The sequence below is a fragment of the Eumetopias jubatus genome, unplaced genomic scaffold (genome assembly GCF_037043125.1).
Source record: "Eumetopias jubatus isolate StellerSeaLion01/CBP00866 unplaced genomic scaffold, mEumJub1_p1.0 scaffold_16, whole genome shotgun sequence".
NCBI classification, from domain to species: domain Eukaryota; kingdom Metazoa; phylum Chordata; class Mammalia; order Carnivora; family Otariidae; genus Eumetopias; species Eumetopias jubatus.
The window spans coordinates 55,382,016-55,670,373 of NW_028274822.1; the positions used below are offsets into that span (position 1 = coordinate 55,382,016).

Here is a 288,358-nt window from a genome sequence, read left to right on the forward strand (position 1 = left end):
TATTCAAAGGACTGAAAGAAACCTTGCCAACCAAGAATACTTCGTCCAGCAAATTTGTCTTTCACAAATGAAGGAGAGAAAAAGATATTCCTAGAGAAACAAAAGCTGAGGGAGTTCATTACCACTAGACTTGCCCTACAAGAAATGCTGAAAGGATTCTTCAAGCAGAAGTGAAAGGATGTTTGGGGCACCTGGGGGGCTCAGTTGGTTAGGCATCTGCCTTCGGCTCAGGTCATGATCCCGGGGTCCTGAGATTGAGCCCTGCATTGGGTCCCTGCTCAGTGGGGAGCCTCCCTCTCCCTCTGCCTGCCGCTCCTCCTGCTTGTGCTCTCTCTCTGTCAAATAAATAAAATCTTCAAAAAAAAGGAAGTGAAAGGATGCTAATTAGTAAAATGAAAACATACAAAAATATACCACACACTGGTAAAGGTAAGTATAAAGTCAAATTCAGAATAATTTAATACTGTAACATGATGGTGTGTTAACCACTTAACTCTAGTAGAAAAGTTAAAAGACAAAAGTATTAAAAATAACTATAGCTACAGTAATTTGTTAATGAATACACAATATAAAAGGGGTAAATTATCATGTCAAAAACATAAAATATGGGGGGGTGGAGTAAAAGAATACAGTTTTTGTGTGTGATTAAAGTTGAGTTATCAGCATAAAATAGACTATGATAAAATGTTTTATATAAGCCTCATGGTAATGACAAAGCAAACACCTACAGTAGATACATAAATGATAAGAGAGTGGAATCAAAGTATATCACTATGGAAAATCATCAATTCACAGAATCATCAATTCCTTTATAAAGGAAGATAGTGAGTCAACAAATGGAAGAACTACACAACATCCAGAAAATAATTAAGAAGAAAGCATTAGTAAGTCCTTATCTATCAATAATTACTCTAAATATATTATACTCTCCCATTAAAAAAGCATAAGTGAATGAATAGATTAAAAAAAACAAAGACTCAACTATATGATGCCTACAAAAGACTCATGTCAGCTTTAAGGATACACATAGGCTAAAAGTAAGGGTTTAGAAAAAGATATTCTAAGCAAGTGGAAACAAAAGAGGTCAGGGATAGCTATAGTTTTTCCAGGCAAATAGATTTTAACTCAAAAGCTGTAATAAGAGACAAAGAAGGGGTGCCTGGCTGACTCAGTAGAGCATGTGCCTCTTGATCTTGGGGTCATGAGTTCAAGCCCCATGTTGGGCATAGAGATTACTTAATATATATATTAATTATATTATTATTATATGTATATATAATATACATAATGACTATATGGTCATTATATAATGATAAAGGGGCAATTCATCAAGAAGATATAACAACTGCAAATATATATGTATTTAACATTGGAGCATCTAAATATATTAAGCAAATATATATAAAAGAAGAAATAGACAACATTACACTAGTAGGGGACTTCAAGACCCTACTTACACAATGGATAGATCATCCAGACAGAAAACTATTAAAGAAATGGCGGGTTTGAACTAGACTTTAGACCAATGGATATAACAGACATATACAGAACATTCCACCACCAACAGCAAAACACACATTCTTCTTGACTGCACACAGAACATCTTGAGGATAGATCATATGTTATGTCTAAACAAGTCTTAGCAGATTTAAGAAGACTGAAATTATACTATGTATCTGTTATTACCACAATGGTATGAAACTAGAAATCAGTAATGGGAGGAAAACTGGAAAATTCACAAATATATGAAAATTAAACAACACACTCCTGATCAACCAATGGGTCAAAGAAGTAATCAAAAGAGAAATTGAAAATATCTTGAAATAAATGAAAATGGAAATACAACACACCAAAACTTATGGGATGCAACAAAAGCAACTACAAGAGGGAAATTTATAGTGATAAATGCCTACATTAAGGAAAAAAGAAAAATCTCAAATGAACAACTTAAATTTACCCCTCAGGAAAGTAGACAAAGAACAAACAAAGTCCAAAGTTAGCAGAAGGAAGCAAATAAAGATCAGAGCAGAAATAAATGAAACAGAGACCAGAACAGCAATTGAAAAGGTCAATGAAAGTAAGAACTGGTTGTTTAAAAATAGAAACAAAATTGGCAAATCTTTAAAGACCAAGAATGAGGACGCAAATAAATAACATGAGAAATGAAAGAGGCGATGTTAAAAATGATACCTCAGAAATACAAAGGATCATAGCAGATTACTATGAAAACTTCCACACCAACAAATTGGATAGCCTTGCAGAAATGAATAAATTCCCAGAAATATACAACCTACCAAGACTGAATCACAAAGAAACACTAAATCTGAACAGACCAATAACAAGGAGATTGAATTCATAATCAAAAACCACCCCCAAAAAAGAAAACCCAGGACCAGATGGTTTCATTGGTGAATTCACCAAACATTTAAAAAATTAACACTAATCCTTCTCAAACTCTTCCCAAAAATAGAAGAGAAGGAAGCATTCCCAAACTCACTTTGCAAGGCAAGCTTTGTACTGACACCAAAGCCAGACAAGGACACTACAAGAAAAGAAAACTACATTCATCTCTGATGGATACCAATGCAAAAATTCTCAGCAAAATATTAACAAAGAGAATTCAATAGCACATTAAAAGGATCATACACTATGGTCAAGTGGGACTTATCCCTGGGATGCAAGGATGATTCAACATTTATCTACAAATCAGTCAATGTGATATTCCATATTAATAGACTGAAAGATAAAAGTCACAATCATCTCAACAGATGTAGAAAAAAAGCATTTGATAAATGTCAACATCCTTTCACAATAAAAATTCTCAACAAATTGGTATAGAAGGAAAATATCTCAACATAATAAAGGCCGCATAGGACAAGCCCACAGTAAACATCATACTTAGTGGTAGAAGGTTAAAAAGTTTTCCTCTAAGATCAGGAAATCAAGACAACGATGCTCACTCTTACCACTCTTATTCAAAATATTACCGGGAGTCCTAGCCTGAAAAGTTAGGCAAAAAAGGGGGGGGCGGTGGTGGGAAAGAAAAGAATAAAAGGTATCCAAACCAGAAAGGAAGAAATAAAATTGTCTCTGTTTTTGGGTGGTATAATCTCACATATAGAAAATCCTAAGGACTCCACCAAAACAAAAATGAAAACAAAAACAAAAAATTAGTAGAACTAATAAACTAATTCAGTAAAGATGAAAGATATAAAGTCAATGTACAAAAATGAGTTGCATGGCTTTTTTTAAAAGATATTATTTATTTATTTGAGAGAGAGAGAGCGAGAGAGCACAAGTGGAATTAGAGGCAGAGAGAGAGGAAGAGCGAGAAGCAGGCTCCCCGCTGATCAAGGAGCCCAATGTGGGGCTTGATCCCCGGACCCCAAGATTATGACCTGAGCTGAAGGCAGATGCTTAACGGACTGAGCCACCCAGGTGCCCCAGAGTTGTGTTTTTATATACTAAAGACAAACTATCTGAAAAAGAAATAAAACATAAAATACTTAGGAATAATTCTAACCAAAGAGTGAAAACTCTGTATGCTGAAACTGTACGACTTTGATGAAAGAAATCAAAGAAATACAAAATAAAGGGAAAGATAGCTCATGTTCATGGATCAGAAAAATTGATATTGTTTGAATATCCAGAAAGTTGTCCCCCCTTATCTGTGGGGGATATGTTCCAACACCCCCAGTGGAGGCCTGAAACCGTGGATGGTACCAAACCTATATATACTATATTTTCCCATATATACAAACCTATGATAAAGTTTAATTTATAGATCAGATACTGTAAGAGATTAACAACAATAAGAAGTAATAGCATAGAACAATTTTAATAATATACTAATAAAACTATATGAATGTAGTCTCTGTCTCTTGCAAAATATCTGGTTGTACTGTACTCACCCTTCTTCTTGTGAAGATGTGAGATGAGAAAAGCCTGTGCGAGGAGATGAAGGGAGGTGAGTGAGGTACGCACTGTGATGTAGTGTAGGCTACACTATTGACCATCTAACGATACATCGGGAGGACCATGTACTTCTGGACCATGGTTGACTGTGGGCAACTGAAACTGCAGAAAGGGAAATCATGGAAAGAGGGGACTACTGTACCACATAAAACTGCATATGGATTCAAGGTGATTTCTATTAATATTCCAAAGGAATAGAAGAAACAATCCTAAAATTTGTATGGAACCACAAAAGACCCTGAAGAGCCAAAGCAATCTTGAGCAAGAATAAAAGTGGAAGCATCACACTACCCGATTTCAAAATATGTTACAAAGCTTTAATAATCAAAACAGTATGGTATTGGCATTAAGAACAGACACAGACTAAGGAAACAAAATCAAGAATCCAGAAATAAACGCTTGTACATGTGGTCAAATAATATTTACGAGGGACCCAAGGATGTTCAATGGGGAAAGGACAGTCTCTTCAATGGATGGTATTGGAAAAATTGGATAATTATGTGCAAAAGAATGAAACTGGACCCCGATTTTACAACACTCACATAAATTGACTCAAAATGAACTCAAGACTGAAACATTAGATCTGAAACTATAAAACTCCTAGAAGAAAATATAGCGAAAAAGCTCCTTTCCAAGGGTGTTGGCAATGATTTTTTTGGATACGATACCAAAAGCAAAGGCAATAAAAGCAAAAATTAGTAAGTGGGACTACATCAAATTAAAGCTTATGCACAGGTTCTACAAAATGTAAAGCCAACCCACAGAATGGAGGAAATATTTGCAAGCCATTTATCTCATGAGGAGTTAAATATCCAACATATAAGAGAACTTATACAATAGCAAAAAAAAGCAAACAATCTGATTAAAACATGGGCAGAGGAACTGAACAGACATTTTTCCAAAGAAGACATCAAAATAACCAGAAGGTACATGAATAGATGCTTGATATCACTCATCATCAGAGAAATGCAAGTCAAAGCCAAAATGAGATATTTCCTTATACCTGTTAGAATGGATATTATAAAAAAAGATAAGAGACAGCAAGAGGTGGTGAGGTTATGGGAAAAAGGAACCCTCATGCATTCCCTTGTGGGAATGTAAATTGGCGCAGCCATTATGGAAAACTGTATGAAGTTTCCTCAAAAATTTCAGAACGGAACTATCGGAAGATCCAGCAATCCCACTTTTGGGTAATGAAGGAAATGAAAGGAAATGAAATGCAAAGGTATCAAAGAGGTACCTCCTCTCCCATGTTTATTGCCGCATTATTTACAATAGCCAACACATGGAAACAACCTAAGCGTCCACTGACAGATGAATGGATAAAGCAAATGTGCTATGTGTATATACAACGGGATACTACTATTCAGACACAAAAACGAGGAAATTCTGCTATTTGTAACAACATGGATGGTCCTTAAAGTGTTATGCTAAGTGAAATAAGCCGAACAGAAAAAGACAACATATTGTATGATTTCACCTATCTGGGGGATCTAAAAAAGCAGAATTCATAGAAACAGAGGATAGACTGGTGGTTGCCAGTGGTTGGGGACTGGGGGAAATGGGGAGGTATTGGTCAAAGTATACAAAAGTCCAGTTACAAGATGAGTCAGTTCTGGGGATGTAAGTTACAGCACGGTGACTACAGCTAATATTGTGTTACATACTAGAAAGTTGCTGCGTAGACCTTAGATGTTCTCAGCACACACTCAAAATGGTAATTATGTGGGATGATGGAGGTGTTAACTAACCTTGTGGTAATCATTTCATAATACATCCGTGTGTCAGATCATCACGTTGTATACATGTTATAGGTCAATTTTATCTCAATACATCTGGAAAAAATTAATTAAAAAAATAAGAAAAGAGGCCTAGGATAAACCTTAAGGATCTAGGCAGAGAAGAGGGAGTGTACAAAGAATTCGGAAAAGCACCTGAAGAAATGGGGAAGAAACAAGAAGAGTGGGTGTTGTGGCAGCTAAGAGAACACAGTATTTTAAGGAGGGAGATTTCAGGGGTGTCAAGTGCTGCAGAGAGGCACTAGAGAGTGAGCAGGATTGCTTTAGCAAGACGAGGTGCGATGACCTTGGCAGAAGCAGTCTGGACGAATGGTGAGGGTGGAGACCGGTAGGGCAACAGTAGGCTGAAAGGCGCGAGAGAGGAAGCAGCGGAGCAGCTGGGCTCCGAGTGGGAAGTGTGAAAGCCAAGGCAAATTTCCTGAGTTAATTTTGTCGTTCTTTGCCCACTGCCTTCCAACGCCCTGCCCCCTCCCCCCATTCATACCCTCCACTGAAACTATTACTGGTGGCAATAGCCTCCTATGTCCTGAGATGTGGTGATATACTGCCTAGACATCTTTCCTCCTTTATTCCCGCACTTGCACCTCTGTAACCACAAGCCTCCCCGTGGCTTAAATGGGTCAGTGCCTATTCTCCCAGCTGACCTCCTTAATGCCAGTCTTGTCTGTTTCCAATTCGCCATTCACACACCACACCACCATCAATTTTTAAGATGCAAATGAGATCATTTCCCCCTGCCTAAAACCCTTTAATGACACTCCAGTGCGTGCCAGGTCAGGGCAAATTGGTCAGCACAATCTAGAAGACTTTCCGAGTTCTGGTTCCTGCCCCTCCCTCTCCTCTTGGCCAATCAAGCTTCTGCTCCAGCAACATAGAACTCCTCAGGCCTTTTCAAACTAGCCAGGCTCTTCGTGGCTTTTCTTTTTCCAGGTGTTTGGGGAGGTTTCTACTTACCTTTCCAGAGCTACCTCAAGCACGACTTCCATTATAATGCTTTCCCTCAACTTCTTCCTGTCCACCCCATGATCACTCCTGTCCTTCCTTCTTTTTTATTCCTGTTGTTGTTCTTTTTACCGTTTATCCAATCCATCCTCTATTGTATTTTATGTTTAGCTCTCCAGGAGACAACGACTTCCTGGAGTGCAAAAATTATGGTATTCATCTTTGTATTTCTAGTATTTATGACCGTGCCTGGCATGGTGAGTGCATCGTAAATTGCTACAGCCACTTGCGGAGCGTTACTGCTATTTCTGATACCAGCATTACTGCTTTACCAGCATCAAAGGGGGGAAGGACACGTGCCTCTGTAGTCACATTAAGTCCACAGGTGGCCCAGGCTCCAGTGAGCAAGGACCCTGTTAGAAGATGGAGGGACAGTACGTATCCTCCAGATCAAGAAGGCACTTTAAGACCAAAATACAAAGGAAGACCCTCCACATCTGTCCCAAACACCTTCCAAAACTGTCTACACAGTTTCATTCAGGGTAACTTACCGACGAGAGGGATCAGGCAGGCTGGGCTGGCGGGTGGGCCCCCGGGGGATGATGCAAGTGCTATGCAGCTATTCTCCACCTCGTCTGGACCTTAATTCCCAGCTGGCATAGAGCAAGGGGCATGGTGATGAGGTCAAAGGGTAGCTTCTAAAGTGGCACCATCTGTGCGCCTGCCATCTTTACTAGTTATCTTACGTGGTACCTTCTGTGCACCACTTTAGGGGAGAACAAGCCTTCCCGCATTCCAGTCAGGGCACCCGTGAGCCTCCCAGGGGCCTGGAACATGGAGCCCCGTGGGAGGTCACTGTGTGGGCATGGACAAGACGGAAAGCCAAAGATGGCGTCCATGTTGTCAGCACGCCTACAGACTCCTTCCACAGCGGGCCTTCTGTTCCAGTGCCCCTGGCGTATCAAATACCTTTCTTCCTCGGACGGACTCTGTCGCTCTACTCTCCACCAGAATTTCCCTGAGGAATATGGTCTGCTTAATTGCAGAGCAGACTGGCCCTACCCTGGGCTTTTCTATCCAGAGAGCTTCCTGGGGATTCTGCAGCAGAGACCCAGAAGGAGGCCCATGGGGCAGGCGTGAAGGGGATGCCAGACTGTTACTGCCTGACTCCTCTCCCTGCTGTGGACTCAGTGGCTAAATGAGATCACTGCATCTGGGAAATATGAAAAGAGCTGGAAATAACAAAAGCTCTTGTGGTGCCAATAAGGCCGGTCTAGGAAAAACTCAAACACAAGCATTATTCCAAATTTACTTGTATTTTACTCTTTGTTCCATCTGATTATACCTCTGCTTTTATCCCGTACATATCTGCTTTAGACAATTGGCACAATTTTTTTCTTGGCCACAACCTCAAGTAAATCACAGTTTTACCTGGTCGACAAGTATCCCCATTTCTTGCTATTGTGGTTTCATTCTTGAATTCTGATAGCAAAGGAGAAACTAACCCCAGGCAAGTATCCTCCTTTTGATAAGTTAGGCATGGCTGAATTCCCACTGACTACCGGAAGTCATTGAAGACCATTCTGAACAGGCCAGCTTGTAGTAACTGTTCTTGCTATAAAGGGATTTCCACTTCATTAATACAGTATTTAATTTTTAAATGTGTTTTAAGGAATAATCTGGCAGGGTCTAATTTGATCATTTCTATAGATCAATTATTTCAAAGACAATAGCTTGCCTTATAAAATGACTGAAATTCTCTTCACCTTGGTTTGGATTTCTCAAAATTGCACTTTTTAAATGAACCAGAACCATGTACTGGGTACATGGGTCACATACTTCATATCCCTTGTGCTTCTCCTCCTTGACAACAGATGAGACTCTAGAAGAAGATGGTAGGAAAATCCCAAGCAACCACCAATGAGGGGCAGGGGACGATCATCCAAGGCCAGACCCTTTTTCCTCTAATAGCCAGAAAACAGTATGCTTCACCACCCCATTGCACCTAGCAACCTTCTCCCTCTTGCCATGTTTGAAGATTAGAGACCGTGGAGGTAGGGTCACACTCTGATGATGTGAAGAAGGTGTCAATCTGCTGGTTTATCTGGCCATTTTCACCCCCTGTGTGGTTCAGGGCTCAGAGTGAATTGCTATTTACCTGTGTAGAAGTCTGCCTTGTCTTTCTTTCCTACATCCCGATCTGATTCCGGCAAAGTCATACTTCAAAGTCAGAGCTGTGATTTACTGAATTATTCAATAGCTCCCAAATGACTTTTTTAGTCATACTCCTTCCTGAGAGGTAGCAGTGAACCTTGACATAAATGATGCGACTTCCTAAATCCATGTACTGCTCAGGAGCTCCTAAGAGCCTCTTTACTATGGCTATAGGATACAGGAGGTCTTAAGAACTGTGACACCCATGGGGCGCCTGGGTGGCTCAGTCATTAAGCGTCTGCCTTCGGCTCAGGTCATGATCCCAGGGTCCTGGGATTGAGCCCCACATCGTGCTCCTGCTCAGTGGGAAGGCTGCTTCTTCCTCTCCTACTCGCCCTGCTTGTGTTCCCTCTCTCACTGTCTCTCTCTCTATCAAATAAATAAAAAATCTTAAAAAAAGAACTGTGACACCCAGCAAAGACCGGTCATCTGCAGATGTGGCCAAATATCTCTCAGAAAAAATATTGCTTTAGGACCCTAGAGCTTCTGAGTTTACTCTGGACAATTCTCATTCAAGCTCTTAGACCTAATAACTTGTGAGATTTGAGGAAAATGAAGAAAATGTAGTGGAGGTTTGCAAAGCTACCTAAGGCAAGTTAGGCAAGTGTTTTACTATTTCAGAAAAAAAAGGAATGGCCATGTTCTCAGGAAATCTAATTTGTTCAATAACAAATCGTCCCAGAAAAATGACAACTCATGCTCAAAAATGTCACAGGATGAGTTATGCAATATTCCTGTATGGAATCATTTATTCAGTAATATTGACTGTCACCTAGAGGTTATAGTCCAAAGGAAAATATCAAGTTATACAAGATTTTATCTGTAGTACATATGTCAAGCTCAAAAGAAAATCGTATTAGAGCAAAAACAAAAGTGTTTGAGTGCCTTTCTGGACCCTTGAAAATGGCAAGCTGCTTCTGATGATATCTTTTAGCTTGATGCCACAGGTGATGCCACAACTGCTCCATTTAAGTGTTGGGTTTATAGTTTCCAATGACAGGTGTAAATGAAAAATGTCACGTCACGTTAAAGTTTCTAGTTAAGTGAAAAATGAAATTCACCTTGACCTCTGCCCTTCATCAAAGGAACAAGAATGCTACTGATAAAGAATGTGGCACAGGGGGTGAAAATGATTTAGTGGGGGCCAAACTCATATTAAGAAATACTGTTACATAGACATTTGTATGTAGTCCAATGGTGAAGTCACAAAGGCCCAAAGGTGCATTTTTATGTCTTTGTCTTCATGTCTTCCAATAACATAAAGTAAAACATGACATGAAGTGGGGTTGATAAAAGAAAACAGTCTGTAAAATATGACATGATTATATTCGAAGCGACTTCCGTAGTAAAGGTGTTTCCCACTGCTATGGTCTCTCTGTGGCACAGCCGACCAGTAGGCCTGAAAGAGAAGGGATGAGAGGGTGAACTAGTGTATTGGGTAGAATTTCGTAAAAAACTTCAGGCAAATGGGTTGTACCTCTATATACTGACAATGAATAATCCAAAAAGAAAAGTAAGAAAATAATCGCGTTTATAATCCTTTAAAAAAAACCTTTCCGAATAAACTTTACCAAGGAGGCAGAAATCTTATACCCTGAAAAATATGAAACATTGCTGATATGTTAAAGAAAACAAAAAGAAACGGAAGAACATCCTGAGTTCATGAGTTGGAAAATTTAATATTGTTAAGATGTTAATACTACCCAAAGTGATCTACAAATTCAGTGCAACCCCTACTAAATTCCTAGTAACATTTTTTGAAGAAACAGAAAAATCCATCCTAAAATTTATATGAAATCTCAAAGGACTCTGAAGAGACCAAACAATCTTTATTTATTTTAAAGATTTTATTTATTTGACAGAGAGAGACACAGCGAGAGAGGGAACACAAGCAGGGGGAGTGGGAGAGGGAGAAGCAGGCTTCCCGCAGAGCAGGGAGCCCGATGTGGGGCTCGATCCCAGGACCCTGGGATCATGACCCGAACCAAAGGCAGAGGTCGACTTAATGACTTAGTTGGCTTAACGCCTGAGCCACCCAGGCGCCCCAGAGACCAAACAATCTTGAAAAAGAACAAAGTTGGATGTCCCATCCTTCCTAATTTCACAACTTATTACAAAGCTACAGTAATCAAAATACTGTAGTACTGGCATAAAGACGATGTGACGACCAGTGGAATAGACTGGAGAGCTCAGAAATAAATCCTCACATATATGGTCAAATGATTTTCAACATGGATGTCAAGACTATTTAATGCGGAAAAGACTATCTTCTTAACAAATGTTGGGAAAATGATATCCATATGTAATTGAACGAAGTTGGTCTCTCACTTTATAACATGTGCAAAAATTAACTCAAAATGGATTAAAGACCTAAATGTAGGATCTATAACTATAAAACCCTTAGAAAAAAAGACATAAGGGAAAGCCGCATGTCATTGGATTTAGGAGTGAATTCTTGGATAAACATCAAAAGCATGGGCAACAAAAGGGAAAGTAGATAAATGGGACTTCATCAAAAATAAAAAACTTTTGTGCATCAGAGAATACTAAAACAAGGAGAAAAGACAACCCACAGAATGGGAGAAAATATTTACAAATCACATCTCTAATAAGGGGCTAATACCCAGAATATATAAAGAATGGATATAACTCAACATCAACAAAAAATCAAACAACCAGACCGAAAAATAGGGAAAGGACTCGAATGTTTCCAAATACATCCAAATGGCCAATAAGCACATGGAAAGATGTTCAACATCACTAATCTTTAGGGAAATGCAAATCAACACTACAATCAGGTACCACTTTACCCATCAGGATGACCATTATCTAAGACAACAACAAACAAACAGAAAATATCAAGTGTGGTTGAGGACATGGAAAAACTGGAACCCTTGTGCACTATTGGTGGGAATGTAAAATGGTGTATCCACTATGGCAAACAGTATGGTGTGTCCTCAAAAAATTAAAAACAAAATTATCAGATGATCCAACAAAACTTCTGCTTTTGGTTATATACTCAAAAGATTTGAAAGCAGGCTCTCAAAGAGATATTTGTATAACCACGTTCATAACAGCATTATTCACAATAGCCAAAATTTCAAAGTAACCCAAGTCCACATCAATAGATGGGCAGATAAACAAAAATATGGTACAGTGGAATATTATTCGGTCATTAAAGGGAAGGAAATTCTAACACAAGCTACAACATGGATGAAACTTAAGGACATTATGCTAAGTGTAAGAAGCCAGTCACAAAAGGGCAAGTACTGTCTGATTCCACTTATATGAGCTACCTAAAGTAGTCAAATTTATAGAGAAGAAAGGATAATGGTGGTTCCCAGAAGGTGGAAGGCAAGGGAGGGAATGCAGAATTATTTCTCAATGGGGAGGGTTTCTGTTTAGAATGATGGAAAAGTTCTGGAGATAGATAATGGTGATGGTTGCACTTAAAGACGGTTAAACTGGTGTATCTTGTTATGTTTATTTTACCACAATACAAAAAAATTGGAGGTAACCTTATAAGTACAGTTTAGGACACGGTCACTTAAAGACCAGAAGTTGTTGTACACCATCTCTGATGAAGTAACCCCAAAAGTTCTCTGTAAGTAGGACACGTATCACATTTACATTTGATGCAGAGGTAATATATAATCTAAATATGTTCTGATTTCTAAATTGTAACCTAGAGCAATAAAAACAGAAAGTTAAAAATTATTGACTTATTGTTTGATTCTCATACTTATGTTATGAAAGCATTAGAAGCATGAATGCAGAATATCCAGAATTAAACATATTTTCGGAATAAGAAAATGTAGCAACAGGAAGAAGTAGATTTGTTTCCAGAGAGAATTCTCAGAAACATTTCTAAGCTTCAGATTGTATTGAACTATTTCTGGGAATGTTGCCTTCAAAGATTTATCCAGAAATGCCGCTGGGCCACTGAGGAAATGTGTTCAGGGCCAGGAAAGACAGAAAGATAATTGATCCATAAAACTTTTTTTTTTGAAAAGTAATATAGAATTCCTTCATAGCAATATTTATAATTTGTCATTACTATTTTTATATGTGCTGTTTACCTCTTTACTCTCTCTCATACCAGATTATAAGCTCCATGAAGATAGAGATCTTACCTACCTAAATCACCATGCACCACTATGTATATAACAAAATCTACCATATAGTAAATATTTATATATACTTGCTGAATAAATGAACGAATGACTTTTATCTCCAAGAGTACCTAACCTGTAGCAGTATCTTATGCATGGTAGATAATAACAAATAGTTGTTGATCTGATTATGTATGCAAAAAAAAAACTGATGTTAGTTGAGTTAGAAGTTTATGACGGTACAATAAAACTCACTGGGACCTCAAAGAGTAGGTATTGTATTTTACTTAGCACACCATTGATTGTGAGATGAATAATTACTTTAGGAAAGTTTAAGAAAGAAAACATTTTGCTGAATAAGCTGTGACCCACCGTTAATTGTAATACACATGTTGATTACAGAGATTTTAAGAATGTGAAAAATGTGCTTCTCAGAATTTAAAAAATATAGTATACAACACAGACTTTTCCCTAAGACCTATTTTAATCTGTCTTTTCGTTTTCATGGTAATCTTGAACTGAAAAGAACTCTAACAGGCATTACTCTAAATTTTCATATAGTACTAAGGCAAATATTTGTTTATAGAATGATTTTATGTTTAAGCAGCATTTGAGATGATAAAGTAGAGCAGATTCTGAGCACACATTCTTTTTTTTTTAAAGATTTTATTTATTTATTTGAAAGAGAGAGAGAATGAGAGAGAGCACATGAGAGGGGAGAGGGTCAGAGGGAGAAGCAGACTCCCTGCCGAGCAGGGAGCCCGATGCGGGACTCGATCCCGGGACTCCAGGATCATGACCTGAGCCGGAGGCAGTCGCTTAACCAACTGAGCCACCCAGGCGCCCCTGAGCACACATTCTTATGAGAAGGAAGAAGGAAGAAGCAGCAGAAGTGGGGTATGAAGGCAATATGGCGGGAATCTTGATTAGATTTGACCTTCTAAAGATCACCTTGAAAGCAATGACATGTGAGTCCCAAAGAAGACACAGAGACACCACCTAGGGGGCTACTGCAGACTTCCCAGTGAGCAATCCCGATAACTTGTACTAGGACGGTGGAGGTGGGATGGAAGAAGTACACAGATTCAGGAGCTATTGTAGAGGCAACATGGACTTTAAATTATTTTCCAACCATCTTTTAAAATTTTTGGCAAAGACTTGTAGTGATATATGTCTCTGATTCTAAGTTTAAACAATAGTACATATTAGGAAACATTCCATTGTTTTTTAAAACATATTTGACTCAAAGTTTATTTTAGTTAGCAGAAATAATAAGGTTCCCATATTTCTGAGGGTATTTTACACTTAGCTAATTCATTTTTAATTTTTCTTTTTTTTTAAAGATTTTATTTATTTATCTGACAGAGAAAGACACAGCGAGAGAGGGAACACGAGCAGGGGGAGTGGGAGAGGGAGAAGCAGACTCCCAGCAGAACAGGGAGCCCAGTGCGGGCCTCAATCCCAGGACCCTGGGACCATGACCATGACCCACGCTTAACGACTGAGCCACCCAGGTGCGCCCCCCTTTTTTTCATTTTAATTAATAGACTACTTAGTGCCAGATTTTCCAGTGTCAGATTGGCATAAATGATAAAGGTATGGTGCTTCTAGCCGGGTCTGGTTTCAGGGGGCATTGAGAAGTTAGGGGGGCACACTTGCACTCCTAAATCTGTCATTCATGTCTGACCTGTGTGGAGATCAGGGCCACGTTGGAGAACCTTCTGGACACATGGGACAAATTCTCATTGTGCTATTAATTATTAGTCCACCTTTCTGATAGTCTCCAAAGCGCCGATGTAGAAAAAATAACATAAAACTTCACACCAGAGATTTTAATTCAAACTAGAGGTTCTTTGAACGATTATTATAAAAGGTAGAGGTTAGGCAGGTGCCTTGAGGGTTTTCCCTCCACCACCAGCTGTCTATGCCTTTGTTCCTTTCTCTTGCCTCACACACTCTCCTATTGTATGTTGGCCTAGATTATGAATGGCTATAAAGATCAAGATAAGAATAAAGTGCATAAAATTACGTGTGTGTGTGTGTGTGTGTGTGTAATTTAAGAACAAGACATTCAAGAAGAAAATAACTACTAGCATGTTTCCTATTGAGTATAAAATGATGCAGCAAGTTAAAAACAAGGGCAACTTTATATTTTATAATATTCGTGTATATGCATAGTACTTACATAGGAAGTAGGAAATGTTAGAGGCCATGCAGTCCACTCCATTCCCATTGCCAATAACTTCAGTGACATCGGATGGAGCGCAGTGAACTTTCAAAGATACAATAGAACCAAGATCTGTAACTAGAGGGTTGTCTAGAGAGAAAGCTTATATTGGATCCTCCAACTCTTGCTGGAAGCTCATTTCACAGGGGACTTTTCCTAGAGATCCCTCTCACTGGGATAGTTTACAATTGGATTTTGGACTTTCTTTTTCCCTAATTATACTCTACCTTTAAGATTTAGGAATGTGGCTTCTACCTCATTCCACTTTCTTTCCTCTCACTTAATTTTTATTCTTTACTTAAAAAGAAAGACTTTAAAGATATTTGAACCGTAGATTCTACTTAGGCTGCAGAAAGGTATTTTTTAAAGGGGATTCGCCTCTCTGCTATATAAACATCCGTTATGGGTTAAATTGTATCCTCAAAAAAAGATATGTTGAAATCCTAAGTGCCAGGATGTGTGAAGGGAACTCATTTGGAAATCGGGCTGATACAGATGTAATTAGTTAAGATGGGGTAATGCCAGACTAGGGCGGGCTGGTGCCCTTATCAGAACAGAGGCACTGACACAGACATGCAGGGGAGGGACGCCCTATGAGGCAGAGACTAGCCAAGGAATGCCGGGGCCTGCCAGCCAACCATCAGAAGCTAGAAGAGACAGTGAAAGATTCTCTGCTCCAAGTTTCAGAAGGAGCACGGTCCTGCCAACACCTTAAGGTCAGACTTTTGGACTCCAGACTGTGAGACAATACGTTTCCATTGTTTTAAGCAGCCCAGTTCGTGATACTTGTTAAGGCAGCCCTAGGAAACAAACCAACCATCCATCTAGCCATCTAGCCCTGCGCCTACCCATCCATCCCTCAACCTATTCATTCAAATGACATTTATTTAGCACTTGCTGTGTACGAGGCAGTGTATACCGCAGTTCCAAGGAGGCAAAGAGGAGAAAGAAACCCTCTCTGCTTCTAAGACCATCACAAAGCCAGGAGCCGAACCAGGACCAGTAGTGAAGAGACCCTGCTGTGGGCCACGCACGGAGCAAGTGCTTTGCCCACACGAACTCCCTCAATCTTCACCTCAGCGCTCCTTTTACAAATAAGGACTCTTAAGGAGCAGAGGTGAAGTGATCTGCCCAAGGAAAGGGAATTGTCTATTAATGGCAGACCTCAGGTCAGAGCTGGCTTCAAAGCCTCGGGCCCCGGCACTGTGCAACCCTGCCCAGGGCTCAGACATTCTGGATCTCGTTTTCTTTCCGCCTTCCCACAGTGCCTTACAACAATTTATACAATGTCCGATTAAAACCAGACAGTTCCCTGTAATGTAAATTAAAACTCCCAGAAATATATTAGAATTAAAAATGTAATTGTGCCTTTAGGCCTCACATTCTTTTAGCATCCACAGAATGTACTATTCATAAATCATGCCAATGATACCAGGAATATTCATGCATTTGTGTAAATATTGAAATTAAATTACCATTTCTATTGTGATTGTAATCATCGCAGATATGGATAGATTTACTTCTCTTTCACGTTTTAGAGGAAGAAAAATCTAATGAAAATTATCGTTATACATTGATGTGCTGTGGTTGTGATACCAAAATGATTGATTCCCATGAATATTTCCAAACAAATTTGGTTCAAAGGCATATTGATGGTCTTAGAGTACATAAAAAAACAATTTATGTGGATTGAGAAGACTTTGAATTATTCAACAAATATCGTCATCCTAGGATAAGGGGGTATATCCTTTGAAGCTTGAAGAAACAAATTGAGGACGAATAAAAGTAATTCCACCTTACATAGGAATAGTAAACTTAAGGTTGCATTGTCCCGGGAGGCAAAGGTAGTAAAATCTGCAATTACAATGATGTCATCATATCCCCGGGGAGATGCTTTTTCATGCTGTGGTCCACCAGTAGCTTTGCACAGCAGGGACAGGGCTGAGATGCTTACCAAATGCTTGGGAAAACATATGGGAAGGAGCTGCAGAGAACCTTCGTGCTTAAATATCTTGGCAAATCTTAGTAAGTCTACCTCGTGCATCTTCCGTGGGTGGCTTAGTACTCGAGAGCCTCTCAGGTCTGATAACTGAGTCCCTCTTTACATCTACCAGGCATGGGGCACTTCAAACATATCTACCACTGGACTCTATAGCCAGGGGTAGAAAACATTAAAAAAAAAAAAAAAAAGAAAAGAAAAAGGATTTTTTTCCTGACTTCCTTGAGACCTACCTTTCTAGGCTTCATTTCCTGAAGACTAAATTCTTTCATGTGTCCCAGATCTAGGAAATGACCTTACCTTCTAGGGTGGATTAGGACTTCCCCACAGGGCTAGGGGGGATTCCTAGGCAGGGGTATTTGTTATATTCTCTAGGGACATGATGCAAAAATCCCACATTTACATAAAAGGGTCACACATCCAGGTATGCCTATGGTGGGGAGTGCCTTTCCCCACAAGTAGGGTCTGATTTTCTCACAACTTCCCCTGGTTCAGCAGGATCGGGAACTGGAAGAGGTCAACATGCTCTCCTTAGGCATCATGTAAGAGTTTTGGGTCAAAGAATTTGTCCCGACGTATGTATTTCTTCACTGAGCTCTCATGGAAAATGTAAATAGCTGGTATATTATTTGGCTACAAAATGTATAACTGATTCTCATTCCTGGCTTATAGAAATCAGCCTCTTCACTTATGGTTGTCCCATATGATAAGCCAGTTCTCTTATCTGAGTTAAAAGTGATTTTCCTGTTGCATTATTGCTCTGGTGACTGTTTATGGGATCTTTTCTCAACAAAGGTTTTATATATTTCACAGCCTTTTTTTTTTTCTTTGAACAGCTTCTAGGTTTCCAGTCTTGAATAATAAGTTCTTCCTCATTGCTGGCTTGTATAGGTAGAGTTTCATAGATTTTCTTGTAATATTTTAATTATTTTATTAATTACAGTTATGTCTTTCATGCGTCTGGCACGAATTTCAGTCTGTGCCTTAGCTGGAGGCCACTTTTATGTTATGTTATTTTCCAGCCACGTATGCCAGCACTGTTTATTAAATAACCCATTTCTCCTACCGTTAGACTTCTTTCACATAGTAATTCTCATTTACTGAAGCAATTTTTCCTCCTCCTTCTATGCCACTGACCTCCTTTTCCGTGCTTGCATGACCATCATCTGGTGCCGGTGGCCTCCCTCTCTGTGGTGGGGACAGTGCTTGCGCAGGTCCTCCCAGGAACAGCTTGCCATTCAGCGGGGAGGGGCTGCGTGAGCGGACAGGAGGCGCTGCTGCCGTCTGCAGTCCGGCAGCTAAGGACTGATAGAGCCACCGATGGTAACGTTTTTGCTCTAGACCTCTCCGCTGGGCTGGTCGGGCCTCTGTCGCATCTGCAGGACAATGGTGGCTCCTCCTGGCTCTTTCCTTCCCAGGTGTCACATCTGATCTGAGGCCTCAGGCGTCCCCCCCCCCGCCCCCCGCCAGCCCTGCTTTCTCCCCTTTATAGGCGGTCCGTCCCCTCCCCAGATGAACCTCTTGCACTCCTAACTGGCTCAGCGTCTGCCTCCAAAGAGTCACACCGGCACCTGAGGCTGATTCTCCTTATCCCCAGCTGCACCCCATCTCCTTCTCTTGGCTGGCTTCAACTTTCATTCTTCCATGTCAACATTATTAGTATATTACGGGATTATCTCCTTCATAAAAAGAATAGGTTGGCATGATAGATTTAATTGCATTTCTTTAATGTATTGATTTGGGGGAAAGGGACACAATTTGTGTTTAGGACCCTTCAACAACGCAGGTTTGCACCGGTGGATCCATTTACATGTAGACTATTTTTTTGGATAAATACATTACAGTGCTGTAAATGTATTTTCTCCTTATGATTTTCTTAATAACATTTTCTCTTCTCTATTTTACTATATTGTAAGAATACAATATAGTAAAATACAAAATATATGTCAATTGACTGTTTAGGTCATTGGTAGGCTTCTGGTCAACGGTAGGCTATTAGTAGTTAAGTTTTAAGGGAGTCAAAAGTTATACATGGATTTTGGACTGTGCAGGGGTCAGCGCCCCTAATCCCCTCTCATTGCAAAGCTATTGGTGGACCACAGCATGAAAAAGCATCTCCCCGGGGATATGATGACATCATTGTAATTGCAGATTTTACTACCTTTGCCTCCCGGGACAATGCAACCTTAAGTTTACTATTCCTATGTAAGGTGGAATTACTTTTATTCGTCCTCAGTCTGTTTCTTCAAGCTTCAAAGGATAAACCCCCTTATCCTAGGATGACGATATTTGTTGAATAATTCAAAGTCTTCTCAATCCATATAAATTGTTTTCTTATGTACTCTAAGACCATCGATATGCCTTTGAACCAAATTTGTTTGGAAATATTCATGGGAATCAATTATCTTGGTATCACAACCACGACACATCAATGTATAACAATAATTTTCATTAGATTTTTCTTACAAATAGAACTTAGATTCCTTGCCTATCCATAGTGTATGCAACTCTTAAAACTGTATTTTGGATTAAAGAGGTTTCTGTGGAATTAAAGGCTACTTGTAAAAGTATTAGAATAAGGATAAAAGCATTAACGAATTCAATTTGGAAGCCAGGTCAAATCACTCTGCTCTCTCCCGCCATCTCCACCACTTAAAACCAGAGGAAAGGAGACAGAGCGTAGGGAAAGAGCAAGTTCAGATCACATTTCCCTCACTTAGTAGCCGAATGACCTTGCGAAATTTACCTTTGTGTCTCTAAGCTTCACTTCCATAGTATCTGTAGTAACAGCGATGTTGGCTTACAGACTTGCTCTTCATCAGGCAAACATGCATCCAGCTCACCTGGAGAGGTCTTCTCTTTTGAACCAAAAATACAGGTGCTCAGGTCCCAACTTGGGAGGAGTGCCCAGGTGATTCTGATGTGGACTTTTTTTAGTCAGGAAGGTCTAAGTTATGCTGGAGGAAGAAGAGGATTCCAAATTTCTTACGGCTTAACACATCAAAGTTTATTTCTTACACATGTTACATGTCCCATGTGGGTTGTAATGGAGAGAGAGGCTCTTGCTTCACAGTTGTTCAGGGCTCAGAATCACATGGACTCCACTCTCTAGAACATTCTCATTACCACAGCAGAGTCTATTATTTTGCTGTGTAATATGGTAACCACTGCACATATACGGCTATTTAAGTGCAAATTAAATAAAGCTAAATAAAATTTCAGTCACCCTAGTCACATTTCAAGTATCTGAAGTCACATGTGGCTTGTGGCTACTCTATGGGACAGCTCGGAGGTGAAAGATTTCCATCACTGCAGAAAGTTTTATTGGACAAGCCCGGTCCAGTATGTAGTTGATCTCCTTTGCCTTGTGTGTCATAATTCTAGTCTTATACTCATCCACACAGTCTCTACGTGCATAGCAATGCTTTGACGATGGTGCTGGCCATTGTTCAAAAGCTTTCCATGTTGAAGGCTGTTTGCAAGCTAGATACTCCTAAGGCAGAGCCTGTAGGTATGGCGCTGGAGGAAGATGTGGGTTGTATTTTAGGTTAGCAAAGTTAATGAGAAAGGGATAGAGTATAAAAGAATAGATATACATGAAAAAGGGTCATGTGAAAGACTGGTGGGTCAAAAAGGGGATACAAATGGTTGTAAAAGCAAACCTATAAGGATTATATGATTAAATAAGTTGAGAAGGCAGAGAGGACTGACTTTACATACTTTTACAAATAGGAATCTTATGCGGAGTAAGTGGGCTAACTAACCTCCATCTCTACTGAAAACAGAATAAAAGCTGATGAGATTTTTTTTTAAATAATTTTTATTGTTATGTTAATCACCATACATTACATCATTAGTTTTTGATGTAGTGTTCCATGATTCACTGTTTGTGCATAACACCCAGTGCTCCATGCAGAATGTGCCCTCTTTAATACCCATCACCAGGCTAACCCATCCCCCACCCCCCTCCCCTCTAGAACCCTCAGTTTGTTTTTCAGAGTCCATCGTCTCTCATGGTTCGTCTCCCCCTCCGATTTATTCCCCTTCATTCTTCCCCTCCTGCTATCTTCTTCTTTTTTTTTTTCTTAACATATATTGCATTATTTGTTTCAGAAGTACAGATCTGTGATTCATCAGTCTTGTACAATTCACAGTGCTCACCATAGCACATACTCTCCCCAATGTCTATCACCCAGCCACCCCATCCCTCCCACCCCCCCACCACTCCAGCAACCCTCAGTTTGTTTCCTGAGATTAAGAATTCCTCATATCAGTGAGATCATATGATACATGTCTTTCTCTGATTGACTTATTTCGCTCAGCATAAGACCCTCCAGTTCCATCCACGTCGTTGCAAATGGCAAGATCTCATTCCTTTTGATGGCTGCATAATATTCCATTGTGTATATATACCACTTCTTCTTTATCCATTCATCTGTCGATGGACATCTTGGCTCTTTCCACAGTTTGCCTACTGTGGACATTGCTGCTATAAACAACGGGGTGCACGTACCCCTTCGGATCCCTACATTTGTATCTTTGGGGTAAATACCCAGTAGTGCAATTGCTGGGTCACAGGGTAGCTCTATTTTCAACTGTTTGAGGAACCTCCATACTGTTTTCCAGAGTGGTTGCACCAGCTTGCATTCCCACCAACAGTGTAGGAGGGTTCCCCTTTCTCCGCATCCCCGCCAACACCTGTCGTTTCCTGACTTGTTAATTTTAGCCATTCTGATGGGTGTGAGGTGGTATCTCATTGAGGTTTTGATTTGGATTTCCCTGATACCAAGCGATGTTGAGCATTTTTTCATGTGTCTGTTGGCCATTTGGATGTCTTCTTTAAAAGCTGATGAGATTAAATTCACAGATGAGGTGGGTGCTTGAGTAGCTCAGTCAGTTAAGCATCCAACTCTTGATTTCGGCCCACGTCATGATCTCAGGGTTGTGAGATCGAGCCCCACATCGGGCTGTGCATTGAGTGTGGAGCTTGCTTGGAATTCTCTCTCTCCCTCTCCCCCCCACCACCCCTCTAAAAAAAATGTATGGATAAGGAACTTTATGTATATTTGTGTATATTTATTTATGTACTTTATGTATATTAATATTTATGTATAACTTAATTTATGCATTAAGAATGAAAAATAGCTAACTGAAAATACTCATCTATAGTGTTGTAAAATGGAAGCTTGTATTATATTCATATAGTATGGAGAATACTATACTCCGTATCAGTACTCCATACTCCGTACCACTTGAAAACGTGGGACAAATGTAAAATTTTACTGCATGATCTCTCCATGCCTCTTCGAAAGTTATGATTCTATTTGGGGATCGCTTGCATATCCAGTGACCTATGAGTCTGTGATTTCTTCAGAAGTGATTCTCAAAGTGTGGCCCACAGACTCCAGGAGGTCTCTAAGAACTTTCAGCCAAACTATTTTCCTAATAATACTGAGATGTTATTTACCCTTTTAACAGTGTGGACCTTTGCGCTGAGGGTGCAAAAACAATAGTGGCTCAAACTGCTGGCCTTTTAGAACAAGTCCAGGTAGTGTGACAAAACTGTCCTAGCAGCTGTGTTCTTCAATGCAATGCAATGCACTTGTAGTGAAAAGAAAGAAAGAAAGGAAGGGAGGGAGGGAGGGAAGGAGGGAGGGAGGGAGGGAGGGAGGGAGGAAGGAAGGGAGGAAGGAAGGAAGGAAGGAAGGAAGGAGAAAGAAAGAAGCCCTTGATAGAGCAGTAAAAATTACTAATATTATTTGATCTCAACCCTTAGTGTCTTTTAGTATTTTGATGGTGAAATTGAAAGTATGTAAAAAGCACTTTCGCTGCCTACCAGTGTATGACAGTTTCCCTGAGGAAAGGCACCTGTGTGGCCGTTTGAATTACAAACTAACTAGTTCATGCTTTGGGATATGACAGATCAAGAGACAAACCACACGTATTCAGACTTGGGTTTTGGCAGACATTTTCTCAAAAATAAATGAAAAGACCTGGCCATTTCAAAGAAAACTACTTTAACTGAAATTATTTTTGCCAGTGATGGAAATTCAAGCTTTCAAGTTAAAATTAGAGTAATAGAAAACTTGTCTTTGCCACTATGAGCTTTTCAGCTCTGTAACTCTTAAAGATTTTGAGTATTATAGTGTTAGTGGTTATAATAATGAATGAGAGTTTTTGGTATTGTATAATGAAATATGTCAACTGCATAACCCAGTGAACCAATATTTTCCAAATGACCAATACATCATACTATAATCATAATCATGGCAAGCTACAAGCCAATGCACTATGATGGAACTATTTTTAATAAAAAAGATGCTATTTATGCTAACATATCATAGATTTATTATTTTTAAATGAATTAAAGGTTTTTTAAACATTTCTCCATTTCAATTTCCAATAACATAAATATGGTAGATATCACTGACACAAAACATCTCTCATTGGATTCTCAATTATTTTTAAGAGAGTGAGAGGTCATAAAAGCAAAACATTTGAGAACCACTGGCTTGGGACCTACTCTGAACTTGATAAAACGGACACCATGGAGAGCTCCAACAGCCGCTCTAACAGCTCTGGAAATGCTTAAGGTCTAGCACAGTATATAGAATTATAGAATTCCATGTATTCACTCCATAGATCTTAAACCATTGCAGGCCATGAATTTTTTTTCAGAGAGTTTTAGAGAATATTTCAGTCCTGAACCTAGGGAATATTTATTGTTCTTGATCTGTTCCTTAAAAGTACATTAAATTTAAACATTTTAAAATATCTAATTAAAATGATCTAAAATAAACTGTCAGAATGACACATATTATGTGATAATATGTTTCAGTCCTCCTAAATATGAATAAAACAAAAGAACATCTTGTTTAAAGGGCTAAGTCATTTAGAAGAACAGTTTTACACACAAAAAATAGAATTATATGAGCAGATTCACTAACTGCTCTTTAGCTGCTACAAAAAGTGTTTCCAGGGTAAGTTTTCTTGTTGTATAAACTCCTCCATCCTACCACTTATAGTAGGTGCTTATTTTTAAAAATGTAAAGTCCCTGTCACTTTGTAAGTGTGTGACATGAAACAACATGCACAGCCATTTGACAGGACAGTTGTTAAATATAAAGTCAGGCACAATAATCAAAGCATCTAAAAATAACTACATAAGTGAGCTTTCTTCCAAACTCTGCAGGCTGCTAAGGGTTTGAGTTATTTCCAGATTAGAACTGGTTTGTGATCATTCTGTTTTTTTTAAAAAGCAATAATATTTTACTTCATTAAATTTACTATGTAGGGGCGCCTGGGTGGCTCAGTTGGTTAAGCGACTGCCTTCGGCTCAGGTCATGATCCTGGAGTCCTGGGATCGAGTCCCGCATCGGGCTCCCTGCTCGGCAGGGAGTCTGCTTCTCCCTCTGTCCCTCTTCCCTCTTGTGCTCTCTGTCTCTCATTCTCTCTCTCTCAAATAAATAAATAAAATCTTAAAAAAAATAAATTTACTATGTAATATTTTAAGGCTTTCCCAATACTATTAAATAAGATGTCAATAAGAAATTTCCAAATGTCATTAGATAGTTACATCCCAAATTTACACCTATTTCTCTTCTTTGAATTACTAATTAAACTGATGTTTCGTATCCCAAACCACAGAAAGATAAAAAAATGAAATATGGATATTATTAATCAATTTTATCATAAATGATGTTTTCATATGTTGATATCTTTGTTAAATTTGGCGATTGTAATAGCCATCAAATTATATTTACATGTGAGCAAGCAGAATGATGTTAACATGGAACAGGTAAATATCTAAATATTGGCTTTTATGAAAATCTAACATTGAAGCTTCACAGAGACACAGCCTTTGGAGAAGAATGGCCAAATATACTGATGTCAATTCTTTTGGGATTTACTCTATGGTATTTTTGTGGGTTTCTCTTTAGTCATTGGACAGATGGGAATGTAATATGGAATAAAGGCTTCATAATTAGATATTGTATTCACACAATTTTATATTTAATTGAAGTATAGTTAACATGGAATATTATATTGGTTTCAGGTGTACAGCATAGTGATAGAGAACGACGTACATTACAAAATGCTCACCAAGAGTATAGTTACCCCCTGTGGCTGTACAGAATTATTATATTATTTTTTCTTTAAATTTTTTATTGTTATGTTAATCACCATACATTACTTCATTAGTTTTTGATGTAGCGTTCCATGATTCATTGTTTGGGCATAACACCCAGTGCTCCACGCAGAACATGCCCTCTTTAATACCCATCACCAGGCTAACCCATCCCCCCACACCCCTCCCCTCTAGAATCCTCAGATTGTTTTTCAGAGTCCATTTTCTCTCATGGTTCGTCTCCCCCTCCGATTTATTCCCCTTCATTCTTCCCCTCATGCTATCTTCTTCTTTCTTTTTTTTTTCTTAACATATATTGCATTATTTGTTTCAGAGGTACAGATCTGTGATTCAACAGTCTTGCACAATTCACAGCACTCACCATAGCACATACCCTCCCCGCTGTCTTTCACCCAGCCACCCCATCCCTCCCACCCCCCACCACTCCAGCAACCCTCAGTTTGTTTCCTGAGATTAAGAATTCCTCATATCAGTGAGGTCATAGGATACATGTCTTTCTCTGATTGACTTATTTCACTCAGCATAAGACCCTCCAGGTCCATCCACGTCGTTGCAAATGGCAAGATCTCATTCCTTTTGATGGCTGCATAATATTCCATTGTGTATATATACCACTTCTACTTTATCCATTCATCTGTCGATGGACATTTTGGCTCTTTCCACAGTTTGGCTATTGTGGACATTGCTGCTATAAACATCGGGGTGCACGTACCCCTTCGGATCCCTACATTTGTATCTTTGGGGTAAATACCCAGTAATGCAATTGCTGGATCGTATGGTAGCTCTATTTTCAACTGTTTGAGGAACCTCCATACTGTTTTCCAGAGTGGCTGCACCAGCTTGCATTCCCACCAACAGGGTAGGAGGGTTCCCCTTTCTCCTCATCCCCGCCAACATCTGTCATTTCCTGACTTGTTAATTTTAGCCATTCTGACTAGTGTGAGGTGATTTCTCATTGAGGTTTTGATTTGGATTTCCCTGATGCCGAGCGATGTTTAGCACTTTTTCATGTGTCTGTTGGCCATTTGGATGTCTTCTTTGGAAAAATGTCTGTTCATGTCTTCTGCCCATTTCTTGATTGGATTATTTGTTCTTTGGGTTTTGAGTTTCATATGTTCTTTATAGATTTTGGATACTAGCCCTTTATCTGATATGTCATTTGCAAATATTTTCTCCCATTCTGTCGGCTGTCTTTTGGTTTTGTGGACTGTTTCTTTTGCTGTGCAAAAGCTTTTGATCTTGATGAAATCCCAATAGTTCATTTTTGCCCTGGCTTCCCTTGCCTTTGGCGATGTTTCTAGGAAGAAGTTACTGTGTCTGAGGTCGAAGAGGTTGCTGCCTGTGTTCTCCTTTAGGATTTTGATGGACTCCTGTCTCACATTAGGTCTTTCAACCATTTGGAGTCTATTTTTGTGTGTGGTGTAAGGAAATGGTCCAGTTTCATTCCTCTGCATGTGGCTGTCCAATATTCCCAACACCATTTGTTGAAGAGACTGTCTTTTTGCCATTGGACATTCTTTCCTGCTTTCTCAAAGATAAGTTGACCATAGAGTTGAGGGTCCATTTCTGGGCTCTCGATTCTGTTCCATTGATCTATGTGTCTGTTTTTGTGCCAGTACCATACTGTCTTGATGATGACAGCTTTGTAATAGAGCTGGAAGTCCGGAATTGTGATGCCGCCAGCTTTGCTTTTCAACATTCCTCTGGCTATTCGGGGTCTTTTCTGGTTCCATACAAATTTTAGGATTATTTGTTCCATTTCTTGGAAAAAAGTGGATGGTATTTTGATAGGGATTGCATTGAATATGTAGATTGCTCTAGGTAGCATTGACATCTTCACAATGTTTGTTCTTCCAATCCATGAGCCTGGAACGTTTTTCCATTTCTTTGTGTCTTCCTCAATTTCTTTCATGAATATTTTATAGTTTTCTGAGTACAGATCCTTTGCCTCTGGTTAGATTTATTCCTAGGTATCTTATGGTTTTGGGTGCAAATGTAAATGGGATTGACTCCTTAATTTCTCTCTCTTCTGTCTTGTTGGTGTATAGGAATGCTACTGAGTTCTGTGCATTGATTTTATATCCTGCTACTTTACTGAATTCCTGTATGAGTTCTAGCAGTTTTGGGGTCGAGTCTTTTGGGTTTTCCACATAAAGTGTCATATCATCTGCAAAGAGTGAGAGTTTGACTTCCTCTTTGCCGATTTGGATGCCTTTGATTTCTTTTTGTTGTCTGATTGCTGTGGCTAGGACTTCTAATACTATGTTGAATAGCAGTGGTGATAATGGACATCCCTGCCACATTCCTGACCTTAGGGGGAAAACTCTCAGCTTTTCCCCATTGAGAATGATATTCGCTGTAGGTTTTTCATAGATGGCTTTTATGATATTGAGGTAGGTACCCTCTATCCCTATACTCTGAAGAGTTTTGATCAAGAAAGGATGCTGTACTTTGTCAAATGCTTTTTCTGCGTCTATTGAGCGGATCATATGATTCTTGTTCTTTCTTTTGTTAATATATTGTATCACGTTGCTTGATTTGCTGATGTTGAACCAATCTTGCAGCCCAGGGATAAATCCCACTTGGTCATGGTGAATAATCCTTTCAATGAACTGTTGGATCCTGTTCGCTAGTATTTTGGTGAGAATTTTTGCATCCATGTTGATCAAGGATATTGGTCTATAATTCTCCTTTTGATGGGGACTTTGTCTGGTTTGGGGATCAAGGTAATGGTAGCCTCATAAAATGAGTTTAGAAGTTTTCCTTCCATTTCTATTTTTTGGAACAGTTTCAGGAGAATAGGTATCAATTCTTCTTGAAATGTTTGGTAGAATTCCCCTGGGAAGCCATCCGGCCCTGGGCTTTTGTTTTTTGGGAGATTTTTGATGACTGCTTCAATTTCCTTAGTGGTTATAGGTCTGTTCAGGTTTTCTATTTCTTCCTGGTTCAATTTTGGTAGTTGATACATCTCTAGGAATGCATCCATTTCTTCCAGGTTATCTAATTTGCTGGCATACAGTTGCTCATAATATGTTCTTTTAATTGTTTGTATTTCTTTGGTGTTGATTGTGATCTCTCCTCTTTCATTCATGATTTTGTTGATTTCGGTCATTTCTCTTTTCTTTTTGATTAAGTCTGGCCAGGGGTTTATCAATCTTTTTTTTTTTTAAGATTTTATTTATTATTTATTTGAGAGAGAGAGAATGAGAGAGAGAGAGAGAGAGAGCACAAGAGGGGGTAGGGTCAGAGGGAGAAGCAGACTCTCTGCTGAGCAGGGAGCCCGATGTGGGACTCGATCCCAGGACTCCAGGATCATGACCTGAGCCGAAAGCAGTCGCTTAACCAACTGAGCCACCCAGGCGCCCAGGGGTTTATCAATCTTGTTAATTCTTTCAAAGAACCAGCTCCTAGTTTCGTTGATCTGTTCTACTGTTCTTTTGGTTTCTATTTCATTGATTTCTGCTCTGATCTTTATTATTTCTCCTCTCCTGCTGGGTTTAGGCTTTATTTGCTGTTCTTTCTCCTGCTTCTTTAGGTTTAGGCTTAGGTTGTGTATTTGAGAACTTTCTTGTTTCTTGAGAAAGGCTTGTATTGCTATATACTTTCCTCTTAGGACTGCCTTTGCTGCATCCCAAGGATTTTGAACAGTTGTGTTTTCATTTTCATTGGTTTCCATGAATTTTTTAAATTCTTCTTTAATTTCCTGGTTGACCCATTCATTCTTTAGTAGGATGCTCTTTAGCCTCCATGTATTTGAGTTCTTTGCGACTTTCCTCCTGTGATTGAGTTCTAGTTTCAAAGCATTGTGGTCTGAAAATATGCAGGGAATAATCCCAATCTTTTGGTACCAGTTGAGACCTGATTTGTGACCTAGCATGTGATCTACAGAATTATTATAATATTATTGGCTGTATTTCCTACACTGTACTTCTCATCCCCTGACATATTTATTTTACAATATAAGTTTGTACTTCTTCATCTCCATCAACTATTTGTACCTATTTAGCCACATTTCATTCAAAGAATCAAATCTCATCTTGAATGTTTACTAAACAACGTTCATAATCACTCCCTAAGGCAAAGAAGTCAGTCAACTCCTTCATTTAATAGAGTAAAAACTAGAGTTCCTGGGAACAGTCTGTGAGTATTTTGCATTTGTGGTCTGTATTGATCACTGTGCTAGGTATTGCTGAGCATCCGAGTACGTATTGAATGCTTGATCCTAATCTGCATGAAACCGAGATCTAGTTGAGTAGTAGATGAAGAACACAGAATTACAAGATACAGACAACTTCCAAAGTCACTTGGTTCTGAGAATTCAGATAAGGAAGAAATCAGTTTGGACTACTGGAAATTGTTGAAGAAGCTTTATAGACAGGAGAAGTCTGAGTTTCACAAGCATTTATTTTATTTTATTTTTTTTAAGATTTTATTTATTTATTTGACAGAGACACAGCAAGAGAAGGAACACAAGCAGGGGGAGTGGGAGATGGAGAAGCAGACTTCCCGTGGAGCAGGGAGCCCAATGCGGGGCTCAATCCCAGGACCCTGGGATCATGACCTGAGCCGAAGGCAGATGCTTAACGACTGAGCCACCCAGGCGCCCCACAAACATTTGTTCAATGTGGCAGTTCATGGTAATGTAGAAGTAGAGAGGATCCAGCTCTGACCACTAAAAACTTAGAAAGTCACAAAGCAATGCCTTCAATATAATCTTGCACCTCTAACAGCAGGGGAATGCAAAGCAGCACTTTGTTTGAAGATTTTATTTATTTATTTGAGAGAGAGAGAATGAGAGATAGAGAGCACGAGAGGGAAGAGGGTCAGAGGGAGAAGCAGACTCCCTGCTGAGCAGGGAGCCCGATGCAGGACTCGATCCCGGGACTCCAGGATCATGACCTGAGCCGAAGGCAGTCGCTTAACCAACTGAGCCACCCAGGCGCCCAAAGCAGCACTTTGTTTGGAGTGTTAGCCATGGACAGTTGGCCATGATGCCTGGATTGAGCTCTGAAGAATGAGTAAAAGTTAACCTGCTAAAGAAAATGGGCAGAGGCTCCAGGCAGAGGGAGCAGCAAGAATAAAGTCACAGAGGTGTGAGGTGACAATCAGTCTGTAGAGAACATAAATTATTTACTATGGAATAAATCTAGGCAAAGGGTGGCACCACGTCTAAATCTTTCGTGCTGCTAGGTAGTCATGGGCAGCGGGTCAGTGAGGAACTGGGGTTGAGCTGGACCTGTATCTGGGTCAGGGCTGGGGGACCAAGCCTTTGGAGGATGACAGGGGTCTCTTGGTGTGTTAACCTCTCCTTCACCCAGTCACACACCACACTCACATCCATCTAAGATTCTATGTATCTGAGGCTCTCGGTTGAGAGAAAACTAGACTAAAAGTCTTGCTGGGATATATAGGGAGGACCACACAGAGGACTACCCAGGAGCAATTTCTCCAGGTGGGTATAAATGCAAATGCGGAGAGAGCAAAGAGCACTGCCTGAGTTTGGGCCTCCCCAGGGATGAGGACATGGCTGAACCCATGTCAGAGCCTGATGCTGTCCCTGTATTTGAGAATGAGCAGCTTGAGCTAAGGCTGTGACACAAGAAAATCATCTAATTTCCATAATGTCTAGGCTCAGGAATTCTGGTTTGATTGTTTAAACCTGGGTTTAGGGTTGTATAAACTTTGTTTCCATGTTCTTGGGATATGTGTAAATTAAAATCTGGTACTGAAACACTTAAGGTCCCAATGTACCTTCCTTTGGCTCCATCTATGGATACTGTGGAGCAGAGCTTCCTAACTGGTGCACTGTGGTACTCGTGTACTGTGGTATGGCCCAAAGGTGTGTTGTGAAATGTGGATGCTCCTAGTCGACCATCTGTGGCCTGTTATTGCAAAGACCTCCTAACCGTCCTCACTGTTGTGATCCTTGCCCCTCTGTGACAGTTAACGTTGTGTCAACTTGACTGGCCCAAAGGATGCCCAGATAGCATCCTGGGAAGAAACTGGCATCTGATTCAGTGGCCTGAGTGAGGAGATCTGCACTCACCAATGTGGCAGGCATCACCTAATCCACTGGGGGCCCAAATGGAACAAAAGGTGAAGGAAGTGTGAATTCCCTCTCTTTTCAGGAGCTGAAACATCCATCTTCTCCTGCCCTTGGACATCAGAGCTCCTGCTTCTTAGGCTTTGACCTTAGACCTCAGTTACAGCATCAACTCCCCTGGTTCTTAGGCGTTGGGACTTAGAGAATGACACCGCTGGCTCTCCTGGTTCTCCAGCTTGCAGACGGCAGATTGCAGGACTTCTAAGGCCTCCAAAATTGTGTGAGCCAACTCCCATAATAAATTTCCTCTTATATCTCTCTCTCTGTCTTCTTGGTTCTGTTTCTCTGGAAAACCCTAATACATAGTCTATCTTCAACACAGAAGAGAAAGTCATCCTTTAAAACATATGTTTTCTCTCTCCTCTATGGTCAAACCTGCCTTAGCTTCTCAATCCCGCTTAGAGAAAGTCCTCACCTTGGCCAGTAGAGCTCTCCAGCATCGGACCTCTGTTATTTCTCTGGTTTCATATCACACTATTGCCTGCCATGGTTATTTTGTCCAATCTACACTGGCCACCGTCTTGTTTCTTAAACAAACTGGATTCATTCTTGTGTCCACTTTGTATATGCTTCTGACTTCTGCTTTGAATGCCCTTCTCCCACAAAGCCACCCGACTCATTCCTTCATCTTTTCCAGGTTTTTGTTCAAATACCGTCTTCTTGGTGAGGTCTTCCCTGACCACCCTATTCAAAATTGGCCAGTACTACCATTGGCCAGCACTACCATTACTACACAACCCTCATTTTTACTTTATTTTGTTTGTTTGTCTCCCCTGACCAGGATGTAAACTCCATGAGGGCAGGAATTTTTTTACTGTTATTCACTGCTGAATCACTCCTACCTAGAGAACTTGACAAAGAATAAAAGATCTATAACATTTTTTGTATGAATGAATAAGTAAATAAATTTTGACATAATTGAAAGAAAGCTCAATTGGATTTAAAATCCATTATCACGGGGCACCTGGGTGGCTCAGTCGTTAAGCGTCTGCCTTCAGCTCAGGTCATGATCCCAAGGTCCTGGGACTGAGCCCCGCATCAGGCTCCCTGCTCAGTGGGGAGCCTGCTTCTCCCTCTCCCACTCCCCCTGCTTGTTTTCCCTCTCTTGCTGTGTCTCTCCCTGTCAAATAAATAAAGAAATAAAATCCATTATCACAAGAATTTAAAAATTACATTTGTCAATGTGAGAGCTGTTGTGGTATTTATAATATCAACGCCTTATAAATTTAGAATGATTATTAAATCAATGGCTTATACATTTTTATTACCTAGTTGTTTAAAAAAATTCTTATCAATGGATGGAGACTATCAGAATTTGATAAATCATCATAAAAATTTCTTGTTCAGGAATGATATGGAAACATTTCAAGCATTAAAAACAGATACTAAAAATATATACTCATAGAAAGACCATGTAAAATTTATCATCAACACTGAAAATACTTTTAAATATTATTTAAAAATCAAAATTATTATCCTAATATGTTGTCTTTACATTTTATCATGATTATATAAAGAAAAATTAATACTTTTTTTCCCCAAAGTCCAACATACATCTCCAAATCCTTCCATTTTACCCCATTTTGCCATGCAAAATTATGATCTACTATGTATGCTATTAAGTAAATAGGATTGGAAAGCACTGATCTAGAGGGCTCACCATCAACCAATATTCTAAAGTGTGAATGTAGGCTTGAGGGATGGGGACCCGGTGTTTCCACACTCTAGGCTACGGGCGAGTTGGGAAGTCTCTAGTGTTGATGCTGAAAAGGTGGGTGGGTTCTCAGCATGAGTTGCTTTGACGGCCACAATGAAGAGTTTGGCCTTTATTTTATGGGCATAGAGCAAGTTGTGGCAAATGCTGTTCATAAAATATTAGACCACATCTATGGCATTTCAAAGGCCAAATGATGTATCAACATATTCACAGTGGTCATGATTTTCAGAGTATGATTTTTTACTCCTTGGTCTTACCCTTTCAGATGTAAGCCCTAATCCATTCTCTGCCCCTATTCTATACTGACTGCATCACCTCCCACATGAAAATCAACTTGGCAGAGACAGTTGTCTCCACAATGTGTCAAGTAGGCCTTGATCAGAGCCTGTTTTCGTTTGGAGGGCCGGGCATACAGAAAGGCAAAGTCACTTGTTCTTCTTGATTAGAGGGTGGGAGGATTCTGTTTGGGGAAGAAGATGCTCACATAAGAATTCTGCTGTGATTATCAAAGTTCCCAATATTTTGTTTCAGAAAAGAAGAGGCCTTTCAAGTGGAGTTCATGCCTTCATGCTCAGGACATGGTGAAGGAAAGGAGGCAAGAAGAAGAGTGGTCTAAATCTCAGCAGCACTGTAGACATTCCGTAATTCCCAACACTTGTCGGGGGGACTTACCAGCCGTGGGTGCAGGGAGTCTGCAAGCATCACCCTACTGGGGAAAACATTAGATTTCAGGCACTATAGAGAATGATCAGAAGTGTTGTCCCATCCAAAAGACTTGAAAAGTTTCCAGGAAAGAGTAGGAGCTGGTGATGTGTAGGCTGAGCACTCCTGGTGAGGGACAACATGCCTCATAGGAGAGCTGGGTGGTCACATGATCAAGCTGACGGATTAAAAGCTGGCCAACAGGGCCCCTGAAACATGTAGGGTGGTCTGGGGGCATATATGAAATCCAAGTCAAAACATCAATTTAGAGTAGATAGAGCATGCACTGATCTTGAAAATGGACCTGAAGATTTAGGTCCTAGCTCATAGGGAAAGATCTGGAAGGAGGGTGATGACTCCCTGGGTCCCACCAGGTGTAGAGATAGTTGGATTCTTCCCCCAGCGCCCCAGTGCCCTTGCTTCAGCTCATGCAGGCCTTTATTTCTGTCCAGGAATCAGGATCAGATCTCATCCAACTTCTGCATTCATTTCAGTGGTTTACTAAACATATATATGTCGGGCATTGTATTAGCTGCTGGGAATACAACACATGATGTAGCTTGTGTCCTCTGAGAAACTGACCATCTGTTGGGATTCTAGGCTGCTGACAGGAGGTGGACCCTGCTTGGCCACCTTAATTTGGGTGAGCTTGCCAAGATGTGGATTTGAGGCTTCCCATAAGCACAGCCATGGCTGCTGTTGATAGTCCAGGCCGAGGGCTGTGGTCTTAAATTGAACCCTGTGATTAGAACCATGAGGTTTGCTGATAAGTAGATTCTTTCCATTCATGCTCTTCAAGATGTCATCAAAGTTGAGCCACACTTCTTGAATAGTATTCCAGAGCTAAGTGTTTAAATATAGCCCAACCGCTGAGGCAACGGATAATATTCACCTTAAAGTCACCATGAGGTACTCGGAAAGTCTGAGCTCTGTGAAAGGCCAGGCTCAGATCAGAAGAAGCTGGGTAGCACGCTCACATCTAGTCAGGAGGCCGCTAGCTCAGTGTTCCAAGATGCCCTGTGCCGTTCGGCTGCTCACTATGCAAGGACAACTCCTCTGAAACTAAACTAGGTAGCATTCCCCAAAAGAAATGCAAGCCTCCTGACAAAACTGTTGAAAGCAGAGAAAATGATCCCCAAAATATAGCAATGTCTTGCAACATTGCTGCAAATACGCTGGAAAGTGAAATACAAATCTGGAGACATTTAAATTTAGAATGCATGTGATATTTGCATGGGCTCAACCTGCAACAGAGAGAAGACGTGCTAAGGAGGCTCTAAAATCTAGTACTAGTATTTTCTCTTCTCTGACTTAGGAAAAGGAATTACACCATTATTTGGATTACTTTACATAGGCAAAGTTATATATTCTTAAAATATAATAGTATGCCAAGTGTGTGCATTTAGGATATAGTTTGGAAATGCACACAGACCTCTGCATAAAAAGGACTCAAAGTTATACAACTATCTAGCTGTGTGCAAAATGAAGACGTTGATAGGACAACTAAATTAATTTTAGTAGATATAAGAAAAAAAATGTAAATGTGTGAGAGGTCTTATCAGCCCTGATCTCATTTCTAGAACCAGCTGGAAATCCTGTTCTTTAGGCCGCATTATGTCTGCTGTTCCCCTCTTCCTCCCACCCCACCCAGGAGTGTAGGTAGGGTGGGGGGGGTTTACATCTCTTAGGGATGGTGCAGAAAAACTGTTTCCACTTTAAATTATTTAATATGCTACATCAATCCAGTGCTCATATATTTTGCTCGTATATTCCTACCTGGGGCAAATTACCCCCAGACACACCCAGAGACAACCTAAGCTCTACTTTAGTCTTGTTTGGGACATATGCAGCCCATCAGGTAGCCTTACCACCACCTCCCTTCCTGCCCCACCCAAGACCTACAAGTTACCTTTATTTGTAAAACATCTGAAATCCAGAACACGTATGTTCCAGAAAAACAAAACTGCACAAAAGTTCTTGAGGACCTAGGTAAAGCCCACGGAAACTTTCAGATAATTGTTGTGGAATCAAGTGTTAACAGTGACATTAAGACCTAACCATCCTGCAGGACAACATTTCTGTGAAAAAATTCTGTTGAGAGATGCCAGGAGCAGGAGCATACTGTGCCTCAGTAATGGGAACGGAGAGTGCCGCCCCCCCCCCCCACCACCGCCGCCCCACCACCGCCCCAGGTGCCAGACCAGCTGGCCGCTGGGAGTGGAAATCCCTTGTAGGGGGAGACCAGAAGGCCAGGGCCATGAAGTTGGGAAACAGTGCCTCTTACCTTCAAAGGGTTTCAGTTTGCCTCTGGGCTCAGTGAAAAGGAGTCCTACAATAAATGAGCAGGGTCTACTAGGGATTGGGGAAAAGGAGGCAGCACAGATCTGCTATCCTTGGGGAAACACATAATCCAAAAGTCTGAGTATCATAGCCAGAAAGGAATAATTGTGTACAATCAGTCAGATGCTATCGGAATTGCTTTACATTTTACTAGTTCTCATGGCCCCTATGAAATTGCCATTTCTGTCAGTCAGAGCTGGTCAAATATAGTCATTTTGACATGGCTCAAACTGCCACTTTACAGATTCTCCCATTTTCCAGATTTGAAAGACATGTTAAAAACTTGCCCGAAGTCACAAAGCTGGTAAGTAGCTACACAGGTCAAGTGTTCTTGCAGGGACAAATGGTACACTCAAAAGGGGATGACTGAAGAAATTTAACGAAAGATGTTTACATTCAGGGTTAAGGGAAATCAAGAAGGATGGGGAACCTCCTGGAAAAGCCACCCTAGAGAGTGGTGCTGGGCCCTGGGACAGGGCTAGAGCTGTAAGCAAAGGGTTGAGCTGAGCAAAATTATCAAAGGTGTGTGTGTGTGTGTGTGTGTGTGTGTGTGTGTGTGTGTGTGTGTGTGCGCACGCGCATGTGTGGGGGGAGGGCTGTAAGTCACCACTACTCATGCATGGCCTTATAAATGGTGTATTTTTCTTTTTTCATATCTAAAAGGGCTGGAGTCAGGTGTTTATTCTTTTAAATATATAGTCCCTGTCAAAAAATTCTGTAGGAGTCATTCTGGGCACAGCAGGGGCATTTCACGGACCACTGCAATGGAATGACAGCTAGGTATTAGTCATTAGTTCTTAAATAACATCCATTTATCGTCAAGCCTTAATTAATAGGTATGCAAATGGGCAGCACACTCTAGACTTCTGTGTCCCCTTCATCTTCCGCTCCCTGCCAGCTCACATTTTGGAGGAAGGGTGGGGGCTGACAACCAAACACACTAACATTAGAGTTTTAAAAAAAGCCATCTGTACCAGAGGAGCGAGTCCTTGGTAAGTGCCTGGACGCAGCCAGTCAAGCCCGACTCCTCTCTCAAGCCCCTGTCTTCACTGCTGTTCCCACCTGCAGTTCTCACGCGCTCTGACCTGCCCCTGTCACCTAACTCTGGCCTCGTCACAGCCTCCATGGTTCCTGCCAGGGAAGTCCAGGCCCAGGTTAACTCCTGGCTGTGCCGGTGGCTCCCTCCTCTGCCCAGTGGCCCTTGGATCCCCAGGCGCCCCCTTCCTCCACCGACTCCCATCTGTTGACACTGAAATGTGGGAAACTTGTCCTTTCTCAGAAATTACTAGAAGGAACATGAGAAATGATTCCTACAGAAGGAAGCCAGGCTGCGTGAGGATGTCTTCAATCTTAAAGAGAATTCCTTCCATTTTAAAATCTCAGAACAACCCTGGGCAACCTTTTAGGGTCCCCTCCCTCCTCGGGAGCTTTGTACTATCACTTTACTATGGCTCAATAAACCTTGCTTTGCTGCCCACCACTCTGTCTGGTCTGCCTCTTCATTCTTCGAAGTGGCATGACCAAGAACCGTGGGCATCAATGGAGAAAAAAATCCTGTAACATTTATGGAGGCTCATCTGGGATCTCCACCACCATTAAGGACAACTAACTACGAACAGTGGGCAGCAAGTCTCTCTCTCTCTCTCTCTCTCTCTCTCTCCTTTTGTTTGTTGAGACAACGCGCACCCGTCAGTCATGTAAGAGCCAGTAGAGTGGCTGCCATTCTCAAGTCAAGTCTCGGGTGATAGGTTCTCTGGGCTCCTTTCCGACTGATCCCTCAACAAAAGTTGGGAATGTCAGTTTGGTAAGAACTCAGAACTTCTTTCGGGGCAGATCACTGGATGTGAGGGACCTAGGGAAAATCGAGCAGCAATTGAAGGGCCTGACCAAGGCTACCCTTTGGACACCTGAAGGCTCTTGGTGGGACCTGGTTCCTTACTTGCCCATCTGGGCATCCAGAGAGAAACCTCTCTACTACTCTTTTCTTGGCTGATTCCTCCCCCTGGGAGAACGAGTGGGAAAGCCGGGGACGGTCCCCCAGACATTCTCTTGGGAGCGGTTCTGGTGGCCTCCAAGGGATCTCACTCATAGTTCCCAGTTAGGGTGAGGAACAGTCCCCTGTTTCCGACTCCTTCTATACTGGGCATTGTTAGGACATCCCTCAGACTGGCTACACCCCCTACGAGAAGAAATGGCCAAGCAGGGCAAAAGAACTAAGATCTAAGGGATTTCCCAACTTTTCGGTTCCATCAGGGCTTATCCCAAGTGGATTTCCCTTCCCTGGGTGCCCCATCTTGTCCCTCCATGTGGCTATTCCAGACAGAACAACTCTACTAAAAGAAGTCTAGTGTATCCATTAACTTCTAAGGGTGTCTTAAGAGTGGGGAAACCAGGGTCACTCTCTGGAGGAAGGGCCAAGCTTGGGTAAGCTCCACTACTCCCAGCACCTCGCAGAGAGGACAGGGGCTCTGGCTGTCAGTCACATGGGTAGCAAGGGCCACACATCAGGAAAAGATGAGGAGGAACTGAGGTGGGGGATGACTTTTCCTCTCTTCCCAAGTCTCCCCGATCAACTATAAGAAATTGAGGTAAGGGACGCCTTTTCCTCTCTTCTTGTAGATGGGTAATTCCCTGACCAAGACCCTACTCCTTTAGAGTCCCTTCCTGGCATCGTAGGCTATAGGAAGAGCATCAGACCCATAAATCGCTCAGTATCATTTACTCGGATGCCTTCCTGGTTTTAACTGGATGAAGGCAACTCATTTTCTTTTGTTCTGGGGCCCGGCCACAATACAAGTTGGAGGATGAGACATGGCCACCAAAGGGAAATATGAGGGAAAATGGTGGTTAGATGTAGGTTTGTGCTTTTGGCTGAATAAAACAAACATGGCGTCTACTCCTCTGTGTGAGCTCACGAGGTTTAGAACAGGGAGCCCTCCTTCTCTGCCTTCTGGCAGCACCTTCCTGTGCCCCCTCCTGTTTCTGCACCACCTTGGGTGTGGCCTAAGTAACTGAAGGGATGCCTTCTTCTCTCTTCTTGTAGATGGACAGTTCCCTGGCCCAAACCTGCACTCCTTTAGGACCCGCAAACTTTGAAGAAAAGGCGGTTCCGTTTTCTTTTGTTCTGAGGCACGGCCACAATGCAAATTGGAGGGTGAGACATGGCCACCTGAGGGAAGTATCAGCTATAATCCTATTTTACAACTGGACTCATTTTGTAAGCATGAGGAGAAATGGGGAGAAGTACCCTATGAACAATGCTTCTGGGCCTTAAGGGAAAACAAAGATTTATGTCAGCAATGTAGGATAGACCCCAGCCTCCTGGGCTGCTCTCACCCATGGCCCTCTGGGGGAGGGGGTGAGGAACAAAGGAACACCACAGCCACATCAAAAGTTAACAGGCAAATGGAGTCCGCGGGGGAATGCCCACCCCTGGCTCCATCTTTCCTTGGGTCAGATCAGGTCCCCTTACCTGTCCCGCCCTATCTCAGAATCCCTGTCAGTGCTTGAGGGCTTTACCTTCTGCAAGAAGGGGGACCAAGGGAGGGTGCACAAGACCTGAGACGAAGGGGGACCTCAAAGCTTTCCAAACTTGGACATAATGCTTCTGTTAAATCAGACCTTCTCTGAAGCAGAAGAACAGGTTCTGGCCACTGCCGAAAGATCTGGAGATCAAGGGAGCTTTTACAGCTGGGGCCAAGAGGAGGGTAAGGAACAGAAACTAAAGAGGAAGTCTGAGGCCTTGCATGTTGTTAACTTGGCCTCCCAAGGCTCTGGCCTCCGCGGCTGCCCTGGACGCTGCAAGTGAGAATGCCCCCAATGGCGAAAACCCAGGCCCAGTAACCCCTGTCCTGCTTGTGCCGGGGGACACTGGAAATCTGAATGCCCTCGGGGACCTCAGTCTGCGAGGGCTCAGGTGGCTGGCGCCCCTGATCGGGATGATGGGGCCCGGGGTCTACATGGTGGTTCCTCCAAAACAGCTCACCATAGGGAACCCGGAGCCTCAGTAATTATGGAAATAGAAAACCAGTCGATTTCCTTCTGGATACTGGAGCCACCCTTTCTGTGCTACTCTCCGCCCAGGGCCAACTGTCCAACTGCAGTGTTGTCATTAAGGGTGTCACTGGGAGACGCAGAAGCCAGATTTTTTCTCACCTTCTGGGATGCACCTGAGGAGATTTAATTTTCTCTCACTCTTTCTTAATGCCTGAGAGCTCCACTCCTCTTTTAGAGATATTACTAGAAATTCCCTCCCCAAAATGGATGCTGATATTAATCCCCACATCTGGGCAACTCAGGGAGAAAAGGGGCAGGCCTTAACGGCAGTTCCCGTTCACATATGCCTCAAGGACCCCACAACTTTGTCGGATACTATTGCTTGCAGATGCCAGGGTATGGAAGAACAGCACCCCCCCTCTATTGGTTGATCTAGGACACCCAGATAGCCAGTACCCATTTATTAATGTGGGATCCAGAGTCAGAAAAAGCTTTTAGAAACCTCAAGAGTTTAACTTTGGGACAGGGAGAAACTGACTCTGGGATGGGAAAAGACTAACCTGTTCTCCCATCCACAGACCCCCAGAGGCATACGGCGAGTAAGAAGTTACCCTGGGGACGACTGGCAAATGGACTTCACACATGCCTTAAATGCATGGGTACAGGGACCTCCTGGTTTGGGTAGATAAATTATTTCATCCCTCTTGCAAGGAGCTTCCCAACTCCCAGCCCCCAAATAACCAACCTCTCCCATTTTGCCCCCCAGGGACCAAGGGCTTGTTGGAGCCAGTCCGGGAAGGCCTGCATACAGTGATTTTAGCCACTCCCACGGCAGTCACAGTGCCTGAATTTGAAGCCTGGATCCACCATTCCAGAGTCAAACCCTGGTCCCAGCAAGAGGGAACCAAAATCCCTCTGTGAACCCAGAAAAGACCTCAAACTAGTCTTGAAGGGACAAGACACAGATAAGTCTTCTTAAATAATACCTTCCCTATATCCCATCAAATTCATAACCCTTACTACATTCTTTTCACCCGCCCTCTCCTCAGTATGTGGGGAATTCACTAAAACATCCTCTATCTCTCACCAGACCCCTGGCTGTACTCGGTCTCGCATTGTGCTTTGAGCCTTGCCTCCTAAATGCCCTAACTCACCTTATATCTCCCAGAATAAAGGTCATCAAACTCCAAATGGTGGTGGTTCAGATGGAGCTTCACATGGAGGTCAGACCAGACATCTACAGGGGACCCCTTGCTAGACTGGGAAGAGAGGAACCCCGACTGCCGCCCCATCCAATGCCCCACTGACCAGCAGGAAGTAGCTACGTTCAGTCGTCACCAAGCCTCCCCCCTACCCTAAGAGGAAACCACCCTTAAAAGGACTTTACACCACCCTGGAAGGAGCCCTCCCCCCTTTCCCATGTGATAGGCAGGTGACAAAAACCTGACTGGGGCACAGGGAGGGTTAATCAGATTAAAACAGCCCTCCAACAAGCCCATAAAAACCCTTAGGTGAGAAACCCCTCCCTCTTCGGGAGCTTTGTACTATCACTTTGCTATTGTTCAATAAACGTCGCTTTGCTGCCCACCAAAACAACAAGAGCAACAACAACTAAACAAACTCAGAACATCCCTATCAATCCCAATCAATCCTGAAAATATCCAAAGCTGGCCAGATGTGCGCCGATGACCTTGATAATCCAGTGCTCTCCAAACGTTAAATGTGAGAGGTGCTGTCATGCTTCAAGCTTCCAGTGGATCATCCCTGTTTCTGTTCACAGGAAACTCCTCTTTATCTTAAAAATTTTAGGTAAAAAGGATTTTACCTTAAAGTTTTTAAAAAATTCAAAGCACCTCATGTTTGCACATGTTTTGAGTTTTATGTTACATTTTTATGAGAAAGTCACATAACAAACAGGCTGTTAACAAGGAATTTATTCTAAAAAGCAACTTTCAGACTCTGTCCTGAGCTCAGTACACATTCGTGTCCATTTCCTTCACTTCCTGTACCCACAACACTGCACAGTGAGAAGAAACTATACGAAGACTCTGATACATGGAAAAATCCTGAAAGGGTGTTTGAATCATCAAAGTAGAAATAATTCATAGTGGGAGCCTGGGTGGCTCAGTTGGTTAAGCGACTGCCTTCAGCTCAGGTCATGATCCTGGAGTCCCGGGATCGAGTCCCGCATCGGGCTCCCTGCTCAGCAGGGAGTCTGCTTCTCCCTCTGACTCCCCCCTCTTGTACTCTCTCTCTCTATCTCATTCTCTTTCTCAAATAAATAAATAAAATCTTTAAAAAAAAAAGAAAGAATTCATAGTATCATCAGCATTAAGTATACTACCTGGTATTGTCAGTCTTTACACATTTTTAGGTCATGTATGAATTATATGGTATAAACTAATCAGACTACTTTTTGCCAACTATTTCTGATAATTGAGAGGTTTTATGCAAAAAAAAAAAATTCCACTGAATTCCTGGTTCTATCTTTTCCAACAGTTCGGAGTATTACTCTTACACTTGAAGAATCTGCTCTTCCCTTTTAAACTTTCCTTACATGTCACTTACAGGATATAAATCTGGAATTACAAAACCGGAAGAGCTACTTGATAAGAAATCCAACCCATGGGACGCCCGGGTGGCTCAGTCAGTTAAGCGCCTGCCTTTGGCTCAGGCCATGATCCCAGGGTCCTGGCATCCAGCCGCACATTGCAGGGAGCCCGCTTCTCCCTCTCTCTGTCCCTCTCCCTATTCATTCTCTTTCCCTCTCTCAAATAAAAAAAATCTTAAAAAAAAAATCTAAAAAAAAAAAAAAAGAAATCCAACCCATTTCCAAACCATCAGTCTGTTGCCATCCAAGCTGACGTTTGCGCTCCATCTTGATTTTCCTTTACCATCGCCAGAGAGGAGATGCCCCAGCACCTGCAACACCTGCTCCAAGTCCTCCCAGTCCTTCCCTCGCCCTGCCCTCCTCTCTACCGCCCTTACTTCGGACTTCAGACCCCGCTCCTCTGGTAGCAGGATTTGCGATCAGAAGGTGCAGGTGGCGCCCTTGCGTGACCCTCAGTCATTCATTCGCGCTGGCGTGTTTCTCTCCCGACCTTTCCCTTCTTCCTCTGCTCGTCTGTGTTAAATTGTCAGTTAGGTAGTTAGGTCAATGCTCCGCAGTTACCAGAGCAGGGAGAGAACTAGCAGATGGGGGGCTGTTTGGAGTCGTGAGATGCCAGACCTATGAAGCATTCCTGCGGGAGAGGCTTCTCTTTTCTGAGAGTCCCGCTCCTCTCCCCCCACCACCTCCTTTGTCTGGTGTCTGGTGGATACCACACATCCTTTAGGGAGCGATTCCAGTGTCCCTTCCCGATTCCCACCGAGGGGACACGCTTTCCTCTGGGCTCCCCATTTCCCGGCCCCACCATGACATCTCCACTCCCGTCCTATTGCACGTTGGTTTTTTGTCTGCCTGCATGCCTCTTTATGAAGGTCTTTGTGTGCTGTGACCGGTTCTTTTCCAGCGCTGCTGAGTTCAAGGCTTTCAGGAGAGTCGGCGTGTAGGCTCTGGCTCGGGTGACGGCAACAAACACATGCGGAAGCACTTTGGGGGGGCCTCACTGCAGTATTTTTTATTATCACTGGTGCGTCCTTAGAGACTTCGGACGTTCTGTCACTTGGGTCATTCTTACCGGTGTTTACAGGGCCATTCCTGCTGTGCCTTTAAGACCGAGCTCCTTTTCCCAGCGCCACTGTTTCCATTCCGACCAGTGGCACTGCCAGTTGCTTTTGTCCTATTATCTTCCTTGGTCTCTCAAGTTAACCGGAAATCACCCCACTTTCGTCCAGCCTCCTAAAATGCGGGAGAGAACAGTATTGCCCTGGGGTTCCTCAGCACTAGAAACATTCCCTGTGTGACATTCCACGTGGTCTCAATAAATCCCCACAGTAATCTGCATGGAGATAAGTTAATTTCCTTTTCCTCGCTACCCAGCAATCCTTGGTCCTAAGCCATTGCTCTTTCCCCCAGGCCAGTGGTTCTCAAAGTGTGGTCTCCGGGCCAGTGGCATCAGCAGCGCCTGAGAACCTGCTAGAAACGCTACTCCTCAGAGCTTGCCCCAGACCTACCGAATCAGAAACACTGGCGGTGGGGCCCAGGGTTTCAACGCGTCCTCCGTGTATTCTGATGCATGCTTAGGTTTGAGAGCCACTTTACGAGGCCAGTGATTCTCCACACGTTAGATTTATTTGTGAAGCATTAAAAACAAAAAAACAAAAAACAAAACAAAACAAAAACAAAAACTGTAATGCGGGTCTCTACCTCCAGACTGATTAGCTCAGAATCTTCAGAGGCTCAGACTTCGGTATCATTAAAAAAAAAAAAAAAATCCCCGAGGGAGTGTAATATGCTGCTAGACTTAAGACCCACGGCTCTGGATGATGCAGTCTCTGTTGCCTGTGAATTCCTTTTTAGTCCTCAAGAAGCATCCCCTAGGACATGAACCTAGTCAAGGACACAAATGTTCTTTGGAACTGTGGAATGCTGACATCCAGCAAATAAAAAGGAGATTAATATAGCTAATCCACAGATATGTGCATGCCTCTATAGATACACACCTTACCCAACAAGCAATGCAATATTCATAGGAACCTGCACATTTAGGTTTTGGATTCAAGGCACACTTACCATACGCTTACTGTTGCCAAGCATTGTGTTAGCTGCTTCATAGTCACTGTTTGACTACCAATATTAGCTAAATCCTCCCCATAGAAAAGCATGAACCACCTGCACGAGGGTAATCGCACGTAAGCGTTGTTTTTTGCCTCTCTGAACAAAGTGAAAATCGGCCCTGATACAGGGAAGCATCCTAGCTGTGGTCACTCACATCGCTTGAATCCTAACAAGAAAAGGATTTTACAGGTTCCGAATTCTTTCCCCAAGCCAGGGACATTTTTTTTTTTTTTTTTCCTCACAGAGGCAATTAGCTATTTGAGATAAACCAGTTTGGGTTCTCCTGTACAGAATAAGCAATGCACAGCGCTGAGGGAAGAAAAGGGGAAAAATGAAGTCATCACCTCAGACTCCACTTTCTATTTTACAAAGAACTTGCTCATACGTTCCTCCTTGGTCATATACTTTCTTGTGGGACTAGGTTTTCACCTAGAATCTTCATGGTTGGCTATGGTTCCCTTTATAACCAAGAGTAAACTGAGGCTCACAGTGTCTAAGTCACTGGCTTATGGTGACAAAATTAGTAAGTGCACAGGGCGCGGGATTGCTGAGCCCAGGGTCTTTTTTTCTAATTGATTTTTTTAGGCCATGCTTAAAGATGGGGCTAGTGACAGCCCGCTTTACGCAGAGGGAAGCAAAAGTGAAGCAAACCCAGGGAAGCATCATCTTTCAATTATACCGTGGAACCACTGAAAATTACTTTTATGGTTTACTAACTACTGCCCTTAAAAAGCAAATATGCTGCCTACACTGCTAATGTGCATCCAAGGCAAAGCTTATTCATTTGGAAAGATCCAGCATCAAGTGTTACTATAAATAACCTCATTATCTGTGATAGAAACTCATCCGTCACCATTTTAATTAGAATGTGACTTAAAGAAGTCAGTATTTAACAAAGGCATTTGTAACATTTAGTGATTGTAATAATGGCTTTGAAGTTCCAGGGAAAAGTCACTTTTCCAAATTTCTTCTCATTTACACATCTCTCACTCCCCATTATTCTCCGCTCTAAATAAAATTATTGGTATTGTTTCATAAACGGTTTTTAAAAATACATAATAATGGTGACACTCGATGAAACTGGAAAAATAAAACAGCACAAGGAAGAAAGAAAAATCAGTATACGCTTTGCCTTCAGAGACAGAAAGGCACTGCTACCATTTTGGTGTATGTCTGTGTGTTTTCTGGGCATAAACATTTTTACCTACTTAACACCATAATGTATAAATTGTTTTATCCACTTTTATACTTAACATATTAGGACTATTTCCTTTATGAGGTTCATATTTTATTATTTTGGCTGGTCGCACAGTATTCCATCTTATGTCGTTTCCATTCATTACTTACAAATTTCCTACTGCTGAGTATTTGCTGTCTAAACTTCTTCATTTTTATGAGAACACTGAGCTAAACGTTCTTGTACATTAGTTCCTGTACAACTCTGTCTTATTTAGGAAAAATCCCCATAAGCAGATTTGCTGGTTCAAACACTTTGTAAAAAATTTAGGATATATTTTTATTGATCCTACTCCAGACAAGCTACCAACTTACACCTCCCACCAGAAGTGGCTTTTGCTTTGCATCTTCAAACCTGAAATTAAAATGATGCTTTGGCCAACTGCTTGTTGGTAAATTACAGTGTTAAAATGTGCATTTATTTGTCATTGCTTGTCTTCAGAGATCATTTTGAGTTATTATTCACGGGGAATAAGCCTGAAATTCAGGCAAAAAATACTCTAGCTCCTCCTTGTTTGGGGTGCTCTAAAAATCCATATACTATCTTGGCTGATAAGCTCTTCCTTAAGCTTACAATACAAGAACCTGGCCAATCTCTTAAAAGATTACATTTCTCTCAAAGAAACATGCCAGACTATTGTGTGTTCACGTGCGTGTTAGTAACCACACTTGTCAGGGAGCGCTAGCTCCTTTGCTTACCCTTCTTCAAAGTTAATCAGCTCTGATAAACTATTTGTCAAAATGAAATGTCATTTTTGAGAATACAATTGTACATGCACCAATGGCCTGCCACAAAGTGTAGTTTTTTTCAAAAATGGAAAAATCCAATTTCACTTAATGAATAAATGCTCATTAAAACATTAGACCACCTCTATGGCAATCCAAGGCAGACACTTCTGACCACAGGTTAACTTACTGTAGTGAGGAAGATAAAAAAGCATTTAATGGAAGGTACATATAACCCTCATGTATAATTCAGAAGCAATTTTGGATCCATGTGCCAGAGTCTATGTTAATTTTTAAAAAATTGCTGGGGTCGATATTAATAGCATAATAGCTGTGCTAGAAAGAAGTCAGCAGAATTGAAATGGAGTATAGTAAATAACTGTAAAAAAAAAAGGGGGGGCTGAATTATCCTACAAGGTGTGTGATCTAATTCACTGTGCCCAAGCAGAAGGGACATGGTGGCTCTGTGAAATTTGAAAGGAATATAAAGAACGGGATGGAAGAATCTTCTGGGAGAGTGAAACTGCACAAAATCTCCACCTTGTTAGCATTGCCCTCAGCTCTCTTGCTGGGGCAGTGCACGTGTCACCATCAGCAGAAGTCCGTCCATCAGTCTCAATGCTAAAGGAGGAAGGTGCCCACACAAGCTGAGGACTCACCACCTAGGCTGAGCTCCATTGGAAAGCAGGAAGCGTTCTACCTAAAGGAAGGCTATTATCTGGACCTAAGAATTCACTCTATGACTCCAGAGAAACTATCCTATGGATGGTTCTAAGCTTGGCAACTCTGTAACTGATGTCTCTTCAGATCCCGGGTGATCAGCAAGAAAACGCTGGTTACCAATGGCTGCACCATATTGCTTTTAGGCTTGCAAGTTGTTTTTCTGCTCATTTGAGAGAAGCATAGATTCTTGTTTTCTTACAACCTGAATCTTAGAGCAAATTGAGAAGGAAGTGTTTCTTTTCTGGGGGGCAAATAGCTAACTAAGTGGAATTCTTCAGTTTCTGAAAGTGTAATCTCCAGGGTCTTTTTCCCACCTAATGCAATGCTGCATTTTTCTGTATTAGTAGTAATGGCTAAAAAATATTCTGAGATTACCTGAGAGCTTAGCAATGAGCATAACCCAATTTCATACATCAGTGGAATCTCTCTTTAAAACTATTGAGTTAGGGAATGTTAGTGATTAATAACCTCCAAATCTAAATTTTAAATATGTTGGTGCTGTCAAAAGAACCCCGTGACTTGCTTCTAATCAACAGAATATGGCAAAAGTAATGGGAAGCCACTCCTTTGAGTATGTTATAGAAGATTGTCTGGCTAGCAGATACACTCTAGAGTCTCCCCCTTCACTGCTGGTTTTGAAAAAGCAAGCTCAAGGCTCCCACAACCACAAGAAAATGACTTCTGCAAACAACTATAGAGAGTTTGGAAGTGGATCCTTCCCCAGTCGAGCTAGCAGATGAGACCCCAGTCCTGGCTGACACCTTGACTGTAGCTTTTCAGAGGAGCCAGGAGAACCATGCCCAGACTCCTGACCTACACAGAGATAATAAATGCATGTTGATTTAAGCTGCTAATTGTGTGGAATTTGTTATGCAGCAATAAAAGCAGATACTGATTTTGGTACTAGATGTGGGGCATTGCTGTCATAAGTAACCAAGTATGTGGGAGTGGTTTTGGGACCCCCATATAACAGCGGGTGCGGGCTGGAAAAATTAGGAGCATAATAGAAGGAAAGAAAGCTGAAAATGTGTAACTTCTCTGATAATGTAATTTTATAAAAATGAATAAGCACTTATTGCCAGGGACAGAGAAACATCAAAACATTAGCTCATGTTTCACTAAACATGAAAACTTTAGCTTTGGTTTAAAACCGTGAACACGGACAGCATGGTAACTATAGTTAACACTGTATTGAGTATTTGAAAGTTGCTAAAACAGTAAACCTTAAAAGTTCTCATCACAAGGAAAAAAATCTGTCACTATGTATGGTGATGGATGTTAACGAGACTTATTGTGGTGACCATTTCATAATATATGCAAATATTGAATCATTATGTTGTACATCTGAAACTAACATGTTATATGTCAATTATACTTACATATTTAAAAAATTAAAACAACAAACATGGGGACAACTTGATGGATATAAACTAAGCAGATTGGGTACAGTCATCTTTGGGAGGCTACTGGCCATTTTCATATCAAAAAAGTGTTAATTTTTCTCAAAATTTAAGAAAAAATTTAAAGTATAATTAACAGTGTTATATTAGTTTCAGGTGTACAATATAGTGATTCCACAATTCTATACACTACTCAGTGCTCATCATGGTAAGTGTAGTCTTCATCCCCTTCACCTATTTCACCCACTGCCCCCCCCCCGCCCCCGCCACCTCTCTGGCAACTCTCTGCATTCTATTTTTTGGTTTGTCTCTTTTTTTCTTTGTTAATTTCTTTTGTTTCTTAAATTCCAAACATTTGTGAGATCATATGGTATTTTTCTGACTTACTTCATTTAGCATTCTACCCTCTAGCTCCATCCATTTTGTTGCAAATGGCAAGATTTCATTCCTTTTTATGGCTGAGTAATATTTCCTCTCTCTCCCTCTCTCTCTAATATTCCATTATATACAATTCCAAATCATTCCATTATATATAAATATATATATATATACCATGTCATTATCCATTCATCTATTGATGGATACTTGGGCTCCTTCCATAATTTGGCTATTATAAATAATCCTGCAATAATCATAGGGGTGCATATACACTTTTAAATTAGTGTTTCATATTCTTTGGGTAAATATCCAGTAGTGTGATTACTGAGTCATAGGGTAGTTCTATTTTTAATTTTTTTTTGAGGGACCTCCATACTGTTTTCCACAGTGGCTGCACCAGTTTGCATGCCCACCAAGTGCATGAGGGCTCCTTTTTCTCCACATTCTCGCCAACACCTGTTGTTTCTTGTGTCGTATTAGCCATTATAACAGGTGTGAGGTAATATCTCATTATAGTTTTGATTTGCATTTCCCTAATGATGAGTGATGCTGAGCATCTTTTCATGTGTCTGTTGGCCATTTGTAGGTCTTTGCAGAAATGCCTCTTCATGTCTTCTGCCCCTTTTAAAATTGGATTATTTGGGGTTTTCTTGGTGTTGATTTGTATAATTTCTTTATATATTTCAAATACTAGTCCTTTATCAGATATGTCATTTGTAAGTATCTTCTCCCATTCAGTAGGTTGTCTTTTAGTTTTGCTGGTTGTTTCCTTCGCTGTGCAGAAGCTTTTTATTTTGATGTAGTCCTAATAGTTTATTTTTGCTTTTGTTTCCCTTGCCTCAGGAGAACAGATCTAGAAAAATGTTGCTACAGCCGATGTCAGAGAGATTCCTGCCCATGCTCTCTTTTGGATTTTTATAGTTCAGGTCTCACATTTAGGTCTTTAGTCCATTTTGAGTTCATTTTTGCGTATGGTCTCAACACATTTTCTGATCAGCTTCAAACACAAAATGATGCTTCAGTACCTAAAATGAATACCCAGTACTGACAGTAAGAGCAACAGATAACTTCTTCACAGAAGAATGTATGTGGGTCAAATCTAATAATTCTTTGGAAAAAAATTAAAATTAGTTTAAAAAAAATCAGCAAGCTCAGTGTGACACAGTAGTATAGGCCAGCAAGTGCAGTTAGGTGTTAGATTGCCTGGCCTGAAGGAGTTTGATGTGAATGAGCTGTGGGAACACACTGCACGGGCCCTTCTAGAATGCTGCGGCTAATCTGTTCCACTATGGAGCTGACATGTGTGAGAGAGGTGTCTCTCCAGTAGATTAAAAGCAGCCAGAAACACTGGGTTTATTGGCAAACCTCCTTTCTTATAAAAAAACTAACTTAGAAGATGAGACTCTGTGGTAACTAGTTTTACTTTTTAAGGCCTTCCTAGGCAACCAAACATTTATGTGTATGTATTCTGTTTCCTGTCTCCCATACCTTGAAGGGTCCATACACTGTGTCACCATAGGCACATTTTGTCCTGTAAAAAGACAAGCTCTATACAATGCAGAGGAATGAGAGCTCTGATGTCATGCGCATGCTACTAAACACAGACAATACTGAAATTATTACACATGGAGAATCAGAGCTTTAAATGCATTTACCATTTTTATTTTGCTATGCAGAAACATACATTCACCATGGGCTGTGTGATGCAGTTGACAGTGTAATGGAGAATATATCTTTTTGAAGGCTATTTATAACTAAACACTAAATAGTTTAATTACAGTGGAAATTCTGTACAATTTAAGGCTTGGCTCTGAACTAGATTGTAAATATGGACCAGATTTGGAAATAAAACACTTTTTTCTTTTTCCAGTAAAAGAAGTAAAGTCCAACTTAAAAACACAAGGAAGAAGAAACGAAGAGAGAAAACAAAGCAACAGAAGCCCAACAGCTTTTTCTGGAGTGAAATTCCATAATATCGTAAACTAACAAAAACAGGTTTTCTTCCCCCAAATAATGACAATTTACATATTTAGGACTTGTTAGGGAAATCTTGGAAGCTTTCCAGGTTGGACGCAGACCAAAGTAAACAAGGAAGAAATCACATTAATATGCTAAAATCAGTACTACCTTATAACGAATCAAATTAGATACACAAAGCAGGATTGTAAGCATTAAATATTTCCAGAGGATTGAGAGTCGTTGCTGTGTATGGGTGAGAATAATAAAACCAGGTGAAACAAGTACGAGATTCAAGTTGTTTACTGAATAAACTCGGTTATTGGCACATCTAATCTGGGATAAACCTGACACATCGGACCTAGACAGCTTCTAGCATTTTAGGGTAATCTTCATTTGTCTGTAAACAAAAGATCTGTCACCTAAGAAATTGCGATTTTGTTTAGACTTTAATAATAAACTATGAAAGGCATGAATTGTTTATGTGTTACATGAGATCACGGTTTATATTGTTGGTTATGAACGTGCAGGTATAGCTGAAAACTTAGACACTTGGTGGAAATTAAAAAATGCTACTCTTTTGTAATTTTATCGTTGCTTCATGCAATATCAGTTTTGTGATGCTGATTCGGATTGCTTTATTATGGGAAGATCTCTCTGCCAGTGTCTTTATTAATGGTCAAGGTCAGTTCTTCTGGGTTGAATTTTCCATGGGCAGATACAAGTCAGTTGGGTTAGAAGAGGGAACTCCATATAGGCTCTGGTTTTCCTAATGGTTTGCATGACTGGATTCATGTGCAGGCTAAGTTATTCCTGTAGGAAAGAGATTTGATCAGTTACTCCTTGGAAAACACCCGAGAGTCTTCCACAGATTAAGGCCACACACACACACAAAAAATCATCTTGCAGGTTATTACATGCACTTTTTGACAACATACTGTAAAATTCCTGCGTAAGTCACTGATATGCGTTCTCTTACGTAACTACAACATGACCCAAGCGGCTGAAGCTCACTGGAGAACCCTTTTTCTGCTTTCTGTCTTCCGAATAACATGATTAATTTGAACATAATGAGTGACCTTTTTCTTTTTCTTTAAGGGAGGCCGCTATTCAACGTATAGTCTCTAAACCAACATTCGAGAACTTCCTTATTTCATTTATACATGTAAAGCGTTTAAGAGACTTTTGTCACATAACCAAGTGTGCAAGTAGCTTGACAGTTGCATTCAGCATTCAAAGCCCTCTGGGGATGCTCTGGGCCCATGAGTTCTTGCAAGGCAGGTGAGTGTGCATAGCAAGTCTGTGCACACACAGAAGATGCTATCTGCTCCCAATGCCAGCCAAACAGCCGTTGAAAAGACATGCACACACTTCCTAGAGAAAAGCAGGAATCCAAGGCTGCATTTTTGCCTCCTCCTGAGACATGATGCTATACTAAGAGAAAAAAAAAGTCCCAAAGAATACAGAAAATATAAGACATCCAAAATCAAAGTGAATGCCCAGGTTTCAAATTCAGAAACAAAGCAAAACGAGAGCATAAATAGAAGCATAACCAAACATAGTCGCAGAGAAAGCTGCAACGAATGGGGTAATGTTGCCGTCCAAAGGAAAAAGGGGTACCTTTTATTTCCCTGGTATGTGGAACACACAGATTGTACCTTCCAGAACAAAGTGGCCTTCATTCTGATTAGGCCACATGGCAAGTGAAATCAAATCGGACACTTCGAATTTGGATAACGAAGAGCACAGGGCACGAATGAAAAAGAAACACCAGCGAGACCATGCAAGCAAAGAATGCTTCTTTCTTGATCCTCTACCTGGCAGAACATGTAAAAAAAGTCCACAGTATGGAACCCCCAAATCTGAAACAAACCAGCACCCACAAACCAATTCTGCACCCCCTTGGTGAGCAGCCCTGCCAATGCCAGTGAGAGAAGAAAGGAGGAAGAGACAGGGGAAGGACAGAGGGAAGTGGCCCCATGCTACATGCCAGCCAAGGCCAAGCCTAGAGAATCAGCGTCACCTCTTACCTGGGGTCAATCCTCTCCATCTTCTGGTGTGATCTCTGTCTCTTTATGGACCACTACTTTGGTCACTGACATGTCAGGGTGCTGCTCTTTGGCCTCTTTAATTGCCTGAGCCAGCGCCTATCCCCAGGAAATCACAGAAGGGCAAAGACAAAAAGGAGGTAGAACATGCCATGATCAGTAGCAAGGTGGAGACTTACGAGCTAGATCTATACACGCAATTTACAAATGAGGTACAATGATTGCAAAAGGAATCAGACATTGCATATTGAAAAGTTACTTCAGAAAACTGTTTAGACTGCATGACGGACTAGAAGAACAACACTGGGAAGAGTGGGGCGGACCAGTGTCCCTGTTTCTCCGCCAAGGTACTGACCATTCTCACGCACACTACCTGGTCATGGTCAATGTCGGCATCTCCCGTGATGACTATCCGCTTTTCAATTCTTGTCTCTGAAATGCCTCCTTTCACAGTCTGCAAGGGACAGACAAACATTACAAAGTTACCCACCTGGAAGAACGATCATGGTTCAGTGGGGGAAATAGCCGGAAATGCTAACAGAGTTTTAACTAACAGCATTCGTGAAGAGTTGAAACAATTCTTTGGCAATTACTTAAAATCGTCAATTTCAGAAGTGAAACTAAAATGGAGTCCTTTGGGTGTGGCTGGCCAGTGTTTCTGGAACACCGACCATATGCTAAGGACTAGAGTTCGTGTTAAGCAAGGGATTTCAGAATGCACATTCCTAAACAGAAATGAGCACATAAGGGCAAATGCCCCATAGACAGAGTGGGCGTGAGATGCAGCTGTCTGGGCATCCTGGCAGTCACGTAACTCTGCCTGTGCAGCCCAACTGGGAAGAAGTTCCGTGTAAGTGCCTTCCTTTTATCTGTCCTCACTCCACTTACTTTGGTGATGTGGGTGGTGGTCGTGGTACTGGTGGTTTCAGATGTGATCGTCTGTGCACTCATTAGCACGCCTGGCTCCAAATCCGCACCAGCATCAACCTACAGAAGCAAAGGGACAGACACCACACTCAAATACTTATGTTAGGTCAGGGCATCACAATGACTCAGTCATCTCCCACAATCACTGTGTTGTCCAGTCGGCATACGGGAGCAGCGGCCCTCCGGACAAACTCACCCGAACATGGCCAGACATAACCACCATTAAAAAACTGGGACTTGAGAAATGTCAGTAGGGTCTGCTTGAGCTAATATTTTTCCTTATCTACGGCTAGAGAAATAGGTTCCTGAGCCTTGTTCTACATTTTGAGATATATGAAGACCTGTTTAAGTCACCTGATGTTTCTGGATCAGTAATAAAGTTTTAATTAATACCATTATCACTCTTGATATACACAGTTTAGCTGCTGTGTCCTCTGAGTCTCATGAATTAAATGTCATCTAGTTATACTAGAATGCAGTAAGCCACTAAAGGGGCAAAACAAAGTGCCAGGGCTCTGGCCTTCACAGACTTCTTACCTGTGATGATTCATATGTGATGGTTTTTGTTTCCGTGTGAACGACCGGTACTTCCTTGGTAGAAATTTCTAGCTTTACTCCTCCTGGTGAAACACTACCAAAACTGCTGGTTTCTGTCTTCACAGTTGATGACTGTACCAACAGGAAGTAGGCAGAGCCTGCTATTATAGTTTGCACAAAGACATGATTTTGTACCCGTCCCCCCCCCCGGTGGGTATGGATAAGCACAGGTTAGTATGAAATAAATGTTTATGTATAACATGGGGAGGGTAAATTGAGGAATGAGGCAGACACCAGGTCAGTCTTTCAGAATTCCATAGACTTTTTTTTTTTTTTTAACATGGGATATTCCAGGTAAAGGAAAGCATTTGGAAAGAAATGTTTACTGAACTCTTTTTACACTCCCCTCCTCTACCACCTAAACTAATAAGTCAAAAATCAATTAGCCTTTTATTTAATAACTTCTTAGAAAGAAGGAACAAATACAAAGACATCAACTGTTCCCTACTCCATATACTTCAGGAATCTCAGTAAAAGAGATAAAGAAGAAAGTTCTGGCATTTGGTACCAAGGGAAGCATGGTTTTTGGTCCTTCTGGGGAAGTACACTTATCAAAAATAAATTTATCAAATTTTCTATATCTTGGCTGGCCATGCATTCCCCGGGCCAATAATTACAATGAAGGCAGGAACTGTTTCCTGGAACCACACGTTATTAATTATTAAATATGTTTGCATGTGACCCCAAAGATGGAGACCAGCATGGAGACCCTATTGCCATGCAAGAGGGAAATGAGAGGAGAAACAAACTGCACTTGGAGAAGGCAGAAAATTAAGCTTAGCTCCCCCCTTTAAGCTTAACTAAATTTCAGGGACTCACAGATCAGTTTTACATCAGTGCTGAAAGCAATGTCAACTACTAGTTACCTCAAAATGAGGTTTCTGTTCCCAAGTTTCAGAAACGTGGATTGTTGCACTCTGCTCCTCCACTGGCTCTTGGGGAGCAGTGGCCGTCTCTTCCTGTTTGAGGACAGCTTTCTCGGCCACCTCCCCCTTCTCCTCCTTAGCTCCCTCCATCAGAGCAGAGCCCTCCTTCCCTTTCAAGCTAGAAGCATCAGCAGATGCTGCCTGGGCTCCAGCAGCCAAGTCATCTCCAGCCACATAAGAGGCATCCCCACTCGCATGCACATTCATCACATGTCGTTCCTCCACCAACACGGTTTCCTGCACAACCTTCTCGGTGCTAAGTGGCTGGGGGTGCTGGCTTGTTTCTGCCTCTACCTTGCTGGACACAGTCTTGGTTTCCATTTTCTGCATGGGAAAAGATTGTGGTGTCAGTGTGACTTTCCACAAACCAAAGGTGAAAACACAAAAGTCAAAACAAAAACAGCCACTCACCAGGGCACCTTAAAGCCAGTGTCAAGTGCTCATGACCAGAAATGCTTATAGAAAATATAAATTAGCTTGCATTCCTCCCACCAGGGTCTTGGATGAGTGCCCCCTGCCCTGACACACTTCCCCCCCGCCCCCCCCCCCCCGCCAAGCCTGTGTTGCTATGTTGGGATAGCCACAGATGAAACAGGATGTGGATAAAACGCAATGAAAACAAAACAAAATGAAAGCACTGTAGCGTGTTCCCATTGGTTCTGGCAGCTTTCTGAGACCTAACAGGTGACATAAAATGCTTAAAAAAATTAAATGCTATGAAACTTTTTCAACACGACTGCTGAAATCTGAATTTTGAATATCTGAAGTATGTTCTAGTGATGCAACTAAAGGCACATGACAGCTATGCCAAGCAGGCACAAAGGAAAACCACCGAAGATACCTCTGAGGTGTTTAAGGCAAAGCCACTTGAGCAAAACACACACACACTCACTCACACATACGTGCACACACCAAAAAGGCTAAGAAAGGCAAATAGGCAGCGTCAAGAACACCAAAGAGGAAGCAATTGGCCACCTGAACCCAGCTTTGAGAAGTAGAAGTAACCCCTCCTATGAATTCTGTTGGTTTTCTTGCAGACTCTAATAAACTGAAGATTTCAGAGCCATCCATGAGCTTTTCAGCAGAAGACTGTTTAGTCTGAGTGAACAAAGAAACGGACAGTCAAGCACAGAGACAGGAACATAGGTGGGCACATTCACATTCACAGCTGGTTAGACAAAACTGTAGGGGAGGAAGGAGGGAGGAGGGAGGAGGGAGGAGGGACTCTACCATACAGATTTTGAAAACGGAAAAGGATGGGAAACAAAATAGCAAATTGAGGCGACCATGAGCTCTGGTTTGGGAAAGCAGAGAGTTATTAGGATACGGGCGGTGCTGGTTTAAGCAGACCATTCTCCCTTCATTGCAAGCCCCAGGAGCACTACCAACCACATCTCGGGATCAGGGAGCTGGAAATAAAATGGAAAGTGTTTTAACGCTTACACGGTATTGATCTAACCATGAAAAAAAGTAAAAAGCTTGGGTCGGCTGCTCTCAACATAAAGCCAAACAGCAAGAGGAACAGAAAAGTTGAGGGTGGAAGGGCACTGCCTCAAAAAAATGTCATGCTAGAATCTGAAACGGTGGCCCAAATGAAAGGCACTGGTTACCACAACTTGGGACGTGGCCGACTCGGTAACGTAACGAGCAGTGGCCACGGTGACGGCCGGTTCCTGGGAGTATCTCCACTCGGACAGGCTCTTTCGCCTGGGACCAAAGAGTCCCACTCTCAGGACCTCGACTTCGGGTGGCGGCTCCGTCCTGCTGAGGTGTGTGCTGTCCAGCCCCGCGTGGGGCCCCGTGTCCCGGCCCGGCTGTGGGGCTTTCTGCAGCTCTTCTTCCTCGGGGCTCGGACGCCGGGACTCGGCTTCCTTGATGGGAGCCAGGGATTCGGACAATTTCCGTTTGGGGGTGTGGACCTCGGGTCCTCTTTTCGATTTCTCGTCAGGGCCGGCATCCAGGACCTCGTAATCGGCCATGCCTGGAATGATCTTCACAGACTCTGACAACCCTCTGTCTGTTTTTGGAAAGGCTTCCGGACTGCAGGGCTGCACCCCCTTCTCCCCCTCCTTGGCTTTTCCAGTCATGGTAACGATCTTCCCCGATACAGTGTCATAGGATTTTCCTAGAGTGTATAGTTTCTGTTTGCTCTCTCCTCTCAACTGCATTTCCTGGGCCAAGTCATCGAAGCTCTGCATTTCAAGGGCACCGGATCTTAACAGATCGGCAGGGATGTCACCACTTCTACTGCTCACGGTCACCACCTTGTAAGTCACAATCTTTTTCGAATCACCATCAACTACCTCAGTGGGTACTTTATCTACAATAACCCAATCCTCTGTGCCCTATATTTGAAATATAAAAGCTAAATTAGAAATTCTGATGTTCTCATTTCTAAAATAAGAATCCTTTAAGAAAACCAGGGCAAAAGCTACACTGCGATGTGACTGCACAGGGCTGGTGTTAATGTCTAAGGATTATGGTCACAAAGCTCTTCTTATCTGAAATTTACAAACTCTAGCCTTCAACTTGGAATACAGTCTGCACGTAGAATTGCAATTGCAGATTTCTTTAAGCAGGAACATACCTTGGTGGTAAGTGTTTGCAAGACTCTATTTGACCTTATGCTAACCGTCTGATCATTTTGTATTTCAAGAGTAAATGACATTACTGAAGTTGTTGTACGAGTCATTTAGCTTGTATGGGCACAAAAAGACCATTTTCCAGGACAACTATAACACTGCACTTCACATCTGCTGTTTTCACAAAGAACTCGCCAGCATCCCATGAATTTCTGTGAATACCATTTCTCATGTTTGTAAATTCTACTTCCTCATATAGAAGGACTGAATCCACTACAGCACTTATTATTCAATAAACACTGAGCGTGCCCTACTCAAGACACTGCCAGGAAGTATCTCCTACCGCTGGGGCATTGTTGGAGCCTCTTATCAACAGCTCATGGTGATCTGTACCGTGTTCCAATCTGACTTACAAGCGAAGTTCATCATCTGAGTAGTTTCTTTGCCACTTTTCTTAGTACTTAGTTCCAATACAGCAGAAGAAATGAAAGTTAAGAGACTTGTATTTGAGAAGGCTACTAGGGATGAGACCAGGCAGTGGACTAGTCTAACAGATCAGGAAGGGAAGAAAAACCAAACCGGGGCAATTGAGCACCTTGATTTACATTTTAAACGACAGCGTTTTCTATTTGCATAGGAATCTAGAAATGTGTGTGCCTTATGAAGAAAAATTACAGATCGGTCTACATGCTGGTGCTGGATTAAAGCAAATGAACTGAAAAATAACCTCTAGGGTCGATGGGACAGTTTTCTGGAAAATGATTTGATGAGAGGTAACCACAGAGCCCGCAGAATCTCCTTCCTGCATTTTCTTTATCAGACTCGGCTAGTGGGAAGACCAATAAAAGTTCAGAACTTTCAAAATCAGTCAAGGTCATCTAAGTTAGTTATCACTCTATGGGTAGAGCGGACAGTGAAAAGTACAATAATATTATTGGAAAGCATCATCATAATGCTTCCATGACCACACACAGCTATAGTCACTGAGAAGCAAGGGTGTAAGGTACTGATGGCTAACTGATAACCAAAATAGTAAGAAAATTCCCTTTCCCCTCCCCAGAATCTAAGCAAAAATGACATACCTACCTTAGTTTTAAGCGAGGTAGATTTAAAAAGGAAAATAAAAACTAAAGACATTTCAATGACACTGAAAGCTGAAGAGCAATTCCCTTCTGGGAAATTCCTTTATGTTTGTTTTTTACCTGAGACTCAAGGAATGGAGAGCTTCCTTGCTGCAAAAATATAACTTTTTCAGAAATTTCTCTTTCTTCTTTGGTCTGTTTGAATAAAGGGGGTTGGGTTGGAGAAGAGGAAGTAGACAGTTTCCAAAAAAAGGCAAGTTAGGAAGAGAGTTCTTTTACTGTGTTGTACATATAATAGTCATTCATCTCTTTCTGAAGAAGTGAATTATTGCTTATGAATTTGAAAAGTGGTCTGAAACCATCTCAAAGTTTCATGATCATGTCCCCAAAGTAACAGATTATTTTCTGAAGCTCCAGTGTTTGACTCACACGTTTTCCACTTCTGTAAACACAAAACATGCAAGAGCCAAAGAAAGATCTCCTTGGCATTCACAGTGTCTAGGCCAGTCATGTGCAAAACTGTAGAAGTGAGGAGTAAAAGAAAATGTGAAGATTAAAAAAAAAATTAAGTGAGGAAAAAAATCCTCACTCCTACATCTGACAAACTCTTGACTGCATTCCCCACTGACGTGCTGGCTTCATCCCGGGCAAGGAAATACACACGGGCCACCACCATCAGCTACTAGCTCAAGTAAACCCAGTCAGACCTAGATTGATTCCTTTATTATCCCACAGAAAACAAAGTATACTCAAAATTTATAGCTTTATTTGAACTTTCATAAGATGGTGAATAACTTTAAAAAGTCAATTTCAAAATATCTTTGTGAAAAATTAAGTACTTTAAGTCACACTTTAACATGTAACATTAAGAAAGGCTGAGGTAAATATGCCATGTTAGCAACTAGCTTCTTCCTTTTACCTACTTTCTAGTCCTTCCTTTAGTATTGAGTAGGAATAATTCAAGTGGCAATATACTAGCCACCGAGCCGATCTCTGTGCATAGCGTATAGATAGCTCCATGGAGTACTGACAGAAAGGGTGTTCAAGAAGAGTAATCTAAAAAATCATAACAGAAAGCCCAAAGTTTCTAAAAGGACAGAATTTTTAAAATAAATCCTATTGTAAACAACATAATTTAATGAGATTTACTATTCCTATATGTGTACAAACCTATCAGTACTACTTTTAATAGTTTGCCTGTAAGAGTTTGTAAGGGTACATCTGGAATATTCTCCTGAAGGACCTGCTGGCAAATTTTGATAGCATCGTTTTCCTATGCCCCTTTTTCAATGAAGAACAAGTAAGATATTTCTGAAGGGGAAAAAAAAAAAATCAGCCCTCTCCCTCCCCATTTTGGAGAAAGATATTGGAAAAGACAAAATGTAACATGTATAATCATTAAATATGGATTTTTGTTTTGTTTGTTTTACTTTCAATTGTAGCCTCTTTTTCAGAGAGAAATAAGAAACAGGAAGGAAAAGTCAAAATTATAGGTACTTTTCAGAATACCACTGCCAGGCCTCTAATTATAACCAATGAGCTAAATATTATTCCTAAGATGAAAGCTTAAAAAAAATAATAGGAGAAAAACAGTGGTTTTTAGCATATCCTGTTATCTGACATCAACTAATTTCAAAATTGCCTTTGTCTATAATGAAAGTATCAACACAGTCTGCATTCTGAACTGTGTGTGTCTGCTGAGAGAAAAGGGTAACATAAGGGATAGGTCTCAAAATAAAATCCTATAGATGGTCAACCTCAATTGTTATTTCAGCTAAAGACACGTGAAAGGATGCTGATAAAGAAAGAAAAGCTGATAATCGAAATGTTCACTTTTATCACGGGTTAGAAGAGAGTTAGCTGTATACTCCAAACATTTTTAGTTACTTAGACATTCATCACTATATCATAATTGGGAGACGAGGCCCTTATACTGGCATGCAAAATGTACAGAGGTACTACTCACTCTCAGGGGGCCAGGGATTTGTGCAGAGCCATGGCCCCTGTTCTCCCTGGGCCAGGGTGTTCTCAAACTGGGCTGTGCGTTAGAATTGTGTGGAGATCTTTTAAAATAATAGTACTACGTGGGGGTGCAGCTCAGACGAATGAAATCAGTCTCTGATTTAATAGATCCTAGGCCCAGTATTTTTAAGACTTCCCATAGGTAATTTTAATATGTACCTAGAGTTGCATGCATCCCAAGGCCTGGATGGAAAGTCAGAGAAGTCAGATTTGGAGAATGAAGACAACTCTCCCTATCCACAAAGAGATGATCATAGTGAATGGTTTTTCTCCCCCCACCCAATTTGAGACCTATACAAAACCTGACTAGCAAGAGTAGAACTGGAGTAGAAAGCAGACGTATGCACAAAGAGAGTCGATCCCACTTATTCAAAGTAATTATGTTCAATAAAATCCCCATGAACAGTGAGTTAGTGAATACTGAACCATTGATTTTATGGGAAACACATGGTTAAGGCTCCTGTGAGTCTCTGGTCATGATACCTGTCATCAACTGTTCAATACATAACCTTGTTTTGTATGTGTTTTTGTTTAAAGACTCCTTATTTAATACGTATTATTGATCCGTTAACATTGAACTCACGTCCAACAGCACTCTAACTTATTCCTGAATGAGACTTCTTTAACACATATATTTTCCCAAAAGGCAAGTGACAGCCTTCTTGTGCTTAGGAACACTAGCTCGCACTTCAGGGCTATGTCTGGGGGTCATCTGAAGTGGCAAAATCACCCAGGGAAACACAAAAACATGGCACTAAATAGGCCTGAAGAGCACATTTATTAACAGTATGGGAACTGAAACAGGAAGGCAGGGCCCTGCCTTGTGCAACCAAAGTTGGGAACATGTGTGGTTGAGACGCAAAGTTGTCACCACTCTGTGTCTGTCTGCAGATGACTGGGAAAGTGCCATTAAGGCTGATTTTAGGGTTACAATGAATTCCAGTGAGTAGGCTAATGTGCAACTATGGAATCTGTGAATCGGGAGGATCACCCGTGCTAAGCTTACGTGCCATAAGACTACCACCTGCGTTGACAAACAGGCTGATATTGGCACTGCAGAAGCACTAATGGGTACTGCCTTTTGGTTGGGGTTTGGAAACTTTTAGTATTCAAGTGACCACAAGGGCATATAACTCTAGCATGGACTCAGTGTAGGAGCATCACCAAAGGCTGTCATGGGAAATATCTGTGGACAGAGACATACCCGGAGGCCTTCACGGACCATACATCTATGCCTCCTGTTTGGTGGGCCCTGTATATGGGCTTGTCTATGTTCCAAAGTGTGCAGTGCTTTGGGGCCTCCTTACTACTTATCTGCTATTAACTCAGTATTTGAAAGTTGAAACCACTGGCAATAAAATTCCCATCTTATAGTAAACATACACAATAGTCTTAGAATATAATCACCACTACTCACTATATATATACTCACTATATATTACTCAAGTCATCTGAATGAAACAGCTATGTAATGGTACAGGAATGCTTTGGCAACAGTACTTTTCATCTATTCTGCATAAAAGGGCCCTTTCCAAAGTAATTCAAATGGATTCATACCTTGTCACGTTTCAGCTGGGATTGGAATTATCATGAATATAGTGATTTGTGGTCACTTTTGATAAACAGCTTTCAAGGGAAGTTTAGAAAATGACCAAAATGAGTGTCATTATATTCTTCTTTTCACTGCAAGGACCTAAACATTGCATATAGACTACCACTTAAAGGGTTTTTCTCCCATAGAGGCCTAAGTTTTGATTTCTTTCTGTTCTATCTCAGCTTTCTGGACAAATATGTTACAACAAGAGTCTTGATAAGAAAGAAGTTAATCAGTATAATGCTAGAAAGATGCAGTTATTAAAAAACTACTTCTTTTCAAAGACAGATAAAGCAAGATGGTGTCTAATAGCTGACAGTCAGATGAGCACCACTGATATTTGTGGGTCCCACAGTGGGAGCCCCGAAGTAGGGTCCGCTGAATCCTCACAGTCTGGCTCTACATTTAAAGAGAGCTTTCCAATATGGAACACTCTTACTTAAAAAGACATTCTGGCCTCTATGTTCTCTATTAAGAACCAAATAAAAGCTGATTATAAATCAGTTAAAATAATCAGTTATGTATATTTTTAAAAATCGGTTAAAATCAAATCAAAGACAAATTATACCAGCAAAAGCCTGGTGTAGTATTCCCAGAGTAAAACACGTCTTGAGATTCTGTCAACTTCAGATCAGTGTTGAGTCAAACATTAGACAATCTCCCTACGCCTCATCTTGCAACCGATGAGAAACACTCATGAGCTTTCAGGGCACTTCTTAATGCAGCAGAAAAAGCATTTTTCAGAAAAAGTGTCAGTTCATTAAGACAGTATCTCAATTTCTCCCAGCTGTGAAATCTAGGTTCGCAGTTAGAACAAACCAATTTGCATGCACTAGAGTTTCCCTGGGCCTCCTTGTTCATTCCTAAGCACCCTGGGATGTGACTACTCACTCCTCAGCCGCCACATCATTTTACTTTGCAGCTTTTCTTTGGAGCCCAGAGTAGGTCAGTTCCGTTTTTACACAGACAAGTGGCGAGACTGCCTACTCAGAAGCTTGCAAATAAGCACCACCAGTGAGCAGAAGACAATGACAACCCAAAGCCCAAATACCGACCTCTTCGGGGACGAGCGGCTCGATCATAGGCGCATCCTCCTGCCTGGTGGCTAGTCGCACTGGGGAGGTAGAAAGCCTCTTTTCCCATTCATTCGTGATGGCAGTGTCTGTGGAGGTTTCTAAAAAGGTTCTTTTCAGCTCACTAATATTGGTTTGATGTTTCATCAGGTCATCTTGAGTTTTATCTAGCTCCTATATTCAGAACATAAAGAATCCAGCAGTCAACATTTTACATTTGCCTTCCTATTTGTGTTTTTTTTTTTTTTTTTTTTTTAAAGTAACATCAATCTCATTAGTAGTCAAAATAAAAGAATTCTGATCAGGGCTCATAACACAACCACAAGCATTTTGGTGAAAATGTGACATTTCTAAGGAAAAGAGAAGAAAAAAAATCTAGTTCACGCAAGCATAAAAATCAAAAGAGTTCTTAAAGGCAAACTATAAAGAGTTAATTCACATGTAACCAGAAAAAAATGAAAATAAATACACACAGGAAAAAGGATCTATATCTAGGAGAGAGGGAGGAACCAGAGTAGGCTGAGAAGGTATCCCCACTTATTCACAGGTGAGAGCACACAGTTCATGCAACATTGTATGAGCCCACAGATATGCCACTAAAAGAGATGCCGACACACACAAACATGCACTGGTATATACCAATACCAACCTCTAACATAAGATTACTATGTTTGACATACACATTTTCACCCTTTATTCGCTTAATCAGACTATTCTGAAAAAAGTGGAGAAGAAAGGGAAAGGTAAGGGACACGGTAGTCACAGGAACAAACGCCATCCTCCACACTGCACCGACAACATGGGTAACCGCCTACAGAGCATGCTGGAAGACCGGAACACCGGGGACGCACAATGCTTATCACACACTGGGTTTTGCTTTTGCTTTATTTTTAATTTTCTACCTGTGCCTTGAGCTCTGCATCTTCCTCCTGGTCCGACTGCCAGCATCAAGAAAGAGTGGGAAATAAAGTCTTACCATGTAATTGACTCTATGACTGAAAAACTATGGTCTATAGAAACTTGCTAAAAGGGGGTACTGGTTTGCTCTTATATATGGATGCTATTTCTTTCCTATATGCAAGCCCAACACTCTCACACGCAAATTACGATGTTTATTAAGACAGGAGTAAAAGATTCCTTGCTCGGTGGGTCTTTGACACTTTAACCCGGGGACTTCTGAGTGTGATGAGCACACACACATAAGTGGGAGGTGACAGCTAGGGGCTTGGTAGGCTGTCCTTAATGCACAGTAGAAATGGTTCAGGGAAGTGTGGGGACCCACACTAAAACTAAAATTCACAAGAATGGTTAGGATTATCCAATAACGAGAGCTCCCTTGGAATGTATGAATCTTCATAATCCTATGAGGTTACAGCTATTATTATCCCCAACTTGTAGGCCAGAGAACCAAGGCTCAAAGAATTTAACAAAGAGGGTCCCACATTTAAGAATTTCTTGGAACCATGAATTTCTTGAACCCATATACGTAAAAATAAATGAACTTGGGAAGGGAAGAAGCGGATATGTTAAGAAAGTTAAAAAGAAAAAAAAAAAGGAATCAACTACCATCAACATTACCAGCATTTCTTTGAAATGTCAACAGGATCATTGTTGAGTTTTTAAAAAATACAACAGATTTATCTAAAAGCCACTTCATTATCCCGATTTTTCTTTTTTTTTTTTTTAAGATTTTATTTATTTATTTGACAGAGAGAGACATAGCGAGAGAGGGAACACAAGCAGGGGGAGTGGGAGAGGGAGAAGCAGGCTTCCCACTGAGCAGGGAGCCCGATGCGGGGCTCGATCCCAGGACCCTGGGATCATGACCTGAGCCAAAGGCAGATGCTTAATGACTGAGCCCCCCAGGCGCCCCTGTCCTGATTTTTCTAATTGCAAGGATCTGTTTGGTCCTTGGACTGTTGTCCAGGTACCAGAAACGAGGTAACTAGGCCAAGCCACATGTGCAGGCAGTAGTAAAGCTGTGTGTCTCGCTGGTGGTACTCGGACCCAGGTCCACAGGAGGCCCACAGTGTAATTACAGGTAAGAAGAGGAAGACACCCGAGCAGGTGGCCTGCAACACATCAGTCTATCTTGCTCTCAGCCTCCTTATATGCCCATGGGGCAAGACTGCCTACCTAGCACGCCTCACCCAGCACTACTATTGTCCTGGCTCCCGAGAGGAGATAAGGGAAAGTGTTTAAAAAGTGTGAGAAGGCACAGGTAACTCTAACACAGTGCTGGCAACACACTAATGCTTAAGTGTGTGGGGCATTCACAGCTCTTTGTTTTATTTTTAAGCTTTACAGTAACTTATGTTGCATGTATATGTTTGCAGGCTTCAAATGTTATGTAACAACATTTAGAACTACTATAGAAATTTAGAGTATTATTAAAATATTTTTCATTTATGACACACATTAAGATTCCGAGGAAGTTTACTGAATTAACATGTAGCTACATGTAACTAAGAATTCTTATAAAATCAAGATGTAATTTTGTTATAATTTGACACAGAAAATTATTAATTTGTAATAAATTTATATGTGATTGCTTAAAAGAATCTGGATAGTTGTTGTTTTACAATATTATTTTTTAAAATTTCTTTTTAAGTAGGCTCTACGTGCCCAATGTGGGGCTTGAACTCATGACCCCAAGATCAGAATCAGAGTGGCATGCTCTACTGACTGAGCCAGCCAGGTGCCCCTATAATAATAATAATAATAATAATAATAACAACATTATTATTATTATACTTTTCAATGCCAGTGCTGTTATTTTTAACTTTAAAAAATTATGATTCCCAAACTTTGAGATGAACTCTGGCATTTCCCGAGGATGAAAACTCCATTTAAAAAGGTTTTTCTGAAGATATTTTCAATTAAGTATTATACAGATACTATTTACATTTTTAGTTCTTCCTGAAGGTCCTACTAGAAAAGACTGTTCTAACTGGATGACGTAAAAAACAATTCCACAAAGTAAAAAATAAATTCTGTGAGCACTTCAGGAAAGGAACATCTTGGCTTCCATTACTACAGTTTTTACAGAAATTTTAGTTATTTGTAGAGAAGCTTCGAAAAACAACATAAGCACACACGTTTATTTATCCTAAAGAATTCAAAAAGGATAAATGATAGCATAGTATGTTTCCTATCACTGTTCAATGTGATCACTTTTTTTTTTTTTTGGAATAGAGTACTAACAGTAATTTGCTAATTTTTCCTTCCTTAGAGAATCCACTTCTTTTGAGTGACCTAGGTTATATCCATCTTGTTTACAAAAATAAGAGAATTATTATTTTAATAATTATTATTTGACCATTTGGGATTTAAAAATATATCTGTATCTAGTAAATAAGCTAATTAAATTAATTGTGACCCTCCTTCTCACTCATGGCTATCACACACAAACAGCCTCTCATTTGGGAAAGGGGAATATATATATATATATATATATTTTTTTTTTAAGTATTATTGGTTTAGCCAAAGGTTCTCAAAATGTGATTCTAAAATGGCAGAGTCAACATCCCTGGGAACTTGTTAGAAAGGCAAATTCTGGAGTCCCACCCTAGACCTTCTTCTTTTGCACAAGAAACATGAGAAGGGGACCCTGCCAGAGGATTCTGATGCAGGCCAGAGTTTGAGAACCACTGGCTTAGGCAATAGAATATATTTACTTCCTCCTTTCAAAGTAAGAATTTCTCTCCACTCTATAAAAGCTAGTATGCAAAGGTCCTAAAGGCAGAGCCCCGTTCATGAGGCACTTGTGCTGGGCAGCCAGCAGCCGCCCTCCCACAGTGATGGTACCAACCTCAGTGGCTGTGGTCTCCCCGTCTGCCGCCGTGTCCGTGCGTTCACTGTCGGTCTATTGATCACAGAAGTGACCAGGGTCCGGGAGGAAGGCAGGAATAGAAAACAAACCCGTTTGGTCAAATAGGGCATGGCACAGGTCCAACAGCTCGCTCTCTTTCTCTGTGATCTGATTCATACTACCTTCCCACAAGAATGCAGGTTCAAGCAAAAGCCAAAGAAAGGCCAGAGCCAGGCTTCATCAGCAGAGCCACTCGGAGGAAGACCAGAGGCGCACAGCCCGCGGGAACCGCAGGGGCTGCATTAGCCAAGCTGACCTGTCTGGTTTCATGTCTCAGGAAAACCAAATTGTCCTTCTCTCCCCCGCTTTTTAACTAAAACCCCGAGAAAGATCTCTTAGGAATGTTCAATGCAAATAAAATTGATGTTTATAAATGTTTGTTATTCTGATACGTCACATTTGAAAGGTAAATTAAAATGTAAACTTAAATAAAAAGCTACTCTAACAGTCACTGGACTTTCAGCCTCTCATTTATATCACGTTGATAATTTACACCCATTTATGACCATTAGGCTGTCTGCATTACCTATTACTTATAAAAAGCACATGCCAGTGACTCACAGGCATATGTTTTATATGTGAAAAATGTAACTCAGTTTTCAAGTAGCAGTGTTACCTAGATTTTTTATAGACTAACTGTTATTTTGCCCCACCCTCCAAGATAAAGAAGTATATCCAAGTAGGTATTTAAACATCTCTTTCCAAAACAACCATTCAAATGAAGCAAATTATAATAATAATAAAAAAATGAAGAGAGAAAGAGAGACATCTACTTGTAAACAAATAAAACAAAGCACAGCATTTGACAGAGCCTAAGTTTTTAAGGGAGAATTATAATAGTAATTTCAGGACTGGGTTTTAAGCGGTTTCATAGAGGTTTATGGTTTAAAACAGAAACTATTTTCTTTGGAGTACAACAGAACCACAGCCATTGAAGATGGGACATTTAAATGCCGTAATATATTATTAACTCAATTTCCCTCCACAAATGTCAACTAATCACTAATAAAATTCCCTTGAGCAAAGATACGCGATGAGTATTTTGAAAACAAAAATAAAAACTGGGAGCCGTAAGTCTGCGAACCTGCCTCTTCAAATTATCTCTCAATCCTAACAACAAGGAATTTCAAGAAGGGCGACTGGGGCAGGGATGTGCATATCAACCTTACTCCCGCTAGGCGGATTTCTTGGCACCATCCCAAATTTCCATTTTATATATGCCTAAAAGAAAATACATTAAAATTCATGTTTGGCATGTGTGCCTGAGGTGGCCAGTTACCATGCCTAAGTAGAACATAATTTTCAGTAGTTTGGTAAAGAATGTGTGCTGACACATTTTCATGACCTGACCACCTTGGCAACACTCAGCGGGGGGAGGGGTGGCTATTAATTTTCTTATGAGGGTGATCATTGCTATGGTGTTAGCATGGCTTCCCCAACTGACAGCCTAGGGAATGGCCAATTTGACATAAGGCGAGAGAGACAGGTTATTGTTCAAGTGTATAATAACCCAAAGAAACCTTAGGCTTTCAAGAATAAATAGGAATGACTGGTGGTGCTTGGTGTGCTAACTCATTTTGTGAAACACTTCCAAGGTGCTTGAGAGTATTTCTCTTCTTACATAACCTTCCTTACGGCTTTAAAATCTACTAAAGCATCTTGGCTTTAGATTATAGTTCTGGTTAAGAGTGAGGGCTCTGATGTCAGATTGACATGAGCTCAAATCCTTGCTATTGAAATCTGTGAGACACTGGACATGTTTCATGTTTTAATCCCTATTTCCTTCCAGCAAAATGGAGAAAAAAATAACAGCCCTGACTCTATCAGGTAATGTACACTAAGTGCTTTCTATAAGGCCTGACACATGCAGACTAAAAGTGCACGTAATAACTGTCTTATGTTGATGTTAATATATTAGTATCACATTATAATATTACAAAATTACTACTACCATTTTTTCTAGCTATATGAAAAAATGGCTTAGGCCTTAAAGTCTTACTGAGCATGTAGTCAGTTATTCTACAAATATAGTGCATGATCAATAAATAATGAATGAAGAAAGGCTAAATAAAGTAGCTTTTATAGCACAAGCAGCTTTTATATATTGTTTATATAATATACTACAACTAAACAAAACTACGAAATGTACAACAGGTCACAAACTATCATATGATTCTACATCTATACAACTTAAAATTTTAAAAGTTGGTTGATTAATTTTTCTTCCAAATTTGAATCTTTTTCGTATTATGAAAAAATTCCTCACAAACTAACACATAAATACATTCTATGGTATGGTGAGCTAAGTTCAGCTTACGTTTCTTGACAGATGATTTAATATTCTGTGCCCCTTCTTATGTGACCATTCTTGAAGGTACAAAAGAAAAAAACATGATTGGTCAACAGCTTTATAGTTTGAAATGATTCTGCCTTTCCACCCTGGGTTTCACTCTTGAGAAAGGCTGGAACTAATTAAACCACTCCAACACATGAGAAATGTAAGCATCGATGACAAAATATTTGAAAAGAATTACATTCATAGTGATTTAGTGATTTTGGAAAATGAACGTGACAGAGCTGAACCTTATGTTACATGCAGTCACCCTGTTTAGCTGCCAAAGTGCTTGAAGCCTAGAGAATAAAACAGGCCATGTCAACAAATGGCTTTTTTTTTTTTTTTTTTTTTTTAATGAAATGACCTGCATAGAGTCCTCTAGCTCAGCCTGAACTAGAGAGGATAGCTCTTAACAGTTGGGGTTAAGAGACAACATTGAACAGATGGCCATACGCGAAGTCTCGTGTTAGGAGAGCTGTCACGGGCGACCGGGGCTGGACCGGAGGGCTAAGACCGCAGTGGCCAGAGCTGGCTCCCGGTCTCAGAGGTTTGCAATAACAGGGAGACTTATCGGCTGGGAAGCTCCAGTCACGTGGTCACCGGCTTGCATCGGGTAACTGCTGTGATTTGTTTTGCTGATGTAATGCAGACATGCCCAAATTTAACATTAATTTTCATGCACTGATTACAACAAGATGTATACCCTGGATTAGGCACAAGATCTGTGTGGTTTGCTACAGCAAAGTTCAGTTACTTAGAATTCAGAAAAGCAGAAAATGGCAATCTTTTTGCTTTATGTTAGCTGGATGACTAACTCCATTGCTAAAGGAAAAATAGATGTCCAGGTTGGAAACCAGCTAATGTTACGGTCTTTGTAGATAATCTGTGGTCTTCATGTTGTACGTTCTAGTCCTACATATTCTGATCATATTGCCACTGTGAGAAATGGTGATATTAAAGCCTAGGATTCATTCTCTTAAAATATTTTCCATGTATGGAAATAGTTGTATATTAGATAAAGTCATATGGACTTTGGAGCTAAGTCATATGGCTCAAGAACCATGCAAAGGGCTCTTATGCAATATCAAATTGAAAAGGGCAAATTTTTATTTAAAACATCTGAGACCATTCCCATTTTTTTCCTTCTGCTGCTAAGAAATGGTCATAATATCACTAAATACACTTATACACCCTCACAATTCTATATACCCACAGGTGCAGCTCAAATTATGATTTCTGACTGAGCTGAAAACTGAATAGACTTTTCCCTCTTTTTTTTTTTTTTTAGTGTTGCTTTGACTTTGTGACTTTTTTTTTTTTTTTAATGCTTGGAGTACTGGGCTTGTCTCCTGCCACAAAAAGCCTTGTTTTGTGAGAACAGAAGAGCTGGAGGGGCCTGGGGAGGGTATGGGCAGGAGGGTGGGTGACGGCCAGGCCCTCTGTTGGCAGCTTCTTTTTCCCCTGCGATGTGTTTGAAGGGAACTGCTGGGCTGTTCACACATCTGGAGAGTGGTGTGAAAGGAGAGCAGTGAAGAGGAAAAGCTACTGGGCTACCTTGTCAATCACCCATTGGCTCCGATGAGGGACAGGAGACGGACAGGTGGCATGTCTTCTCAGACAGAGGCTGAAGGCCCCAATCCTTTCCCCACTGAGCACATGTCTGGCTGAGAGCCGCAGGGGCCTACCCAGCTCCCCTGACCTTTCCAGACTATCCACATGTGCGTGGATTTTTTGGCTCATGCTGGAGTTGAAAGGATCACTGCCATCCAATATATGCGTTGGCACTCTGAGGACTGATGAACTTTCAGCCCCTTTTTACAGCATGAAGACATCTTCAAGGAATCTTTTCCCGACAGCGTTTGAAAACTGCAGTTACTTTGGTCCTCTCTGAGGCCCTTCCAACGACTGAGGTCACATGGGCCTTTTCATCTACTCAAGCGTTTTTTCTGACCCAACACAGCCTTGGGGTCTGGCTCGCCTCCGTGAGTAGCAAAGGCAGTTTGGGGATATTTCGGAATCTCCAGGGAGGAGAGGCATCAATATAGTTGGGGGAAAGCTACCCAGCTGATGACGACCCACCTCCTCTGGCCGTTCATTCCCACCTTGCCGTGAGGGTTGTCTATCCACTGGTATCACCGCTGTGTACGTACCATGATGCCAGAAGGCATATGGGGAACACCCCATTGATCCGGCTCAAACTTATTTCTCGGTCTTATAGGTCCCTTCCTTTATGAACCAGTAACTGGCCAGAACCCTGATTTTTAACACAGCTAATAGGTTCTTTAAAATGGATTTCTGAGTCCTTCATCATGGTAGAGTTCAGTGGGCGGCCGAACGATTCTGAGCTGGGCGCAGCCTGCTCCATCCACATGGTGTTGTGCCTAACCCGGGGGCCGGGGGGGGGGGAACTCCCCGACACACAGAAACCTCTCACATGTCGGCACAGACAATAAATGAGGCTCTGAAAGTAGGACCACTATGGCAGTAGGCGCCTAACACTGTTTCGGACCGAAGCCCCGACCACGACAGGGAAGTGTGCTCTATGCCGAGGTACACACCTCTTCCTCTGAACTGTCACTCGGGTCATTGTCTAGTGAGGCACTCAAGGAGGCCGCCTTGGGCTCCAGGTAGCAGAGGCACATAGCCAGAGGGAAGGAGAGAGTGAGGGCATATGGCACTGAGAAGGAGGCGGAGAGCAGAAAGAAAAAGATGAAGAGGAAACAGGGCACAAGGGAGGGTGAGCGAATTGGGAGGTAATGCTGCAGGCTCTGGGGGAGGAGGTTGGTTTCCGACAGGTTGGGGAAAGAGAGGTACCCATCGTCATCGAGAAGAGAAGGGAATGACTCCGGGAGCTGCAAGGAGAAGGAAAACAGGGTGGTCCCTTTGCCAGTTTGCTGTTTGTAGCTAAAAGCCACATCCTGGTCCCCTAAGGATGGCTTCCCTTTGTGGTCAGAGTCCACGGTGGGCTCTCCGTGCGCACGCATGGTGCCTCTGGCCGGCTCCAAGCCTGGGGCTTGGTGCTCATTCTCCTTACACCTCCTACGGAGTTCTGAGGGGGATGCGGGGGGACGATGGGCTGATGGGGGGGACAGGGGACATGAGTCAGTGCCAAGCCCAGGTGACTGATGTGGAAGAGACAGAGAGAGACAGAAAGCAGCAAACAGAGGTGCAAAAGGACAAAAAGAAAACTGCAATTAGTTAATTTTCTTATGGGTATCAATATAAAATTGTAAAACAAGAATTTTAGCACTAGGGTTGTTCACACTTAAAGTATTCAAGCTGCATGCCAACACTGCCATGAACGGCTACCGGTTTCCCGTTAGACTGTCAAATACAGAGTGGGCTTTTTTATAAAGTCAGAACAGAAGATATCAGTGGGCAATCTCAACGTCTACATGTTTCACACCATCCAAAAAGTTTGTTTAGACCAATAACTCTAGAAAGTTGTAGGGTTTTGAGAGCAAATAGGACTCTCTGAGAACTTAAAATCAAGACTTTCAATAACGTCTCCTGATCTCCAGCTAACAGATCTGTTACTATAGTTTGGTTGGATTAAAAAAATAAAAATGAATCCAAATTTTATTAAAAAAAATTTTAGCATTATCTTTCCACACTTAGTCAATTATATCCAAAACAGGTGGGTTTCCAAATCAAGAAGTTTCTGGCCCCACTCCCATCTGATAAGCACTGCCACTCAGGGAAGTCAGCAATTAGCATTTTAGGAACTCACCCTCCCCCCAGAATTGAGGTTCCTTCGAAAACGTCTACTTTGGCTCCTTTCTCCATGATGTAAACATAACTTAAACTCAAATAAGGGTTTCAACAAGCTAACTAGCAAAAGAATGTGCCTTCTTGTGATATGGCTCATAAGCATTTAGTTTGCATTATTTGTGGTCCAGGCCTTGCCACAAAAGTGGTCCCTGTGAGTTCAGGCTTCTGGAGGGAGAGAGAGGCTCCTTCCATTCTCTGGGGTCCTGAGAGCCTCTCTGACCCCAGACAGTTTGCTCTGCAGGGGGTGGAGGGATGCTGAGCACAAGGGGAAGCAGGGCAGCCAGCAAGCTCCAAACAAGCCCTGGCACAGCTCAGAAGCTGCTGCAGCCCCAGGAGTTCAATTCAAGGTCACACAGAGCCTGAAGATAAGACTTCTGCCACTCTCTGGGACTCTCTGCGTGTGTGAGTACGTGTGTGTGTGTTTGCACGCGCGCACACATACACGTGTGTTTTGCCTAGGGACTTGCTAGCATGGAAATTACCCACACCCTGCTTTGTAGAACCCAATCCAAACTTGGTAAATATGAAGACAGAGGGTTAGAACATGCACAGGTAAAGCTGTATCATGGATATTCTAGATTTTAGAAGTGTCTCTTTTTAGGTCTTAGACAAATATGTCTCTTTTCAATACTCGCATCTGACATTAAGCGTTGTGTTTTAAACATGACCCTACGCACATCTCATTCAGTGGAGAATAATATAAAAGTTACAAGCTGACTTCTGCATGCAGACTATTGTCCCCTGGTGGTGGACGGCTGCCCAGTCACCTGGGGTGATCATTAGCCTGGGAAACAGGCCTCTTCTCAAAGGAATCTAGGGGACCAGTCTTTTAAGACCTATTTTCAGTGATACACTTTCATTTTGGTTAAAAAATGAGTACCCTCTTTGTTACTTTTTGAAGATGGAGAAGAATAAAATGAAGGTTTAATTTTCCATGCTGCTTATTCAAGTGGCTTTTAAAAGACAGCTGTGCACTGTGGAAAACAAAGACAGCCATCGACCTGCCTGCGCACTAGGTCTGGGCCACAGCCCTTCTGAGGGCATGTGAGTCAAAGTGCTGGCTTCTCAGAGATTTGGACAATGAGAGTCATAGTTTTTTATCTTTTTATTTTCCCATGCCATAAGTGGCAAAAGTGATATGGTTTAGTGCTGTATTTTATATAAACGGTTGGCTTTTCAAATTAAATAAGGAGAGACTGCCTGGGTGTATTTTTTGAGCACACTAAAAGTCATTTCCTTTATTGTGCCAGTTTAATCGCAGTTACACATCCATGGGAATTGTCGGTTGGCATGGGTGATTGCAGGAAATCGTGGAAATCATTTGCTTTTTGGCAATACTACAACCTTTTCCTTGTGTCCTATTTAAATGCTGCCTTGACTTAAATGGAAAATAAGAGTGTAAAAACGAAATTTAGGACAAAGCACGTTTTCACAGCAAAAATGATCCAAATATCCTTGCTGTCATTTCCTACCCTGTTTTTATTTGTGTTTGGTAAATAAATGATCTTATCCTAAAAAAATGGTGGGTAGGGTTTCATGTGGAATATTCTGATGTAACTACAATATGTTGTGGGTCTACCCTTCACTGTGTAATTCTTATCAAAAGGAGCATTTTTGTTGAGTCCCTGTATGTGAGTCCCTGCCACATAATCTACATTTAAGAAATAATGTAGATAGAAGAACACTTTTGAGTCAAATCTAGGCAAGTTTTAGCATAATCTGTGAGTTATACAACATTTTTATTCTGTTATTTCTTTTTACTCTGTACATTCCAGGAGCAACTCTGTTTTTCCATTATCATCACACACAAACCACTCAATATAGTTTTTTTTTTTTTTTTTAACTTTTAGGGAGATGCTCTGCTACTTGTAATAAAACCCTGAACCAGAAGTAGGCTGTCTACACCTTTTCTGACTTCCATTTTTCTGAAAAGTTGCTTTACAGTACCAGATTACCAAAAATAAACATACTGTAAAATAAATAAATAAATACTGGGATGAGATGAAGTTTAAAAATTTAATGAATAAAACACCTTGGAGAAATGGCTGCTAAGTTCACTTTCCATCTTCCCTTGCAATGTTCTGCTTTAATATCTCTTTTCAAAACATGTCTGCTCGCTACTTCGATGATTAGAGGGGAAGTAGTGTATAAATACACAGGCTGTGGTCACTCAGTTACTTGCAGTCAGAGGAATGGCAATGTGATTACTGTGTATCTAGAAAAATATACAGTACTCGGGTAGGAGAATGGGGCCAGAAACAAAGAGAATAGTTTTAGTGATAGTTCTGAAATGTGAGCCCAAACAGAAAAGTGTCATGTGGCACTAAATGTATTTTTAAGATCTACAGACAGGACAGCTGTTGAAAGTCTTACATAGCACATCAATTAAAATCAAAATTTTCAAGTTAAGAAGGAATCTTTCAGAAGAAAAATGTCGACAGAGGAAATCAGAATTTAAAAATTAATAATATGAATGTGACTAATGCTGAAATATGAATTACCCTAAGTCTTTTTTTTTTTTTTTTTAAGTAGGCTCCGCGCCCTGAGTGGAGCCCAACGTGGGGCCCAAACTCATGACCCTGAGATCAAGACCTGAGCTGAGATCAAGTCAGCCGCTTAACTGATTGAGCCACCCAGGCGCCCCGAATTACCCCAAGCCTTAACACATTCCTGGTTTATAGCCTTGGAATGACTAGTTCTTCAAGGTCTAAGCAAGCGCTAGGAGGGAGCCCGGGAGATGTACCTTTCCCTCGTGCCGTGCTGCCGCGACCGGGGTGACTTCTTCCAGCCGTTTTCGCCTGCCCTCTTCTTCGTCCCGTTCCTCCTCGGCCTTTTTCTCCGGAGTCACAGTGGTGATCAAGTTGGTCTGAGAGATGCCCTTTGTTGTGGCGTACTGGCCAGTACCAACCTCTGCAGCAGACACAGAATCCTTCATGTAGATTTCATGGTTTTCATTCACTGATGCTAAAAGCAAATACAATGGAAGAAAAACGTCTGAAACAGTTAAGGCAGAAGGCAGAAGAACACCACCGGTTGTCCCACTATAGAAAAAAGTAGCCCTACCCACGTCTGTCCGAAAAGGCCAGTCAGCGCTGCAGGAACCTGCATCTAAGCACTAGCAGAGACTCATCTTTCTGGAGCTTCTAGACCAGTGTTTTAAAATGATTTAAAGGCTCATGGCTTGAAGCCACCAGAATAGCTCTCGGGCTCCCCAGTGAGGACGAGTGTGAGGGTGGATGCGGTGGAAGGGTGGGAGGCTGGGATGCTGCCAGCCTGTTACCCTCCAGGGTAACTGGCTGGACGCCGGTACCAAGCACTAGTGGCAGGTCCTGCAACTAACAGCAGCATTTGCCGCAGACAACTGCTCTCACCCACTTGACTCTGAACATATCTTTGGCAGGGCCGTTCACCAAGAAGCACGGAATTGGGTTTTTCAATTACGCTTATTAATAATGGTTAAAGAGTCCATCACTCCTACAGTCTTTCTTCGGAAAGATTAGACAATCTGGATGGCGACTTTGTGCAGCTGGAGTGCAGAAATGTTTTAATTTCTACTGCACTTTAAACAGACTACCATGATATGCATAGACTTATTCATCTCTGATATTTTGGGACGATAAGACAAATGTTGCTAATGAAATTCATGCAAATGTAAAGCATGCAAACATAAAAGATATAAGACACAGCCTTTCATCCCAGCTAAAATGTCTTAGTGAAAGATGCTTAATTCAGTTACATTTTTAAAGCCTGGTACTCATTATTTTCGGTTTTAGATACATACAACTCATTTAAACTTATAAATAATGCTTTTCAAATACACAGTAGCTAATCACAGGCAAAACAGCATCAGCTTCATAGTTTAGAAGTTTAAAGTGTAAATGTATGAAAATATTCCAAAATCCTTTTATATTAGCTAAACTGTTTCACTGAAATATCTTCACTAAGATATTTTTATATTTCCTCATATTGATGAAAAAGCTCCTAGGAGACGCAAGTTCCCAATGAGCCAGCGAGGCTGTTCTGTGTAAGATGCAACCTTGCAAGAAGCAGTTGTGTTTCAACATGCAGCCACAGCACCCAGCTCAGCAGCACAGAAAACATACTAGAATTGGCAGGACCCCAAAGAGTGAGAGACAACACATACTAACATCATTTTTGGGCAGGGAGGAAGAGACAGTATGGTATTAGTACATTTATTTCACAATTGTCTTCCGTCAACACTCATTATCACACAAAAGGTTATGAGGAAAACAACATTCATGACAAATGTGTTCCCTTGGATATACATCGCTGAACAAAGTGAATGATGTCCAGGGAAAAAGGTGTGATTCTACAACAGTTCCCCCAACACTGACTTATAGAATACACAGGTTACAGAGATTCTCTAAAGGAGAAAGAAGAATAAATGGAACAAAGCAGTAAGAAAAGCTTCAGTGTTACAGTGAGTTATTTCAGCATCTTGATTCAACCCAAAATGGTCCTAATAAACATTTTATTCCAAAAGTCTGGCTCCGAGTTAGATATTCCAAAAAGAAGCAACTATTGGAAGATACAGAATGGTAATTAAATTCCTAGGCCAGCTCACAAAAGCCTAGAAGAATAATTATGAATGTAATTATTATTACACCTATCAAGAATGCTGTCACACCGTCTCATTCACTGTTTACAAATGGCTTTACTCCCATTTTAGAGACGATGACTAAAACCAAGACCTGGAGAGTCTAAATCATTCTCCAACCGCTACACAGATGGACTTCAGTCTGGATTTACCTACCAGGTAAGTGTTTTTTCACTTCACTAGTAACGTACATGATTCAGCACTAATGATACAATTTTGACTTCTATAAACTGTTTAGAAAGTATTTCATTAGAAAAATACAACCTTCTAAATCAGGGGATTCAGGGAGCACGTCATCCCAGCAGCCACGCTGGGGTACAGTGAAAGGGAAGAGAGAACCGGGACTATGGGAGTGCTGGCAAAAAAGGTATGGACGAAGGTGATCCCACATATTTGTAACTTTTCATTATTTTTCCTTTATTTTTATTATTTTTATGTTTTTGATTATTAAAATTGTACACACATGCTAGAAACATCTAATTCCTTTTAAATACACAGGATAGGTCTTTTATAAACCAACTAATCTCCAGGTGCTTGGAATGAGAAAACAGAGACTTGGCCATGGCTCACTTTCTAAGTGAAGTGTTGTTGTTGTTGTTGTTATTATTATTACAGCTGCCATGTGTTGTAGCTGCTACGGACAGCAACAGGAAACTTGCTTAAGACAGAAACCCATGAGAGACTCACTATTACGTCATTCCTTAGAACTGTTACTTCAGTGACTCTCTCCTTGTTGAACTTATACATCTGACTTAACCGTGGAGACCATTTACATGGCAATGCTCTCCCAGGCCATCTGGGGTAGTAATTAATATTAACTATTAATAATAACCATACTATTATTTGAATGCCATCCTTTCTATCGGCTATCATGCATTGACTGGCAACAGTTACATTTTATCCATGAAAATTTTGTAGAAACAGATACATTTAACTTACAGTCCTCCTTCTGAAACAAATTGACTGAAACAAATCCCATAATCATTTCAGATCTGCCAGCAAGTGAACCAAATTACTTACAGAGTATGTGACAACTACATTCAGAATGATAGCGTCTTTCTCCAAATTCAGGGTGCCGGCTTATGAAAGCTATATTCTTCATTCCCTAAGTACCATTCTGTTATGGAATTTTATATAAATCTACAATAACAGACATTAGACTCACAAAGGTACTTTTTTTTTGAGGGTAGGAGTTAAAAACTTGCCACTCAGCCATAGACCAGGGAGTGCTTTTCATTTCATACTATTCAAGAAGAGCTACGTTTATTGAAAGCTTGTGATGGTTTCACACTATTTCTGGGTAGCCATTGATGATTCTTATTACTGAGGGGTCTTATGTAATGCCTACCTCCATCCAAGCTACGAGACATGGTATAACGTTTGCTGGACGAGCGTTCGAAGTAAGGGGCAGGGCGATCTATCAATGCGCTGGCTCTTCTTGTTTGGGCTTGTGTCCTGCCACTATAACGAAACTTGGAGCCCAAGGTCAGGAATTTCTTTGGAGGTGCTTCTGGTAACAACAGTCTAGAGATATTAAGGAAAAAATACCAGAGACTCTTAAGTATTAAGAACATTAACTTTTTTAGTCAAAGGTAAAGTGCTTTGTGTGCTAAAGGTTTAACATGTAACATGTTCAATGAATGTGATTTTATAGGGGAAAAAAAATCAATTCCCACAGTACATATCAACCAGGGAGTTGTAGAGAGGCTATAAATACCACATGGGTTGGGACGGACTACATGAACTAAAATTCATCTCACACAACTGAGGACTCTATGGTTCTATAAGCCCAAAGAGCAGTTAAAGAGGTGACATTATTTTATAGACACAAATCTGATAGTCTGAGCACTGTACGTAAGCAAAGGAATCAAGGGTGTTGAGAAATGACTGAAATAGTGGTGGACATCTTATAAAAATAATGAAAAGACACTAAAGATAATAAAGTGGACATAAGGCATATAAGCATCAGACAAATTAAGGAAGATCCTTCAGTCAGAAGTTTTTAGGATTTCTTATCAAGAAATCTGGTGACCATGAACTTGAAGGAAAAGGAAGGATATGCTTCCATATTCTTCCCAACAGAGTTTTGCAATATAAGTGATTCCAATCATTCTAATTCTTCCTTAGGAAGAAAAAAAATCATCTTTACCTACCTGAAAAATGTATGATGTTCAACACACACTTTCCATAAACGCTTGGCAGCTCGATGGTTTGGCAGCTTAAACCCAATGGTGCTTTCAAATTGTTCAAACTAAATTAAAAAACAAGTAAACATATTGAAGAGTAAAGTCAAGTTTGCAATTATAAATAACATAAAAGCAAATAATTTACAAAATCATGTCCCCTACAAAAGTTTCCTTTACTCACAAAAACAAGTGCTATATGCAGAATTCATGCTATACACCTTCATTCATTAAAAAACCACCCTGTATCTATTCTCCTTAAAATGCTGCAGCCATAGATGACCACATTATGGGTGTAGTAAATGTTTTATGGACAAGTATGGATTTTATAAAAACAAAATGCAAAAAAAGAGGCTATCTGGGTTCCTTCCAGAGACCAATTTGTCTTGATCTCATTTTTAAGCCTTATTTTCATGATGTCTCTGTGACATCATGATTTCAACTGGAATGTACAGGAATGAGCAAAATGTAGCATTCTCAGGGTGATATTTTCTCCCAGGATCTGGTCAAAGAAGATGTATCTCCTAGGTATTTAATGACTTGGTATCAGATATTGCTGATTTTGTTTGTGCATTCTACTCTGGATTATCACGTTAGACACTAACACCTTTTGATTTTACATGTATGATCAGAGACTGGGAGAACACAATTTCCTATCTTTCAGCATGTATAGTTCAGATGATAATCTATCAGCCATTTGCTTTCTCAAGGTAAAATATCTGACTTCCTGAGTAATATATTTTAATATTATTATTGCAAATGTTCGGGATTTTTTTTTTTTTTTTAATTTTCTGAAGACAGTATGCATCAGGCCACCAGAGGGCAACCATTTTAAACAGTAAAAGTTTTCCAAAAGAGCATAAAACAACCAGACTACTGATACAGTCAATAGAAAAAAAAAGTAATTTATGTAGCAAAGAACCCAGGGGAGGGGTTCTATGCATAGCATATGAGAGATAACTATGCTTGACTTCTACTTCTTATTTGAGTGGGACTAGCAGGGTTGGCGGGGGGGGGAGAATGGGAAATACATCACAAGCTACTCCAACCCCCAACTAACTTTCCCAATTTTGTACTCACTCTGGATGTTCGCATGTAGTGGTAGTCATAGCAATTGCTCTTGGCCAAGAGCCCCAGTCAATCGACAAGCCAGAGTATTACAATTGTGACTAACCTGTCCTCCATTTCTTCATCCTGCATCTAATATGTACCAAACACTATGCTAAGGCCAAGGGTTTTAAAGAACAATCAACCTGCTCTCTGCTGCAAAAAGCTGGGAATATTTCCTTGCTGCTATCCTCCTTAGACCAAAGAGGACAGAGGCTTCTGCACTATTTGAATATTTATCTATTTCTCCATGCTTTGTACCAATGTCTTGACCTCTTCAGAGTCTTTGGTGCCACCAATGATTTTTTTTCCTCATTCATTCTTCTCAAGTCTATGTATATGCTTGCAAAAAAAAAGGGGGGGATTAGAAGCCCAACTTTCTTTGAGCCTGCTTCTGCCTGAACCACAACCCCATCTCGCTCCTCGACAAATGTCAGGAAGGAGAAGCCATGGCTACTTCATTCCCCACCTCATCGCCACCTGGCAGGTGCTCCTAGCACCTGCTTGAACTTTTCAATATCCCAGTGGGATCTGTCAAGTCCGAAGCACTTTTCTTAGTTCTTAGCCCACATGCCTTCCCTGTAACATCTGGCCCTGCTGGTTCACCGTGTACCCAGAGTTTGGTCTCCTTGTCATTCATGACTGTTCTTGCCCCTTTTCTTCTTTCTCTGGAGCTTTTGTTCATCTCCCTGTGTTCCTTTTCTGCCTACCCCTCCCTCAAAAAGGGATGTCACCCAGAATTTCTGTTTTAGGGTCTCTCTTCTTCTCTAACTTGCCTTGTTCTTTGGGTAATTTATTTCATGCCCAAGGCCTTGAATACAATGGATGCAGCTCATGACTCCTTCAAAACTCTATTTCTTACTATGCAAGAATCACCCCATGAAAATATATCTCAAAAGAATTTAATCTTTTTTTTTTTTCCCTGAAATTCTCCCTGTTTTCTCCCCTCATCTAGTAATATCACATCCATCAGCTTCACTCGTGCCAACCAAAGACCTCTGATTATCCCGGACTCCCTTCCTCCATCCCGTGTCCAGCACCTACTGGCTCAGTTTCTGAAACCTCTCTCACGTTTGCTCCTTCTCTTCTGTTCCCATGGCCTCTGCCCTAGTTGAGGTCTTAGCACATCTCATCACTAAGCTGCTTAGTTTCATTCCAAATTGTTCATCTAGTATATCACACCCTCTCTAAAACCTTCCATGGCTCACTATTGTTTCCTGATGCATTTCTCCAACTTTCCCATCCGGGCCCTCACCACAGCATGCTTGCCCCATGTCTGCAGAGTATTTTATGTGCAAAATGTATCATGATGACATAATTCTAAGTATATGAGACTGTTTTTTGCTCAACAGAAAGTCCCTTAAGGACAGGAACAAGGTCATATTTATCTTTCTATTTCTAATGCCCACCATGGTGCCTGACAATAAGTAGATGCTCACTTGTAAATGTTTGATGAATCGAATATATATTGGTTATAGGGAATATAAAAAATTAGTTTCAGGTATTTATAGGAAAAGCTTACAGATTATTTCAGTCTTCACAGACAAGTTTGATTTTATATTTACATTAAACATGATTCCTTTTTTTAGGGAATATAAAAAATTAGTTTCAGGTATTTACATGAAAAGCTTACAGATTATTTCAGTCTTCACAGACAAGTTTGATTTTATATTTACATTAAACATGATTCCTTACTTTATAGTGTGACTTTTTTAAACTTTTTAAAAATTGAGGTACAATTGACATATAACATTATACTAGTTTCGAGTGTATGACATAACGATTTGATGTTTATATACACTGTGAAATGATCACACTAAGTCTAACAGCCATCACCACAGATTTTTTCTTGTGATGAGAACTTGTAAGATCTACCCTCTTAGCAGCTTTCAGATGTAATATAGTATTATAACTATAGTCACCATGCTGCACATTACAACCCATATAACCTGATTTTTAAATCACATTTTCTACCAATGGAGAGGCTGATTTTGAAGACAGAAAAGAATTCTGTGCTGTACCAGAAAATGTTCAGAGACACAGATGAGCTACATGCAACCTTAGAGCTCTGACTGCCTCCATTAGATTAACCATGCTCATTAGAAACTGGATATATTTATTCATCATCTGTTACACAGGAAACAGGAGATATTTACCACCTATTATGTGTAAACCACTATGAAGGATCTAAGATCAGGATGGTTTTGCCTAGGGAACAAGAATTAGTTGACAATTTTTATTTTTTTCACCAGTCTTTCTGATTAAAAGAAAAAGGCAGCAATGTACTAGGCTATGAGACATCTGCATAATTTATCCTTGGTGTCTCTTGCTCTAATCTTTCTTGTACTTTGATCACATTATCTCGAAGTTATTCATGCTAGGGTGCCAGCAGATTTGGAAGACGAAAAGGGCATGAGCTCATAAAACAGGGACAGATGGGAAGAAATCTATTCTTTATTCACAAAAGGTTTAGCACCTCAGAGTTTCTTTTATACCATGATTTGAGATCTACGAAACATTATTCATGTATCTTGATGTTACGCTAAAATCTGCAAACCTAAAAACTTTTCCATCTATGCAGTGGGACAAAATTAGAACCAAACCATTAAAAAGAAGAGAATATTTTACTTATTGTTGCTTATCAAACAAACCTACAATAAATTCTCTTAGGCACGGACATATGACTCACCATGTCCTATGATGCTCAAAACCTGGGACTGGCAATTGACATTTTTGTTTGCTACCGGGTACCTTTCTTTCCAATGTCCACGCAAACTGGGGGCCTACTTACCTCTCCCGGCCGAATCTTAATGTAAAAGTTGTTCCGTTTGTATGAAATTTTTAGAACCTTGGGCCAGGCAAATCTGTTGATTCTCAGTCGGTCACGATATATCAACAGACCACTCGCACAAACTCCTAACATAATTTCTACTCCTTCAGAATCCTGGAAAATGGCATCGAGAAACAATGGGTCAGTATTTCACTGATTTCCACTTACGGTGAAGTGTGGCATTTAATGCACCACAGTTTTCCATGAAGGAACTTGTAACTGACTGCTGACAGCTCTAATTTCAATAGGAAAAATACTGCAGCCATTTTTTTTTTTTAAACGTTGCCCCTAAATAATCGGCTTTTAGTGAAGGTATCTATCACTATGGAGATCTGTCAGAGTAGAACTGGCTCACCCGATGTCTCATGACGTAAATACTGCAAAAAGAGACCGACCAGATGATGTGTTGATGACGGTGCAAACAATAGAGGCAGGTCTCACGACTGAGCGCCAGTCACGGCTCTCACCAGTTCATGCATGTAATGTTAACTCCCTTCGTCTTCACTAGGAGACTTTGAGATGGTTGCTATGACTCTTCCTAGTTTACAGATGAGGGAACTTTTAAAGCATGGAGAGGTTAAGTGTCCACCCCAGTTGAGTATCAGCAGCCTGGTTCCAGAGGCAGGGCTTTTAACTAATATGTGTACTAATACAGAGGTCTTGTCCTTTCTAATGACTGTTTTGGAGTTTGTTCCATTAAAAAAGAGCCTCGATCTTTTTTATACACCATTAGTGTCAGAATAGAATTTAAATATAAAATAGGCTTTTAAAGTATGAGCGTACTTCCCCAACATGTCCCTAACACACCAATGCCTAGTCATAATCGGGACAGCTGTGTCACATACATAAATACAGATACATTTTCTATAGGTCTCTAGTTTTCTTTTTTAAGTGGGAGCTTGCTATATTTATAACATGCTTGTTTGCTACTTGCACGTTTCATCTTTAGGTCATTTCCTAGGGATGTGTGATGAGAAGTCTCAGAGGTCATCAGAGAGGTCATATAAAGCTCAGGAGACATATCATGGACAGCCGATGCCCCTTAAATGCTATATTTGGGTGAAATTGGGGTAAAAGGAACGTGTGGTGGTGGAGAGGATAAAGGAGGGAAGGCAGGACTCTGTGTGAGGCTCAATCTCCACCTCCTCGTCTTGTGGATGTTGGAAGCAGGGGGCACCTAGGAGGCAAAGCTGAGGTCTTTTGTCACATTAATCGGCAGAACTGTCCCTGGCACTGGGTCACTCTGTAGCAGCAATGAGGGGAGGGGGAAATGGAAGAATCCAAACAGGAGATTCTGACTCATCCATATTGTGGGAATTTACTTCCTGAATCTTGTCAGTGCAAGACATGAAATGAACATTTCCAGAATCAAAAATAAGTATTTTGGTCCATCTCTGGGAAATGTAAGTCCACAAATACAATCTAACTGGATTAAAAATGAAATATTTTACCATGGAAATGGATGACTCCATTAGATATGAAATTACTCTACAGAGGTGGAAATACTTGATGGCAGGATATTACAACATAATTAAATTTAAGGAGAATTCAAAGACCAGAAACTGCCCACCATTTATCAAGGGCTTTAATCTGAAAGAGCAATTGGAATAGCTAGAGCCCGATGCTGACAAGTAGCTAGCACTACTGATCCTTTAGAACTGGCCAATCTGCTCCCAGGGCTGCTCAGAGGTGACCCCCTTGCCCTACGAGCAGAGATGCAGGCATGAGGGAGGACCGTCTGAGTAAAAGCTCCTTGACTCACTTTCTATTTTATCTGACAAATACAGAGTTAAAACCTCTTTCACTATTATCTACTTTAAAATCATCCCTTAGTGTCTCTGGATAATGAGAAGACAGATCCTTCACGGGGAAGAGCAGGAAGCCTCCACTGACCCCTTGTCTTCTGCTTGCCCCCACCACACACTTCTTTGTGTGTCCCCATATTGTTCTGTTGTTACCAGCACATCCCAAGCAAGTGGTGTGGCAATGAAAACCCATTTCCTCCTCAAGCCTGGACGCTGCTTGAGAGCAGGAGCTCTGTTATATCCTTGTAACCACGTGCTCCTCATAGAGTCTACCTGGTATGCCTTAAGCCATTACATGTTTGTTAGAAGAGAGGGCAAATGAAGAAAGAAAATGTCAGGAATATGTGGGGCTTTAAACTGAATGAACATTTCCATTTCATTAATCCACAGCAATGACAAAAAAAAAAAAAATACTTTGGATATCGAATCTTCTGCCACTGCCCATAGTCCTGACGTTAGCTTGATAGATCTTTTGCATTGAAAGCTGTAATGGCAGTCTTTCTTGGGGACACGTGTGTTTCCCTATCAACAGACACATTTAATGCTCCCTTTAGTGGGGAGCATGGAAGGAAGATCTGGATAGTCTCAGTCTATCATAATTAAAATAAACGAGTGTATTATTCCCTTAATTTAAAACCACTGTTCAAACTTTGCCATCCTTCATTTATCACTTGGTCCATGGGATATCCAGTAGGGATTTAGATCTACATTTCAGAATCTTATATGAAATGACTCTGACAGTGCCTACTTGGGCTGACATTAAATGACAAACAAGAAGAGACAGTCTTTCTAAGAACAAAACCAAAGCATTTAGGATAGGTTTTCCAAAACAAGGGCCCTTCATCTAATAATACGTTATTTATTCTTTATACAGAGCCACAGAGTCCAAGATCACAATTCAGAATTTCTAAATAGGCCCTAAAGCTTAGGGCCTTTCATACCATCCACAGAAGAGAATCATCTCACTTACAACCGGAAATTCGCTCTAATTTAATTCAGTAAATTTCCTTCTTGAAATGATGGACTGTGGCTGCATGAGAAAATGGGAATCCACAACGGAACATTCATTATACTTAATATTCAGATGAAATCCTATAATAGGCTGCATTTGTGCTTCCTTCTTTCTTTTTAATTGGCATGATTTCAAATCATATTAGTGAATGAAAAAGCAGCGACCTATTTTAATTTAGTAGCTACAGCAATGTTAAGTGATTTTATTTGTACTGATAGGAACACTGATAAATCCTGAGTTGCACTTTCCAAATGTATGCCCTAATCTTTTATTTGTTTATTTTTCCTGGGTGGTAACTGAATCATCGTGTATAATGTAACTCAAAAATAGCTTTCAATCCACTCAAATTTTCAGGCTACCTTCATTTCCTTCTTGTCTCCTTATCTGTTAGCCACCTAGGGAAAAACTCGAAGATAAAAACGATCTTCGTGTGGGTCCTTGTTTTCTTTTTTAAATCCTTATCCTACCTTATACAACATAAAATATAAAACACTTTCTTATCTGAGTGAAAAATAAGTGAAAAAATAGAATAACTGGCAATTAAACAGAGCTACACCTGCTGCTGTAATTACATACAAATGTCAAAGAGCTTGGCATTCAATGTACGGGCACATCCCTAGGATGCTCCAGCCAAGTCTCCGAGATTTTGCTTGTGTTCAGACCTTCAGGCCTTGGAAGTGCTCATCCTGTATGATGTACAAAATGATCCACAGATTGTACCCATCAAAACCTGTATTTGTTTGACAGCCATCATTTTCTTGTCCAAACTCAGCGTGGATCAGTCTGCTCCCCAAGAGCCAACCAGGGAGAGGCCCCACTTGCAGTGTCAACAGAGCCTACATATCATAGATTTCCCTTCCATGGATCCTCAGGGCTGTCAAGATGTTTGCTTGAACAGAGCCAGCTGAAACTCTCTTCATTTCTTGGCCTCAACCTATACTGTGTCAGAGACTCACATGCCTGGAAGCCTGTAAACTGCACGTTCTTTCGGGTCCCAGGTCATGGAAGTGGTGACTACTTGGTCCATCAGTAGTAAAGGCATGTTCCTGTACATAAGTGATAGTCTCTTCACAGCCAAAATCAGAAGGAACTGCCCTTGAACTTCAAGCACTGACCTTTTTTTTAATGTTACTTAAGTACCAGAACCCATCCCTAAGAGCCTAACATATTTCATAAGCTTTGGATGGAAGTTTTCAGGAAGCTCGTCTGTGCTTCTACAGTACTTTTATTCACAGCTGCTCAAATAATAGACAAACAGTCCATATACTCATTCTCTCACTGTGGAAAAATAGAGAGATTCTGGGAAAAGTGTGATCTGGAGCCAAATGTTTTATGCATCCTCACAACCTCAACCCTCCTCCAATCCAATTCTAACTTCTTCTTTGAAAGACTCTGTGGCCAAGATAGAGCTTTAACACTTTGCCAATCACCAATCAGTGAGGCAATCCTTAGCTTCGGGGCTTAATTTTAGTTGAACTTCAAAATCTTATCTCAAAGCACTGATTATGGGTCAGAGAACCTAAGTTCTAGAGAGAGTTATTTAAATTTCACATGAATTTGTTGAGCGCCTGGTAAGCATCCAGAACAGAGGCACCAACAGTACTTGGCACATAAGAGATGTGTTAACTGGGTCTTTGACAACTGGCCAAGGTTGGACAGGTAGAGAGAAAGGAGGAGCACAGCCCAAAGACAGGCATATTCAGGGAAGAGGCAGAGACAGGATCTGGCAGAAGCAAGGGGCACATGTTGGCACAAAGTGGGAGATAAAACTGTGACAGGGAAGGGGGCTGAGTTAGGAGCTTGTTATGTGAAGATAAATTTCTAAATGAATCCATGGGCGATATGAGGCTTTGCCTACTGAGGGCTTTCAGTAGCTGAGGCCAGGAGTAATGGGAGTTTGAGACATGCAGAGCAAACGCTTCAGTAAAATATCAGAGAGCTGAATTTGCCTTATCATTGAGTGGGACTTAAAGCAAACACAGATTTGAAGTAAAAATCACCAGCTTATAGTAATAACAACACTGAATTAAATAAAATTAAATAGGAAGTCTGGGGTTTAAAAAAATGCATACCTTGGCATGATGTAAATCAACCCCATACATGGACAGTTTTTTGGCATTTTCCAAGAAATGCATCTCTGCTTCTGCTGGCGTCATTCCTCTGATAAGAAAAAAAAAATGTTACAATGCTGCTTTTCTTTTACCTGGCAGGGCTGCAATATTTCCCACTTAGCCTAGCTATCTCATAAGAAAGCCCCACAGAGGCACCAGCAGATTCATGTTCTGAAGGGGGTGGCAGAGAATAACAAGAAAAATGGCTTTTATTTTTTCAAAAGATTTCATTTATTTATTTGATGGGGGGGAGAGAGAGAGAGAGCACAAGCAGGGGGTGCAGCAGAGGGAGAGGGAGAAGCAGGCTCCCCGCTAAGCAGGGAGCCCGATGCGGGACTCGATCCCAGGACCCTAGGATCATGACCTGAGCCGAAGGCAGACACTTAACCGACTGAGCCACCCAGGTGTCCCAAGAAAAATGGCTTTTAAAGAACAACTGAATGGGGTTCCTGGGTGGCTCAGTCAGTTAAGCATCTGACTCTGGATTTTGGCTCAGGTCATGATCTCGGGGTCAAGAGATCGAGCCCCATGTCAGGCTCTGCCCTGAGTGTGGAGCCTGCTTAAGATTCTCTTTCACTCTCCATCTACCCCTCCCACTCCTGCTCCCCTCTCCCCGTTCTTTCTCTTTCTCTAAACAACAACAACAACACCTGAGGGAGAGTGTAACTACCCCAGAGCTATACCAAGTACAGAACCTCACTCTGCTACGGTCCCAGCCTCAATGCCACTGAAACTCATCCTGGAAGAAGCAGGTAGCACAGGTGACGCTCACCCATCAAGGCACAAGTGAAATGTTCTCAGGGTTTCTGCCACTAACCTGTGGCTCTTGTGCAGCTCGATCACTTTATCTTCCAGTTCTTTCGTGTGGTTTGGCGCAAAGCGGAACTCACTAATGTAATCATTCCCACATTCATCTGGGTCATAGTCTCCAAGTTCGGACTGGACAGTGTAGGAGCCCAGCAGGGCCAGGGTGACAAAGGAGCAGGGCAGCCTTCCGGACACGATGTCATCTCGCAATTGTAGGCAGAGGTAGTACCTTCCAAGAGCCAAAAGACAAAGCGAAAAGCCAGCATGAGGCCATGGGAAAAGCAGGCCACTCGGTACAAACTGTGCTGTAAGCAATTCCTTCCTGTCGAATAATCTCACTAGGACACGTTTTGTAGCATCTGTATTTTGCTTTAGATCTAAGGGGAAAATACTTGGCTATAAAGTATAATATTTTGTGTTATACAAATGTATTTTGTATTATACAAATAAAGGCATTTTGAGGCAAGTCAATGCTCATAATAAAACAAGGTTTATTAATAAAGCACCGAGTAGAAGAAACCTCAAGACATATTTCTTTAACATCTTTTAAAATAGCTAACATTTAAACCCAAATCAATGATTCTCCCCAACACACTCCCTGAAATCTCTGGTTGGGGGAATTATAATACAAAAATGGTGCGATTAAATGCAATTGCTAAGCTTCTACCAGCCTTAAGGAAGTGTCATTTTGATGTCTTGGTTAAACATCCTGCCGGATGAGCAGGGCAGATTTCAGGTAACTCACTAGCTACACCATCATAAGCTGCTCCCCGCTGCCTGCGTTTCTGACGCAACAGTCTCCTTATAATAACAATTTCTCCTGTTTCCAGTCCTCATTTTTTTTTATTTAGAGAATTTCCTAGAATCCAACTGATATGAAGACTAACTCTGAAGAATTACTACTTTAAAATCTGAGAACTTCATCACTACAAGTAAACAGCTTTATACTCAAGGAAAAGAAGATATTTTCCATATAATGTGGCCAAGATAACATACAGCTATCTCCACTGATAGCTGACTTCTCTTCTCTGCTTCTTGCTTTTCAAGATTTACAGATATAATACTAACTGCAGGAAACTCCAAGGTAAGTGTTAACATTGATGACTCTTAAAAATACCTTTCACGGCCCAGCATATAGGTATAATAAAATATACTTGCACCTTTCATGTAAGAAATAAACTGTTAATCTGTTGAAGAAGACGATGATGATTAAAGCCTTAAGGTCCCCTCTAAATGGATTTTAAGCTGATGATATAAGTAAACTCCATGTAATACAGAAACAGAAGTTTCTACACATCCCACAGGCTCTCAAACATTGCACAAATAGAAAGGAACCATGCACTACATGTCAAATCCAGGTATATGTGGCTCTATAACCAATAAATTAGCCACAATTAAGAGGTTCTTCAATATTACTAAAAAAGTGTCTTTAAATAAGAAATCATAAATTTTCCTTGATTTAATACAAATATAAAAGAATTCCTTTGGAACTATTTTTTACCCTTCTCCTAATACGTCTGGTCATAGCCAGTGACTGGAGCTTTAGCATGTGAGGCTTACACAGAAAATTCAGCGCGCACTGCACAGTGTCACTTTGATTGGCTGTAAACTTACTACCAAGCAGCACGAGAGAGTCAGCGGTTCCAAAGCAGGATGTGGAGAAGCCTAGAACACATGGCAAACCCAGCAGAGCCTCCTAAAGGGAATCTCCTCGCACACCCAAAACTCAGTCACCTCACTAGAATATTTTTCCATTAGTTTCCTTTCTTCATGTCTTCCTTCCCCAAAATGAACGAATCATTTTCCCTGTACAGACAGGGCAGGGAGAGTAAACTCTTAGATGAGTCCATGTTTATGTGTAGCTCTGCATTTTATGTCTGATTCTTTAAATAGCTGTTGAGTATCAGACTGGTTATATAAAAGGCATAAGCATCCAAAGACACATTTCTACTGTGAGTTTTGGAGCAGGAGCACTAGGAATTGCCGGATCATTTAAGGCTGAATCCCATCCAGTTTGACGGTGGTGGGTGGATGACAGTATCTTAATTCTGCACATCTTCCCGCCAAGGTCAGACAGACAGAAGTAACAGCTTAGCACCAAAGATTCAACTGTGAATGGATACGATTTGGCAAATCTTCTCGTCAGATGTTTGCTCTTGCTCAGTTGCCTTGGGCTTGCCATTCCTGGCGTGGATGACTGAAAGGTTACCAGATGTAAGCAAGCTCTTCCCCGGAGAATAAAGAGAAGCCTGCCTTTTTCATAGCCAACTTTCAAATACCTGGTGATATCTTCAGATAGCTGGGCAGGGTCTGGTGGGTAAAATTTCACATTAAATGAAAAGTGCCAAGCACCACCTGCAGAGATGAGAGAAAAATTAGGATCAAACCTTAGAAAATCCCTTTATACTTATCACTCTGATAGTGGGAACTGTCTTAACTCCAAGTACTAACACCCAAGCAACATTTGCTCCTCAGTGGAAAATGGGAAAGTCTCAGGTTCATTTCATCTAGTCTTTAATCTTTTCCCCAAATCCTTTATTGGTGCTTCCAACTAGCCTGGAAATTGACTAAGCTTCCTCCCTTTCTCAGGGACAAAGGTAAGCCTTTGGAAGAGGGGAAAAAAAAACCCACAAATGATAGGGATAATCCTCAATCAGACAAGTCTGGAACTGACTGGACCTGCTGCTCTGAAATTCTGGGTAGCTCACATACCAACAGTACAGACATAATCCCATTTCCTCTGTCATTTCTGCTTTGTTATTACAGGTCAAATCCCACTATAATACATGTCAAGGAAATTTTCAAGATATTTTAAGAATTTTTTTTAAGATTTTATTAATTTATCTGACAGAGGTACCAGCCAGGGAAGCAGCAGGGAGAGGGAGAAGCAGACTCCCCACTGAGCAGGGAGCCCGACGCCGGGCTCGATCCCAGGACCCCGGGATCATGACCTGAGCCGAAGGCAGATGCTCAACTGACTGAGCCACCCAGGTGCCCCTCAAGATATTTGTATTTTATGGGAAGGTTTGTCGTAGTGAACATTTAAGTGAGCTGTTCTCTGAGCTGCCGAAAGTTCTTTTTTTATGTGGCGAAACTATTGACTCAAGAGACGCCTGAATACATGACCTGTGCTTTATAAAACCGTCCACCTCCTTATGAGCCCACAACTTGGACACAGCCTCTCCTTACGACCTCTGCTCCAGCAATGAAAACCATCAACCAGGTGGCAGCTCACAGTCACCTACTCTCTGTACTGCCCACACTTAAACTCGAAGCATCGTTAAGCCTTCCTAATTAAGCTCTCCATTTTATTAATACCATCTCTATTGGTGTCTGGTTTATCATTATAAACATGGAGAAACATTTTCTTCTTTTCTACGTTTCCTCTCTCTCTACCTGATCACTCCTTTAACTCATACTCACTTCGTTCTTTTCTTCTGTCCTTTTAATGCAGGAACTTATTAAAGTCTGGGTGTTCCTTCACTGGACGTTTGTTCTCCCCATGCAATAACCACGAAAGTGCCACAGCGTCGACCCCGCTTGTATTCTGAATGCACTACTGAAACATTCCTCCCAGTCTCCTTGGCTTCTTTACTGGAAGCCTTTCATCTACACCACAAGCTGTAGCCACTTCCTTTCACTCCGTGATTCTGTGACCTCAGAGTCCAGCCCTTATGCCTCTGATATCCCCCTAAGATGCCCAAACACCCTCTCTTCCCCATTAAATGACTTCTGGAAACTCCATTTTCTCCACAAGTCCTTTGCAAACATTCAGAAGAAAGGGGCAGTATTCTAAGTACCAGCTTCTTTCTTCAGGCTATTCTCTTGAGTATGAGGCAAATACTTAGCTGCCTTGGTTAACTACATTTCTGTCATAAGTGGCACAGGTACATTTATTAGTTCTAGTTTATTCTCAACACTACCATTCATAATACACTTAAAATTCCACACGGCAGGATCACCACCTGAGGTGCCTTATAAAGAACTGGAATAATGCCAGGTATCACTAGTTGCTTACTATCATTTTCAAATCACTCAGAAAATATTCCTAAAACACAGGCTATAAGAATTAAAAGGTATCTCTCAACCTAATATATTTCTAGTGATTATTTTTCCAAGTCTTTTTTGTTATTCAAAAAATGGTCTGATCTGGTTTTACTTTCCTATTGATTCCTACGCACTTTCTGCTAAAATGGATCCCTTTACTGCTTGCCAATAGTGAGGTTCATAAATGAGAGCTGGCTTTCCCCCAAGCAACTGGAATGAAAACTAACGGATTAGTTATGGGAAATGGATTTATTGCTCTTTTATCATTTTTATCCATTTCAAAGTACGCCTTGAACCCAATGAGTAGTTTATCAATGTAATTAAACAATCTCATAATAAATTCAAGATAAACTTAGACATCATAAAAGCATAAGAATGAGGGGTGCCCAGGTGGCTCCATTTGGTTAAGTGTCTGATCTGACTCCTGGTTTTGGCTCAGGTCATGATCTCCCGGTTGTGGGATTGAGCCCCACATCTAGATCCGCGCTGAGTGCTTAATCGGCTTCAAATTCTCTCTCCCTCCCCCCTCTGCTCCTCCACTCGTTTGCATGTGCACACACTGTCTCTAAAATCAAATCTTAAAAAGTATAAGAAAGATATTTCAAAGCAAAAATTCTCATGGCAGGAAAAGAATTTCAAACTATAGTTGGCTTAAGCATCTGAGGTACTTGCTAAAAATGCCCATTTCTAGGCTCCACCCAGAGATTTTTATTCCAGAGATTTAGAATATGGCTGAGGAACTTGTGGTTTTAATAAACCCCCTTGTGGTCTGAGTACAGGTGGGCTTGGGGACCATAGTCTGAAAATCATTAATCCCAAGGAATCCATTTTCATGAGGTTATAACCCAAATAACTGCAAGGTTTTGTGGGGTATTATTTTTAAAGAGTGGGAAGTTTAAAAAACTACAATCTACACCCTAGTCAAGAAAAAAAATCTAAATAAAGCATAAGATTTGAAATTAACGAGAGGCAGATTAAAGCTCAAATATATATCCCCATAAAGAATCTGATAGAAACAAATTGGGTGGGAAGCCATGATTATGTAATGAATGCGCTTGCAAGCCTGAATCTGCCCAGATGATGGCCCTGGTTAGACACAAGATATGAATGCATTAAAATGATATTCCTATAATGTTGATATAGGATTTCAAATCACAAATTTATGATGGAAAACTATGAAACTGAAGACAGTTCGTTCTTATAAAAAATTCTAATTTTAGTATTACATGGCTGCCATATCTTAAAAACTTTAAATATGCTGCATTCACAGCATAAAATTACTATAAATTACTATATATAGTATATAGATCATATACTTTATATCATGAAATTATTATATCATAAATATACTTATATCACAAAATATAGTATATTTAGAAATTTAAACATCTGGGGGGTGCCTGGGTGGCTCAGTTGGTTAAGCGTCTGCCTTGGCTCAGGTCATGATCCCAGGGTCCTGGGATCGAGTCCTGAATCGGGCTCCTTGCTCTGCGGGGAACCTGCTTCTCCCTCTGCCTCTGCCTCTGTCTCTCATGAATAAATAAATAAAATCTTAAAAAAAAAAGAAATTTAAACATCTGGGTCTGCATAAAAATGACTAGAATTATAATTTTTTTCATAAGAGCAAACTTTTCAGTTTCAGAATTTTCTATTTCTCATCAATTTGTAACTTAAAAGCTTTATCAGGTTGACTGACATTCTCTTGAAGATCTAGAGACATTCTATGCACCTACAGCATGAAAAGAACGGAAACATCCTTTAATCATTTATGTGTGTGTGTATCTATATGTATACCCACATATTCATCGAAGTGTAGTTGACACTCAATATTTTATTAGTTTCAGATGTACAGCATAGTGAATTGGCAGCACTAGACATTACGCTATGCTCACAAGCGGAGCTACCATCTGTCACCATACAACACTACAATACCATTGACTATATTCCTTATGTGCTATCTTTCATCCCTATGACTTATTCATTCCATAACTGGAAGTCTTGTATCTCCCACTCCCCTTCACCCATCTTTGCCCATCCCTCCCCCACCCCTCAGCAGCCATAAGTTTGTTCTCTGTATTTGTGGATCTGTTTCTTTTTTGTTTGTTCAGATTCCACACATAAGTGAAATCATATGATGTTTGTCTTTCTCTGTCTGCCTTATTTCACTTAACACAGTACACTCTAGGTCCATCCATGCTGTTGCAAATGGCAAGATCTCATTTTTTCTTATGGCTGAGTAATATTCCATTATATATATACCACATCTTCTTTATCCATTCATCTATTGATACTTGGGTTGCTTCCATTATCTTGGTTATTGTAAATAATGCTGCAATAAACACAGGGGTGCATACATCTTTTTAAATTAGTATTTCAGTTTTCTTTGGGTAAATATCCAGTGGTGGAATTACTAGATCATATGGTATTTCTATTTTTAATTTTTTGAGGAATCTCCATACTGTTTTCCATAATGGGTACACCGACTTACATTCCCACCAGTACTGCAAAAGGGTTCCTTTTCTCCACATCCTCACCAACACTTGTTTGTTGGTGGGGGGGTGGGGGCGAAGGGGCAGAGGGAGAGGAAGATAGAGAATCTTAAGCAGGCTCCACGCCTAGGGTGGAGCACAACTTGGGACTCGATCTCACGACCCTGAGATGGTGACCTGAGCCAAAATCAAGAATTGAACGCTTAACAGACTGAGCCACCCAGGTGCTCCTGTTGTCTTTTTGATATTAGCCTTTCTGACAGGGGTAAAGTGATATCTCATTGTGGTTTTGATCTGCATTTCCCTGTAATCATTTATATTTAGGAAAAGGAGGTGATGGTACAATAATTCCATTAGATATAACAGTTCTCTGCCTTGGTAGAATGTAAATTTTGTGGAAAGAGGGCATGTGGGTGCATGGGAAACAACGAATATAGATAAAAATACCAAATTCAATTAAAAAATTCCAATTGTCCTTGTTTCCTCCATTATTTGCAGGATTGCCACTTAGTTCTCTTTATGTTGCAATCACAGATACTGCCTAATCTACATGATGAAAATATCCTTTAAATCTCATGTTCTGATTGTCCTCTTTCTTCTCTTAGAAAGGAAGGTAGGAAGGGCGCCTGAGTGGCTCAGCTGGTTAAGCATCCAACTCTTGGTTTCAGCTCAGGGTCGTGAGATTGGGCCCACAGAAGGTAGAGATAGGATAAATGGGAAGTTGAGGGGAGAAAAAAAAAGAATTCCATTAACAACAGATAAGAAAACTGACATTAATATAGCTTTTCTTCCACCAATATTGTGATTTATCCCTGAATTTTTAATATATTTTCAAAGGGCTTTGCAATTATAAATCACCCAAGTAAGAAACAGCATTTCATTAATTAGGTGAATACAGAGGACTTTATGCACACAATATGTTAGGATATATATTCAACACATCTGCTTTCAGTAACTCCACAGAAGGATTCTTAGAACATATTCATCATCTTACATTTTTTTATTAGGACTCTTGGAACAAAAAGAAGGAGTGTTTTCACAACTGGAGCTGTCCCTGGTTTCAGTCCCAATTTATTTCTATCAAACTTGATTATCAAATTTCTCTCATAAATATGGTAAAGAGGGGCACCTGGGTGGCTCAGTTGGTTAAGTGGCTGCCTTTGGCTTGGGTCGTGATCCCAAGGTCCTGGGATTGAGCCCCACATCGGGCTCCTCACTCAGCAGGGAGCCTGCTTCTCTCTCTGCCTGCCACTCCCCCCTGCTTGGGCTTGCTCTCTCCCACCCCTCTCTGTGTGTCAAATAAATAAATAAAATCTTTAAAAAATATATGGTAAAGATGTTTTAGTTGTATAGAGAATCATCAGTCTGTGTAATATCTAGAAGTAGAGTGGCTTTTTTTGAGATATTATCTACTATTAAACCATTTCAAACTGCTCACTACTAATTACTTTTTATTAGTACTCAATGTATTTTGATATCTCAGCATATTCAAAGACAATGGAAATACTTGCTCTTTTTTAACAGGAAACTGTTGAAAACTTCCATGGCCATAACATTCTTATTAATGAATTGGTTTTAAATTTATTCTTCAACTAGAATTAGTTGTTTGAAAAAATTTACCAATTTTATTGACAAAAAATAAATTGCTTTAAAAAATTAGTTATTTACAATTATAAAGATTATCCATGTCTATGGTAAAAGAGCTACAGAAAAGGGTTAAAAATAAAAATAAAAATAATTCCTCTTTCTCAACCCCCTATACTATGGTGCCACTTCTGGAGGTATTTACTATTGACCTTTTGTGCTCTTCCAAAATTTATTACATATATATGTATGTATGTATGTATGCATATGTATATATATGTGTGTATATATTTCTTTATATACATATATATGCATAACTTAAACAAATGTCACTTGTCTCACTAATGACAACTAAGACACATTCTATTTGATTCTATTAATAGTTGAAATACTTAGCTTAGTATTTCAAGGTATTGTTATTCCATGGCTGATTTAATCAGTTCTTTATAAATGGATATTTAAGTTACTTCTAGTTTTCTGCTATTGCAAATATTATAACCAACTTTCATGCATGTACACATACACATATTTTTCCCTCTAATACATATGCTGGATGAATCTGTACAAGTAAAATTAGGGGTCAAAGAATAAGCACATTTTAAATTTTAATAAATACTGACAGAGTACCCTCTTAAAGGATTGTACCAATTTATACTTCTACCAGCTGTGTCCATAGTTGTTAGTGTAGTGCATTAATAAACTTTAAAATCTGTTAACCCGAATACATGAAAAATGGTGTCTTGTTTTAATTTGCATTTAATGGTTAGTAAGATTCAGCAACTTGTCTCATACTCACTAGCTACCTGTCTTTCAGTTTTGTGAATTGCCCTTGCAATTGTTAGGAAACATGCATTTCTTAACTTGCCTTTAGGGACCAAGGAAAGAGGTTGTTACCAGATAGTAAACTTCAATCTGACTTGTTATTCCTTTTCTAAACCATTCAAGAATTATTACCTTTAGCTTGACTTTTCTACTTTTGTGGCAGTTAGGCTTAATTTAACATTAATAATTAAGTTGGGAGCTTTTAAATGGCTGACTGCCAACTGGAGCATCACTTGATTAAATCATATTGCACATTCTGGGTGCAAGCAGGGGGAATAGGTCAAATGTCATAATCATTTCATTCCCAAGCTGTGATGATTAAAAATGAGATTTAAGCTAGACCAACCTGTCAAATATAAAATCTGAGAGCTTACTCTGTCTTTTTAAAAAGACTGTATTCACACTAGCCATGTGGGTATGGGCCACCAATTCAGACAATCCGGCTCTCTTAAAAATCTTCACACTACCATGCAAAATAATCCAAAAGAACTTACTTCGAATCTGTTTTTTTATTTCCTTAGCAGGGTCCAGCCAATTCTGAAAAGGAAATGACAGTTTGAATTTGAACCAGAGAAGAATAAAAATAACTGGATGATGATCATGAACTAAAGCGTATTTGAAAGTGCATGGTGGCAGGCCCTCCAAGCTGGATCCTTCCCCCACAGCTGGGAGTCTAATGAGTCTAATGAGAAAATGTGTGTGTGCATGCACAATTCACGTGTGACAAAATTCTTTTCTTTTACAACAGCACCTTCAAAGATTTGAGCTAGTACAGCAACAGAGGAGGGAAAAAAATAGTGGATTCTATGTTCAAAGAAGTTACTAGAATAAATTAAAGATACACGATGTCCACTGACATCCTAGCCATTCAGGCCCACAAAGAGACTTCTGTGATTATAGATTCTTAGGCAATTGCCTAACAAATGAATACCTGCTTGAGATTTATGATTTTCCTCATCAGAAAACTCAGATGTTTAATAACAAAGTTAGACATTGTTCAGTGAATTGAGTAGGTATTAAACATGATTCATTGCCCAACATCAAAACAAATAACATCTATGAGCAAAATTTCTGTGACTTAGTTCCTAGCACGAACACAAAGGAAACGTTTCCTCTTCTTTATTTTTCAGGTAGCTGTGGGCATTAGTGAGGCAAAGCCCCAAAGAGACTGCTTTACTCAGGTGTAAGAGTCTATAGAAGTATTACATTAAACATTAAGTACCTGCTGAATACATTAGACAAGGGTCTGGTCAGCAAACAACCCATGTCATATTCTGATTTTTGTAAGTATATGAAAGCATACTAAGATGAATTAAGAACCGGACAGCAGTCAGGGAACATGTATTCTATGTAAGTATCAATGTATTTGATTTTCATGGGCTCAAATCCACTGAAATATATCATCCAAGAAAAGAACCATATAAAATGCTCTCCTAGAACCATAAATAACTCACTCATGAAATACGGATTTACTCTTTCCAGAATATTCAAGATTAAAGGAAGTCGTCAATATCTTTCATAAAGAAGTAAGGTGATTAACAGCATTTAGGGACTCAAAGGAGTAAATATAGGAGTGGAAGCAGAGAAAATGATTTACCAATTCAGTTTTCATTCCCTTTCTTACAGTAATGAGTAGTTTGAGACATACGTTTGCGTTGCTTTTAATCACTCACCTTCTGGTTTTCAGCATCTCGATACGTAAGCCCAAAATAGTCTTTTTCCAGCAAATTCAGATGTTCACATACTTTATCAAACAGCACCTGGCCTCTGGAGCGTTTCTGTGGAAAACAGAACAGAACAAGTCAACACACATAGTTTTCTCAGTTGCCACGGATAAAAACGGGTAAAATTTAACATACTGCCTGCTGCAACTTCAAGGTTCAATAAAGTGGGCTGACACCTACAAAACCCCGTCCTTACAATCAACAGACAAACCAAAACTCACCTGTGCCACTGAGTAAGTACAAGCAACCCGAGGATGATTTTTTTAATTTTTTATTTTTAAAGATTTTATTTATTTGGGAGGGGGTGGGGGGAACACAAGCAGGGGGAGTGGCAGAAGGAGAGGGAGAAGCAGGCTCGATGTGGGACTGGATCCCAGGACCCTGTGACCATGACCTGAGCCAAAGGCAGATGCTTAACTGACTGAGCCACCCAGGCACCCGAGTGGATGATTTCTAAACAGAAGTATCTGAGTAAATGATACGGGGCTTGGAAGTCTGAAACATCTTGTGAAATATAAAAATCTTGAGAGTCAAAGAATACAAAGGACCAGCAAAAGCTGTGTTTCAGAATGCCCTAACTCGGTCCCCACGTGACCAGATTTGGAGCCTGGGAAGAATCAAGCCTATTCCTTGGCTTAGGCAGACTTCCCCTGAAGACTTTCTATTCCAACCCTTACTTAGAAATTCAGTTAACTTCATTAGTTTATTTTTGGTCACAAATTTCAGTTTTGTATTACAGTGTTCAACTTTCTCTTTATTTCTTTTGAAGAAATCCTATTAGACATAAAATGTTAAGTTTAAAGATTTTAGTTATCATTTATAAATATAAGATATAGATATTCATGCTACATTTTTTACCATAACGCCGTCACTTGCAGAAAAGAAAAAGGCAGTCATCTGAGGAACAAAAATCTATCAGCTTAATTTACTGTAATACCCAGTATCACGTTTTCATGGACTCCTTCAAAGGTCTTTCAATCTGGCCTTGGGGACTGAGATGGATGGTCTGGCAACAATTAAATTAAGCCATGTTTTGTCTGTATCGTAACAACACTTCACACCTAATACAGTAAGCATATTTGTCTTTAAGATTTAATGTAATAACAATGAGAGATATAAAAATTGATAGACAATGTGCATGCCAAAATAATAAGTATTCAGAAACTTGTAAGTGGTGTGTATTATTATGCAACTGTAATTATATTGGAAGTTAATTGCTCAGCCCCCTGAAGCATGACTATTTAGGAAAAAAAATAAATCTATGATAGAAAAGTAAAGCCTAAATTGTAGCTAGCTAAATCATCAATGATGTGTTTGAAAAAAGTTTAATAATGAATGAAAATAAATTACGTATTAGCAAAACTACATAATAACATTGTTCAATGGATATGAATAAGTGGTAGGACATGAAATGCTGCTCACCAGTTTAAATCTTTTATTTGTAAATAACAGCTTATCACATCTGAATAATGTTTAACAGATTATAAAGTTTTCATTAAAAAAGTTGCTTCTTCCGATGTCTTCTACTGGTATTATCTTTCGTTTACAGAGAAGAACACAGAGGTTCAGAGAAGTCAGATGAGAGAGGCAGTATTATGTAATCACGGAGTGGTGGCTTTAGCAGATCAACCTGGGTTTGAATCTTCACTATGTTCTTTGCGGCTATGTGAACCTCTCTGTTTTTCCCTCTGTAAAATGGGTATGAAACTACTTTCTTCTTTGGAATGGATGACATTAAAATAAAACAAAGTATTCAAACTTGGGTCCAGTGATGGCACATACCAAGTATTCCATAAACATTAGCTATTATAGCCCAGGTGACCAACAAGTAGCAGGATCCGTAACGTAGAACTTACTATGTATGCATTTTTGCTGTTGGAGCAAATAAACAACTCCTCATGATGCCAATAAGCAGTTCAGTATTAACATGTCCTGATCTTTCTTTAGATATTAATTACCTGCTTACTACCTAACTGCTTTAGCTAGACTACAATATTTATACACATGTACACCACCCCCCGTACATACCCAAACAAACACCAGTGTCTGGCCCAAGTACTTTCTCAATGAGTAAAAGTAAAACAAAACAAAACAAATATAAATAAGTAAAGTCTTCTCTATTCTCTGACCCAGCAGCCCCTCAACTGTAGAATTCTTTCTGAATATGCAGCAGGCTGCCTTGGGCATTGTTTTAATTAGCTGTCTCCTGGCTGCTGTGTTCTTCCCTTCGTCTAACAGGTGGCATGGACTAGCTCAAGCACAGACCACTGTACTAACTAGATCGTACTTTTCTGGCTTCTCACAATTTGATTTCTATTAATGATTTGTAGCTCTCTCTTGAATAGACCAGATTTTTTCTTACTAAATATTTTAAACATATTTTGAACACTACAAACAGTTCTTAAGACAATTACATAGTGGTCCATTCTTCACACCGAAGTTTGTTTTTTCCCCCTAAGAACCAAGATGAGTAGTCCAGGATCTACCGTAGATGGTTATATGTAAACAATAAAATTCCTACCTGCTAAGTATCACCACAACCACCAGCTAGCTGGATGACACTGGAAAAGCCTTTTAAATTACTTAGGTCTTCATTTTCTCATCCTGGAGTGACGATGTAAGATTCTATGGAGCAAGGCTGTCATGGGCTTGAGGCTATGACTGGGTCCCCTGAGTCACGGCAAACATTATTAACGATTACAAGGCTCTTTCTCATGGAGCCTGGATGTGGCTTCAGCACCCTTCTGCCCATGTGATGATAAAGACTGCCAGTGGTTGGAGTTGGATCTATTTCCCAGCCCTAGATAGCATCACTCCGAACTCTCCCAAATTCTTGATTCTTCTAACTCAGATTATTATTTTTTTTGCACACTATTCAACTTTTTAAGGCAATTATTTCTACTTACCAACATCTGTGTATCTTTAGGTAACAACATCTAACGTAGTTGACTAAAGCTCAATAATCAGACTGAAACTTTTAAAGAATTTAAATATTTGGTTGCTGAAGACACAATATTCATTAAGTGATCAAATCTAGGTACTTTACTGTCATTGGGCATGTTTATATTATAGCCATAATGAGTCAAGAACTGAGTAAACAATGTTGACAGAGGTTTTTCTAAATTAACAGATAATTTACCTAGCCAGAGAAGATAATAATTTTTAGTCTTGTTTGCTGTTTCATGTGAGTTAAGTCATATCTCTGACTCAAGGACATTGATAGTTCATATATACCATTCACTATTAATCTCTGAACATCTAGAAAAGTCGATTTTGCTTTCCTAGAGTAACAAACAAATGTGATAGACCACATTCTTTCTGCCCTCTTTTCTCCACTAAAAAATTAGGTTTCTGTTTCTGATAAAGTAAATGGGGATATTACAGTCCAACAAAGAATTTAAATATCTAAAGAATGGTAAATCCCCCAAGCAATATGAACTCTCCTTAACGATTTTAATTTAAAAATGTTCCATACTGACTCATGACAGTGTTGAATGTTAGGAAAAGTGTGTCAAAAGAGAAAAACTTTAAGAGAATGAAAAGACAAGCCACAGAATGGGACAAAATATTTGCAAAGACCTATCTGATAAAGGAATGTACTCAAAATACACAAAGAACTCTTAAATTCAACAATAAGAAAACAACCAAATTAAAAACCGTGCAAAAGATCTCAACAGATACTTCACCGAAGACATACAGATGTCAGAAAAACATGTGGAGAGATGTTTATCAAATACCATTAGAGAACTGCAAATTAAAAGAACAAGGCAACCCTATGCACCTATTAGAATGGCTAAAATTCAAAACACAGACAACACTAATTGCTGGCAAGGATGTGGAACAATAGGAAGTCTTATTCCTTGCTGATAGAAATCCAAAATGGCGAGCCACTTTGGAAGACAGTCTAGCACTTTCTTACAAAACTAAATATACTTTTAATATATGATCCAGTCATCATACTCCTTGGTACAAAGGAGGTGAAAATTTATGTATATACAAAAACCTGCACGTAGATACTTTTGGCAGCTTTATGCAACACTGCCAAAACTTGGAAGCAACCAAAATGTGTCTCAGTAGGTGAATGGATAAATAAACTATGTTACAATCTAGAAAATGGGATATTATTCACATTAAAAAGAAATGAACTATCAAGCCATGAGGAGACATGGCAGAACCTCAAATACCTATTACTAAGTGAAAGAAGACAATCTGAAAAGGCTGTAGGTATGATTCCAGCTATATGACATTTTGGAAAAGGCAAAACTATGGAGACAGGAAAAAGATCAGTGGTTCCCAGGGGTTAGGGAAGAGGGAGAGGTCAACAGGTGGAGAACAAAGGATTGTTAGCATAATAAAACTACCCTGAATGGTACTATATGGTGGATATATGTCATTATACATTTGTCCAAACCCATGAAATGTACAGAGTGAAATTTAATGTACACTATGGACTCTAATAAAATGTATCAACATTGTTTCAGTAATTACAATAAATGTAGCACACGGATATAAAATGTTGAAAATACGGAAGGGGGGCGGGAGAAGGGAGTTTGAGGGGGTTATATGAGAAGGCTCTGTACTTTCTGCTTAATTTTTCTGTAAACCTAAAACTGCTCAAAAAAAGGTATATTAATTAAAAAGAGGAACACTGACAAAAATACTTAATGTCTTAAATTGTTAATAATTTATTAAATACTTAAAAAGATTAATAGAGTTAAGCTCCAAATGATTTTACTTTTATCATGAGTAAATGAAAATTTAAAATTTTTATTGAGAGCAAACATGTTGGAGAAATAAAAAACTTTAGTCGCAACACATACCAATGATAAAAGTGAAATCATTCGAGGAAAAGCTGCTATGCTTCTCATCCTATGTACATACACACCAGGAACCCCGAGTCTAAAGTGCCTGCAAGCAAACCCAATATGATCTGGTAATGAACAGAAGCTGGGTGACGGTTGAGTAATTGCTCAAGATCTGCATCACACAATTAGGGAATCCAAACTATGAACAACAAGATGATGGAATAGCTAAGGTCAGAGGCTGGGCTTGCTTCGGGCACTAAATTCAGGAGGATACATCCACCATCACCACTCAAACACAGCAAACGAAGTAAGCTTTTCTGTAGCATCAATGAAACTTCCCACAAGTCAAAGGTCATTCAATATGTTTAACAATACTGTCTGTAAAACATTGGTTTTCAATGTACTGCTCATCAACCAGTATCACCTGGCAAGTCTGTAATAAAATTTGTTAATTTTATTTGTACATTAGAAGAATAATTTTATTTTTTAATTTTTTTATTTTTTTAAAGATTTTATTTATTTGACAGAGAGAGACACAGCCAGAGAGGGAACACAAGCAGGGGGAGTGGGAGAGGGAGAAGCAGGCTTCCTGTGGAGCAGAGAGCCCGATGTGGGGCTCGATCCCAGGACCCCGGGATCATGACCTGAGCCGAAGGCAGACGCTTAATGACAGAGCCACCCAGGTGCCCCAGAAGAGTAACTTTAAAAAATTAATTTTGAATGCTTTAGTATGAGGGATTTCAAACATATACAGAAGTAGAGAGGACAAAAGAACGAAGCCCTGCAAACTTGTTACCCAATTTCAACAAATACCTTCTGAAGACCACAACCTTGGGTCATCTGGATTTCCACTCAATTCATCCTTCCCCTGGTTATTCTGAAGCATTTCAGCAATAATTTTATCTCTTTATGTCTTAGTATGTAACTCTACTCTTTTTAAAAATGTAATCTCGGAGTGCTGTGAATTGTGCAACACTGTTGAATCACAGATCTGTACCTCTGAAACAAATAATGCAATATATGTTAAGAAAAAAAAAAAGAAGAAGATAGCAGGAGGGGAAGAATGAAGGGGGGGGAATCGGAGGGGGAGACGAACCATGAGAGACAATGGACTCTGAAAAACAAACAGGGTTCTAGAGGGGAGGGGGGTGGGGGGATGGGTTAGCCTGGTGATGGGTACTAAAGAGGGCACGTTCTGCGTGGAGCACTGGGTGTTATGCACAAACAATGAATCATGGAACACTACATCCAAAACTAATGATGTAATGTATGGTGATTAACATAACAATGAAAAAATTTAAAAAATGTAATCTCGGGGTACCTGGGTGGCTCAGTTGGTTGAGTGCCTGACTCTTGGGTTTGGCTCAGGTCATCATCTCAGGGTCCTGAGATCGAGCCTGGCGTTGGGCTCCGTGCTCAGCATGGACCCTCTCCCTCCCCCTTTGCTCCTCCCCACTCTCCCTCTTTCCCTCTCAAATAAATAAAATCTTTAAAAAAAAATGTAATCTCAATACCTTTATCACATCTAAACAAAACTAGCAATGTCTTTAATATCATCAAATATCTAATCAGTACAGATCTTCCTCAGTTTACAGTGAGGTTGCACCCCATAAACTGAGTGTAAGTTGAAAATATCCTAAATTTAAAAAAGAAAAATAAATATCCTAAGTTAAAAAAAAAAAGAACATGTCCTAAGTTAAAAATGCATTTAAGGGGCGCGTGGGTGGCTCAGTCGTTAACCGTCTGCCTTCGGCTCAGGTCATGATCTCAGGGTCCTGGGATCGAGCCCTGCATTGGGCTCCCTGCTCGGCAGGAAGCCTGCTTCTCCCTAAGCCCACTCCCCCTGCTTGTGTTCCCTCTCTGGCTGTGTCTCTCTCTGTAAAATAAATAAGTAAAATCTAAAAAATAAAAATAAAAATGCACTTAATGCAGCTAACCTACCAAATGTCATAGCTCAGCTTAGCCTACCTTACACGTGCTCACAACACTCACATTAGCCTAGAGCTGGGCAGAATCATCTAACGCAATGCCTATTCTATAATCCAGTATTGCATTATCTCAGGTAGTTCTGTGAATAGGGTGCTGAAAGTGACAAACAGAATGGCCCTAAATGTATCGGTTGTTTACCCTCATGCTGGGCCGGCTGCCTGGGAGCTGTAGCTGCTGCCTGGGCCCAGCATCATGGGCAAGTATCTACCACAGATCGCTAGCCTAGGAGAAGATCCAAACTCAGAATCTGAAGTACGGTTTCTACTGAACGCGTGTCATTTTCTCGCACCATCATGAAGTCAAAAAATTGTAAGTTAAATTAACCACCTTAAGTCAGAGATTGTCTGTACTTTAATTTCCCCGACGGTTTCAAAGATTTTGGTTTCTTTCTCAGTTTGGGAAGTCCACACAACTACAAGTAGCTGACGTATCTCTTTAGCCTCAATCTGCAAGTTCTCCATTTATCTTGGTTTTATCCTTGAAATTAATTTAAGAGACCAGGTCAATTTCCTGTAGAGGTCTCTCAGTCTAGACCTTACTGTCTGCATCTCCATGGTATAATTTAATGTGTTCCCCTGTCTCCTGTATTTCCTGAAACCTGGCAGTTACATCTAGAAGCCTGATCTGATTCTGGTTTGACTGTTTTCCACTGAGTGATGCTGTACAATTTCATCAGGAGGCATCAAATGACGCTTACTTTGTGTGTGTGTGTGTGTGTGTGTGTGTGTGTGAGAGAGAGAGAGAGATACTGGCAGTCACTGATGATCACTACCCTAGATCCATTAATTTGAGGTTGCCAGATGAGCATATTTGAATCCTAATCATGCCTCCTGCATTTATTAGTTGGAGTATGTCTATGAGGAGATACTTCTCTGTCAGTGTTATTTGTTGCATAAACACAGTTTGCTGATGAAAGTCAGGATCAATGCTCACTCCTTTTCTCCTTTATCCAATTTTAAGATAATGAGGTCCTCTCCAGCATCATCCATCCAATGTCACCAACTAGAAATTTTGTTTTATATGATCACTATGAACTCATGGATTTAAACAGGTTTGATGTGTTTCATTTCAGCCACTCCCCATTCTGATGCTCTCAATGTCCCCATCTGCTCTACCTTGCCTCCTGCCTGTTAAGTCTCACTCATCTTCATGAGGCTTCTCCAGTGCCACTTCTTTAAAGCATTTCCTGTTCTCCTGGCCACAAGTGATTTCTGTCTGTCTCTCTCTCTGCCCTTTGGGCATCATGGCATTACATAGCACGAAGGGGGCACTTCCCATATCCTGCCTTATATCACAGCTGTCTCTCTCTGCAGGTACCTTACATCCCTACTGACTATAAAAAAAAGACATTCCCTAGAGGCATCATGCCTCCTGTATTTATCTTTTATAGAGTCTCATTTTGGTCAAATACTGTTAAGAGATTAAAAAGGTAACTTGATAAAGCTTCATGAAAATTTTCTTTTCACTAGCATATCATAACCAATGTTGTAGAAGCAATATTTTAAACTCATGGTTTTCAACCATGGATCCTGGAGTATTTAAAAAATGCCAACACCCAGAAACCCATCTCATCAAACCAAAATTTCTGAAGCTGGGCCCAAGGCATTTATGTTTTCAAGATTCCCAGGCGATTCATGTAGGCATAGATGAAATGTTCACTTTAAGTTAAATTATTTTTATGACCCCAAACTCTTAAATATGAGGACTCTAAAGCAATTTTTCTTTTTTTGAGTAAATGGGTAACTTTTTCAGATTGAGTTTAGCCCCAAAGCAGTTTCTTCTAGGCCTCTTATACTGACACTCATAGCTGCATTATGATAAAATTTATGTATATACACAATTAAAATCTAATCCAACATATTTTCTTAAGAAATGTAAGTTCTTAAGAAATTACGTTCTCAAGAAATGAAAAACCAAAAAAAGGAAGAAATGATAAACCAGCCAAATGCTGAAATAAAACGATGCAAATGAGAAATGATAAACCACAAAACTATTAGGAAGACAAACTTGCATTTTAAGCCATGCATAAAATATGCAAAATAGAAATGTTTGAGTTGATTTTTAAAGGATGGCATTTTCCCTTTTGAGCTAAATATAAACTTTTACTCAAGAACCTGCCACATTACTAAAGACTAAGCCCAGGTAGGTTAACAAAGGTCTTGGTTTCCCCTTTTGCAATAGGGCAGAGGCACTACCGCTTCCCTCTCAGGTGAGGGCGGTGACTGGGAGGAGCAAACACACAGCCCTGAGCCCTGGGAAAGGCCAAGTGAGGAGCTCCTCACGCATGACCTTCAGGTGACCTGCAAACAGCTACTTCTGCAGGTGTTCCCTGAAATGAGCATGGCCGTGATGCTCCAGTCTCCGGAAGGCAGTTCTTAACCTGTGCTTGAGACCACGTGCGCCCAAGCAGGAAGCACAGACTAAAGTCTCGCGCGAGACACACAGGATTTGTTTTTTGCTTCAGTCTCAAAAAGCTATGAATCAGCCCGAGTGAAGCTCTCCTCCAGCAAAGGCTAAACGCTGAAATTAGAGAAATTGGCTTAGTCAAATATAATCTCCTCCCTTGGGAAGATGGTTATGGTTATTACCTCTCTGAAGCTGCACAATCATGAAGAAAATGAGGCAGGGCGAGTTGCTTTGCCTGAGACAGGAGCTCATCATCAGTCCCTCTTTCTCAGGAAGGGGATGGGGACCAAACCGGCACCAGGGTGTGCACGTACTTTAAGTCTCCTCAGAATTTATATATGCATTTCTTTAAACTACCGCACTGAAAAATTGGGTAGGGGGGGATCCTCTTGTATCGGCTTAGGCTTAAAACCATTTGTGTTAACATAAGGGACAATGTCTGATATTGAGAACTTTTAGGAAAACTGACACTTTTGTACCTCATTTTAGCTATTTTGAAATTTGAAGGTGTGTCAATGCTAGAAGTACTTTATTCTTTCTACCATACATCTTCCTCAAATAGACCACTGATTTTCTTTTGGAAATTAAATTCTTCCATGTATTGTTATATGTTGTGAACTTGTATTTCTGCTCCCAAAGACAGCAAACTGTCCATCTTTTTAATGTTCCTGATACACTGTTCCCCATACAGCAGGCATTCAACATATGTGCCCGGTTAAGTGCTAATGGCATGATTTGAATAATTTTCCCTCATATAATCTTGGATTAACCTTGAAGCAAAATCCCATCTTTTTTTTTTTTTCATGCTTCCTTCCCTAATTGCATTTTTCTGCACTGAATGCTTTTCTATTTCCCTTCCTTCCAAAGGTCAATTAGAATTCTCTTTATTTCTAACTGACTGCATCACAACTTACCCAAGGTTCAGGACCATCTGAAATGCTCAGCCAGCTAGGCCAGGTCTTGAGCCCAAATCAGACCTGGACTCTACATAAGTCAGCTTTTCCTGGGTTTTCCTTTTTTTCTTTTGAACTCTTGATAGAAAAACACTCTGACACTGTCTGCCCTGAAATATAAGTGGGGAATGGATTTTTTTTTTTAATCCACACCTGGAAAATACCAAGAGGCTGCAGTCAATGCAGGAATAAAAGATTATGGTGTCTGGTGGATGGCAACAGTCTATAAACCCTTTCGAGAGATGTGTGGCTGGGAAGGTCTAAGAACCAAGAGATGACACCAGCTGCCTTATGTGCATCTACTTCCTTTTTGGGCTTCCTGGCTTACAGGTACATTCAATGCCCAGTTTAGTAATTAGTTAAGTATTATCCACATTGCTACTGCCAGAATCTGTTCCCTCAGAGCAGGATTTCATGGGCTCTTCCAGCTTTTGTACTGATCCCACATGTGATTCAGGCAGTATTCTCAGAGAGGGCTGACACAAAATTTCTTCTGTCCAGATGCTGCATATATTGCCAGCCTTTCTTTAAATCCACGAGCAGTCAGCTTTCTCAGCAAGCCATGATGGTTATCTCGTTCTAACCAACGCTTCTCAATTACTGTATCACAATCACCCCATCAGTAATTATTCTGCCACATTCTTGCTTAGTTAAGTTAGCAATGATGACCTGCAGTGTTCTGTTAAAATGTGAATATGAAACTCCTTCCTGGTCTTGGTAAGTTTTTAAACAAAATGGTGATTTCCTTCCCTGTCTTGGTTGTCCAGAGATTAGAATTCATCTGGCATTATCGAAACATCTTTAATGTGGGCATCCCTAACCTATTCAAGTTTCTTTTCTTACCGTTCTGTTCTGAGTGAGGAATATTAAGTCAGTCCTGAGGCTGGATCCTGGTTCTACAGAGGCTGGCTCTGTAAGGTTAGACAAGTTATTAACCTTTCTGAGCTTCACTGCCTTCATCATAAAATGGAAATAATACTGATACTTAAGACAGAACATAGGAAAGCTTACTGCCTAGCTCATGGAAAGCAATAGTCAATGAATGCTGGTGACCATGAGTAGACCCTTTTGATAGGGAGCCCAGTACATTTGGGGTTTCTCATGCTGACATTTGGTGTAGAGACTGACATACTGTTGAAAGCCTATTCCTTCTGCAGTGATATCATACCGTTTCTCTTGTGAAAAACAAATGTCATCATATAGGTGAAACTGAGAAATTGTTAAAAAACAGTATCATTATCCATAAACTGAGCATACATTCAATAATCACATACAGACAACACACAAAATGGTTAATATATATTGGGTATGCTGGCATATTTTGGTGTATGCTAGGCCAAAACATAAGGTAGTTATATATAACCATACACATGGCATATAGTCCTGGCAAGACCAGAATGAATTGTTCAAACGCAACAGAGCTGTCCTATGTTTTGACTGAGATTCAGTACACAGATACTTTTAGCACACTGGTGACAAGAGTCCCTTTCCTGAACAGGAAGCCTCTCCACTTTTTAAAAAAGAGGCCTTTTTCACTCAGCCACAATCTGTTTCTGCCTTCATTTGTTGAAGCAATTTCAGCCTCTATTTGAAATCAGACTTTTGTGCTCACAGACATGCACTGTGGTAGATAATAGCTTTCCAGTGAAGCATGCTTCTTCTTGGCCAGCAAAAACATCGGGCTCATTTTTTTTACAAAGAGTTTCACATCACACATATGAGATGTTGGCAGTGAACTATCAGACAACATTTCCTGCTGTTAATCTGCTAAGGATTCAGGTCACTAAGCCAAAGTGTGCAAAACAAATGCAGAAAAGGAGACCTAAGAAAGAGGAATGTCTGAAAGAGAAACACATCTGAATCATGTAAAATAGCCATAGGGTCTAATTCTGAATGGTGTGGAACTTTGAGAATTCCTTCCTGTAAGAGAAAGCACTTAATCTCTTTCCTAAGATGATTCTTGGGGGGGAAAAAAAATCAAAGAAAAACCCAAATCATGATTTATAATTCATGTGGTCAAATAAGCAGCCATAGCAAATGCAAATGTTGACAATGAAAACACATTTTAATAATATAAATTTAATGACTATACATGTGCAGCACGGTCACTAACTTTTCAAATCTAGAAGGCATCAATGATCAAAACAATGTAGGAACATACTGTCATTGCTTTCAACAAATAGGGTAGTGAGTGAACCTGTGTCCCTTCTGTCAACTATTTTAGCCTATTAATAGGGCGTGGCTGGAAGCAGGATGAGGAAGGGTATCAGTGTTATTATATAAACCACTCACATAATTGTAAAATGTGATATAATTTTACCAGTTAAATATTAGTTTATTTTTTTAGTTTGGTAAATTTTAGTTTATAAATTAAAATGATCTCACAATGTATGAAAGACATATAATAAACTTTGAATAAACCTCTGGAAAAAGTAAGATGATCTCACTGTAAGCGATACTTAGAGCAGTCTTGTCTTCATGTGAGCATGTAATCTGGATTAGTACTTAGAAGCCAGTAGGTGGCGGGGGGGGACCTTTTCAATCATTAAATATCTTGATTTTATATGCATTTCTTTCAACTTTTTCTGATGTGTAATGCCACCTATGTAGCACACTCGGGGGTATGGCTGGCTCTTCGTGTCAAAGGTCGGTACTGTTTTCTGACACCCTCTGTCGGGGGCATCCTGCTTTCATACTGCCTGAGCTCACCATCCTCAAAGGCCAGCACTAATCCTGTTTGCCTGTCAGTCACCACTCCTGTGAATGGGGGCGGGGAGGAAGCTGCTCAGCCCAGTTAAGAAGGGAGGTCTGGTCCTAATTCTAGACCCAGACCAGACAGCCCGTCTCCTCGGGTCTGCAGAGTTAGGAAAAGCTAGAAGCACAGGAGGTCACCTTCACTGCAGCAGTTCTAAGCGCTCATTTAGCCTCCAAAGAATGCTAGTCACTGCCGTTCATTGAATCGAAGATGATTATTTAAGTTTTGTGGTTTAAAAAAGAAAGTAAGTAGTATTAGCAAACGGTAGTAAATAACAATCACATAAAAACTGAAATGATCTGGCAAACTGAATCAAGAAAACTTGCTTTTGGGGTAGGTACATACAGGTTTTTGCTCTAATAAGCAACTATAACATCCTTTTTTTTTTTTTTAAACAGGAAAATGAAAAACATTCTATTCAAGCGAAGAGTAAAATACTACGTGCTCATTCCGATTTTTCCGCTTTTTCTTGAACTCACAAGAAAGCAGCTATCTTTTTTGGAGCTTACTGGCACTCGGGGTTGAACTGGGAGGTCTGGGCCCGAGAGACTTTGAGATGTTCCCAGGGGCTCACGTGATGCTGTTCCCCCTTCTTTTACTGTTGGTACTCTAAACTAGCCCCACTCACACTCACCTGGTTTAACAAGGATAGATGAGGAGCAAAACGCCTGTGATCCACGATGCATCGTAGGATGTGAAGTCAAATTCCAAGGAGCTCACCCGGGAGATATTATCACATTTAACTTCTGTTTTTATGTTAAAAATCTCGGGGGAGAAGGTGTTCCGTGTGGGAAGACCAGTGTTTGACTATCAGATTCAGAAGTGAGTGATGCTCTGGGACACAGCCAGCCCAAGTGTGAAGGTGGTAGGACCCTATCGCAGCCTGGGATGCCCTGCCTGCCTCTTCAGCTTCCCCACCACAGACCCCCCCCTCACCTCCACACTCCTTCAGACAGCCTTCCCTCAGCTCCTTCTCCTCCCAGGCTTCCTCCTGCCAAACGAAGTCTGCCCAAGCCATCTTTGTGCCTTGGAATGTGCTACATGCCTGTCTCTTACTTTTCTTCTCAAGCCCTCCTCTAGGACACCATCCCTGACCTTCAGGACTAGCTCCAATCCCAGTGGACATGCTCACAGAGCTCCTGCACCACGTGGGTCAGGGTGAGAGTTTTAGGCTGGTTTCTGTACGATTTGAGTCATGTTAACGTTAGCTTCTCCGGTAAGCAGCTTTACCTCATGACTGGATTCCCCGCACATATCACAGTGCCCGGCATGGAGAATTATTTTTTCTTAATAGGAAAGAAAATCAAGCAAAATAAAAGCATCTGGGGTTGATTTCTTGTTTCAAAATTCTTCAAAAACTGCTCTGATCTTCAAAATTCATTCATGACCAATTTATTTATATTTTTCTACCATGTGGGTATCATCTGCTCCGGCCAGATCTAGAGTGTTAGATTTTTTTTTCTCCTATTTTTGCATGAAGGCCGTGCTTTATTCCCACAAATGCAAAACCTATCAGTTTTTAAAATCCCCCTCAAATGTTGCAGGTTTACTTGCTAATAAATTTCTCAAGTTTTCCTCAAGGAGCTGTGGATCCACTCCATTCCTTTGATTTGATACATACTTTACACGTCACTCTGAAACAGAAAAACATAAGGTGGATCACGGTTTCTAGGGACCTCTCTGACTCCACTGTATTAGATCCAGCTATCAACAAAACTGCATCTTCACCACACGCACAAGAGGTATGGTCTTGCGATGAATATGGACAGCAATCCATGCACTGTATAGGGATGTGTTCTGGATTCCCTTTTTAAAATTTTATTTTAAATTCCTGGAAAAGTAGGAAGGATAGTCTCTTCTCCCTCATCTAACGATAGGAGAAGAGAAAGATAAACATAAGTCGCAGACTGGAGAGTTCACTCTTAAGTGTGCAATTGGTCCTGCTTTAGAACAGTTCTAAAAGTGAAGTATTTTTGTAGCAACTGCAATATTCAATAGGCTTACAGTGAATAATCCAATAAAGGAGATGATTAATATTTACATAGCTGGGCACAGAGTTGGCTTTAAGGTTATCTTAAAGAGTGCACAAGAAATTCCTGAAGCCTTCAAGGTTTTCTGAGCTGAAATCATTGAAGTCATGCTCTATAAAGTACAGTGAGGGGCCTGGAGCATCTTTTTGTCTCTACGATGGCCTAGATCCGATATTAACCTCAAATATTTCCTTAACCTCAGGTACTTCCACGGCCCATGTCCTTGCAGAAGGAGGGTGGTATCCTCTTTGTGAGCACGTTTATGAAGCTCTCATATCTCCTAAGAGATGTCAATATCACCCCTAGGCCTGCTACTAAAAGCACAGTTCTGTAATAAACTGACAACGTAAAAAGCACTGAATCTGAGAATAATTAATGAGAAGCATGATCTCAAACTGACAAATTATTACTTATTGCTTATTGAAGGTGAGACTGAGAGAAATAGCAATCGAGACTTTCCTGATGGGCTACTCCTGGAATTGATCTACTCCTGGAAAAAGCCAGCAGAAAGCTGCAGTAGAGTTTCTCTCAAACAACTGGACTCGGAAAAAAACAAGCTTCTTTGGAAACTTTTGAAACTGGGGTGTTTTTATTGTACAGACACTGAGCGCCCAGGTTTCCTCCCCAGGGCCTGTTAGAGAGCTCAGAACATGTGTTTTTGGACTAACCTCCTTCCCGGCTTCTTGTGCTGCTTTCTATGAATTTATTTTCTTCCTGTTACATTCTGTGCACTTAGGGGATAAATAATAGAAGCCCCAAGAAAAACGTATCTTTGAAAAAAAAATTACATTTCCAATTTTGGTGGTTTTTTCCTCCTCATAATGAATTCTTCACCATTGTACTATTAAAGAAGGTCTGCAGATCATGACATTCTGAATTGTTTTTCCCTAAAGGAATCACTGGACACATTAACTGAAGCATTCTGCTTGGGGTGATCATCTAAAACCATTCATAAGCTCGACACGCTCAGTCCAATGGCATTTCCCTGAAGAATGCGGTGGCTCTTTAGTGACTTTATTTGCTGTCACCATGGCATTCCATAAGAAATAACAAATCTTTTTATTCTTTCCAGTTTTCCAAACACCATAATAAGAAGCAATTCCTTGTGCTGGCTGTACATCTGCACACCATCACTCATTTCTATAAGCAGCAGCAGGGAAAATGAGGTGCATTCCTAAGTGGCAACAGGACTGAGAGATAGGATTTTCTTTCACTCTTATTAGAAAATGACTCTAAATGTACATACCAGTTAAACACAGCTGTCTGTTACATTGAAAAAATATATTCCCACACGGCAAGGATGTCTTATTTGCTGAAAAGAAGAAATCTCCGCTGATCAAAGCATTTCATGAATTAATATCTAATCTGGCCATTTTAATTTGCCATTTGTAGAGATATCCTGGACTAAGATTTCAGGAAACAGTCACCAGGCAACACTAACAAAACAGAGCAGCCTTGGCAGAAGAAGCAAGAGAAAGACCTACATTTCATTTATCTAGAAATAAAATACTCATAATAGTCATTGCATAAGGGAAATCATACAACAAGCTATAGGAAGCTAACTTTTTTGATGGAAATGTTATGTGTTCCAATAAAAAGCTCCCGCAACTTGGAATCCATGACCTCTTCTAGAAAAACAAATAAAAAGCTTAAAGTGCACTGGCTGGTCAACACAACCCAGAGGTTGGAAAGGAAAAGAATCCTTCCTGGGTTCCCTGCTGTAAAGAGCGGGAAGCAAACCCAGAGTTCAGCACTAGACGCCCGTCTTCCCTGGACCAGGAGGGAGAGGGCATTTGGGGTCGGGGAGTAGTAGCTGAATGAGGATCAGGGCATCACCACAGTCCCAAATAGGACGACTCCTGGAGGCTATACGTAAGGGGTTGATTTTTTTCTAATTCAAGATAAAAATTTTAAGAGAGCTTTCTGAATGACACCACTGCTTCACAGTTTATAGTACAATTATGGTACCTTAAAAACCACAACTATTCAGTATGCCAGTGTAAAACGACCCTAATAGTTGTTAAGTTGTTCAAAGAAATCGTGTAATGTTATGGTTCTTACCACTTTGTGTTAACGGAAAGTCTAAAGTATAAAAGATAGCCAAAAGCCAAATTAAAGAAATAAAAGAAAAATCGACAACAAACTGCAGGGAGGCACAACAATCAATTGCAACAAATGACAATCTGAATTTTCTCTCAAGGGATGGTACCTTAGACAGCCTCCAGCTTCCCGTTTTCTACATTCAATAGTGCAACCAATACCTTAATGGCATTTAGAAAATGGTATCACAAATGCTTTCCTACATAGATTCTGTCTTCGGACTATTTGAAGGATACTCAGGCAACCATAATCACGCCTTAATGGCCCAGTGGGCTCAGGCACACCCAGTGCATAAGCTAAGGGTATGGCAAAAAGGGACCAGGACGGGGTGTAGGGAAGAACCTGAGGGTGGGGTGAGGGGAGACTTGACAAAGCTCTCCCCACTCCCAACTTTAAATGTTCCCCAGTATTCCCCAGGGCTCTGCTATTCATGCTCTTCTTAGTCATTGACTGACACAATCTCATTCACTCCCGTGTCTGATTTAGTATAAGAGATAATGGCTCTCACAAAGCCTACCAGTCTGCCTTCTCTTCCAAATGCTGAACGATATATCCAATTGCAATAATAGACTGCTACTTTCATATTCCAGGCACTTTAAATTCAGTAGTTCTGAATTAAATTCATTATCTTCCCCTATAAACTTTTCTCCTTGTATTCTACATCTGTCTATGCAGTCACTCCATCCAGAAATTTGGAAGTCATTATAAGTTACTGTCTCTTATGGCTCTCCATATCCCCAACCTACATCCAATTAATCAACTCTGCTTGTTTTCAGCATAGTTCTTTAAAATCCATTCTCTCCTCTCTACCCCACTGCCCCTGCCTCGGTTCTAGTCCTTAGCATCTCTTGCCTGGTTTGCTGCAAGAGCAGCCCAGTGTCCCTGTTTCAAGTCTCTTCCTCTTCAATTACTATTTCATAGAAGTATGTTTTAAAAACACAAATGGCCAAATAGCTCCCCTATATAAAGTCCCAGAAACCCCATCACCTCTTGCAAGAGGCAGAATTCTAAGATGGCCCCAAGATTCCCTGTCTCTCTGCTGTATGCACCTTGCACAATCCCTGGGGACCATGAAGAGAGTGGATCTCACTCCCATGATTAGGTTATAGTCATCCGCTATATACCACAGTTGACCTTAAGATAGGGACATGATCTGGGTGGGCCTGACCTAATTGTGTGAGCCCTTAAAGGCAGAGTTTTCCCAGGCTGGTAACATAAGGGGAGGCACACCGATTTGAAGGTCCGGGATTCAAAGCGAGGGAGGTTCTCTGTTGCTGAGACAGAGAGGCCTCATAGCAAGCACCCAAGAGCAGACTCTGTAGCCAAGAGTGGTCCTCAGCTGACAGCCAGCGAGGCAGTGGGAACCCAGGCCTACAACCCGGAGAAAATGAATTCTGCCAAGAGCTCAAAGGAGCATGAAGGTGGCTCTTCCATCATTTGGCCTCCTGATGAAGATGCAATCAGTGAATAACCTGATTTCTGCTTTATGAGACCCAGAGCAGAGAACCAGCCAAAAAATGTGGGATGAAAAATATGTGTTGTTTTAAGTTGCTAAGTTTATAGTAATTTGTGACTCAGCCAGAGAAAATCAAAATATCTAAACAATACCCAACCCAGTTACCACATCAAACCCATCCTCCCTGATGGGTCTTTGTTCTTCCTTTCCAGCCTCATCTGTCTCATGTGCCCTCGATATTTCAACTATATTCGATGCTCACTCTTCACATTTCTTTACCTGCTCAAGCTCTAACTAGAATTATTAAATATCCTGAGCATAATTAGAATTATTCTGGAAATTTAAAAATAAATAAGATAAAATACATGAATGCCATTGGTCTTTCGGTTGCCTTACAATACCACCACAGGGACGGTCAGCCAATATTCTCTAATAATTAGTATCTACCTGCCAAATAGTGACACACGTGCTTAGCATTTTTTTAAAATATTTTATTTATTTATTTGACAGAGAGAGAGAACAAGAAGGGGGGACACAAGCAGGGGAATGGGAGAGGGAGAAGTAAGTAGGCTTCCCGCTGAGCAGAGAGCCTGATGTGGACTCAGATCCCAGACCCTGGGATCATGACCTGAGCCGAAGGCAGACACTTAACGACTGAGTCACCCAGTTGCCCCCATGTGCTTACCATTTTTAACAATATGAACCAGCATTGAGAACTTAACTCCTAAGGAGGTATTTACGACCAGCTAAAGGTTTGCGGTTTTGCTTTTTATCATCAGCCCTGTTTCAAAACTTAGATCCTGAAAGAGAAAGAAGAGTCCAGGACTCATGCCTCAAACAGCCACTCCCAATTTCTTCAAGCAAGAGAGAAGTTCTCTACGGTAGGAGATGATCTGTCCCAACAGGAAAAGGAAGTGAGCTGGGTAGGCTCATTTCTCTCCTTCTTCCTGGCTACTTCTATTGTGTCCTTAGTTATTTAATTAAAACCCAGCATACCACAGAATTCCTAATATGCTAAGAAGCAAACAAACAAAAAACCCTCTCATACCCTATACTTGCTACAGAAGGGCAAAGAAAGGATGACCTGATTATTTAAAGACACTTAAAATAAAACTGAACAGTAAAGAAGCCTCCTGAAATACATCACTCAGAGTCACTAGGTAAGAAATCAGAAAATACAGTCAGTTGAGGCTTAGTCAAACTGGAAAGAATGTTCTGCGCCAACTTCCAAAGGGACTAGAGATGAAGGAAGGTGATGTTGTCAGGCCCCTTCCATAACAGACTTTCCTGCCTAATTTGAGGGAGTTCATTACTGAAGCCAAGGAACACTACACCTCCTTGCTCACATAAAATGTGAGTCAGTTCAGGATAAGAGACTAACACTGAAAGCCAGAAATGAAGTGTGTATAATTATTTTCAGAACATATTCAGGCTTGTAAAACACCTACTGATTGCTGACACCACAGTAATAGCACCTTAGCTGTGTCTTCCATCTATTCTCAGCAGGTTCAAGCCGGGCAGTGGGAGAAAAAGCAAATTTCCTGTTTTCCAGGTCCTTTCTCAATCCTCACAAGCTTCTAGGTAACTGGTTTAGTTGTTCTTGTTGTTAAGACTGAACTTTTTTTAGAGTGGTTTTAGGCTCACAGCAAAATTGAGAGGAAGGTACAATGATTTCCCACATACTCCTTGCCTCACACAGGTGCAGTCTCCCCCGCTAGTAATATCCCCCACAAGAATGGCTAGTTCGTTACAATCAATTATCACCACCCTGTCCAGAGCTTACACTGGGGTCCACTCTGGGTGTTGTGCCTCCTGTCGGTTTGGACAAATGTACAGTGACGTATCATGAGGAATACTCTGTCCTCTGTGCTCTGCCTGTTCATTCCTCTATGCGCCCCTCACCCCACCCCATCCTCTGGCAACCACTAATCTTTTACTTTCTCATAATTTTGCGTTTTCCAGAATCTCATATAATTGGAATCATACTGTACGTAGCTCTTCCGACTGGCTCCTTTCACTTAGCAAAATGCATTTAAGGTTCCTCCATGTCTTTTCCTGGCTTGATAGCTTACTTCCATAGCACTGAATAATATTCCATTGTCTAGATTACAACACAGTGTGTTTATCCATTCACCTACTGAAGGACAAAAGCAAATCTCTAAACAGTAGGGAGATTTCCATTTTTATGTTAAAGTAACTACCACTCCACAGAGTATTTTTAGTCTTATTCTTATAGACAAGGCCTAGAAGGATGTACTTTATGCTTGAGGGGGTGGAAGTTCCGTAAAGTTGGGAAAGCTTTCGAATCTGCTGACCACTATAGGCCTGACAGGGTCCCTGAAAGCTGCAAGCAGTCAGCATCCACTCGTTACCACTCCCGACCACCCTGAGAGTTCTGGTTTGCAGATAAGAAAACGGACGACTTCAGGGGATGAGTGACTTACAAATGGCAAAGCAAAGATGTCACAGTCTATTGCTAGCTACTATGATATGGTGCTCCCCAAAGTTAAATACCCTTAGGCTCTAAATTCAATTCTTTATAGAGTCAATTGTGAAAGCTTAATTCTATGGTACCACAATCCTACAGTCTGATTTGATTCATGATACTTCCATAGATATTCATATGTTCACTACGTAGGGCATCTACACCTTATGCGTTTCACCAACACACTTCTAAAAGCCTGCAGGAAAGTGATCCTTTTAACTGATCTGCTGGTTCCATGACTCAGTGAATGGATTCAAAGGAAAGTTATAGTTTAACATTTCTACTGTTCTGTCTTTAATGAACCCTCACGTTTTGAGCAGCACAGCATAAAAACTGACAGGGCAAGTTTCTCAGCAAAAGTCCCCAGCTATTTAAGCAAGTTAAAATTTGTCAAAGCTGAATCTAATTTTTCAGTTCACGTAAGAATTTTTAAATGGCCCTCTCTTTATTGCCATGACTTGTACTAGACACCCTGAGCACATCTGTCTGATATGGAAAACCTGAATGAGTAAATGTGAGAAAAATATAAAACCTTGGCAAGAAGGATGAACAATTTGTTATTCACGTATTGGTAGCCTCAAATGGGGCTTACATTCAAAGCTAAATGCACTATTAGCCTTGAAATAAGTGCCCAAATTGGCTGCTGTAATTTATTAATTGTGGCTGCAATAAAGATTAGCCATAGTGTATGCCACTAACAAAAAAAAAATAAGAAAGGCATGTATTCAACATCACTATGAAACATCTTAGCAGAGCTTTCTCCCCATTCTATCTCATTGTTTTTCCCATCTCCTACTGAATTATTTAATTGCCATACCCAAACAGCAAACATGACTGAGCTGAAATACTACTGAGATTTTCCCTTCTCCCTCTGCTATAAAAATTAAGATCACAACAATAATAAAAACACAAAAAGGTATTTATTCACAAATACAACTGAATATCTCCTTTTGAGTTGAAATTCTTCAAAGTAACATGGCACCATATGGACCTCCCTTCCTATGCTAATGGGACACTGGACCGTAACACACATGTACCAGCCAAACCCTGAAACCAGGTACTGCCTGACCACCTGCTTCATTTTCCGACTGGATCAGCCAATGTGTAGATGCCAGGAGTCATGTAAAAACTAGTTCATTATAAATAATTTACCCTGTCCCTACAATAGGGCCTTCATTCTCATACTGTACTCCAGTCTTCCCTGAACCTACTTCTATATTTTGTTGGAAATGTGGATGGGCACACACACAGGTACACACACTCACATTTTGCGGCACTGAACCAGAGGTTCATGTTCTCCTCCTGTACTCTAAGAACCTAGGATTCTACTGGTCTTCAACTCTTTATTCAAAAAGGTCACAGGTGCTGTTCTTAGGCCTCTGACCTAGGAGACAAGGTCAAAAGACACCTGCCTCTGAAACCGAAGGTAATCCAGGAAAGTGGTATCAAATTCAAGAGACTATCACACCATGTAGAAATGGTCCCAGGTTATTACCCATCTATGAAAAGATTTTCTAATCTGTGGCTGATACCAGTAGTCTCCCTCCTAAACTTCCTTTAGGGCCAAGACTACTTCCATGAAAAGAAAGCCATCAATTTAAATGCTAACTAAGGGGAGATGGGCTATAATCTTGAAAATTATAACCTGTCTTTCATGGGGGAAATGCTGTAATTATAAAATGAACTGGCAATTGATCAGGAAAACTCAACAAAAATCACAGTAGAACGAAAACTGCTTCCCTCCGGAAGGGATGGCTAGGGTCTTCAGTTTCAACTGGCCTTTTCACTTTGAGCTGGACTGTGGTAACGGTAGAACTTACCTAAAATTATTCTATATTAAGGCAAAGAGCTGAGCCAAGCCTGAACTTTGTTCCATATACCAATCTAAAGAGCCTCTGTATTATATCTCCAGCTCCTTTCCTCTTCTTCAAAAATGAAACAATGCTGCTTCTAAGTCCTACACTTCACAGTACCTTATCTCATGAGAGTGTAACCAGAAGCAAAGGCTTGGCAATCGCTTTCAGAAATTAGGTTTAAGAAGTTTTGAGAGAATGAATTCCTTCCATAGACTCAACCTGTCTCTCTTGGACAGGATCTGTTCAAAGCCTCAGAACGCTTTTGTTCCCAGGGAGGCCTAATTAATCCACTCCAGGTCTAGAGTCAAGCTGTCGGTTTATTAAAAGGAGACACCTATTAGGGTGTCTATTGCAGATGTGCTTCAAGGAAGTTTCAAAGCCTTCCAGCCACCACCAGAGGGGAGGGAAGGAGAGAGAGAAAGAAAGGAGACAAGAAAGTGAACAGAGGAGACACTTTGGTGGTCTTGTTTCCAAACTTACCCTAAAACCACATACATTAACTACAAAATTTAGAAAAATCAATTTTGATGTCAAAAGCTTACAGAATTACAAATAAAAGAGATATTCAAGAATCAGATGTATTATTAAATAATTTGAAAAGTAGATCTTTCTCCTTCTTTTCCTTTTTTCATCCCACTATTTCTCAAGCCCAAGCTGGAGGTAAATACTATGTTTTGGTTTGCTCCTTCTACAGCTATAGACTTGGAATGTTTTTGAAGCCACAGTGAAGAGATCTCTGGAGCAGAGGGAAGGAGATCCGGGTTCTTGGCCTTCTCTACCTGTTCTAGGCTGGGGGTCCTAGGGCACACCATTAACTGCTCTGGGCCTATTTCCTCATCAGTGAAATGAGGTAGAAGACAAAGTCATTTCCAAGGTCCCTTTCAGATTTAAGATTGTGTGACTCTATGAGTAAGACAATCCTCTTTTTAAGCTTCACGTCTGACTCATTTTGTTTCCAGTTCCTGGAACAAAATAGGCCCTCAAGAAATACTTTATACGAAAGCCTCTGCAAAATTAATAAAACTCCCTGGGGGGGGGGGCGATTTGCACACAGTGTGATGTTAGTTTTACAGATTGAAATGGTTATAAACAAACAGAAAAAAGAATTTGCATTAAGGCAAATAATAATTAAAACTCAAATGATTCACTTCCTTCTTTTAAAAAAATACTTCAGTGCCTACTCTGTACACACTGATTAATGTATTCTGGAAAATACAAGGACTTTAATGAGGTATCTAAGTGATATGTCAAAGCTGTAATATAGGTCCACGGCTAGGAAGACCCCTGAAACAGCTGGGCCAGCTCTACCTATGTGAATGGGAGGCTGTGGTCACCACACAAGGGACTGAAAGTGCACCAAATTGGAAGACTCTTCCTGAGGAGGCAAATGAGCAATGTCTTGGTCTAATGTAGGGAAGCACTTTCTTAGCTTTCAGGGCCAGGACTGAGATACAGGGGGCATGAGCTGCACTCAGCATGTGGAAGCAGAACGGGTGCTAGGTGGGATGGCTGTCTGTCTGTCACACCCAAGAATGGCACTTGGAGTAACAAGTGTTCTCTCTTTTACACGGTCTTTCCCTAAACCTCAAATGAAGCCTAAACCTAGTGTGCTAAGGGGAATTACTTCTGGAGAAGCAGCCGAGAGAGCAAACCTTCCCCTGAACTCGGAGAAAGGTGTCAGTGGTAGACCCACCATCTCATAAGGGTCTGTGACCATAAGGCCACAAACAGAGTAAAGGAAGTTAAAAGATTCTGTCCAGAGCACATGTGATAACTCTCAGAGATAAAACTGAGGAAGATTCTGAAAGAGGTGACATTCAAGCAAGTAAACTAGACACAAAAATATGAACTATAACCTGAAATTTTAATCATGGGCTGGGGAGAAGTAGAAAACTAGGATTATTTTTCAGCCTGAAAGATTGTTTCCTTCATTAGACAAACAGGTAATGAACATCTTTGTCAAAATCAACCCCTGTGTGGTAAGCAGAACAAGATACCCAAGACTGCTCTCTGGAGCAGGTGAACAGCCTGCAGAGTGGAGCGCGTTTTGCTCGTGACTCCCACCTACCAGCACGCGGAGCAGGCAAGCTTATTTCATCAAATCAGCAACACGAGGGGATCAGAAAACACAGTGGGAATGTGAAGAGTGAGAGAAACAGTAATGTCAAAAAGCAAACGTAGCGTTTCAGCATCACAACATTAGACTACGGACACGCGCAAAACGAATCTCTCATCAGGCCTTAACTCCACGTGACAATGGGCAGGAAAAACCAAAAGAATTCCTCAGTGATTTTTGTCTTTGACACAGCATCAAACACCCAATGTGTACAGATGCTCAGGTTCCAAGATTCACTCAGCTTCCAAACCCCCACCTGGTCCAGTGACATACTGGAGGGTTTGATCACTTTGATTTCTTCACATTCACACTCCTATATTTTAACCTTACTATTGTTTAGAGGGTTTAACAGACCATGTCGACACTGCTGATGGACTATGAGAATTTACTACTTTTTAAAAATGAAAATCAGGAGAAAAGATTTAACAATTTTGCAAGCCTTAATGAGGACAAATCTGAACACCGTGGAAATATTTAGTACTGGTTATGCCAGGTAAATGAGAAGGTGTGTGTTAACAGTGCTTGTATTCCTATAGCTGCACCCAAGGGTCATCACACAAGGAAAACAAGTTAAAGTCCTTCCATCCTCAGGAGTCCCCAGGGGCATTGGTCTTCAAACAGAAAAGCTGCTGCCCCTGGACTGAAGGCCTTCAGTTACAGCACATGACAGATGCTCTGATGTGGTAAGGCGTTCAGTTGAACAGAGACCCACTGAGAGCTTAAAGCGGAATTCACACAATTACACAGACTCAAAAATTCTGTGATTTAATGTAGTGTGGAATGAACGATACTTGTACTGGTTTGGAAAAAAATCCTTATTTTCTACTTTTTCCAATTATTATTTCTTAAAATCTGTGAAAAGTAACAGGTACTCTGATCGACTCTGTTGGATTATGGCAATTCTATTTGCTGTCCAGTCAAGGACTTCCAAAGCAATTATCAGGTATTTTAATCACAAAACGTATACAAATTGGAAAATTCAGACATTGAATTTGTTTTTCCAACCAAATCCCAGTAAGTGGAAATATGAAATAGAAAAATGAATTGGACAGTTAACTGAATCATGGGCAAGACAGAGCATTTGGAAATTTTTTAAACAGTCCCTTCCTGACGAATGGTTAGAGGATAACAAAAAGCACATTTAGGACATGGTGCCATAAATTTTCTTATCCTCTCTGGTTCCTTAGAAGCATCTCTATGGCATCAAGAAATGCTTGTTGGAGCTAACTGCCCTGTGTCTGTGCTTGCTTGGGATTCTGAACCATCCTGGAGTGACCTGAATGATACTCAGTCACGGAGCCCATTCAACCAGTGGACCTCTGGACACAGCCAAACCTGGGGGCCAGGCTTTTATGGTTTCAGTGTTGCACCTAAGTAGCTCCATTTGATTTGCCCCAATCTGGATAGAAATCTCTCTCCAGAGCAGCCAATTCACTGGCATTTTCCCTGGAGGTATTAGTTCTATGTGGATTTAACTGGGTCCATAAACACTAAGTCTCCCTCACCACTGGGTCAGCAATATTTAGGGGCTAAATGGAGTGAGGTGGAGTTTCATATGCATAGAGAAACACAGCAGGTTCCTCGTAAGTCACACCTGCAAGCTAAACCCTCTATAGTTTTTCCAGTGATGCACTAGACTCCTCCCCCAATCGGGTTTCTTGGGGGAAAACAAATCAAACTACGCCATAAGACAGCTTAAACATTTTGTGAAAGGAGCAGCAAACTTGTATTATGAAATATGGACTCAAATTTCAGATCATGTCTGACTTATTTTCCTAAAACCAAATAAGACTAGATTAGAATGGTGGCCAAACAAGAGAAAACATTTCTAATTGGATGGTCATTAGGAAATACATTTTGTGCTAATCAGTCAGACTGAAATGAGTCCACAGAACACAGAAGCAACGTGACTAAGATGTGGTGAGCATGATTTACTTCACTGCATGTGACTGGGGTATTTTTCTTTACTTTCTCTTTTAAAATTCATGTCCGAGAAATAAACAGCAACCATGATAGTAAATTGGCTACAGGAAGTTGCTGGTGTTCTCTAATGGTCCAACAGAAATAAGAAGGGAGTAGCAGTATTAGTAATTCTGCTGGGCATACATGAAAATAGGGTAGCGTGTAAACATTTGCCAAACATATATATCAAGATGCTTAAAAGATGGTCTTCTAAGAAGATCTTTTCTTCTATTTTACTCATAATGAAATTTTCTTATATTTTAGATGATCAAGACTTAAGAGTTTGAAAAAAATTATTGAGGAAATAGTCAAATGGAAAAACACTGAATGCTACAATTATCTAAGCCTACTGTTGAAGAGAAGTATGAAAAAGCCAGCACGATTGGAAAAGGCTTCTATCTATACATGAAGAGAGAGGAATTGAAGACTTAAGGGTTCAGTCACTGGCGTCAGACGTCAACCAATCCTGTATCTTGCTTTTTCAGGTCGCTGGCTCTGTCCCACTGCAGCACCATGCGGCGAGGGGAAATGCTACCTTGTGGTTTCAAAAAAAAAAAAAAAAAGAGAGAACTGGGCTGTGCTAGTCCAAGGTAGGAGTATGTATGTGTGTGCGTACGTGCATGTGTATGACAGTGTGTGTGTGTGTGTGTTGACAGGGGGTCCTTTATATGTGACTATAAATTCTCATGATGAAGTCATGGCAGAGGTGAGCTTTGTTGATTGTGATGGTGAAGTTATGAAGGCATCAAATAAGCCATGGGGGAAAGCACTTAGGCATAGAGATTTCATTAAAATGCCTTTTTTGATGCCTTATTAAATGCAAAAAATGTTACATCTGTTACTTTCCTTAATTCACCTACAACTGTATGTGTTGGGGACAGGAATTAGGGAGGCAATTCTGCTTTTTCAATTCAGATTTTTGTGTGTCACTTCTCTCCATGAATCTTAGATAGGAAGGGGCACTGGAAGTTGTCTGGTCTGAGACTGCATCTGAGGGGCTGATGGTTTCCATAAATGCACCTACAGTTTCTGCTGGAATACTCCTACAGAACACATATCACAAGGTTGACAGCAATAATTTAAAACATGTTTTCTGTTTGCTTAAAAATCAGACCTCCCATAACTTCTACCTTAGTTTCACTTTCTATACCTTAAACAATGTATGTTATGACATTCAATGTCAAATTTTCCAACTAACTGGAAGTAGCTATCCTCTCCCCTCCAAATCTAGAAGGGGACAAGTGGAAATTTTTTTTCTATTTAAAACATTCTATTTCTCTAATCATTCTTCATAAGAGGTTTCCAGATCACTCACCATCCTATATCTCTCTGCTGAAAAAGCTCAAGAGTTCACTGTTATTCCATTAAATAGCTACCATTTATTAAGAATATGTTATGTTGCAGAAAGGGTTTAAATTAAGCACCTGCTTTAATCTTCACAATAATGGCTTTTTGAGACAAGTATTTTCACCCCCATTTTTCTGGTCAGGAAACCAAGGTTCAGAAAGCTAAAGTTCTTTGAAATCACATGGGTTACAAATAGATAAATCTGTTTTCACACCTGGGTCTGGTGGTTCCAAAGAGCGCTATCCTGCATGAACTCATGAATAAGACACAGGGGATGGGATCTCTCCAGCCCAGGATCTGGCCACTGGCCACATTCGGGGAAACCACACGCTGCTTTTCCACAGAAGCCACTGTGACCGCATGGAAGTTTCTGACAGCTACACCACACTGCTGGTTAACGCTGAGTTTGTAATCGACTTAAACCCAAAGATTAGTTTCACCCAAACTGTTATTAAGTCTGACCACCCCTTCCCCCCGACACATTTCTATTTTGCATCTGATCCTTACAAACAGAGTGAAGTCTGGCCTCCCTTCCTGCTAAACATTATCTTGCTACTTTGTTTCCATGTCACACACTGTCCACTTCATGAGAAACCCGGATTTTGGCACATGGGCTCTTAGTCACTTAAAAATATTGTTCAGCTATTTGTTATGCGTGTGCCTTCATCCAAGACGTTGATAAAAACTCCGTGTAGAGGAGAGTGAAACCGAAGGACACCTTCCCTACGGCAATGTTTTTCAACCACCATTTACCTACTATACCCCATGCACACTGCCAGCCAAGGTTTTATGTTCCACAGTTTGTATCTAAAGTCCACAGTCCCTTTGAATATGCGTTTTCAGCTATATCTTGTTGCCACCTTGAGAACCATGTAGCTGATTCACAATCCATTTTTCTTATTCAACCAGTCATTACCATGCCCAAATTTCTCTATTTTCTCCACAAGTATGCCAGTCAGTAGTGACCACATTTTTTTCAACAACCAATGTCTGTTGTAAAACTGAAAATACTCTGCTGGCCAAGGATTTGGTGTCCCAGAAAAAGAGAATTACTCTTAATTCTTAAGAATCTATCAACTGTAGGGTGCCTGGGTGGCTCAGTCAGTTAAGCGTCTGCCTTTGCCTTGAGTCATGATCTCAGGGTCCTGGGATCGAGCCCCGTGTGGGGCTCCTTGCTCAGTGAGGAGTCTGCTTCTCCCTCTCCCTCTGCCCCCTGCTCCTGCTTGTGTGCCTTCTAATAAATAAAATCTTAAAAAAAAAAAGAATCTGTAAACTTTATAAAAAATTACTATAAAAGAAAATAACTGACCAAAATTGCCATGTCACTCAAAATGTTCACAGTGACATTAAAAGTAACACTGAATTATATCCAAAGTTAATTACAACATAAAAATTCTGAACTCTACAAAAAATACAGATCGTATCTATTACATATTTGAAGCATGGGATATAAATTAAGTTTAACATGATCAACATTTACATGTACCTCAGTCAGCCCTGAGGCATTTATTCCATCCACACAAAACACTATAAACTTTCTTCTAGATTCTTCTTTAGAAAATTCTGGTAGCCATGACTAGATGACTGCCAGGTAACCCTATTTATTCCATTAATAATACAACCAACAGACAGACTTTCCTCAAAATTAAGAAAAAAGCTTCACTTAGATCAATTTCTCAGAAAGTGGATCCACCCTGGAAAAATACAATGTCTCTCATGGTTACAAAAGTCCTTTAAGCTTCGGAGTAAAACCCAGGTAGGAGTACATTTTCGGATCTCCCAATTTCCAGAATAAATCTCTCAATCAGTAATTGGACACTTTGAGCTCAGAAATCAGCCAAAATCAAAGCCAAAAAAATGTAAAAGATGGATCTATGCATGGCACACCTTCGGCAGGACCCTCAGAACATGCCTTGCCCTCCCTGCAGCAGCCCATCAGTATTTGTCAGGTGACAGGGTGACAAAAATTCTATCGATTAATATAGGATACGGTAACATTTGATCTAAGAATTTCTTTTCAAAAAATCTTTTCCTCTATGTTCCTGCAAATCTAAAATTAGTAAAGCAACCCCATCCCCACCATAAATGGCATTATCAACATGAAATGGATTTGAATCTTATGACTCAAGAAAAGGACTGGGTGCAGAACTGCATTATGCCACACAGAACAGGAATGATGAGGGGTTGTAGACAGAGGAAGCAGAGAGGGGTGAATGAGGAACATGGGAAGTCAGGCGGGCTTGGTGCTGGCGGGGTCTTCGGAGGATTAGAAATGCAGGACGACACATATACACTGCCTGTGGCACCTGGGAGAGCCGCGCAGCACACAGAGCAGAAGAGGTGAACTGTGTAGACATGTGATGGGAGGGGCTGGTGGGGAGGGCTGCGTGATGTCCCCGTGTGACGAAGGGCAGGCGGCTGAAGCAGGAGGAATAAGCTCTTGCGATGAAAACATTCAATCTGAAGCTGAATCACCTTGCTGAAAGAGCAAACTGCCCCCTCCAAGCTGTGGGGAGAAGGCGCCGTGGCTCCTGCACACCCAGACCTGCTCCTGTGGTTTCAGTTCACAGGTTTCAGCCCTGTGTGTGTGTTCTCTGCGACACATGGAGAATCCACCCGTCTCCACTGCTATGAACAGGTTCGTGTTGTTCTCATCTGTTAACTTGGTCTTGCTAAGCATCTCTGACAAAAGTCATTCAACTGCTCCTTCTCTGACAGGGATTTTAGTTTTCTTTACAAAAAGAACAAAGGATAGTAGACCCCTTTACACTCAGGCTGCAATGCCCACCGTGATGTACATTTAAAAAATTACTCTAAGAGGAGGACATTCACCGTTCAAATGATCCCACCAATCTACCAATGCTATGTACAGAAATTTACAAGTTCATACCAATTAAAAGTTGCAATGATTCAAATAAAAAAGATATTATTAAATAATTTAAAATAGGAAGAGTAAAATTATTTGAATAGAAAAAGTAAAACTACTCAAGTAGAAAAAGTAAATTCATTTAAATGATAGCTCATAAGATATTGAAGAAAAACCTGATTTTTGAGGCCCCCAGTTTTTTTTCCTACCATGGAAAGTGTTAGAGATTTTTTTTTTTAATTAAGATCACATTTTTCTTTTGATTGTAACATTTTGGAGACATTATAAGTACTTTCAGTAATTTGATCTCCTGTTAGAGACTTTGGAAAGAATTTTGTATTTAGAAACTGGGTCTGAATAACTTTCCAGAGTTATGAAAACAAGAATGCATCTTGTATGTCTCATACCAACATTCTCCAGTTCTCAATACCTGGGACAAAAAAGATTTTTAAATATGCACTCACCTCCACATCACAGGTATATTCTGATCCATCCAGAAGTATCACTTTGCACTGCATGTTTTTAGGCTTTTTGACAATCTTTAATGGAGATCGAGATAGTTTACTGCTAGATGATTTCTGAGAAAGTTTATCGTCTTCCAATTGCTGATATTCGAGCTGTTTTGCAGCCCCAGCAGCGAACTCCCGTTCCTTGTCAGTGACCTGTGAAGAGCAAACAATGAACAGTTTTCACTGCAAGACAGGAAATAAATATTGCATTGCTCAGGCAAGAGCAAAACCCTTTAGACGTAGGCCTTCCTATTTCCCAGAGCAGGAGAGATGTTTGCATCAGGAGACTGTGAATGGGCAAGTACGCATACAGGGATATTTATAATGCTAATGGTTTCACCTAAATGTTGTTTAACTTTTGCCATTTAAATGTACCAACGGGGCTGCATTTCAGTTTGACTTGAGGGTTTAATTTAGAAGCATGGAGTTAGCAAATGCCATCAAGACTTCACTAAGCAAAGGAGGATACAAACGGACTCCTGACTTTTTAAAAAGGCATTAGACAGTACAGGTCTTTAAAATAAATCATTTAGGGGGCGCCTGGGTGGCTCAGTCGTTAAGCGTCTGCCTTTGGCTCAGGTCATGATTCCAGGTCCTGGGATCCAGCCCCGCATCGGGCTCCCTGCTCGGCGGGAAGCCTGCTTCTCCCTCTCCCACTCCCACTGCTTGTATTCCCTCTCTCGCTGTGTCTCTCTGTCAAATAAATAAATAAAATCTTTAAAATAAAATAAAATAAATCATTTAGATTTTATCTACTGTACTCTGTTTTCTTCATTCACTGGATCCTTCTATATTCTATGACCCACAACACCCCACATACATATAAGGTATCTTATAAACTTTAAGGCCTAGAGAGCTTCAAGTATTAATCTTCTCAGTAATTTTACAACCGTTACAGCTCTAAATCAATTCAATGAAGCCAGCAGCACTGAAATTCATCACAAAGTAATCCCCTTAATCTGTTTCCCCCCTCACTGTAATGAGCCAGTGTAAGAGCAGATCACATCTGTCCAAAAGCTTTAATCTGCTTTCAAAGTACAACAATGTAGTCCAGGCTAGACTTAGAACTGCAGAATATGTCCTGAGGAACAGTTAATTCTCCCTTGAATCAATAAATATCCTTGGAAATCTCTCTGTGCAACTAATCTCTTTACACCTCCCGGCTTTATATATGTGTGTGTTTACATACATATATTTCATTGAAGTACCGTTGACACATTACAAATAATTTCACCTGTACAAAATAGTGATTAAACAACTCAATACATTATGCTGTGCTCACCGCAAGCATAGCTAGCATCTGTCACCATACAATGCTCTCTTCTATTAAATGACCACCAATGGTATTAATGTGCAAATTCAACTCATGGACCAGACTATCATTTCCACTAGTCTGCAAATGCACACTGACAGACCAAAGAAAGACATGTTGCAAAATTCAGTTCAGGCCCCTTGAGTGAGCACGAAATTTCTTCTCTCACAAACATACTATCTTTCTAGTAGCTAAAAGCACATGACCTTGACAATAAAGGTTTATTTAGATTTATCACTTCAACTTTTCTTTCTTATTAGTGACTACAATTTTATGACACTAATCACAAAGTTATCTTCTGGTATATTTATTTTGGATTTTAGGTATGGATTTCTGCTTTTATAAAGTCATTTTCTATCTGGTTTTCCCTCCAAATTATAAATACAGTCCTTTCCTCCACTATTTTACACAGGAATTCAGGGCAAAGTTGTGAGACGTTCTTCAGAATAAAAAGACCAATTTGCTGAGTGAAGAGACCATGAAAAAACTGCAAAAACAACTTCAAAGGCCAAAATAGTTGAAAGGCTAGAGGTAGCTAAAACAAGTAAATAAAAGAAAACCTGCTCTGGCAACTTGGTCCAACTTTTTTTTTTTTTTGACTATTAGTTTTTCGTATCAAAGTATTAAAATAGTGCTGCAAAAAAGTCAAACAATTTTGGCCTTAAGCTAGTTGAAGAAGTTCGGTAACCTTGGAATTTTTTTTTAAGATTTCTTTATTTTACTGAGAGAGAAAGAGAGAGGGAGCACACATGGGGGGAGGGGCAGAAGGAGAGAGAGAATCTCAAGCAGATTCCCACTGAGGGCAGAACAAGACACAGGGCTCAATCTCAGGACCCTGAGATCATGACCTGAGCCGAAATCTAGAGTCGACCACTTACCTGAGCTACCCAGGCACCCTGGTAACCTTGGAATTTTATATCATATATTTGCTAAGTGCTTATAACTTACATAAGACTTTAGCTCTTTTTTAAAGATTTATTTATACTAGAGAGAGAGAGTTCAAGTGGGAGTAAGGGCAGGAGAGGGGGAGAGAGAACCTCAAGCCCCAAGCCTGGGGGGCGGTGAGGGCTCAACCTCCGGACCCTAAAATCATGACCTGAGCTGAAACCAAGAGTCGGATGTTTAACCAACTGCGGCGCACCCAGGTACCCTAAGACTTTTGCACTTTTAATTCACATTTTCATTTCATTACAGGAAAAGTCAACAGAAGCTACGTTTTTATTTAAATCTCACTACCTGGAATCAACTTTTTCTCTGTATTGAGGAAGATGAAATTTCATTTTTCCTCTAATAAAATAAAAGTATCTGTATGAGACTAAGCTTTCTGGGTTACTTATAGGTCAACTCCAGACACCCCTGAAACCACCAGCGTTGGAACGGAGGTGTTTTTTCCAAAACATTTAAAGCACGAACCCCTCACTGAGCCTCTCATGCACGTATTTTCAACAACTTCAGAAGAGCAGACCAAGGACCTCAAATGAAACGTCCACTGTAGTCACATATAATTCATTACAATTTAAAAATATCAGTATCAGGGCGCCTGGGTGGCTCCGTCATTAAGCGTCTGCCTTTGGCTCAGGTCATGGTCCTGGGATCGAGCCCCGCATCAGGCTCCCTGCTCTGCGGGAGGACTGCTTCTCCCTCTCCCACTCCCCCTGCTTGTGTTCCCTCTCTCGCTGTGTCTCTGTCAAATAAATAAATAAAATCTTTAAAAAAAAATCAGTATCAACCCTTTTGGCAAAACCTCTGTTCCAATGACTCTTCATGACAGCTCTGGGAGGTAGGTATCTAGGTCTCCTTACCCTCATTTAACACATGGGAGAGAAAAGGACAAAGGGTACAGTCTCCACAAACTTCCTCCATAAAACTAGTAGCCTGGAATTCAAATCCAGCCAAGCTCATGTGTTTTCATCGTCACGGACTACCAAAATGTACTTCATTTCACCTCCAACACAACTGGGCTCCTAGCCTGATCAAGGAGCCAAGAGCAGAAGAACCTGAGAAAACGATCTTTTCTGATCTCTTCATCTTGTGAACAAGGAAGCTGAGGCTCAGAGGCTGAATGCGTTCTCTGAGATCCCTAAAATAACTAGGGAAAAGGCAGGATTAAATAGTTCTCCTGGCTCCACAGCCAGTTACCCTTCCCTCAAAGGGCTTTAGTATCATTTCTCTCATTTTGTTTCAGACATCTGATTTCCAGAAGATAAAACACATGTATCACGTCTTGGCCCAAAAACTCTTTCTTCTGTACAATTATCTCCCACTCTCACATTTATTTCATTTCAGAGTTAAGAGGAAAGAACGGGGGAAAAAATCCAGTCTAGTAATTTTAAATTGCTGAAGGTTTAAAAAAAAATCAAAACACCACCATCCTCACACCTCCAAAAAAATAAACGGTGAAGGAAAACCATGATGACAATGGCCCCTTAGATTTTGTTTAATAAGCTGGAAGGATAACCTCCAGCTCCCCATCATGAAACATTTTATATCAGACACAGCATCTATTTACAGAACATGAAAATAAATGTTATTTTTAATACTGCTTAAAAGCAGAACATAAACACCAAGGGAAAAGAAATAATCAGGTTGTAAACATAGTTTAATGTTATAATAATGTGTTGTGCCTTCCAAAGAATTTCACTAACATGCTGATTTCGTGTCTCTTCTCTCAACATCTTGTACAATTTCTAGCTTGACACATATACTTCCAACCTAGAAAAAGGTCAGTCGTTTGCAGGGACTCCCAGATCTCCTTACCATAGCATGAGTGGGTACCCTAACACATGTTATTTCAGGTTTGAAGTTTCAAGCCAAAATAATTTAAACATGGATTCATTCAAAGCCCAAGTATAAACCATGCTTTATATTTTGTATGAAAACTTTTAAAATAGTCACATTACATGTGACAACTTAAGTATGTCTAGATAATGGAGTTGAACATACACGCACATAAGGGAGGGAAAGAGACCCAGCTGAACATTCATTAAAAGTCGCTGGCAACACTAGGATCAGAGTGACCCCTGGGAAGAATCAAAAGAGCTCTAACCCCTAAGCCTGAACAAAAGTTAGGAGCCTAATTAAAGCCTTTGGTGTGATGTTTAGCCTTCCTGTAAACCCAGATAAAACCAATAACCTGTAGTCCAGATTTCAGGGTGGGTTTAAATGCTTTAATCAAATGAAGGAGTTACCAAGCAAGGTTGTGGAATGTCATTCACTGGAAGTCTTAAAATAGCATAAGTTTCCATCTGCCTGGGACCAGAAGGGGTAAACAGACAACCCCTCATAGTTTCCTCTAGTGCTAAGAGACCAAGGTCGGCCCCGACCCTGGAAAAGGTCAATAAACATTCCTGAATTGGGTTTCTGGGCGATGCTAGCAGGTGTGGGGGAGCCGGTGGCGGCCTGGGTCCCATGGCTCACCTCCTTCCTCACAGGGGTGCTGTGCGCCGCGGCCTCGAACTGCTCTAGGGCCTGGTGCTGCTCCTCGCCGCTGGGTTCGGGCCCCGGGCCCTGCGGCGCCCCCGCGTGCCCCTGCGCCCCCGCCGCCTCCTGGGGCTCGGCCTCCTGCTCGGGCTTGGATTCCGAGTCTGAGCCAGATTCGGTCGTCATGGTTGATTGTTCTGCAAACAGAAAATGGCAAGGTCCCATCATTCAGTGTAATTACCTTCGCTAGGCACAAAAACTAGGATGCTACCTATGGTGAAAGGCTGCACAGAAACACAATAAAAAAAAAAAAAAAAAGGGAAACATGCATGCAATCCAAACACAGTCCTACTGCACAGTCCTAATAGACGACTTCCATTTACCACAAAGATGGTTCAAAATGAACATTTAACTGGAAGCCAAAACTTATTTGTAATGATCACAGGTTTTATTCCTATTAGGTTTTTTGCCACAGATGGCCATAAAATGACATTAAAGTAACGATCTAATAATTATATAACTTAGACACATTTAATTTCAGAAAAATGAATCTTCTGCATCAGCTGGATCTATATTTTAATCTCTGGGAAGGATGATCTAATAATGGAAGCGGATTTTTTTTCTCCTTCCCTCTGCCTTCCTATCTCTACCCAGGGCCCCTGCTCTGCCTCCAGAACCCCTGGATGTATCCATTCTTCCATGAGCAAGAGCCCTTCTCTGCTTTCTCAGAACCCTGTCAGCCCCTTTTGAGTGAACAGTGACAACTACATTAGAGGCTTCCTCGGGGACCTGGGGGCGGGTCCCACACGGGACAAGCCGTGGGCGGGGCTGGAGGGAGGCTGGGAGCCTCATCTCTCCCTCCCTCACCAGTGAAAAGTCACAGCTTCTTCCTGCTTCCTCCTGTTTCCCCTGACAGTTGAAAAAGGAGTTTGTCTCAGCTCATAAGGGACTCACACAACAGAGTTTAATATATAATAATCTTCTTTTACACCTAAAAACACCTTCTAAAATAGAACCACCACCTTGTAATGGTTTGCTAGTCAAGACACGTAAGTATTTTGTGCCTTAGTTTCCACATCTGCCAAATGAGGGAATTGAACCTGACCATGTCCAAAGAACTTAGTTTCTGGGGGTTCCTTCCTCCCCCTCCTAATGGGCATGCTGCTGTGCTTAAAGCAGTATTTTGCTCGAAACAGCAAGAGAGGAGCTGTGCCAGCTGCTACCGTGGCATTTTAAGTAATTTCTTATCTTAGATAGACGGTAAATAACTCAAACCAAATATCCCAGCCCGTCCTATGATTTCCCTTCCTAATTCTAATTTTATGGTAAAAATACCAGGAACAAAGGGGTAGTGTAATACTCTAAGCAAATGATACGCCCATTAGTATAATACAGAATTATGCAAACTATTACTCCATAGTAAAATCGCCTGTTCTATCTTCACAACACACGCTGGAGTATGTTTAATAACTTGAAGAAGAGGGAACATACAAATACCAATGTATGTTATAAACTAAATTCTACATCCATGTTTCCTATCTAGGGTTCCTTTCTACAATCACCAGCTATTCCTTCTGTTGAATAAAAGACATATCAACTTGGCATGTGCTCAGCTGCCCAAAGCATATGTAAATATCAAGACCAAACACTGAACAAGATAGTGATCCACATAAAAGGAACACATTTTCTTTTTTCCTCTTACATTTTAGATTTTTAAGCAAATCTTGAAAGTAAACACTATATTCTCTTTTGTATGATTTTACTAGAAAGTGTTAAGTCCAGAGAAAAGACAGAGAGGAGGAAAGGTGATGTTACAGTGTAATCCAGAGCCTATAATCAAATTCGACCTTTTAAAGGGAGAGGGTCAGTTTTTATTTTATTATGTTATGTTAATCACCATTTTTGATGTAGTGTTCCATGACTCATTGTTTGCATATAGCACCCAGTGCTCCACTCAATACGTGCCCTCTTTAATACCCATCACCAGGCTAATCCATCCCTCCACCCCCCTCCCCTCTAGAACCCTCAGTTTGTTTCTCAGAGTCCATAGTCTCTCATGGTTCATCTCCCCCTCCAATTCCCCCCCTTCATTTTTCCCTTCCTACTATCTTTTTTTTTTTTAACATAGAATGTATTATTTGTTTCAGAGGTACAGGTCTGTGATTCAACAGTCTTACACAATTCACAGCACTCACCATAGCACATACCCTCCCCAATGTCTATCACCCAGCCACCCCATCGCTCCCACCCCACACCCTCAGTTTGTTTCCTGAGATTAAGAATTCCTCAGTGAGGTCATATGATACATGTCTTTCTCTGATTGACTTATTTCGTTCAGCATAATACCCTCCAGTTCCATCCATGTCGTTGCAAATGGCAAGATTTCATTCCTTTTGATGGCTGCATAACATTCCATTGTACATATATACCACATCTTCTTTATCCATTCATCTGTCAATGGACATCTTGGCTCTTTCCACAGTTTGGCTATTGTGGACATTGCTGCTATAAACATCGGGGTGCACGTACCCCTTCGGATCCCTACATTTGTATCTTTGGGGTAAATACCCACTAGTGCAATTGCTGGGTCATATGGTAGCTCTATTTTCAACTTACTTAGGAGACCTCCATACTGTTTTCCAGAGTGGCTGCACCAGCTTGCATTCCCACCAACAGTGAAGGAGGGTTCCCCTTTGTCCACATCCCCGCCAACATCTGTCATTTCCTGACTTGTTAATTTTAGCCATTCTGACTGGTATGAGGTCATATCTCATGGAGGTTTTGATTTGGATTTCCCTGATGCCAAGCGATGTTGAGCACTTTTTCATGTGTCTGTTGGCCATTTGGATGTCTTCTTTGGAAAAATGTCTGTTCATGTCTTCTGCCCATTTCTTGATTGGATCATTTGTTCTTTGGGTGTTGAGTTTCATAAGTTCTTTAGAGATTTTGGATACTAGCCCTTTATCTGATATGTCCTTCGCAAATATCTTCTTCCAGTCTGTCGGTTGTCTTTTGGTTTTGTGGACTGTCCTTTGCTGTGCAAAAGCTTCTTATCTTGATGAAATCCCAATAGTTCATTTTTGCCCTTGCTTCCCTTGCCTTTGGCGATGTGTCTAGGAAGAAGTTGCTGCGGCTGAGGTTGAAGAGGTTGCTGCCTGTGTTCTCCTTTAGGATGTTGATGGAGTCCTGTCTCACGTTTAGGTCTTTCAACCATTTGGAGTCTACTTTTGTGTGTGGTGTAAGGAAATGGTCCAGTTTCATTCTTCTGCATGTGGCTGTCCAATTTTCCCAACACCATTTGTCGAAGAGACTGTCTTTTTTCCATTGGACACTCCTTCCTGCTTTGTCAAAGATGAGTTGACCATAGAGTTGAGGGTCCATTCTGGGCTCTCTATTCTGTTCCATTGATCGATGTGTCTGTTTTTGTGCCAGTACCATACTGTCTTGATGATGACAGCTTTGTAATAGAGCTGGAAGTCCAGAATTGTGATGCCGCCAGCTTTGCTTTTCTTTTTCAACATTCCTCTGGCTATTCAGGGTCTTTTCTGGTTCCATACAAATTTTAGGATTATTTGTTCCATTTCTTTGAAAAAAGTGGATGGTATTTTGATAGGGATTGTATTAAATGTGTAGATTGCTCTAGGTAGCATTGACATCTCCACAGTATTTGTTCTTCCAATCCATGAGCATGGTACGTTTTTCCATTTCTTTGTGTCTTCCTCAATTTCTTTCATGAGTATTTTATAGTTTTCTGAGTACAGATTCTTTGCCTCTTTGGTTAGATTTATTCCTAAGTATCTTATGGTTTTGGGTGTCGTTGTAAATGGGATCGACTCCTTAATTTCTCTTTTTTCTGTCTTGTTGTTGGTGTATAGGAATGCCACTGATTTCTGTGCATTGATTTTATATCCTGCCACTTTACTGAATTCCTGTATGAGTTCTAGTAGTTTTGGGGTGGAGTCTTTTGGATTTTCCACATAAAGTATCATATCATCTGCAAAAGAGTGAGAGTTTGACTTCTTCTTTGCTGATTCGGAAGGCGTTTATTTCTTTTTGTTGTCTGATTGCCGTGGCTAGGACTTCTAGTACTATGTTGAATAGCAGTGGTGAGAGTAGACATCCCTCCCGTGTTCCTGTTCTTAGGGGGAAAGCTCTCAGTTTTTCCCCATTGAGAACGATATTTGCTGTGGGTTTTTCATAGATGGCTTTTATGATATTGAGGTATGGACCTGGGAGAGGGTCAATTTTAATAGTCAATTCAATTTGCTGAACTCTCAATTAAGTGCCAAATTTAAGTCACGTACTGCCCATGGTTTAGAAACAGAAATAAATGTGTTGTAACCCCCCTCCTCGCCCCAAGGAGTGGAAGAAATGGACTCTTCTCAGAATCCATTTTCTCCTTCCTCCTTTTAGTAATTAAACTTTGTTTTAGCTGGTATTCCTTCACCCAGCTTGAGACCACAATGAGTTGAGGCCAGGTGATGAAGTCTGGACCAATGAGAAAAGACAGAGTATGTATCCAGTATTTAGGTCATCTTCATAAAGGCAAGGGCACTTGCCCTAGGCTTCCTCTTCTCATTGGCTAGGGAAAAATGATCGACATGGTCACCATAGACTCAGTCATGGAGGCCCCAAATTCAGGAGGATGCCAGGGTCACCCCTTCAACCTGGGCCCCTGCTCTGCTGCTCCAGATTGTTCCATGAGGCAGAAATTCATTTCTGTCTTCCTGGAACTGCACTACGCTTGCTCAGGGCCATTCTAATACATATTCTTGAGACTAAAATTCTACCAAAATATAGTCATGCTCTGGCAGTTCCCATCTCAGTAAAACAAAGTAGCCTTCCCTCCAGCCCACATCCTCCATCAGCTATGACCATATTTCTCTGCTTTCCACTCCTAGCTTCTCAAAAAATTGTGTTGACCTTCACTGTCTTCTACGTCCTCCCTTACCCTCTCCCTGCAAGGACTCCAGTCTGACTCGCACTGAGGTGGACAGTGCCATGGACTACCCACTCTCTTCTTTTCCCATCTCATCTCATCTCTTAGCAGCCCCAGCCCAACTTGTCAGCATCTTTCCCTCACTTGGGGTTCAGAACACACCACACCCTCCTGCTTTTCTCCCCCATCTCTCAGGCTACACCTTCTCATTCTCTTTTCCAGGCTACTTCTTACCCAACCTCTACATGTGGGAATCTTCTGGAAAACTCAGTTCAGGCTCTCTCCTCTTCTCACTTGACATTTTCTCCCAGCTATTGCTATACTTTCCCAGGGCTTTAAATACTTCCCAGAAGCCAACTGCTTATAGACTCACATCTCTGGTCTGAACCTCTGTTCTGGGGTTTCAAACCCAACTGCCCACTTGACATTTCTCACTGATAGCTCACAAGTACCTCTAGATTTTTCTCTCTCAAGTCTGTTCCTCCCCTCCCTCTTTTTCCTCACCCCAAAAAAGGGCAATGCCATTCTTTCAAGCCAGAATTCCAGAAATCAGCCCTGACATTTCCTTTTCCTTCCTTTCTCTAACAGAGGACAAAAGGTTTTGTAAAATATATTTTGCAAAATATATAATTTTCCACATACATATACAAATACCTATATAAAAACATATTTCCAAAATATATCTGGAATTGGTCCCCTGCCACTATGCAAGCTATCATTTCTTTCCTGAACTCCCTAATAAACTTCCTCTTCCTTGTCTATTCCTGCCCACTTCTATTCTGATCTTCATAACACATAAATCTAGTCCTAGCACCCATGTTAATACCTTCCCGATGTGCTTGAAGAAAAATCCAAACTCTTAATTGCCATGGCCTTCCAGCACAAGCCTAGGCCTCAACACCCGATCCATGCCCAGTGGCACTGCCTACCCCCTCTCCCACGACGATCTGGCCACGTGATCTCCTTTTGGTTGGCAAAGCCCAGCAAGGTTTTCTGCTTCCAGGTTTTTTAGACATGCTGTTCTCTGTGAGAACATTCTTTCCTCTGCTCTTCAAGTGGCCAATTCCCCATTCCTCAAGTGTCAGCTTGAGAAAGGCATTCCCTTTTTACATAGCTACTCTATGTGTGGTACCAGTACCAATGTAGTACTTGGACCACAGTAGGTATTTGAATAATTATTTGAGGAACAACTAATAAAATCAATCCCATTATTATCATATCCACCTACATATGTGAGTGTGTAAGAACTGTTCCTTATAGTCTTTAGCAATTGTGAAATCTCTCAAGTGAGGAAAAAGTAGGTATTTCTATGTTTAATGGAAAACAGAACTCAGTTACAACTTTCAGAGCTGAAATCTCCCTACAGGTAATAGATGCTATCAGTCTAATCACATGCTTTTACCAGTGGGTCAAAGCGTTTTCCAAAAACTCAAAAAGAAAATGTTTAAGTGGTTTAGAGAATCTCTGTAAGAGTGACCAGAATCACTAGATCATGAAATCAAAAAATAAAACACAAATGACTACTAAAAAAAGTACATTTTTAAAAGATGCTTAGGGGCACCTGGGTGGCTCAGTCGGTTGGGCGTCAGCCTTTGGCTCAGGTCGTGATCCCAGGGTCCTGGGATCGAGTCCTGAACTGGGCTCCCTGTTCTGCAGGGAGCCTGCTTTTCCCTCTGCCTCTCTCTCTCTCTCGCTCATGAATAAATAAATAAAATCTTAAAAAAAAAAAGATGCTTAATTTTCTTCCCAGGCAGGGCAGTTCTTATAAATAAATATAAATCATATTTAAAAAATGTTGGATACCTTCAATATCTTCTATTTTCTATGAATATTATGTGTGTTTTGGCAAATAGCTCTAACTTAATGAGATGTCAAAATGGTTACTGAAGCAAAACCGGAATCATATCTCAAAATATAAACATTTTAGTTCATTTCACTTTAAAAATCTATGTACAATCTTTATAAATCTAATACATGAAAATAATTAGCAGCAAATAAGTTGTCATGTGTGAGCCTGGACGACAGACTTAATTTCTTTGGTCTCCTGCTTCCTCTTCCATGAAACAAAGGGTTCAGCCTAGAAATTAGTGATGATGGAGTGTGGTGGGTGAGGGGAAAGGAGTGAAAGATGCCAAACTTCAGATCTTCTTACAGTTTGTCTTCTTACAGAAGTCTCTCACCTCTTTCACCACCTTCTTTCAGCTTCCTTGCTTTGTAAACATAAGGAATTTTTACACAAATGTAGTTTTAGTATAGACTCCATTGGGGTGGACATATCAATGCAACCCAAACATTAAAAAGTTGTCCAATGTGTGTTAAAATAGGAATCTTTCTAAACACATGAACTTAGCCCCTCGATAAACATGAACTAAAAGGGAAAAATTAGTACAAGAACATCCCAATTTTGAGTTTCGGTGTTATTGTTCTGGTCATGAAACCATTTTGCGACCTGCTTTTCTCTTTGATTTCACGACTTGTCCCTAAGGCAGAGAGCCAGCTCTACAAAAGCTGAATAAAATGCAAAATAGAACCCAGCAACCACCTATCAACTATTTAAATAATAAAATAACCTACCATTATTTTCTACCTACAAATATACCATATGATATCTTACTTGTCATAGATCACATAAATCACAGAACCTCAAACCTTGAGTAAACTCTTATGCACTTGTCAAATATTTCTGAAGCATATTATTTTCCCCAGCACTACATGCATAATATAATGAATGAAAATTGTTGCTGTTTCTTGACTAATTGTAATAACATAAAACCTTCATTGCAGCTGAGAGATAGTAGAGCAATAAACCCTAAAAATGTAAGGCTTTGTAGTTCTGGAGTCTCACTAGAATCAATATATAACTCTACATATCTGAAAGGGCATAAGTTCATACTGTACCTACGAGTAAACAACACTGACAGCTTACATCAGTAAATCCAGCTTCAAAACTTTTAAGTCTTCTTCCCTACCCACATGCCAATACAAGCGAGTGATGAACTGATTTTTAAATGGCAAACAATTAAAAGCATAAGCATCTAAATATAGTACTTCTAACTTTAACTCCTATTTTCATAATTTTAGAGTGTACACTTCTGGTCTTGTACCCAAATGCCAAAACATTTTCTTAAAGCAGATTTGTAGGATATTTGCATTGCTTTGGCTTTTCTTTTTTCTCATGCTCACTCCTTGCTTTCTTGGATGACCCTGCCCCTTAAAGTTGCACACTTCCCTTTCCATCTCACTAAACTCTACTCCAACGCTCCCTCCTCTTCTGATCTATTCACTTCGGACTAAACATAGCTGTCAATGATTTCAGTTACTAGAAGTGAACACCATCGCTTGCAATTCTAAACAGAAAGCGACACAAAATGCTTTGGCTTAAACTCTGCCCTTTCTTGAAACTAAATTTACCTTATCAGCTGTGTTCTACTTCAGCTAAAAAAGCAAAGGCTTAGACTTCTAGAAACTCTGAATCCTAAAAGTTGAGGTAAAGACTTTCATTTGAGTATTCCAGTGGGATGGCAAGAGGAATCCTCCATCTTTTCAAGAAACAGGAACTGTATTCATTATGCCTCTCCCAGGGAGAGATTTAGTAAATGACTAAGAAATTAAGAAATAGTGATGAGCCTCCAAGGAGGCCCCATGCAGGTATAAATGAAGTCACGGTCCCAATCCCCAGTCCGTTTCACCTATAAAAATTGGTCATGGCTTTCTTCCTTTTCAGCTCCAATTTTCTATTCCATAGAAGAAAAAAGGTCAATTTGTCCTCATGTTTTCCACTTTTAGAACTAGCATTTTAAAATCTCCATCTCCTAACTAAATGACTGCTTAATTAGCTTCTCTATTCAAATTTACCTCCCTCTCTTGCTGGTATTAAAATTCAGTCATATTAAAAGACACCAACCTAGAAAGGACTTCAGGTAGGAAAATGCTCAATGTAAATCTCTGTCATTTAGGCATAAAACAGGATTCCTACTGAATAACCAAACACTTTGTTAAAAAAACACACAAAACAAAACAAAAAACCCTTTATACCATTTACTTACCTTCAGGGATGTAAGACTAAAATGGACAATTTTTTTTTTTTAAAGCAAGTTTGTTTCCTCTTATATTTCAAATACAAATTCATAGGAGAAGAGAACCTAGTATATAAATGTCAATATTTGTGACTATGGAATAGTATCCACCATCAATTGTGAGCAAACTATAAGATGGTAATATCTCCTGGCGTTTCTACTGGATTCTGCCTATTTGCATTAGAAGAAGGGAAAAAAAGGCCCTAGTACCATCCAGCTTAAAAAAAAACCCAAAACAACACAGAAAACCAAGTCAGCCTGCTCTAGGGCTCACTCACACTCCACTCTTCCACACCCACCATCCCTCCCCCTCCAGTACGGGCCTACCTATTTAGAGCCATGCTTATAGAAGGAATTGTCTTCCCATGTGGTCTCCACACTCTCCCTCCCACTCACTCTTCAGGGTGTCTCCCATTATTCTAGTATACCTCACTAAGGTTACCAATGACCTCCCTACAAGCCAATAAATCCCAGGTGACATCCCTTCTCATCTTTGAATTCTCTGCTTTGGGCACTCTTGATTTTCCTATCTGTTCTGGCTACTCCTTCTAATTTCCCTTGGCTTCTTCATGGCCTATTTCCTATTTTCTCTTTCTAAACTTGTTAGCTCTCTAGGAGTCCATCACACGCTCTAAACCCTCTTTCTTGGAGAGCTCCTCCATCTCACTTCAAATAAAATTACAGCTCCAAAATAGAAGTTCCTCAGTTTGGAACCTCCCTGAGCTACAGATCCATATATAGCATTCAACTTCCTACCTTGCTTACCTGGATATCTCAGAGGCACCCGAACTGAACATTTTTCCATCCAAACCCTTGATGCCCCCACGCTCCCAGCCCATCTGTTCTACTGCGGTCTTCCGCATGTCAGTAGGTGGGCTTCCATCTGTCCAGCTACTCATGCTAGGAACTGCAACAGCACCCCTCTCCTCACTCCCAACTCAGTCTTTGTCATGCCAGTCTACTGCACCTCTTGAGTTGTGTGCAAAGGAGGAAGGCAGCAGAGAGTTCTATCCAGAGGTTACTCATCAGACAAGGGCAGAGCAGTGTGAAAAACCAGCTGCACTTACTTGTCTGCTGCAGCTGGGACATAACGGGTGTGCAGGGGGTGGCGAGGGGTGATGAGACGAGCTAAGCAGAAGTCAGGTCCCGTGAGGCTGTCTGATCAGGCCAAGGAGACTCCGTGGCATTGCAGAGACCACCACGCTGGCGGCCACAAGGACTAACACCAGAAGGGGTCAGCTGGACCTCTTCATTGTTTTGGCTCAAAGTTAGACCAACCTGATAAAGCAAGGAGGCCTCGATGGGGCAGCAGTGGACCGGTTATTCCTCAAAGCACAAAACAGGGGGATTCAGGACCGGTCATTACCAAATATCTTTGAAAACTTGGAAACAGAGAGTTGAGATGCTAAGTGTTTCTGACTAGCAGCAGGGATGATGGATAGTTTTCTTCTCTTTTTTTCAAATAAGCTTTTGGGCCATACTAACTTCAACTCCTATAAGCCAATATACCAACTCCTATTGGCTGACTTTACGATTACAGAAGCAGAAACCTGGAATTTCTACAAAGATGACACGATCACTCAAAATTTACTTTCACCATGACGACTGTAAACCTGCCAGGATTACCGAGATCCATCTTTATGGAGACAAAGATTTCATGACAGCACAGCACATCTACAATTCAGAGTTGGGAATTTAAAAAATAAGACCAAAAAAAAAAAAAAAAAAGACCACAGTCCCCTGCTTCAAGGAGTATACATCTGACAGGTGACCCTGAGGAGCAAACCAACCACAGCGCCTAGGATGTGAGAAGCAAGCCCAGAGAAGAGGGCTTTCAACAAGGCTGCAGGGGTAGAGAGGGCTTCCGCAGGAAATAACCCTCCTTTGATGGAAAAATCATCGGGGTGAACTTTCTATCCCAAATGAAATGACTCGTTTTAAACGTTAGGTGCAAGTAAAAATCACTGGCTACTTCAGGAGGACAAAGGGAAATCACAGATAAATCAAAGTGCAGGAGAGGCACCCGGCTGGGCCAGAAGGACACAAGCCAGACTCAAGTGGGCCACATGCTCTGTGACCTCAATGGAATGCATCTCCTCTTCTGTTCTAAAATTCTGAAATTCTAGTCTTCCTGAGGGCCAGAGATACTGTTGTATTAATAGCATGAAATCTACAGAAATTCTGCCCTTTAAGATAAAAGACGACAGATACTGATCTTACCCACTGGCCCCCAGGGCATAATGCAACTAGGGCAGGCAATCATGGCGTGCGAGAGAAAGCTGGCCTCTCCACCACCACACGGTCAGCTGAAGGCTTCATTAACTGACTCAATTACGGTTTTATGTCACTGAAGCAATACTTTACCCAGATCATCCAAAAAAGCTGAAGAAAAAAACTCTTAGTTTATGTAATACATTGGAAAAACCTGGTTAATTTTTGGTAAGCTTTGAGCTTTTCAAGCTCAAAAATGTTTAGAGCTATGTGTGAAGCAGAATAGTTAACAAATGCAGTTTAGAATATAGACAGAGATGATGATTATGAGTATGTTCACCTTATCAATATGTACTCGTATTTTCTAATCCAAGGGGTGCCAAACACCAGGGCATAAAATCCCACGTATCTTTGAAATAGCAAGAATATTTGGTTGTTCCCACAAGCCCCCCAAATACTTTTCAATAAACCAAGGAAGCAGCTGACTGCTATCTATCTATCTACCTATCTATCTATCTATCTATCTATATATGGGGGCTTCAGTTAGTGAACAGAGTTCAGTGACAGCACTAATAAGACAGGCAGGTTCCTGAGGGGACAAACCACTTGCAAAGAGAGAGTGGCAGAAGAACCAGTTCAGTCTCTGTTCCAGGACATCTGTGTTATGATCACTCTGATAAAAGAAGCTGAGTTCCCAGACTGGGGTTCTTGAACTCCGGAGGCTGGGGAAGAGTAGTACCTTATAGGTCTGAGAGTTTGTTCTGCTATTTTAAAGTAAAGTATACATTTATGGCAATGACACAGCTGCACACACTCACCAAATTTCCTTACTTTTGGTCGGAAATTTATTGGTTAAGGCTAGTAATACAGGCTACATCATTTCTTCAGGCATTAATACATTCCTTTGACAACATTTCCTAAATAACTGTTCTGAGGCCTAGGGATACATCAGATAAAGACAAAGGGTCTCTGCTCCATGGGAGCCTATGTTCTACTTGAAGGAGAAAAAAAAATTGTCAGCTACAGACAGATGTTATTAGATAATCCAATCTAAAGTAGATGGCGGCTGCTTACATTGGGTGTTTAGGGAGGGCTTCTCCAAGGAGGGGATATTTAAGCCGACATTCCAACGTCGAGAAGCACCTGCCCCGTGAAGGCACGGGGTTTGGGATAATACCTTCCAGTAAAGACTTGTGTCCAGGTCCAAAGAACAAAATGAGCTTGGTGTGGGTCAAGAAATGAAAAGAAGGTGGAGGTGGCTGGGACCCAGCAGGTGCAGTAGTGGAAGATGTGAGCAAGGACCAGATGTGAGGGTCTTGGTAAGCTGGTTTATGTAGCTGGATTTTATTTTAAATGCAATGGAGCATTTCAAGGTGAGGAATGATCGGGTCTTACTGATATTTTAAAAGACCACTCTGGCCTCTGAGCAAAGGAGTAAGGGTGGGAGGAGGGAGAGCATTTAGCAGCTCTGGCAACAGTCCAGGCAAGAGAACCCGGAGCAGGAGAGGAGATGGTGAGGAGGGGCACCCTTCTAGTGCCAGCCGAAGCTCTGACTGGAGCTTTGAGAAGACAGGGGAAATGGATTATGCAGGCAGGCAAACTCTCTTAGAAGCCTTAGGTCTCTTAGAAACACAGGGATCCCTAAAGGTGAAAAGATCACACAGAATGCATTCACCAGCACGGAGGGAGCCTGCCAACCGTCCCGTCAGGTTTCCATCATGATTCCTCTAGGTGGTGTTCTGTCACCTTCAACAAGGGAAATCATCTGTGAACCCCATACCATCAGCAATCATTTTTAAAAACATCTCATTCAGGTGAGAAGCAATGCCTGACTTTCCTTAAAACTCAATGTATTCTAGGGGTCTAAGTGACAGCTCCAGTTGAAACAAGGAAGGAAGGAAGGGAGGGAGGGAAGGAGGAAAGAAAGAGAGAGAGAGAGAGGGAGGGAGGGAGGGAGGGAGGAAGAAAGAAAAAAAGAAAAGGAAAAAAAAGGCAAACAGATGAACGGAAAATCTTTGGCCTTTATGGTTACAGAACGTGTTTCTAGACTTGATCTGAGAACCCAGCTAATGGCTAAATGGCATTTGTACCTATACGTTCTTTTCACACCCAATCTGGCAGAGAATTTTTGTCTCCATGAAACTTTAACATGATCACCACTGAGATGCTGTCATTATCAGGAAACTGAAGAGGTGCCAGTAGAGTTTTTATAGGCTTTATACAAGAATTCTGCTAATGCTATGAAAGGATTTAAGTTTCTAAATTGTGCATCCATGAATTCTAACTTGGTCTGGGTCGTACGTAGAAAACAGCCACCTTACAAAACACAGGGTAGTGTTTCCCCACAGCATATTTACATGCTTGTCACTTTGACAAGCATTTTGTTTTTTTTAAGATTTTATTTATTTATTTGAGAGAGAGACAGAGAGAGCACACATGCACACAAGTGGGGGGAGAGGCAGAGGGGGGGAGAGAGAGAGAGAGAGAACCCCGGAATCATGACCCGAGCTGAAGGCAGACACTTAACTGACTGAGCCACCCAGGCGCCCATTGAGAAGCATTTTATTTTTTTTTAAAGATTATTTATATATTTATTTATTTGACACACAGAGAGAGAGAGCACAAGCAGGGGAAGTGGCAGGCAGAGGGAGAAGCAGGCTTCCCGCTGAGCAGGGAGTCCGACGCGGCGCTCGATCCCAGCACCCTGGGATCATGACCTGAGCTGAAGGCAGATGCTTAACCGACTGAGCCACCCAGGCATCCCGACAAGCATTTTAATGTATTATTTGCTATCCACCGAAAACACTCTACAGAGCTGTCCCTGGGATAGGAAATTGCCAAATACCTATCTGTTTTCAGGAGTTAACATGAATACTTGGATTCAGTTTCCTGATAGCTATGTTTATAGCAGTTCATTAGTGTTCCCTATCACTAAACTAGAGTTCAGAATGGATTATGACTTCATTTCCCTTAGCCAAAGGCATTTCCGTAGTATTCTTGAGGTTTCAAGCAAAAAATTAAATCCAAAATGAACTTTCAGACCACCAATGAAATACAAAAGAGCATAGTGTTCAGCCTTTATGGCAAACTGAATCCTAGACAGTGGGAGGGAATAAGCTAACCATAGGAACTATTCTCTCCACTTTCTGTTAAACATAAATCACTCTTCTGGGGCGCTGGGATCCAGCCCCATGTCAGGCTCTCTGCTCAGCATGGAGTACGCTTCTCCTTCTCCCTCTGTGCTCTCTCTCAAATAAATAAAATAAAAATCTTTAAAAACATAAATCACTTTTTTTTAAAGATTTTATTTTATTTATTTGAGAGAGAGAATGAGATAGAGACAGCATGAGAGGGGGGAGGGTCAGAGGGAGAAGCAGACTCCCCACCGAGCAGGGAGCCCAATGCAAGACTCGATCCTGGGACTCCAGGATCATGACCTGAGCCGAAGGCCGTCGCTTTACCAACTGAGACACCCAGGCGCCCCTATAAATCACTCTTTCTTAGGAAGAACCTGTCATTATGTCCTTAACATGTATATCATAATTCAAACAGCATTTTTGCTTCTCAACTGAACACTCACTCCACAAAGTTTATAAAATACTGCCTTATATGGCTTCCAAAAAGCAAAGTTTATTTTCTAAAATGCATAGGATCTTCATGAGTTTGACAGCTGAAATAATTTCTCATAAACCTTTCATGCTTTCACTTATTGTTTTTTTTTAAATTAACAGGGTATGGTGCTTGAGAAAGTAAGGAAAGCTGGTCACAGGTCACCCACAGGTGTGTGGCACTAAGCTCCTCCCTTACGTTCTCTCACACAAACGCACCTCTGACCACAGAACAGGTGGGCCCAGTGAGGTTAGTGCATACCTTGCCCAAAGTCATATAACAACAAACACAGAGCCAAGCATTAAATCTGAGTTTCTGCGTCTAACGGCAAAAGTTCTTTCTTCCACACAAGTTTATTGGGTACACCAATAAAATCTGCTCTTAACTTCTTATTCCAGAACTGGACAACTTTCAAAGTTATTATTCTTTATGATCATCTATAATTCCATATTGCTGATATGCTATTTCTACTTAAGTCAAACAATAAACTATAAAATTGTATTTTGTTTTAAAGATATTTCCCACTACTTATAATTAAATACATATATGTGTGTGTGTGTATATAACATGTATAATGACAGTACTAGTTTCTTCCTTAATAAGAAGAGGCTTCTAATCTAGTATGAGCCTTCAGGATTCAGTCCCAGGTTGGCATTTTATTCCTGGAAAACCAAAAGTAAATAATCATTGTCACTTCTAGAGAAAATGTGAATGGTACTGACTCTGCTTCTCTAGATTCCTAACTATTTATAACTTCTCACTGATGGTGGTTAAATTTAAGCCTCAAATGGACAAGTCTAAGTTTTAATCAGTTTCAACTTTGCAAGTGTTGTTGGTGGAAGGCCTCAAATTGACAAGAAGCCAGTAATGTACATTTCAAGTGTATAAACGTCCAATGCCACTGTTTAAAATTTTCAAGAATTTCACAGTTCAAATCAAAAGAGAGTAAAGGAGATAGTGTATTTCTTCTGCACTGTTGGCCAATTCTATCTCTGGAAAGAACGTATTAGCAAAGAGAGATCTTTGGCACCTTAATGCAAGAGCATATTTTTCTATTACCCAACATCTGACTCTGCATCTGTGAGAAATGAGGTGTGAACCATATAGACAGTGAATAAATTAAAACAGTCAGATTCCATACAGTCATCCACCAGCAAACAGCTCTCCGACTCCTTCTGAAATGGATCTCTCTCCCACAGAACTCACAGAACCATTTATTTTAAAAAATAAGGGAAAGGTTACAGCAAAAAACTTCCAACCTTTGCACCTTAGTGAGGAGCAAGATAGCCCCTGACATCTGGGGCTACCGGCCAGGAATCCACACTTCAGGTTTCTCTTTACAGGTGTCCATGCCAGAGGGGTGAGGACAGCCAGAGCAAGAAGAATGGCAGTCTCAAAATGACCCAAGAACAAATAACCTGCCCTCCAATTCCCTGTCTGTCCAGAGAAATATTGCACACAAACAGACGGCAAATAGTGAATGAACAGTGTGCATTTCCGAGTTTCACAAATACAAGACAGAACAGCTCGTCTCACTTCTATCTAGGAGCCCTGTAAATTCAGAGGAATGGCAGAACACGGATCTGGCCAGTCCATTTTCTGTAACTGCGTGCAGGACTCAAGGCTTTTCTCCCTGTGGTTCGCTCCTTGCAGTAAGCTTCATGCAGGCACCCGAAACTCGTCACAGAAGGACATGTGGTGAATGTGAAAAAGAAAACAAAGGGGGAAACAGACCTTTCAAAACCCCAGAAAGGTAGACTGCCTGTAGATATTTGTATCTTTACAAACAAACATCTTCAGATGAGCCCTGAAGACTCACACAACAGGAATCACGTATGATCAAATCAATAAAGAAATATGGGGTGGAAAAAAAGGCATTTCTATTGCTAAGAAAAAGAAATCAAATATATGGGAAAATTCTAGGAGCTTTCTATTATTGTTCCCATTTAGTACTTACAAAATCATACAAAGTAACAATTATTGGCATCCTAGTGTATATATGTACACATGTATGAATGGTTGAAAACATCAGCCTCATTGAACATAAATGCGCCAAGTCACAAATCTACAAATGAGGTCTTGGAAAAATCAAACCCAACTGAGTCTGACCCCTAAAGCCCTTGGCTGTTTTGTGGTACCATATCTACTGCACTGAACAGAAATGACCATTAAGTTAATAGCTCTCAGCTTCTCCGCATAGAAGATGTTAAATTTGATCAGTTTCCCTTTTTAAACTTGACATTTTCTAGGACATTTCAGTACTCCAAAACCAAATTAACAGAATTTGTTTTTTTCCCATAGTTAGATAGCACGGCATCTCTGCCACCCCACAATTAATTAACTAAGCATTCAGAGACTCTTATCACAAGTCCTACAGAGACTGGAAATGGAAGCTCCTCTGGCAGTCTGGATCCTCCTATACTTTGGGGTTTTGACAGACTGAATTTTTTCATTCTTCAATACAAATGCGAGGCCAAGTATTTAATTATTCTGTTTTTACTGTAATGCATCGGCTTTTATCCCTAGGCTGGTAACGGATGAAGACTGCAAAGAATGTTCCTAAAAGATCTCACTGGCACACAAATGAGCTGCTTGAGAACAATGCCTCACCACGTTCTTTGAAGGTGCCTTATGCCAGGGCTGTTCACTGGGTGCCTGAAGCACCGATAGGTTCCCCATTTGCTACTCAAATTCTTTGTAATGGAAGCTTTGGGGCCCAGCTCAGCCACCATCTTGCCTCCTGCCTCCGAGGTGACTCAGCAGATAAAAATGCAGCAGCGGTTGGAGCTGCCTTCAGATATTCTGATTACGGGGGTTGAATTTCCCACACAATGTACTAAAAATGACTGAACGGCTACAGGTGTGATGTTCCATTTATACTCTTTTTCTCTAATGGGCAACTAAGCCAATAAACAGCTCTTTCAATTTTTAAATCCACATATTTCCAGTTCAATGGAGATTAGCTTAAAACCCTACAGACAAAAATAAATTTGAAGAACAACTGAAAGGCTGAAATGCAGTTCATCTTAACAAAATGTTTACAGGTTCTTTATGGTCTGAGTTTTTGGGTTTTTTTTTAAAGGCTTAACTACAGCAATATGTGCTTCCCTTCCTATGCTGACAATTTTTTTTTTAATTACTAAACTTCTCACAATGAAATTCATTTTAAATCCTTTAACCTGTCCATTTAAAATGGGAGCAAAATAACTCTGTCTAGGTGAAAGCTTTCTCTGTGAAGAAGCCATACCAATTCCTTTGCTTTCAAACTCTTCGGCTCAGAGAGGTCCTCAAACAGACTGAGACAGGGGCATCTGCTCCCCCAAAGTGGATTTGGACAGAGTCCGGTGGAGAAGGTGAGAACAAGTTGCAAAAGCAAAATTGGGACCGATAAGAGAAGATGATGTTGATCCTGACACGTTTACCAGGGGAACTCCTTCCTGGAGAGGGTCACAAAGATTCAGGGCAGATGGGTTCCCAGACGCTCACTGGTGTTTCTGATCTAGAGGAGGACAGACTAGGACAGACAGAACTATTCCCTGAGAGCAGGGAGGCCATTCTTCCCGATGCAAGGGATGGGTGACTATCAACAGGGGCCAGACAGCTGGAGAGAGGAGCGCTAACTACGAACTCCAGAAAGGCTGCGGATTCAAGGGCCAGACTCACCATGAGAAGACAAAATATAAGTGATGAACCTAAATATTAAGAGTGATCATTTCTGGAGGGTTCTCTCTTTTTTTAGATTTTCTACAAAAGTATGTCTTAGAAGCAAAAGGCAACAAATCAACAAAATAATCTCTTCATAAAGACATATTTATCACTTCTTTAAAATACTCTTTCAGCTGGGTGACTTCCCCATGCTTTGCCTTAAAATTTTTTTACAGAAAAAAAGGATTAATTCTAATATTACACTTCTCAAATGCACCTATTTATACTCCACTAATATAACTTGGTGCCACCACTCAGTGGATAGATCAAACCAGTGAAGGTTTCAGGTTGCAGAGAATGATACTCAGGCCACTTGGATCAGAATCACCTGGGGCTCTGGTAAAACTGCATATTCCCCAGACCTAGCTGCAGGTGTGGAGAACCTCTGGTACAGATGCCTGGGCTCCACCCGCACCGAATCAACCAGAATGCCTGGTGGAAGGTCACAAGCATAGGTAATTGTTAAAAGCTACTCTGGGATTCTAAAATGCAGGCTGGATTGAGAACAGTAAGGGACAGCATTTCTGCACTTTGAATGAGCACCCAGGGGATTCTTCCACTAAAGTCTGCTAACCACTGCTCTATTAGGAAATTAAAAGTCCCAAAGCTATGGATCAACTGCATCTGGAGACAAAAATGACAAGTAGATAACAACAAATCACTGACACTGGTCAAGGCTTATATCAATTTGTGCTTATTTTGGTTACTGCCACCAAATCGAGTCAGCGGTTCTGTTGCTTTTTGCATTTCATACACACACAAACACACACACACACACGCTAGTTTGGGCTTTTGCTGGTTTATGCAAAAAATGTAGGCAGACTATATGTTTTTGCATTTTAAGGTCTTCACTTTAATAATATGTAATACTCATTACCAGCTATATTTCAAAATAGACATATTCTTCTGCCTCAGTCCTGCTCAATCTTCTTCCCAACAGAATATTCAGTAATAACTGGTGGAAGGGGTATTATCCACCTCTATCAGTGATGATTATTACTGAAGTGAGGTTGAGAACATTGTATTTCCTCAAAGTTGAAAAAAAAAAATCTTATTTGCTCTTCTCTCCAAGAAATACCTCTTTTAAAATGAAACTGGTTTCCATTGAGGGGAGGACAGCTGGGGAGGAAGAACAGAAGAGAGGAAGAAAGGAGCGAAAATAAAACCCTGCTAATTATAATTCACAGGACACCTTCAGTTTTTGCCTTAGTAGCAACTCCAATCTGGACACCCAGCTAGCCCTCACCCAACACTTTTAATTCAATTTCACAAAAACTGCTGAGCACTTGCCAGTGAGTCAGGGTCTTGGTCACCCAACAGAAGAGGTAACAGATACACCAAAATCTTCTTTAAAAAAAAAAAAAAAAAAAAAGCCCTCATGGCCAAATCTCTTATTTAACCAACCCTGGATGTCAAACAAACGGTCATATCCTTTTCTGATAACATCTTGACTATATTCTTTTCGTCCTGGCAGCCCTGTTGAGCTGAGTGGGATGGGAGTGGAGCCAGCACTGGGTCCAAGGAGATTTCAAGTGCCTTTCACCAAATTCAGTCTGTGATCTACTATCCCAGCTAAGGACTAGGAACATAGCATTTTTATAGCTTGAGAAACACTGCTTATGAAAAGAGTATAAAATAGTAACAAAATAAAAGCCACAGGTTATAACCTACTTGCTATTGTTTTCTACTGGTGTTTGTCCCTAGTTGGTTCTTACAAGTTTGGAACTGAAAGGCTATTTCTTTCTATGCTATCAAGTATTTTCAATAGCTCCCCATCCCTTTCTTCTCCCTGATGCCACCCTAAGGGCAGCCACATCCTGAGCCTTCCTGACCCTGAAGCTTCTCTTTCATCCTCACAACATGAGCTTCAGCAATCATGACCTACTGAATGATTGTTGTTCTTCAAGAGCTCCAGGCCCTCGAATGTGCTGCCCCTAGAAGCTTCCAATCCACCCACTTTCCCCGAGCACTACTGAACCTTATGCTTTGGCTCTGACCCCACCCCCAACTCGGATGCTGTTTCCCTGTCCCCAGAAACAGTCTCGGCTGGGTGACCACTGTGCTCATGCACATTCCCACCATTATGTGACTCCCCCTGTATTTGTAGCAACATTTGCTTCTGAGAGTCTCTGCTACCAGACACACAAGTCTGAAAGGCAAGGAATGGTTTTTACTCTCATTCTGTACTAGAAGCCGATCCCAAACCAAAGGTGTCTAAGAGTGAACTCCTGAATTTTCTCCCCTGAACCACGTTGTCCCCGACTCTTACTCCACTGGCCAGTCTATCTTTCAAGAGGTCTCAGGCCAAAGAAAATACAATTGCAAAAACTAACAAAGATGTCCACATTAAGGCCTTTCAGTAAATCCTGTGGCTCTACCTCCACGACCATTCCACCCCTCCACCACTATGGCCACGCCTTCACCTACACCACTGGCCCTCTGTCTGGCCACCATCTTTGCTTGCTAGTTACTCCACTGGCCTCCTAACTGCTCTCCCTACCGCTGCGCTTGCCAAGAGCCAGGTTGATCCTTTTGGAATATAAAGCAAATTGTGTCAATTCTCCACTCAAACTCTTCCAATGACTCCCCATTTCATGAACAGTAAATTGCAGTCATTATGTCCCACCTAAAAAATGATCCACAGGTGCTCCCTAATCTTCTACTTCTCTCCTGCTTACCTGCTCTGGCCAGCCTGGCTGACCTCTCCATCATTCCTCTGAAACAGCAGGACACTCCCCTCCAGGGCCTGCTATTCCACCTGGAATGTTCTCCCTTGGCTCACTCCCCCACCTCATTCAAGTCTTTGCTTAAATTTACCTCAGTGAGTCCTTCCCTATTAACCCCCTCCACTACCCTCTCCTCCCTTCCTGCTCTGTTCTTCTCTGTAACATTTATCACTAAACTAATATATGAAATATTTCGCTGATTTACATTGCTCTTTATCTGCTTCCTCCCACTGGAGGCTCCAAGCCCCAGTAACCCCATTGTCTAGAAGAGTGTCCGGCACACAGCAGGTGCTCGATGAATATTTGTTGAATGTATGGACTCAGCTTTGGATTTCTAGGCCCTTGAACACTGTCAGGCACTTAACAGGCACTCATTAGATGATTCTTGCTGAATTAGGACACCCATCTGCTAAATTCCTGAAATGCTATTTGAAATTGTGCTGTCTGTTATAGTCATTCTAGACAAAATGGCACTACAATCAACATGTTTATTGAAATTCTTAGAATCATTTCTCACAGAAAGACAGTGTGACCTAGTGAAAGGAGCTTGGGCGTTGATGTCAGACAGGTGTGAGCTAGAATTCTAGCTCTATGACCTATTAACTGAACAGTGTGACCTTGCCAGTCTCAGGCTTTTCATCTCTAAATGAGCTAACATCTACCTCCAAAGGCTACCTGGAGGGCTGGAGATGGCTTATATAAAACATCCAGCATGTAGCAGGTCCCCAATAAACTACAGCTATTGTTATCACTGTGATTATTATTGTTTCCTTTACTAATTTCTCGGAATGCTCTTGAGAAATTGACCAATGTGGCCTACTCTTTAATAGAACAGGAGACAGGACAAAAGTCTAGAGTCCACTATGGGAGAAAGGCACATCCAGGTCCTTGAGCAGAAAAAGCAAGTCATTGTTAATCTCTACTGCTGACACCTTGGCAATCAGGGCATAAGTGTCTAAGTCTCCTGACACACTCAGTCACAGATGTTTCCTCAACTGGGATATATTTGTTTAGGGTCTCTCTAGAACAGACCTGAGAGCATAGGGTCTCCAGATCTTGGGCCCTAAGAACTACAGCAAAACACCCGCCTCAAGACCACCGCTAAGGACGGCCCTCAAATGCATGGAACCTGCAGGGCAGTTTGGATACTGGAGCTGAATGAAGCCAGACCACAAGCACACCCGAGAAGTGGGGCCAGAATTAAAAGTACTTATACTCTACTATTTTATCCCCTATCTCATGCAGAATACATCTATTCCACATTGATCTAAGAGGAGCACTCTATTAGATGTCAAATCAAAAAGGCAAAAGTGTCTATTACCCAGAAAAGCACTTCAAAGAATGATGACCCATCCATCCCTCTCCTGACCCTGATGTGACTGACAGTGTCTCCCCTGTGATGAGGCTCTGCTATGGCTTGTCCAAGCTTGTCAAATAACAGAGCAACCAAGGGACAGGGAAAACGTCAGTATAAGATCCAAGAGGCCTAAGTTAACCTCTCGAGCTTATATTTAGCATTAACAATTTGGCATGAGACTTGTCTCTTTCAAAAGGGGATTAACAATAAAAGCCAAAAGGACATTATTTGTAAAGATATTATGAGAGACATTAATAAGAGCTATTAATCACTTCTGTCAGTTGGCATCAGTCACTGATCTACAAAGTGCTAAACTTTAGCTGTCACTTACCAGCTCTGTGAACCGAAGTTACTCAAACTCTCTGAAAATAATTTTTATCGATTGCAAAATGCAGTTAAAATACCTCTTACAACAGTTGAGAATTAAGTAAAATAATGCACATAGGGTAGCATTTAATGGAGTACAGCACACATAGGAGGCGTTCAAGAAATGGACCATGATTATTCTTAAACCAGTGGAGCAATTCCTTTCCTTACTATCTCCTGGCTAGAATTTATTCTAATGTTGGTGAGGGGAAAAAATAAGCATTATGATAAAATCCAATGATGATTTGGGCAAAGTTCCTAAAGCTTATCAAATATTATCTCCTCCTTTAGAGCTTTATAGGCCTTAAGGACTGCCAGTGTGAATATAATCATATTTAATAAACCAAATCAAAGGGCAGGTTGAACTCACTCCTTGCCACTGTCAGAAAACTCACAGCAGCATCTACCATGTCCGTGGACTTGCCATTTCCAGTAACGTTCTTACGTGAACTCTGTTGAAAATCAGAGCTTGTGAGATAATTATCTTATTCCAGGGCTCTCTCAAGAGGGAGATAAAGAAAAAGAATTCAGACAAAGGTTACATGGAACAATGATGCCCTTGGTTAGCCAGGAAGATGATGAAAATAAATTTTCTGGGGATCAAGGAACCACAAGTACAAAATCATAATTACTATAGCCTAATCCTTATCTGATCCTATAAATATTTTGTATTCTTCATTTAGCTTCCAAAAGGCATAAAACAATGCATACTCCACTTTCCAAACTATGTTCTTCCCCTGGTGATGGGGAAAAAGACAACAATTAACTACAGTTAAGATTTCTATATTAATATTATACAGTACAGAAGATCTACCTCCCACTGGAATATCTTCTGTTCATTCCAAAACTTTTGCCAAGTATTCATTCCTGTTTCCATTTTTTCTATTTTCTCCACATATTCCCTTATTCCCCATCACCATGTACCTGTTTCTTATGTGTAACAGCATCTAATCAGAATCACAGCTATTTGATCTGTTTATTACTTAAGTCTGATGCCAACACCCAGAGCCCCACAAGGGGCTCGATCTCCCAACCTGAGCTGAAACCAAAGAGTCAGATGCCCAATCGACTGAGCCACCCAAGCACACTGTGTTTAATCGTGAGAACAAAGATGATATTTAGAGACTTCTACTCAAAGCCATCAGCCTTGGAGTGCTGAGCAGTCTCTCCTGTTAGGGTCACAAAGACCAACCTAGAAGAGGTCAGACTTCAGAGTCAATCAGGCAAACACACTTGAAGGTAACAAAAGCAACAGTTTTCATAATCAGACACTGTATAATGCTGGGAAATTCTTCATGAGCACTCAAACTGGTTTTGCATTTGCCTGAGAAGATGCTTTAATACTGAGATGAGAAAATAAACCCAAGGGGACTTAGGAATAACCTCTAAGGAGGCTGGACCTGGTGGCACTGGTGGGCTCAAGTCCTCATCTGGCCCAAACCAGCCGCCTCATGACCTCCCCTGGTGAGCATTCATCTCCTTGAGTTGAGGACAGTCTTAAAGGGCCACCACGCCCATTCCTGGTCACCAGACAGTGGTCGCTGCCTAGGACAACAGCGATCTGAGAGAAGAGAGTTAAATGTGGTAGGAAGAAAGAAATGCTTGGAAATTTAAACCAGAGTGAAGATATTAATCTTCCTATTTCACGGTTTGCTACCTTAGAATCACACTAATCTAAAAGGTTAAATTGAAGGAGATCAAAAAGTCAAGTCTGCAGGCCTCTAACCAGATGTGCTTAAACCAAAGGTACCAGCTCACAAAAAGAAACTGGAATCCTCCTCAAATTGTTCTGCTTTGCCTTTTTTTCCAAAGCACTGTAAGTAAATTTCTCTTATAGGATTTTTGTTGTTTGCCATTATTCTGCTTTGTTTTGGTATGTAAGAGAATTATTCTGATTTTTCTCTTGCCATCTATCAATGGGCCCCATAGCATGCAGTCCAAGGGGTTGTGGTCTGATACACTGTGCCTAGTCATGGTGATAAGAGCTCCCAGAGGTGCCAATTCCTTCCTTAAGGACCCAGGTGGAACATCATCCCTTACATAAAGCCAAGACCAATTTTCAGGCAGTTGGGGAGCCCCAACTGAGCATCTGTGCTCAGGAGCAGTGCTTACATTCTTAGACATGAGCCACACTGCCCTGCTGTTACCCATCCAAACTGACCATAGATTCTTCTTCAGCAGGGAGCAAGCAGTTCCTTAGCTTTTTATTCTAGTGCCTAGCACATGGATCACATATTTGTTCAACAAATGTATACAGAATAAATTTATCTAGTAGTTATATTTTAAAGTTATATTTTATTTATTTTTTTAAGATTTTATTTATTTATTTGACAGACAGAAAGAGACAGCGAGAGAGGAAACACAAGCAGGGGCAGTGGGAGAGGGAGAAGCAGGCTTCCTGTGGAGCAGGGAGCCCGATGTGGGGCTCGATCCCAGGACCCTGGGATCATGACCTGAGCCAAAGGCAGACGCTTAATGACTGAGCTACCCAGGCACCCCTTTAAAGTTATATTTTAATGTTATGCCCCATTACTCTCAAATTTTATCTGATAAAGATTATTAAATTTATAACAGTAGTTTTTACTTAAATGCTAGTTCCATTTGCCCATTCATTTAGGAGAGGAATAAATGAGGAATAAAAAATTCATCGGAGGCATCAATTTCCTCAAAAAGAGTGTTTAAAGTAACCACACTTGTATGTTGTCCCTTCATTCAAGTAAAACCATTTCAGAAGTTTTGGGATACGAGTTACATAATGAAAGTACAAAGAATGGAATAATCTAGGTTGATCAAAGACTTTCATTCCCAATAAACCCAAAGACAGGCAGTATCATCCATGTGCCTCTCACTTCTTGCCTGCTGTGAGCCTTTTGTTAAGTTTGATATACTTTAGGACTTCCAATACAAGGGAAGGAAAAACAGAAAGCATGTGAAATTCAAGTGAATTAATCTGACTTCCTTCCAATATCTCCTTAGAAAAACAGAGTTGAAAAAAAATACTAAGAGATGGTTAAAGGATCTGAATCTCACTCTTTTAATAGCTGTGGCTTTTTGTCTATATACCCAGCATTCACTTATTTGCAAAGGTAATCAAAGGCTCCAATTTTGGGTTCTCCCATCTTTGAAGAGAGGAGACTTGGCTTTGGCCCAGATTAATATTTTTTTTTCCAATAGGGATTCAAACAAGATAATTTTTGGTCAAATATGTAATCTCTAGTTCATGATACTAAACTGAAGCTTTTTGGGGTTTCTTGAACATTTAATGTTCAAAGGGGTGATTCACAGTGCTTACTTTCCAAGGGTCTTCAACATCCCAACCTTCCAGACATACACAGAACACCTCCTGGGTAGAAATGTACACCAGGGACAGGGCTGAAAAATCATAGAGGGCCACCTTGCTAGAGATTAAGAATGTATAAGCAATAACCTGTATCCTAAATCATTCCAAAAGGTTTTCTGAACAAAGCAATATTTGAGGATAGATTTCAATAAGACAAAGAGATGAGGTAGAGTTAGAACAAACTTTCTGGTCAAATTCAGCAACACAAGAAAATAGGTACAGATTTGGAAGAAGAATCATAGGACCATTAGTGTGGATTCTATTGCCTTGCCGGTTGCTCCTTCAACTAACACAGCACAATACGTTAATGCTAGGGATGTAATGACACACACAAAAAGTCATGGATATAAATTCCCACCCTCAAAGATGTCATGGTCTAGAGAGACCACAGACAAGCAACTAGTTCTGAAACAGAGCTGAGAAATGCCAGGAGGTGTGAAGTCCTAGATGCTAGGAGACGTAGAGACAGGGCACTCAGCTTTGACTGGGCAGACCAGGAATTCCTTTCAAGAGAAAGAAACATCTGAGGCCCAAAGAAAATAGCAAGGCGGAGAGAAGAGTGTCTGGGTTTGGGTAGGGGCTTGGGGACAGTAAGACAGAGGAGGCTAATAGGGCAAGTAGGGATCCAGTCACAAAGGGAACTTAATACATATCAGGAGCATCTGAGGACAATTAGTGGTTTTAAGACTTGGAGTAGTAAGGTATTTTAGACACATCACAGTGGCTAGAGAGGAGACAGCGAGTTAGGGAGTAGACCCGGGGTTGAAAGACAGGGAGAATGGGGAGCTGGAGCTCTTCCCCATTATGTCCATTGGTTATAACTTCCACCATAAACCACCTCTCCCTATGCCAAAAAATAAGTCAAAAATGGCCAGCTACGCAAGTGCAGGTGCCAGACAGATCTTCTAGTTCCCCATTCCCAAACAGCCCACTGGGCAAAGCCCCACCTAAATAAGAATGCTGGAGCCACCAGCAAAAGGACAAGAGTGTGCTCTCCAGAGAGGGGATCTGCTGAAGGCAGTGGGTCGAGGGCAAGGGCACTGACCAGGGTGCCTGGGCATTAGTGGATGGTGTAGGAAGTTCTCCTGGTCGGGAAACATGTCTATTGACTGAGGTAGTTAACAGTGGTCTCTCCCAGGTATTTCTGGTTCTCCTTGTCCTCACATAGTAGGTTCACATGTCCTTGTTAGTCTGGGTCCCTCGGTTAGTACCATGAGTAAAGACCCCTTGCCAAACCACAGATCACATATGGTTCAAGCAAGAAGTGAAGCTTTGCTGTTTTAAGCCACAGAGATTTGGGGTTTATAGCAGCATAACTTCATCTATCCTAATTGAGCTGGAGAAGGCCACATGGCTAGTGTAATGGGAGAAGAGAAAGCCTGGTGTGTTTGTGCTGTGTTTGAAGGACGTAGAAAAAAATTTAAGGGTAGGATGACCAGATTAAACTGAAGGTGGCAACCTAGAAAATGGACAGACTTTTCTCTCACTTAAATATTTATGGAGTATCTCTTCTGCGACTATGTCAGGAAACTGCTCACACCATTCACTGGTCTCGCTCTATTGGAGACACAGTACAAGAGCGGGTAAGAGCATAAACCCCACGTAGGGGTCAGAGCTTAGGTTCAACTGGCCATGATTAATCAGCTGTGTAACTCTGGGTAAGTTACTTAACCTGAGTCTTCTCACCAGGTTATCAAGATTAAATAAAATAATCCATAAAATTTATAGCCTGGCACATATAAATACATATTAAGTACTCAAACATTAGCCATTATTCACATATATTCAGATTCCTAGACCCTATGTGTACAGGATATATCAAGTTACAGTCATAACAGCTTATCCAAATTAGAAAATCATGACAATTTTCATGTATTCCCTAACAGAAATCTGATGATAAAAACGGTATAGTAAAACTAAAGTTGCATTTTAAACTTGACTTCAATAAGAGATAATAATGACTTTGGTTAATACAGAGGCAAAAGCATAATTATAAGGTTCCAAAAGTAGAAGAAAATGAGCATTTTCCTCAGTATGTCTTATGTATTAAATGACAACTCTCAGCAGTAACATAGCTGACACCAACCCTTATGCAATGATTATTTCAGTATGGAGCACCACTTCTTCCTTCCGGCCCCAACCTAGCTGAAACAGAATGCCAGAACAGCTGTTAATATCGTATACTCCTCACCACTGATTATGGTGTGAGGTCCATTTTTCCTTTACAGGATAAGGCAACAACAAAAAAGTTGATATACATTTTTATATCCGATGCCAATCATGAATGGCATACATGTTTTTGCTTTCTTTAGAAGAGTAATTTGAAAATACAACCAAAATAAGATACCACGTTATGTGAGTGGTGAAAATCTAGGTTACAGGATTACTCTTGAAATAGATTTTTTCCCTCCATTTATACATAAGAATTTAGTCCATCTGTAAATACTTATTATTTTTTATTTCAAAAGTTGTTTCTGCCTCTTTCAAAGACAAGCACACAGACCTAGCTTTATTTGCATTGAATACTATTAATGTATGTAGAAATATCAAGAAATGTCAAAATATTAATGAAAGTTAAAAGGAAACAATATATTTTCAAATGAACTTCTTATAAAAAATGCTGTCTGAGAAGTATATTCAGAGGAATCATTGGCACTTTCTTGGTATTACTTTGGTCCTTGAGGGTTGTTTTTTTAAAAAACAGACGGGATATTTCTCATGCCATATGTTTCTGACAAGAAGGTGGGATTTCCTCGGTCCTAGAATCCATTAGTCCAGACAGGGCACAGCTGCACCCAGAATATTCTGACAGTCCGAATTACAGGTATATAACACTTAATTTCTGTGCTATCTTTAAGTCAACATGCACTGAATGGTCAGATTTTTCAAACACACAATTGTGATCTACAAAAGGAATGGATGTGTTCTCTTCCTCATGGGGCTTTTTAAGCCAACACTATTACACTGAATGGCCATCAATTTATTATCACTAAGTAATTTATTATCACTAACACTTTTCACAAGTATCTAAAACCAACATATGCTGGACGGGGCACTTTATTTTTATTCTGTGTGCACTTCGGCTCCCTGGTGCCCAAGGCAAACCGTGCCATTTACACACAGTCCTCCTGCTAACATTTGATGTAATTCCTAAGGGGTCCCAGCCTATAATTAGACCTCCAGCTGCCACACTGTGCACTGCTGGGTGGAACCGCTGGTGGAACAGCAGAGGTTTTGCTTTACGGCACTCCCTGAAAAGTCCTCTTCCTGATGGTACCACCGGAATAGCACTGTTCGGAGAACAAACAGAGGAGTTCTTCAACCATTTGCTGTGAGTAGGTCTGTTTTACACATGAGGTTTGTTTCAGAATGAACTCTTAAGCCAACCACATGAGTAGGAAATTGAGACTAAGCATAAAACAATGGGGAAGTTCAAAATGATACTAGAAACTTCCTAATTCAAAGCTGCAGAGAACATCAGTATTGAACCAGTTACAACCGTTCTCCTAGACTTTTACGTAATTCTCCTTTCCAGGCACCATCAGCAGGATGAACTCAATTGACACAGCAATGAGGAACTAGGAGCAGGCAACGAATGTCACTGTTTCAAAATCCTCAAGGCCAAGAGGAGTCCCCAGAAAAATAGTGCAAGTCAAAGACAGCAGCAAGTGAAAAAGTAAAAGAGGAAGCAAGCTTTAAACTGGAGTCTTTATTTTTTTTTAAGATTTTATTTATTTGAGAGAGAGAGAATCTGAAGCAGACCCCAATGAGCATGGAGCCCAAGGCAGGGCTCGATCCCACGACCCTGAGATCATGACCTGAGCCGAAACCAAGAGTTGGAAGCTTAACTGACTGAGCCATCCAGGCACCCCTAAATTGGAGTAAGTCTTTAAAACAAAAAGTCTGATTTTTAAGAAAATGAAAACGTTTTCAAAATACAGAGCAATGTCCACCACCCCTCTGATTGTGGTCCCGGTATTCACAGGAAACAAATGTACAGAGGCAGGTTTTCTCCCCAGGGAAGGACGTGTTACAATTGCAGTGGGAGATCAGACTCAACCTCAGGAAATCATTTCTCTGACTCGAAAAGTGACTATTATAAGAAACCAGACCTCAAGTGCCCATAAAAAGTCAGAATACCCCACGAGCTAATAACTGGTACAGGCACCTCAGGGCAGTAAGATGGTTTTTACTAATAAATGTTCCAGGAACTACAGATGCCTTTGGTCTGTGGATCACGCTCGGAGCCCCAGCCCGAGGCGGACGTTCGCACAATCTATGGATGCACTCCTCCTGGGCAACAGATGCCTGGCCACATCTGGGAACATGTTCTTCTACTTGAAAGAACATGGTAACAACGAAGACCAAGGGCTCATCTATTTTGTGGGTTTTGAGATGCCAAAATTAAGACAAAATTAAGAGGATACTTTAAGGAAATATTTAAGGAATGGATGTGAAGATCAGCTCTCCCAACCGAGGGCTCCCCACCACCTCAGTTATATGAAGCTGCTTTTTCCTCTTATTCATTCTGTTGACCAGTGAGAGAATTTCTCAAGCCAGAAATCACATGGTCAGTAGGGGACTAGCATGTCTCATGCTTAGTTCCTGACATTATCAGTTGGTTCCCACATGAATTTTTCATTAAACTGGTTTATTTCTTCCAGTACCAAAAAAGGGCTCTAAAACCATCTCTGACAGAGGGGTGCTTGGGTGGATCAGTTGGTTAAGTGTCCACCTTTTGATATCTCAGGTCATGATCCTAGGGTCATGAGATCGAGCCCTGAATAAGGCTCAGCGCAAAGTCGGCTTGAGATGCTCTCTCTGCCCCTTTCCCCCACGCTCTCTTAAAAAAAAAAAAAAAAAAAAAGCAAAACCATCTCTGATAGAAATGTCACTGTTTCTTGCACTCCCAGGACTCCTTAAACCAAAAATGCTCAACACTGTGAACTTCCAGCATTTCCATTCTACTGCACGTGGCTAGATTATCGTCCTGGGTGTCAGTACACATTCGAGGAATATAAACTCATTTTAAGATTAGCCTAAGCAAAACAATTAGTGAGACAACTTTGATTTTTTTTAAGTCAGCAGTTGACATATATATATATTTACTACATATTTCTATTAGCAAGCATAAACAAGAGTTGTTATTACACAAAATCTAACTACAGCATAGGAAGTTCCCAATTGCCAATTAATTATTTCCAAAATGCTGCTTGTAAAATGGTTGTCAAGAGTCCCAAATCCTGTTTTTCACAGAAATAGTGTCATAAATTATAGTTAGGCTTCAAGGAGGACTTAAGCCAGACACATGTGAACAACACTGTAGTAGAATCCCTAAGAACCATGGGACTCCTTAAACCCAGCCAGGATCAGTTGTGGGGAGGAGGGATGGGTATCGCTCAAAGACAAGCAGTATCATTTTGTCTGTGTGGTTCAGGGCGCTGTCACCAAACATTTCAAGCCATCCTTGGCACAATTAAGCACTCATATCTGTGAGGGAGTGAGCGGAGGGGGAGGATGCACTGGCTGTAGGCTGAGGGTCTGACAGGGTGACAGTCTGTCATGATCCCACAGTAAGAATTACTCAGAGTGCCAAGGAAAGGAAAAAGAAGGGGCAGGAAGTGGTTGCTCTCAACTGAAATGTCCTTATATTGGAAACAGCTTCTACACACTTAAAAATTAACTATGATTTCTAAACTGCGAAAGCCTCCCTCTCACCTTACTGGAGCCCCACTGCGCCTCTACAGAGGACACATGGTCAAGGTTTTTGAGCATCCCCCCCCACCCCCGCCACCGAAATGTTCTGGGCCTAGTGAAGCACACCTATGTATACAAACCCCCCTGTTTTAAACAAAAGGGAAGCATCTTATACACATGGTTTCACACCCTGCCTTTTCCATCGGCAACACAGGGCACAGGCACCACCCCCTCCCCCTTCAAATGCTTTCCCCTTTAGGATTCCTGACCCTGGGCGCCTGGTTTCCCCCGCCTCACCGACTGCTCTTGGGTCTGCAGACGCGGATGTACGAGAGCGCTCAGTCCTTAGAGCTCTGCTCTCCTCTCAGTACACTCAGTCTTGAAGAGCTTACCCAGCCTTGCGGCTCTAGATAGCCTTCCCTCCTCCTCCCGCCAGTCTCTTCTTTACACTTCTGCTAGAGTTCATCTTATGAAATAAAAGGTCAGGTCAGGGGACTGCTCTGTGCCATGCAAGTTCCCATGTCTTCTCTGACCTCCCTTATTACTCTCCCTCCCTCCGCTCCAGCCACATTTGCACCCTTGTAGCAACTAAAGCTGCCAGACCCATCTCCACCTCACACTCTAGACTGCAGTGCTCTTCCTGCCCACACCCATGGCCTCCCTTGCGCCCCCTTCAGGGCTCTGCTCAAACGCAGCTCCCTCCCTCAAGCTGGCCTTCACTGCACTCTCCAAAATTTCAACCCGTCCTTCCTATTTCTCTTCCCTGCTTTCTTTGCTCCATAACACTTAGCGGGCCGTGACCGGATTCTATATTAGTTTATTGTTAAAAGTTTCTCACTTCTAGAGTATAACCTCCAGGACAGCAAGGATTTTTACTGGCTTGTTCACTGCTCAATCTTTAGTTCCCAGAATAATGCCTGGCACTCAGCGGCAGGCACTCAGTAAATATTTGTTGAATGAGCTAATGAATGAGCAGCATATTTTGAATTCTATTTAATAGTTCCCTTATTAGATGGCTAAAATGATCTCCTTATATTTAACACGGACCAGTTGCCACCGTAGGGATGTAAACACTTACGCAACAGGCTGGACATGTAGGGCTTCCCCGTGCTTTCTCTAAGGACTCAGGACAGCAACAAACATCCGTCTACATGGACTCATATTTGAAGATGAAAAGGAGGATTAAAAGGGAAAGATTTGAGCTTTATCTTTTGGTACGAGGATCTCAGAAGTTAAAAAGAATAAGCAGAAGCTCATGAAAAAGTGTCTGAACCCGTTTATTTGGCAAATTAGCCAGCAATCTGTTTGCTCAGCAAAGACGTCGGCTCAGATGTGTGTCAAGAGACATCCCACAGTGAATTATTACAATAAAATTATAGGGTTGATAAGAGAGAAAAATTGCAGGGAAAACAACTCACGCTAAGCTTTGAGGAGAGGAAAACATGACTGAAACAACAACAAATCCTCAACAGTTGTTTTTCACGGAAAGCACACATCCCGTTCCCAGCAAAGGCCGTCCACGTGGCACAGAGCTGTGCGCGGCCCTACCTGTCAGCATGGACAGAAGCAGAAATGAGCTAGGACAGTCGGAGATGGTACAACAGCTCAGCACCACTGCCAGTAAAGGGAGGGGAGATCGATTATGATGAAACTCTTTCATTTTTCCACCCATCCTACATCCCAGTTACTTCTGATGTGTCCATCTTGGTTCTTGTTTTTCTCCTTTTCAAAAATTCTCAGGGAAATAGTCATTTAGCTATCGCCTGTACCCAAGAATTGCTGTACCTCAACAAATCAAGTGGCATGTAGGTTTTAAGAGCAAAGGTTGGTTCCTATGGAACTGGCGAACGCCTTTCCCAAAAGTGGCCCCCAGCCCTGGAATCGCGAAGGGGGCTCTGCAGAGCAATGCTGAGGACACCTCTGCAGTGTCCCTTCACTGAGCTACTGCAGAACCTCTACCAGAGGTGACAGTAGGATCATCTTCCTTTCAACTGCAAGGTCCCTCCAACACACCGACAGGCTTTGTTTTTCCATAGAAAGGCTTTACCTTCCCTCTCCCTGCCTTTGAGGTACACTTAGCTGAGTAATTATGGTAACTTATCCTCCAGGAGTTGGCTATTCCACAACTTTACACTGGTTTGTTTTCATGGAAATCACTAGAATGACGTATATCTTTATCTATAGCACTATACAAATGCTTGTCAGGACAACCAAAAACCAAAATATCTGTGTGGATCAAAGTAGCAAATGCTGCTCAGCAGTGAGATTGTTCTGTCCTCTGAGGCAAGTCAAAGATCTTGTCTATGATACATGGCTGCATCTCTGCCTTCATTGCCGGGCTCCATGACACAGTGACTAATAGCAACACACAGTAATTGACAACATTTCAAAGGTGTCAAACCAGATGTGCCCCCAAAAGAAATATGCCTCAAATCATGGATAAAATAATCAAGGCCAAATAAACTAGGTCAGTAGATTTATTTCTGAGTTGTGTAAGTTGGACATGTTTCTGAGTCATAAAGTATTAATCTAGGAGAGACAATTAAACTGCCTGCCTTGTATTAGAAGGGAAGGGAGCCAGGTCAGAGTGGTTAAGCACCTCCTCAGTAGTTAAAATGTTCTGGTTAGAAAAGGCCAAAGTATAATTATCTTCTGCAAGAATACTATTTTGTTGCTAAGGTTGCTGCCAATCAAATAAGAAATTAAAGATAAATTATAAACTTGTCCTCCACTTAAAATACTTTCCAAGAATTTAAATGCAATGTTTCCATGGTTAAAATCCTACTTTAAAAAAATATCTAAAACTAGCATGTGAAATCTGATTAATAGTAAAATAGGTATAACACTTTAAACTAGTTTCTCTCCACCTATGTTACACAGCATAATACTCTTATTGACATACTTTATTTAGGGGAACAAAATTAGAAAATGCAACACTAATTAACTTCTGTTTTATTTCTCCTCCAGGTAACATGACCCATGCAACCCTCCCCACCCTCCCAGGTTCAAAGAGCATAAAGCTCACACTTGCACTAAGAACATAAGGACTGGGCATAATACCTACCTAACAAAGATGTTGCAGGCTTAGAAATAGCAGAAGATCAGACCAGAACATTAGCTCCATGTGGGCAGAAATTTTCTGGTTTCCACTCACTGCTATGTAGTAAGTGTCTGGCATATGACAGGTTCTCAATAAAAATTTGGTCAATAAGTGAATGAATATAAATAACTAATTTAGCTGGCACTCAAAACATTATTGGATTAACTTAATCATAAGATGTTGAAATACTGACAGACTCAACATTAGCCATTAAAAGCCTTAATCCTATTATATAATATTAACAATTAAAAATTTAACTTGTAGCAAGAAGGCAATTAAACATTATCAGACAATGCATATCAGGAGTTTGTTTACCACAAGTAAAAGCATTATCTTTGTAGAACAGAAACATTTACTCCTTTTAATGCCAGACAGATATTTATAGTAACAGTATAATAATAATATAACCAATGTATTTCTGTACACATAAATGGTGACCTGGACAAGAAAAGGTATTTGCCATGCAAGGCACGCACTATAGACTTTTTTTTTTTTTTTAAGATTTTATCTATTTATTTGACAGAGAGACAGAGAGAGAGGGAACACAAGCAGGGGGAGTGGGAGAGGGAGAAACAGGCTTCCCTGTGAGCAGGGAGCCCGATGCGGGGCTCGATCCCAGGACCCTGAGATCATGCCCCGAGCCGAAGGCAGTTGCTTAACCAACTGAGCCACCCAGGCGCCCCTATAGACCATCTTTTAAAGACGGTATGTTTCATTGTTTTGTGCTCTACTTCAAAAACACACAAGTGCAATTCATCAGCCTGTTCACCATAAAATGTCATTAGGGTTTAAAGCCTTTAGAATACATATCTCTTCCCTTGGTTATTGACCCATGTCTACATTCAAGGAGCTGAAACAATGAACAACTAACATTGTTCCTAAAAGTCATCCTAATAGGAGCCAAATGGTAAACAACGAAACATAACAAAGCAAAGCAACAGAAAGTAACAGACATGTTTTCCATTTCACTACAATGTACCGCACAATGTACCCTAAGTCATATTATACTGAGTGTATTTCAAGATTGAAAGAGAAGAAATATCAAGGACCCAGTATCAAAAACATCATACGTCAAGTAAATGGGGATATACAAAAGGAGTAATTCCCACTGAAATTTCCATGAGGATAGACATATATGCTGGGTACATTATACAAGGGCCACAATTACGGTAAAAGCAGTGGTTTCCATAGTTTTAGATTTCACAAACTGGTAAACTAACATTACTGAACATGAAATGGTGTTAGATTTGGCTACTGAACCAAACGTTATCCACAATGGATTCTGAATAGAAGGTATGCAAAGTGGATCGCTCCAAGTTTCTCTGTTTTCTCCCAAGACTTCCTCTCATTCTAGACCACCACAGCTTCCTCCTGATAATTCTTTTTTTCCTTCCTCAAACTATTTAAATCAGGTTTTTATCAATTGAAACAATAAACCAACACTCCAAATCAGAAACAGATTGATACTATCAAACTGACAGAAATAAATTTATGGGATGCCTGAGTGGGTCAGTCAGTTAAGCATCTTGCCTTTGGCTCAGGTCATGATCCCAGGGTCCTGGGATCGAGTCCCACATTGGGCTCCCTGCTCAGCAGGGACCCTGCTTCTCCCTCTCCCTCTGCTCCTCTCCCTGTTTGTTCTCTCTGTCTCTCTCTGTAAAATAAATACATAAAATCTCTTAAAAATAAAATACAATAAATTTATACATAAATTTATACCTAAAAGGATTAGGGACAATCTTTTTGCAAAATAAAATGTGATTCTTCTCCATTTAAATTTTCAAAATATATTCAATTAAAAAAATTTTAATACCTGTTAGTTATAAGCTTGACTTCTTTGAGAAAGGGTGTCCAAGATCACGTCCTTACTAGGTTTTTTTGGTTTTAAAAACCTTTTATTTAAAAAAAGATTTAAAAATATGCGGACATTTATAATATCCTACAAACAGGTATTTAAATACACATTTGAAATATGATTTATATGGGTATATGTATATACGCATATGTCCCTAAAAATATTAAATCTACTTAATTCTTACAACAAACCTATAAAGTGGGTACGATTACTATTCCCAGTTAAAGAAACTGAAGCACTTTAACTTTCCCCTGGTCATACAGACAGTAATTGGCTGGGCTCTTAACTACTATATTATCCTAACAGCTGCTTTCCTACTATCCGTAATTAACAAATATAAACAAAATATTTCCACTGGTCATTTTCAGGAAACAGGGCAGATCACGGATCCTGATAAAACAAACTCATCTCTGCTTCTGACATCACGCTCTATGGACCAAGCAAGGAGGCCACATTTTTTCTATCTCAACCACTCAGAAAGTTAAGGTCCCTTCACTCTATCTATGGATGAGTCCCGGGGAGGATCTGCTGAGCTGGCCTGGATCACACGGGTGGCATGGAGAAGCGTGACTGACAAGGTCTGGGTACCTAGCCTGCCCCTGTACCCAGGGGAACAGGCAGGCTGTATTGGCAGCCACAAATAATCACAAGAAAGGAGTCAGGAGCAATTCTCTGAAGCAATAGGGAGCAGGTGCTGGTCAGACTGAAAGATGCACACAACAAATGCTAACACTGTGAAATCACTTGTCTAGCTTATTTCAATTGTTCACTTTTAATCATGCACTGCAGAAAACCCAGTTTTAGCACAGATAGGCCACACTTCATTTCATTCCATTCAAAATGATACGCAAGCAACAGGAAGTTCCCCTTCTTCTGTGCCCCAACATTTGTTGCTCCCTGGGCCCAAGGAAGAGCAGGTCTGGACAGCCCAGGGGCCTGAGTGGTGAGCATAAGAGGCCCAGACAACCACAGTTTGTCCAAGAGCAATTGCATGGCCTAGGAAAGCTTTCACATGCATCGGCACTATTCCATGGACTGGCACTTTGAATCCAACTCTATGAAGTATTAGTAATATTAATAACCTGTATAGCAACATGATGAGGTCAGCTTTACTACAATTCCCATTTCAGATATGCACTTAGCATGTGCACAAATGTCACATAAACCCAAGGCCAGTACTGCCATCCACACTTTGCAGGTGAAGAAACCGTGGTGAGGGAACTAAAGAACTTGCCAATGACTGCACTGTTAAGAACAAGTGCCTGAGCTGGGATTGAACATGCAGACTGTATGATATATATGGACAACTAACTGCCTGTCACAAATCTGATCCAAAACTCCCACAATGATTATAAGCCATAGAAATGATAGGTATATAGTATAATCACAATATGTATGCACAAGTGTTATATAGATATTATGTATATAATACAAAACATGAAGATTCGCATCTATCTTCTTAGAACTTAAAGGTGTGAGGACAACTCTTAGAGCACACAGGCCTTCTAAATCTGCCATTATTAGAAAGTACCTAAATTGAATCTTCTTTACCACTCAACTTCTCTTTATCAGGCAGATGCATTAAAATCATTGCAGTGTCCCTAGTACCTCTTCCAAAAAGACATTTTCTACAGGAGAAACAACCAGTGCATATTTAATGCTTATGAGGATCATAATGAAGCTGGTATTTTGACTAACAGGTTTTCAACTTCATCCTCTTTTCAGTATAAAACAACACCAAGAAACAAGACTGTTCCATCAGGCAATTCCATTTCACCAGAAAGCCATAAAAACAATGATCTATGTCATCACAGTCTCTTTAAAGAGAGCTACAAAACATCAAATTTGCTGAGGTGGGCCTGAGATGGAATCCCGACTGCTTGCGGTAAAGAATAATAGCTTCAAACTGAGTCATTGTTGTTATCAGACATCTAGAATCTGTGAGGCCAACTACGGACGGATCCTAGGATGTGGAGCACCAGCAGGTCTTCAGCAAACCTATTCCTGTGGGCCATCAACTGAAGTACTTCATGAGGAATGATCATGGAGGGTGTGGGTCTCCTACATCTTCAGTTATTACAGAACATCTAATCTGGTATCTTCTTTATCAGTCAACTCCCCTTTATCAACCCGACATGTCCAGCTCACACTGATCTTAGAGCCTCAGGCAGGAATAAGTCACTGTTGGCATCAAGAAGAAAAAGGAATATACAGTTTATACTTGAACAACGTAGGGGTCATGGACACCAACCACTCCCTACAGTTGAATATCTGTGTAAAACTTTTGACTCCCCCCAAACTTAACTGCGGATAGCCTACTGTTGACTGGAGGCCTTTCCAACAACATAAGCAGTCGTTTAACACATATTTTGTAATACGTACTATATACTGTATTGTTATAATAAAGCCAGAGAAAAGAAAACATGAAGAAAATCAGAAGCAAGAGAAAATACATTTACAGTACTCTACTGTATTTATCAGAAAAAATCCACATTAAGTGGACCTGTGCAGTGTTGTTCAAAGTTCAACTGTAATTGAAAACAAATTTAAGAATGAAGAGAGACTATTCAACTTCACTGACACTGAGTACCTGGAGCTAAATAGGGAGAAATTCTGTATTTCTACCCTCCTGAAGTCTAGACATGATACTCAGATTTAGAGAAAAATGTAATTTCCTATAAAGAAATAGAAATAAGGCAGTAATGAAAACTTTCTTTTGGATAAGATATTCTTTAAAACTAAGTTAAAGATGATTTCACATATGAAAACAAAAATATCTATCTTTATACCTCCCAATAATTTCCTTACTGTATTCCAAATGAAAAATTATCACTCAGTTTTCCTTAATTAGAATGCATGCCTAATCAAAACCTCACTTATCTACTTGACATTTCACTGAAGAGCTCAGAATTAAAAAGCAACTACTCCTTGAGTTTCCCAGAATAAAAATGAGAGATGTAAAAATTATTTTCTAAATTACAAGACAATAGAATATTCATTGGTAAGATTAAAAACCCTGTTTACCTTAGACTGTGCTAAAATTGGAAGGGGAAAAAAGGGGGGTAGGCCAGATGGTATGTCTGGGAAGATATTGACAACGTGGAAGTGTTAATTCTTGGGGAGGGATAAATTACTGTATTCTAACAAGCATCAAGAATCCCAAGTCCAACTTAATTGAAAACGACTGGAACCCAACTGTCACTCTGGAAGCATGACACCGCTCAGTGACGTATGTCTTGACTTGGCACACATACCAATTCTTTTATATCCCAAGAAGATCCCACATGCTGTACAGGCAAGCTTTCTCAGCAGGAGTCTCACTTTTTAAGGTTATATTTACAATTTAAAGTTAAATCACTTTTAATGCAACCAGATCTACTAAATGTTAAAGATTGACTTCGATTTTTCCTTCATAAATTCATGGGATTGTCTCCCATTCTATTTTAAATAACTCCTTCATTTAAATATTTCTTGGGCACTATCATGTGCTCAGCACTGTTCTAAGAGCTGGGGTCTATGGCAAAAAAGCAAAGCTGATATTCTCTGGGTGGGGCAGGTGGCAATAAACATAAGTAAAGTACATTTCATACAAAGAAATGTAAGCAGGGAAGGGGGACAGGTAGTGTTTAACGGGGTGGGAGGTGGTGGGGGCTTATGTACAAGGAGAAAGCTGTGTAAATATGCTGGTAAAAATGTTCTAGGCTGAGGGGACAGCAAGTACCACATCTCTAAGGTAGAAGCATGACCCTGTTCAAGGATGAGTAAGGAAGCCAGGAACCTTGGCAAAAACATCCGGTCTTCCCTAATAAGAAACATACCATGGAATCCTGCGGATGTCAATATACATGAACACAAACATCGTGAACAAAGCAAGCTGCAGAAGGACATATACGGCACACCATGTAATGGTTTTTAAACATTGAAAACAAGACCACAGATAATTTAGTGATATGATAAATAGTTACATGGAAAAGAATAAAGAACTGTTACCATGATGAGAAACACAAATCCAGAAGAGCGGCTGCTCACAGGAGAGAGGGAGGCACTGTTGTGGAGGAGAGCGTGGGGAGAGACTGCATGTTGGACTATGTTTGATTTCTTCAGCTGGATGTTGGGTATACCAGTGGTCACTACACTATTACTCAACTTTTTGTGTATCAGAAATATTTTGCACCATTCCTAGAAAGGAATCCTCAAACCTATCTCAGCAACCTCCGCTTTCTTCACCATCTGTGGGTCATCTTGACATTTACCTTTGAGTGACAGACGAGATAGCACCAGTATTTCTGTTCAGCTATTATCAAGAATATTTTATCTCTGGTAGAATCATTTGTTATCACAAGGAGAAAGGGAGCAAATTAAGGGAATGAAAAAGCTGTCATCATGTTTCTAGCACTCTCTAAGTACACATTAGAACCTTTCACGGTCTACAGAAAAGGGCTGCATAAAAGAAAATACAGCAAGTCTATGCTTAGTGCTTTAAATGAAGCTGCACGTCACAACTTTAAATACAGCCTCTTCTTTACATAGGAGGTGAGTATTTTTAGCAATGTCACCTTTGCTTCTCTATATACTTCTTTAAAAAAATAAAATACCATGGATAGAAATTCATACTGCACTTCATACCTCACTGCCCATACTTCCAGTCTTCCTATGAGCATCCAGGTATCCCAGCCATGCACGTGTATGCATGTTCTATTCCCTTACTTTCCTCTCCTCCTTAACACACTGCAGTTTGCTCCACCCCCAGGATGCCCTGGGCCTGGGAGAGAAAGGAGAGCAGGGAAGCGGCAGGACCAGTGGGCATGTGGGGAAATGAGCACCTCTCTGAGCTCCCTACTGAGAGCTGGTCAACGTGGAAGCAGCTAAATGCAAAGCTGTCTCAGGAATAGTATCCCCTGGGGATTGGGAGGGGGTGGGGGCACATACCGCTCCTTCCTGAAACACATTTCCCCCAAGTCCTCTCTCTAGGACCTCATCTTCCCCAGCTTTAATGCCCTTTGTATTTTAATGACTTGTGTCTCAACCCTGAAGCTGGACCTCTCTGGCTGGCTGATTCCTGTGTAAAGCCTCCTGGACATCTCTCCTTGGATGTCCCACAGGACCCCTGGGCCCAACTCCTGATGTCTGTGTCCCCGTCAACAACCCCACCATCAACCCAGGCCTCCTCTGGTGGATGTAAGCTCAGGGGCAGTAAGTGGGGCCACTCCCCTCTCCCCTACCTCCCAAACCCAGACACACCCCCAAACCTCATCACTCCACCTCCGAAACATTTTCACCAAACCTCGCAATTCCATCTCCTGAACATTTTCCCAATGATTCATTTCCCTCCATCTCTACCACCACGTCCTTACTTCAAACTACCCTGAATTCCTGCCTGGACAGTAATATTGCTACTGGTGAGTACTTACTATGTGCAAAGGACTTATACACAGGGTTGCTGGAAGGCCTAATTTATTGTGAAGTGTGATTATTTTTAGTTTACAGAAAAAGGAAGTGAAATTTTTAAGATTAAGTATTTCCTGAAGTTATAAATCTACACAGCTGTGGAGTCAAGACTTATTAAGTTTACAGATTCATTCATTCACTCAAACAAATGACTCAAAAACAGTCATTTTAACAATTGATACACTGTCTCTTAAAAAGGAAATTCCCTAGATTAATACAAGAGCCAAAGTAACTCTTCTGAAAATCACATTTGACCACATGTTCCAACAGGGCAAAACTCCTCATTGCCTCTGCATCTCCTCGAGGCAGCATGGTTCCTGGGGCCCTGAGCTCTGGCCCAGCGGCCTCCAAGGCTCATCTCGTCACCTCCCCACTGTGCCCAGATCCCGTCTGGCTTCTTAGCCAGATGCAGTTTCCTTCAGCTCCTTGAAGTGACTTAACTCCCTCGTTCCTCTCAGCCTTTGTACACACTGGCCAGTGGCTGCAAACACGCCCTGTAGCCTCGACCCAGTCAGGCCCTCCCCCGTGTCTGTCACGTCTGATGCTAGGTCACTGCTCAGGTCTTAGGTCTGGCATCTCGCCCTCTCCTTCCAGGACCACCACGCAACCCAAGTCTGGGTAGGAGAGCTTCCTGGGTCTCATTCACGGCCCCAGTGCCCCTGTCGCGGCACTAGTCCTGGCAGATTGTCACTGCCAAGCAGACACTTATCTCTATGCCCTGGGTGACAAGGAGCCCCGGGAGAGCGGGCACTGCTGGTCATTTTGTTCGCCACTCCACTGTTGGTACCTGCATTAGTGCTGGCACTTAGTAAGTACTCAAGACATACTCCCTTGTGAGGAGAACAAACCGAGGCACAGAACTGTGAGAGTACAGCATGAAAGAAGTCAGATATGCTCCTTCCCCCTTGTATGCCATCTTAACCCCCTACAAAGACTGCCAATTATTATCGTGCACATCTTTACAGCTCGACAAGTACTTTCCCACCAATTACACATCTGATCATCACGATAATTCTACAGGAAGGAGAATGGGGTTGCTCTGCAAATTTAGATCTCTCCCTCAGAGAGGCTCGGTGACTTCTTTTAGCCAACTTGCAAATAAACACGAGTCTTTGGTCTTGTCTGTTTTGTACACCTGCGGGATCCTTCAGAAGAAGATGAATGAGTTGTGACACAGTCAAGGTTCTGGATTCTGGTGAACTAGAGTTGCAGTCAGACCTCGGAAAGGGGGCAGCTGAAAGTAGAGTAGGCTCGGGGGGTCAGATGTAGGTTTTGTAAGCGCCAAAGCTTTTACAATTTGGGGGGGCATTATTTAAGAAAAAGGATTATAAAATTACGAATTCAAACATAAGTAACAAGTGTCATTCGTTTCACAGTCCACATCTGAGCCGGACAGCAGGAGAAATTAAACTTACACGAGAAAAAAGAGGAGGTGTATTCAAAGTCAAAATAATATCACAAGAAAGGTAAGTAAGGCACAGGAAAGGGGGGCAAGAGTAAAAGCTCTTTATTCAGTGGTGACAGGGGATCACTTGAGGCACTGTACCAGGCCCACACACACACAATGATTACAGATGTGGTTCCTGCCCCGGACCACACACAATGGAGATTTAGTATCACACCTGAAGAGGAGGGGTACAATCAAGAAGGACTTAGTAAAATGTCAGAAGTCCCCACATGGCAGTATCTAAAGTAGGCCTCTACACCTATGGTCACTGTCATCTGGTCCTGTTTCAGAGCATTCATCCCCCTCTGAAATCACATTTATTTGCTTATTGCCTATCCCCCTGCTTAAACTACAGGGCGAACAGGAAAGCAGAGAGGTCTGCTTTGTCCTGTTCACTGCTGTCATCCTAGCACCAAGCAAGGTACCAGGTTCACGAGGAGCCTTCCAGAAGTATTTGTGGAATAAACAAATAAATGAGTAAAGGAATGAACAAAGGAACCAAACCTTACAAAGGCTCAAAGTGCCAAGCTTTGGTACATGTCATTGGTCTTTACGGTCTAAATGTGTATTCTGGTATCCATTAGTGAATCTTTTACAATGAACCATCACTGTTGCCAAATGAGCATCCTGCTTGGACAAATCATAATTTCAAAGAAGTCTGGCTCAGGGCCAAGCAGCCAAGAAGAAACATGGGCACCAAGCTTAAGGAGGAAGCGGAGTCAAAAGACGGGGTTGGTTTCGCTTCTTTCTTTAGTCTGACAGACACCGGAACCAGAGTCGTTTGGAGAAGGGCTAGTTGGGACAGAAGCTGGCCTGGGTGGAGAAGACGTGAATTCATCATGGGGGAGAGTAAAACGTTCACTGAGACAGAGAGAGTGGAAGTCAGCCACGGGTAGTGTGTAGACGCGTGTTCGGGGGGGCTCCTCAGTACACTAGGTCGTTTAGAATTCTAGCCAGGAGAAGTTGGAGGCAAGGAGAGCACCAGGCTGAACTCCAACTTTTAAATAAGAACATGTAGAAAAACCAGGTATGATGGTAAACAGATAAAACCAATAAATGTTTCAAAGGCACACTTTGCTGGAAATTAAGTAGAAAAAGATTATGAAAATTTACTAATATTTGTGTATTCCATCCTTACCCTTTACATATATTGTCTGAATGTCAAGGCACTCGTACAGGTGGTTCCAAGATGCAAGTCTGGTGACACCTAGAGACACTGCAGTGAGAGGGAGAAAAGTCCGTGTCTGAAGACGGTTAAGTCACGCATCTCGCTTGCAGTCTCCCTGTACCAAGAGCCCTGCGGTCAGGAAAGCTGCTTCAGGCCTGCAAGGCTGCACGGCGGCTATAGCTCCAAGGTCTGGAAGCTCCCCCCTGGAATTCATCTTTAGAGCCTAAGAAACTGTTGTAATTCAAAGATTAAATACAAGTGACTTGTTTTGTTGCCTTCTCTACATAGAGAAGTGAGAAGTGTGTCCTTTTCAGATGGAGAATAGAGAAAATAAAGCTAATTAGCATCCATCATAATGTAATCTGGCCATTTACCATTTACATAATATCACCAAGAATACTAACATTTGCAAAGAAAACAAAGGTTTTACTCATTTTCATCTATGTAAGAACTTCCTAACAATTTAAGAATATCTGTAAAACTCAAATAGCTCAGTATGATTTTGATCAGCAGAATCACCTTTACTCATAGAGGCATTTCCTCCTCACTGATTATACTCCATTTTTGTATTATTGTAGAGAAAACTAACCCCAACTGAAGGCATACCAAGCCACGTATTTTCACCAATTTTTAGAAAAGATTTTATTTATTTACTTACTTACTTACAGCGTGGGGGTGGGGGGGCAAAGGGAGAGAGAGAATCCCCAAGCAACACAGGGCCCAATCCCATGACTCCGTGACCACAACCTGAGCCAAAACCAAGAGTCACTCAACTGAGTCACCCAGGCTCCCCTTTCACTTACTAATTTAATACTCCTGACCATTATGCTACATAATTACCATCATCCCTATTTAACAGATAAGAAAACTAACCTTTAATCCTACTTCCTTAATCTTTTAAATTTTACTTAATTTACTAGAAGGGCCACAAAAGGGATTAACTGATGGACCAGCCATAGTGAAACCAGGCAGGGCTCTTTATGCTGAGCATTCTCTCAAACATTAGTACTACTTATTGACAGGGTAGTATCTTTCCAGATTACATATTTACCAGACAGTAACCAGTAAACTAGAAAGGTGTCGAGACAAGATTCCTTAAGATAGCTATCTCAAAATGTGGCCCGGGGACCACAGTATCAGAATCCGCTGAAAGCACCTGTTGACATACAGATACCTGGACCCAGCTCCAGACCTATTAAGTGAGAACTATGGATGGGTCCCTAGAAATTGCTTTTTAACAAATTCCCCAGGAAATTCTGTTACACAAGAAAATGTGAAAACCACTGTGGCTAATTTCTTGCAAACCTCTATTACCATCATTTGGAGTTTCAAATTTGACAAAGTTCTATATTCTCACTGAGGGTCATCTTTTGGATTATGGAGTTTGTGGCAGAATGTCCCAAAATTCCATACTCCCCTTGGGGATTTATCTTTGCAATCTCACAATTCCTAACAGGCCTCTAGGAACAAGCAAAGTAGGCAAACAACAGAGTAGCTTAATTGGGAAAACATTTACTGTGTGCCTACTCTCATTACACATGGCTCTAGAGGTCTTCGGATATAGGTCTCATTTCAACCTTCCCGTTGGCACATCATTGCCATCTCACAGCTGGAGGACCTGGCCCAGAGAAATGGAGCAAGCTGCCCCAAGTTACCTAGCTGAAGGGGAGCAGATGTTTCAACCCATATCTACTCTAACTCATTGTATTTTCTCTATTCTACAACATAGCTCCTCCCCCATGAATTACTGCTATCTAGATTCAGGATTTAAGTGGAAGAACGTTCCAAATGTCTTGAGCAAACTAGTCAACTTCTATACCTTTTCCAACCCCATACTTTGTCCACTAACAGCATTCCTCTTAAGCTCAAGTTAATAAAAGTTGCCACCCATAGCACAAAATAATGGCATAAAGTAGACAAAAATCAAGAATTCTCTCAAATGAAATTACCAAACACTGTAGCTCCACAATGTGAGTAACTCTAGATACAAATTACATAGAAGCAAACAACTCCCAAGCCCATCCCTGGGCTCAGGCTCCATCATGGCAACCTAGCAGTAGTCTAGGTCCACCATACCAGTTAGCGCCATGTTGGGATCATATAGCTATTTTCCTCAGCCACATGAGTGTAGGAAAACAACATGGATTTCAAGTAAAACTAACAGTCAAAACCATGGGCTTGGGGGCAGAGCAAAATGGCGGAGGAGTAGGAGACCTGGATTTCGTCTGGTCTCAGGAATTCAGCTGAATAGGGATCAAACCATTCTGAACACCTATGAACTCAACAGGAGATCGAAGATAAGAATAGTAACAACACTCTGAACAGAAAAGTGACCACTTTCTGAAAGGTAGGACGTGCAGAGAAGTGAATCCGAGGCGATATTCGGGAGGATAGACAGCGGGGGAGGGGGCCTCCGGCGGCCGCTTCTGGCAAGTGATAGAGCCGCGGAGCACAAAATCGGAACTTTTAGAAGTCGGCTCCGTGGAGGGACTTCGCTCCAGTGGCTAAGCTGGGGGTGGAACCCTCGCAGGACAGTGTGGTCTCAGTACCCTTGGGGTCACAGAAAGACCAGGGGTGCCTGAGTGCCACAGAGCTCCCAGGTATCAGAGCGGGGAAGCAGGCTGCAGAGACAGAGCCAAGGCGCGGGCTCTCAGCTCGGGGTTGCCATAAACTGTGATCTGCGGCCCAATAGGGCCACTGCTCCTCCAGCAGGGACTCAACAAGCGGCAGAGCCGGAGAGACTCCCCTTCCTCCCCTGGGAGGAGCGGCGCGGGAGCGCACCGCAGGGATCTGCTGGGTTTGGAGACTCCACACGGGGTCGGGAGCCAGACATAGAAACGCTCCATCACAGGCTGGGTAAGCACGGAGTGCGGCCGGAGACCGGGAAGACGGGAGTGACTGCTTTTCTCTGGGGGCACACTGAGGAGCGGGGCCCCGAGTTCTCAGCTCCTCCGGGCGGAGATTGGGAGGCCACCAATTCCACCCTGGTCCTCCAAAGCTGTACCAAGAGCTTGCAGGGAACAAAAGCTCCTGAGAGCAAACCCGAGCAGCTTGCTTAGCCCAGACCAACAAGGGCGGGGCAATTCCGCCTCCAGCAAAGACATTTGGGAACCACAGCAACAAGCCCCTCCCCCAGAAGATCAGCACGAACAGCCAGCAAGCCAAGACCAAGTTTACCGATCAAGGAGAACGGGAGAACTCCAGTGCTAGGGGAATACTGCACATAGAATTCATGGCTTTTTTACCATAATTCATTAGTTTTTCAAAGTTAATTTTTTTAACTTTTTTTTTTGAATTTTTCTTTTTCCCTTTTTCAAACAACACCTTATCAATCCCTTTTTTAAAAAAAAAACTTATTTTTCATTTTTCGAGTCACATTTTTATCCCTTCATAGTAGCTACCCTTATTTTTGGCATATATATATAAGTTGTTCTCTCTTTAAAATTTTGAAATACAATTTCTTCTAACAGATCAAAATATACCCTAAATCACTAGTGTATGGCTTTGTTCTATTCTCCTGCCTGATCACATTCTCTCCCTTTTTTTTCTTTTTTTTTTTCTTTTTCTTTTTCAATCTTCTTTCTTTTTGAAAAACTTATTAATTCCTTTTATAAAATCTTTTATAATTTTCATCTTTACAGTCATCTTCTATCCCTTCATTGTATCAACCCTTATTTTGTACATATTTAAGTCTTTCTTCCTTTAAAATTTTAGCAGGCACTTTCTTCTAACAAACCAAAATATGCCCAAAAGCTAGTGTGTGGCATTGATCTATGCACTAGTCTGATCATATTTGATCATATTCTGTTTTTTTTTTGTTTTGTTCTGTTTTTGTTTGTTTTTATCTTTTTCTTTTCCCTTTTTTTTTCTCTTCTTTCTTTCCCTTTCTTGTCCCCTGGTTTCAGGTCTTTTCTGATTTGTATAGAGTATACTTGCTGAAGACGTTGTTAACCTGTTAGCATTCTGTTGTCTCATTCATCTATTCTCCTCTGGACAAAATGATAAGATGAAAGAAATCACCTTGGCAAAAAGAACAAGAGGTAGTACCGTCTGCCAGGGACCTACTCAATACGGACATTAGTACAATGTCGGACCTAGAGTTCAGAATCATGACTTTAAAGATACTAGCTGGGCTTGAAAAAAGCGTGGAAGTTACTAAAGAAACCCTTTCAGGAGAAATAAAAGAACTAAAATCTAACCAAGTCAAAATCAAAAAGGCTATTAATGAGGTGCAATCAAAAATGGGGGCACTAACTGCTAGGATAAATGAGGCAGAAGAGAGAATCAGCGATATAGAAGACCAAATGATGGAAAATAAAGAGGCTGAGAAAAAGAGAGAGAAACAACTACAGGATCACAAGGGCAGAATTCGAGAGATAAGCGATACGATAAGACAAAACAACATTAGAATAATTGGGATCCCAGAAGAAGAAGAAAGAGACAGAGAGGGGCAGAAGGTATATTGGAGCAAATAATAGCAGAGAACTTCCCTAATGTGGGGAAGGAAACAGGCATCAAAATCCAGGAGGCACAGAGAACCCCTCTCAAAATCAATAAAAATAGGTCAACACCCCATCTAATAGTAAAACTTATGAGTCTCAGAGACAAAGAGAAAATCCTGAAAGCAGCTCGGGAGAAGAGATCTGTAACCTACAATGGTAGAAACATTAGATTGGCAACAGACCTATTCACAGAGACCTGGCAGGCCAGAAAGGGCTGGCATGATATCTTCAGAGCACTAAATGAGAAAAATATGCAGCCAAGAATACCTATATCCAGCTAGGCTATCATTGAAAATAGGAGAGATAAAAAGCTTCCAGGAGAAACAAAAACTAAAGGAATTTGCAAACACAAAACCAGCCCTACAAGAAATATTGAAAGAGGTCCTCTAAGCAAAAAGAGAGCCTAAAAGCAGCATAGATCAGAAAGGAACACAGACAATATACAGTAACAGTCACCTTATAGGCAATACAATGGCACTAAATTCATACCTTTCAATAGTTACCCTGAATGTAAATGGGCTCAATGCCCCAATCAAAAGACATAGGCTATCAGATTGGATTAAAAAACAAGACCCATCAATATGCTGTCTGCAAGAGACCCATTTTAGACCCAAAGACACCCCCACATTGAAAGTGAGGGGGTGGGAAACCATTTACCATGCTAATGGACACCAAAAGAAAGCTGGGGTGGCAATCCTTATATCAGACAAATTAGATTTTAAAACAAAGGCTGTAATAAGAGATGAAGAAGGACACTATATCCTACTTAAAGAGTCGATCCAACAAGAAGATCTAACAATTGTAAATATCTATGCCCCTAACATGGGAGCAGCCAATTATATAAGGCAATTAATAACAAAAGCAAAGAAACACATTGACAACAATACAATAATAGTGGGGGACTTTAACACCCCCCTCACTGAAATGGACAGATCATCTAAGCCAAAGATCAACAAGGAAATAAAGACTTTAAATGAAAAACTGGACCAAATGGACTTTACAGACATATTTGGAACATTCCATTCCAAAGCAACGGAATACACATTCTTCTCTAGTGCCCATGGAACATTCTCCAGAATACATCACATCCTAGGTCACAAATCAGGTCTCAACCAGTACCAAAAGATTGGGATCATTCCCTGCATATTTTCAGACCACAATGCTTTGAAACTAGAACTCAATCACAAGAAGAAAGTCGGAAAGAACTCAAATACATGGAGGCTAAAGAGCATCCTACTAAAGAATGAATGGGTCAACCAGGAAATTAAAGAATTTAAAAAATTCATGGAAACCAATGAAAATGAAAACACAACTGTTCAAAATCTCTGGGATACAGCAAAGGCAGTCCTGAGAGGAAAGTATATAGCAATGCAAGCCTTTCTCAAGAAACAAGAAAGGTCTCAAATACACAACCTAACCCCACACCTAGAAGAGCTAGAGAAAAAACAGCAAATAAAGCCTAAACCCAGCAGGAGAAGAGAAATAATAAAGATCAGAGCAGAAATCAATGAACTAGAAACCAAAAGAACAGTAGAACAGATCAACGAAATTAGGAGCTAGTTCTTTGAAAGAATTAACAAGATTGATAAACCCCTGGCCAGACTTATCAAAAAGAAAAGAGAAATGACCCAAATCAACAAAATCATGAATGAAAGAGGAGAGATCACAACCAACACCAAAGAAATACAAACAATTATAAGAACATATTATGAACAACTCTATGAGCAAGCAAATTAGATAACCTGGAAGAAATGGGTGCATTCCTAAAGATGTATCAACTACCAAAATTGAACCAGGAAGAAATAGAAAACCTGAACAGACCTATAGCCACTAAGGAAATTGTAGCAGTCATCACAAATCTCCCAAAAAACAAAAGCCCAGGGCCAGATGGCTTCCCAGGGGAATTCTATCAGACACTTAAAGAAGAATTAATACCTATTCTCCTGAAACTATTCCAAAAAATAGAAATGGAAGGAAAACTTCCAAACTCATTTTATGAGGCCACCATTACCTTGATCCCAAAACCAGACAAAGACCCCATCAAAAAGGAGAATTACAGACCAATATCCTTGATGAACATGGATGCAAAAATTCTCACCAAAATACTAGCCAATAGGATCCAACAGTACATTAAAAGGATTATTCACCACGACCAAGTGGGATTTATCCCTGGGCTGCAAGGCTGGTTCAACATCTGCAAATCAATCAACGTGATACAATACATTAACAAAAGAAAGAACAAGAATCATATGATCCTCTCAATAGATGCAGAAAAAGCATTTGACAAAGTACAGCATCCTTTCTTGATCGAAATTCTTCAGAGTATAGGGATAGAGGGTACATACCTCAATATCATAAAAGCCATCTATGAAAAACCTATAGCGAATATCATTCTCAATGGGGAAAAGCTGAGAGCTTTTCCCCTAAGGTCAGGAATGCGGCAGGGATGTCCACTCTCATTGCTGCTATTCAATATAGTATTAGAAGTCCTAGCCACAGCAATCAGACAACAAAAAGAAATCAAAGGCATCCAAATCGGCCAAGAGGAAGTCAAACTCTCACTCTCTGCAGATGATATGATACTGTACGTGGAAAACCCAAAAGACTCCACCCCAAAACTGCTAGAACTCATACAGGAATTCAGTCACGTAGGAGGATATAAAATCAATGCACAGAAATCAGTGGCATTCCTATACACCAACAACAAGACAGAAGAGAGACAAATCAAGGAGTCGATCCCATTTACAATTGCACCCAAAACCATAAGATACCTAGGAATAAATTTAACCAAAGAGGCAAAGGATCTGTACTCAGAAAACTATAAAATACTCATGAAAGAAATTGAAGAAGACACAAAGAAATGGAAAAACGTTCCATGCTCATGGATTGGGAGAACAAACATTGTGAAGATGTCAATGCTACCTAGAGCAATCTACACATTCAATGCAATCCCCATCAAAATACCATCCACCTTTTTCAAAGAAATGGAACAAATAATCCTAAAATTTGTATGGAACCAGAAGAGACCCCGAATAGCCAGAGGAATATTGAAAAAGAAAGGCAAAGCTGGCGGCATCACAATTCCAGACTTCCAGCTCTATTACAAAGCTGTCATCATCAAGACAGTATGGTACTGGCACAAAAACAGACACATAGATCAATGGAACAGAATCGAGAGCCCAGAAATGGACCCTCAACTCTATGGTCAACTCATCTTTGACAAAGCAGTAAAGAGTGTCCAGTGGAAAAAAGACAGTCTCTTCGACAAATGGTGTTGGGAAAATTGGACAGCCACACGCAGAAGAATGAAACTGGACCATTTCCTTACACCACACACAAAAATAGACTCCAAATGGTTGAAAGACCTAAACGTGAGACAGGAGTCCATCAGAATCCTAAAGGAGAACACAGGTAGCAACCTCTTCGACCTCAGCCGCAGCAACTTCTTCCTAGAAACATCACCAAAGGCAAGGGAAGCCAGGGCAAAAATGAACTATTGGGATTTCATCAAGATAAAAAGCTTTTGCACAGCAAAAGAAACAGTCCACAAAACCAAAGGACAACCGACAGAATGGGAGAAAATATTTGCAAATGACATATCAGATAAAGGGCTAGGATCCAAAGTCTATAAAGAACTTATCAAACTCAACACCCAAAGAACAAATAATCCAATCAAGAAATGGGCAGAAGACATGAACAGACATTTTTCCAAAGAAGACATCCAAATGGCCAACAGACACATGAAAAAGTGCTCAACATCGCTCGGCATCAGGGAAATCCAAATCAAAACCTCAATGAGATACCACCTCACACCCGTCAGAATGGTAAAATTAACAAGTCAGGAAACGACAGATGTTGGCGGGGATGTGGAGAAAGGGGAACCCTCCTACACTGTTGGTGGGAATGCAAGCTGGTGCAGCCACTCTGGAAAACAGTATGGAGGTTCCTCAAACAGTTGAAAATAGAGCTATCATACAATCCAGTAATTGCACTACTGGGTATTTACCCCAAAGATACAAATGTAGGGATCCGAAGGGGTACGTGCACCCCAATGTTTATAGCAGCAATATCCACAATAGCCAAACTGTGGAAAGTGCCAAGATGTCCATCGACAGATGAATGGATAAAGAAGAGGTGGTATATATACACAATGGAATATCATGCAGCCATCAAAAGGAATGAGATCTTGCCATTTTAAATGATGTGGATGGAACTGGAAGGTGTCATGCTGAGTGAAATAAGTCAATCAGAGAAAGACATGTATCATATGACCTCACTGATATGAGGAATTCTTAATCTCAGGAAACAAAATGAGGGTTGCTGGAGTGGTGGGGGGTGGGAGGGATTGGGTGGTTGGGTGATAGACATTGGGGAGGGTATGTGCTATGGTGAGCACTGTGAATTGTACAAGACTGATGAATCACGGATCTGTACTTCTGAAACAAATAATGCAATATATATGTTAAGAAAAGAAAAAGAAGAAGAAGATAGCAGGAGAGGAAGAATGAAGTGGAGTAAGTTGGAGGGGGAGACGAACCATTAAAGACGATGGACTCTGAAAAACAGGGTTCTAGAGGGGAGGGGGGTAAGGGGATAGGTCAGCCTGGTGATGGGTATTAAAGAGGGCACATTCTGCATGGAGCACTGGGTGTTATGCACAAACAATGAATCATGGAACACATCAAAAACTAATGATGTAATGTATGGTGATTAACATAAGAATAAAAAATTATTAAAAAAAAAAAAACATGGGCTTGTCTCTAACATAACAGAGTGGCCCATATCCCTAGAGAATCTGCATGAAATCTGTGAATGGAGTTCGACATTCGCTAACCCTCTACTGCTGAAGACAAAGGCAAGGTTCAGAAATCAGAACAAGACCCAGGGCAGCTTTTTTTATTTTCCCCCCTTTCTCTGGAAGCCCCATGCCTCCACACCTCCTAAACTATCCCAGACTCTGAAGTGTCTCAACTCTGAATTCAGAGTCTAGTTCAGTCACAGGCTGTGGTGTCTGCTACCTGCTGGGGATGCCGTGATGCACGAGGGGAGACAGTGGGTACCTGGGACCTCAAGGTTAGGCTGTGCCAGGGGAGGTCCTCTGTCTGTGAATAGACTCTGGTCACAGTATGAATTAAGAAATAAAAAAATATATGGCGAAAGCCTGGTTGTTTTAGTTTATTAAGACTAAGTACGCACACATGACACTGAGCTGCACACAACTGCTATGAGATATTTTAATTTTGCTTAATGTCCTGTTTCACCACAGCCCCCTGATGTGTGTGCTACAAGACAATAACGAAAAGTACAAGCAGAAAGTAGCAGGAGGAGGAGGGGCTGGGTGACAAGATTTCAAATAATCACCATCGTTAACATAATGATCCTTCACCAGTATTGTATGGGACCCACAGAAAATATTTTTTCCCATTAAAAATAATGATGTAGATATAGATTTGTATACATGAGAAAGCTTCCCAGGACGTACTGTTACATAAAATGAAAATGGTTACATATACTGTTTAAGCTAGAAATCTGTTCTTGTAAAATATTATGTACCTATGTGAGTCCTTACATACACAAAATAAAGCTACTGCTATTTACTAGGCACCATCGGATACCGTGTTCCGTGCTTTGCATGTATTGTATCACTTAATCCTCATATCCTTGAGATGTAAGCCTTATGGCCATTTTAGAAATTAGCGAACAGAGTCAAGGAAGTTGAGAGCTGACCCAGGTCACAGAACAATTAAATAGCAAGACTGGGAGCCCAACCCAAGTCTGTCTGATTCCAGGACCCACTGTGGCATATTAGATATTCCAAGAGATAGCTTTGGAAGGATGTTTGCCAAAAATATTAACAGCAGCTGTCTCTAGAGCTTTTTGTTTTTCAGTATTTTAGAATATATTTTACTTCATTTTATTATTATTTTTTATATATTATTTTTAGAGGAGTTGGGAAAAGTAGAGGGAGAGGGAGAGAGAGAATCTTAAGCAGGCTCCATGCCCAGTAGGGAGCCCAACACTGGGTTCAATCTCATGACGCGGAGATCATGACCCGAGCTGAAATCAAGAGTTGGACGCTTAACCGACTGAGCCACCCAGGTGCCCCTAGAACATATTTTAAAGTAAGCATGCAAAATTTTTTAATATCTAAAAAAACAAAGATGTTTTAATTGGAAGGATAAATAAGCAGCATGGAAATCTTCCCATCTTCCATATATCTAATCTTCCACTCTAAACAGCCCCAGAACAACTAATCTCCAACTGAATATGACCACAAAAAATATATGGAGTTGTCAAAATACCAATCACAGAGAGGAGAAATCATTACAATCAATTTCTGAAAAATTCTGGATTAGGCCATTAACAAAAGATCATCTATCTCCAGACTCCTTTTCTTCCAATACATCCTACATTCATCACCAGATAAACACTCTTCTTTCCTACTCAATTACCTTCATTGGCTCCCTACTATCTAGTAAAGTCCAAAATACCCTTTTGTCTCATATCCCAAAACCTTCTACAAGCAGGCCCCACACTTCCTTTGACTTGTCTCCTACTGCTCCCTCGTGTAAAGGCTACATTCCAGCTAAATTTAGGCCTGTTGACCTCCAGAGTACCAGGACTAATCTCAATCAAAGTCCAACCATCTTCCAAGGACCAAAATAGAATACAAAGACCATTCAATAGATGTGTGCTATCAAGTAATGCACATAAGAAACATAATTACTGGGGCACCTGGGGGGCGCAGCTGGGTGTCTGACTCTTGGTTTCGCTCAGGTCATGATCTTGGGGTAGTGAGATCAAGCCCCTCACTCAGCTCAAGGGAGTGTGCTTGAGATTCCTCTTACCCTCTCCTTCTGCCCCTCTCGCCGCCTGTGTGCACTTTCTCTCTTTAAATAATTTTTTTTTAATCTTAAAAAAATAATTACAAATACACAGAATGGGCCATATAAATCAGCACTGATTATAAAATATTCTTTATAAAAAAAATTTGCACATCCAAGTGACAAACCATATTCCATAAAATTCATGACACCATTCACTGTAAGAGACACAGCACTCTGCCAATCAAGCTATGACTCATACATCAGAATTTTTCTTTCCTAGTTAAAGAACTCTTAGATTTATTTAGGTAGTCTATGCATAAATAAATACACAGAAACAAAATAATTTGGCCGAGGTCAGACTCCGACTCCTCTGAATTGCAGGCCAACTCAGTTATCACTGTCCATGCTTTCCCACAGTGCCATCCCCTACGCATCTTTATTGGTGAGGCACCATTTCTTGCAAATGCCCATTACTACTCCACGGTGTTCTTCCAATCTCCAATTTTGGATGCATGCAATCAGTGGCCTGCTTTCTCTCTGCCACATGGCTGAGAGCAACTGTAAGTCATATCCCTAACTCACACGTGTTAAAATGCAAAAATATAAGTTTGTTATAGAAACGAGGACACTGGGGTTTGCACAAAGACACAGAGACACTCACTGTTTGAGAATGTAAGCACTATGTACAAAAATGACCAAAGAGGAGAGATCTACAACAGAAAATAGTTTCTCTTTTTAGTCCGACGTCAGGATCCATATCATCCCCCAGCCCTAATCCATTTTCAGCTTTTGTCACACACCAGTCCAATCCCTCTCATCTTCTGAGAATTCCCTCTCTATGATGTCCTCCATGACACCAATTAGAGCCGGCAGGAAAGGAAGCAGGCCGGCCTCCTGCAGATCTTCCCTTAAAGAAGCCATTCTTGTTTCTCTAGGTGCAGTATTTTCTTCTGATATGGCAAAACCTCCAGAACCTCCCTCATTCAAGCTATGGGCAGAATAGCAAGCTTGTTATGAAGAGGATCATGCCATTAAAAATAATGACTGCAGACATGGGTCCAGTAATTCTCATTTTTAAATGGAGCAGCAGTGCCTTTGAAGCCTTTTCAAATATTTCTTGTAGTGAAGCATAAGTTACAAATGGCCTCATTTTTCATTCAAGTCCATAAATATTTACTCAATGCTATAAGTGTTTAGACCTGTACTTGGTTTGGGGATGAAACTCCAAGAAAAATAAGTTCCCACTCACATCATGCACTCACTCACTCAGTAAAACTGGAGAGAAAAATAAACACACGAAGCAGTTAAATATTGCATTTTTTCCTAGGTCCAGTACAGACCTTTCTAATTTTTTTTCTTTTTTAAGTTTGTAAGGAAGAGCTGTAAGAACAATGTATCAAAATGTCAGCAATCTAAAAATTAAGTTGTCAGCTTTTTCTCTGCACTGCAAATTACAAAAGAATTAGAGGTTTGGTGCTAATAGAAGCTTACAATTCTAAAGTGTGCAATTTAACCAATCACCGCAAGGTCTAAAAATGCAATTCCGAAGACATATCCACCAAGTGATCTGCAATTTCAACTTCTCTACTTGTGTCATTCTTCCCATTTTCCCCCCTTGCTTTGGAAATTGTTCTGGAAGCGCTACACAGTGAAGAACTGCCCAGAGCCTCTACATGCATAATACACTCACATGAAAAAAATGATAGTCATCTTGACCAAGGAGGTACAGAAAAGACAATGAAGATCTGCAGCTATTCCATGAGTCTTCACTTCTTCATGTTCATGCCACATTACATGCAGAAATCAAAACGTGAAATGTACTTTACAGTTTCAGAATTTCAGACTTCCTTTTGTAATTTATTCAATACTAATTCGGGTGAAACATGCCTGTGATCATCTGTGCACTAGAAATCTAAGTTAGGATTAAAATGTTAAATTATAAAATAATTTGTGAACAATTTAAATGGAAACCAATTACCCCAAATCACTGCAGATTATCTTGTAAACTTGTGAGATCTCTAGCTTTTCCCGTCATTACCAATTGCCAATTGCAATCACATCACTCAAAAATAAATCGGAAAGAACACTGCCTACCCAGAAAACACACTATCTTTATAGACAACACATACTTTTAAAAGACAATACTAATTATCTAAACCAAAAATTTAGCAAGAATGCTATTTTAGTACAAAGAATAGTAAAAAAAAATATGTGTAGTAAAATAATAGTAATAATATTATTATTATAATAAAATAATAGTAATAGTAAAAAAATGGCTCTGTGCATAAACAAAAATATAGACTCATTTTCTTGCTCTCTGGATAATTTTTTAAATGGCCCTTTTTAAAGATTACATATAGTGTTTTCCCCAATAAAAGGGAAATTCAATGATTTCTACTATTTCACACACACACACACACACACACACAACCCTCTTCTTCCTTGATCTATGAAACACACTCTCCTACGCAGCCTTGAATTCACATCTACCTTCCCATCCTCCAAACAATACCTTATGGTGCAGTTCAACTTGCGAAAGGAGAGTCTCGTTCATTTATCAGGCAAAGTTAAAGCCAGCAAGATGCTTCAGACCGTCTGGTTTTGCCTGCCCCACCCTTGTTTCCTTTGAGCCATAGTGATGTCACAACACCAGGCAGGGCAATGACTTCACTGCTCCCGTCCTTGCTTCTGAGCACACAATTCTTTGCTGCCAAGGCAAATCAAATGACAGCAGAACCCTCCAAGAGTGCCTGACGAATTCCCAACAAATTAGCAGCTAGCAAGCCTTTTGAAAGAAATAGATGCAGCAATTGCACCACTAAAGATCTCTCTAAATGGAGTGGTACTGAAGATGAATTTGATTCATGGTTTTCAATAGTAAGTCTATATCCCATAATAAAGCTGACATTCAGGACAGAACGGTGTCTGGATACTTGGAAGACACTATGGGAACCAAAGATGTCCAGGACAGTCAAGTAAATAAGTAATCTCTCTCTTCATTATAGCCAAATTCTCACAAATTCTCTCTCTCAAATGTACAGTTTTCGGCTTACTCCTGAATGAAGTTCTACTTCACCAAGGAGGACGTGAATTCTAATTTGTGAATTTTAAGATTTTTAAAGCACGAACTTAAAAGATGAATACGTATATTACAACATGTAAGACCATACCCGGGACAAAAAGTTCCTGCCATATTTAATCTAACATAGAGTAAATCCAGAAAAGATTCACAAACTGATGACAATATTTCATCTCTCAGTACATGAACGGTTGCTTGTCTTGTATCTGGGCAGCCCCTTAATGCATTCAACCAACCAGTTCTAAAAAAAAACCAATGTATACATAAAATAGTTTCTAATCAAGTAAAAAAAAAAAAAATCCCTGGTCTCCTATTTCAACACAATTCAAAGTTGGCCAAAGTCCAAACCCTGTACAAGAACTGGCAAAAACTGCCTCTAACCTAAAATCACATTCATGCAGAAGAAATGACTTGAAAATTAAATGTAAATACTTTGCTGAGACACTGACCTTTGACCTGTATCTTCTCGATCCTTCACCTAAAAGGGGTTCACAAATTAAATAATGTGGCTATTTTTATTACTGATAAATCATTCACAAAACATGTTCTTTTTGCAAAAAAGTATTTGTCTGAAGTGGATTAGCTAACTGAACTTTATGCAGTACCTTGTGCCTCTGATATATTTTGCTTTTGTAAACCACCAAAAAATTATAACGCAAATAGAACAGTATTCAGTATTCAGAGATTTTTTCATCAGTGCCTTGTGAAATTAACAAATTAGAGTTACTGTTTCTCAATCTCAGTTTATTTCCTCTCACAATTATTCTAACTGAAGTTTGGAAAAGTTTGAAACCAAAATTAAGATGCATTTTTAAAAGACCCTGTTAGAGCCAAGATATAAATCGCCTCCCCATTCCCCAGAGTTTACTCAAGCTTGAGGTGCTCCCCTTTCTTAATGGGGCTTTTTTTGCTTAATTTGCAGTAATTGATGCTGGATCCAGAGCTCCCAGATAGAAGTGGAATTTTATAATTTTGGATTTCTTGAGACTTTAAATATCAGAGTAAGACCCCCAAAAGAATGTTTTTAGCACTTAGCGTGATGACTCTTCTACTAGGGATGTTGATGCTTCCAAGGGAAACTCCAGGACACCTGGCTGCCTCTGAGAGCCTAAAATGGGCCCCCAAAAAGGTCAGGCAGGATATCTGCAAAAGCAGTTCTGCAGGACTGCAAGACTAATGTAAAAACACTGAAACAACAACTTAAACACGTAATGGAAGCACTGCATTAGCAGGACCGCCTGGCCCTCTCAGGATTTCCCAGCCCAGCCTCCACACGTAATTAATACCACATGTTTTCTTTATCATTCTGTTTGTTCTTCAACAATCTCTTCCCAGCTTTAACCCTGGGCTGCAACTGGAGAAGAAAACCCTAGAAAACTTTGGATCCGTAAATATAAAACCCCAAAAGGAAAGACTGCTCCCACTGCAAGGGACCAGTTACAATTTACTAGGTAACCACACCCACCGCATTGCAGAAGCCATGAACTTGGCGGGGGTTGGAGGGGAGAGGGGAAAGGGGGAGGGGGAAGAAGTAGGGCGAGATGAGAGGGGAAAGCCGAGAAAGCGAGCCACCGCGGCAGGAGCGGGGAAACACCCGCCTAGAATTGGCCGACACCACGACTCCCGCGGTCCGATGGCCCGGCCTCCCCACCCCCACGCTCCGCAAAGCCGCCCTCGCAGACACCTCCCGAGGCAGCTCGCAGCCCCGCGGGCGCCAGGTGAGCAGTGCCGCTCCCGGCCCCTCCGCCTCCCCGTGCTCCGGCTCCCCTGCGGGGGGCCAAGGGAGCGCAGGCTGGGGCGAGGGACGCCGCAGGTGCGGGGCCAGGAGCAACCTCTCTAAGACGCTCCCTCCTCCTCCCCAGTTCTGGGAAGCAGACAAGTTACATAAAAGCGGCCGGCCCGCTGCCGGGCCGGGATGCTTTGTGGCGAGCGCACCTTACCGGCCCCGCGCCGCGCCCGGCAGCCGGGAAGACCCCGCAGCCGCGGCCCCTCCCGCCCGGCGGCCACCGGCCCCGGGCGGCGCCGCAGTGTCGCCCCCGGTCCCCCGCCACTCCCTGCGCAGCCCGCCTCGCTCTCGCCCTCGGCCCAGGGGTAACTTAAAACATGGCGCCCCAAACGGGGGATTTGGGCAAATTGGCACTGAAGGGACGCGGGGGCCGCGCCGCCCCTCCCGGCCAGGGCTCCGGGGAAGGCCCCCAGGCCGGAGGCCGATGCTCTGGCTCCGCGCGCCGGCCCAGCCGATGCTGCAGCGCTGCGGGCGGGCGGAGCGGGCACGTCCCCGGTGGGGGGCGCAGCGCACCGGCTTGGCCCGGCCCCGCGGGGGTCCCGGCCGGAGGGCGGGCGGGTCCTAGGGCCCGGCCGGGTGTTGGGCTCCCGTGGTTCGGTCGGCCGTGCGGCGCCGGAGCCACGCGTCAGCCGCGCACCGCGCGCGCCTAGCCCCTGGCCTCCCGCTAGTCCTCCGCGCCTCGCAAACCGGAGACCCCCTCGGACCCCCTCCCCCTCCGCTCCGGCTGCCAGAAAAGTTACCTCGGCTGGGCAGGCAGCCCGCGCGCCGCGGCGTGGGGACGAGGCTCGGGCGGGCGTCCTCCCGGCTGTGCGCAGGAGGCTCGGGCGTGGGGAGGAAGCCGCAGACGCGGGCTGCTCGCCGCCGCTCCCCGCCCCCCTTTGCAGGCGGCTCGGAGGCTCCGCGGAGCTGCGGCGGGGGCACACGCCCAGAGCCGGCGCAGAGAAAGCCAACCCCGTCCTGCCGTCGCCTCCCAGCTGCGGGGGAGGGGGCCACCGCAGCACTTCAGGACAGTTAGGTTGTAACAGGCTTCTTCATCCTGGCGCAGGGTCTGGCTCGGGGACAACGCCTCGAGACCGTTGCCAATAGCATTAGCCTTTGGATGTCCACTTTAGATTACAGCTCAGACTTTCTGTCCCCTTCCTCATGCCTCCCAGACACCCCCTGTAAGGGGGAGGGGGCGAGGGTGTTCCTGGCTATCAGGTGAGTAATTTACTGGCTCAGGGGCTGCAGTGGTTTTTTGTTTTTCTCTTTTTTAAAGAAAAAAATAATCAAATTGGCGGCGTCTTGCGCAGGGTGGGTGTTCAAGAAATATCAAGTTAGTAGGGAACACCTGAATTAAAGGTTGAAGGAAGAGGTTTCCTGTCTTTCGGCAGCCCCTTCCTTCCCATTTTCTCTTTCCTCCCCACCATCAAGATCCAAAGTTACAGGTGGTCTCCCAAGCTTCCCAGTCTATCAGGGGAGTAAGTCATTATTGATCAGGCTTTCAGCTGAAATGGGGGGGGGGGTGCGCTCACGCTCCTGATTTACAGGTGAAAGGTGAAATTATTCCAGGTCATGTCACAATAAGCTCTAATCAAGTAACCAACTCATATATTAAAATGTTTAAGGCCCTCTTTAAATAGTCCTGGTCACCCTTTCAGGAGCTCAGCCACTCACTTAAGGTGGCAGGATGGATTCACAAAAATAATTGCATTTACTACTGGGTGCCAAAGATGTGGTGCAGAATAGGTGGCAGAGATTAGTAGGCTGGGTCTGTGAGTGAAACCTCTGGAGGTGGGGAGACTTGGCCTGGGTTTTTAGGACAGGGCAAAGGCAAGAGAAAAGGGGAGGGGGCATTTTTCTGGTTGCATGGGAGAGAAAATTGGAAAATCATGGTTACTATGTTACTATGGAGTTTGTGAACCTGTATTCAGTAGAAGTTGTGCAGCTTTGGGAAATTTTAAGCAAGAAAACGTGGCTGAAGTTTTGTTAAAGGAAAAATAATGTGACTCAGAGAATGGAGGGGCAAATACAAGGAGCTGATATAGGAAAGGACTGTGGCATTGTTCCAAGTACCACAGGTAACAAGGACCTGAACTGTCATGTGACAGATAGTGGTGATAGTTCAAATACTGGAAGACAGATTTGTGATTACCTATATTAATTTTCTGTCGGGCCACAGGAGTATTACAGACATATATACACATCTCACTTTTGTACCTATATGGCTGTGTGTGTGTCATATAAGATCTGTGAATGCAGAAAGGGTTTTTTTCCTTGTTTGTGTGCACACTTAAACTATCCTTTAAAAGTGGACTTGAACAAACTGTATTGTTTACAACAAACACTAAGCTGGCATTATCATTTCAGACACAGATGGCTTCATATTTTCATTCATTTTATTGCCATATTTTTGCTACTTTTTTTAATTGAAAGCAAACTGTTTTCTCCCTGATTCACAAATCTTAATCTTTCTGGTGATGGAGAAAATCAGCAAAAATGTACAGATGTCTATTTTCTTGGGAGAAAATGTTAGAATACTAAGTATTATTTTTTACAAGTTAGAAGTACCTCGCTCATTATCTGAATATTTCATGAATTCAAAATTTGGAGTAAAAACCATACTGCTTCATAGTTTAATAGTAAATCTGGGAAGTAATTACTACGAAAATCTTTGGGCTTGACCAAGGCTTTCAGTTCTTCTTTTTTGATTTTCCTGGCACAGATATGGAGAAAAAGAAATGCCAGATAAAAACTTGTGAGCAGCACAGAGCTCTACCAGTAACTTGCTTGCATCTCTGTAATAAATCCTTTTCCTTCTACCTTATTAATATCATGCAGGAGTCTCTCGTCGTCATCTCAGTCTCCCATGGTGCCTCACTGAATACACTGCAAGCCAAGCATGGAAGATTTTCACTAAATGAATGGATGTTGGCTAATGAACTAAGTTGTCACTATATTTGAGAGTTGAGTTTCCTCGTGTATAAAATAAGACATTAATTCCGAAATTCCTTGTGCTTCAAAAGTACTAGGGGTCTATAAAATAAAAAGACATTTTCACATCTCTACCTGCTGAGTAAAAGCAATAATGAAAAACCTTTTTAACTCTTATCAGGAAATTTAATTATGAACTTTTCTACATGGAAAAGAGAAGGAAAGTAACAAAATTAAGTAGAAGGCAAGGTGATGATCCCATTACAGTTGGATTTGCTTTCTTTCATAAAGACTAATTCCTCCCTGCATTCCTCTCACTAACAAAAATGAAGCCTCCTATAGCCCCAGAGAATTCTTTATTCTTACCAGTACAAAACCCCTTCTGGTGCTTTCTCAGTAAGTTACAGAAAAGTAGTCCTTGGGTCGAGGGAATGCTTTTCACCCAGTCCTAGAGCCAGTGCAGAGTGAACCCAGTTCATCAGATTTCTAGTTTACTATTATCTACATGGCAAATACTGAAATAATCCATGATACGTGGGGAAGGATTCCATGACTCCAGCCTAGGTCTCGCGATGCCCTTTCTGGTCTCAACCACCGTCCTAAGGCTTACCTTACAACATTATTCTTATTTATGGGCTTTCTGAAATTATTCTGTTGTATACAAAATATATTACTGAAGGCTAACAAGCCATCTAGAATTCTAGCCATGGTACAGAGAAAGGGAGCATAGCTAACTTCTGGTAAGATAATGCATGTGTGGAACTTCATCCCAAACCATAGAGACAGGATGTCCCCCAAACCTCCACCGAACCCCAAGTGCCAACAGCGTACTGACTCATTGATACTGGTATTCTGCTACCTATAGAGCAACGTAATTCCAACCTGATAGCCAAGGCAAAAGCAGAATTTGCAGATTGTGTCTTGTCAGCCTCACCGACAAGACTCCAGAAAGAAATGGTGGAGAATCCGGCCAGTGAATACATCGGAACTTTGCCTTTCAGCGTCAGCATTAGAAGAATATGAAAGCCTAGCCAAACCCTACAAAGGTGGCTACCCTAATAGGCATGCAACACTCATTTGCCCTCTTTGACAACCTCAGACTACTGTCACATAAAGCGGTGTGATCTTTTTAAAAATGTCCATATTCTCCAGTACTTTAAGTTGACTGTTTTTCAGCCTAAGATGCCTTAGTAAGATGTTAACAACACTTGGAGTAACTAGTTGAGGCGTCTTGTATGTTCAGGATCACATCAGGCACCTCCATTGCATATCAAGTCCTTGAAATCAGGACACCAAGTCTTTCGCCACAGCCTTATGGGGACCATAAGTAAGAGAAATACGGAGATGAATGCTTAATTCAAAAGTAGCAAGCTTATTCTTATGAAATAAAAATATGTTTAAGAGTTTCTAGGGCTTGAGAATACTGTCATGTTTATAGCTCATTAAGGCTTCCAGATGCTCTCTTCATTCAGGGTTTGTATACATCATTTCAGGGGTCTGCATACATGCAGAGCACAGATGCAAAATGAAGTAAAAAACCACCCATAATTATAAATGCAGCATAAAATGTACAAAAATACGTACACATGAGAGGGAACAAGTTTAGACATGCCTACACATCATTTTAAAAAATCATTCCTATTCATCAGAATTTCCTATTTGCCTCCTCTCTAGGTTATACTCTGGTAAAAATACAGGTCATAAAGGTGGGGCCAATACATAGTGTATAAATTCCACTGTATTAAAATATACACTTAGTGGGTTTTTAAAAAAATTTTTCCATTTCAAGTATATTTTAGAAATCTCAGCACTTTTAAATAGAATAATTTTAAAAAAATTAAGGTTGTTCTAATCCTCAGTTCTTTATAAAGTTTAAATGCTCAATTATCTTCTCCCCTTGAGTAAAAATAGAAATCCATTAAGACTATTTTATATTTGGCCAGTTTATATATAATGGCAAAATACAAAGAATGGAAGTTAGTAATCTATAAAATTACTAAATTCAAATCCCAAACTGTTCACCATCTGAGACCACAGTGATATCCCAAACATGATCAGTACTGGGTTTTACTAAGACACTTAACATTTCAATCACTTTCCCCCAAAAGACATAAAATAAATGCCAGCAAGCCTCTCTCCTATAAAGTTGTAAATAATCCTAACCAGCTATTATATTTTGTTTTAACAGCAATCAACAAGAAAGAGCTGAAGGAAAAAAAAAAAAATTAGCTGAAGAAAAAAATGGGTAATAAGACACATTCAAATGTCTGGTTTATTAACTCTCTCTTCAGGCAAACATGTCATAGTTAACCTATAAACTAAAATGGACAGCTATGACTACACCAAAAAAACTCAGCTTTGCTTCTTAATTTGATCCCTACTTTCCAGCACTTTTTTTTTTTCTCTTTCTAATTACCTCACTGTACTTGCTTACTTTAACAGTGTGCGTACAACCCGCAAATGGGATTCCACTCTAGTCCACAGCTTCCAGAATGTTCTGGGAATCAATCAGAATACCATCTAGAATATCTGTGTTCCTTGTAATAAATCTTGGCATTTAATAAGTCAAAGCCATTTTGTTAAAAAGCTTCCTCTATTGACTCTTTTCCTGTTCAAGATGTTTATCAGGAACTTGGAAGTGCAAGGTGGGCTTATCTGCAGATGATACAAATCTGAGAAGGATAGCAGGGTTTCTCAACCCAGGTTGTTTGTAAAGAGCTTAAATTTTATATTTCCATGTCAACAATAATCTTGGAAAGTGATAGAAGTATTCACACAAGTATTCACACCATTTACATCAGAATCACTCACAGTGCTTGTTTATATAACCCATTCTTGGGGTCCAGCCCTAAACTAAGCAAATCAGAACCTCTGGGGTCCAGAGAGCAGGCACTTTTAACAAGGTCCCCAGGATCCAGGAGACCAGTGTACAACAATAATCCCCCAGGGAACAAAGTTAGTGTACTCAGAATCTTGTCTCGTAGAAGTTGGAACAGAGACAAGTGGTAGGAGGTTAGCCTCATTCAGCCATATAGGTAGCAGAACTAAAGGGAGTCTACACTACAAGTCAGTACACATCTTGCAAGAAGAGTTATTGCTTGGATCCTGTCGTATGCATCAATTTGCAACAGCAGTTCATTAGCAGTAAGTATAGTAATAAATAACAATGAAAGATTGTTCTGTACCCATTTCCAGCAATAATTGGATTAGATGCCCATTTACTGAAGATGGCAGTAAAACTACAACTCTGCCCTTAATTTCCAAGTGCACAAAACATCTTTACAAAGTTGCCAAGGGATGTCTCATTAAAACAGGAAATGGAGAACTAATTGCTGGCAGTTTGGTTAAGTGTGAGATTTGACAATCTCAAACCCTGCAAATAGAGACTTTATTAATATCTTTTGGTATAACATACATATGCAAACAGACGCCCCCTTAGATGGGGAATTTTGTTCAGAAAAACAATATCATTAATCCCATTGAATTAATGATAACTATTGTAAGGGTCTTACATTTTTCATATGGATTTGTAAGGTTCTTTTAATTTTATAGTTGATAAGATCTATAAGCATGAAAAAATGTTATTCCAGCACTATGTCTACATATATTTAAGTAGCAAGACAACATGGGGGCATCAGAAATAGTTTCTTTGGTTAAAAGGATGTTAAAGAACGAGATTTCAGCTCAATAAAAGGACTGCTATTGTAATATGGACCCGGTTGTCTTATGGGTAGTAGGCTCTCTACCTAGAATGTTCAAGGAGATACCATAATGTCAGTATGGCCCCAGAGGAGAGTTCTCTGTCAGGTGGGCACTTAGACAATGTCATATTAAAAGTTGTGTCCAACTCTGAGATCAAATTGCTTTCCATGTGTTTGCCACTCAGGAACCAGGAATTGTCCACAATTCTTCACTGTTGAGGTAGAAACTCAAACGTTGACTTCATTAAGATACACTGATAGATGTATATTTACATGTTACAGAATAGCCCAGAAAACTTCTTTGTTATAGGTTGAGATTGATTTGTCATTGGCTTAGTGCTTTTTCTCTGTAAATCTGATGACAATATCCACTCCTATTCCCCTCCCACATGTTTCTCTGATCCATCAGTCCAATCTACTTGTCCCACCCTTGCTCATCAGACCTTTCTTATCTCTGAGCCAGGTTTTACTGAGTGGCCTTAGGTGGCTGAGAATGATGTTGAGTCAAGGTATAAAGATTCTGAATAGGAAACCATTATATTTGCAAGTCTTTTCCTAAATTTTTTCCAGGTGTTCCAATGCCCATTTCCAAATTATTCCACTGTTCAACAAAATCAAGCAGGCATACACCTACTGTATTACATATATGTTCATGAACACCCTTAGAGCCCAATGAACAGAGTACTAGATGATAAAATCATTATGTGGCCTTGGGCAAATTTTAGCTATTCTTGTTATCAATATCCATTGAAATACTCCTTCCATTTCCTGTTTTACTAGAATAACATGATGGTTCTCAACCATGGCTGTACATTAGAAGAATCACTTAAGGGAACACTTAAAAAAACTGCAACTCAAGGTCAGCATCATGCCTGGGTGATAGATCTATATGGGGTTATTATTATAATTCTCTTTACTCTGTATACATTTGACATATTAAAATATAATTTTAAAATGCTGATGCTTGAGATCTATCCCAATCCAATTAGATCACAACCTTTAGAAAGAGGCCCAGGTATCAGTATTTGGTGACCTTTTCCAAGTGGTTTTTATGTGTAGGTAGAGTGGAAGAACAGGAGTACAAATCACAAAACTGAACGTTAATAATTCCTCAAAAGCAAGATGCCGTAAAAGTAAATGTTAATAGAATTAATATAAATTCTTAATAAAAACCAATTAATAGATATTGACTACCTATTTATATCCTTAAAAAAAAATTGCCTCAAGTACTTGATAGCAGCCGTTGGATTAAGCATGCGTGCACCCATAATCCTCTATAACGCTAGCTGGTGTTTGAACACACGTTTGGTTTCCTGGGCAGTGCCCGCCATCAGATTTGTTGGTACTCACACTCCTTAGGGGAAGCCTATTACTGTAGCTGGCTGCCCACTTCATTGTAATGTGTCAATAAAATGATGGCATATTTAACAACAGGCATAAAGAACTCATAACACACTAAATATCATGACTAGGATTTCAACAACTCTTCAAACACTCCAGAGGAAAAAATATCATTCATGGTTTTATTCCAAGTTCTTGTGTGAGATAGAGAAAATACACATACGCACTCAGGTTTATCTTAGGTAATAAATAATAGAAGGTCCCAGCATGTACTTTTTGATGAAACAGTTAAAAATACTTGAAAAAAATTAGAGGGGGTCTCTAGGGAATCATGTCTAAATAAATATAATCTTAATGTTTTATGAATGGGAGCTAGCGATTTCCCCCCTGGGGGAGGGGGGTTCAGGCATTGAGATATGACATCATGGTGCCCAGCCCAGGGATCATTATTTCTATTCAGAGTCAAAATGTATTGATCATTTACTTTGTGCAAGGAGCTGTTTTACGAGCCCTTGTTCTATGAGACTACCTCATTTTACCATCACAAGAACTTTGTGAGATAGATTCTATGATCACCCCTATTTTACAGAATGGGGAAATGAGGCAGAAGCAGGTTCAACAATGTGTTCAAGGAGACACAATGACTGGGAGAGCTATAGGATGGTCTGGGGTGATCTGATTCCTCAGCTGGACATGGAAGATCTCTCACTAGAGAGCCACACACACACACACTTTTTTTTTGGCTTTCAAGAATAGTAATTTTACAGTACAATAGTGCACCGCAACGAGCAAACATTGCATCAGCTCGGAAGTCAGAATAGCACTGAGTTAAGGAATGACTTTCCATTACCATGGGCATTTTAGAGAACTAAAAAGTCTCTAAGAATACTAATATAGAAAAAATACTCAGGTCATTTATAAGTTTAAGAAGCCACTAAAAGAACTTAGGGCAAATGCTAATAAAATCATTATCATTATCATTAATTTTTCTTTAATACACTATGTGCCACACATTTTTAAGTGCTTCATACATATATTTTCTCTTTTTCCTCACAGTTTTATGAGGCAGGAACTCTCATGATCCCCATTTTAGAGAGGATAAACCTGAGGCAGCTGAGCCGCTAACTAACTTGTCCCTGATCACACATCCGGGACCAATTTTACTCTGCAGCCTGTGCTCTTAACCACAATGCTAAGTTGTTCTTATACAATTCCATATGTTCAGTTGGAATTTCCTCTACAGGAAAGGAAATATTACATTTAAAAAGTGGTAGCATGCGTGGAATCCTTATATAGATATGTATCTATTTTACTAGGAAGACTATTCTACTACCGTTTACAACTTGAGAAAAAGACCAAAGGGGAATGTTCTGACCCACTGGTAAATCCTAGTGGCCCTACCTTCAACATATATCCAGAATATGACCACTTCCCTTCACAATTGCCACTAGCAGTCTGGTGTAAGCCATCACCATCCCCCCGCCTGGTTCCTCCAACAGCCTCATCACATCTCTCTCTTCTGCCACCATGAGTCCTTTCTAGTCATTGTCCAGACGAGTGTTGTGATCCTACTAGAACCAGCCAGGTCACATCAGTCACATATGTTCAAAACCCCCACAGGCCTCCGGACCTGCATCATCCAGCCTCAGGGCATCTGACCCCACCATTTGGGCACATCTCCCAGCCATACTCCCTGTCTCTCTCACTCTGGTCTTGCAGGTCCTCAGACAAGCCGGGCTTCTCTCACGCTAACATCCCCATCTCCTTCACGTGTGCTCGTATGTCATCTTCTCCAAGGGGCCTACCCTGATAATCTTATTAAACCTGTGACTGGGCTATGAGCGCCTGGGTGGCTCAGTTGGTTAAGCTACTGCCTTCGGCTCAGGGTCATGATCCTGGAGTCCCGGGATCGAGTCCCGCATCGGGCTCCCTGCTCAGCAGGGAGTCTCTGCTTCTCCCTCTGACCCTCTTCCCTCTCGTGCTCTCTCTCATTCTCTCTCTCTCTCTCAAATAAAATCTTTACAAAAAAACCCAAAACCTGTGACTGGGCTACCCCAGCACTCCTACCCCCTTATCACCTAACATACCTGTCAATTCCTTATTTATCATGTTTATTGTCTGTCTTCTGCCATTAAGTCCCACAAAGGCAGGGGTTCCGGGCTCCTATTGACTGGTGACCCAGCTACCTAGAGTGGTGCCTCGCAGAGGGAAAGCATTCATTGTACATTTGTTGGATGAAAGGATGAGAAAAGCAGCAGGGATTATAAAATGTGAGACTCTGAGAAAATACAGAATTGAGGAGTTAGGTGCCCAGGATTGGGATGAGATACCAGAAGGAAGATATTCAGAAGGAAGAAACTATAAGAACGGTGGGCCTATGATAAAAGAATGTGCATCATTCTATGCAGTATACCTCCCCCACAGCCACTGGTGGAACTGATTTGGGCAAAATCTCCCAACCACCCTAAAGGACTCCCCAGCCTCACCCCTGATCCAACACAGATGATGCCAGCTGGGTGCATCTCCCACCACGTCCTTAGAGATGAAACAGTGGTAAAGCCACCCCTCCCAAAATGCCACTGGGTCATTTCTTAACATCAGGGTGGATTTAACCAGCACTCATCTTCTCGGGACAAAAGAAAATATGACAGGATCCAAGCAGGACCCTCTTTAGTCATCTGCACAAACAATGAAATTGACCACTGTGGCGGAAAATGTCAGATCAACCGAAGCAGAAGTGTCCAGGCTAATATTATTTTTCATATCAATGGTTGCCATGGTGATACTTATAAAGATTTAGCAACAATCAGGCAGTGAATTTAAGAGGCTGCTGGAGGAAAAGAAGTTGTAACGTACCCTCTGTCTTCACAAATCACTCTCATTCCACTTGTGCCCAATAAATGGCTCACTTCTTTTGCTTGCACTTGGCATGCCCATGAAAGATGAGTTTTCGACTCTGTAATTTCAAGCTTGAAGCCCGTACTGTGTTTTTCCATTTGGTCTGCATTAAGGATTTATTCAGTGTTTCATGGTGCCTTTCCAAGGTCACCAGGCCATTCCCTCATCTGCCAAGAATGTCTCCTCATCCCCAGCCTCTTCCTCTGCCAGAGCACCCAAGTTCTAAGGCCTCCCACCGCCTGGAAGGAGTGTCTGTGTATGTACCATTGCCAACTTTATGCAACAGCCATAATATAAACAAATTTTAGGAGACAGAATATCTAAACCACTCCCTCCAACTCCACTGCTAGACTGCAAGCCCTGTGAGGGTGCAAATTATCTCTTACTCATATTTGTATGTCCCAGAATGAGTAGCATGGCACATTAATCTTTAAAAAAAAAAAAAATGAAAAAATCCCTAGCGCTAGGTACTAGAGAGCTTAGTGAATGACACCACCAATCTTCAGTCATGGAAGTTAGAAACCCTGGTATCTTCCTGGCACCTTAACTTTCCTTCAACCCCTTTATCAGATCTATTACCAAGTCCTTTGCCTTCTACCTTAATCTCCCGGATCTATCCACATTGCTTCCTCCTTGCCCTCTGTTCTATAATAAATTCTTGTCTGGTCTCTAATCCAGCCTCACCTCCCCCACCTCACTCCATGCCCTGCCCAGACCATGGGGATGTGGGACATGCATAAACTCTCAGAGATGTAAGACCAAGGCTGTGGTCCCCTGCTTAGCACACTCCCTTCCCACTGTTCCCAGGGTGAGGACAACAGCTTCTTAGTGCAGCTTCAACACCCTGAGTTCTCTCCAGGATCCTGAACCAGACCCCTCCCCCTGCTCTGGGCAGACTGGTAACCTTTCCACTGCCTAGATAGGTCACATGTCCTCATTAGGGGCTCTGGCGGTAACAGTCCCTCTGTGTCCCAGCACCGCTCCACTGCAGGTATGCACTGCGTGTGAGTGATTATTGGAGGAACCCCCATTTCCCTTCATGAGACTGAGGACTGGGGTTGCTTCTGCTCATTAGTGTGTCCCCAGCTAGCACACCACCTGGCATGCAGGAGACACTCGGTGAACATTTATGAAAAATACCTGTGGACTGTCATCACTGGAACCAGTACCATCCATAATACTTAGGCATCTGCCTACACAGGTGGTGGTGAGGGGCTCTCTACATCTGCGTGATACAAGGGAAAAGGAAAAGCATAGACCCCAACTCAACAAGGCTTTTCTGGCCTTGGACACTTAAGTAAGGTTCGCGGAGGGCACTCAAATATTTATGTTTTATTTGTGAACATGGACTGAGGAGAAACAAAAACCTTGCCATTTTCCTAGCAGTGTGGCTGGAGCAGGGACATCTGACACCAGAAATGCTATCAGTATGGGAGGGAGAATGACCCAACTGTCCCTCAGAGCAGAGCATCAGCCTCTGGACTTCACCACTAGGTCTTGTTTGCTCTCTGGATGTCAGTGATTAATCCTGTTAGAGAAATTAAAGGGCAGAAAAATGAGACTTTTTCTACATCAGACATCAGGGATGGGTTGAGGGAAAGCCAGGCAGACTGGGAGTCTCTCTGTCTGCCCAAGGCCCCACGTGGGGGACCGAGTGTGAGGCCTGGAGTCAGCGCACTGGCTCTTCGGTGCGCCAGCGCCCGAACCTTGGCTTGGGCTGCGTTGCTTCATCTCCATTTATCTGCTTTCTCATCTCTAAACTGAATGACTAAACCTGCTTCAAGGACTATTGAGAGGATTAAATGAAATAATTGATTTAAATAGCACTTAGTGAGCCTAAGTGTCATATGATGGTGTTGCAGTTAGGAGGGCAGCTCACAATAATACAGTTGGCCACTGTCCTCAGCTGCTGCCGCCCCGTGGGCCCTGAGGCCTCCTCCCTCCATCTCACCTCAGGGGACTCCAGGATGCAGAAGCTGAGCAGGGGTGCCCTTGGAGAACCAGACCACTTGACAAAGTGAAGGAGGATGGCTCTCAACCCTGGGGGGCAGGAAGCGGGGGCGGTGAACGTATAAATCCGCTTCACAGATGGGCTGGGAAAGAAGCATCCAGGAGCCCTTAACAGCTTATCTGCTGGGGCTGCTGACTTGGTTACCCTGCCCGATGGAAATGGCACAAGTGCAGGAACCCACATCTGCTCGAAGGGAACAGACCTCATATTTTTAAATAAAGAACATCTGTGTTAACATGTGTGCTGGTCCTAATATATTTTTTTTTTCATTCCAGTCTTGCAGCCATTGCTAGAAGCATTTTTTAAGGCACTCATTTGAGAAGTTCTTTGAAGAGCATACACCTTATTATTTGGGAATCACTTCAAAAACTGCAAGTACTGATGTTGTCGAAGATGGGTTGGGCTTTTTGAAGGAGACAAGATGATTTCGCACAGGTTCATGAATAAGGGGGTCAGCCAGAGACAGAGTCATCGGGTGTCAAAAACAAACCAAAAGAAAACCCTGAGTTTTAACTATAAACACACTCCACAGAATTCTTAGAATAGTTTAACGTGCTAATTTGGAAGGAAGTTTCCAAAGTACTTCCAAAAAGATCTTGAGCAACAGAACCATCTCCACCCACAAAAATAACTGTCATTTATTGAGTGCTTACTATCTGCCAGGCACTCTTCTTGACACACATTCTATCACTCCGGATTCAAAATATCCTTAAGTCTATTATACCCAACTTACAGATGAGAGGTTAGGTAACTGCCCACGGTCATAACCAGGTAAACAGTAGAACTGTACTTATCTGCATAGAGGTATTTATTGGAATATCTCTCCTTTCCAAAAAGTTAGCATTCCTTTGAATGAATGCACTCTGATATATTTGGGTTTTTTGAAATTTATCATAATACTCAAGCTTCTCTTAATCAATACAAAAACAGAACACTGCCACAGATATGCAGGATCAATGGAACCTGGGGCCTAAACCACTAGGAACAGGGCTTTGCAAATGTACAGAAATCCCCAGTGCCTAGGGGAACCATTATGAGACCCTTTCAAATAGGAAGCAGAAATGAGCCTCATAAAAACCTGGAAATGAGCAACAGATAATGGCATTCGTATCCAGATACCATTATGCTTATGTGGAGAATTTAAGCTGGTGATACATAGAATAATTATGTATTATATTTAATTATATAAAAGCTGCCCAGTCTAGGTGTTTAAGAGCTGAGTTTAAACCTGGTTCTGGAATCCGCTGGCTGTGTAGTGAGTTATCCTTCAGGGCCTCAGTATCTTAGCCGCAAAGTGGGGATGACCACATCACCCTCTTAATGGGGTCACACAAGACTCAAATACATATGTTAAGCTATTCCAGTTGTGCCCAGCATGTAATAAGCACATTATAAATGTTAGATATTATTAGGGGCACCTGGGTGACTCAGTGGCTTAAGTGTCTGACTCCGGCTCAGGTCATGATCTCAGGGTCCTGGGATCGAGCCCCGTGTGGGGCTCCTTGCTCAACGGGGAGCCTGCTTCTCCCTCTCCCTCTGCCATTCCCCCCACTTGTGCTCTCTGGCTCTCTCTGTCAAATAAATAAAATCTTTTTAAAATTTTTAAAAATGTTAGCTATTATTATTAATATTTGTGTACAAATACATTAATTTTCTAAGGGTCATTATCTGGGAGAGGGCACAGCAGGACAGAGACATTCATATTCCACAAGTGCTCTTAGTCTTTGACAGTGGTGCTTTAATTCAACTAGACTACATCAGGTATGAGTTTTTTGAGCTTTAGGAGGATTTTCCTTGCCAACATTACACAGTGTCTGAAATTAATTAGTAGTTGCTAAAGTGGAAAGCTTCCAGGATCATTTCTGTATAATCCCTCAAAAAAAGAATAATTTGGCATAGACTCCTTATGAAGATGAATAAACACTTTTTTTTTCCTGTAGAGAACTTTGTGATCTTCAAAATATTTGCCTACAGTTTTATTTTTATGACATGAGGCAGCCACAGTCTAAATTTGCAGATCAATAGAATAGATGATAATGTTTTCCACCATGGAATGTTCTCATATCATTAAGTCTGGACTTATTAACAGCCCTATTTACAAATTAATGAAGAGGGGAATTTTCCCTGGTTTCCTAATTTAGAATGCCGATTTCATACAAAACGAGAGAGACACCGTGATGGGGACCCTGGAGTATGTACCAGCAGTGGGAAGTGTCTGCTTTTGCCACCAGAGCCCTGCCTTTGCCCCTATCTTACAATGAGAATGAGGCCAGAGAATGTTCTGCTGGGGCTTTCTGTAAATTCCTAGCTAACTCAATAGCCACCAAAGGTAGAACCCCAAAGGCAGAGCTTCACAGCCCCAATGCAAAAAAATGGCAACTGGGTATGATTAACATACTACAGTTTATCCAGACGTTGAGTGTATTACGGATGAAATAGGCTTTTGTCCAATTACCTGGGAAGCCAACCACTAGAATAGTCTTTTCTGTGGGACAATGTCTGCTGAGTTCCAAATAATCAATCTGCAAATGAACTTCTGGATGTAAGTGTTTATAAATTCATGGTTATTTGGTTTAATTTGAAACCCTCTTGCAGCTCATGCCAATCATGCAGCTTTTACTTGGTTACCTCTCCAGGAAAACCTGTGAAGACTAAACAGACTTACTGATGGTTTTATTACTATCTCAGATTCTTTATATGTGATCTAAATAAAATATTTTTCATCTGCCACATAACTGACAGCTTTTCTAGTAAGACCAGAGAAAATTCATTATACTGTACCTGTATTATTACAATGTTTCTTATATTTAAAATTTTGCCTCTATGGGCTTTAAAGCATGGATATGTTAGTTAGCCTAACTTTACATCAATGTTTCTTTTCATCTTATTTTGATCTTTGCCTCAAACACTCTGATACCATCCCAATGTGAAAATATATGTACCTCCACTGGCCTTCCCCAAAATGCTCCTCTCCCTACAAATCCTCCCAGAATCTATGCACTGGATTAGGTTTTTCTGCAACTCTGAGTTACAGAGATGCTGAAAGTAATCTAAGGTGTTTGTATAAATGGGCAATAGAAAAATGGAAATAGCACAAGAGCTGATTAAAGCTAAATTTAAAATTAGATGGGTTCCCTTGATTAATGGCATAGCAACAGTGATGACTGACGGGTGGAGAACATCCCAATCCACACTAGATTCCAGAGCTCTGAGAGTGAAGAACTCTCATCCCTACCTTAAAATTAATTTTTCAGAAAAAGCTCCCCCAGAGAAACATTTAGAAAGACTAAACAATTCTGGCAGCACGATCTACCTGATAAGAGTAACTTTGTAATTTTAACTTTTTCAAACCTAATTCACTCTGTAGGAACAGACAGCCAGTTACTGAACTAAGGTGGGCCTCAGGTAAAGTACAAGTTCATCTAAATAGGGGAATTAAGCACACAGATCCTAAAAGTTCTAGAGAACACTGCAGGATGCCCTGCTGCACCATTCCAAAAATCTACATTTGTTCGGGTACACTGATCAGGAAAAGGAACATCTGCACATTTATTGAAAGGAAATTAAATGGCAGGCGTCGTTTTGTGACTTGAATGTTACATTCTACACTTTACATAGTAATTTCCAAGACTTTATATTGGAGGGAAAAGAAAAACAGAGAACTTACTATCTTCTGTGGCTTTCTTAGGGCCATACAAGGCAAATCCTTCACAAGAAGTGCCGAGCTTCTGAAAGGCCAGTGGTAGACTGAATGAGATGTCCAATGAGAAATTTTATTTTTCAATTGTGATACATGGTTATAAACAACTTTTTAAAAATTTGCTTCATGTGTTAGCCTGGAGCATCCTATAGCACTAGAGGGGGTTGGGGTGCATAGAAAGAACACAGAAGCCAATCTGAACGAGCTCCTGATGGCCACGGCTAGAACCATTTAAGTAAAACATTAAATAAGGATAGTATTGGATTATAACCCAAAGAATAAAGTAAATATCTATGAGACTATATTGCCATAAATAAATGACTGGATAAATAAATAAAAGGAGGAAAAGGAACAACTGTGCTTTACAGAAGAATTCCAACTCATGATTGTAGGATGAACGAAGGAAATAGAAAACTCACCATTACAGAACCACAGGAATAATTGCTACAGCCAGGATTCCCTAGAGAATGTTCAAGTTAGTGGGTGAAAGTGTAAGTCGCATGGTTTCAAAATATCTCTCCCCAGATGTTTCTTAACTACAAAAAAAAAAAAAAGTTAAATCTCCAGCAGAGAAACTACCTTAACCAAGAAAGTTGACATCATCAGGAACAAGTCACATAGCTGTGAGCCTGCACAGAGAGGCATGTCACCTATGTGGATTCTCCCCCAAAATGCATAACCCCAATCCAATCATAGGGAAACAGGAGAAAAGCCCAAATCGAGGGGCATTCTACATATCACCTGATGCATTACCCTTTAAAAGTGTCAGCGCCAAGAAACACAAGATTAGGGCACTAAGAAGCTCCCAGCAAGTCAACTAACATGCAGGGGAGGGATCTCAGAATGGATCCTGGAACAGAAAAAGGACATTGGTTGGAAAATTGCTAAATATAAACAAAGTCTGTGGTTTATAGTATTGTGCCAATGTCAGTTTCTTAGTGTTGATCATTATCCCACGCCTATGTAAGTTGTTAAACTCAGGGGTAGCTGGGTGGGGGCTGTCCTCTCTGTATTACTGTTACGACTCATCTGTTCAGTTGAAAATCACTTCAAAATAAAAAGTTAAAAACCACATAAATCAGGCCGCCTAGGTGGCTCAGTTGTTAAGCCTCTGCCTTTGGCTCAGGTCATGATCTCAGGGTCCTGGGATCGAGCCCTGCATCGGGCTCCCTGCTCGGCGGGAAGCCTGCTTCTCCCTCTCCCACTCCCCCTGCTTGTGTTCCCTCTCTTGCTGTGTCTCTCTCTGTCAAATAAATAAATAAAATATTTAAAAAAAAAACACATAAATGATTGAAAAATTGCTTAGCTACTGGCTTTATATCCAAACTGAGTTGTATCTTGAAGGATGAACAGAAGTTAAACAATGACAATGAGGACACCTTGATCTTCCTAGCCGGCATGGTGATCTTTAATAGATGTTCTTAAGTTCATTGACTTGCTAACCTTCCTTGTGTATCTAGAAATCTTATATTCCTTTCTAGGAGAATAGAAAGCCCTTGCCCGTCACAGAACAGGAATTAGATCTCTTACACAATCCTCAAGCACTGAAAGCTGTAAATAGGAACCAGTAAATCTACACAGAATCAGCAAATGTTAGAGGCCACTGTGCCCCTTTACTGATCAATGACCCCCTCACCCTTTAAAGCCCTCTTGGCAAGGCAAAAACCCAGCGTTGGCTTTTGGACAAGAGTCAGGTTTGCCCCCAGGTGGCCAGCCTCCTGAATAAAGCTCATATTCCTTTCCAGTCAACACTCGTCTCTTAAGTATTGGCCCTTCTGGTGATGCGCAGCTGAACTTTGGATTCAGTTACAAAAATGGGGAATATAGCCAACTTAGATAAAAGAAGAATGAATTGTATGACCTAGTTCCATTTCTCACTCAACCAATTATGGGCTGTGTGACCTTGGGCAAGTTACTCAATTTCTCTAAAGCTCAGTTTCTTCATCAATAAGGGACAAGGCAGGATACCCACCTCATGGAGCTGGAAAGAATAACTAAATGAAATAAACCATACAAGGAGAGTAATATGCCTGGCATATTATACAAACTCAGTCAGTGTTAACCATGCTGATGGCAATGATGGCAACAACACTGGAAATGATGATGATGAACAGCCTATGACTGGCCACTTGCACAAATCTTCTCCCTCCATAAAGCCTACAGAAGTTGTCAAAGCTCTGGCCTGCAAACTACCAATGTGGATTCTTTCAGACACCCCCTGATACCTTCCTGGCCCTGTTCCTACCGTTTTGTTAGATGTTTATTGAGCACTCACTGTGTGACTTTGTACTTCATTAGTGTAGCAAAAACAGATAAAAGAGAGCTGGTCTCTGGCTTTGGGAAAAATAAACATGTTCCTGTCTAATGGGAGAACACACATGAACAAATCATTTAATACAGGGAACGCTCTGCTGGAGGTAGGCCAAGGTACTACTACAAGAGCATCTAACACAGCCTGAGCTGAGTGTTTCTGGATGAACAGGAGCTTAGACAGCAAAGAAGGATGGATGAGGGTGGGGAAGGGGATTCCAGGCAGAAGGAATAACTGAATTAGAAAAGGCACAGGATCCTTGAAATAGCCAGGAGTATGGGGAACTCTGTGAAAAGAGAAGATGGGAAAAAACTGAACAGAGGCAGGTAAGGCCTAAGTGACTGATGACTGTGTATATCAAGGTAAGTCTTTGATTTTAACCTGTGGGTGATGGTTAGTAGTGAGGGGAGCGACACAGTTAGATTTGTATTTTAGAGCTATTGTTCTGACGACATGTGGGAGAAAGGACTGAAGAGACAGAGGGTGGGTTAGTGTCAGGGCCACCAAGGAGAAGAGTTTTGCTATCCTTTAAGCAAGAAATAATAACTATTGATACTAATAAATCAGTTATTATTCTTAAATTAAGTAATTAGCAGGGCACTAATAGTGGGGATGGAAAAAATGAGAGGGACTTAGATATGCAGAAGAAAAACCTGGCAGGAGTTGATGTTCCATTTCTTTTTTTTTTTAATTTAATTTTATTATGTTAGTCAACATACATTACAGCATTAGTTTTTTATTTTATTTTATTTTATTTTAAAGATTTTATTTATTTATTTGAGAGAGAGAATGAGAGAGAATGAGAGAGAGAGAGAGAGAGAGAGAGAGCACATGAAAGAGGGGAGGGTCAGAGGGAGAAGCAGACTCCCTGCCAAGCCAGGGAACCCGAAGCAGGATTCGATCCCGGGACACCAGGATCATGACTTGAGCCGAAGGCAGTCGCTTAACCAACTGAGCCACCCAGGCGCCCTACATCATTACTTTTTTATGTAGTGTTCCATGATCCATTGTTTGTGCATAACACTCAGTGCTCCACGCAGAATGTGCCCTCTTTAATACCCATCACCAGGCTAACCCATCCCCCCAACCCCTCCCCTCTAAAACCCTCAGTTTGTTTCTCAGAGTCCATAGTCTCTCATGGTTCGTCTCCACCTCTGATTTCCCCCCTTCATTTTTCCCTTCCTACTATCTTCCTTTTTTTTTTTAACATATAATGTATTATTTCTTTCAGAGGTACAGGTCTGTGATTCGTCAGTCTTACACAATTCACAGCGCTCGCCATATCACATACCCTCCCCAATGTCCATCACCCAGCCACCCCATCCCTCCCACCCCCCACCAGTCCAGCAACCCTCAGTTTGTTTCCTGAGATTAAGAATTCCTCATATCAGTGAGATCATATGATACATGTCTTTCTCTGGTTGACTTATTTTGCTTAGCATAACAGCCTCTAGTTCCATCCATGTCATTACAAATGGCAAGATTTCAGGGGTTTTTTTTGATGGCTGCATAATATTCCATTATACACACACACACACACACACACACACACACACACACACACACACATACCATTGATGTCCCATTTCTTGACACAGTTTCCAATCAATGCACAAAATTTGACTGAGTTAACTCACAATGAAAGGAAGGATCTGTAATGGATCTAGATTTCTAGCTTAGGTAGTACCTCACTGAGTAGTGGTGCCATTTACCTATCAAGGAGACATGGGGCAAAGAAATATGTTGTGGGGAGAGACAGGAAAGAGTGTTAGATAAATGACAGATTCTGTGGTGTACATGTTGACTCTGAGTGGTGAAGGGGGCATTTAGTTCATATTTCTAACAATTAGTAAAATACTTGCTTGAAGCTCAGGGAAGGTTGGAATTATAAAGTTAAGACCACGAGTAGGTAGAAAATCCCCATCCAGAGGCAACATGGATAAAAATAAGGACTTGGGCCAAAGATGGAGCCCTTGGTTAGGGTTGGGTACAGAGAGTGTTGCCAAGAGGAAAACCAAGAAGGATCTGTCACGGAGATAGACTGAGTAGAGCTAGCTAAATCATCCAGAAAATAAGGACTGAGAAGAGTCTGCTAGATTTAGAATATAACCATCACAATATGGCCTTGTCAGAGCAATCTCAGTTGAGTTTTGGGGATAAATAATTCAGTGGATTGAAGAGAGGTTAAAAAAAATGCAGACATTGAAATATCAATGAATGTGGCCAATGATGATAATTACTAACTTACTGCCATCTTGCAGGGGAAAATAGGGCTTTATATCTTGCATGTATCATTCTCTCAGTAACTCTGTAATGTAGCTACTATTACTGCCATTTTAGAGGTGAGGAAATAGATGAAGGAAGGAGAGAGACAAAATGCTAGCAAGAAATGGATAAGAGAAAAGGTTTTTATTAACAAAGGATGAAACAGACTTGAGTATAATCATACTTAAAGGGGAAAGAATCAGGGAATTGGAGGTTGGAATGTGGAACAGATGGTGGGTGTCTGGGCAAAGCTCTGGAGGAGGTGGGATTGTGAACACAGGTGAACCCAGAAGGACCTCTCATTCTCAGAAATGAGAAGGAAGGACAGAAGATGAGCTTAGTTACAAGTAAGTTGGGGGGCGCCTGGGTGGCTCAGTTGGTTAAGCCTCTGAGTCTTGATTTGCAGCTCAGGTCATGATCTCAGGGTGGTGAGATCGAGCCCCACACTGGGCTCCATACTGGGCATGGAACCTGCTTAAAATTCTCTCTCTTCCTCTGCCCCTCACCCTCGCCAAATATATAACAATATGTTTGGAAGTAATGGGTCAGAAAGTAGAGGTAGCTCACTTTTATCACCTCAGTTTTTCATATAAGTTCCCAAGGAAATAAAAATTCTCCCTTCTTTTCCCGGCTGCCCCACTCCTACTGAATTTCCTGCCACCAGTGGCACCCCGATCCCACAGCCCCTCTCAAGGCCTGTGTAGTAAGGGAAGAGGGGAGACATCAGACAATGTGGGGTGGGGCATGGACATCAGAATTCTACCTAATGGGGCTTTTTCCCCCCCAAATAATGGTGACATCTATAGGGCAACTACATTGATAACCTGAACTTTTCCCTCAAACAAACCATTACATAGCAAAATATTCGTTATCTGCAATAATGGTCTTTAAACTGAACTATGGATACCTCTGGCAGCACACAATTTTTTTTTAAGGAATATGCTGGCACTTACCTAGTTTTAAGGGACTCAGTTTCCAGATTCTCAACTTCTAGACCCTAAAACTGATCTGCCTGAGAAAGCAACAGCCATCAGAGGTTCTCCTTTCTTACCTCCCAGTTAGCAACCCCTTCCTCCCGTTAGCAGTGCAAAGGCAAACCAGCCCCCAGGCCCAATCTCCACAGTGCATTTTTCCAGGATAGCAAACCTTTGCTAAAAGATGGACAAAGGAAATTTCTTCAGTGGTTGGAATTGCTTCAGTAATGGATTAACAAATATTCTGCAACTCAAGTAAATTCTAATTTTCTCCTTTCAACCAAATTGAAGGACAGAATGAAGTAGCTAATAGATTAGTTCCAAGAATTGGGGGATATTTGCCATAATATGGAGCTTCTGCCATTTGCATCCACTTTTGTACCTTAATAATTTTTTCTGTGCTTATCTAAGAAATAAGATAGATTGATAGAAAGGAGGAAGGAAGGAAGGAAGGAAGGAAGGAAGGAAGGAAGGAAGGAAGGAAGGAAGGAAGGAGAGAAATAAAGAAAAAAAGAAAAGGGGAAGAAAAAAAGAAAGAAGGGAAGGTGAGTTGGAGGGAGGGAGGAAGGAAGGAAAATGTTGCTCAGCCATGTCTCATTTCAGCAATACATAATATTTACCCACAAATACACAAACTAATGGGAAAAATGCTCTCTTTGTCTTACTAAGAGATTAATTTGCAATAACAGATTACTTTTATGTTTAGTATTTATCATAGTTTGTAAGATACGTGTGTTGTTTACACTGAAGTGTTTACTGCTAATAATTGTACTGATCGCTTAGTCCAGAAAATAGTTCTAAGATTTAGAACATTATGGCCACATAAAATGAAAAATGAAGCTCAAATTTCAATTTATGCACCCATTATATTGCAAAGAATTTTGATAGGTAATCAATAAGATACTTTCAAGCATAAAAATGATACATTAGGGTAAGATTCTGTGCAGGAAGTAGAATGGAAATAGAAGTTTAAGGAAGAAAAGAAATGACACAAAATGTCTGTAAAAGAAAAGTCTGTTCACATGAAACAGTGCTCAACATCGCTCGGCATCAGGGAAATCCAAATCAAAACCTCAATGAGATACCACCTCACACCAGTCAGAATGGCTAAAATTAACAAGTCAGGAAACGACAGATGTTGGCGGGGATGCGGAGAAAGGGGGACCCTCCTACACTGTGGGTGGGAATGCAAGCTGGTGTAACCCCTCTGGAAAACAGTATGGAGGTTCCTCAAACTGTTGAAAATAGAGCTACCATACGATCCAGCAATTGCACTAGTGGGTATTTACCCCAAAGATACAAATGTAGGGATCCGAAGGGGTACGTGCACCCCAATGTTTATAGCAGCCATGTCCACAATAGCCAAACTGTGTAAAGAGCCAAGATGTCCATCGACAGATGAATGGCTAAAGAAGAGGTGGTATATATACACAATGGAATATTATGCAGCCATAAAAAGGAATGAGATCTTGCCATTTGCAACAACGTGGATGGAACTGGAGGGTGTTATGCTGAATGAAATAAGTCAATCAGAGAAAGACATGTATCATATGACCTCACTGATATGAGGAATTCTTAATCTCAGGAAACAAACTGAGGGTTGCTGGAGTGGTGGGGGGTGGGAGGGATGGGGTGGCTGAGTGATAGACATTGGGGAGGGTATGTGCTATGGTGAGTGCTGTGAATTGTGCAAGACTGATGAATCACAGATCTGTACTTCTGAAACAAATAATGCAATATATGTTAAGAAAAAAAAAGAAGAAGAAGATAGCAGGAGGGGAAGAATGAAGGGGAGTAAGTCGGAGGGGGAGACGAACCATGAGAGATGATGGACTCTGAAAAACAAACTGAGGGTTCTAGAGCGGAGGGGGATGGAGGGATGGGTTAGCCTGGTGATGGGTATTAAAGAGGGCATGTTCTGCGTGGAGCACTGGGTGTTATGCACAAACAATGAATCATGGAACACTACATCAAAAACTAATGATGTAATGTATGGTGATTAACATAACAATAAAAAATTTTTAAAAAGTTGAAAATAAAAAAAAAAGAAAAGTCTGTTCCTGTACTTGTGAAATCGATGACGGATAGCCAATTTTAAAAGGTACATATAAAAAAGTGATGTATTTATTTGATTATAAAAAGCACAATATATGCATGATATCTGAAATTATATCTGAAACCACTTAAATTTAAGATAAAGATTTTAGATGTGAGCTTGAAAATGTGCAAGGGACACCTAGTTTTCAAATGTTTTAGGTGGTACAGAGCAAAAAGCATGAAGACCACTGGTCCTTAATGGAGTACCATCCCATCCATACCCAAGAGCTTCCCTTTTCTCTCCACTATGGCTTTTGCCAAGTCCTCTGAATAGTTTAAAAAAAAAAAAAAATCAGGTATGAGAAAGGAAAGGCTTTGTTGACATATCAAAGGGTGTTTTTGAAACATTAAATGTGAAATATGGATCCAGATTTCCCAGAGGCATAGCCACATTTGCTAGCTGCCCCCATGCTCAAGCCTTGATTAAATGCACAACATCTGTGGGTGATACGGATTGTTTGTCAACAGGAGAGACTAACGAAGCTGCAACTTTCCCCAAGGCATCTTCAAGCAGTATACATTCAAATCATTCTCAGGCTCCACAATGGCGGAAGCATGTTAAATATTTCACTCTTAAAGTCCAAATTTTCACCCCTGAATTTCAAATTAAGACGTTGCTATTGAATGTTGTGTGCTCACCACTTCTTATCAGACACTTCCAAGAGCCCTGGCATAGCCCCAACATGCCTTGAACTTAAGGAATTCTCTAAGAAACTCAAACTGAAAAATTAGGAAAGGAAATCAAAACTTTCTGTTATTAAAACTTGAGGAACTATGTAAAGATTAAGTTCAGTGCTGGCTGTGGAATCTCCCAAGGCACATTTCCATAAATACAGTTTTACAAAATGTATCTTGATTATAATCTGTAGATTTGATTGGGCAACATTTCCTTTCAACAAGACTGCATAGCATTTTGGAACAATTTTCAGTAATCTGGAACGGGAATACTCAAAATTAGGCCTGCAGATATAGAAGCATGCTAGAGGAAGCAATAATGAAACCAAACAGTAACGGCAGGCTCCATTTTGGTAAGCAGAACATTTTTAGTTAGATGGCTGCATTTTAAAGAGGCGGTGGCTGCCTCCAGATATTTTTAGCAAGTATTGGCAATTACTGTGTGAAATTAACCCAATGCTTAACACCAGTCACTCACCTTTTAATTTGGAATTACGGTCACTGCTGTGTGCATGACCAAAACAGCAATTAAGAATCAGCAGGGCTCATGAACAATTAGATTAAAATGTTGCTGAGGTGTAATATATAAATTAGTCCTCAGATTAGGGATATTCCCATTGTGAATGAGCAGCCCACCTGAGGGATGGGGGGGCACGCTCCTGGCCTCTTTAGGGGCAAATGGGTTTTCTACACAGTTCACAACACCCTGGTGACTAACTGAGAGACGTGTGTTTCTCTTACAGAAAGGTGGAAACATTTTTCTGTATATTTCCCAAGAGCAGGTAGTTTTCTATAGCTAAATTTCAATGCCTCTGAGTAGGGGCTGTTTATCTGCTGTCCCTAGTTGGAATTCATAATATGTTTCCCCATGGCAACATCTCATACATCATATGTCTAATTAAACTGCTGCATTTCTATAGTAAAGTCAGCTATACAGAAATCTCAGGTTTTTGTTACTCTAAATGAGCTTTGCTTAGAGCTGAAGATGTATCCCTTCAAAACTTAGAGTCAGTGCTGTTTTCTTGCAAATGTTAACTATGATTCCAACTTTCTAAAATGAACAGATTCATTCATCTTTAAAAGGGGTGTTATTTTGGGCGCCTGGGTGGCTCAAGTGTTAAGCGTCTGCCTTTGGCTCAGGTCATGATCCCAGGGTCCTGGGATCGAGCCCCGCATTGGGCTCCCTGCTCGGCGGGAAGCCTGCTTCTCCCTCTCCCACTCCCCCTGCTTATGTTCCCTCTCTTGCTGTGTCTCTCTCTGTCAAATAAATAAATAAAATCTTTTATAAAAAAATAAATAAAAGGGGTATTATTTTGTTGGTGATGGGATGGTTACTGTAATTCTTATAAGGAGGGAAAAGACAGTGCAAGATGTCTAGTGGTAGAAGGAGCTTAGGACCTTGTAGTGCTCAGCAACAGCAAGCTTGCTTTGAGTTGTCTCAGATTTTCTCTATCTCCCTCTGCATTCACGTGGTCAGCAATTGCTTCTTAATTTTTGTCCCTGCTCCTCCTTTTGGCATTTTCTTATATCCTGGAATTTGGCATTTTGGAGACAAGAATCATGAAATTATTCATTCTGGATAGGAAAGGTGCTGCCTTTCAATACTTCATGAGCATAGCAAGTAGGCTTACAGTGGCTGGTTTGGATAATCAACTGCCATTAATATTTTTCACATAAAAAATGTATTTAGAATTCTAAATAAGTGGCTCACGAGCTTCTAGCATACAACTCATTCTTATGTTGGGAACTTTCTTTACTCACACAGGTTTTATTGCTTCACTGTTGCCTGGCAACAGAGATGTGGCAGACGATGTCAAAGGTTAAGGAGCAGACTAAAGTCATTATGGAAAGCGAGCCTTATCAGCATTTTCCATCTAACTTTGTAATCCTTGAAATAAAATAGGTTTCATTGTATTGAACAGTCTGTATTTTGTTTCTTATCAAATGCCAAGTTCTTTTAGAGACTTTTCCTTCTGAATATAAGTCCAGTACCAGGGAGAATTTTAATATGTACACTGCTTTGTAATGGGCTTCTCTATTACGCTAGCACACTTTAAAGGTTAAAGTGAAAAATTTCTGGCATTCTGAAGTCATGTACTGTGCAGAAAGTGGTCATGGACACATTTGGAAGCATTCCAAGAGGTATCAGAAATATACTTTGGCTCTCTACTTCCTCACTTTGAACCACTAGTTAATGTTGAATAAAATTCCATTTCAACTACATTAGCCTGCTTATTAAAAAATTATTCTTTAGAGAAAGGAATGCAAAATGTTCTATAGGTTTGTTTGTCTCTATTCTGAAAGGAGAAGGAATGTGATCAAAATTTAAGCATCATGTCTGGGGTTTATTTCGTTCAGTCCGTTGTGTACCAAATGCTAGTCCCCTAAGGATTCGTAACTCGTGGATAGTTAATTACATTTCAGCATGATGCATTTTAAGATTTCTTTTCCAGTGGGCATAACACATATGCTTTAATGATATTTCCTTCCTAGGCAATGTGGTTGTTCCATGACTCCTAGCCCAAATTTTTTATTTTTCCAAATTACTGCTATAAAGGTAAGGCAACCTGAATTAGAACCACAATCCATGTTGGTTTGAAGTGGATCCAGAATTATTTCTGGAGGAAGATTTTTATCCCTGCTTGTGGGTCCTCCCTCATCTCTGAGTGAAGCCACGGTGGCCATCCATTCAGGGATATGTCCTTAAATTTCATTAGAGAAAATGAACTCAGTCCTTCCTTGATTGAGTCCCAAATACTTCGTCAACACTGCACTCTCTGTTTTAGTCAGAGATTATAAACCAAGGGTCTGTGTTGAATAATTCTTATCAAAAGCCCAGTTGGGAGAAATACATCCATGAATATAATTGCCTGAAGGATATGGGGACTGCCTAGTCCTCTAAATTTCCTTTTGGACAGAACTGTGTATTTGGAATCATTGTATTTTAGAACTGCAGCTACTCAATGAGGCTTGTGCAGCATGTAAATAAGTACATATTGATGAGGTCATTAGCATAGCCATGTGAGTCTCGCTACCTCTGTTACAAGGTTGCTGGTGAGATCATTGTCTTTTTTTTTTAATTTCTTTCTTTTTTTTTAAAGATTTTATTTATTTATTTGACAGAGAGAGACACAGCAAGAGAGGGAACACAAGCAGGGGGAGTGGGAGAGGGAGAAGCAGGCTTCCTGCGGGGCTCGATCCCAGAACTCTGGGATCATCACCTGAGCCGAAGGCAGATGCTTAACTGACTGAGCCACATGTGCGGGAGATCATTGTCTTTTATGTTACCCTGTAAGAGCACCCATGGAAAAAACTCCTCTTAGGTTTTAGTATTAGAAAAACTTAGGTTTTTATCTTACAGATGTCTCAGATCTGTCACTGACCATGTTTCCCTCTTCACTTTCACTGCTAGGAACGTAAGAACCAAATCTGCAGGCTACCTCTGTCCACTGCATGAGGCCCTGAGGTATGCATCTGTCCCGCTCAGCTCGTGCTGGCTTTACTTTTCTCTTCCATATTGTCTTTTAACCCTGACTTTCTCCACCATTTATTCTATTTTAATAACAGGCATGCCTACCTCAAGTGTGCTTTAGAGCAATGCATGCAGGATATGAGGTTGAACAATCCACAACACACAAGAGAGTCAAGGGAAGATAAAGATGATGATCCTCTTATCATGTCCTTGGTCTTCCATTTTGTGAGACCATGTGGCATGAAGGGTTCCCCCAAACCATCCCCCTACTTGTTGCTGCCATGAGTCCTGACATCCAGAAGAGACGGCACGAGCTCAGGGGGATGGGAGCAGGTGGGAACTGGGAGGGCACAGACAAGGCAAGGGGAGAAACCTCGCTCTTTGGCAGCTAGGAACTGAAAACAAGTTTCTGTGGCTACAGGGTCCCTTATAAGGAAAGTTAGGAAAATGCCAGTCAGGAACTTCTTGTATTAAATCCAAAGGTGACATTTAAAATTCTGACGCATCCAATTTGTGTAACATAAGAATGTCATCTCCACAATACATATTTATGAAGTAGTTATGTTCATATTACTGTACAAGCACCTCATCCCCATTTGTCTCACACACATATGCAATTTTAAAAATTACCCAAGGGGCAACTGCGTGGCTCACTCACTTAAGCGCCTGACTTTTGATCTCAGCTCAGGTCTTGATCTCAGGGTCATGAGTTCAAGCCCTGCACTGGACTCCACACACGGTGTGGAGACTACTTAGAAAAAAAAAAAAAAATACCCCAAACCTGTTACTAGATTGTCTACCCTCACAAATAAGAGAAAAGCTTCTTTTAAAAACACACACACACAAGGAATATAGAGAAGCTGCTTTGGCTAAATAAAATGGTGCCACTTCCGATCAAAAGCAAAAATCAGGATTGAATATTTAATTTAATAACTACAGGAAGGAAATATAACTATGGATTCTTGGAAGCCACTGTGGGGCTAGAGATATGGCATGGATATCGCTACATGGCTGAAATTTGCCCAGATTATATAGCTAATCAGTGAAAAAGAGATTTTATGTTAGGATGTTTAGAAGCCTATATACACACACTGTTTCATTGGTTTGGTGCAAGGACTAACAGGCTCCATAGTATTTCACATTACCCTCAAAGACATCATTTCCAATGTTCTCGTGCTAAATCTATACCCATCAGGACCTTTCTCCCATGGTGTGGGGGGGAGTACTCTAGGGAATTCTTATTATAATTCTTATTATTCACATAATACTTAGGAACAAATAAGGGAAAATTAAATCAAGACTAGGTTAGACAACTGGGGTAAAGAATTACCAATTTCAACGAGTGGTAAGTAGAAGCTAATTCAGGTCCTTAGAAAAAACTGCCTAACATATATACTTTTTAATAACATTAATAATATTTTCATATTAAAATTATGTCTTTTAACAGTGTGTCCTTCACAGCTAATACAAAGTCAAAATTCCCTCTTAACAGTAATTCTTTAATTATGTGATTTACTCTAATTCCATAAGCATGACACAGGAATGTATCACAGACATAAATGTCATATTAGAATCGGTTTTTTTGGGTGCCTGGGTGGCACATTTGGTTAAGCATCTGCTTTCAACTCAGGTCATGATCCCAGGGTCCTGGGATCAAGTCCTGCATTGGGGTCCCTACTCCGCAGACAGCCTGCTTCTTCCTCTGCCTCTGCCTCTCTATCTCTCATGAATGTATAAATAAAATCTTAAAAAAAAAGAATCAGTTTTTTTAATGTAATCTACCAATATCTTGAATGTATTTCAGTTGTGGTAAAAAAAAATTCTAATTTGATTCCTCTGTCATCTCAGAGTTAATATATTCAGAATGTAGAATGTTTCCCCTTCTCATCCAGCCGCTCTTCCTAAATAATCCTCTTCTGTCTGGGGAAACACACACACACGCCCCAAAAACCTTCCCATGTGTTTCATCTCCAAGACTTGAAAATATCTTCCTATTCCTTCATTCCTTACCTCCAACCTCTTTATTCTTCCTGTCAACTCTCTCTGATGGAATCTGAAAAAATCTTTGAAACAGTTTAACTACCCTAGCTCCTGTGTAACTGAGTTACCACAGCAGGCCTGAGATGCTGTGCTTAGAGAGTCCCCCTTGCAAGGCTAACCCTTGGCTGCTGTCTGGAAACTTGGATTTGGGGAGAGTTCCCACTGCTCCCCAACTGATGGCTCCCTGTGCCTAAACTGTTAGTACAAAATGATGTGGTCTATGCCAAATGTGTGCTTTTCTTCTGGGAATCTGGAATTTTGACAGGTGCACAGCAGAGGCTCTCTATGTGATCAACCCCCCGTAAAAATCCCGGGCACTGAGTCTGTAATAAGCTTCCCAGGTAGACAGCATTTTACATGTGTTGTCACAGTCTGTCGCTGCAGGAACGAAGCACATCCTATGTGACTATCCTGGGAAAGGACTCTTGGAAGCTTGCAGCTGGTTTTCCCAGGACGTTGCCCTATGCACCTTTTCCCTTTGCTGGTTTTGCCTTGTGTTGTTCCACTGCAATGAATCTTAGCCGTAAGTACAACTGTATGCTGAATCCCGTGAGTCTTCTTAGCAAACCACTGAATCTAGCACCTGCAACACAACTCGTATGGCCTGTTCTATCATTTCTATCCTCTTCTGTTCACCTTGTAAAAGCCCTTCAGAACCTGCCTTTGCCATTACTTCTCCAGGCTCCCACTGGATTCCAGTGCAGGCCCACTATTTCAGGTAGATCACCACCAGCAGAGGAGGGATGGTGGTTTGTAGGGGAAGTTCCCAGCTGTTGTGAAGACACCTGGTTTCTGTTCTTAGTTCCCTCTGTTTGTTCTGCCATTTCCTATTTAATTTGGAGCAATTCACAACCTCCCTAGGTCTTAATAGCCTTACACATAAAATGTGATTAAAACTACAGATACATATCATATCCAGGTGCAAGATTTGGGCTTTTTGGACAAATAATTTCTTACTGATTTGCAACTAAAAGGTACATTGTATCAAAGTTCATTGTAAAGCAAAACTACTCTGCTAAGGCATGCTTATTTTCTCTGCAAAAATTGCTGGATTCACTGGAAAAAATGTAAGAAATCTTTCAGAATTAGAGATTTAAAGGAAAATATACTACAAGAATTGGAGTAATGCTCCCAATATCACACCATAATCTCCTGGGTAATGAATGGTATTGTTTTTGAAAGTTACTGTCAGAAAAGAAAAGAATCAAGAGAAATTAGCAACCCAGGAGTTGGCTGGAAAGGGTTGGGATTTCTGTTCAGCCAGGGCCCATGTCCCTCAGGATGAGACAGCTGACATAGAGAGAAAACAGCCCCTTCTCAAACATTAGGGACTCCCTTTGTGAAAAACATCAAGATCAGAAAGTTTCAACAGAGCCCACTGAAAGATCTCTCTGAGTTTACCGCTGTGTCTGTATATACACCTTGCTCATTACTCACTTCCAGTACCAATTACTGAAATTCTTTTCCCAACGATCAATAAAAGGCCTACAAAAGCCACCGGAGGAGACACACCTAAGAATCTTGAGCCTAAAATAGGTTCCCAGGTTGACTGACGGGCAGCTCCATTCTTCTGAGGTCTCATCCCTGTTCATGTTTTAATGAAGCTGTTTTTGCAATTACTTACAAAATATATTTAAGTTATATTTCAGTATTCTTCTGTGTAATTCTTGGCACAAAGGAAAACACATTATCATTTGTGAATTGTGAATTGCAAAGGCTGTGTAAGTATTGGGCATTCTTGTCTTTAGAGAGCATTCAAACTTTTCTCTTAACCACTTCCTAAGGTGAAGCTGCCATCACAGCTAAAAGGTATTTCCAAACTCTTAAGCAAGTGTCCTTAGGGCAAAGAATTTCAGAGAATCGGTCAGTCAGACTGGCAGGTAATAAGGACAGAGGGAAAGGTGAGATGACATTGTAGCTAGCCTGCATCTGCTCTCAATTCCAGATTTTCCTACAAAAACTGCAAAGCAGAGCTTTCAAACCAGAAAAAAAAAAAACAACAACAACAAACAAAAAAACCCAGAGAACAATTATCATAGCATTGAATGAACAAACATTTTAAAGAAGCATCCTGCACAAAGAATCATTTCCACATTTCCCTGGTTGAAGTTACACATGGTATTGCTTAAATATTTATTGAATTCAGAGTTATAATCACTAAAAACGGTCACTTCTCATAGGTAGAATTAACATTAGGAATATAGAAATGTTACCTCCAAATCCTAAGAGGGACTTTGAACACAGATAGAGACAGATGAAAGATGGCATGCTGCAGTGCAGCAATTTCAAAGGTACTGGAGCTCTGACATTCTGGCTTCCATTCCTCCAGGAATATTCTCAATGAGACACAGAAAGATCCAGGGTGCTAAAAGTGATTCTTTTACTATTGCATCCAGGTACTCTCTTCGAATTCAACACTCAAAAACACAAGGCAGGAACAGGAGGCAGGAACTGCATAGCATCTTATGGTGTCCTTCAGTTTCTTCCCCTAATAGTTTCCCTGGTTCCCAGTGTAGCTTCTCCGCGTGACCATGCAGCAGTCTCAAAGGGCTGTGGAAGGAGCTTCCAGCAGCAGGCAGACAGAAAGCCTAATGTGGCATAGGGCTTCTGGACCCCTGGCTCCCAAGCCTCATCAGAGAATCTTTTGTTTGCTAGCAAATTTTCAGTTTAATTATGCATATGGGGAGTTTTTAAATCCTTAGCTTTCCCGATTGCCATGCTAATACACAATTCAAACATCTACAAGCAGAGCAATTGAGGCCAACATGATAATTATACTGACATTTTTCCCCCTTTATTTGGCCAAGGACCCCCACTGAAGTTCTTCACTTCCACAGTCTTTTCCTATATTTCCTCCTGAAGAGTCGGGGTTCATTTAACTTGCTTTATTCCCTCAGGTACAACACTAGCAGGACCACACTGGCCACACCAATAAACAAAGATTCTCCACTAAGCAAACAGGGCAAAGTCTGACAAAGCCAGTCCACCAAATGCAAGCTTCAGAACAAGCGAGGCTGAGTAGGGGGTCAGAACTAACATTTTTTTGAGTATCTATTATGTTATGTGCCAGTATTCATGGTGCTGTAAGTAAACATCAATGTAATCCTAAAATCAATGCTATAAACACTGTATTATCATCCCCACTTTTATAGACGCAGGAATGATCCCAAAATGATCAAGTAATTTGCTCGACATCTCCTACAAACCACTAAGAAAATCACAAGCAACCTAACAGAAAAGTGATCAAAAGATATGAATATACATTTCACGGCAAAACAAACACATGTGCCAATAAGCATGAGAACAGGCATTTGGTATCATTAGTAGTCAGAGTAATGCAAATTAAAACCCCGATGAAATGACCATTTTATACCCATTCAACTAGGAAAAATGAAAAATCTAACAATTCCAAGTGTTGAAAGATTGTGGATCCACATTCCAATGAGAGTTAAAATGGGGGAAACCAACTTTGGAGAATTTGGAACTATCTCCTGATATTGAACATTCATATACTTTATCATCCACTAATTCTACTCCTACCCAAGAGAGATTCGTGCACATGTGCATGAAGAGTTATGTTCAATAATGCCAAAACAGCTCTTTTCACAACAGTAAAATCCTGAAAACACCCAAATGCCCATCAACAAGATAGGATATAAATACAGTATATTTTACACATTAGAATATTAAATAGAACAGAACAGATGTAGTACAATATATCATAACACAGATGAATCTTCTCAATAAAAAGTTTCAATGGATTACACACAACATTAGGTCCTTTTAGAAAGTTAAAAACAATTATAATTAAGTTTCCTTTTCAGAACACTAATGAATGGACTAAAATGACATATAAAGGAAAGTAAAGGAATGACAAACATGAGACTCAGGATGAGGTCAATGTAGGTGGAAATGGGATAAATGTGGGGGGACCCAAATGGTTATACAAAGGTTACTGTCAAAATCCTGGCTTTGACAGATGTAGTCTATGATGGCGGAGGAGTAGGAGATCTTAGTTTTGTTTGGTCCCAGGAATTCAGCTAGATAGTTATCAAACCATTCTGAATACCTGAAAACTCAATTGGAGATCTAAGAAAAGAACTGCTGCAACTGTACAAATAGAAAAGTGACCACTTTCTGCGAGGTAGGAGGTGCGGAGAGGTGAGTCTGAGGCGATATATGGGGAGATAGACAACGGGGGAGGGGTGGGGAGGGAGCCTCCAGAAGCTGGCTACCAGAAAATGATATAGTAGCAGAGCCCAAAGTCAGAACTTTTAGAAGTCTGCTCCAGTGAGGGACGTCCCTGCCTGAATGATGCTCAGGTGGTGAAGCAGGGCAGAGTCCTAGGTGGGACAGTGTGGTCTCAGGACCCTCGGGGTCACAGAAAGACCGGGGGTGCCTGAGTGCGGCAGAGCTCCCAGGTATGGAAGCAGGGAAGCTGGCTGCAAAGAGTGAGCTCAGGAGTGGGCTCTCAGCTCAGGGTTGCCATAAACTGCGACCGGTACCTCGGCTGGGCAACCGCTCTCTGAGCACGGGCCCATCAAGCAGCAGAACCAGAGAGATTCCCCACTTCCTCCCCCGGGACTAGGAGCACGGGTGCGCACCACATGAGTCTGCAGAGTTTGGAGACTCGAAGCAGGGTCACAGGTCATGTGCCTGAGATAGAAACGATCAATCACAGGCTGGGTGAGCACAGAGTGCAGACGGAGACCAGGGAGACGAGGGTAAGTGACTGCTTTTCTCTGAGGGTGCACTGAGGAGTGGTGGGAGGGCACGGTCTTTCAGCTCTGGGGCCAGAGATTGGGAGGCCGCCATGTTCATTCTTATGCTCTAAAGCTGTGCTGAAAGCCTTCAGGGAACAAAAGCCACATAGAGCAATACAGACTCATTTACACTTAGCCTGGCCCCCTGCAAGGGCAGTGCAATTCCACCAGGGGCAAAGACACCTGAGAATCAATGCAACAGGCCCCTCTGACAGAATATCAGCAAGAACATCCAGCCAAGACCAAGTTTACCAATCACACAGAACTACAAAACTCCAGCACTAGGAGAAAATAGTATGTAGAATTCATGTTTTTTTCCCCATGATTTTTTAGTCTTTCAATTTCAATTCTTTTTCTCTTTCCTTTTTTCAACCAATTTCTTATTTTATCAACTCTTTTTTAAGTCTTTTTTTAATTTTCATTTTTACAGTTACATTCTACCCTTTCAGTGTATTTAATTTTTGCATATATGTAAGTTTTTCTTTCTTTACAATTTTGGGATGTAATTTCTTCTAACAAACAGACCAAAATATACTCATGATATAGTGTATTGCTCTGTTCTGTTCACCTGTCTGTCTATATTCCTTCTTTTTTTTAATTTTTGTCTTTTAATTTTTCATTTTTAAAGTTACATTCTAACCTTCCATTTTATTTAATTTTATTTTTGTACATATGTAAGTTTTTCTTTCTTTACAATTTTGGGATCTAGTTTTCTAAAAAATAGACCAAAGTACACACAGGATCGAGTGTATTACTCTGTTCTGTTCACCTGATTATATTCTCTTTTTCTTCTTTTACTTTTTTTTTTTTTTTTGGTTTCAAGTCCCTTCTCATTTGTTTAGTGTATATTTCTCTGGGGTCATCGTTGCCATTTTAGTATTTTGTTCCCTCATTCATCTATTCTTCTCTGGACAGAAGGACAAGATGGAAAAACTCATCTCAAAAAAGAGAACAAGAGGCACTACTGACTGCCAGGGACCTAATCAGTATGGATATAAGTAAGATGTTGGAACTAGAGTTCAGAATAATGATTATAAAGATACTAGCTGGGCTTGAAAAAAGCATAGAAGACACTAGAGAATCCCTTTCTGGAGAAATAAAAGAACTAAAATCTAATCAAGTCAAAATTTAAAAGGCTATTAATGAGATGCAATAAAAACTGGAGGCTCTAACTGCTAGGATAAATGAGGCAGAAGAGAGAATTCGTGATATAGAAGACAAAATGATGGAGAATCAAAAAAGCTGAGAAAAAGAGATAAACAACTACTGGATCACGAGGGGAGAATTCAAGAGATAAGTGACACCATAAAGCAAAACAATATTAGAATAATTGGGATCCCAGAAGAAGAGGAAAGAGAGAGGAGCAAAAGGTATATTGGAGCAAATTAGAGTGAAGAACTTCCCTAATTTGGGGAAGGAAACAGGTATTCAAGTCTTGGAGGCACAGAGAACCCCCCCAAAAATCAATAAAAATAGGTCAATACCTCCACATATAATACTGAAACTTGCAAATCTCAGAGACAAAAGAAAATCCTGAAAGCAACTCAGGACAAAAGGTCCATAACCTACAAGGGGAGCAACATTAGACTGGCAGAAGACCCATCCACAGAGATCTGACAGTCCAGAAAGGACTGGCATGATATATTCAGGGTGCTAATGAGAAAAATATTCAGCCAAGAATACTTTATCCGGCAAGGCTGTCATTCAAAACAGAGAGATAAAAAGCATCTAGGACAAACAGAAACTAAAAGAATTTGTAATCACTAAACCAGCCCTGCAAGAAATATTAAAGGGGATCCTGTAAGTGAAGAAAGAGCCCAAAAGTAACATAGACCAGAAGAGAACAGAGACAATATACACAAACAGTGACTTTACAGGTAATGCAATGGCAGTAAAGTCATATCTTTTGATAGTTACTCTGAATGTAAATGGGCTAAATGCCTTAATCAAAAGACACAGGGTATCAGATCAGATTAAAAAAAAAAAGCAAGACCCATTGATATGCTGTCTGCGAGAGACTCACTCATTTTATTTTTATTTATTTTTTCACTTAAATTCAATTAGCCAATATAGTACATCATTAGTTTCAGATGTAGTGTTTAATAATTTATGAGTTGAGACTCATTTTAGATCCAAAGACACCTCCAGATTGAAAGTGAGGGGGTGGAAAACCATTTATCGTACTAATGGACATCAAAAAAAAGCTGGGGTAGCAATCCTTATATCAGACAAAATTGGATTTTAAACCAAAGACTGTAATAAAAGATGAGGAAGGACACTATATCAAAATTAAAGGGTCTATCCAACAAGAAGAACTAACAATTGTAAATATTTATGCTCCTAACATGGGAGCAGCCAATTATATAAACCAATTCATAATAAAATTATAGAAACACACTGATAATAATACAGTAATAGTAGGGGACTTTAACACCTCACTCACTGCAATGGACAGATCATCTAAGCAGAAAATTAAGAAGGAAACAAGGGCTTTGAATGACACACTGGACCAGATGGACTTCATAGATATATTCAGAGAATTCCATCCCAAAGAAACAGAATACACATTCTTCTCAAGTGCACATGGAACATTCTCCAGAATAGATCACATCCTGGGTCACAAATCAGGTCTCAACTGGTACCAAAAGACTGGGATCATTCCCTGCATATTTTCAGACCACAATGCTTTCAAACTTGAATTCAATCACAGGAGGAAATTTGTAAAGAACTCAAATACATGGAGGCTAAAGAGCATCCTACTAAAGAATGAATGGGTCAACCAGAAAATTAAAGAAGAATTTTAAACAATTCATGGAAACAAATGAAAATGAAAACACAACTGTTCAAAACTTTCGGGATGCAGCAAAGGCGGTCAAGAGGGAAGTATATAGCAACATAAGCCTTTCTCAAGAAACAAGAAAGTTGTCAAATACACAACCTAACATTACATCTAAAGGACCTGAAGAAAGAACAGCAAATAAACCCTAAACCCAGCAGTAGAAGAGAAGTAATAAAGAATAGAGCAGAAATCAATGAAATAGAAACCAAGAGAACAGTAGACCAGATCAACAGAACGAGGAGCTGGTTCTTTGAAAGAATTAAGAAGATTGATAAAGCCCTGGCCAGACATATCAAAAAGAAAAGAGAAAGGACCCAAATAAATAAAGTCATCAATGAAAGAGGAGAGATCATAAGCAACACCGAAGAAATACAATTATAAGAACATATTATGAGCAACTATATGCCAACAAATTAGGCAATCTGGAAGAAATGGATACATTCCTAGAGACATATAAACTACCAAAACTGAAACAGGAAGAAATGGAAAACCTTAACAGACCCATAACCAGCAAGGAAATTGAAGCAGTAATCAAAAATCTCCCAACAAACAAGAGTACAGGCCTGGATGGCTTTCCAGGGGAATTCTACCAAACATTTATAGAAGAATTAATACCTATTCTTCTGAAGCTGTTTCAAAAAAATAGAAATGGAAGGAAGACTCCCAAACTCTTTCTATGAGGCCAGCATTACCTTGATCCCAAAACCAGACAAAGACACCACCAAAAAGGAGAATTACAGACCAATATTCCTGATGAATATAGATGCAAAGATTCTCACCACAATACTAGCCAATAGGAGCCAACAGTACTTTAAAGGGATTATTCACCAAGACGAAGTGGGATATATTCCTGGGCTGCAAGCGTGGTTCAACATCCGCAAATCAATCAATGTGATACACTACATTAATAGAAAAGACAAGAACCATATGATCCTCTCAACAGAAAAAGCATTTGACAAAGTACAGCATCCTTTCTTGTTTAAAACTCTCCACAGTGTAGGGATAGAGGGAACATACCTCAGTATCATAAAAGCCATATACAAAAAAGCCCACAGTGAACATCATTCTCAATGGCGAAAAACTGAAAGCTTTTCCCCAAAGGTCAGGAACACAGCAGGGATGTCCACTCTCACCACTATTGTTCAACATAGTACTGTAAGTCCTAGCCACAGCAATCAGACAACAAAAAGAAATCAAAGGCATCCGAATCGGCAAAGAAGTCAAACTCTCACTCTTTGCAGATGATATGATACTTTATGTGGAAAACCCAGAAGACTCCGCCCCGAAACTGCTAGAACTCATATAGGAATTCAGTAAAGTGGCAGGATATAAAATCAATGCACAGAAATCAGTTGCATTTCTATACACCAACAACAAGACAGAAAAAAAAGAGAAATGAGGGGTCGATCCCATTTACAATTGCACCCCAAACCATAAGATACCTAGGAATAAATCTAACCAAAGAGGCAAAGAATCTGTACTCAGAAAACTATAAAACACTCATAAAAGAAATTGAGGAAGACACAAAGAAATGGAAAAATGTTCCATGCTCATGGATTGGAAGAATAAATATTGTGAAGATGTCAGTACTACCCAGCGCAATCTACACATTTAATGCAATCCCTATCAACATACCATCCACTTTTTTCAAAGAAATGGAACAAATAATCCTAAAATTTGTATGGAACCAGAAAAGACCCCGAATAGCCAGAGGAATGTTGAAAAAGAAAAGCAAAGCTGTGGCATCACAATTCCGGACTTCCAGCTCTATTACAAAGGTGTCATCATCAAGACAGTATGGTACTGGCACAAAAACAGACACATGGATCAATGGAATAGAATAGAGAGCCCAGAAATGGACCCTCAACTCTACAGTCAACTAATCGACAAAGCAGGAAAGAATGTCCGATGGAAAAAAGACAGTCTCTTCAACAGATGGCAATGGGAAAATTGGACAGATAGTGTAGAAAGGCAGGAACGATATTACCAGTCTCACAGATACTTGTGGGCAATACACAGACTGACGTAGGCTGGAACACTGGAGCTACTCTGTACTGCCAGTGTCCCCAGAGGGGAGAGCTTCATCCTCCCAGCCTCAGGTTCCTCAGCAAATAAGGACTGGAGATGACAAAAAGGTGAGATCATCATGACTGATACTTTTAGTTGCTTATAAGCCACAGTTTTACCAACATCATTTAATATGATCCTCACTATAGTCTATGAGACATGAATTATTATTATTCCCAATTTAAAGATGAAGTGATTGGAAGAAAGATAGGTTAAGAAATTTCCTCACACAGATCCATTATATCTCAATTAAAAAAACCCAAACAAACAGTAAGAAACTTCCCCAAGGTCATACAACTCTAATGGAAGAGTACTGAACCCAGCTCTTCCTGCTCAGTTACCTAAGCTCTTAAGGGCTAAGATATACACACATACACATACATATAGACACCACATATATAACCACAAAACCCATATATGAATAAATATGCTTAGATATACACATGATATATACTCATGTGTATAGACATACATGTAGATACATTCATACACACATGCACATCCACATTCATTATACTTACGTATAGACACACACTCATACATACACCTCTATACAGACATACATACTCCAACACACAGGTACAGATGCACATAGGTATAGACACATAATATAGAGACACACACTCAGGCACATATATGTAGACACACACACACAATGTACAAACACACCCACACAAAATGTTGCCTAGCTTTTCCAGCACTGCTGGAGAGATTCATTACCTATTGTTAAAACCTTCCTGTCCCTTCTCCCACCAGCACCCATCCCATACAGTTGTCCGTGTGAGAAGCAACTTGACTTCAAATAGATCTATTTCCCTTGGAGCACCTGGCCCCGTGACTTTCATCCAGGGGCTCCTAGGTATAGCCCTGGTTCGCTTTTTCAGCATATGCTTCCCAGCATGGCCTGTTCCTCTGCATTAGCAGGCACAGGAGCCTCTGGCTGGCCTCACTTGCTGCTCCTCTGGAGGGAAATGTCCACATCGAAGACTGGCCTCACAGAATGAGCCAGGTGGAAGCTAACTTGTCAATATTTGTAATCAGATCTCTCTAAATTCAGAAAAATCCACCAAGCGTTTTTGGTGTGACACAAACAGGTGAACAAAAATCTAGTTTTACTTAGATTGATATATAGTGGATGGAGTCTGGAGTGTAACCATGGTTAATGAATGGTAGCAACTGCTATTATAAAAAAAAATAAGACTCACTATTATTACTTGTAAAGAATCAAGTTTTCCTAAATTTGGCTTTTGATATCTTAATTCTGGGGCTTTTAAATGCCTAAATACAAAGTTCTGCAGTAAGTTTAGGTTCAGTTATAAGAACATTCTCTCAAATTGGACTTTAAGAGGCTAGGGACTCTGGAGAATGATGAAACAGTAAATACGTTACAATGTTCAGCATTTTCTGTTGATGTAAATAAGTGAGATAGATGTAAGAGTTGGAAATGGGATACAGAACCCACTGAACCTCTCAAATACGTGAGACCTGGGTGTATCTATTAGTAGGGGAAAAGTGAACAGGGTCCCCTTTCCCCTCCTCAGACACACACTCCAAGATTTAGTTCTGCCACATCCCATCGAACACTACTCAGGTCTTCCAAGCACAAAATTTCACTTTTTTAAAAGACGAAGACATCGTGGTTTCACCTATACCTTTCCGATAAAAGGGAGAAAAGGAAAAGAGAAACAGAATAAAGATCTAGAATGCTGAAATTTTGTCAAACTAGAAAAATTTGCTTTTTTTGGTGTCTCAGTGGAAAGCCCCCCAGTGATTTCAAATCCAAGGGCCATCAGGATTGGCTCTCAAATTGAATCCCAAGGCAGTGGGGCTCCAGAGTCACTAAATTTTGCTCATCCATCAGAAAGGAGATGCAGTAGGAGGCTGTAATGTGATACCAGGCTAGAAAAAGTGCTAAACACAGAAGAGACTGGAACAACTTCACAAATCTTCATTCCGCAGAGAGTAGAAAGCAGGTAGAGGGGACAGGCGGGGAGGGCGGGGGTCTTGGCAGCTGCCTCGTGGCAGCTAGGGGAGCTACGATTGAAATATCTATTTCCACAGAGAACAGATTCACACCTGGAGCCCACCATTTAATTTCTCCCAACACTAAACAGATGCTTACTTTCTAGATGCTAAACAATGTATGCTTAAATATATTCTAAACCTAACGGTTTCTAAACACAACGAATGCAACTCGGTATTTTTTACAACGGCCAAAATGGTTCTAACAGGGAATATTAGTGCCGGAAAGGACCAAAGAAATGAGCTCTCATCGCCCTCCTTTTTAGGAAGGAAGAAACTGAGTCCCAGACAGTTAAGCGACTTACTGATTCAACACAAATAGTCTGCGACTGACCTGGAAGGAGGACCTCAGTGGTGATTTTCACTTTAAATATTTTAAGCTCATAAAAACGTACATGTCCCATGGAATTACAGGAGCTGTTAAGAAGGTGTAAGTGCCAACTAAAAGCATTTCCCAGGGACCCCTGAGTCATGAGCTTGGGCCACACTGATGCTGCAATTTCAGCAGGGCCAGGAAAGGGGTCCCCGAGGGAGTCGCTGGCCTCTCCCAGGAATGGGGAACCACTGTGAACATCCTGGCAGAGAGAGTGGCACAGAGGAAGGCGAAGAGCACCATGCCAATGAGATGCACCTGACATCTTCCAGAGACAAGCTGGTGAATAAAGGAGAACCTGGAAGGATTCTGGAATTCCCGAGATTCTGCCAGAGAGAAGAGTCAGGGAAGTAATATTTTTGGCCTATTTTTAGTACACTGTTCAACTCCCACGCAGGATGGCTGAGACCAGCAGGTCATACAACCACTGTAGCATACACAGAGCAATAGTCTTGACCATGCACCTGATACTGGGCAAGGCAGCCCGCACAGGTAAGCTCTTAGGAACTTCCACCGGCCTCACCCGCTAGGCCTTCATGTACCCACCATATCAGAGAAGCCCGGAGAAGTTCCGAGACCCGTGGCAGCGTTACAGTTTTATTCTGGGTCTACTAACTCGGGAGCCACCCTGGGAGAGTCACTGGCCCCATCATGACCCATTTTCCCAAATCACTATCTAAATGGGTCATCCAGAATAGCACAGTTCAAAATCAACCGGCATTTTCCTTCCTCCTTGTTTTCAGAACATCATCTGGATACAGCCGACATAGGAGAAAAAAGTTTCTTTCAAGAAAATCATGTCCCAAGCTTTTCTCTGAACATTTTAACATTTCTGAAATCAGGATGTGAAACTCATTCATACATTCAATGTGATTGTGTTTTCTCCCCTGAAAAGCTGTTATTAAATTGGTGGGGTAAGAGCATCTGAGTCTCAAAGAGTGATCTTATTTATTTTTAGGGGATAAATGCCTTTGAAAATCTCAGATGAACCATTGTAAGGGGTGTGGTCCTAGAAAGTAATTCTTAAATGCTTACCTAACATGTTGCTGGCCTGAACTGTGCCTTCTCTATATAAGCTTTCCATCTATAATGCAACTGGGAATGAGGGTCCTTTTGGTGCTGAAAATCTGGGGTCTTTCTTTCCTAGACTCTGTCACTAAGGATCAGCTTGGGCCTATCTGTGGCAGATCCAAAATTCCTTGAAGGGCTCGGCTGCAGCAGAATGTCATTGCATTTGATACAGGTGCGATCTGAAGGCATCCAATATGGGGGGCGAGGCATACTTTGTTGTCATGGTATTGAGTTTAAGATTAGCTGATAATCTAATTTTCTCTAAGGAGTCACCAAAGTTTAACTTAAATATTGGGTTCACTTCATAGTTTTACAAAATTAAGCTCTCTGGATCTTTCTCATCTATAAAGTAGGATTAATAGCACCAACAGCAGATAGGTACTATAAAGACTGTTGCCTGTTAATAAAAATTATTCCAAACCTCTTTGTGAAATAAAATGAAAAGTAAAAAAGATTGTGGCATGTAATAGATGTTCAGTAAATGTTAATTACCTTCCCTGAGTAATATTTTATGCTTCTTCCTATCATAAAGAGGAGACTCTCACCACTCCAATCAATACATATATGAAAATAACTTGGACCACCAATGGTGAGACACCCCAAAATACCAAAGTATTTCATCTGCTTCAAAAGCTGTAAAGTGAAAATCTGTAGCGAATTAAAACAAGAGGTACACAGCTTCAAAGAGAAGGCTGATTTGAATGGGGAAAAAAAATGAATATAACGCTAAGTCCAGCATGAGACGATGACTCAGAAAATTGGACTCCACTACCGTGTGACTCTTACTGTACCAGTCAATGGTTGCCTTGTGTAGGGAAGGGTGAGATTTCCCCAAATTAATAGAATGATCCTTTCATGGCTTCAGGAATTGTGTGTAACTTTTCAAGAAACAAGACTCACCAACGGAAATTAAAAGAGGAAAATAAGTACATAGGCTAGATGCGGTGGTTACGTTTTAGTTTTTTTTCTTTTTGAGCTCCTAATAATTTCGCCTGATTGGACTGTGCAGTTTGTCAGTTACAGAAAGGAGACTCTGCATGTTGGTTGTGGTGAAAGTTATCACCAACCTGTGATCATCTCTCTACTTATTCCTGCTACTGAAATCATAGAGAAAGATATTGAATACATATTTTTGAAACAAGTAATGCAAATACAGATCTATTTAAAATATAAATGAGTCTGTGGTATACTCCTCTGACCGTGTTTATCCTCAAACGGAACCTCACAATTCTGCCATGCTACTATTGTCCATTAGGAACCCAGATCCTTTTTCCACTTTGCTTTGCTCTGCTCTGTCCTAGGGAGTTGGATGGGAGGGTCTACCCCTATGAAGCACATCATTCAGGCTGCCCGACCCTCTCACTTGGGTTGGCTTTGGCCATTAGGAGGGAAGAAGCAGAGGAAAGAGAGGGAGGTGGGGGTATTTTCCTCAGGCTTCCTCCCTGTTTTAGTGTCTGTCACTGGCCGCATCTGTCTCCAGGACAATTCCTGTTAGATGGTCTCCCTCCTCCTATTTCAGCTCACTGTGGGCTCTGTTAACAGTTTCCCCCCCTTACCATTTCAGCCTAGGAGTGGTGACGGCTTCCTGCTATTCTGGTCCTAGTGACTCAACATTCTGTAACATTCCCTGCCTTACATTTTCCAAAACTCACAGCCGAACATGCCTCCTGCTTTCTGTGATGGTTCTGATTGATATGTCCACAAGTAAGCTAATAGATATTAAAATTTGTTCCTTGCTTCCAATAATTCAGTTAAGGCAAAATTCTATATTTTAGCATATGCTGGGTTTGTTTTTTTAAATTCATTTATTTGACCAAGCTATACTAGACAGAGAAGCAGAAAGACTGAAGGATCATATAGTATGGGTAAGTTGTCTACATATTTTAAAAATATTGGGGCGCCTGGGTGGCTCAGTCATTGAGAGTCTGCCTTCGGCTCAGGTCATGATCCCAGGGTCCTGGGATCGAGCTCTGCATCGGGCTCCCTGCTCCACGGAAAGCCTGCTTCTCCCTCTCCCACTCCCCCTGCTTGTGTTCTCTCTCTCGCTGTCTCTCTCTGTCAAATAAATAAATGAAATCTTTAAAAAAAAATCAACAAATTTTATTGCATTATGTTTTCCTGTGTGTGGCACTGTTTCCAATAAACAGGATGTTGTGTATGGTAATTTAAGTTATTTCCAAAGATAATGATTTGGCAGCTTGGTTATTCGGTGTGCTCCATGAAGCCTGACAACATGACACATTTACAGGCAGGTGTTGGAAAAACAGAGCTGATATTCAAACTCTTGGTGTCACAGGTAGTTACAGTCATCATTCTGTAATCTGTTCCGAACCCTCACAATGATTTTGTCCTCTACCTGCACATGAGGCAGCCGTACAACTTTAACTCTTTAAAATCTCCTGAGTGGATATGAATACATTACATATTTCGGTTTAGAACACTTAAAAAATTCATTAAAATAGGTTTCGATATATATCTTGGAAATGAAATTTAACCCATATAAGTCACTATCCCTGTCAGAAATTAATTAAAGAGAATAATTTCATGCAACTTTGAGGAAATAGCAATGATCAGGAAGAAGCAGGGAAGGGTAGGAATTAATTACATGACCATGGGCCTTGTAATTGGAAAAAGACCATCCTGCACAAAGTACACTGGCGACACAGACCTAGAACAGACACAGTATTCTACTCCTGTCCTTTCCTGCTTCTCCTTCCTCATGACATCCACAGAAATTTCCATATGATGTAAAAGCAACCAAAAAAAGTTTCAAAGGATGAGAGAGAGAGAGAGAGAGAAAGTGGGAGAGGGAGACACAGGGAATTTTAATTCTGGAGAGGAGCTAGGCTCTTATAATCTATTAATGCCCTTAATGTAATGAAATAAATCTCTAAAATAAATTTCCATATGACATGAAAATGAGAACAAAGATGAAAAGAAAAACAGCTATAATTATCACAATAATTCTCCCCATATTCTGAATGCAAGCCTATTAGAAATACCTGCCTGTAAGAAATACTGTAAGAAAATACCCATCCTCATTCTGACAAGAGTAAAATGCAGCTCCCACAAAGGAGCACTAAAATTACACACTTTGAAACAATATTCAGCTTTACAGATAATGAACGGAACACACATTTAAATAAATATAAAGTACCATCTCACATTTACTGACCTAGGAAACACAAATGAAAATAATCTACTGTTGGCAGGAGTTACAAGGATTCATACAAATTCCTGTGAATGAGTGCAGTGAACTTGGAGAACAACCACACAATAGTCAGCAAGAGTCAAAACACTGATCAGCCTGGGACCTAATAATTCCAACTTTAGAATCAGGACCCTCAGATGCAACTTGAAAGGAAAAGAAAGTCGTAGGTGCAAATTGTATGTATGTTTTTTAACATGCCTTCAATAATGTGGAAATAGCCTTTTTCCAGCTATAAGTGAGTAAGCAAAAAATGATACGGTATTATGATCAAATAAAATATTTTGAAATTTGAAATATACAAACTATGTACATGTTGGAAAAGTATCTCTAAAGCAATCTTGAGTGAAAAAAGTAGAATAAAATGGTTGATCCATTCACTTATTCAATAAGTATCTGTTAAATGCTTACTACTTTCCCTGAGATTTAAGTACTCATCCCATGTTCATTTATCATGAACATTTCCAAGTACACTGGCCAAGGTCACAAAGGTGTTAGTGGTGAGCAAATGTCAGGGGTCTGTTACTGATACTAAGCCTCTAACAGCAAAATATTGTCTCTCCACTAGAATTAAAGTGATAGGTTCCTATTTCCACAGGCTTTATGATGAGTTGGAAAAAAAAAAACAATTTAGCCAAATAAAATCTTGAGACTTGCAAAGTAGAATTCATTAACAAATATGACGACTTTATTTTTTGAAGAAAAATGAGGTGTGGGAAAGTCATTACAAGATGTACTTCTAGGCACCCAAGTATTTATGATTTCTTCATTCAATAAAAAATGTATTACTCTGTAGACAAGAAAGTGTATTTAATTTGAGTGATGGGTATTTAAATACTTGCGCTATACTGCACTTAGAGGGATGGAGGCACACTATGTTTCCATAAATAATTAAATGAGTACTATAGCTAGAGACATAAAAAGAATGGATCATAATTCCCTCTATCCATGGAGGAGAATTCAAAGCTGTCTTTATGGTGTCAACTCATTACACAGTGTACTCGTATAAATGCTAATGATTCTAGGAAACCATTAAAATATTCATCAATCCATATCGGACTTCCTTCCCTGTCAAACCCTCCCAGCCTCCTCCACCCATAAAAGAACTTACTATAAACATACTTGAGTCTCTTGTAAAAGACTAGTAAGAATGGTGTTTGGTTTATAATAATATTGTTATTTATCTCTTATTCGAGGTGATCATGACTTGACAACATAAAATATAGCTATACAGCAAGTAATGTAATATATCTTTTTTGATCATGTAGCTGTAAAGCATACAAAGATATGGAGCTCCATTAAGCACATTTAATTATGTTTAGTTGACTCTTGAGCTCTGTGGAGTCTCATCTGAAGTTGTTATAAAAAGAAAATGTGTTTGAACAACAGCAACAAAAACCTTTGTAGAGTTTGTATATTCCTTAGTTTTCTCTGTTTTAATTGTCAATTTCCCAAATCCTAAATTTTGCCAATGTTTTCACTTTTTTTTTAGATTATTTATTTACTTATTTGAGAGAGCAAGAGAGAGCGAGAGAGCACAAGCAGGGGGCAGGGGCAGAGGGAGAGAGAGAAGCAGGCTCCCCACTGAGTAGGGAGCCCGACGTGGGGCTCGATCCCAGGACCCTGGGACCATGACCTGAGCCAAAGGCAGATGCTTAGCCACCCAGGCGTCCCTCTTCCAATGTTTGAGAAAAAAAGTTTTTCCAAAATATGTATATCTCTCCTCAAGTCTATGTACACTTTGCTTGGTTTGGGGGCTTTGGGTGGGCTGCTGCTGTTCTAAATGAGGATTCCTGCCAGGAGAGTGACTCTCTGATGCTTCAAGGACATTAATCAGATTCACAGCTGGTGGCACAGTGATCTGGATAAAAACACAGAGATCCTTTGATTATTTCAACTTATTTTTGCTAGAATATTTTTCTTCTGTCACTGTTCACTGAAGTAAAATGTGTTTTGTCTTCCTCGGGGTAGGCATCAATTTGAATTAAAAGAAGCAACTTGCAAGACCCATTTATTTTCCACTGCAGAGAAAGGAGATGGGGGAGTAGCAGAAAGAAGGCGCAGAAGTACAGAGAAGGAGGAGGGCCAATGCAAACTGCTCCATTCCTTTGAAGCTGCCTCTCACACTATCCCTTCCATTCTCTTTCTCACTCCTCTTGGGCTTACCCAGCTGGGCCAGGAGGAGACGAGGGCTGGCATCCCGGATGGAAGGAGAACAGTTCCCAAGGACATTGCTTAAGGACCCCAATGCATCCCTGACTCTGCAGAGTGATGCAGAGCTCAGGTAGTACCAAGGGCCCACACCTTCCCTCCATAAAACCCACAGCTGGGCCACCTCATATCTACGGGAATGGCTAAATCACAAGTACCCACCATACTGAGCCTGACAAAGATTCGGAGCAACTGGAACTCTCACGCATCACTGGTGGGGAGCCTCTCTGAAAGTTTGACAGTTTCTTATGAAGTTTTTACCATATGATCCAGCAGTCTTAGACTCCTGTACATTTACCTTAAGAAGTGAAAATTTATATTCACATACCAAAAAAATTATACATGAATGTTTATAATCACCAAAAGCTAGAAACAATTTAAATATCTTTCCAAGGGAAAATGAATAAACACACTGTTGTTTATCTAGGAAATGAAATTGTATTGTATGAATTATATCCACACAATGAAATAATACTCAGCAATAAAAAACAACATCCAACAACATGCAACAACTTGGATGAATTTCAAAGACATTATGCCGAGTGAAAGAAGCCACTCTCCTATGGTTACATAGGATGTCATATAAATGACTCCATTTATATGACATTCTAGAAAACACAAAAATAGAGTGATGGAGAAAAGATCAGAGGTTGCCAGGGCAACAGGTGGGGGAAGAATGTGACTACAAAGGAACAGCACAAGCGGGTTTTTTTTATAGTGGTGGCACCGGCCCACATCGTGATTGTGATGTTGGTTACATGAATCTATACATACTCAAAGAGTACATACAAACATTCAAATTTATTGTATGATACTTTAAAAAATAAAAAGTAAAAGGAGCTTTATAGAAAGAGAGGGAGACAGAGAAAGAGAGAGAGAGAAAATCCCTGCCTGGAATCAATAAAAAATCAAAAATGAAAACACTATCCATCCATCCTTTTCATTCCATAAACATTCATGGAATCTCTACACTCTAATACCTTACTTTTCAGGCTTAGGAGAGGGAAATAGCATTTGCTAGGGTGGGATTAGAAGGAAGAAATACGAGGAAAATAAAATTTCCAACAGCAATGCAACGATGGCTAAAATCTGGGGTGTGCCATTTTTCTTCTGTAAAACTTGTGTGGGAACTCACCTTTATTCTGACCCCTGAGTATGGGGTGAAAAAAAAATGTCAGGAGTGAAAGAAAAGCAAAATCAAGCAAAAACTTTCAAAGTATTTCAATATATGGTTGCCAGGAAGGGGAGACCATCACAGAATAAATGGATGTGTGATGTAATCCTTTACAGCCACGCCCTTCCCAGAAAAAGAAAAGAGTTGTCAAGTAGCCACCAGGTCCACTGCTGTCTGAAGGGCACTCTGGATTTCTTCCCTATGAAAGAACACTAAGCTAAGCACCCTCTGGACTTAGAAAAAAGTGCTTTCAACAATGGTGAATTCTCTTAGTGTCTCTCATCTTTGAAAAACAGGAAAAAACAATGAGCTAATCAATAATTATGATAAATAACTTACCTAAAAACTTATGCCACAAAAAAACTGATTAGAAAAATTATCCCAAGCCTTAAAATAGAAGTTAGGTAAACCGCTAATTGGCCTTTGTAGGAATGGTCCTTAGGTGGTTGGGGATCCTGGCTGGGCTGGCTGAGGGATGCCTCCAGGAGTTCCTTCCTCAATCCAGCAATACACACGCAGGAATGTGTTGGGGCAGGGCGGCAGGGGGTGTCATGGTGTCACATAGGCTATTTGCTCCCTGTGAGTAGCAAACAAGTAACGAGGCTCCTCAGAACAGAGGCAGGGCGGCAGGCAGAAGAATGAGGAGGCAGGAGCACAGACAGAGTTCAGAGTGGCCAGCGATGCCTGCCACCTGCCCCCGGAAGACCCTCACGCCACACAGACGTCATCAACCACAGCTGTAAATCACCGTGGGCAACTTCGGGGGCCTGGAAAGTCATGTCTCTGGAAAGATCTACATCTATATCTTCTAGCTTTATCTGTTGGCGTCTTTTCATCAATCATGTCACTGCCAAATGTCACAACCATGCAGGTGTCGTGAAGGCCAGGGCACCTCAATTCTAATTGCACTTGAGAATCACCTGGGAGCCTTCGAAAACCCATTTTCCAGAGATATGGACTTGGCTGAGGTGGTCCAGTAGCAATACTAGTAACTCTCCTGGTGATTATAATGATAGAAACCACTGACACCACCACGGACCTTTTACTGTTTAGCTGACATTTCAGCATTGTATAGATATGGCTTCAAGGCATAATCTACCCCCACTACATTTTAAACATCTGTTTAAAAATCTGTTTACCACTGTTCCTAGTTGATGCTAATTCTTCACTAGGGAAGGCCTTTTGATTACCTTTTAATGCACAAAAAAGAAGACTGTTGGACTTCCTGCGTGCGTTCTGTCTGACCTAGTACTATCAAGCAGAGAGGAAAACATTTTCTCTTAGGGCTTTATACTGTCAAAAAATGTACAAAAAGATATAATTTGTATTTTTCATAAAAGTTCATTTCAGAGGTGATTTTAACACAGGCTATTTAACTGTTGATTATGTCATCCTGAATTCTGATCATGGATTGTGTCTCTTCTACCTTCAGACTAGGCAATAGCCTCATTTTCCTTCATCCAACTTTTTAGAAGGTAGCCTCAAAAACCAGCTTGTAAATTGTTGGTTCCCCTCACAGTGAAACAGAAGCAGTCTCTGTTGGTAGTGATGTCCTGATACAGTCTAGCAATGAATATGAAGAAAAGATTCTATGGGATCAGAAAATGCTTTCACATGGCCTTCTTTCTTCTGAAATTAAATAACCAAGGAAAAATGTCAGGCTACATGAAGTAAAGACAGAACTACTATAATTATAATTGGAAAGGTCTAGAAAATTATCTTTTTTATAAGAATTAATTAGAATCTTGTTAAAACACTAAAAGACAGTGTCTTATGATCACCTACAAAGTCTACAGAATTAATCAATTCACACTGCACACATTGAGAGCATGCCACCTTGTTACTAGCTCTCTAAAATGACCCATCTTTGGCTTCTTTAGAGTTGAAGAAAAAGTATAGCTCGAACAGCAGGAAATGTCTTGTGGGTAAAAAGTTATAACTCGCTCTGTAAGAACAGCCTAATTGTTTAAGATTCAATACCCTTAGTTGGAAGAAATTTTTCATTTCCAAGAGAGTCCTCGGAGATAAAGCAGACACCTGAGAACTCCACATGTTAGCGTAAGTGTGGGAGAAAGGGATCCACTTCACCTCCTTCTAAAGACTTCTGTGTGGCTCTTGAAGAAAGCCTGGAGGTCTGGAGGAAGTCACAGGTTCCTCATGGGAAGCTCCTCCATCACTTGGGCTTCCTGAAGAGCCCTTCACCTCTAGCCTTTCCTCAAACCATCCTCCTGGCTTGCAAATGCTCCTCCAGCTCATCTCCAAAGACCAATCTCTTTTGAGAGTTTTCCCCAAAATACTTTCTGGCAAAAGAAATCTTCTGGCTCATTTGGTACTTGTTCTGTCCACTTTCACAAATAATTGTGTGAAAGCTCACAGAAAGTAGGCTATATCCCACCCTGGGACCTAACACAGCACCTTCCCCAACAGTGAGAGTGTGAACAAATGGAAACCGGAGAAAATTTATAGGATACTTTAGAACCCCTGGAAATGTGCTTATTTTCTTTAACAATTTACCAAACAAATTTCTTCATTCTTCTTAACCAAGTCCATGAGGACCATTACAGAATCTATGAACCTCTTGAAATTGTATATAAATTTAAAGTATGTCCCCCCCCGCCCACTGCCAACTACACAGACCCTGGAGAATCTTTACAGCTCTTTTTAAGTCTTTAAGGTAACTGTAATATAAAACTCAACTTGAAAAAACTTACTGCTCTGAATATATTTTTGTATAAACAATAAGGTATAAGAGCTTCCTGAAATGATTAAACAGTGAAATGAGCCACCTAAGGCAGTCTCTATCCTCTTGATATTTACAAAAGAACAGCAATTCTCTGTTCTGATTGCTCCAGACAACAACTTGCCTGAGAGCGAGAATGAGCCACATGACTCAGAATATGAAAGTATTTAAATTAGAAGGTGATCAGAGATCATCTAGTCCAGTGGCTCTTAGACTGCAGAATACACAGAATCACATGGAGGGCATATCAGGACACTAACTGCTGGGTCCCTCTCCTACCGTTCGTTTATGCTTCCGTAGGTCTGGGATGGGGCCCAGGAACATATTCCTAAGAAATTCCAGGTGATGTTGATGCTGCTGGTCCACACACCACACTTTGAGGACCACTACCCTAACATTATTTCCTCATGTTATAAATGAGTAGACTGAGACTTTCAGAAGGTAGGTGTGGCCTACCCAAAGCAACACAGCTGAGTCAGAGCCCTGGGTTCCAACCGCACTCCGATCAGCAGGGTCTTCTTAGGTGGGTCCCATCTGAGTCTCTGTAACTTGTAGATGACTGCCACAGACACAAAAATGTCACAGCTGGTGACATTCAAACTACTTGGCAATACTAGTTTTACCTGATACCTGATATGAAGAGAAAGGAATCTCTCATTCTGCTCATCCCAAGCAGAGTTGAGAAAGAGGTTTTTTTGTTTGTTTGTTTGTTTTCCCTTCATCCAAGTGATAAATCTCTTGTTGGCAGTTTTATTGTTGTGGCTAAATATTCTTTTGAAACAAAAACATTATGTCATCCTTCTGACAATGCAATAAGAAGATTCTTTTCATGGGGTCATGTCCATAGTGTTCTAATAAAGACATATTTTTTTCATAAACATGTTGAATAAGTTTTTAAAAGTTATTTTGGGGAAAGAGTATATTTTCCAACATTTTGTAATCTCTTTCCCAGCTAGCTCTATGTAGCAAGACCCTACATAAAAGCATGGTCTATAAGATTTGGCCTCAACCAAAGCCTTTCATACTCTTACCTTGCCCCATCCCAGACTACTCAGGGTCTAGCTTCAGTCTCCTGTCTGTTCCTGACCTCCCTTCTCATGGCATCAGGCTCCCCGCAAGAACCTTTGGGTTTTCAATGAGAGACGATGGACTCTGAAAAACAAACTGAGGGTTCTAGAGGGGAGGGGGGTGGGGGGATGGGTTAGCCTGGTGATGCGTATTAAAGAGGGTACATTCTGCATGGAGCACTGGGTGTTATGCACAAACAATGAATCATGGAACACTACATCAAAAACTAATGATGTAATAGATGGTGATTAACATAACAATAAAAAATTAAAAAAAAAGAACCTTTGGGTTTTCACACGTTGATCTTCCTGCTTCTCAGATCTCTGTCCTATATTCTGGACCTGTCTCATAACCTTCTTTCTGACTCAAAACATGAAAATTCATCACCCTGTAGTATGACATGACTTCAGGACCCTCCCTTAGGAAGGGCCCCCATTCTCCTACTTCATCCTGCCTACAAGCCTTCCATGTCACATATCAGACTGACCGAACTGTGGCCAAAGTATTATAGAAAAAGTGAGCACAATACAGGTTACGGATGTGTGTTTACTAAACATCACAATGCATTAAATTACTTAAAAGCATTTAAAAAGACTTCTTAGAATTTGTGTTTTTCTTTTACTTTTTTCAGTATCATGGAAATAATTTTCTACCTTTTTAATTAAAGATTGCCATTATCAATTATACTTTAAACAACAGGTTTCATATTAAATATAAATATAAAATATAAAACCCCATAGCTATTACATTTCTTCCTATAATAACCACTATACTTGGTTCTCTAGCATAGTGTAGTCAAAACTGAGGAAGGCTGGACAAACCCTGAAAATCCACCTGATTCTGGATGGGAAGGATGGAAGATCTGATGGACTCAAGCCATGTAAACTAGGAAGGAGATGAATATCGCCTTGTTAACAGTTTTACTCCTAGACACCCTCAAGCTGGATGGGACTTCATTTTCTGACTCTGACCTTCACACCACCCAAGACCAATGGAACAGCAGCATTTTATCGCTGACATCACACCGGCATCATAAGCGTTTCTTTGAGGCCCTTCTCTGTGCCAGGTTCTGCATGCACATTCTTTCTGATTTTTGCAATGGTTTTGCCAAAGGTTTAGTAACTTCCCAGGGCTTCACAACCTGGGAAATGAAAGAGCTGATATTTGAAACTGGGTCTCAGATTATAGTCGAGCAGTTCTCAAAGTGAGGTCCAGGAACCCCTGAGGTTCCTCAAACCTCTTTCATGGGTCAGTAAGGTCAAAGAATTATCTGAAAAGGCGACTGAAATGTTACTCCTTTTTCCAACAATATTTTGGTGTAATGCTGGATTTTCTTTTTTTTTTAAGATTTTATTTATTTATTTATTTGTCAGAGAGAGTGAGAGAGAGAGAGAGAGAGAGAGCGCACTAGCAGGGGAAGCAGCAGACAGAGGGAGAAGCAGGCTCCTCACTGAGCAAGGAGCCCGATGTGGGACTCAATCCCAGGACCCTGCAATCATGACCTGAGCTGAAGGCAGACGCCCAACTGACTGAGCCATACAGCTGGATTTTCTTACTGTATTCCAACCAAAACAACATATGGCGACAAACTGAAAGCAGACACAGAGGAGAATCCAGTTGTCTTCTATTCAGTCAGACATTAAGGAGATTTGAAAAAAAAATGTAAAGCAATGTTACTCTTCTCACTAAATTGTTTTGTTTTGGAAAACGTGTTTTTTTTAAAAAAAATATGTCATTTATGTTAACATATAATGGGTTTACTAATATTATTTTTAAATGGATTAACACATATTTTAAAATATTACTGGTTTTGATTTCTAAAATGGTAAATACCCATAGATATAGCTTACCTAAACAAAAGCTCTTTGTGGATCCTCAGCACAAAGGTGACTATCACAACCTCGACTGCTGTTCTTAGGTATTACAACTTTGATTCATTGTATCACCTCCATTCCAGAAGGAAAGTTCTCATTGCTGGAGATAGGCAGGTGGAAAGGAACACCCCTTGCTCTCAGAAAGCAGAACTCTTATTGTACCTATTATTTATACCACACACGTGGCACTTAGCTAAATGTACAAGTGAATATATGATTTTAGAAAAGACACTTGTGTTCAGTCTCCTCAGCTAAACTGAAAGTTTCTTGAGGACATCAATAGTACTAACTCCCTTGGAATCTAGCACAGATTCAGTCCCTTGGAATCTAGCACAATTACCAATTGAAAAGCAAAACCAAAAAGGCATTTTTATCCTTTCATTTCTTTTAAGGATTTTATTTATTTATTTGAGAGAGAGAGAGTAAGAGAGAGAGAGCAAGAGCACAAGCAGGGTGAGGGGCAGAGACAGAGAATCTCAAGCAAACTTTGTGCTGAGCACAGAGCCGGACGCCGGGCTCGATCTGACAACCCTGAGATCATGACCTGAGCCAAATCAAGAGTCCACCGCTTACCCAACTGAGCTATCCAGGCACCCCTTATATTATAAAAATAGTGCTTAAGGAAACATAAAGAAGAGTTGGTATCATGAAGGAGAAGTCTTATGTAGGTGAGTAATACAATGTAGAGGGGGAAAAGCACATATAATGGAGAGACAGACTTAGTTTGAATCCAAACACAATGTTGATAATCTACTGGATTTCTCTGAGCCTCAGTTTCCTTATCTCAGAGTCCCTAATTCAGGGGTGTTAGGAGGAGTAAACATATCATATATGTACAACAACCGTCATGCAGTAGGCGTACAAGAAATATGACTCCAGCTGGAACGATGATAGGTCAGTTCCAGCGCAAAGGCTGCACATCCAAAAATCCAAATGCTTGAGGGGACACTTTTCTCAAGTGAATTTCTCAACTCTCTGCATCTCCTGGCTACTGATGTCATCATTAAGTTTACTCATTTTCCTGTATGCATCATTTCAGTCTAGTATTTAGTCCTTTAGAGATACACATACATTCTGTTCTTGGAACTCATTGGCAATAGATATTAAGTACTGGAAATACCCCCTCTATGAGAAAAAAAAATAAAGAAATTGAATACCACACTATAGTGATATTTTCAAAGTTGTCAAAAAAATTACATTATCAACAGTAGTACAACTCCATTTAGTGGCTGCTGAGTAGAAAGTCTGCCTCTTCAAGTTGGATGCAATATACACATTTTCAAAAATGTGATTAGAGGATGTTATGAAAAGTATTAAGTAAAACTGTCTATCTAAAATTTAAGCCCCTGTTTAGCAAAACAAAAAGGCAAAAAACAAAAAAAAATTAAAAATGCCAACTCAGGCAGTAACTCTAGGTTTATTAACTGTGAAGGCATCCCAAAGCATTTCATTTAAGATTCTTGTTTTGTTACACCACCAGAAAATTGGCTCTAAATCCATTTACCATAGGCCGAGAAAATGTTTACAATCTAAAACTGTATTTACACACATATGTAATGTAATTTTGCCTTTTAAAAATAGGTTTAAAAGTAAGAACTTGTGGAAGATGAGAGTTATATGAAGCATCTGAGCCACAAAAGCATTTTATCAAATATCATTCTTTTGTTTTGCATTCTTTTAATAAAGGAGTATATTCTTTTTAAAAGCAGTAATTTTTGCCCTTTCTTTAGATCCATCCTACTTTTTTAACCTAAAACTTACACTAGGTGGAGCCCCTTGTCCAAGATTTGGAGTGATTTTTGAAAAAGGAAAGGAAAAAAATTACCAATTGAAAGCAAAACCAAAAAGGCATTTTTATCCTTTCATTTCTTTTAAGGATTTTATTTATTTATTTGAGAGAGAGAGAGTAAGAGAGAGAGAGCAAGAGCACAAGCAGGGTGAGGGCAGAGACAGAATCTCAAGCAAACTCTGTGCTGAGCACAGAGCCGGACGCCGGGCTCCATCTGACGACCCTGAGATCATGACCTGAGCCAAATCAAGAGTCCACCGCTTACCCAACTGAGCTATCCAGGCGCCCCTTATCCTTTCATTTTTAAAATGTATCCTCAAAATCTACAGTGCCACCAGAAAATAATGTTTCTTTCTAATAATTAAACTTGACTTAACATTTGCTACAGAGAAGCACCAGTTAGTTGCAAACCTGCTGCTACACAGTCAACAGCCGTAAGTTTCTGAATTCAATGCAAATATTACATTTTATTTGGAAAGGAGGTATGGAGGGAATGAGGAATCAAATCCTTTCTGGATACCTGTAGAGTTATTTTAACAAGGTTAATGTTCTCCTGTGTCTGAAGCAGACATGTTACTCAAATACTTCATGACATTCCAATTAGAGATACATTGTTATTAAAAGCAAGCAAAAGACTTAAAAACGCCAAACCCTGGGTGGCTCAGATGGTTAAGCATCTGCCCTGGGCTAAGGTCATGATCCCGGAGTCCTGGGATCGAGTCCCGCATCAGGCTCCCTGCTCCGTGGGAGCCTGCTTCTCCCTCTGCTTCTCTCTCTCTCTCTCCCTCCCCCCTGTCTCTCATGAATAAATAAATAAGATCTTTAAAAAAAAAAAAACCCCACCAGAACCCTAGCAAAAGACAAAACATCCAAAATACGTTCCAACCTTGAAGTTTTCCAAGAGGCAGAACTATAGGAAGCCCTAATCAGATATTTCAGGGTGCTTGCAGAGGGAGGGGTTTCTGAACTGAACAAACTGCATGTTTAATTATGGGTTCATAGGACCTGCAGTTAAAAATAGTCTCTAACTGTACTCTTGAGCCTCACAGTGGACTCTAGCTAGGGGAGATAAGCCTTGTGAGATAACCGCCAAACTGAGCGATCACTCTTTGCTGCAGGATAAAAGCACCACTATCTGCCTACAGCTCTCTCCCTCCACCGTTGCTAGCTTGGCTCCTTCTGTGCTATCTCAGGGCTGTTCTTCCAACCCAAAAATGCTTGAAATGCAAAGTTTAGATCAGCAGCAAGGAGAACCCTTGCCTAATTCCCAAATGCTTGTGCTGACACAGCCGACAGGGATCTGTCAGTTTCCTGGACAATAAATTTTGGGGACTCTTTTTTTTTTCCTTTAGATTTATACAAAATCTTGGACCAGGCAAGACATAGTTCTGCTGACAGCTGAATTATGTAGCAGAGTAACCTTTGAACAAGTACAAATCACTGACCTCACATAAATTCTTCCCAGAAAGTCCAAGAAACTGGTTTAGTCAGGGTCAGATAGGTATGAAGGCAATCCAGTTCTAACATAGTGGGATTTACACCTGTTTAACCAAAACAATTATGAAAAACAAATATTTTTTCATGTTTGCCTCATATTTTCCATAGGCAAGCTGATTTTTTTCCCTTTGTGAGCTTTCATTAAACTCAAATTACTGCTCCGCTATCATAAATTATTTCTAGAAACAAAACTAGTAGGGGTAAAGAAGAGTAACACTTAGGAGTGGATAATCTTTGATGACAGAGGTAATTTTTTCAAAAGAAAAGAAACTGAGCTTTGGGTTCTCAAGCTATTTGGCTAAAACAAAGACCAGGCAAATTGGACAAACTATATTTAAAAGATACCCTTAGTGAATATCTTTAATATCTTTAATATCTTTTCATATAAAATTAGTCATTAAACTTTATATATTTTCATACCAGTTTCTCATATTGAAGGTAAAGCAGTTTGTCCTTCGGCTATGATATAATGGAGTTTTCCAATTAGTTTTTCAAATGGGGGGTGGAGGTGGGGGTAGTGCGGTGGGGGCTGGCACCTGTCCTGTGGCATAGAAAATACACATTTACACATTTTCCCCTCAACACTGCACTTTCTCCATCCGTCCTGTCAGCCTTGTAGCCAGCATCGATAATATGGTCTTCCAGAGTAAAGCTTATATTCAAATTGTTCTCTAACAGACAAAGGGGAGCCAGGTACCACCTATCTACTCCTGGAATGATGCAAGAGAGGTGATGTCAAATCTAGTGGGAAGATTCAGTGCAGACCCACCAGATTTATAGTTCTCTGCCCTCCCTTCTTTATCTCCAGAGTAACAACCTCAGAGGAGTCAAACGAGGAGAATGGGTAAGTGAGGTTTTAAAAATTTTTTAAAATAGGACTTTAGGACTGACAGGAAAAATGGTTGATAAAGAAAGCGACCGACTAAAATAGATTTTAGAATAACTTTGTCTAGCTAATAATCTCATTCTCTATATGCCAGGGAGAAAAGAACTTGATGAATCAATTGTTTTTCATTTTGCTGACACTCAGTATTGGTCCTGAGAACAATTCCTTTCTAAGCAAAGTAATGTTTAACCACTTCCTTGTCATCAACCCTGCCTCATAAGCATAATTGAGAACTTTGCTATTGTAGTTCAGTATGTTTCATTTTTTTTCCCCTTTTTACTAAACCTATGAGAGAGAGAGGGAGACATAATGTCTTACTGATCAGCACTTGTCATCATCCTGGCAATTCTTTAGTTTCCCTTCTTGAATGTAAGTTTGAGTTGGTCTCACCCATTTTGAATGGTATCTTTCTATCTCCAGCTAGCCCCCATTGTTCTGTAAATAAATAGCATTTAAAATCTGTATGTCCAAAAAAATTAAATTACATTAAAAAAAAGATAAGGCAGAGAAAACAAAGGAACTACATATATATAGAAGCCACTAAAAGGAAGGAGGAGCCCTCCTCAAGGGAGAGGAAAGTGAACAAAGGTGCTTTCTTACAGATACAGTGGAAATGAACTGAGACACACCTCCAGGCGGCACAGAGCTCTGAGTCACATAGGGGACAAAGGCCCGTAGTGGGCCTGGGGAAATGATGACAAGATCGTGTCAGAAGGCAAGACTTATGGGAGACTGTAAGCCCAATCCTGGAATTGAAATACAGCGCCATGTTTGGGGACGTTGTTCCCCAACAGGAACCAAACCTGAAAGGCACAAGGGTCATTTTATTTGGAGTCTGGGCATGAAATAGAGAAGGAACAGCCATGACTCTGATTTCAGTGGTCACAGTTGGGTTTGATAAGAGTGCTCCTCCCTCCATTACATAGAGGTCAGCGGTTGCAGGCCTATAAAAGTTGAATGAGATATTATTTCAGGCAGAAAAGTAAAAGCTAACATTTCCTGGAAGAGTCGGACTCAAGTCTCTGGAGGTTTCAAAGCTCAGCTCATATGCCATCTCATTCCAAAGTTGCCTTCGACTTTGTATTATGATCAATTGCCTCCGTGTCCTCAACCTACCAATGGTTTGAAATCTCCCTGATAGCTGACTTTTTAAAAAATTTTCTGGTCCCACGCCAACTACCACAGGGCTGTGTGCTTTCTGGGGAGTCAATAAACGTTTACAGAAAGAGTAGCCGGAGTTGAAATACTTGGAATAGTCACAAACAACGCATTTGCTGCTTTAGGTCGGAAGGCTTAAAGTTTAAGGGGTCTTTAAAAATCCTATCTCCTTATTCAGAAGAAATCCATTTTTTTAAAATCAGTAGTCTTTTTGTTATTATTTTTTTTACAAACCAATCTTTTGAATATGTTTACCCATAAGGTGAAATAATAGACTCACTAAAGTCTAAATCTTGATCTGTATCTATGATGACAAGCTTTTTAGAAAATGAACCCAGGTCACAGCCATGCCAATAAAATGACAACAACTAAAAAATTACTCTCAAATAACATAATATATAATAAATAAATATGTGTGTGCCTTAATTTTACATGAAATATATAAAATAGGTGTTATTAGAAATTATGTATTATCCTGGGTTATTTACATCTCTGTGTCATAAATCCTATCTTTAAAAAATAAATAAATGGAACTAGGTGGCAGGGAAATCAATAGTAATTTTTAGTAGACAATTTAAAAATAATATGTATTAAAAATATAAAGTGGGGTTTCATATATTTTTATTTTGAAATAGTTTCAAATTTTTAGAAAATCTGCAAAGATGGTACAGGATTTCACAAGTAGACCAGATCACTTTCCAATCTTAATACCATCTCTATTATTATACTACATCATTATAATTAATGAACCAATGATGATACATTGTTATTAACTATAGTCCAGAGAGAAATCCATTTTATTAAAACCGTTTCTATTAATAGGGCAGATAGAAGTTATCCACTGTTTAATTGCCTTCTCTCATCCCCAATTCCCCTAATTCACAGGCATTCTGCTCTTCAGTTAATTTCACAAAAATAGTTATGGTTTCCTATTATTAGGACCTGATATTAGGATAAAAATTTTGTAATATGGTGGACACTATGGTGTACTGCCTAGATTCCCTTCCAGGGATGAAGAATTTATAATCCTCCAGCTTCTGCAAGTGCTGCCAGAGGGTCCTCTTTGGGGACTGTCTCTAGTGAAGACAACTGCATGGCCCATGTCACACCTTCTAGCAGGAGCAGCCAAAATCCCAAATGTCTAGTCAATGTGGAGGCAAAAATGCTAAGGCCCTCTTGCTCTAACTAGAAACAACCCGAAGGTCACCCCAACTCCAGATCTCCCAAGAGGGTGGGCTGATGCCTTTGTGGGAAACACAACCAAGCCCAACTTCTCCCTCTGCCCAGTCTCGCTTTCTTGTGTGGTGTTGGTCCCAGGAGTACTTACAAATAAACACATTGGCCAACCAATGTCCATTTCACAGTCTACTTCTCAAGAAATATAACCTGTGACAGCCTACCAAATTTCAGCTGTTAGGCATAAAGAAATTATTAAGAGAATGAAGTCCCAGTTCTTTCTGATTTTAGAAAACATCAGGGGAGATATGAAGGTAAATCTATCACTCCCTGACAATATGCAAAGATATGAGGCAGGCACATGCAGGGCGCTGTCTGAGTCCGAAGGTTCTTACACCCAGTAGGGTAAGGGGAGAGGAAAGTTATCAGGATAGCCTTCTTATACAGCTGTGGGTAAAAGAGAAGCAGGAGGTACTATATAAAAATGAGGTAAGGAGTTCGAGTCAGAAATAAGATATGAGAAAAATCACGGATACCTGAGGGTTTCTGGGATGCTAAAGGCAGGCCACACCAGCGAGCATAGCAGAAGTGACAAGGGTGGGGTCACAAGTGAAATAGCAAATGCAGCAGTCATTGGATCAGGGAAGAACTTGCCAATAATCCTAACTTCAGTTTTGACTTTTCCTTTTCAGACTGAGATACAAGACAGATGTCTTTTCCATGTAAGTTACACTTCCAGATTTTTCCAAATCCTCACCTCTACCAAAATTATTTGGGAAATTAAAGCAAAAAGCAGCATAGACATTTTGGGAGAATAAGCACAATACCGATAACACCTTCATGTCAATACATAAGTAACAACATTATCTATGAGACACAAAATCAGTCATTTTATAAGAAAAATCTTCAATGCATAAAATGTTTCAAAATATTTTGCTTTATTTTGAAAACCTTTTTTCAGACCTCCATTACATGGGTAATATCAAAAAGGTAAATAAATATGGACCATTGAAGGATAAATGTTATTTATTGTTATTAAAACAAATGAACTGTATATATTTTAACTTTTTATTTACATGACTCATCCTATTGCAAGTTTTACATTTATCATCATTTTGCTGCTTATTTCATAATCACAAACTATTGTCCTTACAGGTAAGAACATTCACAACATCATTACATATACAAATGTTGGAGCTTTCCTCATCTGTCCCTGCCTTCTTTCTTACCTAGAAATTACCCATGAGAAAAATTACATAGACAAAGTTAATAACTATAAAATCATAACTCACAAGTGCTACAGAAACTCTTGATAAACAGAATTATTAGCTGTACACCAGGAACCATTAGGTGATGGGACTGATAAGCAAGGCTGATGATTTTACACAACCCCCAGGACCTAGTCAGCCAGAGCATCCTTCCTCTTTGCCCCCTCCCACCCACAAAAAATAATACAGAATAAGGGCAAGTGAAAACAATATTGCCATAGAGGTAAACTTGAATCCAGTCTATTTTACTTTTAAAAATATATACCTTTTGTGAATTTCTATGCACCAATAATGAAGCAGCAGAAAGAGAAATCAAGGAATTGATCCCATTTACAACTGCACCAAAAACCGCGAGATACCTAGGAATAAACTAACCAAAAAGGTAAAAGATCTCTACTCTGAAAACTATAGAACGCTTATGAAAGAAATTGAAGATGACACAAAGAAATGGAAAAACATTCCATGCTCATGGATTGGAAGAACAAGTATTGTTAAAATGTCTATACTACCCAAAGCAATCTACACACTCAATGCAATCCCTATCAAAATAAGACCAGCATTTTTCACAGAGCTAGAACAAACAATTCTAAAATTTGTACGGAACCAGAAAAGACCCTGAATAGCCAAAGTAATGAAATAGAAAACGAAAACTGGAGGCACCACAATTCTGGACTTCCAGCTCTATTACAAAGCTGTAATCATCAAGACAGGACGGTACTGGCACAAAAACAGACACATAGATCAATGGAACAGAACAGAAAACCCAGAAATGGACCCTCAACTCTATGGTCAACTAATCATCAACAAATCAAGAAAGAATAATCAATGGAAAAGAGACAGTCTCTTCAGCAAATGGTGTTGGGAAAATTGGACAGCCACATGCAGAAGAATAAAACTAGACCACTTTCTTACACCATACACAAAAATAAATTAAAAATGGATGAAAGGCCTAAATGTGAGATAGGAAGCCATCAAAACCCTAGAGGAGAACACAGGCAGCAACCTCCTTGACATCGGCCACATGCAGAAGAATAAAACTAGACCACTTTCTTACACCATACACAAAAATAAATTAAAAATGGATGAAAGGCCTAAATGTGAGATAGGAAGCCATCAAAACCCTAGAGGAGAACACAGGCAGCAACCTCCTTGACATCGGCCACAGCAACTTCTTACTAGATACGTCTCTGGAGGCAAGGGAAATGAAAGCAGAAATGAGCCATTGGGACTTCATCAAGATAAAAAGCTTCTGCAAAGCAAAGGAAACAATCAACAAGACTAAAAGGTAAGCTAAGGAATGGGAGAAGATATTTGCAAATGATATATCAGATAAAGGGCTGGTACACAAAATCTATCAAGAACTCATCAAACTCAACACCCACAAAAACAAAAAATCCAGTTAAGAATGGGCAGAAGACATGAACAGACATTTCTCCAAAGAAGGCATACACATGGCTAACGGACACATGAAAAAATGCTCAACATCACTTGGCATCAGGGAAATACAAATCAAAACCACAATGAGACACCACCTCACACCGGTCAGAATGGCTAAAATTAACAAGTCAGGAAATGACAGATGTTGGCGGGGATGTGGGAGAAAGGGGAACCCTCCTACACTGTTGGTGGGAATACAAGCTGGTGCAGCCACTCTGGAAAACAGTATGGAGGTTCCTCAAAAAGATGAAAATAGAACTACCCAATGACCCAGCAACTGCACTACTGGGTATTTACCCCAAAGATACAAATGTAGTGATCTAAAGGGGCACCTGCACCCCAATGTTTATAGCAGCAATGTCCATAATAGCCAAACTATGGAAAGAGCCCAGATGTCCATAGACTGATGAATGGATAAAGATGATGTGGTATATACATACAATGGACTATTACTCAGCCATCAAAAGGAATGAAATAGTGTCATTGGCAATGACGTGGATGGAACTAGAGTGTATTGCACTGAGCAAAATAAGTCAGTTAGAGAAAGACATATACCATATGATTTCACTGATATGTGGAAATTAAGAAACAAAACAGATGAATGCAGGGGAGGGGAAGGAAAAATAAAGTAAGATAAAAACAGAGAGGGAGGCAAATCATCAGAGACTCAACTATAGGAAACAAACTGAGGGTTGCTGGAGGGGAGGTGGGTGGGGGGGTGGGGTAACTGGGTGGGTGATGGGCACTAAGGAGGGTACTTATCTTAATGAGCACTGGGTGTTACATGTAATCCAGGAATCACTGAATTCTACCCCTGAAACTAATCCTACACTGTATGTTAACTAACTTGAATTTAAAGAAAATCTTGAAAAAATATATATACCTTTTAAACTTTAGTATTGATTTATGAGTCACACCTTACCTGTGTCACCCATACAAGTGGTCAATACTCAGCAGAGTGTGACAATCCTATGGAGAAGCTCTATGAGAAGCAATATGGAACCACCGGAGTATTTCAAACAAGAGATTTATAGTTTGGATATGTCTCTCTGAAGCCAGATTGAGGATAGAATAAAGATGAAAAGAAGGGCTTAGCAAGCTGTTGCAAAACCCAAGTAAGATAGGATGGGGATCTGCACACCTTTAGCAACTGGAAATATCAGCATCCCGGCCAAACTTTTCCGTAGCTTGGCTCCATTAACTCCTGCATTGTCAATGGATACCTTGAAAGACACAAGCAAGGTGAACTAGCTGACCAAGATAACTTTTCGCTTTCCATGTCTCTCTGATTTTGAAAAGGCCTTATTACCCTGACTAATAAAGCAGAAAATTAGCTATTAGAGACATACTCATGATTGGATTAGGGTGTTCAATAACACTCAAAAACAAGAGTTGGAAATCCAAATGGAATTTGCAGGTACAAGGTTTATGTGAATTTGGAAAAGTGTTAGCCTCCGATTTTCCTCCAAAACTACTCTTAGTTCTATTAAAATATGATTATCCTGTCAGATGCAAAAATATCAACTTCTCTAGAAAAAGAAATTACTTTCACAGGGCAAATCACCATATGAAGATGTCTTTTACTATAATCACTCTTGCCCCCCTGAACCCTGCCACCACAGGATTGTCACTTTTGACTCAGGAAAGAACTTTATATAACTGCCAGATAAAAGACACATTTAGTTGTACATGACAAATTATTGTCTGAGATGCATCAAAATTCCATCTTCGGGGGCACAGAAGGGTCAAGAAGTATATTAAACTGGTTAAAAGACAACGTGTCTAGTGAAAACATTTTATGAATTAATGACCCTGGTGGTTTTTGGCAGGTTAAGTTGTCCCTCGGTTTGCTCAACCCATAAAATTAGGTGATAGAAGGTCCTGTATCATAAGGTTGTTAGGAAAATTAAATGGGACTCAATGTGAAGTCCTTAGCCCAGTGCCTGGGGAGAGGAAGTCAGAATGTGCTGCTCAGTGTGAAGGTGGTGATGATGTGTGATCGAGCACATATCATCTGAGCACTGAAAGTGAATTGTGTCAGTGTGCAAATCTACCAGTTGTTTTATGTGTGTTTTGTTTTTGTTTTTGTTTTTTGTTTGTTTGTTTTGTTTTGTTTCAGAGAATGGTCCCTAACTGACCAAACCAGTAACCCTTCAGGCTACAAAGCCAGCCTATCTCCCTCCCTATAAGTGGAACAAAAACAAATAAAAAACCTCCGAATGACCCCTCACCCAAGTCAAAAGAGTCTGGTGGGGAGAACACACATGTACCGCTACAGAGTCAGTTGAAAAGTAATAGGAAAACAGCCTTGCTTGTACTTTGCTACTTTTAGGATCAGAGATTTATGAAGATTTTCTGAGCCTCTCACAAATAAAGCATTATCTTCAGAAGGCTTTCAAGGTCCCAGACAAAAGAATTCACAAGATTTAGCTCACGACCAATTTAAAATAAGGAGGTTCTGGCTACTGATCATTCATTACTGGGAAAAAAAAAATGAGATTTGAAGGATGATTGTCTAGCTGGTTATTGTTTCTGAGAAGGAGAGAGATGAAAAGACCTGGAGAGATACAAAGAGGAAAACATAATGTGAATCCTGGAAGGAGATATTTTTTAAAAGATTTATTTATTTATTTGAGAGAGAGTGAGTGAGTGCAGGGAGGGGCAGAGGCAGAGAATCTCAAGCAGATTCCCCGCTGAGCGCAAACCAACTCAGGGCTCAATCTCATGACCCTGAGATCATGACCTGAGTCAAAATCAAGAGTCAGATGTTTAACTGACTGAGCCACACAGGCTCCCCTGGAAAGAGATTTTAATATGGAGCAAAGAATCATAACATAACCCAATAGGCAAAACAGCTGATTAGGTGGTAATTGTGTCAAATCAACTACTCACAGCTCACAGATTAAACTCAAATGACACATATTCCTAAGGATATTTATGGGCAACTAAATCATCTAAGATAAAGATTCACAAATTACTTACACCAGAATAGAAAATCTTACAAACCTTGATGCCAAATTTCATGCTAACGCTCAATATAATTTTAGAAATTTCAGAAATAACAGATTGCAACAACAAATGTGTTTGCTCCCAGCAAGTGAAATCCTGCTACTTCAACTGGCTAAGACAATGACATGGCAGTTTGAAATTTGCTTAGTGGGAGACTCAGTATAAAAGTGGAATTGATAATAACCAAGACAATGATTTTCCTATGGAGGTATACCTCAACTGATTTCTTTTTTCCAGGAATCAGCCATGCTAAGTACTTTAAGAAAGGTGTAGAAGCTATTGGACCAGCCACTTCTATAATATCATGCTAATCAAAGACTCTTCTCGGAATCCTGCTTCCAACATGCTTGAGAGGTAGGAAGAAAAAAATCTAAAAAGAATCTATTATTTGTATTTAAAATCTCCCTGCTTTTTAGTCTCCGTTCCATAGCAAGAAATCCACCAGTAGACTTAAACCCTCTCTCCCAGCCCTGGTCCTACATGCAGAAAACCTGAGTGCCTGTTATATTCTTATCACCCAGTTTTGGAACAACAAAGATGAAGTTTGATATTTAACAGTTTTGCTACCTTGACTTTGTCCATCTACTAAGGACCATCTCAAGTGGGAAGTTTTCACGTCAAGATTCATCAATCATTTAATGTAAATACATCAACAGTGAACAATTTCCACTGTGTTGTTTTCCAATGCATTTACATCAGAAACAATGCCAGCCCCACAAAAATAAATACATTTCTATCTGCCATAATTGGTACCAATGAATATTTGAGGTGTGTGATTTATAGAGACAACTGGACAAAAGCCTTAGAAAATTCCATGTCAAACTACATGTGATCTTTTTGAATTGCTTTGTTATAAAGAACCATTATTCAAGATTATATTAACCCCGCGAAAGAAGAATTCCAACACAAAAGTTTAAATATCAACTTTCGTCATGGAATATGATTCATCCTTGTTTCATTTGAATTTGGGTGCTCCTAATAATACACATCAGGATTTCTCCCCTTTAATGCAGGAAGATTAACTCTAACTGCAGGCACATGGGGGTACACACACATGGGCACTGGGAAGCTGAAGGTATTTTCCCATCAAACAATTTCATTTGGCAGTTTTCTTCTTCCACAAACAAAGAGAGAAACCAACAACTTAAACATTAATTTCAGGACTCACCCACATAATCAATGTCCCATGGCACCGAGATAACATTTTTCCAGATGATGGCCAGATCCACATTCCATGTTCCAAGAGGCAGTGAGACAGGAAGGGTGGGCAGAAAAAAGAAGAAAAATTGTTTAGGAATAATTCAAAAACTGCTGGTAACTTACCCCCATACTAAGCATGATAATTAGAGTTCCCTCCTTTCCTGAAACTGCCCCACTGCCAAGATGCTGTGGATTGAGGAGAAAGTTGCTGCAGAAAAACAAGGTAGATAATTGATGAGAGAGCCAAAGGAATCTCTCATTAACATTTTCATTTAGCAGTTGCAAATAAGAGAAAACACATGCAAGCCACTTTTGAATATGTAATAGGTGTTTCCAGAAAGAGACTATGAAAGAGTTGTATGAACATATAGGGACATAAAAATAATTAAAGCAAGTCTGAACTAGAATGGGGAGGGGGCCAGGGAGGATTGCTACGAGGTAAAGACTTAGCTGACTCAAAATTATAATCAGAAACCCAGCAAAATTATTTACACATCCCAACAAGCATTTGACTAAAATCATTCTGATTATACATTCTCAAAGAATATCAATTATAACCCATTTTAGACGTGCTACAGGTCAGAGCCATAGACCAGAATTTGAATTCTTCAGAGAAAGGGCCAAGGAAATAAGTTCTTCATTTCTTTTTATAAAGACACAGAAAAAAATCTTTACATGGCATAAAAATTCTAGCATACATTGTTTTTCAATGCCATAAGCTATGATAATTGCTTTATGAGGGAAGAAATTTTACAGTATAAAATCACATAAAACATCATTTCAAGTAGATGGAACTCCCCAAACTGAGGCTTCATTGAAAACAGCTCATCTGTCACAGGCTTTCCACATGAGCAGTCACCTTGGAAAACCAGGCTGTGCCAAGGTCATGCTGGAGGAATTCTGTGATTCTTGGGTATTCTGGGGCCTCCTGGGCGCTGCCTTACACTACTAATCCATTCCATCAAAAGCTACTGTTAACTCAAAAGAATTGAAAGCAAGATCTCAAAGAGTTATTTGTACACCCGTGTTCATAGCGGTATTGTACACAACAGCCAAGAAGTGGAAGCAACCCAAAAGTATGTTGATGCATGACTGGATAAACAGAATGGGGTATTTCCATGTAGTGGAATACTATTCAGCCTTTAAAAAGAATTAAATTCTGACACATGCCACAACATGGATGAACCTTGAGGGCATCATGCTAAATAAAATAGACCAGACAGAAGACGACAAATACTGTATGATTACACTTATATGAAGTACTTAGAGTAGGGAAGTTCAGAGAGACAGAAAGTAGAACGGTGGTTGCCAGGCATTGGGGGTGATGGAGAAATTGGGGGCTGTTGTTTGGTGAGAAGATGAAAAGATTTCTGGAGGTCAGTTGCACCTCAACGTGAATGTGTGCAACACTACTGAACTCACACTTAAAAATGGTTAAGATGGCACATTTTAGTTGATGTGCATTTTACTACAATTCAAAACAAAAAAAACTAGTGTCAGAACGGTTCTTTGGAACCACTTGGCCACCCTGTGTAGACCTAATCTTCAAAGGAAGGAATGAATATAAAGATATAAGTCAACTGTCCATGTCAAGTGTTAAAAAGATTGCAGTTTGTAATAGAACAAAAGCAGCCTAGCTTGCTGAAGAAATGTTTCCTGAAGAAATCCGGTCTTCCTCTCAGCAGATGGTAGGATGAGAGTAGCTACTTAAAGGGCACTGGTTTTCTCAGAGTTATGGTAGGAATCATGGCAGATAGGCCTGCAAAGACCAGAGATGAGCCAGCCAATCAGCACTCAGTCCACAGCCCCCTTCCTTAGCATCCAAGTCTAGGACACCTTGAAAAGAGTCCATACAAGGTCTTCCTAATGTTCTTTGGATATTTTAAAAGTTTAGTAACTTGGCTTGTGGATAGCATTTGTTTAATCTGCTCTCACTGGTCCTGGTAATGAATGGTGAATTTTCTTCTCATCGTAGACATGCACACTTGAATAGTACTGACCAAAGGATCTAGTTGATCTTCTCACATATATTGACTATTTTTGTTTGCTGAAGAATCAGAAAAGAGAATACACTGGTATCTGTGAGTCACTACAATTGAAGTAAGCTTAAATATCTGCTCTCAATCACTTTCTATTCATGATTTCTGTGTATATGGGTCGACCTCACCATGAGGAAAGCGACTTGCACAGGGAAGGCCTTAGGGAATCAAGGAGTGGGTTTGGTGGTCCTTGAAGGAACTGGATGACGTTAAGAAAGCCACTAAACATCTCTTTCCTTGAGTGGAAAAGGAGAGTAACGGTTGTACTGGTTTTCTCACAGAGTTGTGGTAGAGATCAAACAAAATGATGCTTGAAGAAGACCTTTCGGAAATACAAAGCTATGTAAATTTGGGGGGGGTGCCTTTGGGATGTCCCTAATTGTTGTCTGCCTCTTGGGCAGAAATGCTCAGTTCCTTCCCAGAAGATGGGGAATATCCAAATAAGGTAGGATATGCTTTAGCCTCAACTCAATTCTTTAACCTTATTTTCTGTTATCTGGCCGTCACCCTATTGACTTATTTCCAACCAAATGAAGGCCTATGAGTTTGGAGTTGTGGTTCTTAAAGTGTAGTCCAGGGTCCCTGGGAGGCCTCTAAGACTCTTACAGGAGGCTGATGAGGTTAAAATCTTTACCTAGTCATACCAAGACATTATTGGCCTTTTCACTCTCATTCTTTCAGGAGTGAATGGTGGAAGTTTCCAGAAGCTACATGATGTATATCACGCCCTCAGTTTCTTATATAGAAGTAGACTTAAGAATCCACTCTCTTGTCTTAAGCCAGACATCAAATAGGTTTGCAGTGGCACTCTACCCTAATTTTTTTTTCATTTTTTTAAGATTTATTTATTTTAGAGAGAGAGTGCACGTGTGTGCACGCATGCATACGAGGAGAGGGAGGGGCAGAGGGAGAGGGAGAGAGAGAATCTCAAGCAGACTCCCCGCTGAGCATGGAGCCCTACATGGGGCTCAGTCTCACAACCCATGAGATCATGACCTGAGCCGAAACCAACAGTCAGACGCTTAACTGACTGAGCCACCCAGGCGCCCCTACCTTAAGTTACTTTTGCTTTGGAAAATATAGTTAACTTTCATAAAAATATTTATGTTAACATAGAATGGACTAATTTTATTGTTCTTTTTAAGTGCATTAAAGTATTTAAAAGTGTTTCAGTTGTCATTTCTAATGTAATACAGGTCAATAGGTATAACATGCATAAATAGAAGTTCTTTGCATTCTTCAGTCATTTTAAAGAATGTACATAAGTCCTGAGATGGAACTGTTTGAGCATGTCTGTGTCCAGAGCAGACAGCAGGAGGGCAAATGATATGAGGCTGGCTGCAGAAGGATGGAGAAGTAGACCAAGGAGCAAGGAACAGACCCCAGTGGCCATGTGCAGGATTCTGGTCTTTATGTCAGAACAATGTCAAGCTATTCCATACATACTGGAGGCTGCAGTTGACGTCCCTTTCTCTGTATGGGATAGTTGTACGGAATTACTCATTGTTCAAATTACTTTGCCACCCTATGATGATTCGCTGTAAAAAATGAATTTATAAAGCTCCAGCAGAAAGCTTCATCACCCTATAACGCATCTCCAGGTTGTTTTCTGAAAGAAAAACGGTTTCTCCTACATGGTCAGATGCAGTGTTTGTGCTGTGCTTATCATTTAAAACCAACTTTATGGTTCATCTGGAAGTGGGAAATGTTAATAGACCAGCTTACTTTTATCTCCCAGTATCGGCAGGTAATCTACATTCCAGTTGAGCGAGAATCAGGAACAGAGCTTGCATTCTGGGGATGCTGTGTGGGGCTAGGGTAGGCGGCCCTTTCTAACATGGTGAGGCCCTCCCGTGCTGCTCGCAACCCTCTCTGCTCTGCCTCGTGGGCTGTTTTGTCCCTTCCCCCTCAGAAGTTTTTGCAAACTTTATCCACTGTCAAGTCCCTTCTGCATTCTGTTCACTCTTAGGAAACAACCTCACAACTCTCTTCACTGAGAAGCTACAGGCAGGATGCTATGGAGTTAATACCCATGCACAATGACTATAAAATTTATGAGTTGTAGCTTTAGTGTCGGGAAGATAAAAATAATTATCTTAATATGCAGTTTCCAGAAATAAATAGCAATGGAAAACGTGATTATGGTTTGCAATAACAAGAAAATAATTGTAGATTAGTAAAATCAGTGAGAAAAGACAGATCTGAGCCATGTCAAGGTAAGGGGACCATGGAATGTAGCCAGGGGACAAAGCTCGTTACAGCAAAACATTTTATCAAAGTACATTCTCCAGGAACCTCTGTTAGAACAGCATGACTGAAGGGGCAGCCTGTACCTTAAAGGAAGCAACTGATAAGGTGTTAGAACTTCCATCAAGACTGGGACAGTAAATCATCAAGACAGGGGGGCAAATCTTTAAAAATGTTAGCCATCTGAGCAAAAAAATGCATGGGATTAAACTTTGCAGTGTATCTAATCACAAACAAATTTTTAAAGATGCTTCCTTTTTTTTCCTTTGTTTCTCTTTTTTTTGGGGGGGGGCTTGTGAAGAAGGAGGGAAACTATGATTTCACAGAGATAGTCTGTCTTTTTTGAATCAACTTGGTTTTTGGGTGAGTCATTCCCCCTGTGTAAGCCTTGATTTTGCTTCTCTTCACGTTATATTCTGCAGAGGTGTGGCGAAAGCCAGAAATAAAGACACTACCAGCCCTTGGAGCAGAACACTTGGCACACACGTAGGTGCTCAGTAAATGGCAGTTCTTTTACCTCGTATCTTCCTTTTTTTTTTCCTTCCTATCTCAGCTGACATCCAAGGCAACTATGATGTAAATGTATACACAAAGATATTTTCTAACAGAAAAACAGAAAGAAAGCAAATGTATATATTAGGAAGATGGATGCCCGTAGTTAATGAATATATTAAAAATAGAATCCTGTATCCATTGACGTCTGACACTGGATGTGCTAACTGGATAGGTATAGATTCTATAGACTTCTTTAATGTTAATGTTTGTCTAGAATCTTTCTGAGATTTCATACACCTTTCTCTTCTTTTTTTTTAAAGATTTTATTTATTTATTTGACAGAGAAAGCATGAGCAGGGGGAGCAACAGAGGCAGAAGGAGAAGCAGGTTCTCCGTGGAGCCCGATGTGGAGTTCGATCCCAGGACCCCAGAAATCATGATCCGAGCTGAAGGTAAATAGATGCTTAACCAACTGAGCCACCCAGACACCCCATACACCCCCCTCTTCTGATGACTTTTCCTCATTCGCTTTTTGCCAAAAGACAACCTCTTTTCTGTGCTATGGAATCCTTCCCTCCATGGGTCAAAATCCCCTTCTGCCTGGGATGTCCTGGTTCTGTGCCCTCTGGTTCTCCCCCAGGATCTCAACCCTTCCTTTGAGAGGTCTTCCTGGTTTTCTTTACCTGGGTTTCCTGCCTTCCCCACACCACCCTCTCCTACCCCCTGTTCTATCTGTGGCTTCTTTTTTCATTCCAGGCATGGGTAATCTCATAGGTTCTTGAGGAGGGAGATAGGCATCCTGGTCACCTGGTTGCCTTGCACAGAAATACTGTGACATAGCCCCTTCCTCACCCCATCCTCTCGTAACATCAGCTTTTATACCCGTAATTCCCACACAGCCCACCCATGTGGCTTGGACCCAAGCCCGCCATGTATGTATGTACCTCTCCCTCCCTCTCTCCTTTATCACGTTCCACCTCTCAACATTTGTCTGACCCCTGAAGCCTTACTATTCCTTCACGTCCAGGGTAAACACCAGCTCTCCTGTGAAGCCTTCCCAGTCTCCCTGTCACAATTAACTGCTCCTCTTCAGTGTTTCCACATAACTGGGGTGGCCACTTAAAAAATGTGCATAAAATGTTTTATTATGCAATCATTTCATACATAGTGTCAGCTCTGAAGCACGATAATAAAATGCATACCTGTGAACCCATCGCCCATCTTAATAACAAGAATACTACCAATATCATTGCATCTACTTATTCGGTCCTCCTGCCTCCCCCCTAGGTTTTCCTAAAGAATGCTGTTAAGTTTTGCATGGTTTCGAGGCTTATAAAAGTGGTATTATATCATTCAATCTCCTGTAACGTTTTTTTTTATCAGCTGTGTTAAAGATTCATCCAGGTTATTGGCTGGGCCCTGAAGTTCATTAATTTTTATGGCTGCATAATATCTTATTTTGTGAACATGCCATCATTTATTTATCCACTCTCCTGCCTATAGACATTTGTGTTGCTTTTCAATCTCTTGCTATCATGGATGTTTTTGAAACATTTCACAGTGCATATGTATGACCATTTTTCCATGGTTTATTGAGATATTTAATGTCATATCATTTTAATATTAAATTAAATTAATATCATATTTAATGATGAGCAGAAGTACTATGTTAGACAGTGTGCATATCTTTATAAGATAATGCATAATTATTTTTCAATACTGTTGTATCAGTTTACCCACTTTCCCCATGTATAAGATTTGACATTTTCATAAAATTCTCTTTTGAAACTCATCATTATCACACTTTGTACCATGTTTATTGGTATTTAAATACTCATCTCCCAATGATAAGATGATTAATATATTTGATTCACCTGTTTATTCCCATGGCCTACATCAGTTATTTAAAAATGCTTATAAAAATGATAAATGAATACCAAACTGAAATAAATACAACAACCTCTATTTGATTTGAGTTACAAGATTTTCTGCCTTTTAATGCAAATAGCATGGAAGGATTACAGTGTTATCACTCCTTTGTGCAAAAATGATTAATTCAATCAGATTGCTTTCCTATTAGATCAGCAGAATGAAGAAAATGATAGTTTTGTTTGAGAAAGAGAGAAGGTAATAAATTTGAGGCAAGGAGAGAAGAAAGCCTGACTATAAGCATAAAAGTGTGATTCAGGATGTGGACACTAGAGCCCAGAGAAATGGGCACTGGAAGATAAATAAGAGATTTGGGAAGGGGATCACAAACCACTTGATACGCGTCCAAAGATTTTCACCTTAAGCTTTCTATGGGGCTTCCTGCTCCAAAGTCTCACAACTGATGCTAGTAGTTCTAAAAAAAATTTTTTTTTTATCATATAGGTTGAATATAGTTGTCTGGGCCAGTCTGGAATCTAGCCATAATTTTTAACATTTTCTCTCAGGGTAAAGAACTCAAAATTCTCAATGACTACTGACAAATACACTCTTGGAAAAATGACTCATCTGTAAAATGGGGAATACCTATGTTCAGAAGGTAGGTCTCTGCCTTTTGTCACTCCAATCTTTTCACCCCTAGGGCTGAAAAGCCAGAGGCTAAAGAAAAGAAGCATTTCCACGCTCTTAAAAACAAAATGCACAACATCCATTAAACTACTCTTTGATCATTGCTTCTCTTCAGCTTTGAAAAACAACTCAGAAAAGGGGTGCCCAAACCTCCCAAAGTCTGAGAAAGGCAGGCATTCCTTATGGGGGGAGATGTAAGAAGTTTAAAACAAGACCACTGGCTCAAAAAAGAGGAAGACTACGTCAGCAACATTGCTCAACCTGTGTCTAAAGGGCACGAGACACTCCTGAAACCCCCCATGTGAATACAGTTGGGAAAATAAAAGGCTTCAAAACATTCAGAGGTCATTGACCTGGTCCTGCCCGCATCCCTGATGCTGGCTTTCACATCACGTGCAAACTGATACTTTAGTAGGTCAATGCCTAAAAACAAATTCCTGAATTCAGCGTGTCTCTTTGCGAATAGAGAAGAGTCAACAAAAAGTGGGTAAGAACTACACCATAAATCTCAAGCAAGCAACCCCGCATGGACAAATTCAGCTTGTCTCTACAACAACAAAACCATCCAACCATCAAAAAGAGAATACATCTGGTACAGAACTCAGTGTTTTCAGCCCAGGTAGAAGGCACATGCTCACAGCACTCTGGTGTTTAAAGGGATAACCAATGCTTGCTGAAGTTACAGGGAGAAGTTTAATAGAGACAGAAGTCTTTAAAATATTACTCTGATTAACTCTGACACTTAACCTGTTTTCAAAAATCCACAAACAGATGTGTTTTAATTTCCATCCTAGTTCACAACGCTAAGCCACTAAACACCTACTACGTCACAAAATCTGTTTCTTGGCTATTAAGAGAGTTTGGGGTTTGGGGGGCAGGGAGGGGTGCTAGGATGATGTTCAGGGGCAATGGGTAGAAAAAGAGGAAGAGCACATTTATCTGACTCTGATTAATTTTCTGTGAACACAACACAACTTGCTCTCTCGAGCCCATGGTACTCGGCATTCACTTTCATCCACACCCGGCACAGTGAAGTGTAATGTGAGGAAATGATGCTTTTCCCTTTTTCATTTTTAAATTCTCAACTCTTTTCCTCAGTCTTGCTGAAATTATACTTTTGGTCAAAGTGATAACTTTAGGGGTCACTTTTTTTCAAGTCAACTCATTTCCAAGTAGTAAGTTACCTGCATTTCCATGGAGAGCTACTGGTAGTTCAGCCCAGCTGTTCTTTGTAGGATCATGTAAGCAGCTCACAGTGAAAGCCATTCGCTACATCCCAGTCCTGCCTGGTGGACTTTTATCTTCCACTAGACTAACAGCTAGTCACATATAACCAACACTCCCTTTCCCTATGCCAAATGGAGGCTGGGAGGAAGCATTATGAAAGATGGGCTATACGTTAGTTTATGTTTATGTTACCAATAGATTTTAATGGAAACTACACAGAGAAAGCATCTTCTTGCTAGGCTTTGTAAAGACGACTCAGAGTAACTTTATTTTTTTAAAAAAATATTTATTTATTTATTATGTATTTATGTATGTATGTATGTATGTATTTAAAAACCACCTGCCCTTCCCCTCCTGTGCCTGGAGCTGACCCCCAGCCCCTGGAGCATTTCCCCTCAAGAGGCTCTACCTCTTCTACACGTGCTCTGTCTGCTAATAGCCAGCAATCTGAAAAATGCTGTCAAGCAAACAGCAGAGGAGAAAAAACCAGAAGGAGGGTTTGATCCTGTGGCTGATTCCTTGGCCATTGCTGCTCCCCACAGCCCTCTCGAGTACCCAAATTACAGCCCCTGCACCCTTCAGCCCACCTTGCACTCTTTGGCCTCCTGTTCCCAGCCCTGGGATTTTTCTGACAGAGTGGGACAAAGACCTACCCAGAATATCTTTAAAATTACCCAAATTTGTGAGGAGAGGTAAAGAAGAGGAAAAGAGGAAAATAAAATGAAATTCTAGGTAACGTGGTCAAACAGGGAAAGTGTTGAGCCAGTTCAGAAAAAACAGGTTAACTGTCATCAGCCTAATATTATCAATTACCTAGAGAATTAAAATTATATTACTTGTGCTAATAATAATGAACCATTCTCGTTAAAGAATTCTTTAGGATGTTTATACAGCAAAGCGCTCTTTTCATTTCCTTGTGTCAAATTGTGTTTCAATAACACTGACCTGTAAGAACTATCATGGGGCTTATGCAGGTTTATCAGGTTTGTGTTATCAGGTTTAAGAAACAAAAGGTTTTTAATCTATCCTGATGCTTTAGGATTGAAGATTTTGAAGCTGAAACAGCTGTAACTCCATCATAAAGATGAGTAAACTGTCATCCAGGGAAATTCAGTGACGATGAACCTACAATCGGGAAAATTTCACCACTGCTTATTTTTCCTGAAACACATTTGGTTATCCCCTAACCATATTCTAGGGAGAGCAAAGCTACACTTAAGACAAAATAGGACACCATAGGGTGGCTCAGTCAGTTAAGCGTTCAACTCTTGATTTTGGCTCAGGTCCTGATCTCAGGGTCATGAGATTGAGTGCCACACTGAGCCCTGCACATAGGGCTCTGCACTGAGCTTGGAGCCTGCTTAAGATTCTCTCTCTTTCTCCCTCTCTCGCCTTCTGCCCTTCCCCAACGTGTGCATGCTCTCTCTCTCTCTAAATAAAAAGTAATAATAATAAATGATTAATTAAAGAAAATGAGACAAAATAAGACATGAAGTAACCTGAAACATAAGAGTAGAATCATATGTGAAGCACCTGGGTGTCTCAGTCAGTTAAACATCTGCCTTTGGCTCAGGTCGTGATCTCGGGGTTCTGGGATCGAGCCTCCCATGTGGCTCCCTGCTCAGTGGGGAGTCTGAGTCTCCCTCTCCCTCTCTACCTCCCCCACCCCTGCTCATGCTCTCTCAAATAAATAAATAAAATCTTAAAGAGTATATTCATATGTTAAAAGTACAGGACATAAAACAAAAAACAAAACAAGACATCATGATACTTTTTTACTTAGTGAGAAGGTCTGACAACTGGGTCACACATACAACATTACTCATTGTTGCATTACCTAATTCATTTTCATCTTTAATATGTTTTTCAAATAGCTAAGAATAGCACAAATTACTCATTCTTTATAAATACAATGCAGATGATGTTGTAACATGATAATATTCCCCGGGATTCATAAATTTGGTGACAGAAAAGTATCTAAGTCATCCAACCTTTTAAAAAATAGGATCATCTGTTTTTCCAGTATCTAACCATAAGAGGAAAAGTGAAGTCTCCTGAGAAAGGACCCAGGTCAAGGGAGGAAAGAGTCAAGGTACAAACCTTGGTCTAAGATCAGTGTGGTTGCACTGGTAGATGAAAAGCCTCCCAGCTGCCCATCTAACTTCCGGTCCTCTTGTGCCATTAAACTTTGTCCACTCGCAGCCATGGTAATCTTTCTATATCTAACCTCCTTATATCCCCCTTCTGCATAAAATCCCTCCTTGCTTCCCCGATGCCTATCTGATAAATTCCAAAATTTCCTATGCTTACAAGTTGGGTATACTTGTGCAAGCACTTACCATGCACCCAGCATTTCATATGAAAACACAGAAGCGGTAACAGACCTGGAGTATGATATGGAGTATATCTTGTGCCATTCTCCATCCTAGCACCTAGACGCTTGTGTCTGAGTCCCGGGTGAAAGAGCTACTTCTCTGCAATCACAAAATCCACTAAGTGGCATCATTGTGTGGTGGTATCCCCACGGCGAGAGGTGAATCCTGAACCTCATGGGGCCAAAGGGATAATAGTGCCTTAAGCAGTGACCCACAACCTGCACCCAGTCCAGACTTGAGGAAGGCCAAGGCATACATAACTCACTGGCAGTCCTGGTGACTCCATATTAGGTTTGGGCCACAGCGAGTTTAACAGCATCCATTGGTGCCTGTGGGATCTTTGATGTTCAATGTCAGTAGGGTGGCCGGAATAAGAGCAAGTAAAAAGGGTGCCTGGGTGGCTCAGTCGGTTAAGTGGCTGCCTTCGGCTCAAGTCATGATCACGGGATCTTGGGATCCAGCCCTGCATTGGGCTCCCTGCTCAGTAGGGAGTTTATTTCTCCCTCTCCCTCTGTACCTCACCTCATGCTCTCTCTCTCTTTCTCTCAAATAAATAAAATCTTAAAAAAAAAAAGCAAGTAAAAATAGTAGGGTTCAGGCTACAGAGAGAAGGCTTGTTTTTTTTTTTTTAAAGATTTTATTTATTTGCGAGAGAGAGAATGAGAGAGAGAGAGCGTGAGAGGGAGGAGGGCCAGAGGGAGAAGCAGACTCCCCACCGAGCAGGGAGCCCGATGTGGGACTTGATCCCAGGACTCCAGGATCATGACCTGAGCCGACGGCAGTCGCCTAACCAACTGAGCCACCCAGGCGCCCAAAAGAGGCTTGGTTTTGCAAGCAGGGGATTCCCCAGGGTTTCTAAAGGCCGGTCAGGAGAAATCTGACTATGTTTAGAATTACCACTGATGCAGGCGGTAACAAAGTCAAAGAAATACAATTGTACTACAGTTATTAAACTGTTTGGCCTTGGAAACATGGGTTACTCTTGTATCCACTATAAATTAAAGTGCTCTTAAAAAAATCAGATCAGCTCTGTCCATTTGAAAAAAATGAAGTACAGCAGTTTTACTTAATTATCTTGGTAATTAAATGATCAATGTAGATCACTGCAAGATCAAGGGGCCTAAATGAATTTGCCACAGATTATTTCAGTGTAGACAGAGATAAATGTCCCTGATACTCATTATTTTTCCAACATGAATGATGCAGCTATAGAAGGGTAGCCTAACATAATAATTTCTATTTGATTTTGAAATGCAGAAACATTTTGCAGTAGGATTATCAGGTTTATCTTCCTAATTGCATGTTGCTTTGGTTGCTATCAAAAACAAACAAACAAACAAAAAACGAAAACCCAACAACTTGAAAAGTGGCAAAGAGAAAATTGCATTTAAATATCCTCAGGGTTAAGGTTTATTTTTTTAAATGATTAAAAAATAAGTAAACATAGTCAGGACCAAAAGCTTGAGACATAAATATTGACCTAAAAGTCAATTGGTTAAATATAAATTTTCACACTGAATTAAGTGTTAAGAAACATGCATCATATGATACAAAGGGATGGGTGTATTTGTTTGAGCACTTACTATGTGCCAGACATTCTGTAAGTATTATTTCCACTTTTTTATAACAATGCTGCTAGGGAAGTATTACTAAACTCGTTGTGCAGAAGAAGAAACTAAGGCTCAGAAAACTTAGGTGATTTGTCCCCAGACTCTCAGCGAGAACCCACTGGCAGTTGGATGATTGTGGCAGTGTGACTGCCTCCTACCTGCTCCCAAATCCTTATGTCAGTGTCTTGTTTCCAAGAGAATCCAGACTAAAACAACACAGACACCGATGTGTGTGTACAGGTGGGGAACAGAAGCTTAGCTCAGAGGAGCACAAAGGTAGGTGAAAGCAGGGAGAACACTCTTCCAAAAGGACAATCTTTCAACAATTTTTTAAGGATCCAGGTTAAAAGTCATTGTGATGACTGAGATGAAAGGGAATTTGTGAAATTGGCATGAAAGCAAAACACTGAGACATGGGAAAGAAATAGGCAAAAGGTGGCACGTTTTATTTGCAGCTACCCACATATGAACATTTTCCTCTTTGCTCCAAAAGATACTCCCCTTAGACTCCTTACATGTTGGGATGGGTACTGAACATAATAGCAGGCCACTGCGCTCATTGTGTTTCGTATCATGATGTTTGTTCTACTCTTTAGGGTTTTAAATATTCTCATATTGTATAGATATTTTTATTTACAATGTGAATTAAAAAGGGCACCAGCATGCAAAGAAACAACTATTTTAGGTGGAATGCAAATATATCTTACTCTCTTTTACATCAGACCTCTAGCTTATCCAAGTGGTCTTCGCCCACATGGACTCCTGGTTTGATGATTTAGCTCTGCAGAATTTTGTGGCTATTGGGGGAGAAAAATAAGTTCTCTAGGTAAAGGTGAATATGAGTCTCTGTTTAAATATTTGCTTATATTTGAATTTGTTCTCGTGAATCTTCCACGATGTACTTTTATATTGAAAAGGTTACAGAGATGGAGAGATTTGCAGATTTTTAAAAAAACTATCAGGCTAGTAACGAAAATATTGTGTCTCACTTTATGACGTTATTTAGTTTTTTTATCCTCTGTGGAATGTAGAGATAATAATTCTCTATTATGTCCATTTTCCAGTGAGGAAGCTGCGGTGGAGAAAGTCTGAACAAGCTGCCAGGGCAGCTGGGTTTGGAAAACTGTCCTGATAGGACTCGCATGTGTGTGGCCAAATGTTTTCACATAGTGGATGACCAATGAATGTCTTTTCCAGTTTGAAACATATTTACATAAACTTTATAAACATGAAGTGTCAAAATCTATATAACTAGACCCAACAGCTCTTCTTCACTTAGATCCATCTAATTTTGCATTTTCCAGAAGAGATCTGAGTATATAATTCCAACATCCTAGTAAAGTGTGTAATTCCCAACTATTCAAAACCTTGGTACCTGATCATGCCCGGTTTTGTTCTACTGGCTCATTCCTTATGGGCAATGGGCACTTTATAACTATTTGATGAGGCTGGATTTATACTCTTAAGTGTGAAGGTTGTATATTTAAGACTGTTTGGAAGCATTTCCATTCCTGGAATACGGAAGCTGGCCAGCTTTTTACAATAATTTCTTTCTCCACCTGTCCTCAAACATGTCGTATACACAAGAGGAATGGCTGTCTTTTCATTCCTCTGGATCAGAAACATTGGAACAACTACCCATGCTAATTAACAAGGCATGATTATAGTTTGTGAATCAAGGTGCCATGATAGGAATCAGATGAAAAGCTTCCTACAAGAGATTCTAGATCAGACAAACTCAGGAGCCCAGAAGGAAGAGTTCTCGCACATATTTCTGGATGCTTCAGCACTTGATGGGCGTCTTGCCCAGCAATCCTCATCTTTCTTTCAGCCCAATTACTACAGGCTTGGCTCTCCACATGCAAGTCTGCTTTGTCTCATCATTTTCTCACCTCTACTATGAAGAATATTAAGAATTATATGAGTCCTTCCAGCTGCCAAGGCTTAAATTATTTGTGTAATTAAACAAAAACGAGGTAGAGGGTGGTTCGTGATGTTTCCTGATAACTGCCTCTTTCCTACTTCGCCTATAAAAGCCTGCTCAAGGGTTGAGTACTTGGTATACTGCCTTGACTTGGGTTTAGAACATCTTTCCCCTGTCTCTGCCCTTCTCAGGAATCCCTGTGTGATGGTTCACTCAGTGAAAAGTTATAGAGCCCCCACTTTGGGCACCCCTTAGCAGTGAATACAAAGATGAATAAGTTCTCAATCAACAGGAATGCCCTGGAGAAGAAATACATGGGATAAGCAAAAGAGCTACAGAAGGAAAGGTGAGGCAGAGATCTTCTGAGCATGACCAAGAAAAACTTCCCAAGAAAGGTGATCTTTGAGCTGGGTCTTGAAACACTGGTAGGATTTCAAGGTCTAGGGTGAGGAGGGGCATTTTAGTTGAAGGAATTGGGTGAGCAAAAAGCACAAAAATAAAATCTATAGATGCATCAGAAATAGTGACAGGTGTGATGGGTTTCCTGTTGGAGCCAGTGGGATATAACACTGAACGTGTAAAGCGAGGACAGAGAACTGAGGGTTCTGAACGCAGATCTAAAGGTTTTAGGAAATAGGAAAGACCTGAGGTCTGGAGCTGGGGAGTGATATAATCAAAGCTGTACTATGAAAGGATTGACATGCATGCAGAAGTTAGGGGAGGTGGGAGGGCCAAGGGAGGAGGGCTAGGCTGATTAGCACAATGGTCCAAGCAGCAGGAGGTGACAAGGGGCTGGGGCAGAATGGGTAGCAATCTAAAGGGTGGGAAGTGACAGTAAAGGAAAGCATAAACAAATGAAGACCCAGCCCCCCCCCCCCCCGCACCCCCCTGCTCCCCGCCCCCGGGGGGCGGGCCCAGATATGTTGCCCCAAGATAAGGGAGGAAAGTATGAAACTGATGGATGAGTTTTAGACATCTTGAGATTAAGGTGACCATGGAACAGCTGGGTAGATATCCACTTGGCAGGTAGAAATGCAAGACGAGATTTCTAACGGATGCTGAAAAGTTAAGATCTGGTAATACTCCATTCAATCAACCTCCACTCCTACTTCTAGAAAACAGAAGCTTGTTGCCAGGGCAGCTAACCTAAAAGCCAGTCTGCATGCTAAGAGTTTACCTGTTCCTGATCTCTCCCCAGGAAGCATTCCCATCCCCATTTTACTAGTGAGGATGTTGCAGCTCAGAGACTTTACGTAAGACGGAGTCAGCAGTGAGGTGGCCGAGTTCTGATTCACATCCTTGTCTGCACGTTTCACATCCACACTAAGAAAGGATAGCTCTTTCCCTCCTTTTATTTCAGGGCTCCCAATATAAGTACTACATGCATTCCTTTATCCGTTCATATCTATTCTCCTCTTCTGATCTTCATTCATTCTACTTGACTCAAATCTCTCCTGTTCAGCCCCAAATATATTCAGTGCCATTCCCTATCCCATCACTGCTCTTAACCTAGTTAGCAGCTCACTTGCTCATTAGAGAGGATTCCAAGATAGCACAATTTCAGCTCCTGTGTTCATGAATTCTGTTTACAATCCCACCAGGGTACGATCCTTTGGATGAGCTTTGGGCTATGTGACCCACAGCACTTTAGAACACATGCTGGGCATCCAGCAGAACAGCTCTTTCTAATGGGACACGTCATCATGGCACCAAATGCTCCCAAACAAAAGCCTCACATGCTACTCAACTAAAAAGAAATGATTTTCTTCTCTTTAGCAATTTGGTGGCTACCCTTGATTTCTATATTGCAATTTCTTTGACTCCCTGGCAAAATGACAAGTCATAAACTTTCTAACAGCTATTTATATTTCTCCATCTTTACTATGGAGATCATGCTAAAGTGCCTTTTCAATTTCTAGCCTCTAGCTCTCCACTGAAAGTTATATTTTTCTAATTAATCATGTGTCTTGTGATTCTTGGTTAACTAGTTCTGAATCAGAAAATTCTACGCTCCATGTGCTAGGTCTCACATTTTCTTCCCAGTATCCCTGATAACTCCAAAGTCATAAATGAATTCTCACAGTGTGGCAGATGAAAATTATTCTTCTTCTTCCAGATGAGGAAGTGGCTGCCCAGAGTGGACCGTGACTCATTCGGCTCCCTGCATCTTTTTAATGAACCATTCATAGCCAACTGCCTTGGCCTCAAGAAGAGAAGAAACAGAGAGACATACAGACTTCTTAAATAAGAATGGTGGGCATGTGGGAGAGATGGAACTGGAAGGAATGAGTAGCTAGGCAGGGTGACCTTCAGGGAACTTCCTATTGGTCTGGTTATATATAGTCCTGGGGGAGAACTTCTTCTCCTTCAAATCCAAACCACAGGACCCTGGTTTAATGAAGTGTCTTTTGCCGTTGCTGCTCAAAGTGGGGCTCACTTTGCCGAGACCTCTTAACCTTTCTCACTGCCTATACAATAGCAACCAAATCCACGTTTTCTTTTTGGCCCACCAAATAGAATATGTAGGCAGAGGCCATGTTATGTTCCCCTGTGTCATCCTAACATTCAAATAACGAATGTATCTAAAACAGATAGAATACTTATTAAAGTAGTGAGATACCTGTTTCTAGAGGTATTCAACCAGACTAGTATGGAGGGACTTCGGCCATGAAGCTGTCATTCTGTTATTTCTAAATTTCCTATATTTTAAGGGCATTCTTATTCAAAGAGACTGCACTGATCCCAAATAGTTTAAAAATATATGTGACTGAACAATGCATACTAGTCCTCAAGCAACTATTACAATTAGTTTAATATTCTGATTTTAATAATGATTGATCCTAGAAATTATTAAATGTCTTCAGGCCATTGTTTTTAATTACAAGCACCAGTCTATAAATGCTAATTGAACACTACTACATGCCAGACCCCAGATAAAAGGATGAGAAACACAGAGCCTGCCCTCAATAATTTACATTCTAGTGAGGGGGGAGGTCTCCATTATTGGGACTGAGGGGTCACAATCTCGTTACATAATTTCATGTTGTACCTCTGCTCCTCAGAACAGAGAATGCTTTCCAGGGGTTACTATGGGTTCTAAGAAGCCTATGTAAAAGTCCTCTTTGGAAACTTACGTTAGGAGAGAGTATCTTTAACCTCTGATGTCACTCAAGTCTCTACTGTAACTGATCCAGCTGGGAAATGCCTATGGCAGAAAAAGGAAGGGGAAGAAGGAGGCCTGCAAGGTCACTTCAAAACCAACCCACACTTGAACCTTCCTTGCTATAAATTAAGTGTAGACATATATACACCTTCACCCTCACCCCCACCTCCATCCCACCTCCACACGCAGCATAATCCCTGCGGTAGGACAGGCAAACCTTGCTGGGCCCCTTAGTTACTGTCATTTGGAGAAATGAAATATAGGGGCCTCCACTTAGACCCTGTTCTACCAGATTAGAGTTTGTTTCTAATCAAATGGAATTTAGGTTTAAACCGGAATCAGATTTGGGATTTACAGTCATTTCGACTTTCATTCATTTCGTGGATTCCAGTCCTCTTCTCTCGTCCTAGTTTTAATCCCATGCACTTCGGAAGGAATTACACAGGAGCCTGGGGCGGGGGGCGGGGAGAGAGGGTTATAACTCCTGAGCCCCTCCGAAAACCTCCCGACTGGGTCAGTCTTGACTTGCCTAGGGATCTTTGGTGCTCCCCGCCACCCTACAGCGACTGCACTAGCCGCCGGATCCCCGCGTTTCCCCTTCTCGCGTTTCTTGGACGCCGCCCCTCCCTCCCGACAGGATTTCGCCATCAGCACCCCAGGCTTTCCCCGCGCAGAGGCAGAATGAAAAGCGAAAGCCGTGGCAGGCGGGCCGAGGGGGCGGCCGAACGTGCCGCGTGCCTGGTGCTCCTGGATCCGCAGTGGCCGCGAGGGCTGTCGCCGCACAGTGAGGACTCCGTCCTCAACTTTCAGCTCAAGTCGGGTACCCCGGAGGCCACCGCAGTCCCGCCGCGCCCTACCCTGCCGGCCCAGAGCCCTCTGGCTCCGCGGCCCAGTGGCGCCCTCCCGCCCGCAGCGGGCCCCCGGCCACCCCACCTCCCGCACAGCGCGCCTCCAGCTGGCCCGCCGGCCTAGCTACCCAGCCTTGGAGCAAGACGCGCCCCAAGGAGTTCGGCTGCTAAGCAGCCCCAACTTCGGCTTCCCAAGTGACACGACGCCCTCCCTCCCTCCCTCGAGCGCCGCCAGCCTCCGCCAGCCTCCACCCGAGGTCCTTACAGCCCAGCAGCGGGAAAATGAAATGCCCTGCAAGGGGCGCTCCCCCGGATTTTGAAAAACCGCTTCATTCGCCCCGGGAGCGCCTTGATCCTCCACCCGCAACCTCTGGCCAGATGATACTCACCCTGGGACGCGCCCAGGTGGAGGGGTCTGGCAACTGGGGCGGGAGCAAAGGAGGCAGCAAGGCTGAGTTGCTGGGATGCAGCTGCGCGCCTCTCGCGGCGAGGGGCTGAGGGCCCCCGGCTAGACTGAGCAGGAGAACCGGGCCCCTCCTGCGCCTCCGCCTCGCAGAGGATCGCACACGCTTACCCTCATACACACACACACACGCACACGCACACGCACGCACTGCCACCAGCACCCTCACCCCGCGAGCCCGGACACGGAGGTCGAAGACACTGGTCACTTTAAGGCAGGGGCTGAAACGCCCAGATAGAGGCAGAGGCTCTCCCCTCTCCTCCAAGCTTTCACCATCCTAGGAACTCCCCTCCACGGCCAACACAAGCACCCCCAATTTCCCAGAACAAGAAAGGTCTGGTTTCTGAGATTCCGCTCCCTGAGCTAGCGGTTCAAGCTGCAGGGGGGCGGGGAGGGATAGAGGGAGCACTGGAAAGCGAGCCCGCGCTCACCTCCGCCCTCCGCGCGGAGAACTGGCCAGCCCCACTCGCCTCTGGAGCACAACTAGGCGGCCAAGCAGGCACAGCCGGACCCCGGGGCGCTCCAACTCCGGCGAAGGCAGGGAGCGTAGCGACAGCAGCAGCCACTTCGCGCGTTGGCAAAGGCACGAAATCTCCGAATAGGCTGAGCCGCGGGCGCGGAGGGGTGGAGGCGCGAGGGGCGGAGGAGGAGTTGCAGGGGCCGAGAGGGATGACGTTCTCCAGCGCCTCGGGCTCGCAGGGACTGAAGATTCCTGCTCTCGCCCGGCCCAACGCGCTCTCTCCAGGGCTTCGCAGAGGCGCCGCGCCCGGCTCCAATGCGGCTCCCGAACGGCGCGCGTGGGGGCAATCCCGGCCAGCTTGATCCAGGGGTGCAAGCCCTCTGGCCTTCTCAGAGCACCTCGCTGCCAGTTCCTCGCCTTGGGGTGCCCGCCCGAGAGTCCCTGCAGATTCTAGGCGGGCCCCGGGAAGGCAGCCCCCCGGCCGGGCCAACCTCACCCCTTCCCCGCTTTCTCCCTCATCGACCTCGAGCCAAGGGCAGGCGCCCGCGCCCCGGCCGCTGCCCACTGGGCGAGCCGGTATCCCGGCCTTCGCCCGGCTGCGAAGAGGGATGGGGCACCCGAAAGGAGGAGCGCTCACCTGGGTCACCCGAAGCCTTCCTCTCCAGCCCCTCCAGGAACCTGCCCGCAGCCCCCAGGCACAGCCTTCCTCGAAGAAAAAAAGTAGCGCAAGGGCAGAA

General features: G+C 40.9%; 1 protein-coding gene across 5 annotated transcripts; it reads right to left on the minus strand.

Annotated features, from left to right (window-relative positions):
- Positions 1-51,098: 51,098 nt before the first annotated feature.
- Positions 51,099-199,848, minus strand: EPB41L3 (erythrocyte membrane protein band 4.1 like 3). 5 transcript variants are annotated; one of them, XM_088019619.1, is made up of 24 exons: positions 199,727-199,848; positions 137,746-137,945; positions 132,972-133,169; positions 101,331-101,435; positions 100,152-100,194; positions 92,995-93,070; positions 90,726-90,944; positions 89,870-89,957; positions 84,942-85,094; positions 81,014-81,111; positions 80,209-80,384; positions 76,986-77,206; positions 68,077-68,130; positions 64,248-64,439; positions 59,697-59,771; positions 59,222-59,320; positions 57,523-58,257; positions 56,888-57,010; positions 55,853-56,236; positions 54,927-55,058; positions 54,351-54,449; positions 53,836-53,916; positions 53,445-53,561; positions 51,099-52,227 (listed from the first exon to the last, which is right to left on the minus strand). In XM_088019619.1, exons 2-23 carry the CDS (start codon positions 137,932-137,934, stop codon positions 53,451-53,453), a joined length of 3,651 nt encoding a protein of 1,216 aa, XP_087875745.1. In that variant the 5' UTR covers positions 137,935-137,945; positions 199,727-199,848; the 3' UTR covers positions 51,099-52,227; positions 53,445-53,450. The 5 variants fall into 5 exon arrangements, with proteins under 5 accessions (XP_087875745.1, XP_027979736.1, XP_027979738.1 ...); XM_028123935.2 differs by lacking the exons at positions 56,888-57,010; positions 57,523-58,257; positions 59,222-59,320; positions 59,697-59,771 and having other exon boundaries at positions 199,727-199,837; XM_028123937.2 differs by lacking the exons at positions 56,888-57,010; positions 57,523-58,257; positions 59,222-59,320; positions 59,697-59,771; positions 199,727-199,848 and adding an exon at positions 196,634-196,692.
- Positions 199,849-288,358: the final 88,510 nt, after the last annotated feature.

Excerpts from the sequence above, each read along its gene's own strand:
- EPB41L3 (XM_088019619.1), bottom strand. The coding sequence starts at position 137,934 with ATGACGACCGAATCTGGCTCAGACTCGGAATCCAAGCCCGAGCAGGAG. Across the intron at positions 101,436-132,971 it reads AATATACCTGTGATGTGGAG|AAACGCTCCAGAGGCCAGGT; the intron begins GTGAGTGCATAT and ends TGTTTTCCACAG. Across the intron at positions 64,440-68,076 it reads GGGAGACCACAGCCACTGAG|GAGCTAGATAAAACTCAAGA; the intron begins GTTGGTACCATC and ends TTCTGAATATAG.